The sequence below is a fragment of the Balaenoptera musculus genome, chromosome 20 (assembly GCF_009873245.2).
Source record: "Balaenoptera musculus isolate JJ_BM4_2016_0621 chromosome 20, mBalMus1.pri.v3, whole genome shotgun sequence".
Lineage (NCBI taxonomy): Eukaryota > Metazoa > Chordata > Mammalia > Artiodactyla > Balaenopteridae > Balaenoptera > Balaenoptera musculus.
The window spans coordinates 60,011,933-60,300,290 of record NC_045804.1 but is presented as its reverse complement, the minus strand read 5'-3'; the positions used below and the strand labels follow the sequence as shown (position 1 = coordinate 60,300,290).

The 288,358-nt window shown below is 40.3% G+C and overlaps 4 protein-coding genes across 11 annotated transcripts; 2 read left to right on the top strand and 2 right to left on the bottom strand.

Annotated features, from left to right (window-relative positions):
• Window positions 1-60,949: 60,949 nt before the first annotated feature.
• MAPK6 (mitogen-activated protein kinase 6) lies at window positions 60,950-95,194 on the bottom strand. Of its 4 annotated transcripts, XM_036836467.1 has the most exons (7): window positions 95,040-95,194; window positions 88,933-88,977; window positions 74,069-75,249; window positions 72,125-72,269; window positions 69,632-69,796; window positions 64,260-64,461; window positions 60,950-63,199 (listed from the first exon to the last, which is right to left on the bottom strand). In XM_036836467.1, exons 3-7 carry the CDS (start codon window positions 74,621-74,623, stop codon window positions 62,098-62,100), a joined length of 2,169 nt encoding a protein of 722 aa, XP_036692362.1. In that variant the 5' UTR covers window positions 74,624-75,249; window positions 88,933-88,977; window positions 95,040-95,194; the 3' UTR covers window positions 60,950-62,097. The 4 variants fall into 4 exon arrangements, with proteins under 4 accessions (XP_036692362.1, XP_036692359.1, XP_036692360.1 ...); XM_036836464.1 differs by lacking the exon at window positions 88,933-88,977; XM_036836465.1 differs by lacking the exons at window positions 88,933-88,977; window positions 95,040-95,194 and adding an exon at window positions 94,184-94,455.
• Window positions 95,195-127,540: 32,346 nt separating this feature from the next.
• On the top strand, window positions 127,541-173,308 carry LEO1 (LEO1 homolog, Paf1/RNA polymerase II complex component). Its single transcript, XM_036838074.1, has 12 exons — window positions 127,541-127,652; window positions 140,256-141,011; window positions 143,575-143,679; window positions 147,169-147,263; window positions 148,225-148,370; window positions 149,089-149,173; window positions 159,135-159,229; window positions 159,770-159,904; window positions 161,004-161,139; window positions 162,406-162,592; window positions 165,568-165,665; window positions 173,068-173,308. The coding sequence occupies exons 1-12, from the start codon at window positions 127,595-127,597 to the stop codon at window positions 173,170-173,172; spliced, it is 2,001 nt and encodes a 666-aa protein (XP_036693969.1). The 5' UTR covers window positions 127,541-127,594; the 3' UTR covers window positions 173,173-173,308.
• A 2,244-nt stretch (window positions 173,309-175,552) lies between these two features.
• On the top strand, window positions 175,553-192,597 carry LOC118886272 (RNA polymerase-associated protein LEO1-like). The gene is made up of 11 exons (XM_036835745.1): window positions 175,553-175,649; window positions 177,389-178,724; window positions 179,354-179,499; window positions 180,259-180,343; window positions 181,438-181,532; window positions 182,114-182,248; window positions 182,750-182,885; window positions 184,532-184,685; window positions 185,596-185,693; window positions 186,727-186,803; window positions 191,984-192,597. The coding sequence occupies exons 2-10, from the start codon at window positions 178,641-178,643 to the stop codon at window positions 186,787-186,789; spliced, it is 996 nt and encodes a 331-aa protein (XP_036691640.1). The 5' UTR covers window positions 175,553-175,649; window positions 177,389-178,640; the 3' UTR covers window positions 186,790-186,803; window positions 191,984-192,597.
• On the bottom strand, window positions 192,196-280,920 carry TMOD3 (tropomodulin 3). Of its 5 annotated transcripts, XR_005017697.1 has the most exons (11): window positions 280,733-280,903; window positions 242,268-242,461; window positions 237,083-237,239; window positions 212,615-212,737; window positions 211,219-211,308; window positions 207,562-207,692; window positions 205,434-205,541; window positions 201,953-202,096; window positions 200,219-200,363; window positions 197,174-197,262; window positions 192,196-195,254 (listed from the first exon to the last, which is right to left on the bottom strand). XR_005017697.1 is itself a non-coding variant. In XM_036835738.1 (10 exons), exons 2-10 carry the CDS (start codon window positions 242,391-242,393, stop codon window positions 195,220-195,222), a joined length of 1,059 nt encoding a protein of 352 aa, XP_036691633.1. In that variant the 5' UTR covers window positions 242,394-242,461; window positions 280,733-280,920; the 3' UTR covers window positions 192,196-195,219. The 5 variants fall into 5 exon arrangements, 4 of the variants coding, with proteins under 4 accessions (XP_036691633.1, XP_036691634.1, XP_036691636.1 ...); XM_036835738.1 differs by lacking the exon at window positions 197,174-197,262 and having other exon boundaries at window positions 280,733-280,920; XM_036835739.1 differs by lacking the exons at window positions 197,174-197,262; window positions 280,733-280,903 and adding an exon at window positions 248,269-248,427.
• Between the last annotated feature and the right edge of the window lie 7,438 nt (window positions 280,921-288,358).

Below are 288,358 nucleotides of genomic sequence, written 5' to 3'. Positions count from 1 at the left end.
CACCACGAAACAAAGAGGCAAGAAAAAGTCTCTTGCCTCTTCGGCAGCTGCAGACTTTTTCCTGGACTCCCTCCCAGCTAGCTGTGGTGCGCTAACCCCTTCAGGCTGTGTTCACGGCGCCAACCCCAGTCCTCTCCCTGCCATCCGACCGAAGCCCGAGCCTCAGCTCCCAGCCCCTCCCGCCCTGGCGGGTGAGCAGACAAGCCTCTCGGGCTGGTGAGTGCTGGTCGGCACTGATTCTCTGTGCGGGAATCTCTCCTCTTTGCCCTCTGCACCCCTGTGGCTGTGCTCTCCTCCGTGGCTCCGAAGCTTCCCCCCTCTGCCACCTGCAGTCTCCGCCTGCGAAAGGGCTTCCTATTGTGTGGAAACCTTTCCTCCTTCACAGCTCCCTCCCACTGGTGCAGGTCCTGTCCCTATTCTTTTGTCTCTGTTATTTCTTTTTTCTTTTGCCCTACCCAAGTACATGGGGAGTTTCTTGCCTTTTGGGAGGTCTGACGTCTTCTGCCAGCGTTCAGTGGGTGTTCTGTAGGAGCAGTTCCACATGTAGATGTATTTCTAATGTATCTGTGGGAAGGAAGGTGATCTTTGTGTCTTATTCTTCCGCCATCTTCCCAATTAAAAACTGGATGTATATGTTCTTATTGACATTTTGTTAATTGTTTTGGATTTGTTTTTGTAGGCCTTTTTTGTTCCTTTTGTTTCTTGTGATTTTACTCTTTAGTGTTATGTTTGGATTCATTTTTCTTCTTTGTGTGTATCTATTATAGATTTTTGATTTATGGTTACAATGAGGTTCACATACAGCTAGCTAGCAGATAGATAGATAGATAGATATGAATGACTGTTTTAAGTTGCTGATTTCTTAATTTCACATGCATTTTAACAACCCTGCATTTGTACTCTCCTCCCCTCACAATTACTGTTTTTGATATAATATTTTACATCTGATTGTTTTGTCTTTCCCTTAACTGCTTAATGTGGATATAGATTATTTTACTACTTTTATCTTTTAACCTTCCTACTAGCTTTATGAGTGAATGATTTCCTACGTTTACTATATGTTTGCCTTTACCAGTGAGCTTTTTCCATTTGTAATTTTCATGTTTTCTTGTTGTGGTCTTTTCTTTTTCACTTAGAGGTTCCTTTAACATTTTGTGTAAAGCTGCTTCGGTCATCCTGAACTCTTTTAGCTTTTGCTTGTCATTAAAGCTTTTGATCTCTCCAACAAATCTGAACAAGAGCCTTGCTGGGTAGATTATTCTTGTTCTACGTTTTTCTCTCTCACTACTTTAAATATATCATGTCACTCCCTTCTGGCCTTCAGAGTTTCTGCTGAAGAGTCAGCTGATAGCCTTATGGGAGTGCCCTTGTGTGTAACTTGCTGCTTCTCCCTTGCTGCCTTTAATTTTTGCCATTGTAATTAAAAAGAGAGAATATTAAAGATAATCTTTCTTGCTGTGTTCCTCTTTGGGTTAATCCTGTATGAGATACTCTCTGAGCTTCGTGGACTTGGATATCTATTTCCTTTCCCAAATTAGGGAAGTTTCCAGCCATTATGTCTTTAAGTATGTGCTCAGTCTCTTTCTCTTCTCCTTCTGGACCCCCTATAATGCGAATATTAGTGCACTTAAGTTGTCCCGGAGGTCTCAAACCATCTTCATATCTTTTCATTCTTTATTCTGTTCAGTTTCAGTGATTTCCACCTGTCTTCCAGCTCACTCATCCATTCCTTTGTATCATTTGGTCTACTGTTGATTTCTTCTAGTGTGTTTCATTTCAGTTATTGTATTCTTCATCTGTTTGGTTTTTCTTTGTATATGCTCTTTGTTAGAAACATCTAATCTCTCTCTCTGTGCATCCATTCTTCTCCCAAGTTCTTTGATCATCTTTACAATCATGACCCTGAACTCTTTCTTGGGTAGATTGCCTATCTCTACTTCACTTAGTTCTCCTGGGGTTTTATCTTGTTTCTTTGTTCGCAACATATTCATCTGTTGCCTCATTTAACCTAATTTGTTCTTTACATTTCCTAGCCTAGGAGAAGTGGCCTTTCATAAGAGATGTCCTATGCATCTGAGCAGTGCACTCCCGTCTTGCCACCAGAGCTATATGTGCTAGGGGTTCCTAGAGAGCTGTGTGGGGCTTTCTGTCTTGGTAGGCTGACTGTGTGGTCAGTCTGGTAGGCTTGGTTGGCCCCTAGCCTGGTTGGTTGCCAGGTCCTACCTTTTGTGGAGGCTGCCAGCTGCTGGTTGGCAGGACTGGGTCATGAGGCGGCTGACTGTGGAACCCCACAGGTTCTCTAGGCTAATGCAGGGTTACTGGTGGGCAGAGTCAGGGTCCAGGAGACCCCAGGGCTGTTGTCCACCCACTGCTATATGAAGCTGGGTCCTGGGGCTAGTGCCAGCCTCCTGGCTGAGAGAGGTGGGTCCTGGGGTCTGGTTGTAGGTCCCAGGGGTCCCAGAACTGGGGTCAGATAGCTGGTGAGTGGGGCCAGTTCCTGACACAGTTGGCTGTGGGACCTGGGGTGTTTTGAAGCTTGTGTTGGCCTGCTGGTGGCCAGGGTCCAGCTGGTCCCTGGGCAAAGTCTGGCCTCTTGGGTCTGCAAGCTGCAGGGCTACAGTTTTCTTGCAGCTGGTGTCTGCACCCTAGTGGGTGAGAGAGGGTCCTGGGGTGCCTCAGCTACTGCCTGCACACTGGCATGTGGGGCTGGGTCCTGGGCTCTCTCATGGACAGGGCTGCGTCCAGAGGCAGCTGTGGGCTCTGAGGGTCTTAAGGCAGCCTGTCCACTGGTGGGTGGGACTGTGCTCACACCCAGTTAGTTGCTGAGTCCTGGGGCCAATAAGCTAGAGGGAGGATTCCAAAATGGCACTTGCCAGCACCAGTGTCCACATGGTAGAAGGCGCTCCCAAAGATGGCTACCATCAGTGTCTATGTTTCCAGGATGAGCTGCAGTTGTTTCTTGCCTCAAGGAGACTTTCCAAGATCAGCAGGCTCCTATCAAATTACTGCTTCTCCCTGGGTCCTGGAGTGTGTGACATTTTGTGCACATCCTTTAAGAGTGAAGTCTCTATTTCCTACAGACTCTGGGACTCCTGAAAGTAAGCACTGCTGCCCTTCAAACCCACATGCTCTAGGTGCTCATCTTCTTGGTGTAGAACCCCTGGGCTAGAGAGTCCAACATGGAGCTCGGACCTCTCACTCCTTTGGGAGAACCTCTGCAATTGTAATTATTCGCCCTTAGCTCGGTGGTTTGTGACCACCTAGAGGGGTGGGATAGGAAGGGTGGGAGGGAGATGCAAGAGGGAGGAGATATGAGGATATATGTACACATATAGCTGATTCACTTTGTTATACAGCAGAAACTAACACACCATTGTAAAGCAACTGTACTCGAAGATATTAAAAAAAATTGTAATTATTCTCCCATTTGTGGGTTGCCAACCCATATGTAGGGGACTTGACTATATTGCAACTCTGCCACCTCCTAACTGTTGTGGTTCCTTCCTATATCTTTAGTTATAGAAGACCTTTTTTGGTAGGTTCTTCTTTTTCACTGATGGTTGTTCTGCAGATAGCTATGATTTTGGTATGCCTGTGAGAGGAGGTGAGCTCAGGGTTTTTTAACTCCACCATCTTGACTGCTTCCCTCACCTGAATCATTTCCAAAGTCCTATCCCTCTGGCTTGCTAATTGTCTCTTCCATGCGATCTGCTCTATTTCCAATGTTTTTAATGCAGCCTTCATCTCATTTCCTGAGTGAGTTCCTCAGGTCCAGAATTTCTGTTTGGTTCTTTAGAATTTCATTCTCTTAGTAAAGTATTCCTTCTGTTCATTAATTTCATTCCTCAGTTCACTGAAAGTTCGTTGAATTTCTTCATGACAACTCTTTTGAATTCTTTATAAGGTAGATCACAGTATTCTGTGTCTTTGGGTTCAGTTGCTGAAAAACTCATTTTATTTTTACTTTTGCCATATTACGACGATTTTTTCATAGTGTTTGTTTGATGAAATGTGCCTCTGCACATTTTCATTTGAAATAACAAATACCTTTCTTACTTAGGTAAGGCTTTGTTTGCTTTGATTCTAATAAACAGGTTGGCAATAAGAAGCTTTTCTTTTGCTTTCCAGAAGGTGGCAATATAGCACAAGTTTTTGACTTACTGGGGCGAAGTTGGGAGCATGTGCATAAAAAAGCTGGTGTTAAAAAAAGAACAAAGGCTGGTGACAGACTGGGGGATGGGGGGGTATATAATAAGCACTTGGAGCTTTGGGTATGCCCATGGCCTGGTAGGGGAATCTTCCACTGGGGGAGTTCCAGCAGTGCGTAGGGGGACTTCTTGATGGAATTCCAGGATAGATGGCAGGAAACCCATACCTTCAGTTGTCTTTGGCTGCCTTCTTTCCTTTCCATCCTCCTGGTTACAGAGGTCTCTCTTCAGGACTCAGGTGTTGCTAAAGAACAATAGGGCCCTCCAGCTGCCACCCACATTGCCAGGCAGACTGTCACCCCTTTCACTTTCCGCCTCCTCTGCCAGAGAGACTGTTGCCACCACCATTGCAACTCCCTTGGCTCTGTGGTCTTCTCCAAGATCCAACCCACCCACTTTCAGATGCACAGGTGGATGCATCTCTTGGCTGTCTTGGTGTGTGTGCAGAGGCACTTTCTGTTACAGATGTCTAATAGTTGTAGGTTGAAGGGGAGAGAAAAAAGGAACAACTCATGCCACCATGATACTGCCCTCACTCCTAGCCTCACTCTTGTGACCAGCTGCCAACATTGCATTGTGCCCTTGAGCACATCCTTTCCTTGTAGGTAATTAACACCAGATGGAAATCAAATCTATTCAGAAACAATTTTTACTCATTGGAGTTAATGAGCTAAAAGAATAATATCAGTACTGTTGACAACTGCAAGTCCCCCACAGGCTGCAGTCCTGGAAGTCAGGTGGAGAAAGTATTTCAAGGAGGAAGGAGAGATCAGCTGTCAGATCATGCTTGATGGGTCATGTAGGATGAAGACTGAGAAATGACCACTGGATTTAACAATGTGGAGGTCATTAGTGGTCTTAAGCAAGTTTGCTGAAATGGTAAGGGAAAAAAAAAGCCTGAATAAAGGAGAGGTTCAAGAGAGAATAGGAGGAAAAAAAATCCGAGTCAGTGAATATACTAGTTCAAGGAGTATCACCATAAAGGGAAGCAAAGAATGTAATAGCTGGAGAGAAAGTGGAATTAAGATGATTTTTTAAAACTTTTCCATGTATATTTTCAAGCATACACAAGAACAGAGGGAAAAGTACAATGGACCTATTGATACATGTACTCGTTTCCCAGTTTCAATAGCTATTGATATTTTGACAATCTTGTTTCATCTACAACTTTCTGATTGGAGTATTTTGAAGAATCATTGTTTCACCTCTGATAACTTTAGTATATATTGTTTTTAGATGAGAACTTAAAAATTATAATCACATTGACAGTATTAACAATAGTGCCTTAATGTCATAACTCATCTGTGTTTATCTTTTTCCAATAGAAAAGAGAATTTTTTTAAGGGAAAAATAACAGCATGTGTGTATACTGATGGGACTGATCCAAGAGTTGGAAGGAACGAGATGCAGGAACAAGAGGAGATGGGCCCTTATGCCCGGATGGAGGAGTGACCTTACAAAGATGCAGAGTGGTCTCCCTGGTTAGAGGAGAGAAGGCCGAGTGTGCACACAGATGCACAGCATGGGGGAGATGTAGTGGAGAGAGCATGTGGTGGTTCTATTCAGATGCTTCCATTGTCTCAGTGAAATAAGAAGCAAGATCCTCATCCGGAGTAAGGATGGAAGAGAAGGCGTTGGAGGTTTCAGGAGGAGAAAGTGTGTGATAGCAGGAGCTGAGCACTACTTATCCAGAATGGGATCCTTAAGATAATCCTTCTTTCTTCGCAGGAGAAGGAAGGCAAGTCACTTTGCTTGGCCACCATTAAAAAATACAAAGGAAGCATCTGAAGTAACTGGTACAGAATCAAAACTTCATCGTTTCCAGGTTCAGGAGTTTATCTTTATATCCAAAGCAATCTGAATGCCAGGTCACTGGACATTCTAGTTCTGAAGACTCAGTGTTAATGCGTGGTCCATTTCAAGGCCCAATGTGGTAGTCACTGTAGAAGTGAAAGAATTCTGAGCCAGAAAGAGAAACTGCTGTTGTCCCTACCTTCTGTCTTATCCCTGAACTTCTGCTTTCTGATTTGAAACTTTGCATTATCAATTGGGAATTTTTCTCAACTTTTTCAGGGCTAATTGGGAATTTAAAAATTATTCAAAGTATAGTATGATGTTTCCTCTTCTTTACCTTTATCTAAGCTCTCCTCTCTGTATATTCACTCCTGCCTGCTTTCACAGCTATTTATACTAGTTAATTAACATTTATTCATTATTCACTCTATGCTTTGTACTCATTTGAGGAAACAGACTTTGAGAGGTTGAGTGACTTGCCCAAAGACACATTATAGGTAAGGGGCCAGTTCTTGAACCAAGGTCATATGACTTCCAAGACCTCTATCCTAGCCACAATACTGCACCCACCTGGTTATCACTCAGAAAGTTTCCCCCACAGCCATTAGCACAATGACATGCTGAAAAGCAAACTAAGACGACTGGCTGGCCCCCTGACCCTGCCTGGTCTAATCTCAGCTCTGCCACTTTTTAATTGAATGACATTGGACAAATTATTTAGCCTTTTGTAACATCTGTTACCTCATTAGTACAGAAAAATACCTATTAATAGATTTACAACATAAGGTTGTTTTGAAGATTGAATTACATGAAACATATAAGGTACTTAGAGCCTGCCACATAACAAGTACTAACTAAATGTTACCTAAAAAATATTGTTCTTACCACTCATCAGCTTTGGCCAAGTGACTTCACATCTCTAAATATCATGTTCCACTTCCCTGATTTGCTTTGATAGAGCTCTGGGAATCACTGAACCATGTAAGGTATACCTTGGGGGATGATCTTCCTGGTTTTGCCCTATTAGGGAAAATTGGGTGTTCTTATAATTTATCATTCTTTCTCTGACCATCCCACAAAACTCCTTTCTCCTTTTCTTGTAGTGACTGGATTTGTTCTGGGAAGCTGTTACATGCTATCTGCCTTTTATTTATTTGGGACAACAGTACAGAGACTTCTTACATTTTTGTTACTGCTAATTTCCCACAGAAAAACTGTAAAAATAGGCCACACAAAAATGATAAAAACAAAAAAAATTGTATTTTTAGGGTGAGAAGTAAATAATATTTAGTTCTCCAGAGATTGAAAACCTAAAAGACAAGTTGATTAGCATACAGTTCTGCCCAGTAGTCAGAGAAGCAGGGAGTAGAAGGGCTTTGGGTTCAGGGGTGAGAGGATTTGTCTAAAATCAGTTGTTCTTCTACAATGAGATATCACCTCATACCAGTCAGAATGGCCATCATTAAAAAGTCTACAAACAGCAAATGCTGGAGAAGATGTGGAGAAAGGGAACCCTCCTACACTGTTGGTGTGAAAGTAAATTGGTAAAGCCACTATGGAGAACAGTATGCAGGTTCCCGAGAAAACTAAAAATAGACTTGCCATATGATCCTGCAATCTCACTCCTCGGCATATATCCAAAGGAAACTCTAATTCAAAAAGATACATGCAACCCTGTGTTCATTGCAGCACTATTTATAATAGCCAAGACATGGAAGCAACCTAAATATCCACTGACAGAGGAATGGATAAAGAAGATGTGGTACATAGAAACAATGGAATATTAGCCATAAAAAAAAATGTCATTTGCAGCAACAAGGGTGGACCTAGAGATTATCATACTAAGTGAAGTAAGTCAGAAAGAGAAATACCATGTGATATCACTTATATGTGGAATCTCAAATATGACACAAATGAACTTATCTACAAAATGGAAATAGACTCATGCCAAGACACATAGTAATCAAATTGGCAAAAATTAAAGACAAAGAAAAATTACTGAAAGCAACAAGGGAAAAATGACAGATAACATACAAGGGAAATCCCATAAGGTTAACAGCTGATTTCTCAGCAGAAACTCTACAAGCCAGAAGGGAGGGGCATGATATACTTAAAGTGATGAAAGGGAAGAACCTATAACCAAGATTACTCTACCTGGCAAGGATCTCATTTAGATTTGATAGAGAAATCAAAAGCTTTACAGACAAGCAAAAGCTAAGAGAATTCAGCACCACCAAACCAGCTCTACAACAAATGCTAAAGGAACTTCTCTATGTGGGAAACACAAGAGAAGAAAAGGATCTACAAAAACAAATGAAAAACAATTAAGAAAATGGTCATAGGGACATACATATCTATAATTACCTTAAACGTGAATGGACTAAATGCTCCAACCAAAAGACACAGGCTTGCTGAATGGATACAAAAACAAGACCCATATATATGCTGTCTACAAGAGACCCACTTCAGACCTAGGGACACATGCAGACTGAAGGTGAGGGGATGGAAAAAGATATTCCATGCAAATGGAAATCAAAAGAAAGCTGGAGTAGCAATACTCATATCAGATAAAATAGACTTTAAAATAAAGAATGTTACAAGAGACAAGGAAGAACACTACATAATGATCAAGGGATCAATCCAAGAAGAAGATAGAACAATTATAAATATTTATGCACCCAACATAGGAGCACCTCAATACATAAGGCAACTGCTAACAGCTATAAAAGAGGAAATCGACAGTAACACAATAATACTGGGGGACTTTAACACCTCACTTACACTGATGGACAGATCATCCAAAATGAAAATAAGGAAAAAGAAGCTTTAAATGACACAATAGACCAGATAGATTTGATATTTATAGGACATTCCATCCGAAAACAGCAGATTACACTTTCTTCTCAAGTGTGCACGGAACATTCTCCAGGATGGATCACATCTTGGGTCACAAATGAAGACTCAGTAAATTTAAGAAAACTGAAATCATATCAAGCATCTTTTCTGACCACAATGCTATGAGATTAGGAATTAATTACAGGGAAAAAAACGTAAAAAACACAAACACATGGAGGCTAAACAACACATTACTAAATAACCAACAGATCACTGAAGAAATCAAAGAAGAAATCAAAAAATAACTAGAGACAAATGACAATGAAAACACGACGATCCAAAACATATGGGATGCAGCAAAAGCAATTCTAAGAGAGAAGTTTATAGCTATACAAGCCTACCTCGAGAAACAAGAAAAATCTCAAGTAAACAATCTAAACTTACACCTAAAGGAACTAGAGAAAGAAGAACAAACAAAACCCAAAGTTAGCAGAAGGAAAGAAATCATAAAGATCAGAGCAGAAATAAATGAAACAGAAACAAAGAAAACAATAGCAAAGATCAATAAAACTAAAAGCTGGTTCTTTGAGAAGATAAACAAAATTGATAAACCATTAGCCACACTCATCAAGAAAAAGAGGGAGAGGACTCAAATCAATAAAATTAGAAATGAAAAAGGAGAAGTTACAACAGACACAGCAGAAATACAAAGCATGCTAAGAGACTACTACAAGCAACTCTATGCCAATAAAATGGACTACCTGGAAGAGATGGACAAATTCTTAGAAAGGTATAACCTTCCAAGACTGAACCAGGAAGAAATAGAAAATATGAACAGACCAATCACAAGTAATGAAATTGAAACTGTGATGAAAAATCTATCAACAAACAAAAGTCCAGGACCAGATGGCTTCACAGGTGAATTTTATCAAACATTTAGAGAAGAGCTAACAGCCATTCTTCTCAAACTCTTCCAAAAAATTGCAGAGGAAGGAACACTCCCAAACTCATTCTGTGAGACCACCATCACCCTGATACCAAAAGCAAAGATACTACAAAGAAAGAAAATTACAGACCAATACCACTGATGAATATAGATGCAAAAATCCTCAACAAAATACTAGCAAACAGAATCCAACAACACATTAAAAGGATCATACACCATGATCAAGTGGGATTTATCCCAGGGATGCAAGGATTCTTCAATGTATGCAAATCAATCAATGTGATACACCATATTAACAAATTGAAGAATAAAAACCATATGATCATTTCAATAGATGCAGAAAAAGCTTTTGACAAAATTCAACACCCATTTATGATAAAAACTCTCCAGAAAATGGGCATAGAGGGAACCTACCTCAACATAATAAAGACCATATATGACAAACCCACAGCAAACATCATTCTCAATGTTGAAAAACTGAAAGCATTTCCTCTAAGATCAGGAGCTAGACAAGGATGTCCACTCTCACCACTATTATTCAACATAGTTTTGGAAGTCCTAGCCACGGCAATCAGAGAAGAAAAAAATAAAAGGAATACAAACAGACTGGACACTATAAAACTCTTAGAGGAAAACATAGGAAGAACACTCTTTGACATAAATCACAGCAAGATCTTTTTTGATCCACCTCCTAGAGTAATGGAAATAAAAACAAAAATAAACAAATGGGACCTAATGAAACTTCAAAGCTTTTGCACAGCAAAGGAAACCATAAATAAGACGAAAAGACAACCCTCAGAATAGGAGAAAATATTTGCAAATGAATCAACGGACAAAGGATTAATCTCCAAAATATATAAACAGCTCATTCAGCTCAATATTAAAGAAACAAACACCCCAATCCAAAAATGGGCAGAAGACCTAAATAGACATTTCTCCAAAGAAGACATACAGACGGCCACGAAGCACATGAAAAGATGCTCAACATCACTAATTATTAGAGAAATGCAAATCAAAACTACAATGAGGTATCACCTCACTCCTGTTAGAATGGGCATCATCAGAAAATCTACAAACAACAAATGCTGGAGAGGGTGTGGAGAAAAGGGAACCCTCTTGCACTGTTGGTGGGAATGTAAATTGATACAGCCACTATGGAGAACAGCATGGAGGTTCCTTAAAAAACTAAAAATAGAATTACCATATGACCCAGCAATCCCACTACTGGGCATATACCCAGAGAAAACCGTAATTCAAAAAGACACATGCACCCGAATGTTCATTGCAGCACTATTTACAATAGCCAGGTCATGGAAGCAACCTAAATGCCCAGTGACAGATGAATGGATAAAGAAGTTGTGGTACATATACACAATGGAATATTACTCATCCATGAAAAAGAACAAAATTGGGTCATTTGTAGTGACGTGGATGGATCTAGATACTGTCATACAGAGTGACGTAAGTCAGAAAAATATCGTATATTAACGCATATATGTGGAACCTAGAAAATGGTACAGATGAACTGGTTTGCAGAGCAGAAATTGAGACACAGATGTAGAGAACAAATGTATGGACACCAAGGGGGGAAAGCAGTGGGAGGGGTGGGGTGGGGGGATGGTGTGATGAATTGGGAGACTGGGATTGACATGTATACACTGATGTGTATAAAATGGATGACTAATAAGAAAATAAATAAATAAACATTAAAAAATAAATAAATATATGTACATCATTAAGACCACTGATTTCATTATGTATTTTCCAATACCTAAATATAAAATAAAATGAAAACTGCAAAAAAAAATAGAAAACAAAACTATGGAATAATGCCAAGATCAGAAGCAGCAAAGACATCAAAAGAGGGAGTAGTGGGCTTCTCTGGTGGCCCAGTGGTTAAGAATCTGCCTGCCAATGCAAGGGACCCGGGTTCCAGACCTGGCCCGGGAAGATCCCACATGCCGCAGAGCAACTAAGCCCGTGCGCCACAACAAGAGAAGCCACCGCAATGAGAAGCCTGTGCTCCGCAACGAAGAGTAGCCCCCGCTCACCGCAACTAGAGAAAGCCCGCACGCAGCAATGAAGACCCAATGCAGCCAAAAAGAAAGAAAGATTCTTAAAAAAAAAAAAGAGGGAGTAGGGCCTGGAAGTTGGCTGGGCATTAAATAAGGAGTGAAGCACGAGGGCCAGTTTCAAACCCCCAAACATCTGACTCTAGCTTATTCTCCAGTGGATAAAAGCACAATTACAGTTTCTTGAAATTAGAGTTCTGGCAAGGGAGCCACCAAGTGAGAACTGAAGCCAGCGAAGCAGCAGAGCTGAGGTCACAATACACCTGGGAGCCTAGATGTGTAGGCAGGCTAACTGGACCCCTTGCGTGGTTGCTTTTCTCAACCCCACCCTCCAAAAAACCTAAGGCTGACATAAGGTAGAGTTTCCTGGCCCCCCCAATCTCCTAAGGTGGAGTTTCCAGAGCCCCTTCATTCACCAAGAAGGAATTTCCTGGGGCCCCGCACTCTCCTAACTTTGACTTTCCTGGGCCCACACAATCATCTTAACTACAGTTTACTGGGCTCTCACATCACCTAAGGTGGAGAGTATCCTGACTCCATCAACACTGAAAAAAATAGAGAAACCTCAGATAGAGTCAGGAAACCAGAAGGGGGAACTCTCATGTCCTGTGATGATAACAGAGCCCACAGGAAGAAGACAGACTTCTTTCCTGGCAAGGACTCAGCCAATGAAAAGCCATGGACTCTGTTTACTCTAGTCCTCCCAACTTGCTTTTCTCCTCTGTAAGAGTTTTCCTTGCCTTGCTGTGTGGGGACATGCAAGTAGCTGAACATAGTTGCACACCCTGAATTTTAATTTTCTGCAGATCCCGAATAAACCTATTCTTTTGCTGAAGAAATAACTGACAGTCTATTTTAGTTCAACATCACCAAAAGGTAGTTTGTGGACCCCCACAATAACCTAGAGTGGAATTTCATGAGCCCCCTACAATCACTAAGGTGGAATTTCCTAGTCCCCTCACAATAAGCCAGATTTCCTGGGCCCGCACAATTACCATATAGAGTGTTCTGGCCCTCCAGTCACGTTAGGTAGAGTTTCCTGGGCCCCCACAATCACTAAGGTAGATTTTCCTGGAAACAAATTCATCTAAAGTAAGTTTTTAGTCCCTCAGAATCACATATGGAAAAATTTCCTGCCCCGCCCTGACACTAACCTAATGTAGATTTTCTTCACCCTCACTCTCATAAGGTAAAGTTTCCTATGCCCCAAAAGTCATCTACTATAGAGTTTCCAGGGCCCCCAGTATCACCTAAGGTCGATTTTCCTGGGACCCCAAATCACTAAGGGTTAGATTCCTATCCCCCACAATGAACTATGGTAGTTTCCTAGACCCAAATCACCTAACATACAGTTCTTAAGACCCCTTACAATTGATCACCTAAGATATATTTTCCTAGGCACCGACAGTTACTAAGGTAGAATTTCCCCACAACCATTTAAGGATGAATTTCCTGCCACGCCGTGATTACCTAAGCTTGATGATTTCCTGGGCCAAAACAGTCATCTAAGCTTCCTGGGACCCCACAATCACCTGAGCTAGAGTTTCTTAGACCCCAAATCACCTAAGCTTTATTTTCCTGGACCCCCCAAATTCACCTAAGATAGAGTTTCCTGGGCCCCCACAATCATCTAAGGTAGAGTTAGTTTACTAGGCCCCCCAAATCACCTAAGGTGGACTTTCCTGGCCACAGAAAACCTTAAGATGGAATTTTCTGGGGACCTAAAATCATTAAGATATAGTTTCCAGGCCCCCAAAATCACCTAAAGTAGAGTTTGGGCCACAGTCACGTATTGTAGTGTGTCCTGGGCACCTACCATAACCTAAGGTAGAGTTCCTTGGCCCCCACAATGAACTAAGATAGTTTCCTGGACCCACAGTCATGTAGGGTGGCGTTTCCTTGGCCTTCACAATCCACTAAGGTAATTTCTAGGGCCTCCACAGTCACCTTAGGTAAACTTCCTGGGCTCACATGACCTAAAGTAGTAGGTGATTTGGGCTCCTGAGAATCACATAAGGAAGATTTTCCTGGTCCCCCACAATCACCTAAGGTAGAGTTTCTTTGACACTCTCCCCCCCACAATCACCTAACAGTTTCCTGGGCCCCAAAACAACCATAGGTAGAGTTTCCCAGGCCTCAAAACCCACAAAGTGTACAGTCCTTGGCCCCCTAAGTCACCTAAAGTAGAACTTCCCTTGGGCCCTAAATTCAGTATAGTTTCTTGGCCCCCATGATGAAATGACAGTTTTCTGGGAACCTGCAAATAACTGAGGTAGAGATTCCTGAGAACTCACAATCACCTAAGAAAGAGTTTGCTGGAACCCCACTAACACCTAAGATAGGTTTCTTGGTCTTCCACAATCACCTAAATTAGATTTTGCTGAGATACCACATTTCCCTAAGGTAGTTTCCTGGGCCCCCAAAATCACATAAACTAGAGTTTACTGGCTCCCACAATCACATAAAGTAGATTTTCCTGGGCCCACACAATCGTCTAAGCTAGTTTCCTGGGCATCCATAGTCACTAAGCTAGAGTTTCCACGGTCCCCCCAAATTACCTAAGGTAGAGTTTCACGGGCCCCCAACATTCACAGAAGCTAGAGTTTCCTGGGACCCCAACTTCTGTAAGCTTCAAGTGCCCCCACAATCACCTATGGTAGAGTTCCTGGGACTTAAAAATCAACGAAGTAAGAGTTTCCTAAGCCCTCATAATCCCCTTACATAAAGTTTCTTGGGCTCCCAAAATATTTTAAGGTAGGTTTCCTGGCCCCCCACAATCACCTAAGGAAGAGTTTCCAGCCTTCCACCATCACCTGAGCTAGAGTCTTCCAGGCTCCCACAGCTACCAAAGGTAGAGTTTCTTCAATTCCCACAATCCCCTAACAGAATTTGCTGGATCCCCAAAATATCCTAAGGTAGAGTTTCGTAGGCATCAAAAATCACATAAGGTACAGTTCCATGGGCCCCTCAGTCACCTGAAGTAGAGTCTCCTAGGGCCCCAAATTTACTAAGGTAGAGTTTCCTGGGCCCTACAATGAAATGAGGTAGAGTTCTGGGCACCTACAGTCACCTAACCAAGTTTCCTGGTACCCAACAGTTACCTAAAGGTAGTATTGCCTGGGCAGCAATAACTACCTAAAGCAGAGTTTCCTGAGGCCCACAATCACCTAAAGGTGAATTTCCTGGGTCCACAATCACCAAATATAGATTTCCTTGGCCCACAATAGCTTAAAGTAATAGTTTTAGGTCCCCCACAGTCTCATAAGGACGATTCACTGCCCCCCCTTTCAATCACCCAAGCTAGAGTTTCCTGGGTCCCTACAATCACATAAGTTACAGTTTATTGGGTCCCCACAATCACCTAAGTTACAGTTTACAGCATCTCCACAATCTTCTAAGGTAGAATTTCCTGGGCTCCCACGATTATCTAAGGTAGACTTTCCTGGCCCCTCAATCAACTTAGAATTTCCTAGCCTCCTGTATCACCTAAGCTAGAGTTTCCCTATCCCCCAACCAGCAACTAAGGTAGAATTTCCTGTCCACCCACAATCCCCAAAGCCAGAGTGTCCCAGGCCTCCACAATCACCTAATTTAGAGTTCTTATCCACCCCCATAAACATCTGAGGTACAGCTTCATGGGCCCCCAACATTCACCAAAGGAGAGTCCCCTGGGGCCCTAGAAACACCGAAGCCGATGTTTTAAGGGTTGCCCAGTCACCTAAGGTAGTGTTGCATGAGGCCACAATCATGTGAAATAAATCTCCTGGGATTACATCACCTAAACTAATCGTTTGTTTTTACTTTTTAAAGTAATAGTTTTTGACCACAAAAATCAAATAAGGAAGAATCAAATTAACTCTAACAGACTGCGTTGGGACACACGTTCCCCTAAGCAAGTTTCCTAGAACCACAATCACCTAAGGCAGAGTTCCCTACTCCCCCACGCCCACCCCCACCCCCCGCCAAGGGAGAGTTCCTGGGACACAGCATCACTTAAGTTAGATTTTATCTTGACCCTCAAAATCACCTAAGGTGGAGTTTCCTGGGTCCCCACCATCAATTATGGTATAGTTTGCTTGGACTACACTCACCTAAGGTACCACACCCTGGAGCCCCACACTCACCTAAAGCCGTCTTTCCTGGGCCCACAGTCACCTAACTAATACTTTTGGGACCCACAATTACCTAAGGGAGAGACTTCTCGGCCCACAATCACTTATGGTAGAAGTTCCCAGGCCATCAAAATCACTTAAGGTAGACTTTCCTGGGCCCCCACAAGCACATAAGCTACTACCTTTGCTTCCACAATCACCAAAGCTAGACTTGCCTGAGACCGAAAGCACCGAACATAGAGACTCCTGGGCCCCCCGAATCACCGAAGCTAGAGTTTCCAGGGTGCCACAGTCACATCCACAAGGATTTTTCTGAGCCCCCACCATCACCTAAGGTAGAATTCCAGAGACCCCCAAAATCACCTAACGTAGGGTATCACGAGCCCCCAAGAATCACATAAGCTAGGTTTCTGGGCCTCCTAAAGAACGTAAAGTAAGATTTCCTAGGGCACAAAATCACTCTTATACTTCCATGGCCCCCACGGGGAATTAAGGCAGAATGTCCTGCTCCTATAATCACCCGAGCTCGAATTTCCTGGGCCCACAATAACCTAAGATATTTTACTGGGTGTCCACACTCTGCTAAGCTCAAGTGTTTAAGAACCCCAAATCACCTAAGGTAGGGTATCCTAGGGATACAATCACCTAAGGAAGAGATTTATGGCCCACTACAATCACATAACGTACAGTTTGGGACCACTAGTATAGCCTTTCCTGGGTAGAATTTCTTGTAACAATCATCTAAGGGAGCCTTCCTGGGCCCACACAGTCACATAAGGCAGAGTTTCAAGAGGCCACAATCACCTAAGATGGGTATTCTTGGGTTTACAATCACCTAAATAATTGGTTTTCGCCCCCACAATCCCAGAGGGAAGAATTTCAAGGCACCCCACAATGCATGAAGACAGGGCAAGCTAAGAAGCACAATCACCTGAGCTAGTGTTTCTTGGGCCCCCACAATAACTTAAGAGTTTTCTGGGCTCCCAATCACCTAGAGTTTCCTGGGTCCCCAAAGTCGACTAAGGTAGAATTTGATGCCCTCCCAAAATCAATTATGTTACACCCTCCCGGCCCCCCCAGTCATCTAAGTTCGAGTGTCCTGGGCCCCAACAATGTCTAAGGTCAAAATTCATGGATCCCAGTATCACCTTTGGCAGAATTTTCCTGTCCTTTGGCCCCACAATCAACTAAGGTCAAGTTTCCTGTCCTGCCACAATAACCTAAGATAGATATATATTCCCCTACAATCACCTAAGGTCGAGTCTCTGGGGGCCCCACTATCACCGAAGTCAAGTTTCCAGCACCTCCACGAGCTCCACGAGCTCCAGAGCTCGAGCTTCCAGGGTCCCCACAGTCACCAAGAAGGAGTTTTCTGGGCCTCCACAATCTCCTAGTGCCGAGGTTCTTGGTCCACCATCGTCTCCTAAGGTAGAGTTTCCCAGGCTCATAATCACCTGAGGTCAAGTTTTGGGGGACCCCACAAACACATAAGATAGACTTTCCCTGGCCAACAATCTCCTCAGTAGAGATTCCTGGATTCCCACAATCACCTAAGGTCCGATTTTCAGCGTCCCCACAACCACCATGGAAGAGTTTCCTGGGACCCCACTGCCACCTCAGGTTGAGTTTATGGGTCCCACAATCACTTGAGGTTGAATCTCCCAGGTGCCCACAATCACCTAAGGTATAGTTTCCTAGGCCCCCATCATCAAATAAGGTAGATTTTCCCAGGCCCCCACTATCTTCTAAGGGTGATTTCATGGACCCCCACAATCACTTAAGCTAGTGTCCTCACAAACAACAGGGTAGAAGTTCCTAGCCCCTCCATGATCCAGTCAACTAAGGTAAACCATTCTGGCCCCCCACCATCACCTAAGGTTGAGTGTTCTGGGCCCACACAATCACCAAAGGTAGAGATTCCTCACCTCACCACCACCACCCCCCAAGATCACCTAAGGCTGACTTTCCAGGTGAGTTGGGACACATCACGTAAGGTTGATATTCATAGGGCCTTACAATCTCCTAAGGGGGAGTTCCCTAATGCCCCACAATCACCTAAGGCAAGTTTCCTGGGGGTCCTCGTCAACTAAGGTAGACAATCCAGGCCCCGCACGACCGACTATCGTAGATTATCGTGGCTCCCTCAGTCACTTCAGGATGAGGTGATTAACTAAGGGTGAACTTCCTGTACTCCACATCCACATAAGGTAGAGATTCCTGGGCCCCCGTAATCACCTATGGTAGATTTTCCTGGCCCCCTCAGAATTAACTGAGGCGGACGTCCTGGCCTCACACAATCACCTAAGGTCCATATGCATGGTTCCCCACAAACACCTAAGGTACAGTTTCCTGAGCCCTCACAATCCCCTAACATGGACTTTCCTAAGTCCCCTGGGATCACCTGAGCTAGAACACCTCAGGTCCAAAACTACCTAAGGTTCAATAATCTGGGCCCCCACAGTCAAGTAAGGTCAAGTTTCTTGGGTCTCACAGTCACCTACAGTCCAGTTTCCTGGGCCACCTCAATCACCTAAGGTCTAGTTTCCTGGGGCCCCACAGTCAACTAATAGGCAGAGGTCCCTGGCCCACGATCAACTAACGTACAGTTTCCTGGGACCCCACAACCACCTAAGGTAGAGTTTACGGGGCAACCACAATCACTGACATAGCGGATCCCGGCCTCACAATCACCTAAGCTAGTTCCCTCTGCCCCTAGAAGCAGTAAGGTATAGTTTCTTGGGCACCCACAGTCATGCAAGCTAGCGTTCCCTGGCCCCCGTAATCACCTAAGGTAGTTGCATGGACCTTCACAAACAACTCACCTAGAGTTTTCTGGGACCCCATAATCACCTGAGGGGAGATCCCTGACCCCCTACAATCACCTAAGCTAGAGCATCCCGGGACCCAACATTCGCCTAAGGTAGAGTGTACTGGCCCCACAGTCACCTAAGCTAGAGGTTTCTAGGCCCCCACAATCACCTAAGCCAGCATTTCATGGGTCCCCAAATCCCCTAAGGCAGAGTGTTCTGCGACCCCACAATCATCTAAACTGGAGACTCCTAGGCCCCCCAAATCAACTAAGATCATTTCCTGAGCCTCTACAAACACATAAGGTAGAATGTCCAGGCCCCCTCATAATTACCTAAGGTATAGTTTCTTGGGCACCCACAATCACCTAGGATTTGTTTCCTGGGCCTCCAAAATCCCCTAAGTTAGAGATAGGGGTCTCGAAAAATCACCTAATGGAGAGTTCCCTGGCCCCCCAAAAACACATACTAGTTTCCTGGGCTCCGACAATCACCTAAGGTATTATTTCCCGGCTCCCCTCAGTGACCTCAGATCGAGTTTCTGACTCCCCAGATCACCTAAGTTAGAGTTTCCTGTGCTCCCACCATTACCTAATGTAGAGTTCCTTGGGACCACACAATCCCCTAAGGCTGGCTTTCCTGAAACCCCACAATCACCTCAGGTAGACTTTAGGCCATGTTCACCCACTAGAGAACTTCTGAAGCCCACAACACCTCAGGTAGAGTTCTCCAAGCCCCCGCAATCACCTAAGGTGGAGTATCCTGGCCCCATAATCAACTCAGCTCGACTTCCCTTGTGCACCCACAGTCACCTACACAGAATTGCCTCAGCTACCGTCATCACGTAAGGTATAGTTTCCTGAACGCCCCAACACCTAGGTCGAGTTTCCAGGGCCTCATGATGCCTTAAAGGTAGATTTGATTAGGCCCCCACCATTGCTTGCACAGAACTTCCAGGCACCCACATCACCTAGGTAGAGTTTCCTGGGCCCCCACCATCACCATAGCTAGATTTTCCTGAGGTCACAATCACCTAACGTAATAAGCTTTCAACCCCACAGAATTACTTAAGGAAGACTATCCTGGTCCCCCACAATCACTTAACACAGAATTTCCTGGCCCTCCGCACTCCCATAGGGTAGAGTTTCTTGGGCACCAACAATCACCTAAGCTAGAGTTTTCTGGCCCTACAATCACCTAAGTTAGACCTTTCTTGGTACACCCCCCCCCCAATCAACTAAGGTAAATTCCCTGTGCCCCTCAATCGACTCAGAAAGGGTTCCTGGGCCACCAAAATAACCTAAGTTAGAGTTACCCAAACCACCATGATCACCTATGGTCGAGATTTTAGGGCCCACATAGTCACGTACACTAGAGCTTCCTGGGCACCACAATCACAGTAGATTTTCTAGGGTCCCCACAGTCACCTAAGGTACAATTACCTTTGGCCAAACGATCACCCAAGGTAGAATTTCCTTGGTCCACAACCACCGATCACCGGAACTAGAGTTTCTTAGGCCCACACTCACTGAAGGTAAATATTCCTAGTCCCACCAAAATCACCTAAGGTAAGAGTCTCCTGAGCCCACAATCACCTAAGGTAGTTTCCTGGGATCACTTCCACCCGAGGTAGAGTTTTCCGGGCCCCCAACACCTAAGGGAGAGTTTCCTGGGCCCTCACTATCACCTGTGGTAGTTACCTGGCCCAATTGCCTAGCTTGAGATTCCTTTCAGTTAGACATTCCTAGGCTCACAGGCACCTAAGCTAGACGTTCTGGCCCACCACGTCCACCTCGGTAAAGTTTGGGCCACAATCACCTACTTGAGACTCTCCTGGGCTCCCACAATCCCCTACGGCAGAATGTTCTGCACTCCCTACCATCAATTCTAAGGTAGAATTTTGGGACCCCCACAATGAACTAAACTAGATTTTCCGGAGTACCCACAATCACCTAAACTAGAATTTCCTGGTGCCCCCGCCAACGGAGAGCTCCTGGGCCCCCACAGTCAAAGAAGTTAAGCATCACTTAAGTTGGGTTTTCTCTGGACCCTCAAAATCACCTAAGGTGGAGTTTCCTGGGTCCCCACCATCAATTATGGTATAGTTTGCTTGGACTACACTCACCTAAGGTACCACACCCTGGAGCCCCACACTCACCTAAAGCCGTCTTTCCTGGGCCCACAGTCACCTAACTAATACTTTTGGGACCCACAATTACCTAAGGGAGAGACTTCTCGGCCCACAATCACTTATGGTAGAAGTTCCCAGGCCATCAAAATCACTTAAGGTAGACTTTCCTGGGCCCCCACAAGCACATAAGCTACTACCTTTGCTTCCACAATCACCAAAGCTAGACTTGCCTGAGACCGAAAGCACCGAACATAGAGACTCCTGGGCCCCCCGAATCACCGAAGCTAGAGTTTCCAGGGTGCCACAGTCACATCCACAAGGATTTTTCTGAGCCCCCACCATCACCTAAGGTAGAATTCCAGAGACCCCCAAAATCACCTAACGTAGGGTATCACGAGCCCCCAAGAATCACATAAGCTAGGTTTCTGGGCCTCCTAAAGAACGTAAAGTAAGATTTCCTAGGGCACAAAATCACTCTTATACTTCCATGGCCCCCACGGGGAATTAAGGCAGAATGTCCTGCTCCTATAATCACCCGAGCTCGAATTTCCTGGGCCCACAATAACCTAAGATATTTTACTGGGTGTCCACACTCTGCTAAGCTCAAGTGTTTAAGAACCCCAAATCACCTAAGGTAGGGTATCCTAGGGATACAATCACCTAAGGAAGAGATTTATGGCCCACTACAATCACATAACGTACAGTTTGGGACCACTAGTATAGCCTTTCCTGGGTAGAATTTCTTGTAACAATCATCTAAGGGAGCCTTCCTGGGCCCACACAGTCACATAAGGCAGAGTTTCAAGAGGCCACAATCACCTAAGATGGGTATTCTTGGGTTTACAATCACCTAAATAATTGGTTTTCGCCCCCACAATCCCAGAGGGAAGAATTTCAAGGCACCCCACAATGCATGAAGACAGGGCAAGCTAAGAAGCACAATCACCTGAGCTAGTGTTTCTTGGGCCCCCACAATAACTTAAGAGTTTTCTGGGCTCCCAATCACCTAGAGTTTCCTGGGTCCCCAAAGTCGACTAAGGTAGAATTTGATGCCCTCCCAAAATCAATTATGTTACACCCTCCCGGCCCCCCCAGTCATCTAAGTTCGAGTGTCCTGGGCCCCAACAATGTCTAAGGTCAAAATTCATGGATCCCAGTATCACCTTTGGCAGAATTTTCCTGTCCTTTGGCCCCACAATCAACTAAGGTCAAGTTTCCTGTCCTGCCACAATAACCTAAGATAGATATATATTCCCCTACAATCACCTAAGGTCGAGTCTCTGGGGGCCCCACTATCACCGAAGTCAAGTTTCCAGCACCTCCACGAGCTCCACGAGCTCCAGAGCTCGAGCTTCCAGGGTCCCCACAGTCACCAAGAAGGAGTTTTCTGGGCCTCCACAATCTCCTAGTGCCGAGGTTCTTGGTCCACCATCGTCTCCTAAGGTAGAGTTTCCCAGGCTCATAATCACCTGAGGTCAAGTTTTGGGGGACCCCACAAACACATAAGATAGACTTTCCCTGGCCAACAATCTCCTCAGTAGAGATTCCTGGATTCCCACAATCACCTAAGGTCCGATTTTCAGCGTCCCCACAACCACCATGGAAGAGTTTCCTGGGACCCCACTGCCACCTCAGGTTGAGTTTATGGGTCCCACAATCACTTGAGGTTGAATCTCCCAGGTGCCCACAATCACCTAAGGTATAGTTTCCTAGGCCCCCATCATCAAATAAGGTAGATTTTCCCAGGCCCCCACTATCTTCTAAGGGTGATTTCATGGACCCCCACAATCACTTAAGCTAGTGTCCTCACAAACAACAGGGTAGAAGTTCCTAGCCCCTCCATGATCCAGTCAACTAAGGTAAACCATTCTGGCCCCCCACCATCACCTAAGGTTGAGTGTTCTGGGCCCACACAATCACCAAAGGTAGAGATTCCTCACCTCACCACCACCACCCCCCAAGATCACCTAAGGCTGACTTTCCAGGTGAGTTGGGACACATCACGTAAGGTTGATATTCATAGGGCCTTACAATCTCCTAAGGGGGAGTTCCCTAATGCCCCACAATCACCTAAGGCAAGTTTCCTGGGGGTCCTCGTCAACTAAGGTAGACAATCCAGGCCCCGCACGACCGACTATCGTAGATTATCGTGGCTCCCTCAGTCACTTCAGGATGAGGTGATTAACTAAGGGTGAACTTCCTGTACTCCACATCCACATAAGGTAGAGATTCCTGGGCCCCCGTAATCACCTATGGTAGATTTTCCTGGCCCCCTCAGAATTAACTGAGGCGGACGTCCTGGCCTCACACAATCACCTAAGGTCCATATGCATGGTTCCCCACAAACACCTAAGGTACAGTTTCCTGAGCCCTCACAATCCCCTAACATGGACTTTCCTAAGTCCCCTGGGATCACCTGAGCTAGAACACCTCAGGTCCAAAACTACCTAAGGTTCAATAATCTGGGCCCCCACAGTCAAGTAAGGTCAAGTTTCTTGGGTCTCACAGTCACCTACAGTCCAGTTTCCTGGGCCACCTCAATCACCTAAGGTCTAGTTTCCTGGGGCCCCACAGTCAACTAATAGGCAGAGGTCCCTGGCCCACGATCAACTAACGTACAGTTTCCTGGGACCCCACAACCACCTAAGGTAGAGTTTACGGGGCAACCACAATCACTGACATAGCGGATCCCGGCCTCACAATCACCTAAGCTAGTTCCCTCTGCCCCTAGAAGCAGTAAGGTATAGTTTCTTGGGCACCCACAGTCATGCAAGCTAGCGTTCCCTGGCCCCCGTAATCACCTAAGGTAGTTGCATGGACCTTCACAAACAACTCACCTAGAGTTTTCTGGGACCCCATAATCACCTGAGGGGAGATCCCTGACCCCCTACAATCACCTAAGCTAGAGCATCCCGGGACCCAACATTCGCCTAAGGTAGAGTGTACTGGCCCCACAGTCACCTAAGCTAGAGGTTTCTAGGCCCCCACAATCACCTAAGCCAGCATTTCATGGGTCCCCAAATCCCCTAAGGCAGAGTGTTCTGCGACCCCACAATCATCTAAACTGGAGACTCCTAGGCCCCCCAAATCAACTAAGATCATTTCCTGAGCCTCTACAAACACATAAGGTAGAATGTCCAGGCCCCCTCATAATTACCTAAGGTATAGTTTCTTGGGCACCCACAATCACCTAGGATTTGTTTCCTGGGCCTCCAAAATCCCCTAAGTTAGAGATAGGGGTCTCGAAAAATCACCTAATGGAGAGTTCCCTGGCCCCCCAAAAACACATACTAGTTTCCTGGGCTCCGACAATCACCTAAGGTATTATTTCCCGGCTCCCCTCAGTGACCTCAGATCGAGTTTCTGACTCCCCAGATCACCTAAGTTAGAGTTTCCTGTGCTCCCACCATTACCTAATGTAGAGTTCCTTGGGACCACACAATCCCCTAAGGCTGGCTTTCCTGAAACCCCACAATCACCTCAGGTAGACTTTAGGCCATGTTCACCCACTAGAGAACTTCTGAAGCCCACAACACCTCAGGTAGAGTTCTCCAAGCCCCCGCAATCACCTAAGGTGGAGTATCCTGGCCCCATAATCAACTCAGCTCGACTTCCCTTGTGCACCCACAGTCACCTACACAGAATTGCCTCAGCTACCGTCATCACGTAAGGTATAGTTTCCTGAACGCCCCAACACCTAGGTCGAGTTTCCAGGGCCTCATGATGCCTTAAAGGTAGATTTGATTAGGCCCCCACCATTGCTTGCACAGAACTTCCAGGCACCCACATCACCTAGGTAGAGTTTCCTGGGCCCCCACCATCACCATAGCTAGATTTTCCTGAGGTCACAATCACCTAACGTAATAAGCTTTCAACCCCACAGAATTACTTAAGGAAGACTATCCTGGTCCCCCACAATCACTTAACACAGAATTTCCTGGCCCTCCGCACTCCCATAGGGTAGAGTTTCTTGGGCACCAACAATCACCTAAGCTAGAGTTTTCTGGCCCTACAATCACCTAAGTTAGACCTTTCTTGGTACACCCCCCCCCCAATCAACTAAGGTAAATTCCCTGTGCCCCTCAATCGACTCAGAAAGGGTTCCTGGGCCACCAAAATAACCTAAGTTAGAGTTACCCAAACCACCATGATCACCTATGGTCGAGATTTTAGGGCCCACATAGTCACGTACACTAGAGCTTCCTGGGCACCACAATCACAGTAGATTTTCTAGGGTCCCCACAGTCACCTAAGGTACAATTACCTTTGGCCAAACGATCACCCAAGGTAGAATTTCCTTGGTCCACAACCACCGATCACCGGAACTAGAGTTTCTTAGGCCCACACTCACTGAAGGTAAATATTCCTAGTCCCACCAAAATCACCTAAGGTAAGAGTCTCCTGAGCCCACAATCACCTAAGGTAGTTTCCTGGGATCACTTCCACCCGAGGTAGAGTTTTCCGGGCCCCCAACACCTAAGGGAGAGTTTCCTGGGCCCTCACTATCACCTGTGGTAGTTACCTGGCCCAATTGCCTAGCTTGAGATTCCTTTCAGTTAGACATTCCTAGGCTCACAGGCACCTAAGCTAGACGTTCTGGCCCACCACGTCCACCTCGGTAAAGTTTGGGCCACAATCACCTACTTGAGACTCTCCTGGGCTCCCACAATCCCCTACGGCAGAATGTTCTGCACTCCCTACCATCAATTCTAAGGTAGAATTTTGGGACCCCCACAATGAACTAAACTAGATTTTCCGGAGTACCCACAATCACCTAAACTAGAATTTCCTGGTGCCCCCGCCAACGGAGAGCTCCTGGGCCCCCACAGTCAAAGAAGTTAAGCATCACTTAAGTTGGGTTTTCTCTGGACCCTCAAAATCACCTAAGGTGGAGTTTCCTGGGTCCCCACCATCAATTATGGTATAGTTTGCTTGGACTACACTCACCTAAGGTACCACACCCTGGAGCCCCACACTCACCTAAAGCCGTCTTTCCTGGGCCCACAGTCACCTAACTAATACTTTTGGGACCCACAATTACCTAAGGGAGAGACTTCTCGGCCCACAATCACTTATGGTAGAAGTTCCCAGGCCATCAAAATCACTTAAGGTAGACTTTCCTGGGCCCCCACAAGCACATAAGCTACTACCTTTGCTTCCACAATCACCAAAGCTAGACTTGCCTGAGACCGAAAGCACCGAACATAGAGACTCCTGGGCCCCCCGAATCACCGAAGCTAGAGTTTCCAGGGTGCCACAGTCACATCCACAAGGATTTTTCTGAGCCCCCACCATCACCTAAGGTAGAATTCCAGAGACCCCCAAAATCACCTAACGTAGGGTATCACGAGCCCCCAAGAATCACATAAGCTAGGTTTCTGGGCCTCCTAAAGAACGTAAAGTAAGATTTCCTAGGGCACAAAATCACTCTTATACTTCCATGGCCCCCACGGGGAATTAAGGCAGAATGTCCTGCTCCTATAATCACCCGAGCTCGAATTTCCTGGGCCCACAATAACCTAAGATATTTTACTGGGTGTCCACACTCTGCTAAGCTCAAGTGTTTAAGAACCCCAAATCACCTAAGGTAGGGTATCCTAGGGATACAATCACCTAAGGAAGAGATTTATGGCCCACTACAATCACATAACGTACAGTTTGGGACCACTAGTATAGCCTTTCCTGGGTAGAATTTCTTGTAACAATCATCTAAGGGAGCCTTCCTGGGCCCACACAGTCACATAAGGCAGAGTTTCAAGAGGCCACAATCACCTAAGATGGGTATTCTTGGGTTTACAATCACCTAAATAATTGGTTTTCGCCCCCACAATCCCAGAGGGAAGAATTTCAAGGCACCCCACAATGCATGAAGACAGGGCAAGCTAAGAAGCACAATCACCTGAGCTAGTGTTTCTTGGGCCCCCACAATAACTTAAGAGTTTTCTGGGCTCCCAATCACCTAGAGTTTCCTGGGTCCCCAAAGTCGACTAAGGTAGAATTTGATGCCCTCCCAAAATCAATTATGTTACACCCTCCCGGCCCCCCCAGTCATCTAAGTTCGAGTGTCCTGGGCCCCAACAATGTCTAAGGTCAAAATTCATGGATCCCAGTATCACCTTTGGCAGAATTTTCCTGTCCTTTGGCCCCACAATCAACTAAGGTCAAGTTTCCTGTCCTGCCACAATAACCTAAGATAGATATATATTCCCCTACAATCACCTAAGGTCGAGTCTCTGGGGGCCCCACTATCACCGAAGTCAAGTTTCCAGCACCTCCACGAGCTCCACGAGCTCCAGAGCTCGAGCTTCCAGGGTCCCCACAGTCACCAAGAAGGAGTTTTCTGGGCCTCCACAATCTCCTAGTGCCGAGGTTCTTGGTCCACCATCGTCTCCTAAGGTAGAGTTTCCCAGGCTCATAATCACCTGAGGTCAAGTTTTGGGGGACCCCACAAACACATAAGATAGACTTTCTCTGGCCAACAATCTCCTCAGTAGAGATTCCTGGATTCCCACAATCACCTAAGGTCCGATTTTCAGCGTCCCCACAACCACCATGGAAGAGTTTCCTGGGACCCCACTGCCACCTCAGGTTGAGTTTATGGGTCCCACAATCACTTGAGGTTGAATCTCCCAGGTGCCCACAATCACCTAAGGTATAGTTTCCTAGGCCCCCATCATCAAATAAGGTAGATTTTCCCAGGCCCCCACTATCTTCTAAGGGTGATTTCATGGACCCCCACAATCACTTAAGCTAGTGTCCTCACAAACAACAGGGTAGAAGTTCCTAGCCCCTCCATGATCCAGTCAACTAAGGTAAACCATTCTGGCCCCCCACCATCACCTAAGGTTGAGTGTTCTGGGCCCACACAATCACCAAAGGTAGAGATTCCTCACCTCACCACCACCACCCCCCAAGATCACCTAAGGCTGACTTTCCAGGTGAGTTGGGACACATCACGTAAGGTTGATATTCATAGGGCCTTACAATCTCCTAAGGGGGAGTTCCCTAATGCCCCACAATCACCTAAGGCAAGTTTCCTGGGGGTCCTCGTCAACTAAGGTAGACAATCCAGGCCCCGCACGACCGACTATCGTAGATTATCGTGGCTCCCTCAGTCACTTCAGGATGAGGTGATTAACTAAGGGTGAACTTCCTGTACTCCACATCCACATAAGGTAGAGATTCCTGGGCCCCCGTAATCACCTATGGTAGATTTTCCTGGCCCCCTCAGAATTAACTGAGGCGGACGTCCTGGCCTCACACAATCACCTAAGGTCCATATGCATGGTTCCCCACAAACACCTAAGGTACAGTTTCCTGAGCCCTCACAATCCCCTAACATGGACTTTCCTAAGTCCCCTGGGATCACCTGAGCTAGAACACCTCAGGTCCAAAACTACCTAAGGTTCAATAATCTGGGCCCCCACAGTCAAGTAAGGTCAAGTTTCTTGGGTCTCACAGTCACCTACAGTCCAGTTTCCTGGGCCACCTCAATCACCTAAGGTCTAGTTTCCTGGGGCCCCACAGTCAACTAATAGGCAGAGGTCCCTGGCCCACAATCAACTAACGTACAGTTTCCTGGGACCCCACAACCACCTAAGGTAGAGTTTACGGGGCAACCACAATCACTGACATAGCGGATCCCGGCCTCACAATCACCTAAGCTAGTTCCCTCTGCCCCTAGAAGCAGTAAGGTATAGTTTCTTGGGCACCCACAGTCATGCAAGCTAGCGTTCCCTGGCCCCCGTAATCACCTAAGGTAGTTGCATGGACCTTCACAAACAACTCACCTAGAGTTTTCTGGGACCCCATAATCACCTGAGGGGAGATCCCTGACCCCCTACAATCACCTAAGCTAGAGCATCCCGGGACCCAACATTCGCCTAAGGTAGAGTGTACTGGCCCCACAGTCACCTAAGCTAGAGGTTTCTAGGCCCCCACAATCACCTAAGCCAGCATTTCATGGGTCCCCAAATCCCCTAAGGCAGAGTGTTCTGCGACCCCACAATCATCTAAACTGGAGACTCCTAGGCCCCCCAAATCAACTAAGATCATTTCCTGAGCCTCTACAAACACATAAGGTAGAATGTCCAGGCCCCCTCATAATTACCTAAGGTATAGTTTCTTGGGCACCCACAATCACCTAGGATTTGTTTCCTGGGCCTCCAAAATCCCCTAAGTTAGAGATAGGGGTCTCGAAAAATCACCTAATGGAGAGTTCCCTGGCCCCCCAAAAACACATACTAGTTTCCTGGGCTCCGACAATCACCTAAGGTATTATTTCCCGGCTCCCCTCAGTGACCTCAGATCGAGTTTCTGACTCCCCAGATCACCTAAGTTAGAGTTTCCTGTGCTCCCACCATTACCTAATGTAGAGTTCCTTGGGACCACACAATCCCCTAAGGCTGGCTTTCCTGAAACCCCACAATCACCTCAGGTAGACTTTAGGCCATGTTCACCCACTAGAGAACTTCTGAAGCCCACAACACCTCAGGTAGAGTTCTCCAAGCCCCCGCAATCACCTAAGGTGGAGTATCCTGGCCCCATAATCAACTCAGCTCGACTTCCCTTGTGCACCCACAGTCACCTACACAGAATTGCCTCAGCTACCGTCATCACGTAAGGTATAGTTTCCTGAACGCCCCAACACCTAGGTCGAGTTTCCAGGGCCTCATGATGCCTTAAAGGTAGATTTGATTAGGCCCCCACCATTGCTTGCACAGAACTTCCAGGCACCCACATCACCTAGGTAGAGTTTCCTGGGCCCCCACCATCACCATAGCTAGATTTTCCTGAGGTCACAATCACCTAACGTAATAAGCTTTCAACCCCACAGAATTACTTAAGGAAGACTATCCTGGTCCCCCACAATCACTTAACACAGAATTTCCTGGCCCTCCGCACTCCCATAGGGTAGAGTTTCTTGGGCACCAACAATCACCTAAGCTAGAGTTTTCTGGCCCTACAATCACCTAAGTTAGACCTTTCTTGGTACACCCCCCCCCCAATCAACTAAGGTAAATTCCCTGTGCCCCTCAATCGACTCAGAAAGGGTTCCTGGGCCACCAAAATAACCTAAGTTAGAGTTACCCAAACCACCATGATCACCTATGGTCGAGATTTTAGGGCCCACATAGTCACGTACACTAGAGCTTCCTGGGCACCACAATCACAGTAGATTTTCTAGGGTCCCCACAGTCACCTAAGGTACAATTACCTTTGGCCAAACGATCACCCAAGGTAGAATTTCCTTGGTCCACAACCACCGATCACCGGAACTAGAGTTTCTTAGGCCCACACTCACTGAAGGTAAATATTCCTAGTCCCACCAAAATCACCTAAGGTAAGAGTCTCCTGAGCCCACAATCACCTAAGGTAGTTTCCTGGGATCACTTCCACCCGAGGTAGAGTTTTCCGGGCCCCCAACACCTAAGGGAGAGTTTCCTGGGCCCTCACTATCACCTGTGGTAGTTACCTGGCCCAATTGCCTAGCTAGAGATTCCTTTCAGTTAGACATTCCTAGGCTCACAGGCACCTAAGCTAGACGTTCTGGCCCACCACGTCCACCTCGGTAAAGTTTGGGCCACAATCACCTACTTGAGACTCTCCTGGGCTCCCACAATCCCCTACGGCAGAATGTTCTGCACTCCCTACCATCAATTCTAAGGTAGAATTTTGGGACCCCCACAATGAACTAAACTAGATTTTCCGGAGTACCCACAATCACCTAAACTAGAATTTCCTGGTGCCCCCGCCAACGGAGAGTTCCTGGGCCCCCACAGTCAAAGAAGTTAAGCATCACTTAAGTTAGGTTTTCTCTGGACCCTCAAAATCACCTAAGGTGGAGTTTCCTGGGTCCCCACCATCAATTATGGTATAGTTTGCTTGGACTACATTCACCTAAGGTACCACACCCTGGAGCCCCACACTCACCTAAAGCCGTCTTTCCTGGGCCCACAGTCACCTAACTAATACTTTTGGGACCCACAATTACCTAAGGGAGAGACTTCTCGGCCCACAATCACTTATGGTAGAAGTTCCCAGGCCATCAAAATCACTTAAGGTAGACTTTCCTGGGCCCCCACAATCACATAAGCTACTACCTTTTCTTCCACAATCACCAAAGCTAGACTTGCCTGAGACCAAAAGTACCGAACATAGAGACTCCTCGGCCCCCCAAATCACCTAAGGTAGCCATTGCTGGTCCTTCACAATCACCTGAAGTAGATTTTCCTGGGCCCAAATCAACTAAGGTAGATATCTTTTCCCCCAATTCCTTAAGGTAGACCTTCCAGGCAGTTCACCCACAATTACCTAAGGTAGAATTTACAGGGTCCCACAATCACCTGTGCTAGGGTTTCTGAGCCCCACATTCAACTAAGGTAGAAATCCTAGCCCTCCCAATCACCCAATTTAGGGTAACCTGAGCCCCCAAGATTCACAAAAGCTAGGTTTCTGGGCCTCTTAACTCACCTACGGTTAGAGATTTTTGTTCCCTCACAATCACCTTAAGTAGATTTTCCTGGGCCCAAGTCGACTAAGGTAGATATGCTTTCCCCACAATCACTTAAGGTAGACCTTCCAGGCAGTTCACCCACAATCACCTAAGCTAGAATTTCCAGGGTCCCACAATCACCTGTTCTAGGGTTTCTGAGCCCCACAATCAACTAAGGTAGAATTCCTAGCCCTCCTAATCACCCAATTTAGGGTAACCTGAGCCCCCAAGATCCACATAAGCTAGGTTTCTGGGCCTCTTAACTCACCTAAGTTTAGGCTTCCTAGGGCACAAAGTCACCTGTATACTTCCATGGCCCCCACGGGGAACTAAGGTAGAATGTCCTGCTCCTATAATCCCCTAAGCTCGAGTTTCCGGGGCCCACAATTACCTAAGGTAGTTTACTGGGTGTCCACAACCTCCTAAGCTCGAGTGTTTAAGACCCCCAAATCACCTAAGGCAGCATTTCCTAGACATACAATCGCCTAAGTTTAAGATTTATGGCCCACTACAATCACATAACATAGAGTTTAGGGCCATGATCACCTACTGTAGGGTTTCCTGTGTAGAATTTCTCGTAGCCCCCCAAAATGACTAAGGTTTAGGGTTTCCTTTTCTCGAAAAATCATATAAGGCAGTTTCTGGGGCCCCCAGATCACTAGCATATACTTTTCTGGCCCATACAGTGCACTAAGGTATAGTGTCCTGGCCCCCGGAAATCCCTTAGAGTTTCTTGGCTTCCCCAAATCACCTAAGATTCCTGAGTCCCAAATCACCTAAGGTAGAGTTTTCAGGGTCATCAATATTACCTAAGGTAGAATTTCCTGGGCCCCCTAATCTCTAAAGTTTAGTATCTTCTCCCCCACAATGAACTAAGGTAGATTCCTGGGTGCCCACAATCTCCTAAGTTCAAGTTTTCTGGTTACACAATCACTCAAGATAGAGGTTCCTAGAATCAAATCACCTAAGGTAGATTTTCCTTGCCTGCATAATAACATAAGCTACATTTTCCTGTCCGCCTACAATTGCTTAAGGTAGAATTTCCTGGGCCCCAACAATGGCCTAAGCTAGAGATTCCACAGTCCCTTTAGGTAGACTTTCCTGGGCCAACAAAATATTCTGAGGGAGGTGTTCTGGATATCAAAATCACCTGAGGTAGAGGTCACAGGCCCCAAATCACCTAAGGCAGGGTTTCCTGGGCCCACAATCACTTAAGGTTGAGTTTCATGAGCCCCCAGCAATCACCTAAGGTAGAGTCCATGGCCCACCACATCCATCTAGGTAGACTTTGGGCCACAATCACCTACTTCAGGGTTTCCTGGGCCCCTGCAATAACCTAACATACAATTTTTCTGGACCCCTGCCATCACTAAAATAGAATTATTGGCCCCTACAGCAAATTAAGTAGATTTTCCTAAGCACCCACAGTCATTTAAGGTACAGTCCCCCAGAGCCCCAGAATCATCTGAAGTAGAGATTCCTGGGCACCCCACAATCACTTATGGTAGATTTCCTAGGGCACCCACAATCACCTAAGGTACAATTAGCTAAGGTAGAGTTTCCTGGGACCATAATCACCTAAAGTAGAATTTCCCGGGCCCTCACAATCACCTATCTAGAGTTACCTAACCTCACAATCATCTAGACAGATTCCCAGCCCCCTACAATCACCTAAATTAGGGATTCCTGGGCGCACAATCACCTATAGCAGAGTTCCCTGGGCCCTCACTATCACCTAAGCTAAAAGTTCCTACCAGGAAACGGGATCAGAGTTGGACGGAGCCGGCACATCAGTTAATCTAGATTAGTAGCTCTCAACTCCAGGCACACACAGAAGCACTGGGGGGAGCTTTACACCAATGCCCAGGGCCTCTCCCACCTCCCCCAAAATTCTGACGTAGTTGCTCTACATGCCAACTACAGCATTCCCAAGTGATTCTAATCAGCAGTCAGAATTAGATGAGATCTAGACCTTCATCGTTAACTATTACTTAACCCCCAAGATTCACCAAACGTTGAAAGAAAACTCCAACAGCACAGCAGAGGTAACAAACATGGCAGAAAGAATATTTCCAAGGGAGAAGGAGTAGTAAAGAAGAAACCAGAATACAACATTAATGCCTCAATTTGGAAGCCATATAAAAATCTTCCTAGGATAAACTTCTTGGAAATTAAAAATATTACTGAAATGAATTTGCTGGGCATTTCTTCCACTAATTTTTGCAATTTTTATATAAAATTCACCATTTTAACCACTGTAAAGTATACAATTCAGTGTATTTACAATGTTATGCAACCATCACCATTATCCAATTCCAGACATTTCCATCTCCTCAAAAAGAAACCCCACATCCGTTAGGCAGTCACTCCCAATTCTCCCTCCCCCAGCCCCTGGCAACTAGTAGTCTAATTTCTATCTCTGGGTTTGCCTATTCTGCACATTTCATATAAATGGAATTATACAAGTGGCTTTTAGAGTCTGACTTCTTTCATTCAGCCTGATATTTTCAAGGTTTATCCATGTTGTAGCATGTATCAGTACTTCATTCCTGTTTATGGCTGAGTAATACCCCATTGTATGGCTATACTACACTTTGTTTATCCATTCATCTGTTGATGGACATTTGGGTTGTTTGCAGTTCTTGGATATTATGAATAATGTTGCTATGAAGATTCTTTTGCAAGGTGTTTGTGTGGACATATATTTTCAAGGTATATTCCTAGGTGTGGAATTACTGGGTCATATGGTAGTTCTACATTTAATATTTTGAGGAACTGCCAAACTGTTTTCCAAAGCAATCGTACTATTTAACATTCCCATCAGCAGCATAAGAGAGTTTCAACTTCTTCAGCTTTTAAACCTCAGGGTTTTGAAGGGGAAAGGGAAAGAGCTGCCTGGGAACAATCTGAGGAAACTACACCCTGTGCCTTTAAAATGCAGAGAGGACCCCGATGACCCGTGCCCCCTGCCCCCTGACTTTTCCAATGCCACACGGCCACCCATCCTGACTTACCAACCCCACAGCTGACGGGCAGGGCACCTCTCCTAGACAAGGTCGGAGGTCAGCCGCTGGATCCTCCCCGTGCCCCGTACAGAGCCAAAGGTGCTTCTGTTAACCCACAACACTCCGCCACTTCTGCCCCAAGGCCTCCATGCTGGTTTCTCGGCCATTCAGCTGCTGTTACAAGTTCTGCTCACGGAGCTAACAAAGTGTGTCAGTTTACATTTCTCAGCCATACCTCTTCTAATATCATTTAAAATTCAAAGGAATTGACAATTCAGGTGACCACAGTTAATAAAAACGCTGAGACAACGCACTGCTGTCCCCATTTGGTTAGGCACACCCTCGGGGTTATGCTTATGACTTACCTGCTACAGCTCTCCGAGTTTGGTCGCCAATTTAATAAGGAACCCCGAGTTTGAACACACAGATCCAGACAGCGCCTTCCTCTGCAACGCTCACCCATTTCAACGTCCTTCCCAAGCTCCCACAGAGGCCCAAGGCTCCGTAAAGCAGCTACCGAGAGCGCACCTCTCACGCAAGCGCTTTGCTCGCCACCCAGGTGCGCTCCTCTTCCCAGTTGGCTGCCTCGTGGACCTCGGGGCCAGGTGGGAAGCCAGGTGCCTCCCACTACACACTGAGACAGGCATACGCTTCAGGCCAGAGGTGTGTGCTAACGCTGGAGTACTGCAGGCCTTACCTGGCCCCCCGTGTTTTTTCCAAGGTGAGGATGAGGGGGCGAGCAGCAAAGATGAGCTGGGATGGGAGGGTTGAATGAGGAGGAAAGAGAAGCCATGAAGGAGGGGCCACCTCCACCTTCTGCCGCCTCCCAGCAGCCCTCCTGGCTTCTTTTCTGGAGTCCCATTTGCCCTGTGGATATTGAACCCAGTCCTGTCCCAAACCTGTGCCTTCTACCTTGAATTCTGACTCTTATTTGTAACTACCAGAAGCCCTTCATACAAACACCTCAGTGATGACAGTACACACAAAGCACTTAGAGCATTGCTATTACATCTCCATTCCTGATCCCAGGGCCAGCCTCAGAGAGATCTAGCAAAGCCTAGAGGGAAGGGCGGGGTTGGGGGGGAGGTTATGTTTCAGGGGAGTGGGACTCTCCATTTTGCTTACAAGCCAGTTTCCACCCTACGCCTCAGATAAGGGGACCCCATAACTGCTGAAACTATATCCTAAGAGGTAAGACACAATGAGGCCATTGCTCTTGACTTGGATTATAATGATAGTGACCTTGATTTCCTGATAGGGTCCTGGATATCCTGGCACAGTCTTGCCTCCAAGTGTTTTCTACATTCAATTTATGAAGAATGCCAAGTGGGGAGGACATTTCTGCTGACCTAATGCTTGTCCATAAAACGTGTTTTTAAAAATAGGATGCAGACCTAATGAATCATGAAGTCATGCTGCCTCAAGACTAATAAAACATGGTCTGGCAGCCCAAAGGGAGGTACAGGATCATAAAGGGGTCATCAGTTTGCACTAATCATCTGCTAAACATAATCATTTTGAGAGCTTGATTTTATGTGTTTTGTGTTTGCAGGGGTCACTGGCTAGCTTGTGCTCTGATCACCTGATGAAGAGGAAACCTCCCAGCTGGTGGAAATTCTCCACCAGTTGTTTAAATCCCTTGGCTTTCAGGAACTGAAAATGCAAAAAGAAAGGAAAAAGTAAAGAAATCTGTGATCTGCACCCTGCACCCTTATCCTGTGTTGAGACCATGGAGGCCACTGGTCTCCTGACCTTAGGACTGTAGTGACACTGACCTTGACTTCTCCATACAGCCTAGATACCCTGGCTTGGGCCCGCCTCCATGCTGGGTCTGCACATCAGCCTTCACTTATATCTTCCACCTCACCTCCTTCTTCTGGAAATGGGGTCACTGATCAAGTATCCTATGAGCTGCATTTAAAGGAAATAGGGTAAATTTTAAAATATGTTTCTCAGGTTGTCATTAGACTGGTGGGTCTCAATCTTGATACACATCAGAATCACCTCAAGTACTTTTAAAACTAGGGGTGCCTCTGCCAGTCTGGAGACTCAATTTGATTGGCTTAGGTGAGGCACAGCATGAGCAGTTTCTAAAAGTTTCCCAGGTGATTCTAATGTGCAGCCAGAGTTGTGCAACCAGAGTTGAGAACCAATACATTAAGTGACTGAGTACCTGATAGTTAACCTTTCATGATAATACAGTTCCATTTGAGCTCAATCAAGTTAATTGATCCAGTTATGATTTCAATTAAATCTTAAGATACTTAAAGATGTCCATTTGAATCTGATGAGTGTCAAATTTCTTTTTTTCTTTTTTTACTTCTTTTGAAGTTATATATAATCATAATTTAAAGAGTCTAATAGTTCAGTAAGTTCTGTTCGGAAAAACAACAGTTCCTAGTCCCCCTCCTGCCATTTCCCAGCCCCAGAGACAACTCCTTTTAACTCTTTTAACTGGTTCTTTTGGTATTTGCCTCTATATCTTTAAGCAGAATGCGTGGATTGCTATTTCTTGATTTTCAGTTTGGGATATTATCTATTGTCTTCACACCATGATAGTGAAGATTTATCTCTTTCATCCCCCCATCTCCTGCCACACATAGATTTCTGTCCCCCTACCCCCACCCAATATAATTATAATTTTGCTTAAATAAATATTCATTTTTTACCTTTTTATGATTTTGTATGCCATTCAGAGCTGAGCCATGTAACAAACTATGATTACTTCTCCTTTCTTGTACATTTCTTTTATTTCCTTGAGTTAATATTCATCTTAATTTTTCACTTGATTAGTTTTTTATTAGCTTTCTATGAACTTTTCATTAATCCATCCTTAAATTCTCCACCAGTTGTTTAAATCTCTTCTCAAGACATTTATTCACATCAGATATTTTATAAATTTCATCTTCCTGAAGATCTGTCTCCCAGAGCTTTCTGACCTGCTCAAATCTGGTCTGGTTGCCCTCTGTACTTGGTATACAATTGTCATCCTGCAGTATCCCTTCAGTATCATCATCCTGGGATTCCCTTAGCTTTTATTGCCTGTTAGATCCCCTGTTTCTGTAGCCCTCTCTGCCTTTTTTCTTTCTTGGTTTACTTCCTCATTTTGCTGAAGTACATCCTCCAGTAACTTCTTGAGAAAGAGTATGTGGGAAGTAAAAAATTTGAAGCCTTTCATGTCTGAAAATGTCTTAGTTCCACCCTCACAGTTGATTAATAGTTTGGGTATAAAATTCTAGATTGTAAATTATTTTCCTTCAGAATTTTAGAGGCATTTCTCCATTTTCTTCTAGCTCCCAGTGTTAAAGGCAATCTTCCATGTTCTTTTAGCTTGCAGTGTTGATTCCTGATCCTTTTTTGGTGGCCCGTTTTCTTCTCTCCAGAAGCCTGAAGGATCTTCTCTATGACCCTAGGGTCCTGAAATTTCACAATGATATATGGGTATATTTTCATCCATTGTACTGGGCACTTAGATGAGTCCTTTCAATCTGGAAACATGTGTCCTCCAATTGTGGAAGTTGCTTTCCCAGCTGCCTTTGCAGCTGGAAGTGTCCATGTGACATGGTCTGGCCAAGGAAGTGTTAGCAAAAGTCTGTCGGGAGTTCTGGGAAATCTTTTGCTTCCCTAACAGACAGTACTAGCACGGCCCCTTCTTCTTTCTCCTTGCCTTGAATATGGATTCATATGGATAAAAATGGAGCTGTAGGGAACTCCTGGCGGTCCAGTGGTTAGGACATAGTGCTTTCACTGTCATGGCCCAGGTTCAGTTCCTGGTCAGGGAACTAAAATCCTACAAGCCGTGCGGTGCAGCCAAAAAAAAAAAAAGGAGCTGTAACAGTTATCTTGAACCCATGAGGGAAAGGCAAAATATATCTCTGGTATTTTTTTATCACTGAACCAATACCAGAAGCTGCATGTCTCCTGAATTTTTTTAATATGAGAAAAATGAATCTCTATTTTTTAAAAACTCTGTAGGTTGGTTTTTCTGTTACATGCAGCCAAATTTATTCCTAACTGATAGATTCCTGCTGACGGTAGATGTTTGATAAACATTTGTTTGGCTGAATTCTACAGAGGGGATGAAAGATTTGAGCTCATAGATGTCATATGTGAAACTGTGTCTTCTCCAAGGGAGAAAACTGAAAAAGAAAAGTGCCCAGTTCTCTCTTGGTGTCTTCAAAACCTCTGTAAAAAAGAGGAACTCGATCAAAGTAGGCAGAGATACAAAAGGTGCTTGGGGGAAGTGAGAAGAGATCAGTGTCATGGCTCTGAGAAAGCATGTAAAACTCTACTGCACACACTTCACAAGCCTTGAGAATTATAGTATTTGGACAGTAGGGTGGCATTTCTTAAAGTAGCAAGAGAGGAAAAAGACCTAAAAGCTCTGGCAGAGGAACACTTGGTTTTATCTAAAATACTGGCATATCCATTTGTGCTTCTTGCCTGTGATATATATTGAACCCAAATAATAATTACACCGTAATCTGTGCTCCCAAGGTAGACCATCCTTGAATCAGAGTTTTAACAGGGAGCCAAAGAATGGCATAAGAAATAAAGCTTGTTTCATTCTAAAAACCAGACATTGAAGCTTTCTAGAAACAAATGCATTTTGACATGATTGTAATTATATGCTTCCATCACCCTAAAAAAATCAAGCAGCTAAAGCAAGAGTAAATTTTATTTAGAAGACATGTATTAAGCACCAATTGTACATCCAGAAAAGGCTCAATTTGGCTATGAAATTGATTTCCTGATGAAAACTCAGGCAGGGTCAGATAAAGGGGGTTCAGGGCCATCATCCACCACAGGATCTTCTGTACCTTTGGGAACTGAAGTTTCTCCCACAGCTGGAGACCACAGTAGCTATTCAATGGGAGAAGACTATTTCTCAGAAATCAGTTTTCAGGAAAGAGAAGTTGGGTTTACTGTGGTTTGACAGCTCTGACGGGTCTTCACTGCAGCTATTTATATTTTTAAAGCTGCTTTCCAGTAACTGTGAGCAGCCCTTAAGGTTGGCAGCTGTCCCAGTGACCAGGGCCTGCTCCATAAGGAGATGGGGGGGTGGGGGTGGGGGTCAAGGGGTGTGGGGACTGAATAAAAGAAGGGGCCAAAAGACAGCGAGTGGCATTGTAGTGAAGTAGGGAGAAGGCACCTGGTAGGCTAAGGGCAGCGGGTGACCTCGTGCTGACTGCCCCACTGTGTGGGGTGAGCTGGCATCTATGCTGCCTGAGCAGGGCACGCGGATACAGCCCTGCTCTCTGCTGGTCTCCCAACATGACCTCCTTTCACGGGCACTGAGGAGATGAGAAGAGGCTCTCGGACAGTAATTCTTAGTAATCCTGGCTCTCTCTTCGTGGGGGGTTTCTGAGGGTCCCCTGGTGGTGAGGCAGAGGGAGGTGGGCCCTGGGTGTGCCGAGGCAGGAAGTTTGCCTTCGCCTGTAGGCTCATGGGGAAGGCTTGGGTCTTCTGGGGACCCAAGGTACTAGGTTTGCCTCTTTTCTGCTCCCAGAGGAGAGAATAAATGAGCACAGAGGAACATGCATCCCAGAATTGCCAGTGTGGTTCGTTTGGCTTACCTTCTTTTGAAGAGAATTGAAACTCTCTTTCAACCTTAGCTGTTTACCTGCTGAAGCTAGATTTTAAAATTACTTATTCAATTTTATGTACAATTAAATCCCTGCAATTTTTTTTACTACTTGGTCCTTTTTATGTGGCACAGCCGCTTTTTATTATTTTTAAATTTCTATTATGGACAATTTCAAAAATACAAATTTAGAGGAAATGACATAATGAATCCTCACATACCCCAAATCCAGCTTGAACTATTATCAGCTCACAACCAATCCTTTTTCATTTATACCCTCCCTTACAATCTATCGCTTCAAAAAGCAAATCCCAGCCACTCCATTGCAAGCTTCTGAGTTCTCTGACCTGCACACAGTGGTCTTCAAGTGGTCCTGCTTTCTGGTATGATAAGCTGCTCCAGGTTCATCCTGTACTTTTGCTGTCCCAGTGGAAACAGCCATTTCCTTTAAATAAATAGTATTTTGAAACCACAGTCTGGGTCCTCAGGGTACTGTTGCATCTGAGCTGATCATTCTTTCTAGGATACAATGCCCACTTTGGTGTTCTTTTCAGACTCACAACTCACATAACAGTAAACATTTATACTCACATCACTGCAACAGGCCACACTTGGCATTGACTTCACTTAGAATAAGGATACAGGACAAGAAACATAGCCCACCAGCAGGGCAGTGGCAGGCATTTCTCTAGGTACTGCCAGCCCCTGGCCCTTTGAGGACGTCATCAAAAGAACATGACTGCCAGTTGACCCTTGAGCTGGACCCAGGCAATCAGAGGTTCCTCACCGCCTCCCCTGTCCTTAGAATGTATGTTTTGCCAACCGTTTCCACAGTGGGAGCTGTTCCAAGGATGCAGCCTTGAGAGAGTAAGGTGTTGTTGAGACCAGCTGAACTGTATACATGACTGAACACAGTTAAGGCAGTCAGCCCTCTGTATCCACAGGTTCCACATCCTTGGATTCAATCAACCTCAGATTGAAAATAGTCAGAAAAAAAAATTCTAGAAAGTTCCAAAAAGCAAAACTTAAATTTGCCAGTGGACTGGTAACTATTTATTGAATACATAGCATTTACATTGTATTTATAACTAATTACATAGCGTTTACATTATATTAGGTATTATAAGTAATCTAAAGCTGATTTAAAGATAAGGGAGGATATGCACATACCTTATATGCAAATACTATGCCATTTTATATAAGGGACTTGAGCATCCATGGATTTTGGTATCCACGCGGGTCCTGGAACCAATCCCCTGAGGATACCGAGGAAAAACTGTATGAACTTTTAAATTTCTGGCAGGCGGGTGCAGAGATCTACTCATCTTTCAGCATCCTAAGACAAGCCTGATATGTAAGTTATCTTTTTTATTAAAACCTGCCACCTACCAATCTGGAGTGGTCTGCCTCTTTCTTCGGTCTCTCCTGGCCTTCCATGTATGGGGGCCAGTTTGCAGACCAACACCACCTCCCCGCATAGGTTGTCAGATAAAGTACAGGATGCCCAATTAAACTTGAATTTCAGACAAACAATGAAGATAAGCCTCATATTCCAGTTACAAACCAATATCCTAATATTAGCAATATTTTTATGGGACTAGCTTCCTTCCATGTTCCCTCAAGGGACATGTCCAGTTCCAAGAGTCATAATTCTCAGGAAATTTCAAAGCCACAGCTTTCCACCAGGTCTTTCTAATTCATTCACAGTCCTCACTGTCCAGATGCAGTGTGTCATTTTTACCACAAGCAATGTTGCCTAGTAACATAGCTGACATTCTACCTTCATCAGATTTTCAGGAGAAGAGAGCTATAAAAAGTAAACTCCATAGAGAATGAGAAATGATTTTTTTTTTTAGCCCTTTACATATATAGGCCTTTTCCTTAGTCAGAGCTAGAACAAAATAGAGATAGACAGATGATAGATGATAAAGGAAAAACTCAGTTTTCCACCTGAGTAGGGAAAAACCCAGTACTTCCCTACGAGTCCTTCTTTCCTGTGTGCCTTCTTTCCTACTCACACAAAACACTTCACTTCTGACACTTCTGGTCACCAAATGTGTGGAGGTTTTTCCCCACACCAAGCAATTCTCTATGACACCAGCTGAATGTCCTACAATTCAACTTAATTCTGACACTATGTACCTGAAGATAGTGTCAGATCCTAAAAACGAGCAGTACCCTGTGGGGCCCTTCCGGGTACAAAAGCCCTTCCATGTCCCCCATTTCTTGTTTGTAAGAAAAAGACTTCAGCCTCCTAGACCTTCCCTGAGTTCCAAAGGTCAGATTCAGACAGTTGCTTATCAGGGAAGGGAGCGGATGCAGAGACAAGGGAGGCGCAATCAATAAACAATAATGCAGTTGTGGGGCAGGGTCCTGGTTCCTCCTCAAAGAATATACATAACAAAATACCTTTGAGTTCTGTTGGGAGCTAAGGTCTCCACCCAGATGGAGGATGTTAACTTTAGGCTGAGCACAAGACTCCTGGAGCTCCGCCCTGTTACCTCACCACCAACCAATCAGAAGAAAGTCTGCACACAGTGGAGGATAACAAAGACACCCTTCCCAAATGCTTCTCCCTTTAAAAACTTTCATGGTTGAGCAGAATCTTCAGAGTTGGTTTTTGGTTTTTTTCTGGGCACGCCACGCGGTATGTGGGATCTTACTTCCCCCGCCAGGGATCGAACCCATGCCCCCTATAGTGGAAGTGGCAGAGTCTTAACCACTGGACCTCCAGGGAAGTCCCTGGAGATGGTTTTTGGACACAAGTCTGCCTTCTCCCCAGGTTGCCAGCCTTCTGAATAAAGCAATTTTTCCTTTCCAGTCAACACTCATCTCTAGAGTATTGGCTTTCAAGTGGTGAGCAGCCAGACCTGAGTTCAGTAACAGTATCCTTTTTTGTTTATTACAGATGCTTATAATTTTTAGTAATAAAAAAACGGAAGGCATATAATCTTAAGGCATCCTTCCACAAGGAGTTATTGAGCACCTACTATGTGCGTGGCACTGCTCTAGGCATTTGGGATACATCATTGAATAAAACTGACAAGGTCCTGCCTTCTTGGAGCTTACATTGAGGGGGTGAGGGAGAGACACACAACACCAATAAACATAAGAAATAAGAAAATTGTGTAATAGGTCAAAGGTGATAAGTGTTGAAGAAAACAAAAGTAGAGCAGGATGGGGAGCCAGAGTGCTGAGAGGTGGGGCAAGGCCTGGTTGCAGGGCTAAACAGGGGCACAAAGACTTGAAGACATAGGGCTTAGCCACGCTGCTCTCAAGAGGAGTACATCTATGTTCAAAAGTACATCTATGACCTCACCTGTTAAATTTATATTTTAACTTCTATACTACATATATATCCTTATGTAGTTTCTTTACATATCTCATATTTTCATAGGAAAAAAAATATACTCCAAAATGTCAGCAGTGGCTATCTGTGGAAGGTGGGGATTATCGTGATTTTTTACTTTATCTTTTTTATAGTTTGCTGTGTTTGCTACATTTTATAACATGAATAGGCCTAGTTTATTATCAGGAATAAAACAATATATAACATGACATGTTTTAAAAAGTAGAGCTCTTCTACCTTTCAACCCCAGGAAGGGTTTTCTGAAAGGAGCAAGGAGGTGTGATTTAAAGGCATGAGGGGTCTGACATTTCTGAGGAGACTGTGTTCTTCCTCAAGGGGGAGTTTTGCCTTCAAGTAATGAGGCAGCTGAGCCCTGAGTCAGGAGTCGGATTTCAAGGGAGCGAGGTGTAAAGGGTAAATTTTTCAAAATTCCACCTCCACACCTAAGAACCATGCTCAGAGTGGCTCGAAGGATTAGAACACCTGCCTCCCTGGTCAGTAATAATATAAAAGTCCATTGTCCTTGAAATCAGTTAGCAAGTACATTTTAGGAAGGTTTGGACTCAGCAAATACAAGGAGGAAGAACATGCTCCTTGCCCTTGGGGAGTTAATGACTCAACCAAAGAGGCCAAACTCACAGTTACACTTCCCCTGGGAGGAGGGAGAGACCTGCGGGGCAAGGGGAGATCTGGCAGAGATTCATCAATGCAGAAGCAAATGTGAATAAGCATGATGTTATCAGATGCTTGAAAGATGGGTACCTAGAGGAGGGAAGGGCTCTGGGGGAGGAGGGCAGGTCAGGTGGAGAAGCAGACAGAGGCAGAGGCCAGCAAGTACATACAGGAGGCGCAGGTAGTGCTGTGAAAAGCCTCTGACCTGAACTGGTACTGGAGATGTTGCAACTTAATGACCCCGAGGAAGGGGTTACCAGGAATTGCACTCCTGGCCACGGGTCTCTTAGCAAACCTGACCTACATGAAACAAAAGAGCAAAGAAACGCCGGCGGCTCGTGGGGCTGATACAGCCATTCCACCGCTGCCAGCCAGTCTGGCTCGCAAGTGTTTACTTACCTGGTCAGAGGGAAGCTGGGTGCAGTCCCACTTCCATCAACAAGGCTTGCTTCCCTGCATGCTCGGGAACATAGTGGGGCAGGTCCTGACCAGAACCTGGTCAGGACGAGACATGCCCCTGGGGGAAAACATACCTTTCTCATCCTAATACACGATGTGATGGGAAGAGAGAAGAGGACCACCCTACCCAACCTGGGGGTCAGGGAAGGCTTCCTGAAGGAAATGGTACTTGAGCTATTTGGGAAGGACATACGGGAGTCTGAGAGGAGGAGAGGGTTCCAGGCAGAGGGAGCAGCACAGGAGAGAGAATGTGGCATCTGTCCATGCAAGCAGCTCAGCCTGGCTGGAGACTGGAGTGTGTGCATGAATGTGGTGAGAGGCGATGCTGGAGTGGAGGCCACCTTCTCTGGAGGGCAACGGGAAGCTTTGAGGGTTTTAAACAGTGGAGTTAGATGATCATTGACATGGAAGTTTGCTAAAGTCACCAATGACTTTTGTGTTGCCAAATCCATTGGGTACTTTCAATCTGCATCTAATGTAAATTCTTGTGGTAGCATTTGGTCCTGCTGCTCTCTCCCTCCATCCTGGAGCATTCTCATGCCTTGACTTCTCAGGCACCACATTCTCCTGGTTTTCTTTTTTTTTTTTCTCCCGGTTTTCTATCTACCTCTCTGGTCACTTTTTCTCAGCTTCCACTTTGACAGCTCCTTGCCTCTCTGGGCTCTGAATGTTGGTGTTCCGTAGGGCCTTGTCTTGGTCCCTTCTCACTATTCACTCTTGCTCTCAACCACCTCGTTTATTCCCATGGCTTCACATGCATCTATTATACATAATAGTATCAGGGGAGAGAGGAGGGTCCAGAATCAAGTCAAATCAAGTATACGGTCCAATTTCCTGGGTGCCATGGCTGAGTCTGCATGTTCATACTGAACCATGAGCAACTGTGGGATGAGTCAGGGTGGAAAGGGTCAGAATGTAATGGGGGCTGGGGCGGGGGGTGGAGAGGAGAGATGCTGATTAGTATAGTCAATGTCCTGGATCAGGAAGAAAGCAGAGAACACAGCTCATCGTTCCCAAGTGTGGAGGGAGTGGTGGACAATGAGGTGCATTAAAAGACCAAGTCCAAGGTCTGAGAAAAATGTGATTGCAGGGAGGTGCAGGAAAGATGGGTAGGCCCAACTGACTCCAAGGTCCAGGAAATCACCAAAGGCAGGAATCCAGACCACAAGAGCAAGGCCAGCAGACTGGTGGCCCCTGGCCTGGCTTGGACCTCTGCTGTGGTGTGGGCAGGCAGGCATCCACAGGTGTGCTCCCAGCCTGGGGACAAAGGCTTGCAGGTGCTGGTGGGCTCTGTGTGCAGTCCAGACCGCACTGACACATTCACGGTGAGGCAGGGAAATCATGAGCCATTTCTGGTCCCTTCTGTTTTCCAACCTCACATGCTGACAGGCCAAAGAATTTCTCAAGGCTCCAACATTACAGCCACTGATAAAGCAAATTTGTTTTGTGCCTCATCAGGAGTAAGGTTGCAATCAAGATCCAAAATGGTCTAAAGAAGTTTCTGTGGCATTTACAATTAGTAGGGATAGGTAGATCATTCAGTAAATGATGTTAGAACAATTGACTATCTATTTAGAAAAAAATTAAGTTAGAGTCCCACCTTAAAATCACACACAAAAATAAATCTAATAATTAGTAATTAATTTTAAAACTTCCCACAAAGAAAAGCCTAGGCCCCTATGACTTTACTGATGAATTCTACCAAACATTCAAAGAAGAACTAATACTAATCTTTCACAAACTCTCCCCAAAAATAGAAGAAGGAATATTTTCTCATTCTATGAAAAGACAACCCACAGAATGGGAGAAAATATTTGCAAATCATATATCTGATAAGGGATTTGTACCTAGAATACATAAAGAACTCTCACAACGCAATAACAAAAAGACAATCCAATTTAAAGATGGGCAAAAGATCTGGGTAGACATTTCTTCAGTGAAGATATACAATATATACATGAAAATATCTCAACATCATTAGTCATTAGGGAAATGGAAATCAAAATCACAATGAGACACCAGTTCATACTTAGGATGACTATAATGGGAAAAAAAAAAACCAGGCAATAACAAGTATTGGCAAAGATGTGGAAAAATTGGAACCCTCATACATTGTTGGTGGTAATATAAAATAGTACAGCCACTGTGGAAAAGAATTTGGCAGTTTCTCAAAAAATTAAACATTGAGTTACCATATCACCCAGCAATTCCACTCCTAGGTATATACCCAAGAGAACCAAAAACATACCTCCACACAAAGATCACATGTTAATAATGTATGTTGCAGCATCATTCGTAATAGCAAAAGTGAAAGCAAACTAAATGTCTACCAAATGACGAATGGATAAACAAATTGTGGTGTATCTATACAATGGAACGTTATTTGGCAAAAAAAAGAAATGAAGTACTGATACATGCTACAATATGGATGAACCTTGAAAACATTATGCATTGAAACATTATCAGTGGTTGCAGGGGAATGGAGAGGGGGTGGAGATTGGGGAGTGACTGCTAATGGGACACGGTTTCTTTAGGAGAGATAAAATGTTCTGAAATTAGAGTGTGGTGATGGTTGCACAACCCTGTGAATATAGTAAAAAGCATTTTATTGTGCACTTTAAAAGAAGGTGAATTGTATGTTATGCAAATTATATCAAAATTAAGCAGATAAATAATCTGAGGTGGATTAAATATATAAATGTAAAATAACCCTTAAAAATAAAAGAAAATATAGAAGACTGGATCAATAATTTTGGTGTGGGGAAGGCCATTCTAATTATGATATGGAACTAGGAATACATAAAGGACAATATTGACAGATTGAGTACATTGGAATAAACACTCTTCAATGTAGAAAGACACTATAAAATTTAAATATGTATATATATATATGAATGACTTTTGCAACATGAGTAACAAATATATTTAGAGAATAGTCTTTAAAATCATTAGGAAAAAGATGAACTCCCCAGTAACATGCAGTGCCGGCCAGAGTGTGGGGAAAGGGGCACTCGTGTGGAGAAACAGTGAGTGTAAATTAGTGCAGCCAATTGGAGGGCAATTTGGTGTCCCGGAGTGACCTGCAAAACCTTTTCAATGGGTATGGCACAGTCTAAGTGAGAAGCACCAGCTGAGAATAACCAGCCTCCCACACTGAGGCAGACAGGCTGAAAGTCAGCCCTGGGGAATTTTTGAAATGTTCAGCGTAAGCAGAATTTTGTCCCAGCATTTCTGCTTCTAGGATTGTATCCTCAGAAATGCTTCAAAGGCACACAAAGAATGTTTACTACAGCTACATCTGTAGTAGTAAACAATTAATGTCCATTCATAGGAAATTGGTTATATAAATGATGTATCCTCACCATCAGGTACTATGCAGCCATTAAAAAAATAACATAACTCAATCACTGCTGACATAGAAAGACGCTTGAAATGCAAAGCTAGAGAAGAAAAGTAAGTTACAGAACAGTATGTATAACGTGATCCCAATTTTGAAAAAATAATGGTATAGATGTTTGTATATGCATAGAAAAAATTCTGGATAAATGCACAATGAACTGTTAACGGTAGTTACCTGTGAGGATTGAATATTTGGAGGGGAAGGGGGGGGAGGAAATTATTTTATATACCTTTGGATTATTTTTATACTTCGGTAAATATGGAAAAATAAAGCAATTACCTTAGGAGAAAATAAGGAAGGAAGCAGAGAAGGTGAGAGGGAAGGTACAATATATGAATAGTAGTTAACAGTGGTTATACCTAGGTGATGGAGTTCTGGGGAATTCTCCCCATTTGCTTATCTGCATTTTCTAATTTTTCAATGAGTTTTTATTAGTTGTTTAAAAAAACAGAAATAAAAGAACGTCCTCATGCCTTTCTGCACACCAGTTGAACAGACCGGTGATGTGGGTGCAAAAGGAGATAGTTTCTAAACAATGAAGCCATTTAGAAGATAATGTTAAGAGAGTTGGTGATGGAAACATATATAAGAATGAACTCCTGGGCTTCCCTGGTGGCGCAGTGGTTGAGAATCTGCCTGCCAATGCAGGGGACACGGGTTCGAGCCCTGGTCTGGGAAGATCCCACATGCCATGGAGCAACTAGGCCCGTGAGCCACAATTACTGAGCCTGCGTGTCTGGAGCCTGTGCTCTGCAATAAGAGAGGCCGCGATAGTGAGAGGCCCGCGCACCGCGATGAAGAGTGGCCCCCACTTGCCACAACTAGAGAAAGCCCTCGCACAGAAACGAAGACCCAACACAGCCATAAATAAATTAATTAATTTAAAAAGACTTTCTCTCTAAAAAAAAAAAAAAAGAATGAACTCCTAAGTCACATACTTAGTAATCACGAATGTGTCTCTTTGAGACATCAGGACTTCAAAATTTTAACGTATTCTTTGTGAAACATGCACTTGAACCTTGAAAGTTCTATTATGCTAATTGATCGTTATGGACAACAGAACTCAGATGACATCTGTGAGTCCAGATGGTATATAAGGTAACATTTTAATTTGTTAGAAGTCTTGGAACTCCTTTGTGTTTTCTCCCATTGTGCATGAAGGTAGCTAAATAATTGAGTCAGGTAGGTTCCTTGTCTTAAAGCAATATGGACAAGGAAGTTTATTCCAACAGTATGACATTTTTGAAAAACAATAATTTTTTAAACTCTAAAAGTATATTTGCATTTGTTTGTACATCTATATCTATCTGTCTGTCTGTATATACTACGGGTATACTCTGTAAGGATACATACGATTACCAGGCATGTATGGTGGGGCTTTCTGAGAGGGAGAGGGAGTAGACAACTGGGGAGAACCAAGCAAAGAAAAGAAAATGTACTCAAAATGTGTGAAATTACATTTATGTATTTGTGTTAAAACAAAAATAGATTCAACAAATATTTGAGGATTTACTATATGCAGGCCCTGTGTTGGGTGTTGAGGTACATCAGTGAACAACTCTGACAAAGATCCCTACCCTCATGAAGCTTATATTCCAGAAGATAATAAGCCATAGACATAATGTGTTGGTAAATCATAACTTACACAACTGTGGTGATATATAAGGAAATAAGATAAATTAAAATATTAAATGAATGAGTAGAAAACCTACACTTCTCGTGTATGGCTTTCCTTACCCTCACACTACTACCACACTCACAACAGTCTGACACCACATGTTGGGGGGATTTCCAGTTCTGCAACGCCAGCCGGGTATCGCATAATTTAACTCAATTCTGACACTGTCTTCCCAGAGATAGCATCAGATCCCATAGGTCAAGGGGATCTGAGACTGCCCTTCACTTCAGATGCCACTCACAAGCAGTCAGCCCCAGGTTACCTGCAACTTCTGTCTGACTTGGCTACAAATTGGGGGTTCCCATGACCTTCTCCCCTTTGGATTTGATTATTTGCTGGAACAGCTCATGGAACTCATGGAAACACCTACTTATGCTTACAAGTTTATTATATAATAAAGGATGTGATGAAGGATGCAGATAAACAGCCAAATGAAGAGATACAGAAGGTGAAGTCTGAGAGGATCCTGAGCACAGGAGTTTCTTCCCCGTGTAGTTGGGTGAGTCACCTTCCCAGTATGTAGAGATGTTCATCAACCTGGAAGCTCTCTGAATCCCATACTTTTAGGATTTTTATGGAGGATTCATCACATAAATACGATCTATCATTAACTCCATTTCCAGCCCTTCCCCCATCTCTGAAGAATGGAGAGTGGGGCTGAAAACTTTAAGCTTCTAATCATGGCTTGGTCTTTCTGGTGACCAGCCCCCATCTAGGAGCCCACCGAGGGTCACTTCATTAGAACAAAAGACACTGCTATTACCCAGGAAATTCCAAGGGATTTAGGAACTCTGTGGCAGAACTGGGGTCAAAGACCAAATATTAGAACAAAAGATGCTCCTAGTGGTCTATCACTTAGGAAATTACAAAGATTTTTAAAACTCTGTGCCAGGAACCAGGAGCAGAGACCAACATATATATTTCTATTATCTCACAATGAATAAATATAATTTTAAGAATTATAATTAATGATAATTAAGTGATAGATGTATAAAAATTAAAAGAACATATACACATATTTTAAAATTAAAAATAAGAAATTGCTTTATCAGTAATTTAGTAATTAATACCACCAACAAAAAAGAAATATATTGAATGGTGTGACAGTTAGCAGAGGATTTAAGGAAATTTTTATTCTAATAAAAAAAAAAACTGAAAAAACACCTAAGAATTAGGTGGCCTGAATCTAGTCCTGATTCCACCACTGTCCAAAGCTCGGCTAGTTACTTAATTTCTCTTTCTGTATCCTTAACTTGCAACTGGGGAAAATAATACGTGGTCTGCTTGACTTCATTGGGTTATTGTGAAACTCACATGAAGTACAGAAGTACACTCTAAAAATCATCAAACACTATACACAAGTCAAAGAATTGAGACTGATAAAGCTATAGATTGTTCTGATGAACCCAACAAGAGACAAGCCAGTGGAATCAATGCCTGGAGGACCCCAGTGGGTCCAGCTGGAAAAACATTGTCCTTCAGAATGATAGAAAGGTGACTAAAATATAAGAGGAAAGAGGTAGTTTATTACCATGTGTTGCAGGCACACTGGGGACAGCCAGCTAAAAACAATCCCCCACCTGCCTGCCACTCTCCATTAACTAGGATTGACTTCCGGCAGCACTGTTTCCTCAACACGACACTGCCAGCTGGTCATAGTTATGTAGAGGTGGGGCAATATGATTTTTTTCCAGAGAAACTTTGACTTAGGAGAGGGAAATAGATGGAGGGATGGACAGCCAGACAGAAGAATTCTGTACAGCTGGAACAGTTACATTTGAAGTTGGAGCTATGAGCAGCTATCTTTGGGCCAGGAAGCCCGGTTGGCCTAGAATGAGGCAGAGTTGAGAAACAGCTTAACCCTCCTCGGGCTGCTGGTGCCCCGGCCTGGTTCCAGTTCTTCCTGAGGCCCACTTCTTGGGCTCCATGAGTCACCCTTGAATCCTGAAAAATTTTCAAAGGTTAGCATGTTTTCTGTTGCCAAAGATCCTTAACTAAACATATAATCTACATCTGGCTCACTTGGCAGGGTTACGATTAACAGGAATAGCACAGAGGCAGTTAAAAAATAAACCACCTTGCACTGGCTTAACTGGGTCATAAACGTATTGTGCAACCCTGACAGGTATAGTCATTCCAACAAAGAGAACAGGATAATAGGAAAGCAGCTGACTCAGGAGTAATACAGTCATTAACCTAAACTGCACCCACATTTGAAAATGCAGTTCAGGAAAATGAACATGCTGGACCTGACAACATTTTTTGAGAATTTCTAACTGCTCTTGGGACTGCGGCTTAGAGCTTGCTGGTTCTGGAGAGTCATACCGAAGGAACCCCAAAGTTACACACTCCCCGCTGCAAATCACAGAAAAGTTGGAGAACCATGAACACTATAACTTAACCTCAAAACTATTAAGCGAACCCCAGAAATATCAATAGAGCCTCACTGCCCCTGAGTCCCATCAATACAGAAGAATTTAGAAAACAGCAGTCATCATTCATTTCCTTCATGCCTTCATTCATTCAACAAATATTGAGTGCTTATTACATGCCAAGTACTGTGTTAGCGGCTGAGGATACAGCTGTGAAAAAAACCGATGAAGTCCTTGCCTCAAGGAACTTATGGTCTAAGTGGAGGGAGAGAGACAATATAACATCGGGATGTAACATGTTGTTGTATGCGCTGGAAAGAAAAATTAAGCATGGCAGGCGTATAGGAATAATGGATGTGTGTTATTTTGCGTACAGTGGTCAGGCACAGCCTCTGTGATAAGGTGACATTCGAACAGAAATTTCTGAGAAGGGAAGGAGAAAGGGATGCAGCTCTCTGGGCCAAGAGCTTTCCAGGCAGAAGGAAGAGCTAGTAAACAGCCTAAGGTGGGAGCCAGTGGGAGCCCATGTGGCTGGAGCCACGTGAACTTGAGAAGGAGTGGTGGAGGGGTGCCTCGTAGGCCTTGGTAAAACCTCACATTTACTCTGAGGAGGGGAGTCATTGAGATTTTGAGTAACTAGAGGAGTGACATGGTCTGACTTACGGTTTAAAAGGATCACTCTGGCTGCTGTATGGAGAATAAACTGTAGGGGATCCAGGGAGACCAGTAAAGAGACTATGGCTGTAGTCCAGCAGACAGATGGTGGATTAGATCATGTAGCAACAATGACGATGGTGAGAAGTGGTCAGATTTTGGATATCGCCATGAGGCTCACTGAGGGATTGGATGTGGGTTTTCAGAGAAAGGAGTACAAAATGACTCCTAGGCTTTTGGCTTCCAAATGAAGATGCTTGTCCTCCGGGGGGATGCGGAGCGGGGAGGCAATGCAGACTATTTACATCAAACACAGAAAGTGGACATGAACTCAGTCTAGTCGTTATGGATCTGAGAGCTGCCTGTGCTGAAGTACTTCAGGCCAAGGTCTGGGCTGATGAGGAAGGATCAAAAAATGGAGCCAAGAGTTGGGCAGAGCTGACGAGCAGTATGACTAGAACAGAATGCCATCTGTAGGTCAAGGCCGGATGTTAAGATACTTAGATAAGGGGATGCAATACTGAAAGCAAAGTCAAGGTCAGAGTTCAGAGTTTCAGTCCAGTTTGGGAGGCAAAGGCAGTAAATCAAACGGGACAAGAGCAAGGATAATTTATGAAATATGAAAAGGCTTTGAGTACAACATCTCATTTAATCTTTACAACAACCCCAAGAATTAGGTGTCATTAGCCCTATTTTACAAATGAGGAAAATCAAAAGGGTGAATAACCTACACGTGGCTGGTAAGCAGTAGAACACGATTTTAAGCTTAGTTTGGATCTGACTCTACAGCATGAGTTTAAGCTTAAAGACTGAGCAATACTGCAAGTTTCAATGTCTCAGTAGGCAGCTGAAGTCATCTCAGAGGTTCAAGTTAGGTGGGTGTGGGAGTAGTAAGCACAAGTGGAAGCAGAGTCCAAGTATACAGACAAATTTGGATCCAAGTTGGAGTTTGAAATCAGGAACCCAGGATCTGGCAGAGCAACACACCCTACTGCAGCAGCACCAAGAGCTAAGCAAGGCATTGCAGATGCAGACGGTTGTAATGCAAGGTAAGTATTCTGCTTAGCTAGATTTGTTAGATTTGTAACACTGCCACCTTATTATACCAAGGCATCAAGGGTAACATGCAAATCCAATGGAATTTGATTGTTAGACCTCTGCACTGGAACTGAGAGTGTTTCAACATGGGTAATCAAACGTCTTTTGTGTAAGATACTTGTTACATAAATATCCTTTTCTTTACCTGGTTTATTTAAGGAGCCTGGCCGAGGCACTACAAGGAAAGAGCTTGGTGGGTTCACAATGCTCTTTCAAAGGTAAACAACTTTGGACTTCCAATACTTTGGTTTCTTTTCCTCCACCAAATGCAGGAACTGAACACACTGAACACAAATTCCATTCTTAATCTGCTTAAAAGGCACATTAATGCACTCAGTCCAATGCAGCTATTATAGAAATAAGAGCTAAAAGCAGTATATACTGGTAAAGGCTAATCATCGTGGCTATTATAGTGGGTTAGAATTCAACAAGGTGCTGTCCTTTTCAGAGTTGTCCCAGGTAGGCTGTATTGTTAGGCTCAAGTAATTTGCATCTTCTAAGTTAACAAGGACCTTAGGCCCATAGAGATAAGTGCCACCCAGTGACAGAGAGTGAGTTAGTGGTGAAAGTGGATCCAGAACTCTGATCTCCCAATTCCCAATTTGTCCTCTTTCTTCTCTATCTAGATTTTAATGAGATATTAGATTTGAATAGTAAGCAATCCTAATATGAACAGGCATATAGTAAAACTACAATTACTGATACTAGATACATGATAAACCCATTTAGAGTAGAGCATCTACTTGTTTTGAATTCAACAGTAGATGGGAACTGAAAAGGCCAAGATTAGGTGAGCAATTCAGTCAGAGAACATGACAACCAGCCCACTAACTAAATGTGCTACACACCATAGCATATGATGGAAAACAGTACTTTAAAATAATTTTGTAAGGAATACTATGCAGAACCTACACTATTTTAACCTAGAAGCAAAGGTGATACCATATTGAATTTTATTTTAAAAATAGTTTGATTCATAATGCTCTTTTTACTCCTTAGATGTAGGCCCCAGTATAAATTTATATAACTGGCTCAGTCTTTATGATACAAACCACCTGTTCCCAAGCTGCAGCAACTGCAGCAGGAAATAAGAAACAAGACTATCTCATCATCATCATCACTGAAGTGGCTGCATAAGGATCCCTAAGGTGTAGTCATGACTTTGTCATGAAGTTGTTTGGCATTAGAAATTCCAATTCCTACTGTAGTTAAAGTAAACTAAACACAGCAAGCCTGGTAAGGTTAATTGAATAGAAAATACCTGGTTTCTTATTTGGGAAGATGTGGATGAATAGGAACTCTCATATGCTTGCAGGAATGTAAATCAATATGCTCACTTTTGGACAGCAATATAGCATCTCATAGACTTGAAGATATGCATTCTCTGTGACCCAGCAATTTTACTTCTAGATATATACCCTAAAGACACTCTTATACATGTTTACAAGAATTCTCACTGCAAATGTGTTTGTAGCAGCAAAATTTTAAAAACAAGTGTCATTTAAAAAGTGGATAGGACTTCCCTGATGGTCCAGTGGTTAAGAATCCACCTTCCAATGCAGGGGACGTGGGTTTGATCCTTGCTTGGGGAACTAAGATTCCCACATGCTGCGGGGCAACTAAGCCCACATGCTCTAGAGCCCGCATGCTACAACTACTGAGCCCCCGACCCCAAAAGAAGAAAAAAAATGGATACACTGCAACGCAGCAATTAAAATGGAATTAGAGCTACATATATCAACATAAATTTCAGAGACATGTTGAGTGAAAAACGTAAGTTGAAAAAATAGGAATATGCCATGAGATTTTAAAACATGCACTATTACATGCTTACAAAATCATTAGTAAAAGTGAAACCGTGCACCTCAGATTGGGACTTGAACCCACGTGCTGGGACTGGAGCCCAGCCAAAACTCTGACTGGGACTTGAACCCACGCAGCTGGGACTTGAACCCGGCCAAAACCCACAGTCTTCCAACTGACATCACACACCTGGTTTTAGGACTTAAAGAAACTCAGGTTCTTGATGTCTCATTGCAGAAAGAATTCAGTGAGAGACAAAGTGATAGGTAAGAGGTGGATTTATTTAGAGAGAAACACTCCACAGAGTATGGGCCATCTCAGAAGGTGAGAAAGGCACCAGGGTATGGGGTTGTCAGTTTTTATAGGAGTGGGTAATTTCATAGGCTAATGAGTGGGAGGAGTATTCCAGCTATTTCAGGAAGGGGTGGGGATTTCTAGGAATTGGGCCACCACCCACTGTTTGATCCTTATGGTCAGTCTTGGAACTGTCATGGCACCTGTGGGTGTATCATTTAGCTTGCTGATGTGTTACAGTTAGTGTATACCGAGGCTCAAGGTCTAGTGGAAGTCCAAGTGCCATCTTGGACCCATCTGGTTCTAATCAGTTTATGTCATGTCCTTGGGCTATGTCATTCTTTCAAAGGTTGTGCCCTGCTCCCTTCCCTCCTGTGTCAAAAGTATAAAACTGTGCATGAGAATGATAAACAAAATTCAGAAAAGTTGTCTACCTCTGAGGAGGGAGGTAGGGAAATGAGATGTGGGAGGGTTAAAGAGAGGGATTCAATTGTATCTGTAGGTGTTTATCTGATGCAAATGCACATTAGATGAACTGATAAAGCAAGTGGTATTGAAACAGGAGGGAAGGAGGCAAGGCACAACCTTTGAAAGAATGACATAGCCCAAGGACATGACATAAACTGATTAGAACCAAATGGGTCCAAGATGGCAAGTCAACTTCCACTAGACCTTGAGCCTCGGTATACACTAACTGTAACACATCAGCAAGCTAAATGACACACCCACAGGCTCCATGACAGTTCCAAGACTGACCATAAGGATCAAACAGTGGGTGGTGGCCCAATTCCTGGAAATCCCTACCCTTTCCTGAAATAGCTGGAATACTCCTCCCATTCATTAGCCTATGAAATTACCCACTCCTATAAGAACTGACAACCCCATACCCTGGTGCCTTTCTCACCTTCTGAGATGGCCCACACTCTGTCTGTGGAGTGTTTCTCTCTAAATAAATCCACTTCTTACCTATCACTTTGTCTCTCACTGAATTCTTTCTGCAATGAGACATCAAGAACCTGAGTTTCCTTAAGTCCTAAAACCAGGTGTGTGATGTCAGTTGGAAGACTGTGGGTTTTGGCCGGGTTCAAGTCCCAATCAGGGTTTTGGCTGGGTTCGAGTCCCGGCAGCATGGGTTCAAGTCCCAATCTGAGGTGCACAGCTTCAGTATCTATACATTTTTTTTTTTAATTTTTATTCATTTATTTATTTTATTTTTGGCTGTGCTGGGTCTCGTTTCTGTGCGAGGGCTTTCTCTAGTTGTGGCGAGTGGGGGCCACTCTTCATCGTGGTGTGCGGGCCTCTCATTGTCGCGGCCTCTCTTGTTGCAGAGCACAGGCTCCAGACGTGCAGGCTCAGTAATTGTGGCTCACGGGCCTAGTTGCTCCACGGCATGTGGGATCTTCCCAGACCAGGGCTCGAACCCGTGTCCCCTGCATTGGCAGGCAGATTCTCAACCACTGTGCCACCAGGGAAGCCCTCTATACGTTTTTTAAAAAAATTCTACACCAGTTTTCCCACGTGCTTGAAATCTTATTTAAATAATAACCAAAAAAGTGTGTATGTGTGTGTGGGGGGGTGTTGCTGTTTCCAAATTAAACCTAATATCTAAGATTCAGAAATAGCTCTAAAAATTGTAATGCCAAACCAACAGCTGGAACATTCCTCTAAGTTAGAATTAGTCGTTTAAAAAGTAAATTATTTTTGGACATAAACAAAATGGCAGAATAGAAACCTCTAGACCTCACTGCCCCACAGAAAAACCGACTTTAACAATACATGGTCCAAAAAGCCTTTATGAATACTCCAGATCCCAGTTAAGAAGTCACAGAACCCCCAATCTCAAAGCCAAGAAGAGAAGCACTGAAATGAGCAATTTGAAAAGCAGTTTTGTTTCAACCATGTCAGCCCCTTCCTCAAGCCAGCATGGCTCATGCTTGGGAGGGAAAGCCCACCTTGAAGCTTCTCCTTTGGGAGGGACAGGGAGGAATAGAACAATCAACCAATGTTCCAGGTCTTCGGGGGCTGCCCCAGAGATTGATTGCAGTCTGGCCTGACTCAAAGCACCACTTTGGCTGCCTGGGGGCCACTGAGAACAAAAGAGAGCTCAGGGAATTGTTGCAGCACCAGAGAACCTGCAGTACCTGGGACAGACATTGGACAAAGCAAGAGACGACAACCTCCTGGAAAAGAAACTTGGTTGGGGGATGAGGGGTTGGGGGGGTTGGGGGGGTGGTGGCAACACACACAAGTACCGAGATTACACAATCCCACAAAAGGTTTGAGAATCTCTAGCTGGGACTATTGGTGAGATTACTCCCCAGTACAAGCCAGTCTGTAAAGATAGGTAGAAGCACCTGTTTTTTCAGATGCAAATATCAGAACAAAAAATAACAAGACACATGAAGGAACACGGAAACATGGCCCAAAGAAATAAATCTCCATATACTGAAAGAAAATGAAACGGAGATCTATGAATTACCTGACAAATAGTTCAAAATAATCATCTTAAAGAAGCTCAATGTGCTACAAGAGAACATAGATAAACAACACACAAAATCAGGAAAACAATGCATGAACAAAGTAAGGATACAACAAAGATTTAGAAACTATAAATTCACAAGAGGGGCTCAACAACAGACTTGATCAAGCAGAAGAATCAGTGAACTCGAAGACAGTTCATTTGACATTATCAAGTCAGAGAAACAAACAAAAAGAACAAAAGAAGAAAGCCTAAAGGACTTATGAGACAAAATCAAGTGGACAAATGCATATTACTTAGTAAAAGAAGCCAGTCTGAAAAGGCTACATACTATATGATTTCAATATATAACATCCTGGAAAAGGCAAGACTATGTATGGAGAGTAAAAAGATCAGTGGTTGCATCGGTTTTGGGGTGGGGTGGGAGCAGAGGGAAGAATGAGTAGGCAAAACACAGAGGAGTTTTAGGACAGTGAAACTACTCTGTATGATACAATGGTGGACACATCATTATACATTTGTCCAAACCTACAGTATGTACAGTATCAAGAGTAAACCCTAATTAATGTGAACTATGGACTTAGGCTGATACTGTTGTGTCAACGTTATGTTCATCAATTATAATAAATGTACCACTCTGGTGGGGGATATTGACAATGGGGGAGCTGTGCATGTGTGGGGACAGTAGGTATACCAGAAATCTCTGTACCTTATGCGTAATTTTGCTGTGAACCTAAAATTTCCCTAGGGCTTCCCTGGTGGCGCAGCGGTTGAGAGTCTGCCTGCCAATGCAGGGGACACGGGTTCGAGCCCTGGTCTGGGAAGATCCCACATGCCGCTAGAGCAACTAGGCCCGTGAGCCACAGTTACTGAGCCTGCGCGTTTGGAGCTTGTGCTCCGCAACGAGAGAGGCCGCGACGGTGAGAGGCCCGCGCACCGCGATGAAGAGTGGCCCCCGCTTGCCGCAACTAGAGAAAGCCCTCGCACAGAAACGAAGACCCAACACAGCCAAAAAAAATAAATATAAATAAATAAAAATTTAAAAAAAAAAAGCTTAAAAAAAATTTCCCTAAAAAATAAAGTCCATTAAAAACAAACAAACAAAAAAAGGCTTCAAATCAACAATCTAACTTTACACCTCAAGGAGCTAGGAAAAAAAAAACAAAACTAAACCCAAAGTTATCAGAAGGAAAATTAGAACAGAAATAAATGAAATAGAGAAAAGATAAAGTTAACAAATGCTTAGCTAGAGTAAGAGAAAGAGAAAGGAGTCAACATAAATCAGAAATGAAAGAGACAGAAATTAAAAAGGGATCATATGAGACTATAATGAACAACTGTATGCCAACAAATTGGATAACCTAGTAGAAATGGATAAATCTCTAGAAACATGCAACCTGTAAGAGTGAACTGTGAAGAAATGGAGATTGACTCAATCATCAAAAACCTCCCAACAAAGAAAAGCCCAGGACCACATGGCTTGACTAGAGAAGTCTACCTAACATTTAAAGAAGAATATCAATCCTTCTCAAACTCTTCCAAAAAACTGAAGCGGGAATACTTCCAAACTCATTCTATGAGGCCAGCATTATCCTGATGCCAAAATCAGACAAAGATCTAAGAAAATAAAACTACAGACCAATATACCTGATGAATACTGATATAAAAATGCTCAAAAAAAAATACTAGCAAACTGAATTCAACAGCACAAAGAATTAACATTATAAACAGGTGGGATTCCTGGAATATAAGAATCAACCAACATATGGAAATCAACGTAATATAGCACATTTTCAGGATGAATGACAAAACCCACATGACTATCTCAATTAATATGGAAAAAGCATTTGACAAAAATTCAACACCTTTTCATGATTAAAAAAAACACTCAACAAAATAGGAACAGAGGGAAATTACTTCAACATAATAAAGGCTACATATGAAAATCCACAGCTAACATCATATCTAAGGGTGAAAAACTGAAAGCTTTTCCTCTAAGAGCTTGCCTTTTTAAGGTAACTTGAATATACATTTAAATTCACAATGATATACATTGAAATCACTGAATTCACTGAAAATATATGCATTTTTAAAACCTTTGTGAATCCAGATGAAATTAATAAATAGGTCAGTGGAAAGGTAGAAGTCCAGATATTAAGAGAACTGGCTTTGTACAAAACAGGCATGGAAGACAAAACAGAAAAGTGAGGTTAAAGGAAGAATGGTTATATTTGGATAGGTAAATGGGTAAGTTCTTGAGCAAAGGAAAGATGGTGTATTGTAGAGCAAATACATTTAAAGGAGGTTCCTCCAACTGCATAGTTCAAAGCTTCCACACACATCTTACATAATAAGTTTTGAAATCTATGAAGGCCTTATTCCATTTTAATGTGTGAGGTTAAGTCAACAAGAGATTTTTGTGTGGAGATGAAGAATTGTTTTCTTTTAAGTCTTTTAGCCTAACATAGTTTAAACTGTAGCCAAGATTCAAAGATGCTGAAAAGTGGAACTAGATAAGATTCTGCTAGTGGTTTTCATTCTAGCAGGTAATTATTTTCATTACCTAGAGTTAAACAAGAGCCATATTTGCCGGCCATGATTTATTTGTCCTTTTTCTTCAAACAGGATAACCAAAGATACAGACAGTATTCAATAAAATAAAATAGATGAAACAAATTCTAAGAGACTGTGATGCCACATGCTACATTTAACCTAATTTTATTCATGCTTGCCTTGGGATGGGGAATAGATCATTCAGTAAAAACATACAGTAAAAACAAAATATGTCTTATCATGTACAACTTTTAAACTACAATAATGATGTACCTTAATTACTTCCATGCACACAAGTCTAACATTACAGTTCTTTTTTTTTTTAAAATAAACACAATTAAGACTTCTAGGAGCATTTTATAATAAAGTAATTCCTAATTTTTCTTTGTAGATAGATCAAGCACCTCCAAAATACAAATTCCTATACACAGTGAGCGCTTTACTTAAAATGAATACTTAAGTAAATTAAGTACATGGACAGCCTTAGGATAAGCTGACATTATATATTCAGCTAAATAGGCAACAAACCATAGTGCCAAATGGAAAAAGTGTATTTGCAAATAAATTTCAAAAACTAAGTTAACTTTTTATAATTAAATACAGAAAATATACTGATTTGCTAAAATAAATAAGATGTGATGTAGCAACACTTCACTATAAAGAATGCATACCAGAACATTTATAAACAGTGAGTGAATCTTATTAAGAATAGTTTACTACAATAAACGCTGGCTAAATAGAAGTGCATATTGTGAAGCACTATGGGTGGTATATGTTTTGCCACATACTTTTGTTACCTTGAGGTAGATAACACATGTGTACCAAATTCGGCATTCATTTTCAGTTGCTGCTGGTATCATGTGTTTTTAAGAAATGTGTACAGTATGAAAAACTTGAAAATACTCATGAATGAAAAATGTTTTAGGAAAAAAAATAGATATTTTCATGCAATTATGTACAGTCTCACTGTGTAAATTTCAAGGCAAGATTTTTGTTTCCTGTAAAACAGATCATTGTTCTATGAGAGAATGTTTTTTACTTGTCTTAGTGCATTTCTTTTGTCTCCTCCTGCATTGCATTATTTTGCTCTATTCTTTATTTTTGTGTGCAAACGACATGCCAGTTAAAACGAAAACCATCTCACATGTAGAAAAAAAGTCTGGATTTTAAAAACCAAGAAAATATCCTTTCTAAATGACACCATCTGATTCAAGTAAAAAAATGACTTAAACACTAGTAATAAAGAAGACAAAACACATTTCATGAAGAATACAAAAAGAAATGTCTGCTGAGTGTTTTAGTTCAGATGTTTCAGAATGCTGCTGTATGTTTTATGAGGAATCTGAGGGGAAGATTTCATAGCAGAAGGTGTTAATGTGGCCTGTATTGACTTAAGTGGTGACCCAACTGGACTGTGAAACTGTGGGATGCCTATGGATTCAAGCTGCTTGTTAAAGAGGAACTCTCCACTGTTGTTCAGAAATCCTTCCTCATTTCCTCTCTCCCCAAGCTTCCCATCCTCTACCGGCTCAGTTTCTAGCATTTCAGCATCCTCTTTCCTGCTAAAGAACTTGTCCAGGTAACTGGTGTAAGTGTTTTCCTTTTCAATTTGCTCATCCTTCCTTACCTCACAACAAAACTGATTTATGAGAAAACAGTCCTCCCCACCTCCCACAAACTGGCTATCCCAAGAAGACTGGTACAAGGCTTCTAATTGAGCCAAATTGGCCATTCCTTTCTCCTGTTTTTCTCGGCTTACTGACTTGGATATCAAACTTTTCAATTCTAGTTGGGACACTGAGCTATTCAAGTCATTTAATTTGTCAACAACATCAGTAGGCTCATGTTGTGAACTAAGTTGAATAGTTCCTGCAATAAAGGAATCAAAGTCAAATCCCTGATTCTTTTCCCTTTCTTTTTCAGCCAGTTGCTGTGATGCTTCCTCTAGAGCTATCTGGGCTTTAACCAATCCATTCCTTTCACATTTTGACTTGCCTTTCTTATCAGATTTTTCTTTGCTTTGTTCTTTCCAATTGGAAAGATCTATAATAAGCTTGGGTTCATAGTAATGATTAACTTCACTCTCTCTCCAAACTAAGTTATCTAAGTATGATGATGACCTCGTTTTGTAGTTACAAGTATGGCTACACTCCAGATCACAATATTTGTTTTCATGATGATCTGAGTATTGCCAACAAGGCTCAGTAGAGTAACTGGTGTCAAAAGCAGGATCCTCCAAATACTTTTCACGATCTCCATCCAAATATTTTCGAGGATCGACTTGTACTTCTTCTTCATCAGTGACGTCGGACAGAGCTCTTGGGTCAAGCTGAACTTCATCAATATCGAAGTTGTTATGTATAGGCCAATCATGCTCTGAAAACTGACAATCATGGTACCTGAAAAAAATTAATACATTAGTCTTAGTCCAGGTGTATGATTTCATTTTCAAATGCACTGCGTGCCTTTTAGATCAAAACACTGTGCTTGCTAGGTCTATGAGGGGATAATAGGAGTGTTAAGTCATGAGTCTTCCTCCAGGAATTTATAATTTATAATCTTAACGGATAGGTAAGCTCTGTTACTATATAAAGCAATATGAGGCAATATTTGGTAATTACCAATAAAGTATATAATTATATAAAATGTATACAAACATCTGAGTGGCTGATCTACAGTTCAATTCTAACACTGTTTCACACACAGAAAAAAATACTTTATGGCCACAAAATGTAGATCTCTAATCTCAATCAGGTGTCATACAGATTTTCACTCTACTGGTAATAAGGCAGATAAGAAGAGGACTTGATGGAAATCATCACCATGAACAGAAAAAAACAAAAAACAAAAAAACCCAACAAGTATCCATGTATATGTTTTACTGAATGTGGTATTCTCTTACTGACACATTACAGTAAGGTGACCACATCATGCTCAAGTAGAGGCAGACTGAGACACACATGAAAACATGGGGGGTTGAGGAGGAGGGAATAGAAAAGAGATTAGATAACTAATAAGTATGATAGAAAACGTGGAGACTGGAAAACATCTGGGTATGTGAGGAAAGAACTATACACAGATGGTAGAAATGTTCATTTGGAGAAAGAAAATGGTTGGCAGATGTGTGTAAACATACTCTCAAACACCTCTACATTTTAGGATTAAAAAAATGCAACAAGTGAACTAATTTCAACATTAACTACTTCTTGTTCCAAAGTAGCATTTAATTTTTCTCATTATATATATCCTAAGCAGTAATTATTAAATATTTAAATCACATAAAGGCTATTCAAAGACAGCAGTAAGTTCAGCAGAAACCCAAGACCAATTCTAAATTTTTAAGACTTTTACACTGTCTTATCATACATAATTTAAAATTAAAAACTCACTATATTATGGTTCACTGAAAATAAAATCTTTTTAAAAAAAAAATCTTTTTCTAATTTAGAGTCAATTTACCTTTCCCAGTTATAAATGTGACTATGAGTTTCATCCATAAGCAAAATATCATCAACTTCATCTTCAATATGAAAAGGATGACTTGAAATTGGCTCATCCATTGGAAAAGAATAAATGCTCATGTAAGGATGGGAAAGCGCTTCTTCTGCTGTCAACCGATCCATGGGGCTAAATGTCAAAATTTGTTCCAGGAAATCCAGTGCTGCAAAAGAAAGGAATAAAACACCTTAACTATACTGGAGGTCCACCAACCCATAAAGGACAAAAAGGGATTATAAAATTAAAAGGTAAGTTAATTTAAGTTTTGTCAGAGAAATAAAACTAACTTTCCTGATTCACTGATTGAAAAGACACGTGCCCAAGAAACAAAGTAAATATTTGAAATATACCCCAATCTCATATTATGGCCAGTTATAAAGAAAAAGGAATATATTAAGTTGAACCATGTGAAACTTTCATTTTTGTCAGTCAAAAACGGTCAAATAACAGCAATTTCATATGGCTCAACCTAATACATAGGTCCTAATTTCAGCTCTGCAACTCACTAGCTTAACTGAATTACTAGCTATGTGGGACTGGACAGGTTATTTAAACTTGCTGAACTTCAGTTTCTTCATGTGTAGAATGGATATATAGACAGATGTCTTACAAGGTGTAAAAATTAAATGTATAGTGTCTAGTACTTAATATAAAGCCCTTTCCTCCCCTTATCTCACTGACTAGCTGTTGTACTAATTTGTTGATTTCTGTTTCACATCAATCACACTACAGCATATCACACAATGCACTTGATCATTTTAGGGCTATGGTGGAGCTACCACAAACCCAATTCTTCCCACTCAGTCTTTTAGGCCTTCCTAACTAAGCTCCTTACCCAGCCTGAACCACTCTGTCACCAGCCCTCCACCACCACACACTTGTACGCCTTAGGACTGACACCAATCTTCGATTCTGAATTATTCCTACCTTCCACTTTCTCCATTTCCTAGCCATACAGTGCTGATAAAAACTAGATGCAAAATCACATATATATCTAGCTTTCTACAAATTCATACATACTGTGGAATTTCAATTTGGCCTTTGCTATTGCTTAGCAATGTTCCTCACTATCTCTTTATGCTATCTATCTTCCCATTATTCTCAACAGATAAACTTCACATTTATCTCAATCCCTACTTCTTCACTATGGTCTATCACACATCTACTTAACCATACCTTCTGTCTCAAAGGAAAAGCTAGCTAGACCTTCTCTCTAAAACTAAGCTGCACTCTAGAAAGGATGCTATTCTCAATTCCCAATCTCTCATTAACATGAAAAATAGCTGACATTTATATAGCCATTTATATTTTCACCTTTTCTCCACTCCTCTCTATTATATTACCCTAATCTAGGAAGTCATTTCATGATACAACAAGCTGTTGTTCTTGGTTCTCCTGCAAGAGTCAGTCTTAGGCCAGGGCCCATGTGTCTCAAGGCAAGAGACAATCTGAGGCATCGAGTTATGGATGGTTGACTCAGCATAATTACCATCCTCAGAAGGAAACATATCCAGCTACACAAGAGGAATATACTCTAAAATCCCTAGCATTTGGGAACAGTAGATAGCAGGTAGAAAGAGGCAGAGGTAACAAAGAAAGTAGTCAGGCTGATGGACTTCCCTGGTGGCGCAGTGGTTAATAATCCGCCTACCAATACAGGGGATGGGTTTGATCCCTGGTCCGGGAAGATCCCACATGCCGCGGAGCAACTAAGCCCGTGCGCCACAACTACTGAGCCTGTGCTCTAGAGCCCACAAGCCACAACTACTGAGCCCGCATGCCACGACTACTGAAGCCCACATGCCTAGAGCCCACAGGCCACAAGAGAAGCCACCGCAACGAGAAGCCCACACACCGCAAGGAAGAGTAGCCCCTGCTCACCACAACTAGAGAAAGCCTGTGCGCAGCAACAAAGACTCAACGCAGGAAAAAAAAAAAAGAAAGTAGTCAGGCTGAGCTCCCAAATGTATGCAAATAAAAAAAATTTCCATCATCGTTGGAAATGCTATTGGATAGCAGTGCTCTAGAGGAAATCGGTCTATTTACTACAATGGTGTTGAAGTATAGGCTAAGATATAGAAATAAGTGGTAAATCTTTCCCACTCTTATTCAACATAGTTTTGGAAGTCCTAGTCATAGCAATCAGAGAAGAAAAAGAAATAAAAGGAATACAAATTGGAAAAGAAGTAAAACTGTCACTGTTTGCCAATAACATGATACTATATGTAGAAAATCCTAAAGATGCCACCAGAAAACTACTAGAACTAATCAATGAATTTGGTAAGGTTGCAGGATACAAAATTAATGCACAGAAATCTCTGGCATTCCTATACACCAACAATGAAAAATCAGAAAGAGAAACTAAGGAAACACTCCCATTTACCATTGTAACAAAAAGAATAAAATACCTAGGAATAAACCTGTCTAAGGAGGAGAAAGACTTGTACTCAGAAAACTATAAAACACTGATGAAAGAAATCAAAGATGACATAAACACATGGAGAAATATACCATGTTCTTGGATTGGAAGAATCAATAATGTGAAAATGACTATACTACTCAAAGCAATCTACAGATTCAATGCAGTGGCATTCTTCACAGAATTAGAACAAAAAATTTTACAATTCGTATGGAAACACAAAAGACCCCAAACAGCCAAAGCAATCTTGAGAAAGAAAAATGGAGTTGGAGGAATCAGGCTCCCCAACTTCAAACTATACCACAAAGCTACAGTAATCAAGACAGTATGGTACTGGCACAAAAACAGAAATATAGATCAATGGTACAGGATAGAATGCCCAGAGATAAACCCATGCACATATGGGCACCTAATTTACAACAAAGGAGGCAAGAACATACAATGGAGAAAAGACAGCCTCTTCAATAAGTGGTGCTGGGAAAACTGGACAGCTGCATGTAAAAGAATGAAATTTGACCACTACCTAACACCATACACAAAAATAAACTCCAAATGGATTAAAGACTTAAATGTAAGACCAGACACTATAAAACTCTTAGAGGAAAACATAGGAAAAACACTCTTTGACATAAACCACAGCAAGATCTTTTTAGACCCACCTCCTAGAGTAACGGAAATAAAAACATAAAAAAACAAATGGGACCTAATTAAACTTAAATGCTTTTGCACAGCAAAGGAAACCATAAAGAAGACAAAAAGACAACCCTCAGAATGGGAGAAAATATTTGCAAATGAAACAACAGACAAAGGATTAATCTCCAAAATATAAAAACAGCTCATGGAGCTCAATATCAAAAAAACAAACAATCCAGTTAAAAAATGGATGGAAGGCCTAAATAGACATTTCACCAAGGAAGACATACAAATGGCCAAGAGACACATGAAAAGATGCTCAACATCACTAATTATTAGAAAAATGCAAATCAAAACTACAATGAGGTATCACCTCACGCTGGTCAGAATGGCCATTATCAAAAAAGCTAGAAACAATAAATGCTGGAAAGGGTGTGGTGAAAAGGGAACCCTCCTGCACTGTTGGTGGGAATATAAATTGATACAACCACTATGGAAAACAGTATGGAGGTTCCTTAAAAAACTAAAAAAAGAACTACCATATGACCCAACAATCCGACTACTGGGCATATACCAAGAAAACCATAATTCAAAAAGAGACATGTACCACAATGTTCATTGCAGCACTATTTACAATAGCCAGGACATGGAACCAACCTAAATGTCCACAGACAGATGAATGGATAAAGAAGATGTGGCACATATATCCAGTGGAATATTACTCAGCCATCAAAAGAAATGAAATGAGTTATTTGTAGTGAGGTGGATGGACCCAGAGTCTGTCATACAGAGTGAAGTAAGTCAGAAAGAGAAAAACAAATACCGTATGCTAACGCATATATGTGGAATCTAAAAAAGAAAAAAAAATGGTACTGATAAACCTAGTTGCAGGGCAGGAATAAAGAGGTAGATATAGAAAATGGACTTGAGGACATGGGGTGGGAGGGCAAAGCTGGGGCAAAGTGAGAGTAGCACTGACATATATACACTACCAAATATAAAATGGTTGGCTGGTGGGAAGCAGCAGCATAGCACGGGAGATCAGCTCGGTGCTTTGCGATGACCTAGAGGGGTGGGATAGGGAGGATGGGAGGGAGGCTCATGAGGGAGGGGATATGGGGACATGTGTTATGCATATGGTTGATTCGCTTTGTTGTGCAACAGAAACTAACACAGTATTATGAAGCAATTATACTCCAATAAAGATCTATTAAAAAAAAAAGAAATAAGTGGTAAACTATAGAGAAAGGGAGGATGAAAGGTAAGAATGGAGGGAAATTTAAAAGATTGGGTATTCATCTAAAGACACTAATGGGAACAGGGTTCTTAGTAGTCTTAATGTGTTAATTCATATGTACTTAATCTTATTTGCTTTTTCCCTCTGATGATCATGAACAGAACACGAGAAAAGCTTAAGATGTTTAGGAAACTATATATCCCTATCTTTATGATTCATGAAAGAACTATTACAATCCTGGCACTGATGTAGCTAAATACAGTATGATAATTCTTGAACATGTAAGACACAATCAACTTTTAAGAAAGATGTTTTTCATGTCTAATTCTCTTCTTTTAAAGAATGTTACCTTATTACAGATAACTATTACAGGAGTTAGACTTTTGTATCTTATTTATATCAACAAACCCTAAAGATATGTCTTATTTTGAGATATGAAATTAATTACTTTAGTGGTCAACAGTTTTGATTCTCCCCCAGTTCCTACTACTTTCAAGTTTGCACAAACTCTCACATTTAGCACCTAATATTACTAACAGTGATCCGCCAACTTTTATGTAGGAAGTTTGTTCATATGGAGTTCTGATCTTTCCTCCTTCTCTTCCTTGCTCTGAAAGCTTTGCTTTCCCTGACTCAACTCCCTCTTTCATACCTAAATCACATTTATATTCATACCCACACTTATGTATCATATAACCCTCACAGAACCCCATTCCAGCTTAGTGAGAGTCAGTAATTAATAGGTTCACCTAGCGTAGACAATGAGAGGTATAAGCTGGAAAAGTAGATGGAGTTAGAACCAGGAGAGAGGGGTTACTTTCTGGAATCTAGAAAATTATTCAGAGCAAAGAAACAGATCCCAGCCTAAGTGCCAGGCCAAAAAAGGGAAAACCAGAGCTGAAGTTTTAGGTATACCTTAAAGTGTCTAAAGACTATTTGAGAGAATGCTACATATCTAAGGATAAAAAGCTAAAGCTTCCCTACACAAATCCTGCTTACACACAAACACACCATTACATGATGCCTACTCTTCAGTCACAATACCTTCTCGACTAATTCCCGGAAGCAGCTGAGTTAAAGGTCTGTGTGGCTCAGTCATGTCATTTCTAATGTAAACTGGAATTACGTTGAGAAGCTCCTGACGATCTTCCTCATGTACGACAGGAATAGATTCTAAAATCAGCTGCATCTGTTCAAGTTCATGTGCACCTGAGATCAAAAAAACACCAAATACAACAGGAATAAACACACTGTTTGCTTATTGGCAATAAACATTCTAAAGCTATAGGAAAGTAACTTAAATATTGTAATGAACACTGGGGGGGGAATGGTTTTAACTGAATCATTAATCAGCAGATTTCACTGCACTGAATATCATCATCAACCTGCTCAAAAAGCACATCTATTTCAATTACTGCTCACTGATACGTTTAGTTTTAGCTGCTTTGTTTCCATAAGAAACTGACTTGAAGTCTGGCCTCATATTAAGGTATCATAAAGTAGTGAAAAAAGCAATGAATTGAGATTTAAAGACCTAGATTCTAGTCTTAACTGTACCACTAATTAACTCACTGTAACTCTGAGAATACTTAAAACGGTAATGACTTAATTTCACTATCAATAAAACAGAAGCCTGCACTAGATTTGTGAAACAAAAAGTTTTATAGTTATATATTAGGCTCAGTTAACATTTCAGGACCACTATTAAAGAAATAAAAGGGGAAACACTTCAGGCTAAATGGGCAACTAAAATTTTTTAAAAAACCATTCATTTGCTTTTCCACTTATTTCTAGAAATTCATTCAACATTCAAAATTTTTCTTGAGTGCCTACAATGAGCAAGGCACTTTAGAATACATCTGTGAAACAAAACTGAGCAAGTTCCTGCTTTCATGGAGCTCACAATCTAATGGAGGAAGACAGATAATAACTCTGTAAACATTCACATCAAACGGTGACAAATGCTATGAAGAAAAACAGAGTAAGCTAAGGGGGACAGGAGCACTGTTGGGGGTAGGGTTAATTTATATTAACAACCAAGGATGACCAAGGAAGGTCTCACTGAGAAGCTGAAAATTAAGGAAGTTAGGGAACACACCATACATTCATATGGAGGAAAGGAGTTCCAGGAAGATGAGAAAAGGCCCAAAGGCCTACAGGAGACAGTGGCCTTGGGATGTCCAAGAAACAACAATTAGGCAAGTGTAGCTGAAGTAGAGTGGCTCGGGGGGAAGTGATAGATGAGGTCAGTGGTACCAGAACACAAAGAGTTTACTTTATCCTGAATTTGATAAGAAGCCATTATAGAGTTTTGAACAGAGAAATGACATGAGCTATGTTTTCAGAGAACTACTACATTGCTCTGTGGTAACTAGACCACAGACAGCAAAGGTCAAAGCAGGAAAGCCAGTCAGGAGGTCATGCATTAGACCAGGAGAGGCATAATGGTTTACTGAACTGGCAGGAGGTGGGTAGTGATAGAGATACTAACAAGCAGTTAGATTCAAGACATATTTTGAAGGAAGAGCCTGCAAGATCTGTGCTGAGAGAAGTGAAGGATGATGCCAAGATTTTGGCCTGAGCAACTAAGAAGTGGGTCTGGTTTACTAAGATGAGGAAGAGAGCAGAAAGAGAAAGTATGAGGGAGAAGTATCAGGAGGTCAGTTTTGGGTAGGTTAAATTTGAGATGCCATTAGCCATCCAAGTGGAGATACTGAGTAAGACCGAAAAATAAGGCTAGGACACTTACCAAAGGTTAAAAATACACAGATTTCCAATGAATGCTTAGTCCTTGCCTTTACTGCTCTGTTAATATATTGAGGTCTATACTAATCAACACTTAGATCTCCCTCATGTCGCTTTTACTGGATGGTTCACAAACCTACCGAAGAGGCTTTAGAAGGGAACTATCACTGAATCTTTCAAATCATTTCACAAACAATTCTCTTTAATTAAATGTTTAAAGTTTAAAAGAGTTTAAGATCGAAAATTATGTTATTTAGAGAGTTTTTTTTTTTAATCCACCTTAACTAAAAACTCTCTCACGCACTTTTTTAGACTCCTTCATAGCACCAAACTCTGCAAAAACTGGTTGTTTCTGAAATATCACAGCAGTCAGGCAACACGATATGGCAAATCAAGCAACAGGGTTGATAGGGGACACAGAAAGAATTACTGAATTTTCAACAACTGCTAAAAAATTTTACCAGGAAGTGACAAACACTGACAGAATCAGGCAACTCAGGTATCATTTAACAGATAACCAACAAATACTATGGATCTACAAAATATGAAATTATGTTTAAGAAGATATATGCTAAAGAACACTAGAATTCTGACTAAATTTATTGAGTGAAAAATTCAGTGAATATGTAAGTTTTCTTAATTTTTTAGATATTAAAACCATTTATCTTTTCATTTTAATATTCTAAACTACAATAAATTGTTTTAAATCTTATATAAATCTTGCTTCATAGATATATGCAAAATTATTTCTCTTTGGGATAATTTTTTCCACTGTATTTTAAAATTTCTAACCTGCAAAGAGGGTTTTACCAGTCAGCATTTCAGCAAAGATGCAGCCTGCAGCCCACATGTCAATGGCTTTAGTATAATTATTAGGAGAAAGTAAAAGACGTGGAGATCTGTACCATTTAGTAACCAATCCTTCAGAAAGATGACCCTGAAAAAGAAACAAAAATATACTTTTTACTTTAGCTGAATAACAGTACATAAAAAACACGATTCACTGAAGAATCCTTAATCTAAAAACAAACTGTAATTGTAAAATCCTAAAACAATACTGTTGATCTCTATGCCTATTTTCAAGTCTCTTGCACTTGTGAGCCTGAATGGAGGTTAAACTCCCCCTGTAATATACCATCTATAAAATTATGTTCACGTGAAGTCTGCTAACCGAAGTATGCTAGAAGAATTTAGTGTTAACTCTAGGCCACATATTCAAAACAGGTTTCAGAGGAGGAGCTATTTTTCACTTCAAGTCTCAAGTTAATGAAGGAGCAGGTATGCTTTAAATCAATGAGAGAAAGGCAGGAAAGAGCACCAGAGGTGCTATTTAAAAATGCATTGCTGAGGCTTCCCTGGTGGCGCGGAATCCACCTGCCAATGCAGGGGACACAGGTTCGAGCCCTGGTCCGGGAAGATCCCACATGCTGCAGAGCAACTAAGCCCATGCACCACAACTACTGAGCCCTCGTGCCGCAACTACTGAAGCCTGTGCACCTAGAACCCATGCTCCGCAACAAAAGAAGCCACCACAATGAGAAGCCCACGCACCACAACGAGCAGCTTCCGCTTGCTGCAACTAGAGAAAGCCCGTGCACAGCAACGAAGACCCAACGCAGCCAAAAATAAATTAATTAATTAACTTTAAAAATAAATAAAATAAAAATGCATTGCCAACCTCCTTACTGACAATCCAGCAGGCCTGGCTTTACTGCATATCCCATTCCTAATCAATTTTTACTACTTTTACATTTATGAATTGTTTGACAAAAACAGTTACACATATATTGCCTTATTTCATCTTCAAAACAACCCTGAGAAAATGTGAAGGTAGATATTAACACTCAGATTAAAGAATCTGCTTAAGGTCATATAGCTTAGTTGGATGTAGAAATTAACTTGATTTTAGATAGTGTAACTTCTAGTTCAGTGTTCTATCTACAATACTGCACTGTTATCCATAAAGAGGAAGTGGTTGGTCATCCATTTCATTTTGGTACTCAATTTCTATGTTAAAGTTTTTTTTTTTTTTTAATTAAGTTAGACTCAGTGTGAGATGATACATGAAAATGAAAAGATTTGTCTTAGACATGTGCTATGGGAAGCCAAGCAAGCAGGCCTCCCAGGGATGCTTTATAACCAAAGCAGCTCCGTTTTTATATTTTGAACATCAGGATCCCACATATGATTTCATTTGAAAACTAAAAGACCAGAGTTCGGCTCAGAAAATTAAAGCAAGCTTTTATTTAAGGCAAAGTTACTATGAATCCTTTTGGCTATTCTTATTGCCTACTTTATCTTTATGCGAATTTAGATTTCAAACTAAACTAAGTTTACTAAACAAGGCAAAACAGAATGGTATGCTCGAATGGACCAAAAAAGGCATAAAAGTTGAAATAGCAACCCCTATTACCTTCAGATAGGACCACCTTCTGCCTTAAACACATAAGGATATACCCTACTTTCAAATAAGGGAGAATTTCAGTTATATAATAAATATAGATATATAAATCAATAAAATAAATAACGATACACTTTTAAGAATTTGTATTTAATCAGGATTCTACTCCAACCTTCATTTCAAACACAGGGAGACTGTGAATGGAAAAAAGGTACTATGTAAAGTTTAATACAATGAACTAACAATTCTGCCACAACACACAAAGGAAACATAAGCACTTACATCTGATGATGTATATCAGTTTAAAGGTCTGTCTCAGCTGACTTTCCACATACCTTATGGGAATAATGAGGATCCATGATCCGTGCAAGACCAAAGTCGCCTATCTTCAGCACCAAGTCTTCAGTATTAATGAAAAGATTAGCTGGTTTGAGATCTCTGTGCAGTACGTTTGCTGAGTGAATATATTTGAGCCCACGTAGCAGCTGATACATGAAAAGCCTGGCATGCTCTTCCAGTAACGGGCCCTGCTCCAGGACATTAGCCAAGTCTGTCTCCATGTACTCCTGAACAATGTAAACACTGTTCAGTTCAGTAAGAGAGCCCACATCATCTGTTAACTGGCTTCCACTAGGACCAAGAATTTCAAACACCTTCACAATGTTATCATGGTCAAGTCTTCTAATAATTTTGATTTCCCGTAGAGCATGTTTGACACTCTGGGGATCAGTAAGGACAATTTTCTTGATGGCTACTCTTTTGTCACAGTCATTGTCTACAGCAGAGAAAACCAAGCCATTGCCTCCACAACCCAATGGTTTTAAGTCCATATACCTAGAGCCCAGATCAAAACCATGAATGTTCATGAGACTTTCAAATTTCTCTGCCATTCTGAAACCCTTACTATTGCCTTTTCCTTTCGAATTGTTGAACTTGTGTAAATAAGGAAGAAAGCTGGCATCAAAAGGAAAGATCTTTCAAAAAGGTAGAAAAAAAATAATTTTGCTTCCACAGCAAGATGGTTTCATTGCATATGCCAACCAGGCCCGTTGAGTTCCCCTTAGATTTAAAGCTCAAAAAGCTCTACTCATACTGAGAATTAAAAAGATTGCAGTACTCATAGTTCAAGAAAGGGGCAGCAACTCTGCAGACATTTAAAGAAAACACTCAAGAAACTCAAACGGAATGAAATGACATACTATGCACTCAGATTTACTGTGCTGAAGGGTTTAACATTTAACAGAAATGTGAATAAATATGCACACAACAGGCTTCTATGAACATTCTCCTCACAGTGCAGATACATTCAGTGTTGGACTGGTCCTGAGCAGCATCATTCTAAGGTGCTGGTAAGCACTATTTCCGTTTTGCTTCTTTCCTTCCTTTGTTGCTGTATATTTCAACAGGAAGCCCTGGTGGCTGTTGGTTAACAGAAGATGTCTTTTGTTAGTGATCAGGTGGCTCCAGCTCACCACAATCACAATCAAAGCTACCGTCCATCTTACTCTGATACAACCTGGAGGATGAGAAAAAAGAAGGAAAAGAGTCACCACTGTAGGAAATGCTCTTTTTTTTTTTGGCTGCACCTTGTGACAGGCGGAACTTTCCCGACCAGGGATCAAACCCATACCCCCTGCAGTGTAAGCGAGGAGTCTTAACCACTGGACCACCAGGGAAGCCTAGGAAATGCTCTTTTATTCAACTCTGTAAAATGACACAAATTGGGCATTTAGCTATAGGCTACTACTGGTACATTAAACATACATATTTAGTCACTAAATGGAAAGATTACCCTCAATCAAAAACAGCTATCCATGTTGTAAGCAATTCACATGTGTTGGCTCAGACTCTAGATCCCACCATACTAGATTCTTTATATTATTTAGGTCATTAGCTTGTATAATTTCTTAAATGTCAATGAGCAAAGGAAGGCTCATAATATTTTTAAAGAATTCTTTAGAATTTCTAAGGGGTAAAGCATTAGTAACATTTTTCTAAAAATATATATATAATAGCCTACAATGTGTTAGTTCATTAAAGAACATGTTTACTTATTAACTCTGCCTAACAATATCTAATGAACAAAAGTGTAGCAGTACAAATAAGAAATTTGCCGAGCATGTTCTTAAACATAGGAGTGAACTTAAACAGTGAATAAACCTATGAATAAAACCCATGAAATGATGTTTAACTTCACTGGTAATCAGAAAAATCAAATTACTTCATGAAGATAACATTTCAGATTGAAAAACATTTTTAAGAGTCAGCTGTTAATATCAAGTCTGGAGAGGAATGTGGAAAAACAGGAACTTTCATACAATATTGGTGAGAGTTTAAATCAGCAAAAACATCAAAGAGCAATTTGGCATAAGCAAATAAATAAGGATCATACTTATGACTTGGCAATTTTTCATCACGGACAGGTCCCTAGAGAAATGCTTGCAAATGAACATGCAAATGTTCATTTCTTTTGTAATGGCAAAATATCAAAAAAAGCCTAAACTTTCAACAGTAAGAGAATAAATGAGTTATACTCATATAGTTAACTACTATATAATAGTAAAAAATGAAGAGAGATGGTTGACATCACCAAATACACACTAAATTTAAAAAGCAAACTGCAGAGAGAAATGTGCATGCTGAAACCAGTTATATCAAGTGCAAAATGATGCTTTTAGGGTGCATACAGATGTAGCAAAAGTATAAAAGACGTAAGATTGATAAATAACAAATTCATGATAATGATTACCTTGAGGAATGAAGGAAGGGATAAGAATCAGGGTAGGATTACACAGCACGCTTCAACTGTATCTTTAATGTGTTAGTTCTTTAAAAAGAAAACTGAAGTATGACAAATTATTAGACTGTTACAGAGTTAGGTGGTATGTAAATGAAGAGCTCACATTATAGTGGGGGAATACAGGCAGACAAAAAAGTAAAACACAGATATTAGATGGCACTAAGTGTTGTGGAAAAATAAAACAGAGAAAGAGGACGGGGGGGGGGGCGGTTAGGAAATGCCTCTGATAAAGTGTTATTGGAGCAAAGCTCTAAAGGAGGAAGTAAGGGAAGTGGGTATGCCTTAGGGATGCTATGTGGGAGAAACTGTTGTAGACAGAGGGGCTAGGACCTGAAAGCCACTAAGGTGAGTGTCTCATGTCCCAGAAGCAACTAGGAGGCCAATGTCGTAGCTCATTTACATGTACATGCCTATGAGCATGTAATACAGCCTAACTAACCCTTAAATGGAAAGGCTTCCTGTTGTTTTTTTAAAAATTTTTTTATTTTTGGCTGTGTTGGGTCTTCGTTGCTGCGTGCGGGATTTCTCTAGTTGCGGCGGTGCGCGGGCTTCTCATTGCGGTGGCTTCTCTTGTTGCGGAGCACGGGCTCTAGGTGCACGGGCTCAGCAGTTGTGGCTCGCGGGCTCTAGAGAGCAGGCTTAGTAGTTGTGGCACACTGGCTTAGGTGCTCCACGGCATGTGGGATCTTCCCAGACCAGGGCTCGAACCCGTGTCCCCCTGCATTGGCAGGCAGATTCTTAACCACTGCACCACCAGGGAAGCCCAGGTTTCCTGTTGCTGACTTCTGATCTTAAAGCTGGTATAGGGGCATATACAGTGCTATTTTCTGAATGGGTCTGAAGAGATTGGAAATAGGACAGCTGTAATAGTCCTTTGTTCAAAGAGCTAATCATTTAAAGGCAAGGAGAAAATTTATCATTGTATGAAATAAAGCAGTCCATTCTGAACCTGAACATGTAACAACTTACAATCACCTTCAGGTGTGGCCTAAGAACTGCTAGGACCCAAACAAATCAGCTATTTCACAGTGGTGAAGCTTTCATACAACAGAGGAATCTGCCTTTATTTTCTGCCTGCTTCGTTCACATTCCTATATACCTCACATGTGGAAACACAAGATTCTGAAAAATAAAATAAGGTAACAGCATTTGCCTCAATCTGAGCAAATCTTCAATTTTGAGAAATCCACAAACATCAAAAATAATGTGTGAAAGAGGAACTGATGATACTAATAACTCAGGGACTAAGTAGATAAATGATCCTAATGGCAACAGCTTATTTAATGAAAACTGATTATTTACTATCCCTGAGTTATTTTAATAAATATGAGTGCTTCTTACATCTACTTAATATTGTGAAAGACGTTAATAGCATAATAGCTTTCTTTGTTTCACTATGACAGAGATGGTTTCTTCTGTATGCAAGTATTCTGTCTGCTTCTCAGAAATCAAAAAAAAAATAAACACAAACAAACAGACTCTGCAGACTCCTAAAAATTCTGTAACTTATCAGTCTATTTGTAGTAAAACATTTAAAAGTTAAATTAAGGTTTACAAATAAACTTTTAAATAAAAAAAATACTTCAGATTTTTAAAGGGCTTTAATTAATACTGTGTGCCTCCCCCCACTCCAATTTTTTCTATTTGTATACATCTTGATTCTTCCCGTTCCCTACCAAATATCTTAGAAAAAAAAAATCAGTATTTGTCGGGACTTCCCCGGTGGTCCAGTGGGTAAGACTCCACGATCCCAGTGCAGGGGGCCGGGATTCAATCCCTGGTCAGGGAACTAGATCCTGCATGCATGCCGCTACTAAGAGTCTGCATGCGGCAACTGAAAGATCCTGCGTGCCACAACTAAGACCCAGTGCAGCCTAAATAAATAAATAAACAAAATAACAATGATTCTTAAAAAAAATAAAAGAAATAATTGTTCATTTAAAAAAATATCAGTATTTTTCAAAGGCTGTCCAGTGTTTCTGAAATTTACATTTCTAGTCTCCACGTGAAACAGAATGTTTGTTCACACCTACCTTCTTGCCCAACGCAGACAATTCCTTAAAGCTCAGTCAAGTTTTAAGTTTTTGATAAATGTACATTTTTATGTCAGTTTAACAGACTTGACATAAGAACAGTAAAACCTCTAGGTACTTTCTTAAGCTTCTAGTTTACTAATAACAGCAATCATGGGCAAGCAGAAATAAGGCTTTGCTAAAAACAACACCACTGGGACTTCCCTGGTAGTCCAATGGTAAAGAATCCACCTTCCAATGCAGGGGGCGCGGGTTCGATCTCTGGTTGGGGAACTAAGATCCTGCGTGCTGTGGGGCAACTAAGCCCGTGTGCCACAACTATTGAGCGTGCGAGCCTCAACAAGACAGCCCACGCGCTGCAACCTACAGAGCCCCCGCACTCTGGAGCCCGCGCACCACAACTAGAGAGAGAAAACCCGCACACCACAACTAGAGAGAAGTCCGAGCACCACAACTAGAGAGAAACCCAAGCGCCGGAACGAAGAGATCCCGCATGCCTCAACAAAGATCCCATGTGCCGCAACGAAGACCTGACGCGGGCTCCCCCCCCAAAAAAAACACCACTATCATCCAAGAGCGCGACAGTAGGAACTGCAGCCAGATTATGAGAGAGACATCTTTCCTCAGATTATGAGAGAGATCTCTGCTCAAGACCTCCAACCACAACTGCCCCCTTTCAATTTCAGTGAGACCAAGAAGCATTACAGAGCAGAAACAAGGGGAAGGATGAGAATGCCTCTTCAGAAATCTCAATGACTGGTCAGCATTTACAGGGGTAAAGAGTGGGTAAAGATTCATCTTGGGGAAGGTAGGAGTTTTACCTACGCTGAGAACTGCAGAGTTCTCATTATAGATTCACATGATGACTATATTGAAAGCCTTAAGCAGACTTTACAGAAATGAGACCAACGTAAAGAAAGAAGGTAATATTTATCAACAAAACTGTAATTCCACTAGACAGTGAGGACTGTACCAATAAAAAATTGGGGGGGGGGTGAAGGAGAATACCCCATTATTTACATAGTGCTTGCCCAGTGAGTTGCCTCACTGTCTGTGAGTAGTACTCTTTGAAGTCCTTCAGTATCTATTAGACCAAAAGCTACTTATTTAGCACTTTTTCATCCAGGAGCTTGAAGAATAAGCTCACCTTAAACAGTAAGTTGGAGGTAATGTTATACCTCTGCATGATAAAGTGGATCCAGTAAATGTTTCCAATTCAGTCCCACTCCATTCAGCAAGTATTTGCTAATTATATGTTATGTACTTGTCAATATACTAAGCACTGGGGATAAAATGGTAAGTAAACATAGGCTTGGGCCCTGCCCTCATGGAGTTTATGGTATGGTTGGAGACAAACAATAAACTAACAATATGAAAAAGGAGAATGCAGAAGGGAAAAATGGTACCGGATGGTACAGGATGGTATGAGAGCCTAGACACTGGGGGATCTGACCTAATTAGAGAGGTCAGGATATATGCCTCTGGAAGCCCTAAAAAGCCAGGGGTCTCCCATGCTCCTCCTTAGTGACCATGAAGACAGCTTCTTCCTTATCGCCTTGACCCTTATGGCAGTTATATTCCAAATCCTGATCTCTCCAATCACCTCCATCTTTCATATCCATCAGGGAGCTCCATGGGCATGCACATGCAGCTCGACTGGATCAGCAGATTACTTGTCAGTGCATTCTCCATCCTCATCACCAACCTATAGAAATGCCTCATTTATACCATTTTCTCCACCATCTATCACGTTTAACCTCATAAAAGCAAAGTTCAAGGCTTAGACTCTGGAAAGATCTGCAGTTCTATATTCCTTCTGCACTTTCCACACACTTCAAGGGAGGAAAGGGAAAACTATGACAGGACAGTAACTTAAAAATGACCCTTCCCACCACCTTTGCAATTTCTGCCTCCAAATGTTACCCGTTCCTACCATCAGGGCTGACACTGTGTTGCTTGGAGGGAGGTCACTGGTTAAGTCTTAATTAGCTGAATCAATGTTGTTTTGTTTTTAACAATTTGGTAAATAAAATGAAGTACAGAGAATGATTTATAAGGATGAAGTTGGCTCTTTGGTTTTCCTTCAGTGATTCACCATAACATGGAAGTAAAAGCTCTCTATGTAGCCCAGGCTGGGTACCAGCTTCCAACACTTACATGTAACTTCCTGAAGCTGCATTAGCCACAAATGTTGCCTCAAGCTCTCCTTTCTTCCCTAAACTGCCTCCAGCTTTCTGTCAGTTAGCCTAACCCCACACCAAGAGAAAAGCAGGTACTCTGAGTCAAGCCTAAGTGTATGAAGTAAAGTTATAAAATGCAAAAGAAAGAAAAGACAGTAGAATAACTTCACTCTGCCCCATCTCCACATTCTACAGAAACTGGATTTTCTTTCCTTTCTTATCCAGGAACAACTTGGTCAGTGTCAGAAAGTACAAAGTTTGAGGTGAGGGCCTTAAACATAAAGGTTATTTGTCTGGTTTTCTCTTCCATCTTCTATTCTGCTGCTTCTCAGGTTAAATGCTGACTTGGGTCATCTGGCCTGATCATACTCACTCACTTAAACACCACCACCACCACCACCACCCACCCCCCTATCCCCCCAGCTCTTGCCTATTTAGCTCTTTTCCAGGGTCAAGTGAGTAATTTGAGTTAACTGGCATTCAGCCAGCCTCACATCTCCTCAGCCAAAACCCAGCTGCTTTTGGAGAGAAGGGAAAGGTTGACCTCTACTTACATTCACCTAGGACTGTCTCCTAACCCTGGCACAGAGAGGTGTTGTTATAGCAAATTCACCCTTCCCTAAGATCATGTTCTCAAGCTCTCATCAAAGATACTAAGTTTTGGGCTTCCCTGGTGGCGCAGTGGTTGAGAGTCTGCCTGCCAATGCAGGGGACACGGGTTCGAGCCCTGGTCTGGGAAGATCCCACATGCCGCGGAGCAGCTAGGCCCGTGAGCCACAACTACTGAGCCTGCGCATCTGGAGCCTGTGCTCCGCAACAAGAGAGGCCACGACAGTGAGAGGTCCGCGCACCGCGATGAAGAGTGGCCCCCGCTCGCCACAACTAGAGAAAGCCCTCACACAGAAACGAAGACCCAACACAGCCAAAAATAAATAAATAAATAAATTTATAAAAAAAAAAAAAAAAGATACTAAGTTTCTAGGGCAGACAAGGCCAAAGGCTACAGCTTAACTGCTTGCTTATATGCATTCTTGACAAAGCCTTCACTCCTAATGTAGGGTAGCCCTCAGAGTTACCAGGGACCCCTCTCAGGATTTAGACCTAAAGGAGGTCCAAAGTGCAAACCAGTGTCAGTGAATCTTCTTAGGAACCTGGCTGGTGTGGGAGGGAGGACCTTAACACTTGAGCCCTGAAGACTAACAGGCTTTGCCTGCTATCAGTAACTACTGTAAGCTACACAAAAAAACTCTCAAACATGATTACATAGCTTCTAATAAAATATCCGGTTTTTTAAAAACTCTTCTTCTACTCCTAACTTCTGTTCTTAAATTGTCTGAAACTTTGCCTAAATAACACTTTAACATTAGGGACACTTCAACCATTTAAAAGGCCATTATAAAATAAATATCATTATGTTTACTTTGATGCTCAATTCTAGTTGCTATTTAATTTACTCTAAGTACCTATATTGGAATATTTGAACTTCACAGACCAGATAAACAAGTCAAAGAATCTCTAAAGACCCTTCCAATTCTAAAAGTCTACGATTTATGAAAGCACCATATAAGTCTTTCACTTCAGTAGTTTTTGCTTCCACTTATTATGGTGGGATGCCCAGAATGGTGGAAATGTGATTGAAATTACTATAAACCTAACATTAAACAAACATGATCCCTTCTACAAATTTATGGCTGGAAAATTTAAAATTACTGTAATAACTCTTCATCCCTCTCCTATCCTCTTCCTGCCTAAGCCCTCATTTCTAAGACTCCTCTCCTAACTAATGGTAAGGAAACACTTGAGGCAAATATATAAGCAGGAGACAAGTAGGCAGCCTCCTTCTTCAAGTACCTTTGGAAATCTGAGGATTCCAACCAAACAAAAATGAATATAAATTTCTTTAGTAGTCAAGATAGGTTATGCAGTGTTACAGTAACCTATAACCCTAAAATCTCAGTGACTTAAACTTTTTAAGTCCAGCTCATGCAACAAGACCAACATAGCTGTTATCTAAACTCTTGAATTACCTACCATCTCTATCATTGCCACTCAATGTGCCAGAGGGAAAGAAGAAGGAATATCTCACTGGTGCCTAAACCTTCGTCCAAAAATGACACACTTCACTTCTACTCACATTTTACTGACCAAAGCAGGTCACATTGCCCCACCTACTTCAAGGCAGTAGGGAAATGCAATCCCAACATGGCCCAGAAGCAGAGAGAACCTAGATTGTTTTGAACAGCTTTCACTAAAACAGCTTCAATTCTTCCATCCATCCACTACATTTTTATTCAACAAAACCTTGAGTGCTTACCAAATGCCAGGCATTCTTTTAGGCATTAAGGTACAGAAGGGGTCAAAATAGTAAAAAAACAAAACAAAAAAAACCTCATGGAGCACATATTCACTCCTAGAGCATCACAGTATCAACAGACTCCATTGTAGTACATTCCTCCCTGTCCCACTAGGCCTGCTTTCTCTTCTCTTTTCTAATAGCATTTTCCTTCCTTTGTCTTTGGCCATCCACCCCCAATCTCATCTAATCTCTAATCTTCAAATCCTATAATCTTCATTTTCTAGGGCACCACTCCCTTCCCCTTTGTTGTAGCTCTATTTTAAAATAAAAGGTTTGGGACTAAGTAGCTTTACTGACATTTTCTGATCATAGTTCCTGGTAGTTAGTAAGCACCTTAAAAACTACTGAATGAATTAATGTAAATAACATATTCTACTTGGTAGTAGAAAGTTTTGGAGAAGACAAGCTCTACCCTCGATTTTTCAAAATCTGATTACATTCTGACCTACCAAGTGGGGACATCAGTGATGACTCCTAAATATGGTACTTTCCTTTCCGTGCATTCCCCCAAGAGCCTCACCCTATGGTGAACACATAGGTCTGCCAACATCTGAAGAAAGCAACTGATTTCAACCCACTCAGACTGAAGAAACAAAAACACTTCAGCTTTGTTACAGCTCCTGGTTTGTTTTGCTGAGGTAGTGGAGAGGGACTGTGCCACTGAAATAGTATCCTATGTAACCAGATGAGTAGGATTCTGTAAAAAGTCCTACTAGCCTATATGATAGCAAGTAGGTATCATGAAGATATGCAAGACCCTGACATTACTCTGATTTTACTGTTCTTTACTCCATCCTAGTAGGGTCTATGGCATCTAGCACCACAGCTTTCCAAACTATACATCAAATACAACAGTTGTCACTTTTGAGCTAACCCTGGTGAGGGTCTGAAGAAGGCCACATTGTGCAAGTCCACACAAAACATTTCTGGACCCTCATCAAATGGAGACAACCATATGCTTGGTTAGAGAGTCCCCAACATTTTTTTTTTTAAGGGATATCCTTTTTTTAAAATTTTATTTATTTTATTTATTTATTTTTGGCTGTGTTGGGTCTTTGTTGCTGTGCATGGACTTTCTCTAGTTGTGGCAAGCAGGGGCTACTCTTGGTTGCAGTGCGCAGGCTTATTGCGGTGGCTTCTCTTGTTGCAGAGCATGGGCTCTAGGCACGCGGGCTACAGTAGTTATAGCACGTGGGCTCAGTAGTTGTGGCACACAGGCTTAGTTGCTCCGTGGCACGTGGGATCTTCCCAGACCAGGGCTTGAACCCACGTCCCCTGCACTGGCAGGAGGATTCTTAACCACTGTGCCACCAGGAAAGCCCTCCCCAATTTTTAAAAAATGATTCAGAATGGCATACAACTTTTCTGGAATATCTTTCCTCCTTTGTTTCTCATTTTCTCCGGACCTGAACAAAGCTTGCAAAATAAAAAATAGTGTAAGTTTCCTTTCAGATTCACACTATGGTTTGGCACTGCTGAAAAATTCCTGTCTGATTTCACTAACCCCATACTAAAAAAAAAACAAAGAAACATGAAGAGATCTGAAGTCTAGTCCAGGATCTGTGGCTAAATTAGCTTTGTAATCAAAGCATCTCAGATTTCTACATCTTAGTTCCTCATCAGGAAAATGATGGAGCTAAACTACGTGATTTCTATGGTCTCTTCCAGCTCCAAAATGTTTTAAGTTTAGTGAAAGGGTCAGGATTTCCACTCCTGATTAGAATGCAGAAAGTTGCAAGACACCATTACTCTCACCCTATAAACAATGATAAGCTGAATAAGCTACAAAATTGTAGTTTTTTTGTTTTGTTTTGTTTTTAAACATAAGGGGACTTCCCTGGTGGCGCAGTGGTTAAGAATCCACCTGCCAATGCAGGGGACACAGGTTCGAGCCCTGGTCCGGGAAGATCCCACATGCTGCGGAGCAACTAAGCCTGTGCGCCACAACTACTGAGCCTGTGCTCTCAAGTCCTTGAGCCACAACTACTGAGCCCACGTGCCACAACTACTGGAGCCCGTGCACCTAGAGCCCATGCTCCTCAACAAGAGGAGCCACCACAATGAGAAGCCCCCGCTCACCACAATTAGAGAAAGCCCAGGCACAGCAACAAAGACCCAATGCAGCCAAAAATAAACAAATAAATTTTTAAAAAACACCAGAAAGTTAAGGATGCAAAGAACTCTAAATAAATTAAGTTCCAGAAAATGTCAAGCTCTTCATAAGACAAGAGACCATGGCTATTCTCATTCCTGGCAAAGTGGCAAGAAAACAAGAAATTTTCCACTAACAGGACTAAGAAGAAACCAGCCAAATTTATAAACAAATTTTACTGGCTGAATGTGGATTCAGGTAACAGATTAGAATTCAGAGGAAGCCCAGTTACAAGCCCCACCTGCCAATTCTTCCCCACGGGTCCTCACTAAGTGCACAAGTCTGAAGCCAAGGCCGGAAAGCTGAGAGAAAATCTCATGAAGCATATAGGTCTCCACTGTGTACAAGACAGATGCCTTCTTAAGGTGGAGGCCAAGACAGGAATATGAGATAAACCGCTCCAAGTCACTCTGAATGTAAGGCAGATATTCTTCATAAGAAAATGGGCAAAAACATGAGTTAAAGAAAACCTGAGGTGGTACTGAAAAGCGAAGAAAATGTCCAAGCAATCCAAAGAGCTGGCAGCTAGGCTGAAAAGTAGAGAGCCCCAAGGTTCAGAAAGCTGACAGGGCAGAAGTATGTGATGAGAAAATGGACAAAAACTTTCCAAAACTGATAAAAGACATCAACTCACAAACCTGGAAGCTCAATGAACAGCAAGCAGGATAAATACAAAGAAACCCATACTTAAGCACATCATAAACTATTGAAAACTGGGGGGTGGGAAGGGTGGAAGAGCAACTCTTAAGAGCAACTATGGAAAAGAGAAAAAGTATATACTAGGGAAAAACAATAGAAACAATGGCTGATTTATCATTAGAAACAATGAAAGCCAGAAGACAACAGAACACCACCTTTCAAGTTCCAAAAGAAACTATCAACCCAGAATTCTTCTACATCTAGGAAAACATACTTCAAAAATGATGAAATAAAAACATTTCAAAGAGACAAAAGGGAAAAGAACTTGTCTCCAACAGACTTTCACTACAAGAAATGCTAAAAGAAGTTGGTTACGGTGAAGGAAAATGACACCAAATGGAACCCCAGATCTGCAGAAAGGAACAAAATCCCCAGAAAGGGTAAATAATTGGAAAACACAAAAAGCCTTAAAAACAAAACAACACATGTTTAAATGTCTTTAAGAGACTATTGATTGTTTAGAGCAAAAATAATAATGTACTGTGGCGGTTATAGCACATGTAGAAGTAAAACATAAGAGTACTACTATCTAGTACCCAGATCCCATTTTAAGTTTTTACAATTGTACCAATAATGTACTTGAGAGCTAAATAAACCCAGTTCAGAATCACATGTTACAATGACTACAATGTGCTAGAAGGGGGTAAACTGAATCATGCAATCGTAAGGTTTGCAGTGTTAGTGAAGTAGTTTATATTATTCAAAACAGACTGCGATAAATAATAAAAGGCTCATGGGTCATCTTTAAACACCTTCTCCCTTTTTGGTCATTACGTATACTTACTAACATGCCCATCAATGGGGAGTAAAGGGAAGGAAAAAGAAAACTAAGTAAATCAACAATTATAAGTAATGATTTATTTTGCCAAGCAGTTGTGTACTTTTACATCAATAATAATACAAACTAATACATTAACATTTAAATACCACAGATTCGGGACTTCCCTGGCGGTTGGGTGGTTAACACTCGGAGCTTCCACTGCAGGGGGCATGGGTTCAATCCCTGGCCTGGGAACTAAGATCCCAGGTGCCACACGGCATGACCATAAATACATACACACATACGTACATACATACATATATACATACCACAGATTCACTGACACTTCCAAAGAAGATAGAAATTAACCATGTTACTTAAGATAAATACACATATTTTATTATTTTTTCCCAAATATTTTAATTGAAATAATTTTGAGGGGCTCTACTTTCTACTTAAAAAATATATAGTTTTTAAGAATTTAAGGACTTCCCTGGCAGTCCAGTGGTTAAGACTCCGCACTCCCAACGCAGGGGGAACCGGTTCGATCCCTGGTCAGGGACTAAGATTCCACATGCCACGTGGTGTGGCCAAAAATTAAAAAAAAAAAAAAGAGAGGGAGAGAATTTTAAAAACTACATTATGGAGTACAGCTCAAAAGTTCTAAGTTGACAATATAAATAACATTATCTGGTACATATTTATCCTACATTATCAGCTTTTATAAAAGCAATTAATGAAAAACATTTGTATTATAAAGGAAGTCATAGCGCTGAACATGAGAATTTTTTAATAGTTGAATTTTAAAAGAATAGAATAAACAATTGCAAGCTTAAGAACATAGTATGTGTGAAGCATACTACTCTTACACTAAATCCTCCTAACAACACTGCAAAATGGGTCCTAAGATCTTTAGAGAATTTAAATAATGCATTAAAAATCACATATCAGTGAGAGCCAGAATTTGAACCTCAGGTTTCAAAAGCAAAGCCCATGACCGTCTCTCAAATAATAATGTAATTTACTGACAAGTACACTACACATTCCCTCCCAACCCTTTAATAGTAGAGTATATTTCTTATAGACAGAACATTCTTCTGCATAACCAAAATATAGTCATCAAAGTCAGGAAATTAACACTGGCATAGTACTACTATCTAGTACTCAGATCCCATTTAAGTTTTTACAATTGTACCAATAATGTACTTGAGAGCTAAATAAACCCAGTTCAGAATCACATGTTACAATGACTACAATGCAATCTTTAATATACTTTTTCCCTTTAGAAGTTTAAGGGAGTCAAACAAACACTTTATACAGTGCACAAAAATTTACTGAGCACTTGGCACGTGTCAAGCACTGTTTCCTGGTACAGTGGAGAATAAGACAGTTAAGGTTCTTCTGCTTCCAAAGACTTTACATTCTAATGAGGAAAGACTAACAAGTAAACATAACTTCAGATTTGGCCAAGTGCTACGACTGGGTGGCTTGGAAATGGCCATCTAAGGAACTGAGGCCTGAATAGTAAGACAGAACCAGTGTTGCTAAGAGATGGGAAAAGAGTGTTCCAAACAGAGGAAAAAGCAAATACAACCTAGAGCAGGGCATAACTTGGTATTTTGGAGGAAAAGAAAAGATGTGACAGCGTCCTGAGCAAAGGGAGCAGGGACTGATGGCAAACACATGAGGCAGGATTCTGAATTTTATAACTAAGAAAGCTACTGAAGGATTTTAAGCAGACAACTGGCATGGTTTCATCTTCATTTTTAAAAGATGATTCTGGTTACCGGGAGGAGAATGCACTGAAGAAGATGGTCAAGTGAAAGCAGAGACCAGTTAAAAGCTATTTCAGTAGGCCACATAAGATGATGGCGACTGAGATAGGCTGGTAGAAATGAAGATGTAAAACAGGAGACAAATCCAAATGATATTTTGGAGACCAAGAAAACTTGACGATGGATTAGATATGGTGGATAAAGGGAAAAACAGGTTTTAAGGATAACTCCTAGGTGACAATTACTGAGATGGGGAAGACTTGGAGAACAATATGGGAGAAAGAGGTCTATTTTGGACATATTAAGTCTATTTAGGTGAGAAGTCTAAACCAGAAACATACACTTGAGAATTATTCACATATAGATAGTATTTAAAAAACTAAATTGAATGAGACCTCCTATGGAAAGAATCAAGAGAAGGGGGGAAAAAAGTCCAGGACTAACCTCTGGGATATGCCAATACTTAGAGGCAGGAGAGGAGAGAGAAACCTGTAAAAAAAAAAAGTATTACAAAGTGTGAGGTAGGAGGAAAACAGGAATATGCGTCCCATAAACTAAGAGAAGCGGGCGAATAGGCAGAAAACTGTGGTCAATAATACTGAATGCTGCTGCAAGATCCTTTAAGATAAAATTGGTAAACGGATATCACTGGTAACCTTGACTAGAGTACTTTCAGTGGTGAGATGGTGATAGAAACCAGTCTGGAGTTGAAGAGCAAATGAAAGTGGAGAGAGCACACAAAGACAGTTCTTGAAAATCTGCTTGAAAGAGGATCAGAGAAATGAGGAAGTAGAAATGAGAAGAATGTGGAATCAGGAGAGGGTTTATAACAGATTTCTATTCTATATCTGCACTGTCCAATACAGAAGTCAATAGCTACACATGGCTACCAAGCAACTGAAATGTAGCTAGCATGACTAAGGAACTGAATTCTTTTTAATTAATTTTTGTTTAAATAGCCACATGTGGCTAGTGGCTATATCAGACAGCATAGCTCTAGAGCACATTTGTATACCAATAAAGATGGCCCAACAGAAAGGGCAAAATTCATGATGCAGGCAAGAAATGAGCCCTTAAGAAGTCAAGAGAAGGAATCTAGAGCACAAGTAGAGGAATGTACAAGGGATATAACATGAATGAAGCAAGGCATGAAGCCATGTAATCGGTGGGAACCAACACGACTTAAAATCAGAATATCCCTTAAGTTTGGTTGGAATCTTAAACATAAGACTAAATACAGAAGGCTATAAAAAGCTAAGCACAAGGGGAAGGGAAGGTAATTCAAATTTACTATCTATTAAGTGACAGGCACTTTCTAAAACGAACTACTTCTGTTACTCAGAACCAACACCTTGTTAAGTCTCATTTTACAAATAAGAACACTTTTGCTCCGAGAGGTAAATCAAGTTCACTGAAATCGCACATATAGTAAATGTCAAGATCTGGACACAGGCCACTCTGACTTACTCTAGGGTTAGAATCTTACCACTGCATAAAGGTGGGAGGTAAAGAACCACTCAATGTTTCTATGCCTGGAAATAACATAACAAATGGCAGATCAATCTGGCAGCTTATCAACAAGTGGAAAAAAGCCTGGAGGTACTAGGCCAGAGGCAAAACTGCCCCCTCAATGTTATCTGCAAGATAATTAAGGAACATTTACTTAACAGGTTATTTTTAATATTTTTAAATCCAAGTGAAAATATCTTTATTGAGACAAATGGGAAAATGCATATACTTGCAACTTTGAGTGTCTACATTACTGAACACAGGAGTATCAACCAGAAAATTGGCATTGTTTTATAATAACTACTAAAATAATATCTGGGCATATTAGAGAAGCAGGTAGTTAGAAACCTACCATCTCTCCAATTTGAAAATGAAGAGGGAAATTATTAAATTAAGCCTAATCAGTTATTTTTTTTTTAGGGGTGATAAAAATATTTTACATTTTAATGTTATATGAACTCTCAACTCGACACATTTGTCAAAACTTATCAAACTGTACATCTTAGGATCACACTCACAATGCCATAAATTCATACATATCATAGTTTTAAAATAAATTGCATATTTTTCATAAGTTATCAATTGCTTTTATAACATATCTATTTAATAAGTACCTAATACTTTTCTCAAGAATCAAGGAGAAAGATTAAATTTTTTTCCTTCAAAAAAATCTTCTGTTAGAAAAAAATTATACGTTAAAAGCCTAATCAGTTATTAAATTACAGCTTAGACTATTTTAAATTTAGTGTGGGCAAAGATCATCTAAATCTGTGCTGTCCAATATGGTAGCCACTAACTTCATGCAGCTATTTAAGTATACATTAATTAAAATTACATATAATTAAATATTCAGTTCCTCAGGTGCACTAGCCACGTGTCAAATGCTCAACAGTCACATGTGGCTAGTGGTTATCTCACTGGACAGCACAGAATAAAACATTTCTATCATCACAGAAAGTTCTATTGGACAGTCATTAGATCCTCAATCTTCCTTTTGACTTTTTTTCAGGAGGGCCAATGGAAAGAACAACTCAGAAGACCTGAGTTTTCCAAATCAGTCACTAACCAGCTGAGCAACTTATGTATGGTCACTTAGCAGTGCTTCCAGAAATGAATGTGCATTTGAATCACCTGAGAATCTAGTTAAACTGCAGGTTCTAACACAGTAAGTCTTGAGATGGGGTCGAGATTCTGCACTTCCAACAAATTCCCAGGTGCTGCTAATACTGCTTGTCCAGAAATCACCCTGTGAGTAACAAGGTCTTAGATTTCTCTGGGCCTCAGTTTCTTTAGCTGTCAAATGATGTACCTGGGGGAAGATAATACCCATGACCCCTCCGTAAAAACTAACATTTTATAGTTTTATGGTGGTATAGAATTAAATGCACACAGATTTCTCATACTCTTGAAGAGGCAGTCTCTTCCCTGAAGTAAACGCTAGGTTTCTAACAAACAATTTTTGTGACACCATCTTTCCCCCATAAAAAAATATCAAATTTAAATGAATATCAATGGGAAAATGTGATTTGCTACAGACAATCTCAGTACCACTTTTCAGAAATGGATTTAAAAGGCTGACATGTATATAAGACAAACCTTTCTAAATGCATCACCTCCACATGACAAGCAACTCCCAAGAAAAAAAAGTAACTACAATTACATTACTGTTTTTATCAAGTCTCAGTCAGGGTTCTGAGCAATAAAACCGACCAAAATCCCCATACCCCTAGAAGGCAGTGGAGTAATGTAACAGCCCACAAAACAGGCTGAAGGAGCTGACAGTGGGAAGCCAACAATGCTACAAAGAATTTACTTTCGAGGCACCTTCTTTTTTAACACGGGCCATAGAGTAGGCAATGCAAACAAGGAACTGGATAGCAGTGGTGAGGCTCACAGTTTCATAAGGCAATACCTCATAGAAAGGAGATAGGCTAACACACCCAGTTTGTTTATAAATTCTGAATGAAGCATGACAGGTAATTACCTATATTCTCAAAACACACACACACACTGGAAATACATGTTCAACCTCTAAATGACAGGATGCTTTGAAAATCTATAATACTTTAAAATTTGTATTTTTAGATTTCCTTTAGTAGGAAATACAGTTTAAAGTTTGAATTAAACTTTACTAAAGTTCCCCTATATAAATCACACAACGTTCTCCCAAAATCTCTCCAAAGATTTGATTCTCATTAATACACTTTACTGCCCACAAAACCCTTCAAATAAATCACTGAGAAGATAAATCATATATACAAAGAAAAACTTGGGAGTGGGGAGTTTTTTCTCACTTTTAAAACAAACTGCTATCTCAATCTTTTTTTTCCCCTCAATCTTACTTTAAGCCAACCTGCTAAACAATGGCTTTCTACAATAGTCAAAATATTTTATCACCAAATTTCAATGTAAGTCCTAAATTTGGAGCTGTACATTCAGCTTATCTTAGAAAAAGACTGATGAAAAAATAGTGCTTATAACAATACCTATTCTAAGTTGTCTTTATTAAAACAGCAAATTCACGTAGATCAGAAGAAAGCACTAAATATAATTCCATCAGAGTGAAATGTTCATATTAAGAGCTTTACTGCTGTGCTTTTACAACATTTATTTAAACTATAATAATTTCTAGATATTATAAACATAACTTTTACATTACCAATGAAAACAAAAGGTTAATTTCTATCCACACCATAAAAGTACTATCTGTCCTTTGTAAATAATCCATAAGAAATCTCTCTCAATAATAACCAAGGAACTGTTAGTATCAAATATTTAATTGCAGCAACTGACCAGCAATTAATTTTACCTTTCCTCTCAACAAATATTACAAAATTCCACCTGCAGGATATATGATAATCCTTTTAAAACGCAATTTAAGAAGCCATTACATTTTTACAGAAACTGTGGCTCCTCTATGAGAGAGACAATTATAATGTGTACAGGAGCATTTTAGCCTATCATTTAAAAAAATACAGTGTGTAAAAAAAAGGCCACGTAGCAGTCCGTGGGCAGGATGAGTCATCACCCAACTCAAAACTTGCAGCACTTCTAAGCTTCCTCCTACTCGACCCCATCCCCTTCAGCAATGTACCCTGAGTCAGCAAACCTTACTATTTTGTCAGTTATGAATTCTCACGATGCTTAAATGAACTTATGCAAAATGCTGCAACACTTTTAGTACTAACATTTGTCATTAGAACATGTGCTTTTCCTATTGCAAAATTAACTGATCTTCAATCTTTTCTGGATTCTTTCTTAATCACAGAAAGTAGCAAACACTTTTAATCCTCTTTTGCAAATAACTGAACTGCAAAATATGGTGATATATAATGGTTTTTCTAAATAATTCTTCATTTCCCAGAGTTTTTTTTCTGAACAGTAATACCTAGGTGATTAAAACGTATCCTCCTCAAATCTGGCATATTTCCTAGATGACTGCAATTACTGAAATTAGGACACCAATAAGCAATTTTACCAAGTTTCACAAGGCAATTCTTATTAAGTGATGTAACACATATATATAAAAGGACTCCACGTTCCTTGGCACATAGCAAGCCCTTTGTAAACATGTTTGAACAACTACCCGTTAAAGAAGTGTAAAGTCTCTGCCACCCAATTAGAAATTATATTTCAAACATAAATATCTGACACTGCTAAGAAGAAACTCTAGAGGCAGTTCCTTTTCAGGGCCCAGTCCTGTTTGGTCCCTTCATTCTTCTAGCTCAGACTACTCATTCTTCTAGTCAGACCATCTCAGTTTCCCAACGTTAGAGAGAATTTGTCCAATCAGAACTTTAAAAAATGACACGGCTAGACAAATCAAACAATCAGAAAACTACTCTGAAGCTGTTTTCGCTCCATTTTGTCCCCTGTTAATTTTTGTTTCCCTTGACAAACCATCTTGTACCTGTAAAAAAGTTAACACTCAGACTGACTCTGGGGAGCATTTTTAGCATTGAAGGAAAGAAAGAACATGAATTTTGCTGCAAATGCAGTAGACTTCTAATTCCACCTCACCAGTTTCCCTTTACTGGACCTTTTCCAATGAGCGAGCAAAGGAAAAAATAAAACAGGAAAGGAATCAAAAATATCCTGCTTCGGGGCGCTCCCACATAACACCTGAACCCGTCTTACTAAGCCAAGGAACAAAAGGTGGCCAAAACGCCCTTACTTTTCAACGCACCTCACCAAGTCAGGGAAAAATGCACAGCGGAGCGAGGAGGCCCCTTTTCAGTGAACTGACAAAAACAAGTTTTCATTTGGGGACCTTCATGGACTACCACCGCTCCACGTCCCGAACGCAGCTCAGGCAAGGCTGTAGTAGAGGAGGAGGAAATTAGGAATTCCGATTCAGACGACTTTTCCTGTACCTCCTTTTCGGCCACACTCAACTCGGGCAGAGGACTACAGGGCTCTGAGCCGAGCCGGGTGAGCGGCGCGCTACGCAATTTGCCGAGTGTACTGGAGACTTTGCCCGGCCGGAGTCAGCTGAGGCCGAGTCACCCGAGTGGGATGGGGGAGGAGACGCGGGAGCGTTTCGAAAGGCAGCGTGCCAGGAAGGCGAGACTCCGCGCCACCTCACGCTCCCGGGGCGGGCCGCCCCTCCCGGCCGCCGCCCCGGGCCCGCCGGCGGAGCCGGGCCGGGCTTCGAACCCGCGGACCCGGGCGCGGGCGGCGGTGCGGCAGCCGGAAAGCGGGGCCCCGAGGCGGGCAGTCGCGGCCGGGCCCGGAACCGCGGCCGGCGAGGGGCGTGCCGGGTGGGAGGGGCGCGCCGGTCGCTCTGCCGGCCCCACGCGGGGACCCCGGCCCGCCGCCCGCCGGCCCGCGAGGGGCCGCGCCGGCCAGGCCCGAGCTAGGGAGCCGGCGGGCGGGCCGGGGGCGGGCGGGAGACGGAACAAAAGCGCCTTTGTTGAGCGGCTGCAGCCGGAGGGTCACACACAATGGAGGGAGCCGGCTCCGCCGCCGCCGCCGGGCCCGCCGCGGCGCCCTCCCGAGCAGCCCCGCCGGCGCGCCCTGCACACGTACACACACATACTCACGGGACTTCTCCGACTCATCGAGGGAGTGCGGGGCCCACGGACAGCCCCCAGTGTCGGCTCAGGTCTCCGGCTGTGCTGGCGGCAGCGGCGTCTCCGAGGCTCTCGCTTTGCCGCAGTCGCCGCCATGTAACCCCGACCCGCGAGAGAGGGCGAGGAAGAGGGGGCGGGTTTTCCCGGAGCCACGCCCCCTCACGTCACAGGCTCACTCCACGGGTTCCCCCGCCCCTGCCCCAGTCCAGCCCCGCGCGCCGGCAGGCGCCGGAATTTCCAACATCCGTGCCTGGGCTCTACGCGGCGCAGGGGCTGCAGGCGAGGCACGCGGGCTCGTCAGGCGTCTCGCGTGGGGTGGGGTGGGCTGGACTGGGCCGGGCCGGGCCGCTGGCGCGGAGGTAAACAGACGGGCCGTCTTCGCTCTACGTGCCCCAGCATTAGAGGGCGAAGTGACCAAACTCTTTGTGAGTGTTTACTGCGCACCTACTACGTGCAAGGTACTGGACAACCTAGAGGAATAGGCCTTTGTCCCCGCCTCCGAGGAACTAGGAGGCTGGACCTGAAGATACATGGGCTAGAAAGCAGCAGCCATCGAACAAGGCAAACGCGTTAAAGGTCAAGTGCTAAGGAAGGCTTCTAAATGAGGTTGCCACTGGTGACCTTTCAGCTAAATGAGAAGGAGCCCCTGAAACCAGAGGAGGTGAGGGGATGGCTGTGCCTGCGGAGGGAACAGAATGAGCAAAGACAGGGAAGAGGAGAGCACCTGGCTTGTTGCAGGAACTGGGACTAGGCCAGTTTGAGGGAAGTGTAGAATTTGAGCAGGAATGTACTGTGAGATAAGTGGGAAACCTAGATTGGTGCCTCCTTGGGCCCACTTGGACGAAAAGCAAGCTTATTTTATCCATCATGGCTTACTGAATCCAAGAAGCCTTCTAGTGTTTATGTGAATTGTATGTAGGTATTTATGAAATTAGAGACGCAGGTCAACATATTTTTTCAGTGACTTATTCACCATTCCTGATGAGAACCAAACGTTTGGCAGCCCTTTATCCATTATTATGTGCATCCTCAAGCTTCAAGCACGAGGCAAAGACCACTTCAAAGGTAACAGAGTGGCTTGAAATTAAGTGGTTGGGATGGAGTTTGAATGTTTTATATTTTTTATATTTAAAACAATACCATCTGAATACCAGGTGTGGAGGGCACAGTGAGTAGATAAAACCAAGAGAAAGGGGAAGGTTGTCCTAACCACAGGATTTCTTATTTCTGGCTGCAGCCTTTCTGCAACAAGAGCTCCTTCCCTGTGACCATTGTACATCCCTGCCTCCCCTGCTCTAGGCTCCCCTGAGATTCCTAAGACACCTTTCCTCCCCCATCCATCAATGTTTGATCACTAGGAGGAGGGGGTAGAGGATAAGAACTGTGCCTTCCCTCAAGGAGGTTATAATGTGTCAGCTCCTAACTTCCGTCAGAGACCACCAAAATAACCTGTTGATCGAGCAAAGCCAAATGTATTCCTTACAGGAGGTAAGCGAAACCACTGTGTTGACAGTCTTAATAGCATCTCAAAGAGGGAGGTCAAGAGTGGGATGGTTTCAGAGGGTCAGGATTAATTTAAGACAGGTCTTTCAATGAAAGCATGATTGAGATGGGACTAAATTTGTTATGTAATCTTTTAGGATTAGTAGACACAGGGAGGGGGAGAGTTTTGAAGCAAACCTAGAAAAGTCAACAATGGTTTGATAAACCCAAGAGTAATTTCGTTGAGGAGGGACTGTTTACCCTGATGAAGGTTAGGTCGGTTGTAGTCTGTTGTTGAGTTAAATGGACTTTGAGGAAGTTCTTGAAACTGCAATAAAGTTACTTGCAACTTCATTTTTTCGGGCAAGAATTTCTTGGAATTGAAGTCATGTTTATGCAGGTGTTAGGGTTGTAAAGTCATGTTGAGGTAGTCGGTTTTAGTTCTTAATCCTATTGTGTGGCTGTAAATAGTCTAAGTTCTCAGTAGTTTTTCAAACTGCCATACACAGTGAAATCATTTTGGTGGATTATGGTCTGCATTTTTTTCTTAATGAAATAGAGAAAAAAAAAACCAAACTAGAGACCATAGCCTATAACAAAGGGTAAACACTGTTTTGTGAAACTTTTGTTTTGGTTATGTATCATATTCCAACAAATCTAAAATGTCATCAATTATGACAGACCATTATTTTATGTACTATGAAGAAAGCAAAAACTATCAAAATAATGATACCCTATTGCTACATCCTGATCTCAGAGATATTAAAATGGAGGAAGTACGTCTTAAAATTGTTGAACTATAAGGTATCTATAAATGTGCCAGTTGGATTACAATGGCACTATTTATTGCTCATTATTGCTATGAGCTATGTTATTGTTAAAAAGAGTTTGAAAGCCACCGTTGTAGTGGAAGAATGCAGGAAAGGAACAGGTAAAGTACACCATAAGGCAGCTTGAGATTAGTGCGTCCTGAGCAGAGATGCAAATTACCTGCTCTTGTTGGAAGGAACAATTGATGAAGGACTGGAAACATCAGGAAAGTTCCAACAAGAAGACAGAGTATTTGAGCCGGGCTTGATTCCATCAGGAAGAATGAGGAAAAAAGAAATTTCAGGATGAGAGGGCAGAGTGTACAAAGGCATGAATGTGCTGGGCACACTTTGGTAAAAAGTCTGACAGGCCTGGGGGAATGAAGGCAAGTTAGCACCAGTTGAGAAGGCCTTATTTGGATGCCAGAACTTTTGGATTTATGCTAAAGGCAGAAGGAGAGGAATTTAGATGATTCAACTAGTATTTTAGAATGACAATTCTGCTATGAATGGGAAGGGTAGATTAGATGAGCAAGAGGTTGGCAACAGGAAGAGGGCAGGAGGATCCATTGTTGTTTTCTGCTCTGTATCCAGTCTGCTTTACACTGGTAACAATACTCTAATGTCCTTTAAGGAGCCCTTTCCTGTATAAGTCAGAATTCTTTTTGTTACGGTGACAGAAAACCCAATCCAATCTCTGGTTTAAGCATGAGAGAAGGAGAGAGAATGTGTCTCTATTGGGCACAGAAAGGGGATGACAATGCAAGTGATATTCTTGGAGCCAGATCAACTGGACTCCATGAGGGGAAAGTCTTGGGTTACCCAGTTGCTCCCATTTTGCCTATTTGAGTTTAAATTCCCTCATTAGACTACTTGTTTTATCTTTTTCCATTCTGATGACCATCTTCCCATGAAAATAAACTGTCAATATCTTGATTTTCAAGATGAAGGGAAAAGCGGATTTTAGAAATAAGACCACTAAGCTTGATGCCAATTCCTGGAAATTTTCTAATGTAAATCATTGAACACGATGTGTTAGGGAAAATGTAACAGTTAATAGGAGTCGTCATGGATTCTTGTCAAGTAAATCATGACAAAGAAATACCACTTCCTTTCTTGATAGGATTATTACATTACTAAACAAAGATGTTGGTCATTTCAAAAAGTCAAGACACTTTTGTGGATAAGATTGAGAAATACGGGTTTAGATAATTGCAGAGAATTGATTCAAAGAGTGCTAATTATTGGAGTGACATTAATCTTGAGGCCTCAAGTTCTCAAGAAGAGCAATGCAGATTTGTCCTCCTTTGTCCAGACCTGAGCAATATTTTTATCAATGTTTTGAGTTAAGATATCAAATTTGAGGAAGATATAGAACTCAGATCAGAATATGATGACAAAATAGTTATTCAAAATCATGATTTTTCTTTTAAAGAAGATGACATTTGGCTGCAATAAATATAAAGTATAGTATCTTTGTTCAGAAAAATCATTTGAAAGGGGCCAGGATTTGGGGAACAGCTTGACCTGATGATGTAACTATAAGTTACAGATATTCATGCAGTGTGAGCTGTCACCAAACAACTAACAAAATGTAGACTGTGTTAATGCAAAACAGTGTTCAAGTCACAGGGACACCAGACCTATGCTATTCAGCTCAGGATTTCTGAACTAATGTGTTCAAATATAGATACCACATAAAAAGAGCTACCTTGCATAACAAATCAGAATTCATTAGGAAGAGACATCTAGGAAGAGTGTGGAAACCATTTTTTCTCTGAAGAAAAGATGAGGGAATTGGGTCTGCTTAACCTGCAGAAAAGCAATTTGCTAAAGGGTTGTTATGCAGAGAAGAGAGTAGATTTATTCCATGTTGTACTGGAGTTCAAATCTAAGACCACCAGGAGGGCTATTACAGAGAGAAAGATTTTGACTCAGTGTAAGAAAGGACAGTTTTGGATATTGGAACTGAGCTACAGTGGACAGGACCTCCTGGTGAAGTGAGCGCTACAACACTGGAAGCATTCAGTCAGAAAACAATGGCCACCTGTCAGGGATGCTATAAAAGAAATTGCTGGGGGGAGGAGGAACCTGCAAAGAGGTGATACCATCCAAGGTCTTCTCTAACTATTGATAGAAGCTTCTATGTGTCGATGTTTATACTCTTAATTTAAAATGATTGCTTTCCTAGACATGGTTTCTAAAAGAACACATTGTAATTTGATTTGTAAACAAAAGAACTTTCCACTGAAGAAATTGGTTGCCAAGTACAGTTAATTCTTGTTGTTTGTGGTAGTTATGTTCTGTAAGGTCACTTTGAACACTGAATTAGTAACTGCTGAACCATTGCTTCTAAGGGAAATACAGGATTAGTTTCCTGCAAATCTCTGGTCATGTTTTCAGCAACCAGTCAATACATAACCTTGTTTTATGTGTGTTTCTATTTAAAGACATTTAATATATGTTGTTGATTCATTAACATTGAACTCTGACCAATAGCACTGTAACTCATGCTGAATGAAGCTTATCTAACACATATTTTCTCCAAAAGGCATATCACAGCTTTCTTACATTTATAGCCAGCACATCAGTACTATGCTTGGGGACCATTTTAAACAGCTAAATCACCAACAAAAAAGCAAAAAATGCAAAAAACATGGTGCTAACTAGACCACAGAAAGGACTTTTGTTTATAACGTGAGAGTTGAAACAAGAAGGCAGAGTGTTGCCTCGTTCAACCTTAGTGGGAACATACACACAGGGCAACAATTTTTTCACCACTCTGCATGTCAGAAATGCTGTGAGTATTGATTTAGGGGTTACAAATAAATTTTAGCAAGTAGGCAAATTCGCAAGCAATCTGCGAATAATGAGGATTGACTGTAGTTAAAGATTATGAAGAGAATGTTTTCAGCCAAGATCCATTGAAGCTGTATGTAAAGTTCAATGAGAGGCAGATCACATGAAGGTTTTTTGAAGCGAGAGACACCTGTAAATGAAGATCAAGGGTCCTACATTTAACGTGATGGGGCAGCAAAGAGCTTACTCCTTGGGAGAATGGTAATAGCATTTACCAAGTAACCTGTTTCAGGTAAACACTTTGTAAACATTATTTCATTCTCTTAGGCTATGGTAAATAGGATTTCGTAGGAAAGCTGCAATCAACTACTCAAATTTTTTAGACAAAACCTGGCTTTCCTTGTAACAAAATCTCTGAAACAATCTGTACACGTACTTTTTATTTATTTATTTAATTTATTTTTGGCTGCGTGGGTCTTTGTTGCTGCGCAAGAGCTTTCTCTAGTTGCGGCGAGCAGGGGCAACTGTTCATTGCGGCACGCGTGCTTCTCATTGCCGTGGCTTCTATTGTTGCGGAGCACGGGCTCTAGGCGCGTGGGCTCTAGAGTGCAGGCTCAGTAGTTGTGGCGCACAGGCTTAGTTGCTCCGAGGCATGTGGGGTCTTCCCGGACAGGATCTTCCCGTGTCTCCTTCATTGGCAGGCGGATTCTTAACTACCTCGCCACCAGGGAAGTCCCTACACTTACTTTTTGAATAATGATTATATAACTAAATACATAAATGTACTGGGAAATACCTATTGGGGTAATTTTACAAAAACAGCAAGTAATCAAAGGATCCTCCCTGTAATTTATCTGCCTTGAAAGTCAGTATTTTGTGGAAGTCGGATAAATTTGTAGAAATGGTGGAATTAAACGACTAATACAATAGTTGTAGCTCCCGCCTGCCACACACACACCCCCACACGCACACTTTTTAAGAGGAGCAGAGAGATGGTGACACTCTTGGCTTTAGGGAAATATGGTCCAAAGGCTTTCTTATTTACACTTTGTCCATCCTCCTCCTATCTTGAGAGCCCCATTAGCGTGAGAACAGATGCTCCTGAGTTCTGGAGATAGTCCATATTTTTGAAACTTGAACTCTTGAGACCACAGTCTTCTATAAACATCCTAGGTTTTTGAGAACAACCTGGGCCTCCAGCACATGACCAATGCAAATAAAAGATCAGACAAGGTGTTCCTCAGCCCATCCACAGAGTGATAAATATTTTGCGTTGTGGGGGCAAAGCAGCTTTCAGTACACAAGGTCATTTTTCTCCTTTTTGTACTCCAAAATAGTCAAGCTATCTGTCATTTGGGGAAGACGGTAATCACTATCTGTAACTCTAAGTAAACATGCTGAAGGTGTGTTTACATTGGTCATTCTGAGTGCTCAAGTTATCAACCAGTATGTAATATGGTGCAGTAGGTCTACCTTCCACAATATGATCTCCTTCTGTGTGACATATTTTGCCAGCTGGCAGTTACCACCACTGGAAGAACCTTCCCTGAAGATGTCATCCCTAGAGACCAGTACCCACATCGAGTCTTTTGTTTGTTTGTTTGTTTATTTATTTATGGCTGCACTGGGTCTTTGTTGCTGCGCGCAGGCTATTCTTCATTGTGGTGCACGGGCTTCTCATTGTGGTGACTTCTCTTGTTGCAGGGCACAGGCTCTAGGCACACGGGCTTCAGTAGTTTCAGCACATGGGCTCGGTAGTTGTGGCTCGTGGGCTCTAGAGAGCAGGCTCAGTAGTTGTGGCGCACGGGCTTAGTTGCTCCACGGCATATGGGATCTTCCCAGACCAGGGCTCAAACCCGTGTCCCCTGCATTGGCAGGCGGATTCTTAACCACTGTGCCACCAGGGAAGTCCCACCTCTGGAGTCTTCACTGAAGCCTTCACTGTTTCTAGCAATACCCTAGGAGTGGTGTTCTCAAAGGAAAATGGCCAGGCCCTCAGGAGGCTTAAGATCCATCTTCCCATCCTGGGTAGCTCTATCCCTGTGAATTCCTACCCCAGGCTACCACGGACCTCCTCCACCTTTGGCCTCCACCCCACCCCATATCCAGGGCATTATGCAGGATCACACACTCAGAAAGACCCCATGCTTGGTTTAATACTCTCCTATTGCCATCTTGAAATTCCTAATAAGTTTATCTTTGAACTCATGTTTTGTAGTGCATTTGGATGGGACAATAGAGTATGCATGTGAACAGAAGAGAGGCGCAATGGGTGCCCACTGTTCCTTGCCACCCCATTCACATATAGCTTTCTTAGGGCCCGATAAGCACAGAATTCTGGTGGACCCACAAGGCATTGGAGTTCAGTGAAACAAAGCAAGTGAGTATAAGGTGTGTTACATCTACAACTGAGTAACTGGGGGTGCTGATAGCTCTGAGAGGCCATGCTTTCCATTGGAACCAGAACTTGCTTCAAACGCAGAAAGAAGGCAATGGCGTTCTAGGAAGCAGAAAAGATCAAGGAACCCTATCGTATCCTTTCTTGCGTTACTTCCCCATATTAGCCAACAGCCTAGGCCAAAACATTTCTTTTGTCCTTTCAGCCCTTACTTACTCCTCAATAAGTCAAAGGTAGAGAGTGTTGCTCCAATGTGTGTATCAAGAAATGAAATAATAATGGTTAAGTTCGTTTTCTGCAGTGTTTTCCACTGCTCTGGTGAGAACAAAATATATATGCATGTAGGAGCTGCAACATAGAAATTGTGTCATTTTGGTGATTTCACATAGGAGTTAAATACTCATATTTGTATTTCAAACTATATTTGCATCTTACAATATAAAAATTAATTATAAAAGTCATGCTGACAACTTAAATTTTTAATTTTTCCTTACTTAGAATATTAGTTATGATTATTGACTGTCTAAATTAAACACCGTAAGTCAAGAGAGAGAGACCAGAAGAAAGGGAAAAGGCTTTATATTTTGGTACCTTTAGCTCCATCCATTTTTTTTCTACTTTTTGAATACGAGGCCCCAGAAATTATGTAGCCAACTTTGAGCCCCCCACCCCCCCGAAAAGAATCAATCCCAACAGCCCTGCTCCGGAGACAGTGGATCAGGGAAAGACTCCACACCTGCCCCCACTCTCTTCACTGACAGGGTTAGGGCAGGAGAGGTGAGAGAGTATCTCTGCCCCGTGGATCAGGCATCCAAGGCTGCTGCAGTGCCCAGCTGCCCGCAGGCAGGAGCTGCATTTCCTGTAGTAAACACACTGGCTTCTGCTCATGGAGGTAGGAAGTGGGGGAGGAAGGAAGTCCTTATTCTGCTGCTGGGGCACATTTTCCCATGGAAACAATGCTGTAGGTCACAGTTCTCATCCTCTCATAGTCGAGCTGCTTGTGGGCTAAATGGGCTTCTAACAGTTGGCCTGAGGACCTAACCAGTATTTGTCACATTGTTTCTCTGGGGAAAATGCATTTTCAGTTTCAAACAACTAAGTTAGAAGTCAACTTTTGGGGACATAACTCAGTCATACAGGGACTATCTTTATTTTCCTAGCTCAGAAGAAATGCTGAGAACACAGAGAAGGATGGTGTCTGTAAGACCCAGATGAACAACTCAACATTAATGAGAAGGTTATTAATAGTAATAACTTCACTTTATCCTCTGGGTGGTATGAAGAGTCCAGTCCTAAAGATTTGCAGCTTGAAGAACTTGATTGCAGGTTCACCATGGTTGATTGGTCTCTAGCAACCAACATATACCAACCAAACCCAAGAGACTGCACTATAAACCAGATGCCAATTCATAAAGAACACAAGAAAAGCTGTGCTGAGTTGGACAAAAGATTCATCTGGTCTGGTATTCTCTGACAATGACTGTGAATGCTATGTGTTACTCACTGTAAACTCTAGTGTGGGGCATGGTATCTGAATATAGTGTCCTCCCAATAAAATGTTTGTTGAAAATGAAGTGTTTTTGAATATTATAATTGCCCTCTATGACATAAACTTCAGAAAGGTAAATAAGAATTTCCTCCAAATATCCACTTATTTACTCCTATTTTTAAAGCAACTTTCTTCTTAGGGAATCTGTTTGATTATTTTAGTTGCTCTTTTCTCTGACCTGGTATACTGACTAGGCTCTTTTTTAAGGTTTTGGGGCAGAATTAGATGCTTGACCAGAGGTATAGCTTCATTACCATTTTGTCGAATATAGGACAAAACAGTGCTTTCAGTTTTGTTTTCCATGTTTTTAGCAAGGAGGCTAAGAACTTGGAAATTATTGCTACATGACTTTAGGGAACAGTCAACAATAACTCACGGTTCTCTTTCTTGAAATAAAACATAGCTCCAAGCTCATCTTCTTTCAAGTGTCCTTCAGACTAACAACCTAAATGCATTATTCAAAATCAGTACAGGGCTTCCCTGGTGGCGCAGTGGTTGAGAATCTGCCTGCCAATGCAGGGGACACGGGTTCGAGCCCTGGTCTGGGAAGATCCCACATGCCGCGGAGCAGCTGGGCCCGTGAGCCACAATTACTGAGCCTGCGCGTCTGGAGCCTGTGCTCCGCAACAAGAGAGGCCGCGATAGTGAGAGGCCTGTGCACCGCGATGAAGAGTGGCCCCCGTTTGCCGCAACTAGAGAAAGCCCTGGCACAGAAACGAAGACCCAACACAGCCATAAATAAATAAATAAACAAATAAATAATTTAAAAACAATTATATTTGTAAAAAAAAAAAAAAATCAGTACAGAATGAAACTCATTTGCCATACTTCTGTCCACTCACATAGCCTTGTTTATTTATCTTTACTTCAATTTAGATTGATCTGCTTGGTGTTTACTACTCTGGAGAGCTTAAGGACACCTCAGCCTAGTGACTGTTCTTATATGAGCCCACTTTCAAACAGTCTATGAAAGTTTTAAGTAAGTCCCCTAGCAGTAATCCTTGAGGACTCCACTCTGAAATCAGAAAAATCCATCTGGTATTCGGGCACCAACAGTAGTCAGCAGACCTGCGTACTGGCACCAGTTCTGCCACAGGCAAGTCATTTAATCTTATCATAAAAATGCCTCTCCTCCCTTGCAGGTTTGTTCCAAGGATTTCATGAGATAATGTGTGTGAAAGCACTCTGAAAATGTTAAACGACTGTATAAATAAGTGGTGCTATTAATATCTCCACCCAGAAGCTTGCCTGTTTAAACCACGGTTTCCTGAAGTTAAGGCAGCTCTCTCTTTCATTCAATTCATTCCACAGATATTCTTTAAGTGCCTGCTTTACCCAACATAGAACTTTGTCCCCATTTTCTGAGTAACTTAGTTAGGTAGGGCTTTTCTTCAACGTTTAGTATGTAAATTGGTAAACACTTTTTAAAAAATGCAGCTTTCACTGTTTCTATGCTTATTTATCCCTCAAAGAATTGAGGTCAAATAGTGAAACATGAGACATGCCATAGCATGCTGCAAAGGTAGAAGGCCAGAAGAGTCTCTGCCTGCATCTCCCACAGAAAACAGGAGTGTCTTCTGTGCAGCCCAGGAGAGACGAAGGGAAAGTTCAGACAGGGTACAGCTGATGGCACAGTGAGAAGGGGAGGAGGAGGAACTGTATGTAACTTCTCAGATCCCAACAATCAGTATTATAAGAAATAGATTTACTTACATGAAAGCAGCTTACGGAAATCTCCTTTAGCTGGTGGCCCATTCAGCAAAGAAAAATTTCTCCCAGTTTTAGAAGCTTCTGAAGGTTTATAAATACTGTTTCCAAAGGAAAAATAAAAGGCAAGTGATTCTTGGGGAAGAGGAAAAAAGACAGATTTTAAAAAATGATTTAGCTGTACAGCAGGTTATGAAGGAGGGAAAAGGAAGAGATTAAAATGATTCTTTCCCTCCTCCCTCTGTGACTCAGAGATTAATTTTAAAAATAATCTTCATCCCAGTATGGGAAGCTGAGCAAAGACTCAACATCTTCACATTCCAAGTTCCATGATGGCCTTGGAGAGGAAAGGAACAAAAGGAAGAGGGAGCTAGGAAACAGTAACTATTAAAGATAATCTGGAAAAGACTTTACCTACTCAGAAGAGGTGAGATGAAATTAAAGGCAGGTCTAGCTGTGATGAAATAGGCATTTTCTGTTATCGCCCTATTCTGAAGTGTGTTGTATCAGCAAGGATGAAGCCTCAACTTGCCTTTTCATTCTTACCTCCCACTGACTCTTCTGGTGATCCATATTTTACTCATTCAAATGAATTTTCATCTTTCAACACCATTCCTCTTTCTTTGTATCAGCAACAGAAGGCTTTCTTCTAGGTGTTTCCTAAGTCACAATTTATGTAGCATGTTCATTCTTTTAAAGTTTTTTTTTTTTAATTTTGAAAGTATTAAAACTTACAGAAAAGTTGCACACATAGCATAATGAACTTTTTTTTAACTGACTAATTTGAGAGTAAGTTGCTGGCATGACACCTGTGGTGGACATTGAGATGCATTGACCAGATACCCTTCAAGGAAGGACTTGTTGCTCAGCTGTGGGGTCAACAAGCATCTGTCTACTGTCATTCCCTTCAGGGTTGGCCTCATCTGCAGAGAGCTACCTTGCCCAAGAAGATGCCCCTTTCCCAGGTAGCCCAAATCCAAGGACTGATCAAGGGAAGGATAGAGCGGCCTGGCTGTTTTGGCCCTGTGCAGGGCAACTTCAATGGGCCATTTCTGCTCAAGAGCTCCCAATGGGGTTAGTTGAGTTTATCAGCCTGTATCTCAGATCAACATCTCCCTCTGACCAATCCTGTTTTCTTTCCTCCAACCCACAGACATGGATCTCAAGAGCTCGCCTTCATAATTATCCTGAACACTAAAGTCTGTCTCAGAGTCTGCTTCCTGGAAAACCCAAACTGCCACAGTTGGAGCCAGGAGAGATCGAGAAAGCAGATGATAAGATGGGATTTTGAAGCTGGATCACTACCCAGCTGGTATGAGGACCTCATCACTGGTGATGGATGGAGCACAGATAGCCCCTGGCATAAGGTAACAGTACAGTTACTAACACTTTCACCAGTGGTGAACTGGGATAGTATACTAGTGAAAGAGAATGTATTAGTTGGTACGATATATGGAGGAAATAGTTACTATAAGGACAGTGGGATTGGATGGTTATTGCTTAGCTCTATTAAAGCTCTAGGAGAAGAAAACAAAAAGCTAAGAGAGTGGCTAGCAGGCAACTGAAAGCCAAGTATGAAAGCCAGAGGGTCTCTTTGGTAAAGAGGCTTTCATAACCTGCAGAGGGAGCGCAGAGAAGGCTGAGGACCAGACCACACTAAATCATCAATGTGGCCAAGCTCCAAAGAAGGTTAAACTACTAATAAACTAGGTCTCCTAATCCAAGGACAGGGCTGTTGTTGGGAAAGAATGAGACCCTGACACATGGGATGGGGACCTTTGAATCGATGCCCCCCAATATCTTATATTCCCAGGTTCCTTTTGATCCTCTGAGCCTGCAGAAGTGAGCCACCCTTTTCTACTAAGAGCCATACACTCCCCTAGCTTGAGACAATGCCAGGGCCTCTTCCTGCAATACAACATGTGTCTCGTCAGGATCTTCCCCCACCAACCCTCCTGTCCACTAAATCTATAACTAGGGTTAAGTGGCAGCATAATCCAGCTGGGGACATGCTAGGCCTGAGAAGGGAGGAAAGAAACCATATCCCAAAGGAGTAAAAAGATTTAACCAGCATGGATTGCAGGAGGTGGGGGAATACACATGGGACTAGATTCTGAGGGTACTTGATCAAGGGGGATAGAACGTAAGATTCAAAAACAATTTGAGTACATTCTCCCAAAATGTAAGATTTATACTCCGTCAAAAGACCCCAGGAATTGGTGCAAACTTACTGGTAAGATGGCTCCTATGAAGCATGGAAAAAGTGATGGCCCATGCTAAGAGATATCAAAATGCCATAAATGTCTTGGCAGATGGTAGAGGAAAGGATTAAAACACTAAGGGAAATCAAAAATAATAAAATACCTAGGAGTAAATTTAATAAGACGTATACACTGAAGACTACAAAACTTTGTTGAAGGAAATGAAAGAAGACCTAAATTAATGGAAAGATAGTCCATGTTCATTTATTGGAAAATTAATGTTGTTAAGATGGCATTAATCTCCAAATTGATCTGCAGATTCAAGGTAGTCCCTATCAAAATCCCAGCTGGCTCTTTTGCAGAAATTAACAAACTGATCCTAAAATTCATATGGAAATGTAAGGGACCTCGAATAGCCAAAACAATTTTGAGAAAGAACAAAGGTGGAGGGTTCAATTCCCATTTTCAAAACTGACTACAAAGCTACAAAAACAGTGTGGTACTGGTATAAGGATAGACATGTAGATCAAGGGAATAGAATTGAGGGTCCAGAAGTAAACCTACACATTTATGGGCAGTGGATTTTCAACAAGAATGCCAAAAAAATACTGTGAAGAAAGAATAGTTTTTTCCAGCAAATGGTGCTATCCACAAGCAAAAGAAAGAGTTTGGACCCTTATCTCCCAAAATACACAAAAATTAACTTAAAATGAATCATAGTCTTAAATGTAAGAGCTAACACTATAAAACTCTAAGAAAAAAGTAAGTGTGAATTTTTGTGACCTTGTATCAGGCAATGGTTTCTTAGACATGACACAAAACATAGTCAACCAAAGTTGCACTTCATCAAAATTAAAAGCTTTTGTGCTTCAAAGGACACGACCAAGAAAGTCAAAGACAACCTACAGAATAGGAGAAAGTATTTGCAAATCATATTCCGATAACAATCTAGTATCCAGAATTTATATATATGTAAACTTTACTCAACAGTAATGACAAATAACCCAATTTTTTTTTTTTTTAAAGACTGTTGCTTTTTTTTTTTTTTTTTTTTTTAATTTTTATTTATTTATTTATTTATTTATGGCTGTGTTGGGTCTTCGTTTCTGTGTGAGGGCTTTCTCTAGTTGCGGCGAGCGGGGGCCACTCTTCATCGCGGTGCGCGGGCCTCTCACTATCGCGGCCTCTCCTGTTGGGGAGCACAGGCTCCAGACGCGCAGGCTCAGTAATTGTGGCTCACGGGCCCAGCTGCTCTGCGGCATGTGGGATCTTCCCAGACCAGGGCTCGAACCCGTGTCCCCTGCATTGGCAGGCAGATTCTCAACCACTGCGCCACCAGGGAAGCCCCTAACCCAATTTTAAAATAGACAAAAGATTTGAATAGTCATTTCTTTAAAAAAGATACACAAATGGATAACAAGCATATGAAAATATGTTCACTATCAGTAGTCATTACAGAAATGTAAATCAAAACCACAATGATACCACTTCACACCAATAGAATGACTATAATAAAAAATTTTTTAAAAGAAAGAAAAAGAAGTGTTGGTGAGGTTGTGGGGAAACTGGAACCCTCATACATTGCTGCTGGGAAGGTAAAATGGTGCAGCTAATTTGGAAAACGGTGTGACAACTGCTAAAAAAGTTAAGCATAAAGTTACCATTTGACCCAGCAATTCCACTCCTATGTCTATTCCCCAAAGAAATGAAAACATTTGAGCGATTGGGATTGACATGTATACACTGATGTGTATAAAATTGATGCCTAATAAGAACCTGCAGTATAAAAAAACAAACAAACAAAAAAAAGAAATGAAAACATAATGTCTACACAAAAATTTGTACACAAACGTTTAAGGCAGCATTATTCATAATAACCAAAAGGGGGAAACAACCCAAATGTTCATCAACTGATGAATGGGTAAATGAAATTTGCTATATCCATACAATGGAATACTGTTCAGTCATAAAAAGTAATGAGACTGATATATGCTACAACATGGGTGAACCTTGAAAACATTATGCTAAGTGAAAGAAGGCAGACATACAGTGCCACACATATTGTGTGCTTCCATTTAATGACATGTCCAGAGTAGGCAAATTCATAGAGACATAAAGTAAATTGGTGGTTTCCAGGGGCTGTCAGTAGGGAGAATAAGGAATGACTGCTAACTGGCACAGGGTTACATTTTGTGGTAATGAAACTACTATAAAATTGATTGTGGTGATGGTTGCCCAACCTTGTGAACATACTAAAAACCAATAAGTTGTGCACTTCAAAATGGTGAATTTTATGTATGTAATGCTATCTCAGTTTTTGAAAAAGGACACAGGGAAGTGGGCATGCTGGTATAGCTATGCTATGTCAGGCCAGAAAACCCACCAGATGACTCTTCCATAGGAGGACCTGGAGGATACACCATCTACCAAAGCAATATAGAATGTGCTGGTGAAAGGGCACCAGAATCACTATGAAGTTCAGTAGCGGCTCTCTTTTGCAGGCTGGACTGATGATGGTAGGCAATGCTGTTATAAAACTGACTTCCTTATTAGCAATGGAGTTAATACAACCCAGAAATAATTGAACCAGATGGCATCACACACGTGTCAGAAACCATGTGGACGAAATTATGATAATAAGCAGCAAGATCAAAGTGGCAACCAGGGGCCCCTGACCTGCAGAGAGTTATGGAGATAATTAATAAAACATGGTGTCACTTGCTGAAAAATAGATGGACAGCCAATAAGGGTACTACTTGGTTTGTACAAGCAAAAGAAAACAAAGAGGGTGTAGGGAATGGAACTATTTGGGAGCAAAGTTTTTGAATACTATTGAAATTAAGTTGGTATTAATCTGAACAACATTGTTATAAATTAAGATGTTAATCATAATCCCAGCAACCACTAATAACTCAAATATATATATGACAGGGGAATTAAAATGTTACATTGGAAAATATCTTTTTAACACAAAAGATGGCAAAATACAGGAATAGAGGAGCAAAAAAGCCATGGCATATGGAAAAGAAGGCAAAATGGCAGTTGTAAATCCTTCAATATAAAATGACTCAGCCAGTTGACTCCCCCTTGGTCACTGACCACAGCATTTCTGGCACAATGGATACTTGAATAAAGTGGCCACGTGGCAGAGATTGAGGCTATCCTGGGCCCATTAGCATGGGTTCCCACTTATCAGAGCTGATCTAGTTATTGCCTCTGCCAAATGTCCATCTTGACAGCAAAAGAGATCAATGCTGAGCTCCTGATATGGCACCGTTCCTCAAGGAGCCCAACCAACAAGTTGGTGGCAAGTTGACTGAAAGGTAGAATGTTTCATTCTGACAGGAATGGACACATATTCTGGGTAAGGATTTAAAAGTCTTGTCTTCAGGCCTCACTCTGGGCTTAAACAATATTTGATCCACCAGCAGGGGACTTCACATAACATTGCATCAGACCAGGGGACCCAATTTACAGTAAAAAAGATGTGAGAGTGGACCCATGACAATGGTATCTGCTGGTTGTATCACTTACTGCAACACCCTGAAGCTCCTGGCCTGACAGAGTATTGGGGTGCCATGCTGAAGGTACGGCTGACATGTTAGCTGAGATGCAATGCTCTGTGAGTGCCATCCCCCTGGATACATTAAACACATTGAATCAAAGATCTTTATTTGGTGCTGTGTCCCCAACAGGAAGAATACATGGGTCTGAGAAGCAAACTATGGAAGTACGAATAGACCTGCTTATCATTATTCCCAATGACCCAATGGGAAATTTATGCTTCCTGTTCCTGCGATTCAGAACTCTGCAGGGTCAGAGGACCTTGTTTCTAAAAGGGGAATATTTCCACCCAAGGATACAGCAAAAGTCCCTTTGAACTACTAGCTTAAACTTCCGCTGGGCACTTTGGGCTCCTAGTATCCAGGGATGAGTGGGCTGGAAGTAGAGGAATCATCTTAGCAGGGGTATTAACCCTGATTATCAGAAGGACTTGGGTCTGTTGTTATACAATAAGGGTAGGGAAGACTGTTTTAGCACTCGGATGATCTACTTGTGTGCTTCTTGTTATTCTCTTGCCCAGTTGCAATAGTAAATGGATAATGCAGCAAGGACATGGCGACCAGGAACCCAGACCTCTCTGGGATGTGAATCTAGATTGTGACCCCAGGTAAGTCACTAAGGCCAAGAGAAGTGGTAGCTGAGAATGAGAGGAATTTAGAAAGGATGGTTGAGAAAGGAGGCTGTAAGTTTCAATTGCAGCCCCAAGACCAGCTGCAGCAGAGAGGGCTATCGTTTGTTTGTCCTACAAGCCTTCCTTTTCTAAGTTTCCCCAGGAGGAGAGGCTCATCAGAAACCTGAAGAAGCTACTCCTCAATGTATATGAAGAAGTAGATCCGGGAGCAGCACAGGGAATGAACGTGGAGATGACCCACTGAGATTTCCCTTTGCAGAGGGACTTATTGTCCCAGCTACTTGGGGCACTGTCATTAGACAGCCTTTAGGCTTTAGGCAGCAGAGAGCTGCCTTATCAGAGCTCACACCCCTTTGGAGACAGCTTACATCCATTAACTGATCAAGGCGTGGTTTTAAAGCCCAGCCATTTCAGCCTGGTTTGGGGCAATGCTGAAGGACCGTTTCAGCTCCAAAACTCCTCATGGGGTCAGTTCAGGCTACTGGGCTTTCCTTATATGCGGCCTGCTTTTCCTTCCGTCTAAGCCTGCTTCCTTCTCTTCTATTCCACAGGTGTCGATCCCAAAGGCACTCCCTGGTAAACATCCTGGACACTAAACTCTGACTCAGAGTCTTCTTCCTGCAGAGCCTGAACTGTGAAAATGCCCTGTCATCACAAATACTTTAGTATGTATTTTTTTACTAGTGAATATTCATCTAGATAACCCCAGTACAATATCAAAATCAGGAATTTAACATTGACATGTTACTGTATAATCCTCATACCCCATTCAAATTTTGTCAGTGGTCCCAATAATGTCCTTCTGCCCAGAAATTATGCGTTGTATTTAGCTGTCTCTTCAGTCTTCAATCTTGAACGGTTCCCTAGTCTTTGTTTTACTTTCATGACCTTGATACTCTTTAAGATTACGGCCACTTATTTTTGTACAATGTCCCTCAGTCTGGGTTTGTCTGAGGGTTTGTGATGATTAAATACAGGTTATCTTTGGTGGAACGATCAGAGAAGTGATGGCATGTTCTCACTGTATCCTATTAGGTGGCACATGACTTCAGTCTGTTGTGTCACTGGTGATGCTAACTTGATTAAGGTGGCATCTGCCTTGTAATTAAGTATTTTGTGGGGAAGTACTTTGAGGCTATGTAAATATCCCATTCTTCATTATACTTCCTAGTTATTCTTTTTAAAATTTATATCTGTATTAGCCAAGGAATTCCTATTTTATTCAGTGGACGATAACCCATTACTGTCGTTATTTTGACACTTAGACTGTTCCACATTTGGTCAGTGGAAGCCCCTTCAAGTTGGCTTCTTTATCCTTTTAACATAACTCCATCATTCTTTTGCACTTCCTTGCTTGCTGCATGAGATAGTCCAAGCTTATTTTGTACTTTTCCTGCCCCAGCCCTGGAATCAGCCATTTCTCCAAGGAGCTCTGGTTTCTTTTGGCAGAGAATGGCATTCAGAAACTAAGATCTTGGCATTAGATGTGCTCATTGCTGTTGAGGTATCACTGTTCTTAGGCCCTTTCAGCAGACAGATCTAGGGAATATATGAAATATATGTATGTATATGTATGTATGTATTTATGTATATAAATTTACATTTATGTTTACACAGACACATTTTACATCTATATTTCTATATCTATATATATTCAAAATCATGAGTTCACACTGATACCTCCAATTTCAATCCAACACCAACTAGTTCATTGTAGTTTTTTCATTATTCATATATGTATCTACCATCTCTACCAGTGACAAATGTAACTCCCATTATCCTTAGTATGACTATTGTATTTCATCAATCCTTCCGTGCATAAATAACCTCCTGTGATTACCCCTTCCCCCTGTGTGGACACCTCCTCACCCTGCACTGGGCTCCTGCTCTGCCCGGATACCTTCTGTATCTTGCTTGGGCTCCAGTGCTCCGAGCTGGACCATCCCCTGCACAGTCACCTTCCTCACCCTGGTCTGACTCTGACACCCTGTGCCAGATGGCCTTCCTTCAATGGATGGCCTCCTTACCCAGCTTGATCTCTGCACCCACACTAGGCCTCCTTTCTTCCTCTCCCTTCCCCCTTCCCCATGTGGATAGCTATCTTACCCTCACTGGGTTCCAGCACCTGGCGGCCACAGGCTAACCCTCTGCAGGGACTCCATTGCCACTGTGCTCGGGATACCACACCGGGGTCCCTCTCCTTGGGGGGAACACGCCCCTCACCCCAGTCAGGCCGCCCTCCACACAGACGCCCTTCTCACCTGTCTTGGGCTTTGACACCTGCACCTGGCTGACCTCTCACCCAGATGCCCTCCTCATGCCTTTCAGCCACCACAGTTCCACACCCCCACCAAGGACACCAACCTTGCTTGGCTCCATGAATTGGCTTTTGGACTGATTTGTACAGAAAGGGGAGGGAAGAGAATGGGAAGGTAGAGGAAGAAGTGGCAGACCATTAATTCATTCTCTGAAATTCATTTTTTTTAAGTTTTATTTTTATTTTATTTATTTATTTTTCGGCCATGCCGCGTGGCTTGTGGGATCTTAGTTCCCCGACCGGAGATTGAACCGCGCCCTCAGCAGTGAACGCGTGGAGTCCTAACCACTGGACCACCAGGGAATTCCCTAAAGTTCATTTTAATAGAATCATTTTTCTGATATTCACTTCCATTTTGGTTTGGGGCTAGATTTATTTCTTTTTTTCTTTTTCCTTTTTTTTGACTAGATTTATTTCTGACATCATGTCTGTTAAATTCATGTTTGCCAAAAGAGCTAAAGCTGCCCGCTCAGCCCATTCCTTATCTGTGATGGCCCATCTCCTCTACCAGAACAAGATGGCTCACACAGGTCAATACACAACAGGTTGCTCACCATTCTTTTCAGTGGGGTTTTCGGGATAATATACATATGGGTGTGCATATTTAGAAAAAGGGTATCTTGCTTTAATACTTCCAATTTCTTTTCCCTGTTTCCTTTTTTTTTCTCTTCCTATCAAAACTGTTAAACTTGCTAGGTCAGTTTAAATAGAACCTCAGTTGCCTCTAAATTCCTGCTAGACTTTTTCCCATAGGAAGATACTTCAAAGGGATCTCCAAATCCCAATAAGAATGGATTTTTCGCTATTCTTCAAATACGCCCCAAGCTGTTCGACGTGTGAGCCTTTATTCATGCTGGTGCTTCTGCCTGGTCTGTCCTCTCATTGCTTCTCCAAAGATCAAAGACCGTACATCCTGCAAAGTACACTTCATATGCTACCTCCTACCAAAGTCTTTGTAAATATCCCCAACTCTGGACCCCAATAGAACTTTGTATGTATTTATGACATAGATCCTGTTCTGACATATTATCATTGCTGGGAGACAGGAAACTAGTTCCTTAGGTACAGGTACCATTCTTTTTCATTTATTTTCTCCCTGGAGGCCTTGCACATAGTAGAGACTACACATGTTTGTTGAACTGAAACATAATCAAGGTTTCTATACTTTATATTAATTTTTCTTTTTACATAGTATACTCTTCAAAACAATTAAACTCCCTTAGTAGTATTTTCTGGCATGAGACCTAAATTTTTTCCCTCATAGAAGAGAATGATGTTTAGTTTTACCATCCAAAGGACAAGAAAGTTAATGTGTTTATCTTTTTTCCAACATGATGCAATAGGTTGTATTAGTATACCAAGAGGTACAATCTAATCTCAAAGCAAACTCATATTTGCCTATGCAAGCCTATATTTTTATCCTGCCCAAATGGTACACCATTTTGACTTTTGAAATTATTAAATATTGACATTGTCCTAGAACATATGCATTACTTTGCATAGTGAATAAAATCATATTTTCACCTGCAGGGAGATGGCCCCAATTCCTCACTCCTCACAGGAATTATGTAACTACAGTAGGAGACCGACCTGCTTCTTTTGTGTTGGTCTTAGCCTGGATTCTCATAATCTGTTCCAAAGTAGGGCAGTATCAAAAATCTAGGCTGCTTTGTCATATCTTTTTCTCCATTTAACTGTTTATTGCAAGGGCAATCATTAGATTGTAAACTCTTTGACTTGGAGGTGTCTTCCAAGTCTTTTGTATCCTTCTTTTGTAGGTGATGATAGCATACTGTAGATGTGCAATGAATGATTTCACCAAATTAGTCTTAGAGTGCTTCACTTCACTGGGCCGTCACTACTAAGCTTGTTGTGCTCAGAAGCCAAAAATACGGACTTTTAGTGTTCTTCTCCTGCAAGTTCTTACTGCTTTTAGACCTCTATTTATCCCTAGTGGCCTGCTAGCTATTGCACCAAGTTTTTAGAGTTGGAAGTTTAATGAATTTCAAGCTTCTCTTTCTATGTCATGCCTTGAAATTGGAAGAACTGAGTAGAGAAAGGATTGGGGACCATGAAGATCTTTCCTGCTTAGTAAGAGAACTCCTTCTGACAGGTATCTGTGGTAGGCTGAGTTATGGCTCCCCAAAAATGTCCATGTCCTAATCCCCGGACTCTGTGGATATTACCTTGTATGGCAAACAAACAAACAACAAAAAAATTCCAAGACTTTGCAGGTGTGATTGAGGATTTTAAAATGGGGAGATTAGTCTGGATTATCTGAGTGGGACCTAAATGCAATTCCATGCATCCTTAGAATAGGATGACAGGAGATGTGACACATAGGAGAGAAGGCAATATGACTATGGAGGCAGAGACTGGAGTGATGTGGCCACAAGCCAAGAGGTGCCAGCAGCCACTAGAAGCTGCAAGAGGCAAGAAACAGGTTGTCCTACTGTCTCTGGAGGGAGCACAGCCCTGCTGGCATCTTTATTCAACCCAGTGAAACTGATGAACTTCTGGCCTCCAGGAATGTGAAAAAATAAATTTCTGTTGTTTTAAGCCATCAGGCTGTGTGGTAATTAGTTACAGGAAACTAATACAGTATCCTATATCTCAAATGTTTCTATATTTTCTTTTTACTGCTCCCCTTCTTTAGCCTATATGTATGTATATATCCCATTTTGTTCTTTCTTTTCTTCCTGATAGATTTTTTCCTGTGGGTGTCCCTAAGAAAACAACTTTTCATACCCTTTTCAATTACTTAGATGTTGGGTTTCAAAACAATTCAATAAACATGTAGGGACCATCCACTGTGCCTCTAACATTGTTTAGAGACTGTGGGGGGACATAAAGAATAAACATAAACTCCACCCTCAAGTATCTGTAAATTAATTAAGAAACAGTTTACATAATGTTATTACCCAATGTGCACTAAAGTGCAAAGATAAATACCAAAGACAGGAAGTGCTGTAGAAATTCAGAAAAGTGAGTAACCTGTGAGGGGTATGGAGTAAATTGGGTGGGTTTTATGGAATAGGTGGATTTTGAAGGCCGACATTTGGACAAAAGGAGAGGAGTTTAGGTTTCATCCTCTGGGCAGTGGTAATTCATCAAGAATTGCATCCTCACTGTTATTTCTTTTTGCAGTATGAAAGTAATCTAGGCTTTTCTTAAAACATTTCAGAGATATAAAAATTAGAATGTAAACATATCCCTATAATTCCACTACTCCTGGAGAAAAGCTTTGCTGTCAACTTGACATATATCCTTCCAGATTTTTTTCTGTACATATGGTAATCTTGCTTATATAATTATTACAGAAATGGGATCATGCTGTAAATATTCTTTTGCCACCTGCCATTAAAGACTTTTGAGCAAAATGAAAAGGAAAGTCATATTGTAAGATGATTAATCTTTCGGCAACATGCATGTAGATCTCCCTAATCTGTTCTAGTTACAATATGGACTGGACTTAGGGGAGAAATGGAAACAGAGAGAGAGAGAGAGAGAGAGAGAGAGAGAGAAGCCAATGGCTGTTACAATAATGTTGGCAAAAATATTAGGGTGATGGCTATGGCAGTAACTGACAAAGTAAGAGATTGGGAAATTTTTCTATTAAGAGTTAGGAAATATATATATATATATTTCCAGATCTTGAGCCACATAAATAAAAACTAACTGCTCCTTTTAGCTTTGAGAGAGGGAAAAAGATGAAAGATTCCATTTATCCACGTTTTAAGGTAGTCACATGCTCTGAATGTAGTAATAGCAATCCCAAAGGGAAGAAATTGCTTTCTAAGCAGTGACAGCAAGGTTATGTATTTTATATATAATGATGTCTTTTGTGATTATGAAAGCATTACATAATTATAAAAGCATTTGTAGAAAACACAGAAAATATTGAAAAGTAAAACAAAGCATAAAATCACCCAGAACCCCATCACTCAGCTATAACCACCATGTACATTTTAGCGTATTTTCTTTCAGACATTTTCCTGTGCAAAGGAATGCACATAAATGAAATTGAGATAATACAAGATACTTCTTTGAAACATACAATTTTTACTTGGCAATGTGTCATAAGCATCCTCCCATGTCTTTAAATATTCTTTTAAAAATCTTTTTTTTGTCAAATTGGCATTTTTATTCATTTTTTTGTGGATTACAACAGTGGTGCAATTTTGTTGTAAAAAATGCAGACAAACACAGAAGTAAGTAAGGTAGAACATGAAACTTCTCATAATCTCACCTCCGAGGGGTATAGAGATGTGCTGGAGTCTGCTCACACTGGCTCATTAAGCTAATTGTGTGCATACATCAAGAGCTTGAAATCAGCCACAGCAGGAGTACTTAACGCTATGGAGATTGGCAAACACCACCTATCAACGATTTTTTTTCCCCCCTGGAAAACTGGTTGTTAAACTTCTACCAGAACATCACTATGCTATATCCTCCTAGACATTTTCTGTGTATTTAAATATTTATTTACATAAACATAGAAAACATCCAATTTTCTTTCTTCCCCTAGCTTTATTGATATATAATTGATGTATAACGTGTAAGTTTAAACTGTATAAAGCAGTAATTTGGTACATGTGTATATTGCAAAATGACTACCACAATAATATTAGTTAACACATCCATCACCTCAAATAGTTACAATTTGTGTGTGTGTGTGTGTGTGTGTGTATGGTGAGCACACTTAAGATTTGCTCTCTTTGCAGTTTTGAAATATACAATATGGTATTGTTAACTATGGTCACCATGGGGTACATTACATACTCAGGACTTACAAGTGGAATTTTGTATTTTTGACCATTCTCACCCACTCTCTCCTTGCTGTGTCCCCTCACCCCCAACCCTGGCAACCATCAATCTACTCTCTATGAGTTCAGGTTTTTTTTAGATTCCACATATAAGGAAGATCACACAGTACTTATCTTTCTCTGTCTGTCTTATCTCACTTGCATAATGCCCTCAAGTTTCATCCATGTTGTCTATAGCAGGATTTGCTTCTTTTTTATGGCTAAATAATATTCCATTGTGCATTTTTCCACATTTTCTTTATCCATTCATCCATTGATGAACACTTAGGTTGTTTCCATGTCTTGGCTATTGTAAATACTGTTGCAATGAATATGGGGGTGCAGATATCTCTTTGAGATAGTGATTTCATTTCCTTCATACACGCACCCAGAAGTGGAATTGCTGGATCATATGGTAGTTTTATTTTAATTTTTTTTGAGGCACCTCCATACTGTAGAAAACATCCAATTTTCTCATTGGCTTTGGCAATCCAACAATATATTATGCCCCTCTACTTCAAAACACATTCATCTACCTAATCCTTGCTACTTAGCACTTCACTCTGTGAGTGCATTATAATTTATTTGAACAATTCTCCATTGATGGGTGTTTTGATTGGTTCCAATTTCTGGCTATTATAAACAAAGTTTCAGTGAATATTTTGTCCATATGTATCTGCATATTTGTCAAATTATTTTCTTGGGATAAATTTCTAGGCAGGAGATGTTGACTCAAAGAGTATTCCACAATTTAGATAGATGATACCAAAGTCCCTTTAAACGGTTTCTTATTTTTATACTTCCTTCACTGGTGTATGACAATGCCCTGAAAAACATAATTTAAATGATTGCATAGTATTTCAGTTTATAAATGTCTGATAATTTATTTGATCAATTTCTTACTATGGTGTTTACAGTATTTCTCATTTCTATAAACAATGTTATAACAAACACCCTTGAAAATCTTCAGGTGAATCTCTTATTTTCCTAAGATAAATTCTTTGATATGGAAGAACTACAGAGTCAAAGGTAAGAATATTTTTATGACATTTTTGTACATATTATTAGCTTCAGGTCAGTATTTAGTACTTGTTTTTTTTTTTTAAAGAATTTACTTGATGCTAAATAGAAAAAAAACTTTTTTCTAATGACTAATATTGTTTTTGGAAATAAAGTCTTATGGCTCTCAAATAACCTTTAGGCTATTTTCCATTTAATTACTTCTTTGGGATTTTAGGCCCAGGATTCTACCCTATTCCCCCATCCAAATTTTGTTTCTGTGTTAAGTAGCAGATAAAAAGTATAACATATACATGTGTGTTTGCATGTTGGAAAGTTAAATGTATCCATACATATATATGAATCATTTTTTAAAAATAATTAATTAATTTGTTTTTGGCTGCTTTGGGTCTTCGTTACTGCGTGTGGGCTTTCTCTAGCTGCGGCGGGCGCTACTCTTTGTTGCGGTGCGCGGGCTTCTCATCGTGGTGGCTTCTCTTGTTGCGGAGCACAGGCTCTAGGCATGCCGGCTTCAGTAGTTGTGGTACGCGGGCTCAGTAGTTGTGGCTCAGGATCTCTAGAGTGCAGGCTCAGTAGTTGTGGCGCATGGGCTTAGCTGCTCTGCGGCGTGTGGGATCTTCCCAGACCAGGGCTCAAACCCGTGTCCCCTGCATTGGCAGGCAGATTCCCAACCACTGCGCCACGAAGGAAGTCCCTATATGAATCATTATTAACCTTACATAGTCGCACCCATTTAAGGTATGGGATTAACCCTACCTGTCATTTCCTTAATGAGTAAGGAAATAAATTGCAGTCAAAGAAATGAAATCTTCACTGGACTCTTTAGGGAAATTTCATATTATGAAACCCAAGAAAAAAATCTAAATTTCCCCAGAAGGTAACAGTTACTTTATTTAAATGTATCACTTTATCAGTAGATACATAAAAATCGGAGTGCCTCTAGCTGAAAAATATTTCCTTAATGTTTGCCAGTCTTAAAAAAGTACTGCTTTTTTTTTTAATTGGGAAAAAAGAGAAAACAAATGGATAAATATTTCTAAGTATTTTTATAAGAAGTGTTTTGATTATCTAAACTTAGTGTTTTTCAAATCTCTCCTTCACACCTCAAGTCAATTTTTTGTTAAGGAAAAATTGGTGAGGGTATATGTGGGCGTGTGTGTCTCATTTTGCAGAAGGAGGTCTCTTCAGGGTATACCATCACCACCTTGTGGCCTTTTGCCATATTACTGTTAAGGGGTTTAACACCATAATGCTCTTTTGCAATTGCAAGCATGAAATACAGTGTGTCTCCTTTTGGTAATCCTTCTCTGGATTAGATGAAATAAACTGAGGGCCAGAAACTGCCTGCATGTAGGGTTCCCACCCTATGGTGAGATGATATCCCTGCATTTATGTTGTTTTCACATGATGCTAAAACAATCAGTTGAGTAAGGAAATCTAGTGAAGAGATGTAATGAGCAGTTTTACTGTAAAGTGAAATGTTCAGTTATCTTCTGTGTTTTGTGTTTGCCGAATCTGTTTTAGTGTTTCCTTCTGATTTGTAAAAATATTGGTTGGCATGGGAGCCTGTAAATCTCCTTTTTTCTCTGTTTCTTTGGTTATATTGTTGGAGTGTTTTCTCATTTTTGTTTCAATATCCCGCCCCCCCCCCCCGCTTTTAGTACTATTTTATTATGTTCTTTTTTTAAAAATGTTTTTTTTCTGCTCTTCTCTTGTAGATGATTCCTCCTTTCCCTTTGTCTCATTAATATATTTTTCCTTCTTTTCTCTCCTTCCTCATCCTTCTCATTTTCAGTTTCTTTGGTATCCTTGCTGCAGATCACTTTACTTATTCAGCGCCCTGTACTAACATCCACACCCACAACGCCCCCTCCCCCACTTCTGTGTTCTCCTTTCTTTGTTCCTTCTAATTCCTTCCCCCAGTAGCTGATGTTCCGGCTTTTCTAGTGCACCGAGTGCACCGATCTCATCTGGTCTGCGGCTTAGGTCTTTTAAGGACACGGCTTCCTGGTAACCCTTAAACTTCCGGGAGGAACCTAAATCCTACCTATTCAAGGAAGCCAGTGCCTAAACTTAACCCTAGATTCAAGAGAAAAGGTTTCAAAAGGACAACCTTAGCTTCAGTCCTAAGAAATAGTTACTGACTCATTATCTTTCTTGTTCTTTTTTCTCAACACAAGTGCCAATTTTCATAGGAAGTATACTGGGACATTTTCCAAGCTCATATTTGCCTGTCCAAACTCTCGTTTGCATAGGGAACAGTTATTCACTAGTGCTTTGGAGTTGACACTTGAATCTTACAAAAGTGAGTTAGATTAATGATAGTGAGAAGAAAAAGATTGGCAAAAGGCCGTGCTATCATTTTGAAAAACAGCTGAAATTGTATTGTGAGATGTATATTTCTGTCTTTTCTTGGCTCATCTTCCACCAAAATGCAAGCTTCTGAGAACAGACACTTGGTCTATTTTGTTCTCTGTTGTATTTCCAGTGCCTAGAATAGCTTCTGGCACAGAGAAGGCACTTAAATCCTTATTGGATGAGTGAATGTATCAGGTATTCTATTAGTTTTGTTTCCATCTCAGTCTGTTCTCTCACGGAGACTTCTGTCCTCTTGTTCCAATCTGGACCAGCATCCCTCTAGGCCTGCAGGCCTAACTATCATCTCGGTAATTCCTTTTGCGTGTGGCCAGTCTTGGGTTTCCTGCCTCTAAACCTTTTCTATTCCTTGGTTTAGTCCTTCTTTTTTGGTGGACCACATTCATCAATTGTACAATTTTTGAATAACTCTTCCAATTGCTATTGCTGTGTAACAAACGACCTCAAAACTTAGTGGCACTCTTCCGCAACACTTATTTATTTTCTCCTGGTTTCTGTAAGATAGGAATGCAGGAAAGGCTCAGCTGGGCACTGGTGGCCTGCAGACTGGAGCTGGAACTGCAGGAGGTCTGCAGAAGCTGAGGGCTGGTCATACATCTCTATGTAGTTTGTCTGCATGGGCTAGTTGGGCTTCTTCACAGCATGGCAGCCTCAGGACTGTTGGACTGCTTACATACAGGCTGGCTTCCACTGAATCTCATTATTCTTCCCTAGTACTAAATGATAGCTTGGGGAGAATAAAATTCTAGAATGGATTATTTGCCTTCAGGATTTCATAAGCAATTCTCCATTGTTTTATAACTTTCAGAATTGTGCAATGTCATTTTAATTCCAGATCCTTTATATGTCAGCTGATTTTTCTCTCTACAAGTGTTTAGAATAATCTCTTTATCCCCAGTGTTCTGGAACTTCATGTGAATCAAGGAATAGATTTGATAAACTAACTGAAGTCTTGCTTGGTTGAATTTTAAGTTCCGCTCAATTTTATGTCCCGATAACTGGGTTTCCTCCCATTACTTCATTATTCTAGCTTGAATCATTCTGTCTGTCTTAGTCTATTCTCACTATTAATAACAAAATACCAAGACTGGGTAGCTTATAAATAACAGAAATTTATTTCTCACAGTTCTGGAGGCTGAGAGGTCCAAGATCAAATAGCCAACATGATTGCATTCTGGTGAGAGCCCTCTTCCTGGTTCATAGCCAGAGACTTCTCACTGTGTCCTCACATGGTAGAAAGGGCTGAAGAGTTCTGTGGGGTCTTTTAAAAATAAGACTACTAATCCTTTTTAAATTACCTAATCACCTCCTAAAGGCCCCACCTCCTAATACCATCACTTGAGCATTAGGATTTCAACATGAACTTTGGGGGACACAAACCTTCAGACCATAGTACTAAGAAACCTTTCCTGACTGACTTTCAGGGATATTAATCATTTTCTGTTTCCCATTCTTCAGCACGTGAATATAGTTTATAATTTATTTCTAAAACTTTAATTCTTCAGATGTTTTAGAGATTTGTTTCATTTCCCTCAGGCTCTTCTGTATATATGAAAAAAATCATGTTTGCTATTATTTTTATATCCCTATAGCACCCATTGTAGGGACTCAGTTAAGGCAGATGATACGTGAATGCTCTGTGTCTTCCAAGAAATGAGCTGCCCCGTTGTTCACTTACTGCTGTAGAGAAGGACCTCGGGACTTCTCCTTCTCTTTAGTTCAGATCAATGTGCCCATTCTAAAAGCTAGCTCCTTCCACAAAGTACTCAGAAATAAGCCACATTATCCTCCCATGGAGTAGCAGTTTACCATAAATGGAGTGAATTTGCAGTTAATGTATTGTTTAATCAAGCTGTTGTTTTTCCTCTTAGTCTTTAAGATGTTACACAAATTTTTAAAACACATATTCCTGTTTTAAAACTTGGTGTAAGCATAGATTTCAGAAATTTTAAAGATATTTAATTACCTTATAAAAGTGTTTGTACACTAATTGTGTCGTGTTATAGTCTATTGTGTTAATCAACCTAGTTGAATCTTTGTTCTTTGACTAGGGGGTATTGATCACTATTTTGAGGATCTTATGAAGGCAGAACATGGGAAAAAAACAAACTCTCAAAAACTGGGAAAAATAATAAAGCTACCCTGGAGATGTTTTATCCAGTTACACACCTAAAACATGAAATTCTCCATCCCTGAGAGCAAAGCAAGAGATTATCTTAATACCCAAAGTTAAATTAGTAAAACACAAACCCAATAGGATAAACTTCTCCATCTCTGGTAGTAAATGAAAAGGTGATTTTAACACTCTAAACATCAATGATAGTGATCTGGGGGTAACCTCAAGCAAGCAGTATCAGAAAATGATTGTGATTGATTTAGTTGAAATCTAATTGAATGTATTATATCCTGTCTGAAGAAAGACAACGTGAAGAGCAATGGTCAGCACAAAGTATAGCAAAAACAAAAACAAAGAACCAGAAGTTATTTGTTTTGCACTATTCATATGGGATAAACACATTAATTCTGCTAGTCAAGAATATGGTTAGGGTGATTCAGCAGGCCTCACTGTAATTCAGTTTGTTAAGATTTAATCAATGCACTTTTTTTTTTCTTTTTGGCTGTGTTGGGTCTTTGTTGCTGCGCGCAGGCTTTCTCTAGTTGTGGTGAGCGGGGGCTACTCTTCATTGCAGTGCGGGGGCTACTCTTCGTTGCAGTGCGCGGGCTTCTCATTGTGGTGGCTTCTCTTGTTGCGGAGCACAGGCTCTAGGCGTGTGGGCTCAGTAGTTGTGGCTCGCAGGCTCTAGAGCACAGGCTCTGTAGTTGTGGTGCACAGGCTTAGCTGCTCCGTGCATGTGGGATCTTCCCGGACCAGGGATTGAACCCGTGTCCCCTGCATTGGCAGGCGGATTCTTAACCACTGTGCCACCAGGGAAGTCCTCAATGCACTTTTCAAGGATAGTATTCCAAATGAAAATGAAACTGAATTGCAATCAAATAGAATACTTGTTTTTCCAGTATTCCAGAAAGTTTTAACATGATCCCATCTACCTACTCTTACATCATCCACTTTATACACAATAGCTGTAGGATAACATACTCAGTTCCACTTCTTATCCATTTGAACCCTGTCAGTCACTCTTATTTTCAACAAAAATATATCTCATAACCTCCAAACTAAAAATCTGTTGCTTGTCCAAGATCAAAACCCTCATATTGAAAACAAACAAACAAACAAACCCTCATGTTGGGCTAATCAGGTAAGATCTTAACACAGGATGTACATTTAAAAAAATTTTTTTATTTATTTAATTTATTTATTTTTGGCTGTGTTGGGTCTTTGTTGCTGCGCGGGCTTTCTCTAGTTGAGGTGAGCGGGGGCTACTCTTCGTTGTGGTGTGTGGGCTTCTCACTGCAGTAGCTTCTCTTGTTGTGGAGCACGGGCTCTAGGTGCACAGGCTTCAGTAGTTGTGGTATGCGGGCTCAGTCGTTGTGGGTCACAGGCTCTAGAGTGCAGGCTCAGTAGTTGTGGCGCACGGGCTTAGTTGCTCCACGGCATGTGGGATCTGCCTGGACCAGGGCTCGAACCCATGTCCCCTGCATTGGCAGGCGGATTCTTAACCACTGCGCCACCAGGGAAGCCCCAGGATGTACATTTTTGACAACTAAAAATTTAAGCTTCCTAAAAACGACCTAGTTGTTTAACATGTGCAAGTCACTTCATTTCTTTGAGCTTCTGTAAAGCAAGAGGGTTTATCTAGCACTGACCTATTATGAAAATTGTATTACTGTCAGATTTTATAAGGTACAAATATAGCCACATTTCCTAGCAAAATTAAACTTTTTCCCGAAAAAATAAACAAGCCAATGGAACCCTCTGAATAGTGTTTCTCTAGCTGCAAGCTGCAATCCATTAGTAAATCACGAAATTAATTTAGTGGATGCACCACCTGTCAGCATTAAAAACAAGCTGAAATAGAATAAAAGAGAATAGGAAATCTCAGACTGCATCTTAGTAATCAGTATTGTTTTGTGAATTATTTATTTCAGTTTTATACATAAAAGTGTATACTGAGTTAGGATGGGACAATTTTGATGTTTGAGATACACTGCTCTAAAGCTGCGGTTGTTAAAGAGTGGACCGAAGAAGACCCTTTTGGGTGTACGAGAGGCCCTCCCTTTCCTGATCACATGCATACGTGTGTTAGGTCTGATTTTCTTCATAAGCTTCAACCAAAACCTTTCTCAAAAGATTGAATGTAGAAGCAGGTATGAGAATTCAGCTGTTTTCATTCGAGACAGACACTAAAGATATTTTGAAAACTAAAACAATTCCACTCTTCAATTTTTTTTGGTTTTGTTTTAGAAAAAATACAGTCGGTTAAAATTTTTAAATGCTATTTATGTTAACCTGTTTATTATTTTTAAACGAGTTTTTAAATTTTCTGCCTTAATTACTATTACAGTAAATAGCAATAGATATAACCCACAGAAACAAAAGCACTTTGGAGTTTGCAACAATTTGAGAACCCCTGATCAATACGAAACAAAGGACTTCAGGCCTGACTCCTGGCAGGTTTAACACGGTCCCAGGCCCTTCTGGGGAGCCCCCAAGTGCGGCCCGCTCCACCGACACCCAGACCGGGTGTACCCCGATGAGAATCCTCGCTAATAAGAACAGATATTGACGAAAGGGCAGGATTGCTGACGTAAGAGAGCCGACAAGTGCAGGTTCACTGCGCACGCTATACTATGTAGCTGAAAAGCCGACTTTTAGCGAATCTTTGCGACACTATCGCGTTTCGTTGGTTCCGTGCCGTAAAGACAGTCGCGGAGCCGCCCCCGGTGAAGACAGCTGACGTGCGCTGCAATGGCGGATATGGAGGATCTTTTCGGGAGCGACGCCGACAGCGATGCTGAGCGTAAAGGTGGGGTAGGCTGGGCTTGGGGGGAGGCGAGCGTGGCGGGGCTTTTGCGGCGGGAGCTCGACAGCGGTCCAGTTCCGGGTCTGCGAGCGCTCCGGCGCCGCGGGCGAGTGGTGGCTCTTTCTCCACTCCTGCTTCAGCTCCCCCTGCACTCCCGGCGGTGCAAGCCTCCCCCCACCGAGGGCGGGAATAAAGTGACAGACGCAGAGTGTGTACCTCGAGGTTCTTGGTGTCCATGGAACAAGCCGTGCCTGGGAGCGTGTGGAGCGAAGGGGGCGCGGGGCAGGGGTGGAGGCCGGGCGAGCCAGCGCAGCCGGAGGAGGAACCTTGGAGTCTTGCTCTGTCCTGCCTTGCACAGGCCAGCGCAGAGTAAGGGCTCTTGTGAATGAATGGAAATTAGGTGTTCGGGAACATGGGGATGGGCTGGGCGAATTTGCAGAGGGGCTCAGAATGCCCTCTTGAATGAAACCAGAGCGTGGCGTGTTGGGGAGTTTGAGATGTCTGGGTGAGGAGACTGGGAAGGATACCGAGGTAGGGCTGCATATAGGCGTTACACGCATAAGATAATGTGTCCTCCGAGAGCCTGTGCAGAAACTCTAGAATTTCTTGAGTCGGTGGTATTAGATTGGGGAGCATAGGAGGTCTGTGTTTGGAGAGAAGGGATGAAGGATTTGATGATGAAATGAATTAGTGAGTGTATGTTTATGGTGCAAGGAAGTCTTTCTGGCACAAAGACTGGGTATTTGAGTTTGAAATATGAATAGGAGATATTTGAAGTGAGAAGGGGCCCAAGACCAAGTTCAGAATTCTTGCAAGTCCCCAGGCTCAAAGTAATGTAGTATCTACTTTTTTCCTTAGCACAGTGCATTATCGTGGTTGTTTTTTTCTTTCTCCAGCTTCAGTTTATTCATACTTTTTAGAGTATAGTTAAGAGAGCACCAGGTGGAAGTCTAGTGTGAGGGCTCTACCAGGATGGACATCCAGAATGTTCTAGTCAGGATGTCTGGAACTATAGAGCCCAGTATACTAATCTTGTTCCACTTACTTTGCTGATGTTTTCATTTCCCCTTCATCTGTACTTGTCCATATCCCGTTCACCCTTCAAGGCACAGAACCATGTGCACCCTCCCGTGACTCACTTCCATGAAGTTGTTCATTCAGCATTTATAGATCCCCTGTCATGTTTCAGCTACTTTGCTAGATGTAGGGGATATAATGATGAAAAGATCGTCCCCCCCGCCGCCCTCCCTCAGTGCTTAATGCATAGTTGGTAAATAATTGGATGGGTAGAAGCAATAGTAGATGTACCCTGCAGTGCTTTCCCATTGCAAACTCAGGGTATGGGGAAGTGATGTATGGAGATAGCTGCTTCTCTGGGCTTCATGTTTTACCTTCTTGTAAGTCTACTGCTGCATTCTTCCCTCTTACCGTTAGATTATAGAACTCTCTAGGATTTACTTCCAAATCTGTCCTTGAAGGTTGCTGTTGGTCCTGAACGTAGGATGGATGTGGCAGGGTAACTCCTGTTATATCATCATATTTCATTATTTCTCTGGGCTAAGACAGATGTAGAAAATAACTACACTTGACAGATTTCTTGGTATAACAGTGGGTAGAATTCCTACCTAGGCCCAGTGTGTTTCTTTCATGTATAAATGTGCCAGGTCTTCTTTAATTTCTTTCAGCAATGTTTTGTAGTTTTTATTGTATAAGTCCTGCACTTCCTAGGTTAAATTTATTCCTAAGTATTTCATTTTGGATACTGTTGCAAGTGGAATTGTTTTCTTAATTTCATTTTTGGATTGTTCATTGCTGGTGTGTAGAAATACAGCTGATTTTTGTTTGCTAATTTTGTGTCCTGCAACCTTGTGGAATATATTAGCTCTAATAGTTGTTTGGGGGGTGTGTGTATTCTTTAGGATTTTCTACATATAAGATCATGTCATCTGTGAGTAGAGATGGTTTTACTTCTTCCTTTACAATTTGGATGCCTTTTATTTCTTTTTCTTGATTAATTACCCCAGCTAGAACTTTCTGTATAATGTTGAATAGAAGGGGGAGAGTGGACATCTTTGTCTTTTTCCTAATCTTTGGGGAAAAGCATCCATTTCTTTACCACTACATATGATGATAGCTGTGGGTTTTTTTTTTTAATTAATTAATTAATTTATTTATTTATTTTTATTTTTGGCTGTGTTGGGTCTTCGTTTCTGCGCGAGGGCTTTCTCTAGTTGTGGCAACCGGGGGTCACTCTTCATCGCGGTGCGCGGGCCTCTCACTATCGCGGCCTCTCTTGTTGCGGAGCATAGGCTCCAGACGCGCAGGCTCAGTAGTTGTGGCTCACGGGCCTAGTTGCTCCGCGGCATGTGGGATCTCCCCAGACCAGGGCCCGAACCTGTGTCCCCTGAATTAGCAGGCAGATTCTCAACCACTGCGCCACCAGGGAAGCCCGCTGTGGGTTTTTTGTAGATGCCCTTTATTACATTGAGGTAATTACCTTCGATTCCTAGTTTGTTGAGTAGTTTTATCATGAAAGGATGTTGAATTTTGTCAAATGTCTCTTCTGCATCAATTACAATGATCAAAATTTTATCCTTTATTAATATTGTGTTTCATTTTGATTTTTAGATGTTGAATCAGTCTTGTATTCCTAGGGTAAATTCCACTTGGTCATGGTGTATATCCTTTTAATATGTTGTTGGATTTGGTTTGCTAGTATTTTGATAGTATTTTTGCATACATATTTATGAGGGATATTGGTCTGTGGTTTTCCTTTTTTGTGATTTTTCATCTGGCTTTGGTATCAGGGTAATGCTGGCTTAGAATGTGTTAGGAAGTGTTCCCTTTGCTCAAGTTTTTGGAAGAGTTTGAGAAGGATAGGGATTAATTCTTCTCTAAATGTTTGATAGGATTCACCAGTGAAGCCATCTTGTCCTGGCTTTTCTTTGTTAGAAACTTTTTGATTACTGATTCAGACTCTACTTGTTATAGATCTATTCAGATTTTGTTTCATCTTGAGTCAGTTTTGGTAGATTGTGTATTTCTAGGAATTAATCCATTTCATCTAAATTATTTAACTTGTTGGTATACAGTTGTTTATAGTGTTCTCTTTTAGTCTTATTTTCTGAAAAATTAGTAGTAAAATCCCCACTTCCATTCCTGATTTTAGTAATTTGAGGGTATTTTTTTCCCTTGGTCAGCCTAGCTAAAGGTGTGTCAATCTTAAGTTTTTAAAGAATGAACTTTTGGTTTCATTGATTCTATTATTTTTTTCTGTTCTTTATTTTATTTATCTCTGCTCTAATCTTTATTATTTTTTTTCCTTCTGCTTGCTTTGGGTATAGTTTTCTTTTTCTAGTTCCTTAAAGTGAAAGGTTACATTATCAGTTTGAGTTTTGTTTTGTTTTTTAATGTATGTGTTTACAGCTACAAATTTCCTTTTTAGCACTGCTTTCCCTGCATCCCTTAAGTATTGGTAGGCTTTGTTATCATTTTCATTCATGTCAAAATATTTTCTAATTTCCCTTGTGATTTCTTCTTTGCACCCTTGATTGTTTGAGTGCATTGTTTAATTTCCACATATTTGTGAATTTTCCAGATTTTTTTCTGTGATGGATTTCAGTTTCATTCTGTTGTGGTCAGAGAACATACTTTGTATTATTTTAGTCTTTTCAAATTTGTTGAGACTTGTTTTGTGTCCTAAAATTATGGTCTGTCTTGGAGAATGTTGCATGTGCAGTTGGGAAGAATGTATATTCTGTTGAGTGGAGAGTTCTATTGATGTCTATTATGTCTGGTTGTTTTATAGCATTGTTCAAGTCCTCTGTTTCCTTACTGACCTTCTGTTTGTTCTGACCATTATTGAAAGTGGGGTATTTGAAGTTTCCAATTGTTATTGTTGAACTGTCTATTTCTTCCTTCAATTCTGTTGGTTTGTTTTTTTTTTCTTTTGGTGCATATATATATATATATAGTTTTTATTGAAGTGTAGTTGATTTACTATGTTGTGTTAGTTTCTGGTGTACAGCACAGTGATTCAGTTATACTTATATATTATACATATATACATATACATATATATTACATAATTTTTTCATATTCTTTTCCATTATGATTTATTACAAGATATTGAATATAGTTCCCTGAGCTATGCAATAGGACCTTGTTGTTTATTCATTCTGTTGGGTTGGCCAAAAAGTTCGTTTGGTTAATGAATACATTTAATAAAGTTCTTGGTGAAAATGAAAAATGTGTGTTTTATTTTTACTTAAAACTGAATGAACTTTGTGGCCAGCTCAGTGTATATAATAGTTTGCATCTGCTAGTCCCAAACTCCCAATCCAACCCTCTCCCACCCCCACTCCCCCTTCACAACCACAGGTCTGTTCTCTATGACTGTGAGTCTTTTTCATAGATAAGTTCATTTGTGTCATATTTTAGATTCCACACATAAGTGATATCCTATGGTATTTGTCTTTCTCTTTCTGACTTGCTTCACTTAGTAGGATTATTTCTAGGTCCATCCATGTAGTTGCAAGTGGCATTATTTCATTCTTTTTTTATATTCCATTGTGTGTATATGTGTGTGTGTATACATATATATGATATTTATATATATAACATATATATTTATGTCTCTTACATCTCCTTTATCCATTCATCTATCTATGGACATTTAGGTTGTTTCCATGTCTTGGCTATTGTGAACAGTGCTGCTGTGAACATAGGAGTGCATGTATCTTTTTGAATTATAGTTTTGTCCGGATATTTGCCCAGGAGTAGCATTGCTGGATCATATGGCAACTCTATGTTTAGTTTTTTGAGGAACCTCCATACTGTTCTCCATAGGGGCCGCACCAATTTACTTTCACACCAACAGTGTAGGAAGGTTCCCTTTCTCCACACCCTCTCCAGCTTTGTTATCTGTAGACTTTTTTAATGATGGCCATTCTGACTGGTGTGATGTGGTACCTCATTGTAGTTTTGATTTGCATTTCTCTAATAATTAGCTATGTTGAGCATCTTTTCATGTTCCTGTTGGCCATCTGTATGTCACCTTTGGAGAAATGTCTGTTTAGATCTTCTGCCCCTTTTTTTTTTTTTTTTTTACACAGGATATTTAGTATTTTTATTTATTTATTTATTTTTATATTTGTTTTTGGCTGTGTTGAGTCTTCGTTTCTCTGTGAGGGCTTTCTCTAGTTGCGGCAAGCGGGGGCCCCTCTTAATCGCGGTGCGCAGGCCTCTTCACTATCGCGGCCTCTCTCGTTGCGGAGCACAGGCTCCAGACGCGCAGGCTCAGTAGTTGTGGCTCACGGGCCTAGTTGCTCTGCGGCATGTGGGATCTTCCCAGACCAGGGCTCGAACCCGTGTCACCTGCATTAGCAGGCAGATTCTCAACCACTGCGCCACCAGGGAAGCCCCTTCTGCCAATTTTTTGATTGGGTTGTTTGTTTTTTTGTTATTGAGTTGTATGAGCTATTGGTATATTTTGGAAATTAAGCCCTTGTTGGTCACATCATTTGCAAATATTTTCTCCCAGTCTGCATGTTGTCTTTTCATTTTGCTTATGGTTTCCTTTGCTGTACAAAAGCTTGTAAGTTTGATTAGGTCCCATTTGTTTATTTTTGCTTTTATTTCTATTGCCTCGGTAGACTGACCTAAGAAAACATTGGTACGATTTATGTCAGAATTTTTTGCCTGTGTTCTCTTCTAGGAGTTTTATGGTGTCATGTCTTATATTTAAGTCTTTAAGCCATTTTGAGTTTATTTTTGTGTACGGTGTGAGGGTGTGTTGTAACTTCATTGATTTACATGCAGGTGCATATATGTTTTAAATTATTATATCTTCATGTTGGATTGACCCTTTTTATCATTTGGTGATGTCCTTTTTTGTCTTTTGTAACAATTTATCTTAAGACTTATTTTGTCTGATATTAGTATAACTACTGTGCTTTTTGGTTACTGTTTACATGGTATATCTTTTTCCATTTTTTTCACTTTCAACCTATTTGTGTATTGGTTCTAAAGAGACTGTCCTGTACACAGCATATAGATGGATCTTTTTTTTAAAAAATTGTTTATTTATTTTTGGCTACGTTGGGTCTTTGTTGGTGCATGCGGGCTTTCTCTAGTTGCAGGGAGCAGGGGCAGTTCTTTGTTGTGGTGTGTGGGCTTCTCATTGCGGTGGCTTCTCTTGTTGCAGAGCAGGGCTCTAGGCACATGGGCTTCAGTAGCTGTGGCTTGTGGGCTCTAGAGCGCAGGCTCAGTAGTTGTGGTGCACGGGCGTAGTTGCTCCGCGGCATGTGGGATCTTCCAGGACCAGGGCTCGGACCTGTGTCCCCTGCATTGGCAGGAGGATTCTTAACCATGGGGCCACCAGGGAAGTCCCAGGATGGATCATTTTTAAAATTCATCCTGCCAATTTCTGCCTTTTCATTGGAGAAGTTGATTTATGTACATTTAAAGTAATTACCAGTAAGGAAGGACTTATGCCATTTTGATATTTGTTTTCTATGTCATGTCTTTTTTGTTCCTCAATTCTTCTTATTACTGTCTTCCTTTATGACTGCTTTTTCTGTAGTGTACTGTCGTGATTCCCTTCTTGTTTCTTTGTCTGTATATTTTTAGTTTTAGTAACTTTCTTAATGGTTTCTCTGGTGACTACAATTAATCTTAATTTCTAACAATCTAGTTTGTATTAATACCAACTTAATTTCAATAGTATACAAAAACTTTTTTTCTATATAGCTCCGTCCTCTCACCTTTTTATTGTTGTCACAAATTACATCTTTATACACTGCCCAGTGATGTAGAGTTATAATTATTGTTTTATACAATTGTCTTTTAAATTAAATCTTATGAAAAAAGAGGAGTCACTAACTAGAAATACATTAATACTGACCTTTATACTCACCTATTTAGTTACCTTTACTGGTGTTCTTTATTTTTTCTTGTGGATTCAAGTTACTGCCCATTGTCCTTTCATTTCGGCCTGAAGGACTCCCTTCAGCATTTCTTGTAGGGCACTGGCAACAAACTCTAAATTTGTTTTTATTGAGTTGAGATTTACATAACATAAAATTTACCATCTTATTTTATTTTTATTAAGGTATAATTGACATACAACATTAGTTCCATGTGTACAACATAATGATTTGATATTTATATATATTGTGAAATGGTCACCACAGTAAGTCTAGTTAACATTTGTCACCATACCTTGTTACAGAATTTATTTTACTGTGATGAGAACTGTTAAAATCTACTCTCTTAGCAACTTTCAAATATGCAATACAGTCTATTAACTGTAGTCATCATGCTGTATATTACATCCCCATGACTTATTTATTTTATAACTGGAAGTTTGTATCTTTTGACTCCCTTCACCCATTTTGTCCACCTCTCCCCCTTCCCTCAGTCTCTAACAACCACCAATTTATTCTCTGTATCCATGAGCTTTGTGTTTTTGTTTTTTTAGATCCCACATATAAGTGATATCATACATACAGTATTTGTCTTTCTCTGTCTGCTTATTTTACCTAGCATAATGCCCTCGAGATCCATCCATGTTGTTGTAAACAGCAAGATTTCCTTCCTTTTTTCTTTGGCTGTGCCACGTGGCTTGCGGGATCTTAGTTCCCCAACCAGGGATCGAACCCGGGCCCCCTGCCATGGAAGCGCCCAGTCCTAACCACTGGACCGCCAGGGAATTCCCAAGATTTCCTTCTTTTTTATGGTTGAATAATATTCCATTATATATATATGCCATATTTACAGTGGCATGAATAATATTTTATTGTATATATACACCACATTTTCTTTGTCCACTTGTCTCTAGATGCACACTTAGGTTGTTTCCATATCTTGGCTATTGTAAGTAATGCTGCAGTGAACATAGATGTGCATATATCTTTTCAAATTAGTATTTCTGTGTTCTTTGGATAAATACCCAGAAGTGGAATAGCTGGATCATATAGTAGTTCTGTTCTTTTTCTGAAGCATTTCCATAATGTTTTCCATAGTGACTGCAGCACTTTACAATCCCACCAACAATTACAAATGTTCCCTTTTCTCCACATCCTCTCCAACACTTGTTACTTCTTGTCTTTTTGAAAATAGCCATTCTAACTGTGGTTTTGATTTTCATTTCTCTGATTAGTGATGTTGAGCATCTTTTTATGTACCTGTTGGCCATCTGTCTTTTTTGGGAAGGTGTCTATTCAGTTCTTCTGCCCATTTTTAAATTGTGTTGTTTGTTTGTTTGCTATTGAATAGTGTGAGTTCTTTATATATTTTGGATATTAACCCTTTATCAGATATATGATTTGCAAATATTTTATCCCATTTAGTAGGTTGCCTTTTCATTTTGTTGTTGGCTTCCTTTGCTGTGTAGAAGCTTTTTAGTTTGATGTGTCACTCTTGTTTATTTTTGCTTTAGTTGCCTTTGCTTTTGGTGTCAAATCCAAAAAATGATAACCAAGACCATGTCAAGGAGCTTACTGCCTGTTTTCTTCTAGGAGTTTTATAGTTTCAGGCCTAAAATTTAAGTCTAATCCATTTAGAGTTAAATTTTGTATATGGTGTAAGATAGTGGTCCAGTTTCATTCTTTTGCATGTTGCTGTCCAGTTTTCCCAACACCATTTATTGAAGAGACTATCCTTACCCCATTGTGTATTCTTGGCTTGGTTCCTTTGTTGTAAATTAATTGACCATATATGTGTGGGTTTATTTCTGAGCTCTTTATTCTGTTCCATTGATTTATGTGTCTGTAATACAGCTTGAAATCAAGGGCATGATGCCTTCAGCTTTATTCTTTTATCTCAAGATTGCTTTGGCTATTTGGGTTTCTTTTTCGTTCCATACAAATTTTAGAGTTCTTTGTTCTATTTCTGTGAAAAAATGCCATTGGAATTTTTATAGGGATTGTGTTCAATATGTAGATTGCTTTGGGTAGTATGGACATTTTAACAATATTGATTCTTCCAATCCATGAGCATGGAATACCTTTCCATTTATTTGTATCTTCTTCTGTTTCTTTCATCAGTGTTTTCAGCGTACAGGTCTTTCAGCTTTTTGGTTAAATTTGTTCCTAAGTATTTTACTCTTTTTGATACAATCGTAAATGAGATTGTTTTCTTAATTTCTCTTTCTGATAGCTCGTTATTAGTGTGTAGAATCACAACTGTATATTGATATTGTATCCTGCAACTTTATTGAATTTATTTATTAGTTCTAACAGTTTTCTGGTGGAGTCTTTAGGATTTTCTATATATAATATCATGTCATCTGCAAATAGTGACAGTTTTACTTCTTTTCAGTTTGGTTACAGAATATGCCATTTTTTTTTTTCTTTCTCTAGTTGTGGCGCACGGGCTCCAGGATGCATGGGCTCTGTAGTTTGCAGCATGCGTGCTCTCTCATTGAGGCGCACGAGCTCGGTAGTTGTGGCGCGAGGGCTTAGTTGCCCTGTGGCATGTGGGATCTCAGTTCCCTGAGCAGGGATCCTACCCGAGTCCCCTGCATTGGAAGGTGCATTCTTTACCACTGGACCACTGGGGAAGTCCCTGAATATGCCATTTTTAAGTGAACAATTCAGTGGTATTTAGTACCTTTAAAATGTTGTGTAGCCACTATCTCTATCTATTTCTGAAACATTTTCATCACCTCAAAATAAAATGCCATACCCATTAAGCAGTTACTTGCCATTTGCTCCTTTCGCTAGCCCCCATGAACCATCAGTCTGCTTTCTGCATCTATGGATTTGTCTATTCTGGACATTTCATACAAGTGGAATCATAAAACATGTGGCTTTTTTTTTTTTTTTTTTTGCTGCACCTCGAGGCTTATGGGATCTTAGTTCTCCAACCAGGGATTGAACCTGAGCCCTTGGCAGTGAGAGTGTGGCGTCCTAACCACTGGACTGCCAGGGAATTCCTAACATGTGGCCCTTTGTGTCTGATTTCTATCTCTTACCATCATGTTTTCGAAGTTCATCCACATTGTAGTATGTATCAGTACTTCATTTCTTTTTAATGACTGAATAGTATTCCACTCTGTGTATATATCCCAATTTGTTTATCCAGCTGTTGATGGACATTGGGTTGTTTCCATCTTTTGGCTTTTAAATAGTGATGCTGTTTGTGTACAAGTACTTGTGTGAGTGCCTGTTTTCAGTTCTTTTGGGTATATATGTAGGAGTGGAATTGCTGAGTCATATGGTAATTCTTTGTTTTACTTTTTGAGAAACAACCAAACCATTTTTTATAGCAGCTGGACCATTTTCAATTACCACCAGCAATGTTTGAGTGTTCTATTTCTTCATATCCTTGCCAATACTTATTTTACTTCCCCCTCCACCCCCCGCCCCCCGCTCTTTAAAATACAGCCATTGCTGTTGGTGTCTAGTGATATCTAATTGTGGTTTTGATTTCCATTTCCTAATGGCTAATGATGTTGAGCATCTTTTCATGTACTTGTTTCATTTGTATAACTATGCAGAAATGTCTATTCAAGTCTATTGTCTATTTTTCAAATGGGTTTTTGTCTTTTTGTTGTAAACATTCTTTATATATTCTGGATACTGTACTGTAAGTATATACATATACTTGACAGATACATGGTTTGCAAATATTTTGTCCCATTCTGTAAGCTGTTTTTTCACTTTCTTGATAATGTCCTTTCTTGCATAAAAGCTTTTCATTTTGAGGAAATCCAATTTATCTTTTGTTGTTGTTGCTGCTCATAATTCCTTCATTTTTGAAGGATAGTTTTGCTGGTTATAGAATTCTTGGTTGACAGTATTTCTTTCTGCACTTTGAATATTTCATACCACTGCCTCCTGGTTTTTATGGTTTCTGATGAGAAATCAACTGTTATCCTTATTGAGGATCCCTTTGTATGGGACCTGTTGCTTTGCTGCTTTCAGGATTTTTTCTTTGTCTTTAGACAGTTTGATAATGATGTGTCTAGGTGTGCATCTCTTTAACTTTATCCTACTTGGTATTTGTTGATAAACTTGTATGTGTACGTCGATGTCTTTCTTCAAATTTGGGGAGTTTTTGGCTATTATTTCTTCAAATATTCTTTCTGTCCCATTCTCTTTTTTCTCTTCTTCTGGAACTCCCATTATGCATAGATTGGTATACTTGCTGGTTTCCCACAAGTCTTTTAGACTTTTCATTTTTCTTCACTCTTTTCTCTTTTTGTTCACCAGACTGGATAATCTCAGTTGATGTATCTTAAAGTTTCCTGATTCTTTCTTCTTCCTACTCACATCTGCTGTTTAGTCCCTTTAGTGAATTTTTCATTTCATTTATTGTAATTTCCAACTCCAGAATTTCTGTTCGGTTCTTTTTTTATAATATCTGTCTTTTTATTGATATTCTCTATTCGGTAAGACATCATTTTCATTGACTGGGCTTCTTCAGGGACAGTGTGTAGCCTTTTTTCATATGTATGGGCCATGCTTCCTTCTTTCTTTGCAGGCCTTGTAATTTTTTGTTGATAAATGGACATTTTGAATATTGTAATGTGGTGACTCAGGACAGCACTCTCTTCCCCCTACCCCCGCCCCCAGCATTTGTTGTAGTAGTTATTGTTTAGTGATTCTTTTGAACTAATTTTGTGAAGTCTGCAATCTTTGTTGTGTATAGCCACTAAAGTCTCTGTTCCATTAGCTTAGTGGTCAGCTAGTGATTGGACAGAGATTTCCTTAAATGCAAAAAAAGAAACAACAACGATAATGAAAAACTCCCAGCCTTTGCAGATTGGCTCTGTGTGTGTGTTAGGGCATGCTTTCAACACTCAACCAGGTTGTTTATAACCTGTCTTTGCCTTCATTTCCTGCTTGCACAGAGCCTGAAGGTCAGCTGGAAGTGAGAGCTTAGGGCCTTCTTGGTTCTTTCTTGAGCATGTGCACAGCCCTGGGCAAGTGCATGGCTTTTCAGGTCAGTAAGAATATGTGGGTGTTTTTTTTCCTTTTCTTTTCTTTTTTTTGTTTCGTTTATTGTGGAAGCTTTTAAAAGCCCTTATATTATGTCATTCCTCAGCCTTTTCTCCCAAGCTTTTTAGTTAGTCTGTTGTTTGCCTCAACTGCTTTCCATTATCCCAGACAGAGGCAACTAATACATTTGCCTGTAAATGTGTTTGACCAACACTCTCAGGTAGCTTCCTTAACAACAAGAGAGTTCCAAGTTAGGTGAGATAAAGTCAAGCCCTTTGAGCCAGTCCCTCAGTGATCCACCAGACAGATCAAAACTAACAACCATGATTCTTTGCAAATGAGGTGCCTTCTGCTCCCTCCATTAGTGGTACATGCACCAGAAGTTTGGGCTATTATCTTCAAGGCACCATTGACCAAGGGGTGGGTTGGGGGTGGGGGGGTATGTTAAAACACCCCTTTTTTCTTACTGAGACTCAGCTTTTTTTTCTTGTTAAGCATTCCCCTTGTTGCTGCAACTTTTAGTTAGTTTCCAGAGTCTGAGAAAATAGATGCTAACAGCTTTTGACAAATTTTCTCATTGCTTTTATGTTGGGATGGACTTTTGGTGTTGCTTATTCTGCTTTTTTTGCTTACATCACCCTGTGTTTATATGATCCCATAGATTCTGATTCTGGGTCAGGCTCAGATTCTGATCAAGAGAATGTTGCTTCTGGCAGTAATGCCTCTGGAAGTGAAAGTGATCAAGATGAAAGAGATGACTCAGGAAAACCAAGTAATAAGGAACTGTTTGGAGATGACAGTGAGGATGAGGGAGCTTCTCATCATAGTGGGAGTGATAATCACTCTGAAGGATCAGACAATAGATCAGAAGCTTCTGAGCGTTCTGACCATGAAGACAATGATCCCTCAGATGTAGATCAGCACAGTGGATCAGAAGCCCACAATGACGATGACGATGAAGGTCATAGATCAGATGGAGGGAGCCATCACTCAGAAGCGGAAGGTTCTGAAAAAGCACATTCAGATGATGAAAAATGGGGCAGAGAAGATAAAAGTGACCAGTCAGATGATGAAAAGATACAAAATTCTGATGATGAGGAGAGGGCACAAGGATCTGATGAAGATAAACTGCAGAATTCTGATGATGATGAGAAAATGCAGAACACAGATGATGAGGAGAGGCCTCAGCTTTCAGATGATGAGAGACAACAACTGTCTGAGGAGGAGAAGGCTAATTCGGATGATGAACGACCAGCAGCTTCTGATAATGATGATGAGAAACAGAATTCTGATGATGAAGAGCGGCCACAGATGTCTGATGACGAGAAAATGCAAAATTCTGATGATGAAAGGCCACAGGCCTCGGATGAAGAACACAGGCATTCAGATGATGAAGAGGAACAGGACCATAAGTCAGGTAATACATTTATGAGAACCATAATGGTTTAGTAGAAGCATTCAGGTACAGCAGGGGCTCATTTATTCTTTTCACATTCCTACTTTTAGTACCCTGTTTTTTCTCTTCTGTCCCTCTATTTTAGCCTTTTCTAACTCTTTACATTTTGCCTTTAAACATTTTCCTAATCCATGTATTATTTCTCTTATTCCCCTTCCATTTAATTGATGATAGATCAGGAAGAAAAAAATTTAAAGAGGAAAGTCTTAGAGAAAGATGTATAGTGCTAAAGTAGCTAGATATCAAATAGTTAGTTCCATTTTTGTGGGTAACTAAGAGCATGCCTCAGGTGAGAATAGATTTGCCTGGGTGAAAAAACCCAATACCATTGAAACTCCCCCATAGGGTAGCTATAATGAGGTGTTCCAGCTCAGTTTATTTGAGATCCAAAATTTCATCCTCCAGAGGTAATCAGGCTCCAAGGAGTGTACTCAAACTAATCAAATTCACAGGAAACTATAAAAATTGAATTGCAAAATTGTTTGTTTCAAGAGCATCGGTTATGTCTCTCTTATCACTGTATCCTTTCCTTTGGGGGAAAATCTACATTGGATGCCAAATTATAACAATCAGGAGGTTACCTGGGGAGCATAATATCCAGAAAATGAAAACACAGCTGGATGATCTCAGTGAGCTATGATAGCTTGACACATGCGTCCTCATCCTGGGGAGATGTGCTTAGATCAGAACATTCATTCCCTAAAGACAGCAGGAAACACAGAGCTGAACTTTGGCTTCTGGACCCCGTTTTATAATAGTCATTTACACTGTTCTCCTGAAGTTAACACGTTCTCATATAGAATATTAAAACAATTAGCCATCTTCTTTTTTTGTATTATGTAAAAGTCACTTTGATTAGGTTGGAAGTCTTCCTGAAGTAATTAATATCTGGATTGCTTCATTTTTATAAGTGATTGATTATAATTACATATTGATCCTGTCTTCTTAGAGAGCTGCAGTATGGAGAGAGGGGGTCTTTTCCCCTGTAATACATACCTCAGGATAGCATTCAAGACCACATTTTAGCATTATTTAGGAGAGGAGATCAGAAAATTTCCCGAGATGGATATAGGTCTATATAGACTATAGGACTGCAGTAAGTACTCAGTAACTAGTTCTGGGTAGAGTTATTTGTACTGTTACCAGAATCATTAAGGCTCATGCACTACTTCCCAAATACTAGCAGGCTAACCTAAAACTAGAGTCATAGTAGGAATCTTGTAGCTGGTCATTTTGCTTAATTCTAAACTAGTTCTTCAATGGTTCTTTTTTTTTTTTAACATCTTTATTGGAGTATAATTGCTTTACAATGGTGTGTTAGTTTCTGCTTTATAACAAAGTGAATCACCTATACATATATCCCCATATCTCTTTCCTCTTGTGTCTCCCTCCCTCCCACCCTCCCTATCCCACCCCTCTAGGTGGTCACAAAGCACCGAGCTGATCTCCCTGTGCTATGCGGCTGCTTCCCACTAGCTATCGGTTTTACGTTTGGTAGTGTATATATATATACACATGCCACTCTCTCACTTTGTCCCAGCTTACCCTTCCCCCTCCCCATGTCCTCAAGTCCATTCTCTAGTAGGTCTGCATCTTTATTCCCATCCTGCCCCTAGGTTCTTCATGACCATTTTTTTTTTTTTTAGATTCCATATATATGTGTTAGCATACGGTATTTGTTTTTCTCTTTCTAACTTACTTCACTCTGTATTGCAGACTCTAGGTCCATCCACCTCACTACAAATAACTCAATTTCGTTTCTTTTTATGGTTGAGTAATATTCCATTGTATATATGTGCCACATCTTCTTTATTACAGTGGTTCATTTTTGAAGTTTATAATTAAGTAAATAATTGTACCATCCAGATATATTTGTCTCTTCCATTGCAATACTTTTACCTCTTTTTTTTCTCTTCTGTAATGAATGGTATATAAATTTAATTTTAAGTTTCAGTACTGCTTTTCACATTCTCCCAAGTTTTTCTGCTTACAGAAACCAGTGTTCCTTTTATTAACTTTATTTTAAAATTTACTATAGTAAGTTGATTTTTGTGTGTGTATGTACAGTTCTGTTAGTGTTAATGCATGTATAGATTTGTGTAACCACCACCACAGTCAAGATACAGAATAGTTCTGTCACCCTAGAAAGCTCCCTCGTTGTATACCTTCTGTAGTTATATACTTCCCTACCTGTGACCCTTGACAACTACTGCTCTGTCCTGTCACTGTAGTTTTGTCTTTTTGAGAATGTCATCATATAAATGGAATCATACAGTATGTAACCTTTTTTCTTTCACTTAGCGTAATGCATTTGAGACTTACCCAAATCGTTACATGTATCAGTAGTTCATTCTTACTTATTACTGAGTAGTTTTCCATTGTATGGGTGTACCACAGTTTGTTTATCCCTAATGTTGCTTTTATTTATTTATTTATTTATTTTCCTAATGTTGCTTTTAAAACACAAAATTCTAAGTAATGATATGACTGTGATTATGCAGATCTTCTGATTCTCCTCTTACAGAATCTGCAAGAGGCAGTGATAGTGAAGATGAAGTTTTACGAATGAAACGCAAGAATGCAATTGCATCTGATTCAGAAGCAGATAGTGACACTGAGGTACCAAAAGGTACTCCAATTACTTCTTTTATATATCTGTATTTCCATCCCTCTCTCTGCATTTCACTGTAGTGCATTCCCAACCCTGGGCACTGGCCCCAGACTGCAAGACCCACAGAAGAGAGTGTGGATACATTTAGTGTACACAGGCAAGTTGTACAGATAGGAGAAACTGCTTGCACTTAATTAGTTGAAGAACTTGCTTCATTTATAGTCAGAGTGAATCTGCTATTAGGGGCTGAGGCTCTGGTTGAGGTGGAGGTGGCAATGTCCATTCTTTTCTTTGAATAATGACAGTTCCAGCACAGCTTGTTAGCTTGTTCTTCTTTTTTTTTTTTAATAAATTTATTTATTTTATTTATTTATTTTTGGCTGCGTTGGGTCTTCATTGCTGCGTGCGGGCTTTCTGTAGTTGCAGTGAGCGGGGGCTACTCTTCATTGCGGTGCGCGGGCTTTTCATTGAGGTGGCTTCTCTTGTGGCGGAGCACGGGCTCTAGGCACACGGGCTTCAGTAGTTGTGGCTCGCAGGCTCTAGAGCGCAGGCTCAGTAGTTGTGGTGCACGGGCTTAGTTGCTCTTTGGCATGTGGGATCTTCCCGGACCAGGGATTGAACCTGTGTCCCCTGCACTGGCAGGCGGATTCTTAACCACTGCGCCAGCAGGGAAGTCCCCAAGCTCTGGTTTAGATGAAGAGTTTATAAAAACTCAGTGTTAGGTAAGGTGGGTTTGTTGTAAGGATAAAAGATCTACCTGTTCACTTCTACGTGTGACTACATTTCAAATGGCTAGTTACTATACAATAAAGATAAGATGTTAGTGTAAAAGTTACAGCAAACATAAGTTTGATATGCACAGCCATTTTTGTGCTGAATGGTAATTAGGCATTAATGTTAAATAGCTTATATAAATTATCACAAGTAACAGTATAACTAAAGCAAACATTTAGAGAGTCAACTAGAGAGAAAAGGAGAGAGCTGGACAGAACAAGCTCTGGGGTTTACTTAAACATCTTTAGATCTATGTACGTGGACTTTGGAATCAGATGATCCAAGTTAGAATCTTTATGGTTCTATTGTACTTTCCAACTGTATGATTTTGGTCAAATTAATGACTTACTACACTTAAATTTTCTGATCTGTAAGAGGGAGATGATGCTAACCACCTAACAGCGTTGTTGTGAGAATTAGATATATTAATTATTTTATCTTTTTACAGTTATTTATTGAGAACCTGCTTTGTACTAGTACTATTCTGTGCACTCAGAATGTAGCAATAATCAAAACAGATAAAGACTTCTCCCTTGTAGAACCCATATTCTGGTGGGGTCAGTGTAAGGTAGGGAGACTAATAACACAATAAGTAAATGAAATGTTAGATGGTGATAAGACCTAAGAAGAAAATAATCAAGTGGGGACGTGAGAGTGTTGGTGGATGGAGTTGTAGTTTTGGTGATTTTATCATATAGATGAACTTTTCAATACTTGTGACCTTCCTCCTTCCTCCTCTTTTAAAAAAAAAAAAAGTTTTTTTTTAGAGCAGTTTAAGGTTCACAGCAAAACTGAGGGCAAGGTAGAGATTTCTCATATATGCCCTGCCCCCACACATGCATAGCTTGCCCCACTATCAACGTCCTCCACCAGAGTGGTACATTTGTTACAATTGATGAACCTACAATGACACATTGTAATCACCCAAACTCCATAGTTTACATTACGGTTCACTTCTTGGTGTTGTACATTCTATGGGTTTGGAAAAATGTATGATGACATGGATCCACCATCTTCATGTCATACCGAATAGTTTCACTGTCCTAAAATTCTCTGTGCTCTGCCTGTTCATCCCTCCCTCCTGCCTAACCTCTGGCAACCAGTGATCTTTTTACTGTCTCCATAGTTTTGCCTTTTCCAGAATGTCATAGTTGGAATCATATAGTAAGTAGCCTTTTTAGATTGGCTTCTTTCACTTAGTAATATGTATTTAAGTGTCCTCCATGTCTTTCATGGTTTTACAGCTCATTTCTTTTTAGCACTGAGTAATATAGGCATACATTGTAATATTGCACTTCAGTTTATTGTGCTTCTCAGATACTGTGTCCTTTGCAAATTGAAGGTTTGTGATAACCGTGCATTGAGCAAGTCTGTTGGCACCATTTTTCTAACAGCTTTTGCTTATGTCATATCTCTGTGTCACATTTTGGTAATTGTGATATTTCAAATCCTCCACCAGCAAAAAGATTATGATTCACTGAAGGCTCAGATGATGGTTAGCATTTTTTTGCAATAAAATATTTTATAATTTTTAAATAATTTTACAATTTAAAGTGTTTTAAAATTAAGATATGTACATTTTTTAGACATAATGCTTTTGCACACCTAATAGACTACTGCATAGTGTAAATATAACTTTTATATGCCTTGGGAAACCAAAAATTTCATGTGACTTGCTTTATTGCAATATTCACTTTATTGTGGTGGTCTGGAACCAAACCCAAGATGTCTCCGAGGTATTCCTGTATTCCATTGTCTGGATGTTCCAGTTTATCCTTTCACCTACTGAAGGACATTTTGGTTGCTTCTGAGTTTTGGCAGTTATGAGTAAAGCTGCTATAAACATTCGTGTGCAAGTTTTCGTGTGGATATAAGTTTGCAGATCCTTTGGGCAAATACCAAGGAGCGCAATTTCTGGGGCATGTGGTAAGAGTATGTTTAGTTTGGTGAGAAACTGCCAGACCGTCCTCCAAAGTGGGTGTACCATTTTGCATTCCCACCATCAGTGAATGAGAGTTCCTGTTGCTCCATATTTTTGTCAGCATTTGGTGTTGGCAGGGTTCTGAATTTTGGCCATTCTAATAGGTTGCCTCTTCTTTTTCAGTGGTCAGTCCTTCACCTTGTCTCAATAACTCACTCCCATGGTTTTATCCTAGACCATGTCATTACCAATAATCATAACTCTTCTATAATCCCAATTTCAAGCAGCCTACTTTTTGACTGCCCTCCTATCTTCCTGTCACCTCCTCTACTACCCCACCTTGATTTATTGATTTATTACAGATCGTTGTTGATGTTGTTGTTTTGCCTATACCTGGGTGAAGTTCTGCTTGAGAGGAGGGGGACCTGGGTAGACATGGACCTGTAATTTTAAAACTTGAGGAACTCTATAGAGAATAGGCCTGTGTAGAGTGCTTAAGCCCCAAATTTGAGTATCTAGATTGTAGGAGGATATTTTTGGGCTCCTGGGGAATAAAGGAAAGTGGAAGAACAAGGATGAAGTAAGTGAAGGGAGAAAGGAGTGCCTCCTGTGCAGCTTTGCCCTTCACTGGATTTGCCCCCTTCCCTCTCCACAGACATTCTCGTCAGATCTTTGAGAGCCAGGCTCAGAGTTGTGTTTGAGTGGTTTCTGGGTGCTTGGTCTAGAAACCTTGGGAATGTGTTGAAGTGATAGATTTGAAGAATCATTGTTAAAGATATTAATACTGAGCATTTTTTTCTCCTATATGGAAGATAATAGTGGAACCATGGATCTCTTTGGAGGTGCAGATGATATATCTTCAGGGAGTGATGGGGAAGATAAACCACCCACTCCAGGACAGCCTGTTGTAAGTAGAATTACCAGTGAGAATTGGAGGAGAGTATTAAGTCTGTCTCTTACGCTGGGAAGAGGAAGTCGATAAATGAATTGCAGTATGAAAATACAACAAACAGATGACATTCTCAGTTAATTAGGGAACACTTGGTTATAAGGAGGATTAGAAATAACTGCCATGGCACATCCATCCACGGAATACTACTGAGCAACGAAAAGGATTTAACTATTGATATACGCAGCAACTTGGATGAAGTTCCAGGTAATTATGCTGAGTGAGAAAAAGCCAGTCCCAAAAGGTTACATACTGTATGAATCCACTTATATAACATTCTTGAAATGACAGAATTGTAGAAATGGAGAAGGGATTAATGGATATTAAGGAGGGATGAGGGCAAGAGGGAAGTGGATGTGGCTGTAAAAGGGCAGCATGATTCTTTGTGGTGATGGAAATGTCCTGTGTCTGCCTGTATCAGGGTCAGTCTCCTGGTTGTGATATTGCACTATAGTTTTGCAAGATGTTATCACTGGGAAAAAATGGATAAGAAAAAGAAAGAAAGAAAGAAAGAACTGCCCAGCATGAGGTTGGCGCCATACCTTAAGAGTCTAGACTGCAAAGACCTGTGAATTGAGAACCATTGATTTAAATGTTTTTTGTGCTTTGTTGATAATCTTCTCTGATTTTAATTGATAGAGTGACTTCATATTGAAGTGCCGATTAATTTCACACTTCTATCGGTGAATATGTGGAAGGTAGATTTATCACAAAAGAGATATTTTCTTATATTGATGCTTCCAAACAGATCTTGTTTTCCATGAGGTTTTTGGGGAGTTGGTTGGTAGGGAATGGATGTTAACCCTAAAGTCATGTCTCATTATACTTCTTATCTGCCTAAGCAATTAAAGTGTGGAAGTTGAGCTAGACCACCTCTAAGGTCCCATCAAGATCTAAAGCTCTGTGACTCTTTTACTAGGATGAAAATGGATTGCCTCAGGATCAACAGGAGGAGGAGCCAATTCCTGAGACCAGAATAGAAGTAGAAATACCCAAAGTCAACACTGATTTAGGAAATGACTTGTATTTTGTTAAGCTGCCCAACTTTCTCAGTGTAGAGCCCAGGTAAGGGGATCAGTTAATAGTGTTTTTTAATGTTGGATAGAAATATGTAGAATGTTGATATTTTTCTTATTTTGTATGAGTTGACTAATCACAAAATGGAAAACTGGTTATGTAGCTCTGAAAAAATAAATCAAGTATATACTGTGATAGAAAAAGTATGGACTATTGGTAAAGGAGACTTTTAATGCTTGTAATTGTTTTTAGCAGTCTGGTATTTCTTATGAATTAACAGACACCACAAGTCTTTGGTTGTTTCTGACTAATGGATCCCTGAAAAAGCTGAAATTGAGAGTGGTGAAGTTTGCTAGAGAAACTGCAAATGTCTACTGTAGCAGCCATTGTGGATCTAGAAAAACTAATGGTTTTGGACAGTTAAACAGTGTTGATGGGTATTATTCACTAAGTAACATGCAAGCTCTTGTGCGATTTAAAATTTTTTCCCTAAGCAAAATGATGTGGAAAGCTAGAGTATGTGTGGTCTACTCTTTGGAAGACATATAAGAATAAAGAATAGTTTGAATATTTAGCCTTGCTTGTACTTTATTTCAAGCAATGTGTATTAACACCAAATTTCAAGACGGTACAGTAATTTGAATGCTTCCTTATAGTTGACCATTATGATTTTTAATTATTGTGATTTTTTAGAGTTGCATTATATAACAGTAATGATATTTCTTACAAAATGTGATTAATGGTTTATTTTAAAAACAATTTGTAGACCTTTTGATCCTCAATATTATGAAGATGAATTTGAAGATGAGGAAATGCTGGATGAAGAAGGTCGAACCAGGTTAAAATTAAAGGTACTATTCTGTGCTTTTTTTTTTTTTTCTTTTATAAAGTAAAACCTGGGAATATTAACTTGAGACTTGAGCTTTTGAAAATGATTTTTTATGTTTCTTGTTTAATCAACAAACAAATTATCTACCTTTTCAGAATATTTTTAGAAAGAAAATACGTAGCTTTTTCTCTGTAAAAGCTGTCACTTTTCTGTTACTTTTCTCACTGTTAAACTTTCTTGATGCTTTAAAAAAATTATTAGCTACTTCCTTCAGAATAAGTTGTACTGTGGTTTGGTGTTTAGAACAGCTACCTCCATACGTACTGTGGGTTAAGTTCTAACAACTTCCTGCAAGGGGAATTTCTTCAGACTCTTTGATCTCAGGATGAACAAATCAGATACAAAAGGAGAATTTATCACTAGTACCTAACACTTTACTGTATGGCTGTCTTTGTATTCTTCCGATTGTTCTTGTTCACTATTAGGAGAGATTTTTATTGTACTAAATTCCTAATGCTTCTCTTTGATACCTTGTACTATCTGGTTACCTCCATCCAAGGACAGCCTCTAATCTTCCTTTAATCAAGGAGGATGTAAGTTTAAGCATATGCTTTAGAGCTGAGTTGTAGCAGAGAACAAGAAGCAGTTGGGACTTCACTGGTGGCGCAGTGGTTAAGAATCTGCCTGAGAATGCAAGGGAAATGGGTTCAGTCCCTGGTCCGGGAGGATCCCACATGCCGTGGAGCAACTAAGCCTGTGCACCACAACTACTGAGCCTGCGCTTTAGAGCCCTTGAGCCACAACTACAGAAGCCCACGCACCTAGAGCCCGTGCTCTGCACCAAGAGAAGCCACCGCAATGAGAAGCCCACGCACTGCAATGAAGAGTAGCCCCAGCTTGCCGCGCTAGAGAAAGCCCGCGTGCAGCAACGGAGACCCAGTGCAGCCAAAAATAAATAAATAATTAAAAAACAAAAAACATGAAGCAGTTGAACTCATGATACTGAAATTGGAGCTATGCATTTACAATTCTTAAATCTGAAGGATTTCCTGTAAATATTTTTTTTTTTTTTCCTGGTGGATGTTGTACATGGTGTTAAAATATTAAGAAGTGGCAATCTGGGGCTTCCCTGGTGGCGCAGTGGTTGAGAGTCTGCCTGCCAATGCAGGGGACACGGGTTCGAGCCCTGGTCTGGGAGGATCCCACATGCCGCGGAGCAACTAGGCCCGTGAGCCACAATTGCTGAGCCTGCGCGTCTGGAGCCTGTGCTCCGCAACAAGAGAGGCCGCGATAATGAGAGGCCCGCGCACTGCGATGAAGATTGGCCCCCACTTGCCGCAACTGGAGAGAGCCCTCGCACAGAAACGAAGACCCAACACAGCCATAAATAAATAAATAAATAAATAAAATTAAATTAAAAAAAAAAAAAAAAAAACGAAGTGGCAATCTGGCATTCTTAGAATTCAGGGGCTGAAATTTTAGAGTAATTCCATCTCTTCAAGTGTGATAGATCCACAAGTACCTAAAGAACCTTGATATATAAGATGGTTTCTCTAAAATGCATGGGCTTCCAAAGCTTTTCAGTGAAATGTCATTACTCCTCCCTCTTAATGGAAGTGGAAATCAAATGAAAAAATGGAGATAAGCAGGCACCATTAACTTGGTCAAGGTCACACAATTAATAAGAATAGTACTTAGACTGTTTTTGATGTTTTGCTGTTCTTCTCCTTGCTTCCCCACCCCCCACCCCATCCCAGTCTCCATTAGGTTATCTCTTAATATTTTTCCTCAGAACATGTGTATCTGTTGATTTAGGCTGAGCACTGTGAATTTTTCATGCCTGTTTTAGTACCTCTGGCATTGTTCTATTGCTTTTCTTTCTCATCATTTATATAAATTAATGTGATAGTGCCTTATTTGTTTACTTTTTATTGATTTTTGCATTTTCCCCTCACGTTCTATGATGATACGTCAGCAAGTGTCAGTGTATCTGTATTTTAAGACCATGTAAATCAGACTGTAGTGTAGGCATCAGAGTTTAAAAGTAAGTAGTTTACTCTAAAACCTTGGTGCTTAGAGTACAAAATGTCAGTGTATAACAGACTTTTTTATTTTATTTTTAAAAATTTTATTTATTTTTTATACAGCAGGTTCTTATTAGTTATCTATTTTATACATATTACTGTATATATGTCATCAATCCTAATCTCCCAATTCATACTCCCTTTCCCCCCCCACCCGCCTGCTTTCCCCCCTTGGTGTCCATACGTTTGTCCTCTACATCTGTGTCTGTATTTCTGCCTTGCACACCGATTCATCTGTACCGTTTTTCTAGATTCCACATATATGTGTTAATATACGATATTTGTTTTTCTCTTTCTGACTTACTTCACTCTGTATGACAGTCTCTAGGTCCATCCACGTCTCTACAAATAACTCAATTTCATTCCTTTTTATGGCTGAGTAATATTCCAATGTATATATGTACCATATCTTCTTTATCCATTCATCTGTCTATGAGCATTTAGGTTCCTTCCACGACCTGGCTGTTGTAAATAGTGCTGTAATGAACATTGGGGTGCATGTGTCTTTTTGAATTATGCTTTTCTCTTTTCCCAGTAGTGGGATTGCTGGGTCATATGGTAATTCTACTTCTAGTTTTTAAAGGAACCTCCATACTGTTCTCCATAGTGGCTGTATCAGTTTACATTCACACCAACAGTGCAAGAGGGTTCCCTTTTCTCCACACCCTGTCCAGCATTTGTTGTTTGTAGATTTTCTGATGATGTCCATTCTAACCACTGTGAGGTGATACCTCACTGTAGTTTTGATTTGCATTTCTCTAATAATTAGTGATGCTGAGCAGCTTTTCATGTGCTTCTTGGCCATCTGTATGTCTTCTTTAGAGAAATGTCTATTTAGGTCTTCTGCCCATTTTTGGATTGGGTTGTTTGTTTTTTTAATATTGAGCTGTTTCTATATTTTGGAGATTAATCCTTTGTCTGTTGATTCATTTGCAAATATTTTCTCCCATTCTGAGGGTTGTCTTTTCATCTTGTTTATAGTTTCCTTTGCTGTGCAAAAGCTTTTAAGTTTCATTAGCTCCCATTTGTTTATTTTTCTTTTTATTTCCATTACTCTAGGAGGTGGGTCAAAAAAAGATCTTGCTGTGATTTATGTCAAAGAGTGTTCTTCCTGTGTTTTGCTCTAAGAGTTTTATAGTGTCTGGCCTTACATTTAGGTCTTTAATCCATTTTGAGTTTATTTTTGTGTATGGTGTTAGGGAGTGTTCTAATTTCATCCTTTTACATGTAGCTGCCCAGTTTTTCCAGCACCACTTATTGAAGAGACTGTCTTTTCTCCATTGTATATCCTTGCCTCCTTTGTCATAGATTAGTTGACCATAGGTGTGTGGGTTTATCTCTGGGCTTTCTATCCTGTTCCATTGATGTATATTTCTATTTTTGAGCCAGTACCATTTTGTCTTGATTACTGTAGCTTCGTAGTATAGTCTGAAGTCAGGGAGTCTGATTCCTCCAGCTCCGTTTTTTTCCACTCAAGATTGCTTTGGCTATTCGGGGTCTTTTGTGTCTCCATACAAATTTTAATGTTTTTTGTTCTAGTTCTGTAAAAAATGCCATTGGTAATTTGATAGGGATTGCATTGAATCTGTAGATTGCTTTGGGTAGTATAGTCATTTTCACAATATTGATTCTTCCAATCCAAGAACATGGTATATCTTCTTCATCTGTTTGTGTCATCTTTGATTTCTTTCATCAGTGTCTTATAGTTTTCTGAGTACAGGTCTTTTACCTCCTAAGGTAGGTTCATTCCTAGGTATTTTATTCTTTTTGCTGCAGTGGTGAATGGGATTGTTTCCTTAATTTCTCTTTCTGATCTCTCGTTGTTAGTGTATAGGAATGCCAGAGATTTCTGTGCATTAATTTTGTATCCTGCAACTTTACCAAATTCATTGATTAGGTCTAGTAGTTTTCTGGTGGCATCTTTAGGATTCTCTATGTATAGTATCATGTCATCTGCAAACACTGACAGTTTTACTTCTTTTCCAATTTGTATTCCTTTTATTTCTTTTTCTTCTCTGATTGCCCTGGCTACCAAAACTATGTTGAATAATAGTGGCAAGAGTGGACATCCTTGTCTTGTTCCTGATCTTAGAGGAAATGCTTTCAGTTTTTCACCATTGAGAATGATGTTTGCTGTGGGTTTGTCATATATGGCCTTTATTATGTTGCAGTAGGTTCCCTCTGTGCCCACTTTCTGAAGAGTTTTTATTATAAATGGGTGTTGAATTTTGTCAGAAGGTTTTTCTGCATCTATTGAGATGATCATATGGTTTTTCTTCTTCAATTTGTGAATATGGTGTATCACATTGGTTGATTTGCATATATTGAAGAATCCTTGCATCCCTGGGATAAATCCCACTTGATCATGGTGTATGATCCTTTTAATGTGTTGTTGGTTTCTGTTTGCTAGTATTTTGTTGAGGATTTTGGCATTATTCATCAGTGATATTGGTCTGTAATTTTCTTTTTTTGTAGTATCTTTGTCTGCTTTTGGTATTAGGGTTGGTGGCCTCATAGAATGAGTTTGGGAGTGTTCCTTCCTCTGCAATTTTTTGGAAGAGTTTGAGAAGGATAGGTGTTAGCTCTTCTCTAAATGTTTGATAGAATTCGCCTGTGAAGCCATCTGGTCCTGGGCTTTTGTTTGTTGGAAGATTTTGAATCACAGTTTCAATTTCATTACTTGTGATTGGTCTGTTCATATTTTCTGTTTCTTCCTGGTTCAGTCTCGGAAGGTTGTGCATTTCTAAGAATTTGTCCATTTCTTCCAGGTTGTCCATTTTATTGGCATATAGTTGCTTGTAGTAATCTCTCATGATCCTTTGTATTTCTGCAGTGTCAGTTGTTACTGCTCCTTTTTCATTTCTAAGTCTATTGATTTGAGTCTTCTCCCTTTTTTCTTGATGAGTCTGGCTAATGGTTTATCAATTTTGTTTATCTTTTCAAAGAAGCAGCTTTTAGTTTTATTGATCTTTGCTGTCGTTTCCTTCATTTCTTTTTCATTTATTTCTGATGTGATCTTTATGATTTCTTTCCTTCTGCTAACTTTAGGTTTTGTTTGTTCTTCTTTCTCTAGTTCCTTTAGGTGTAAGGTTAGATTGTTTATTTGAGAATTTTCTTGTTTCTTGAGGTAGGATTGAATTGCTATAAACTTTCCTCTTAGAACAGTTTTTGCTAAATCCCATAGGTTTTGGATTGTTGTGTTTTTGTTGTCATTTGTCTCTAGGTATTTTTTGATTTCCTCTTTGATTTCTTCAGTGATCTCTTGGTTATTTAGTAACGTATTGTTTAGCCTCCACGTGTTTGTGTTTTTTACATTTTTTCCCCTGTAATTGATTTCTATCCTCATAGCGTTGTGGTCGGAAAAGATGCTTTATATGATTTCAGTTTTCTTAAATTTACCAAGGCTTGATTTGTGACCCAAGATGTGATCTCTCCTGGAGAATGTTCCATGTACACTTGAGAAGAAAGTGTAATCTGCTGTTTTTGGATGGAGTGTCCTATAAATATCAATTAAATCTATCTGGTCTATTGTGTCATTTAAAGCTTGTGTTTCCTTATTAATTTTCTGTTTGGATGATCTGCCCATTGGTGTAAGTGAGGTGTTAAAGTCCCCCACTATTATTGTGTTACTGTCAATTTCCTCTTTTATAGCTGTTAGCAGTTGCCTTATGTATTGAAGTGCCCCTATGTTGGGTGCATGTATATTTATAATTGTTATATCTTCTTCTTGGATTGATCTCTTGATCATTATGTAGTGTCCTTCCTTTTCTCTGGTAACATTCTTTATTTTAAAGTCTATTTTATCTGATATGAGTATTGCTACTCCAGCTTTCTTTTGTTTTCCATTTGCATGGAATATCTTTTTCCATCTCCTCACTTTCAGTCTGTATGTGTCCCTGGGTCTGAAGTGGGTCTCTTGTAGACAGCATATATATGGGTCTTGTTTTTGTATCCATTCAGCCAGCCTGTGTCTTTTGGTTGGAGCATTTAATCCATTCACAATTAAGGTAATTATCGATATGTATGTTCCTTTTACCATTTTCTTAATTGTTTTGGGTTAGTTTTTTTAGGTCCTTTTCTTCTCTTGTTTTTCCCTCTTAGAGACGTTCCTTTAGCATTTGTTGTAGAGCTGGTTTGATGGTGCTGAATTCTCTTAGCTTTTGCTTGTCTGTAACGCTTTTTATTTCTCTGTTGAATCTGAATGAGATCCTTGCCCGGTAGAGTAATCGTGGTTGTAGTTTCTTCCCTTTCATCACTTTAAATATATCATTCCACTTCCTTCTGGCTTGTAGAGTTTCTGCTTAGAAATCAGCTGTTAACCTTATGGGAGTTCCCTTGTATGCTATTTGTCGTTTTTCCTTTGTTGCTTTTAATAATTTTTCTTTGTCTTTGATTTTTGTCAATTTGATTACTCTGTGTCTCGGTGTGTTTCTCCTTGGGTTTATCCTGCCTGGGACTCTCTGCGCTTCCTGGACTTGGGTGGCTATTTTCTTTCCCATGTTAAGGGAGTTTTCAGCTATAATCTCTTCACATTTTTTCTCAGGTCCTTTCTCTCTCTCTTCTCCTTCTGGGACCCCTATAATGTGAATGTTGGTGGGTTTAATGTTGTACCAGAGGTCTCTTAGGCAGTCTTCATTTCTTTTCATTCTTTTTTCTTTATTCTGTTCCACGGCAGTGAATTCCACCATCCTGTCTTCCAGGTCACTTATCCATTCTTCTGCCTCAGTTATTCTGCTACTGATTCCTTCTAGTGTATTTTTCATTTCAGTTATTGTATTGTTCATCTCTGTTTGTTTGTTCTTTAGTTCTTCTAGGTCTTCGTTAAACATTTCTTGCATCTTCTCGATCTTTTCCTCCATTCTTTTTCCGAGGTCCTGGATCATCTTTACTATCATTATCCTTAATTCTTCTGGAAGGTTGCCTATCTCCACTTCATTTAGTTGTTTTTCTGGGGTTTTATCTCGTTCCTTCATCTGGAACATAGTCCTCTGCTTTTTCATTTTGTCCATCTTTCTGTGAATGTGGTTTTCATTCCACGGGCTGCAGGATTGTAGTTCTTCTTGTTTCTGCTGTCTCCTCTGGTGGATGAGGCTGTGTAAGAGGCTTGTGCAAGCTTCCTGATGGGAGGGACTGGTGGTGGGTAGAGCTGGGTGTTGCTCACGCAGGCAGAGCTCAGTAAAACTTTAGTCTGCTTGTCTGCTGATGGGTGGAGCTGAGTTCCCTCCCTGTTGGTTGTTTGGCCTGAGGTGACCAACACTGGGGCCTACCCGGACTCTTTGGTGGGGTCAATGGCAGACCCCAGGAGGGCTTACGCCAAGGAGTACTTCCCAGAACTTCTGCTGCCAGTGTCCTTGTCCCCTCGGTGAGCCACAGCTGCCCCCTGCCTCTGCAGGAGACCCTCCAACACTAGCAGGTAGGTCTGGTTCAGTCTCGTATGGGGTCACTGCTCCTTCCCCTAGGTCCCAGTGCGCACACTACTTTGTGTGTGCCCCCCAGGAGTGGAGTCTCTGTTTCCCCCAGTCCTGTTGAACTCCTGCAATCAAATCCTGCTAGCCTTCAAAGTCTGATTCTCTGGGAATTCCTCCTCCCGTTGCCAGACCCCCAGGTTGGGAAGTCTGACGTGGGGCTCAGAACCTTCACTCTAGTGGGTAGACTTCTGTGGTATAATTGTTCTCCAGTTTGTGAGTCACCCACCCAGCAGTTATGGGATTTGATTTTATTGTGATTGCGCCCCTCCTACTGTCTCATTGTGGTTTCTCCTTTGTCTTTGGATGTGGGGTATCGTTTTTGGTGACTTCCAGTGTCTTCCTGTCGATGATTGTTCAGCAGTTAGTTGTGATTCCGGTGCGCTCCCAAGAGAGGGTGAGCGCATGTCCTTCTACTCCGCCATCTGGAACCAGTCTCTCCAGACTGTTCTTCAAAACCTTGATGTGTGATGGAAAATAACCATGGACCCTTGGTTTCTTGAGTGATGTTCTAGAGACTAGGCTGACCATTTTTAAAGAGTCGGTGGTATAATTAACTCTTTAATAAGCAAAGAACCAGGTACAGTTTATGTACCTCTATGAGGTCCTCTGGCTTTAGAAGTACTTTGCTGTGTCTTTCATCCCAGTAGGGTAAGACGTAGGAGTGTTTTATCCTTTCATAACATCATTATTTGAATCACCTTATATAATAGGAAACGTTTTTCAAAGTGGCTTCTCAGTTAATAATGGCCCATATGTGTCTTCATACTTGCATGTGGCTAACCTATTTTGTATGAGAAGGAAGGCATGAATTGTGACAGATCATTTCGTTTCTTTTATTCAGGAAAATTTTAAACATATACAGATATAATGAAAACAGTATAATAAAATCTCATGTACCCGTCACTCATTTCAGTGGTTGTCAGGTTGGACATCTTGTTTCATCTGTATTCCCCACCCCACCTTACCCAGACTATTTGGAAACAAATCTCAGATTTGACATCATATTTAATTCATGAATATTATTGAGTTTTTAATCAGCCAGCTTCATAGTTGTTTGTTTATATAGTGAGGACTAAAGAAGTAAAGGGGAAAACTGGAGGGAAAACATTTGGACTCAGTTGTAAAGGCAGTTGCAATTAACAGAGGAGATCCAGAAAATCTAACTGGGAGTGGGAGCAGCTGCTGTTAGGGTTGGTGGTGAGGGCAGAGGCAGAGGGAAGCTTGGGCTTAGATCTATCGGTTTTCAAAATGTTGGCTTCTCTTCGACGCCATCTTAATTCACATTTTCTTTATCCTCGTGAGTTTATCCTGTTTTTAATTCTTTACTGTCATTTTAGTGTGTTTCCAGGATGCAGCAGGGATAAACTACATGCATTTAGTGTGCTTTATTTTCCTGGAAGTCCCATTGAGGTTTTTTTTTTTTTTTAATTAATTAATTAATTAATTAATTTTATTTTTGGCTGCATTGAGTCTTCATTGCTGCATGCAGGCTTTCTCTAGTTGCGGAGAGTGGGAGCTACTCTTTGATGCGGTACACAGGCTTCTCATTGTGATGGCTTCTCTTGTTGCGGAGCATGGGCACTAGGGCGCATGGGCTTCAGTAGTTGTGGCACATGGGCTCAGTAGTTATGGCTCATGCGCTGTAGAGCGCAGGCTCAGTAGTTGTGGCGCACAGGTTTTGTTGCTCCATAGCATGTGGGATCTTCCTGGACCAGGGGTTGAACCCGTGTCCCCTGCATTGGCAGGCGGATTCTCAACCACTGTGCCACCAGGGAAGCCCCCATTGAGTTTTCAATTTCAATAATAGTGGTTTTCATTTTAGGAAGCCCTTGAATATTTTCCACATCTGCCTGGTGCTCCCTCTCCCCCACCCCAAACCACCTCCTACCCCCCCACCCACCCTATAAAGTTAAGATAAAGTTAGACTCTAAATCTGCTCAAACCTGGGGTTTTTATTTTCATAAGGTGCTTTTTTTTTCCATACCCATGTGTGGGGAGCTTCCCTAGGCCAGTTGGCAGAGTTTTTTTAGTCCCACATTTATTGGGTTTTTAGCTCTGTGAGAGAACCTGTTTATACAGGGAGTCTCAATCCTAAATTGCCATCTCATATGGCCTCAAGCCTTATTTCTTGTCCTCCTAGCTCTTCCTGCGTCTTAAAACTTCTGGAGTTTACCACAGATTTAGCATCTGCTGAGATGCTCTGGCACTGAGCTCTGTCTCTGGTTCTAGCACTAGGAGCTCAGAAATTCACTTAAGCATACTTTCTTTCCTGTTGTTATTTTATCCGGAATCTCTAGGTGATTAAAACAAGAGGGTTTCAGTGTCTGTTTTTCTGTCACTATCTATGCACATTTATTCTGTGATTTTGTGTCTCTTGAGGAGAGAAGAAGCACAAACTACAGTGTTCTGAGGCACTTGTGTTTTAAAACAGGTAGAAAATACTATACGATGGAGGATACGCCGGGATGAAGAAGGAAATGAAATTAAAGAAAGCAATGCTCGGATAGTCAAGTGGTCCGATGGAAGGTGAGCACAAATGCCTGAAGAGTATGGAAATACCCAGAATGTGGCTGGGAGGGATCAAGCTTTGGAATATGACCTTATTTGGGGTACACCTCTTATTAAAGAATTTCCATTGTTTAGTCCCTGGCATTGCAAAGAAAACCTGAGAGAAATAAATAGGCAGTTGAGGGTCATACAGGCTGGTAGAAGACATTAAAAGTAGGCTGGAAATGTGACCATCCTCTTTGGCTCCAGCATAGTAGTCTGGAAAAGTTAGACCAACTTCCCTCCCTCCTTACAAATTGACGCTTTAGTAAAACTGCCCTTCACTGGGAAGGTGGTAGAAGCTGAGTGAACGTCACAGCATGTTTTACTTCTAAGCATAAACATACAGAGTGTTTTACTTCTGTGTAGGTCGTTTTCCACATCATGCCTTCTTTATTCTTTCCTTCCTTCTGAATTCTGTGTAAGGAGAGAAAGCAGGAGCTGAATCACATTTCAAGTGAAGTAAAATGATAGAGTGAAAGCTTTCTGACTTACATGTGAAGTGTTCCTTCTTTTCAGCATGTCCCTGCATTTAGGCAATGAGGTGTTTGATGTTTACAAGGCTCCACTGCAGGGTGATCACAACCACCTTTTTATAAGACAAGGTACCGGTCTACAGGGACAAGCCGTCTTTAAAACCAAACTCACATTCAGGTAATTACTCTCATCAACGTACTATTTGTTACAATAAAAGCGGTGAAATATAGGTGTTGTTCAAAGTGCCTGACTCCTGATTGGCATAACCTTGCAGTATAGTTCCCCAAAGACCAAGATCTGGTTCTCACCTCTGAAGGTTCAAAGGCTATATTGTCAAGTTGCTGTTTCACAGGGAACCAGGTCATGCTAACTAAACTTCCAAGAGACTGTTATGTAAACCAGAATGTCAGTTTATTAATTCTAGTGATTACTATAACTGCCAGGAGGCCTAAGAATACTTGCAGGTCAGTGCAGTAATTAGAGGTTGTTAGTGTGCATGGGATCAGAGGAAAGGCAGTGAGTTGGTGGGTGTGAAGGCTGAGGTTATCTCGTTCTTTAGGCTGCTGCATCCATTACCTCTCCAAGGATGTGTCCCCCAAGCAGCCCAGGATACTCAGGTCAGCTGGCGAGAGCATCCCCCTTGTCTAGGCAGCGTAGGCACTACAATGAAACATTCTTGTTTTTCTTTTCTTGATTCTAAGCAGACCATCCTCCTTGGGTAATGCTTATCTTTGGAGAGGACACAATATTCTTGGTTATGACTTACAGTTTTGAAAATTGTAATGGTCAGGATTATAGGCTTTGGAATCAGATAGACCTGTATCTGAGTCCCATTTCCACTTGCATGACCTTGTGTAACTTTCTCAACCTTTCCTTGCCTCAGTTTCCTAATATATAAAGTGTAATAATTATCTCATAGAGGAGCTGTGACAATGAAGTCATGTAATATGTAAAACACAAAAGTACAGTGCTTGGCACTTAGTATTCAGTAAATGCTGCTTAAGCCCATCCATTTACTGCTTCTAGAGAGTAATCGTGCTGTGCAAGCCTTTTTTACTCCAGCTTTCCGTATTTCACTTTACTTGTGAGATAAGAATGTTTTAGTAAGCTACAGAATGAAGAAAGTTCAGAATCCCCATCTAGTATATTGTTTTTGTGTCCCTGCGTATTTTTTTCTAGGGAATAGGAAATGGTCACTGGCCTCCTTTGATGTTGATGTGACTGGCTCACAAATGTATTTGCTAAACAGTGAGGTATTTTTGTTCATTTCCTGCAGACCTCACTCTACAGACAGTGCCACACATAGGAAGATGACCCTGTCACTTGCAGATAGATGTTCAAAGACACAGAAGATTAGAATCTTACCAATGGCTGGTCGTGATCCTGAATGCCAGCGCACAGAGATGATTAAGGTATGTTGGCTGAGCTTTATCCTGGAATTTTGGAATATTAAGAATAGCATTTCCTAAAATGTTGTTCATCATCTCTTATTGACCCACTATTTATCCTTCCAGCTGGCATGGACACGGAGCTGGTTTCATTTCCTAAGCATTTGGCAAATGGGTAATATGGTGATAGTCCTAAAACAAACCCTGGCTTGGGTTCTCTCCCACCAGGTCCTGAGAGTTTGGCAAACAGATGACTGAAAGAATCTGAACTTTCACAGATAATTTCAAGGATGATTAAATCATCTATGTCTGGTTTAGAGTCCATGTCAAAAATCAGTGGAAATGCTCAAGAGATTTGGTCTAGGTAGAATATAAATAGACAAGAAGTTTCCCCCCTTTTCTCCTGAAGGTAGGGGAGCTGGAGGGACTTGAAGACTCCAGGACCACACTGAGAGATGCCCCAAGCCCTCCCTCACATCCCCAGCTTACATGGAAACGCACAAGGAATCAGCTAGTTTGTTCTTAATCCCTATTCTACTGACAGTGATTTTTACTCTATACTCAGCACAACCACATACTATTTAATGAAACAGTGTCCAGCAACAGAATTAGAGTTGTATGCAGTAATAAAGCAATTAAATGAGGAATCAAAGAAACGCCAGAATATCCCTGATTTCTCATACCCTGGCCCTGCCTAGTGAACCCCAATGTGTAGAAGCCAGGCAGATGGAAGGGAATGAAGGCTCTGCTTTGGGGCTCAGGGACCCTCCCCACCAGAACCTCCCCATCCTGCCATCAGGAGCTGTGGGGAGCTCTCTGGGTTGAGGGCCCCAGACTGGAATATCTGGGCACCACGGTAGTTTGGTGGAGCCTGGGCAAGTCAGGTGTCTGTCTCAGGGGTGAAGAGAACCCACCTCCCTCAGGCATCCACTGGACATGAACGAGGTTCCTCAGGCTGGTCGCCGCACTCTGGGCTCTGCCTGGCAGCACAGGGGACGCTGCAGCTCCCTAGGCTGTGCCGGTGCCAGTTCTGATGGGGCGGTTGGTGTGAGGGAGGGAACCTTTGCCTCTTCACCCTGTGTTGTCTTCACGCCTTCGAACTGAACAAGATGATGACCATGTGTGGTAACAGAGGTGTAAAATGGAGAGAACTGTACCCTGAGGACACAGGAACTGGTGTTGTCCTGGGCGAGGCATTTACCTGTTCTTTACAGTAAAGTAGTTTCAAGGGGGCACTAAGTGAGTTCATTTTTTGTTTTAAAGTTCAGTAATTTATTTGCTTCTTTACAGAAAGAAGAAGAACGTTTGAGGGCTTCTATTCGTAGGGAATCTCAGCAGCGCCGCATGAGAGAGAAACAGCACCAGCGGGGGCTGAGTGCTAGCTACCTAGAACCTGATCGATATGATGAGGAGGAGGAAGGTGAGGAGTCCATCAGCTTGGCTGCCATTAAAAACCGATACAAAGGAGGCATTCGAGGTGAGTTTGGGCAGAAATTAAATGTCATCATGTCAGGGTCCAGGAATTTATCTTTGCATTGAGCATACTCTGAATGCTCAGTCACTGGACATTTTATTTTTAAGGAACCAGTGTTAATGAGTGAGACATTTTGAGGTCTAAAGAGCTGAAGAGTCATTGTGGAATCCTTTCAGGTCAGCCTGGAAGGGTAGAAGCTGCCTGTGCTCTTGCTTTCAGACTCATCCCTTGAGCTTCTGCTTTCTGATTTGAAAGTCTGCTGATTATATTTGGAACTTCTCTCAACTTTTTAAATTACTAGTTAAGAATCAAGAAGTTCAGTTTTTAAGAATCAGGAAGTTCAGTTTTTCAGCAAATACATGTGTTCTCTTTCAAAGTTCTCCATTGCATATTCCCTTCTTTCACAAGTACCAATAATTTATAATGGTTAACATTTATTCAGCACATACTGAATCCCAGGCAAATACTCAAACATGCATCCTATTGGATCCTCATAACAATGTTAAGACCCAATTACTACTATTGTCTTGTTCTTTTTTTAAAAAATTGATTACTAAACTAATTATATTAGTTTCAGGTGTACAACCTAATGATTCGGTATTTGTATATATTGTGAAATGATCACCATAATAAGTCTAGTTAACTTCTGCCACCAGAGATAGTTACGGAATTTTTTTTCTTGTGATGGGAACTTCTAAGGTCTGCTCTCTCAGCAACTTTTAAATATGCAGTACAGTGTTATTAACTTTAGTCACCACGCCGTACATTACATGCCCGTGACTGATTTATCTTCTAACTGGAACTCGTACCGTTTGACTCCCTTCACCCTTTCCTCCACCCTCCACACCACACCTCAGGCAACTACTAATCTGTTCTCTGTATCTATGAGCTTGGTTTTTTGTTTTCCTTTTTTTTACATCCCACATACAAGTGAGATCAAGCAGTATTCGTCTTTCTCTGTGTGACTTATTTCACTTAGCATAATGCTTCAAGGTCCATTTTTGTCTTGTTCTTACTGAGGAATTGGAGACTTTGAGAGGTTGAGTGGCTTGCCCAAAGACACATAGTTGGTACGTGGACAGTTCTTGAACCAAGGCAATCTGGCTTCTGAGGTGTCAGTCTCCAGAAGTTTCCCCACAGCCTGCAGCAAGATGTCATACTTAAAAAAGCAAACTGAACCTGAAGATGGAAGACCTGGACTGGACTGAGCTCTGCCACTTTTTGTTTTGTTTTGTTTTTGGCCGCACTACACGACCTGCGGGATCTTAGTTCCCCAACCAGGGATCAAACCCACTCCCTCAGCAGTGAAAACACGGAGTCCTAACCACTGGACCACCAGGGAATTCCCAACTCTCTCACTTTTTAGTTGGGTGACTTTTGGAAAGTTACAGTACCTCTTTTCTGTTACCCTTATCAAGAAAAGAACAACCTATTGGTAATAGTATTTATACCACGATGAGGTTGTTTTGAGAATCGACTGACATAATACATATAAAGTACTTTATCCAGCCCTTGGCATATAACAAGTACTAAATAAATGTTACCCAAAACTATTGTCATTGTTCTTACCACTCATCAGCTTCGGGCAAGTGACTCCATATCTCTGAATACCGAGTTCCCCATCTGTAAAATGAGGATCTAATCCCCCCCAGGTTAGCTTTGATAGAGATTTGGGAATCACTGTACAATGTAAGGTATACCTTGGGTGACCATGTTCCTGGTTTTGCCCTGTTAGAATGATAAATTATAAGAACACCCAATTTTCCCTTTCTCTGACCATCCTGTGAAACTCCCTTCTCCTTTTTCACAGCAACTGCATTTTATTTATTTTGGGACTATAGTACAGAGACCTTTTATTTTTATTTTTTTGTTAGTGCAGATTTCCCACAGAAAAGATTAACTGTGGAAATACATCACATATACACTAAATAAAAACCAAAAAATTGAGGATTTTTTAGGGAAGAGTTATATAATATTCAGTTTCCCAGTGATTAAAAACCTAATGGAGAAGTTCATTAGCGATCAGTTCTGTCCAATAGTCAGATAGGCAGGGAGTGGGGAGAAGGAGAGAGCACTGGGTTCTGAGGTGAGGGGGTTGGTCTAACATCAGCTGTTCCTATTCTACCTGCGCTTCACCTGGGCTGGGGCATCAGCACAGGCTGTTATTCATCTCCATCTCCCTTTGAAATGTCCACTTGGCAACAAACCGTCTTTACAGGACCAGGAAACCACCTCTTGCTTTTATCTTTAAAACGTATTTTGGAATTAACTGTTACCCTGATAAAAGAATGACTCAGACTTTAAAAACTTATTTGGAAATAGTGGTGTCTGTCTCTTTAATCAGCTTGCACAGGCCTTTTTAATATTTAAAAGTGGTCAGATACCAAAAAAAAAAAGTGGTCAGATAAACCATTCTTGTACTTGAGAGGGTAAGTGCTTCATTTCAACATATCTAAACTTACATTTACCTTTTTTTAAAAATAAATTTATTTTTATTTATTTATCTTTGGCTGCATCAGGTCTTGCTGTGCGTGGGCTTTCTCTAGTTGTGGCGAGCAGGGGCTACTCTTTGTTGCGGTGCCCGGGCTTCTCATTGGTGTGGCCTCTCTTGTTGCGGAGCACGGGCTCTAGGCGTGTGGGCTTCAGTAGTTGTGGCACACAGGCTCAGTAGTTGTGGCTCTCGGCTCTAGAGCGCAGGCTCAGTAGTTGTGGTGCACGGGCTCCGTTGCTCCGCAGCATGTGGGATCTTCCCGGACCAGGGCTCAAACCCACGTCCCCTGCACCGGCAGGCAGATTCCTAACCACTGCACCACCAGGGAAGCCCACATTTACCTTTAAGTTTTAAAAAATTTTAATTATTTGTTTCCTCTGGAAAAAATGTACAACGGAACTAAAGATATTCATCAGAAGAAAAATCCGGGAATGAATGGATCATTGTCTTTGAAAGTCACTCACAAATCTTCTTCCTTTGCTTTCAGAGGAACGAGCCAGGATCTATTCATCAGACAGTGATGAGGGATCAGAAGAAGATAAGGCTCAAAGATTACTCAAAGCAAAGAAACTCACCAGTGATGAGGTAAACCAAATTTATTCAATTCTAGAGGTTTACCCTGTACCTACAAGTCAACTCCTGGAATGAAGAGGAGCTCACAGCCCAGGAGCACAGATAGATGTCTACACACTTCACTGAAGTTCAGAGAGATAAATGCAGTAACAGGACTAGGGGTGGCCCAGAGGAGGGTCTGATACCTCTGCTCAGAGAAGGAGACCTCTCGTTGGGTGTTGAAGGAAGAATGCTAAGTGTGCAGGGCAAACCAGCCAGGGTGGGCATGCCAGGTAGATGGAAAGGCCTGGGAGAAGACACATGGCCCTGAGATACCAAGGCTCGACTAGAGAACTAGAAATCATTAATGTGGGTAGATCAGAGCATGTATCTCAGCTTTCTTTTTCTCTTTTTGTTTATTTTCTATATATATATATATATATATATTTTGTTTTTTTCTTTGTTTTATGCTTTTTAAAAAGCAGATACATTTTGAATTAACGCATTATTTAAAATAGCATTAGATAGGGAGGGTGGGAGGGAGATGCAAGAGGGAGTAGATAGGGGATATATGTATATGTATAGCTGATTCACTTTGTTATACAGCAGAAACTAACATACCATTGTAAAGCAATTATACTCCAATAAAGATGTTAAAGAAAAATAAAAAATAATACAGTATTAGAAGTTATTAACATGAGAAAGTGACATAATTTCTGCTTTTAGAGATTAAAACATTTTTAGGATCAATATTTTTGAAGCTCTGTAACTGTGGTTTTTTTTTTTTTTTTTTTTTTTTTTTAGTATATTTATTTATTTATTTACTTGGTTGCGCCGGGTCTTAGTTGCAGCAGGCGGGCTCCTTAGTTGTGGCATGTGGGCTCCTTAGTTGCGGCTCGTGGGCTCCTTAGTTGCGGCTCACGGGCTCCTTGGTTGTGGCACGTGGGCTCCTTAGTTGCAGCATGCGAACTCTTAGTTGTGGCATGCATGTGGAATCCCTGACCAGGGATCGAACCCGGGCCCCCTGTGTTGGGAGCGCAGAGTCTTAACCACCGTGCCACCAGGGAAGTCCCTGTAACTGTGTTTTAAAATTATACTATGAAGGAGCAGTTGGCAGAAGAGATCATGCTCCCAGGCCGCCGGCTCGCTTTCTGCTTGGAGTTCTCATGGCCTGTGATTCGGCCTCTGCTCTCGACCCGGGGTCCATTTGTCAGGCATCCCGGTCAATATATTTTTTAAATTACAGAAATAATTCTTATGGTAGAAAAATCTGTGTTCTTTTTATTTAGATGAACTCATATTTGAAATAGTATTGAGTAATTCAAGAAAATAAATTTCCATCTACTATTGAAATAATAAATTTTCAAAGGAATTTTAACTTACGTTTTTGACAGTATCCTCTTCAAATTATAAGAGTACAGGTGCTGAGAAATGTTAAGTCTTTTTTCAGAATATAATTGACATGTAACATTATATAACATTATATTAGTTTCAGGTATACAACATAAAGATTTGATCGATATATGTATATATTGCAAAATGATCACACCACAATAGTTATATGTTTAGTTATGGTTATATGTTTTTTTCTTGTGATTAGAACTTTTAAGATCTATGCTCTTAACAACTTTAAATTGTACAATACAGTATTTATTTATTTATTTATTATTTTTGGCTGCGTTGGGTCTTTGTTGCTGCACGTGGGCTTTCTCTAGTTGTGGCGAGCGGGGGCTACTTTTTGTTGCGGTGCGTGGGCTTCTCATTGCAGTGGCTTCTCTTGTTGCGGAGCACAGCCTCTAGGCAGGCAGGCTTCAGTAGTTGTGGCACGCGGGCTCAGTAGTTGTGGCTTGCAGGCTCTAGAGCGCAGGCTCAGTAGTTGTGGCGCATGGGCTTAGTTGCTCTGTGGCATGTGGGATCTTCCCGGACCAGGGCTCGAACCTGTGTCCCCTGCATTGGCAGGCGGATTCTTAACCACTGTGCCACCAGGGAAGCCCACAATACAGTATTATTAACTGTAGTCACTATGCTGTACATCACATCCCCATGGCCTACTTATTTTATTTGTCTTTTTATTTATTTATTTTTTAAATTAATTAATTTATTTATTTTTGGCTGTGTTGGGTCTTTGTTGCTGTGCACGGACTTTCTCTAGTTCCGGCGAGCAGGGTCTTTTCTTCGTTGTGGTGCGTGGGCTTATTGTGGTGGCTTCTCTTGTTGCGGAGCACGGGCTCTAGGTGTGCTGGCTTCAGTAGTTGTGGCTCATGGGCTTTAGAGCACAGGCTCAGTAGTTGTGGCACAAGGGCTTAGTTGCTCCGCAGCATGTGGGATCTTCCCGGGCCAGGGCTCGAACCTGTGTCCCCTGCATTGGCAGGCAGATTCTTAACCACTGCACCACCAGGGAAGTCCCTATTTAAGTCTTTTTAGATTATTGTTATCTTTGCTGTTCTTGAATTTTGCTATGGTATCTTACTTTGTATTCCTTTTTATTTTCCTTATTGGGATTTGTTAGATTTTCTGAATCTGTAGATTGGTATCTTTCATCAATTCTGAAAATTTCTCAGCCATTAATTCTTCAGATATTACTTCTGTACCATTCTGTCTCTCCTTTCTTCATGAAACTCTGATTAGATGCATGTTATTCCTTCTTACTTTATCCTCCATGACAAATCCTCAGTCTGTCTTTCATATTTTCCATGTCTTTATCTCTCTACATTCTAGGACAGTTCTTCAGAGCCTTCTAGTTCAGTGGTTCTTTCTTTAGCTGTCTAATACATTGTTAATCTCTTGCATTGAATTTTTACTTTGTTTCAGTTTTTTATCTCTAGAGGTTTAATTTCTTTTTCTAATTGGTCATTTTTAAAAATTTTGCTCCTAAATTATATTTTTCAGTTTCTCCTTTTAATGTCTTTAAATATTTTAAACCTACATGTATGGTCTTTTATGTCTGATAATTCCAATGTCTAAAATCTTTACATGTGTGATTTTACTGCCAATTACTTCTGCTGGCTCTTTTTCATGATGACTTATTTCTCCATGTGTTCTGCAATTAAATGATTGATTTACTTAGCTCAGATCAATGGGAATTTTTGTGGCCTAGATTGATGGATTCCTCCAAAGATGGTATATATTTGCTTCTGCCAGGTACCTTGGGACCACTTTAAATTATATTCTTGGAATAAGGTTTTCTTAGTTTTACTGGAAGGATGGGTTCTGACTTGTGGTTATGAATTTTCCTAGAAATTTTTAATTTTTTGTTTTAATCCCCTGTTAATTAGTTCTAATGTTAGAGATTAGAAATTATCCTTGCAGGCATTTAGAACAGGGGTTGGCAAATTACATCCCACTGACCTAATCTGGCCTGCCACCTGTTTTTTCAAATAAAGTTTTTTAGGAATCCACCCATGGTTATTCGTTTATGTATTTGTCTGTGGATGTTTTCCTTCTATAGTGACAGAGTTGATTAGTTGCAACAGAAACCATACATATGTCTTGTAAAGCCTAAGACATTTATTCTCAGGCCCTTTACCAAAAAGGTTTGCTGACCCCTGCCTCAGAGAAATCGGCCTGGGTTTATTTCTAGTTCACCCGAACACTAAAGATACAGTCCTTTGGAGTCTGCTATTAATCTGCTCCACTTGGCCTTTGTCTCCTGTCCTCAGCACCCTGCAAGGCATAAAACCAAAGCTCATGTTCACACAGTTTGGTAAATGTCTTCAAGGAGAAAGCCTGCTTTTGTGCTGTGCTTTTCTCTGTGGGTTCTTGCTTTTGCTTAATTTTTGGTCTCTGATTACACGTTATTTTCTTGCCATCACTTTGGTTTGTTTATAGTTTTTCATCATCGTAATTTTCAATGGGAGGGTTATTCAAAGGATTGTTCTGCCATATTGTGGGAACATTGTTGTGTTTCTGTTATTCATGATTTTAATGTATTTTGATCATTTTAGCCTGTGAACTGTGAGCTCCTGTGAGCTCTTTTCTCATGTGAAACAGAATTTTGTTCTTGCGTTATTGTTAATTACAACATTTAATATTTCCCAGTCTTTCTTGAAAGTGGCATGCTATGGAAGATAGCTAGACAAAAATTGTTAAATTATTCTGCAACATACTTGTTTTAAATTAGATAGGAAACATCTTAATCATACATTTATAGTGTGTTGAACTGTTGGCAAACAGGAATCCTCATCTAAGCAGATGCCGTTTTATTTTTTGGCAAGCAGAAACTGTGAATAAAAATTGAAAAGTGCCATGGGACTTCTGTTTATTTCTAGTATTCTCAGAAACGAGATTTCTAAATGTGATCCATCAAATAGTCTTCTTCTAGTCTGGGCAATTGCAAACCTGTAACTCTCTGACTTAAAAAATGTCTCTTAAAAAAAAAAAAAAAAAAAGTCTCTTGCGAATGCCTCCTAGCTCTCTGTTATAGGAGCTACCCTCTACCTTCCACACCCAAATACTCGCTGTTAAGTCTTTCTGTACCCCTCCCTTCCCCTTTCCTGACAACAGAGGCTTTACTTCTGCCTGGACCTCCCAATCCCTGCCTCTGCCTCCCCTTATTGCCCCAGTTCAAGTCCTGGCATGGGTCACAATGGGAGAGAGGAGGAAAGGGGTCAGACCTGCTCTAGGTCCCTCTCCTTATTTGCACACTAAACCCTACCCACACGCCATGAGCCTAGTTATTCCTCTGAGATAAAGCGAGTTTTCAGACCCTAAGTCCCCACCCCAGAGAACCACCGTTGTCACCAGAGCATTCCTTGATATGGGGAAAGGGCATTGGTCTGGATTAGAATGAACTGGATTACTGAATCTTGGGCTATTTTATACTACTTGTATGGCCTTGAGCAAGTCATCTCACATTTCCAAGTCTGTTTCCTCATCTGTTCTGTGGGATTTATGCTCGCTGCCTTGTAAAGTTGTATTATAGTAAATAACAGATATGAAAGTGGGTGAATGCTAGCTTCCCTTCCCCAACAGGGTCTAAGTTACAAAAAAGGAGAGAAACAGAACTTTTTATCCTCCCTTATTTTTGTAAGCAGTGAAGACTTTAGAAAACCTAAATTACAACAAAAGTGGAAAGATGGGTAGTAGGGGAAACTGTGGAACAGGGAAAGACTCCCGTGGAAAGGAACATGCAGACAATGGGAAGGAAGGGCATCACTGCCAGGCCTCAGCTTTCTTGGATGAAAGAGACGACCTGCCAAGGACTGCCTAGAATGTGGTGCTGGTGGTCTGGTTCCTCTCCATGTCTCTCTTTCCTCCCCCAGCTCTGCCTCGTGGAGCCTCCATTCCCCCCTTGTCTGCCCTGCCTTACCTGTTAGAGGCCCCTCTGTTTATGGAGCCATCAGCAACTTGGAACCAGGGTAGTCCCAGCTTCCCCTCCAGTGTGGTTGGGATTCTGAATGTGTTTCCCTGGAAGCCTTGACACTCTTGGTGTTGGTCACTTATACTTTAAGACACCCTTATTTGTATATATTCTTAGGTATATTTTGGGTTAAATAAACTGTGAGAGTTGGTTTATAATGTGAATTTTACAATCAGTCTAAAAAGTAAAATTGTTGGAAGACAACTCCTCCATAACTGTGGGCTGCCTGTTCCTGTGTCTTTAGGGACCTGCATTCATGGCTGTATTAGGAAGCTTTGTGTTCATCTAATATGAGTATTTTTGTCATTTGTTGCATTTACATGGCACAGGGATTTATTCCAGCCAAGTTCAGTAAGGGAGAATCCCACACACCTGGTTTCACAAAATGAGGTCTCCTGAAGGTTGCCACTCAACTTTCTAAGTCCTGGGAATAGCAGGCCTGCATGCCTTTGCTGGGCTTTACTGTGCTTGTCTGTAGCCGCCGGGGAAGTCGGTCTTGGAAGGATTTTCAAAGCAGAATTCCAGAGCGTCTTACCCGAGACAGTGGATTAGAACCGGTGCCGATTAGACTTCTTTGGGAGAGCTTTGACCTGGCTCCTGACTTCCCAGCTGCTTGGCCCTGTCTAGGATCCTTTAGGACAGGCTCTACCACCTTTTAGACGTACCATGCCAGTTATTCTTTTATTCACTCAAATTTAAACCCATTAAAGAATTTTAGAGCTGAAGAGACCATACACACTGAAGTTTACTTGGGGAAGGTTGCCGCAAACCAGGCTGGCATGTAAAGAGTTTAAGATAAGATTCATCAGCTGAAAATAAATGAAAAGTGGTGGTAGTAGTGAATGTGCTTCTTGCCTTTGCCAGTGTGGGGTTGGGAGACAAGTGTCTAGGTTTGCTCAAGGCTGGGAAGTAGAAAGGAGACTTGTCACAGCCTGGGGGCAGGATCCATCCTCCAGGCTTGCTGTTGGGGTAACTTTATCGCTGCCAGCTGGGAAGTACGTGCAGGAGGACTTCTGGACCTCTTCCTGTGGATCCATAACTTACCCCTTTGAATTCTCCTATGACTTCAGGTCTGTGGGATGCATTCGGGATAATAAGGCAGGAAACGAGTGTGAGATAGTATTTATATTTTGCTCCTCAGAGGGCCAGGCATCAGAAAAAGTGGCTATGCCAGCTTGTATGCTACATCCAGAAGCATTCTCTGGACAGGGTAGTAAGATGCTTGGCCTTCCCCAACTTCAACCTTTAAACTTTGTTCACCCTGTTTTGTTTTTGGTGAGGAGTCTTGTTAAGGCAATTCTGGAGTATCATATTTAGTATCATTTCATTTTAATCAATTTTTGATATTATTTAATGTTGATCTGTTCAAATTCTATCTGTAAAAAGTGTTTTTAGAAAACTTCCCGAATTTTTTGTTTCGATTAGAACATTATACAACATGACTTTAAGCAGTGGAAACTTGTGTATGAAGGCGTTTAATTTCTTCAAAAATTTTTTTCAAATATTAAAAAAAAATCTTTATTATGTGAGTTTTTAGTACATCCAAAACAAGAAATGGTTATTTTTAAAAATTGACAGTCTTTAGAATGCTTCTTAGATAACGAAGAAGTGAAATGCTCAGCATGTGGAGAAAAAAGTTTAAGTAAATACCTAATTATGGTCAAAATAGTCAGCAGAACAAGTGGTTATATAGGCTGACTTCTTTGGGAGAGCCCTAACTCTTCCCAGGGCAAAGCCCATTTCCACTTTCCTGCAGCTCTTCTCCATGTACAATAGCTTCTTCCCCCTGTGAGACTGGGTCACAGTTGCTTAGCTCGCCCTCATGGGCCTGAAATTGGGTTTTAGGGTTAGTTTTGTTATTACTCGGTAGTCATTTTGAATGCCTCTAGTACTTGTAGATTTGGAAACTGGCCATGACCTTAACCACTGGTTTTATTCAGCTGGTAAATGTTCTTATTAAAAGTTATGTTATTTTTGGGTTTTCAGAGGGTTATTCAGCTCAGAGCTACTTTTGATAAACCTTTCTAGAAATATTCTCTATGAACTTTTAGATTTTTAAAATTTTTATCTGTTTAGGAAGGTGAGCCTTCTGGAAAGAGAAAAGCAGAAGATGATGATAAAGCAAATAAAAAGCACAAGAAGTACGTGATCAGTGATGAAGAGGAAGAAGATGATGATTGAAGTAGAAAATGTGAAAACTATGTATTTTATTGTACAGTTTGTTTTATAAATATGATGTAAACATGAGTTATTTTGACCGAAATAAATTGATTTGCTTTTGAGTAATTTTAATTGTAATAAAAAAATTTAAAAAGCAGGTCTCTGTTCAAGAAATTGACCCCTCCCAAAGCAGGCTGATTTTGTTAATGCTTTACACTAAGTCTTAGGTTTTAGTGAATTCCTCCCAGGTCCCACAGAGAAGCCTGGCAAGGGCCAGGTGAAGCGAGTGAGGCATTCTTCTGGGGTGCAGAGTTTTAAAAGGGGCACAAAAAAGCCTCCGTAATTGTATTTGTTTGCTAGGTCTGCTGTAGCAAAGTACCACAAACTGGGTGACTTAATACCACAGAAACACATTCTCTCACAGTTCTGAAGCCTAGAAATCCTAAATAAAGGTGTCGGCAGAGCCGTGCTCCCTCTAAAGGGAAGAATCCTTCCCTGCATTGTCCTAGCTTCTGGAGGCTCCCAGTAATCCTTGGCTTGTAGCAGCATAACTCCAATCTCTGCCTCTGTCCTCACATGGCTTGTTTCCCTGTGTGTCTGCTCTGTGTCTCTCTGTGTCTCCAGATCCCACTCTCCTTTCAGGACACCCATCAATGGGTTTAGGGTCAACCCTAATCCATTGTGACCTCATCCCTAACTAATTACATCTGCAAAGATCCTATTGCCAAATAAAGTCACATTCTGAGGCTCTGGGTAGATATGAATTTTGAAGTGTCCCTATTCAGCCCACTACAGTAATCAAGTTTAATAACACTGTAATACAACATTTAAAAAAAATAAAATTCATGTAAAAATATGATGAACAAAATGTCAAAAATTCAAATAAAGATGATCTAACAGGGCTGGGATTAGGGTAAGGCAAGTGAGAAGAGTGGCACAAGTACAGAACTGGATGGATCGTCTATTTGAAATTTTGATGTTTTGTTTATGGGAGTTTTTTGCATGGAGTTTAAAATGTATTGCAATATTATTTATCTTGATCACTGAGTTTCTGGCACCGCTTATATTTTTCACCAAAGTGAGTATCTCACGTGTTGCATCCTAGTTGTGGCCCTGCTTTCTCACAGCGTGGTGGCTGGGTTCCAACGGTGAGTACCCCAAGAGAGCTGTATTACCTTTTTTCAAAATCCACCACATTCTGTTCAATAGAAGTGAGTCACTGATGTGAGCTCATATTCAAAGGGAGGGAAATTTGACTCCTCTCGATGGTAGAAATGGCAAAGAATTAGCAGATACGTTTGAAATCCATATTTAAGATATGTATTTGTCTTTTCTGCGGTGCTCTTCTACACAGACTGATCTTTCCCTTGTGAACGGACTAGGGCTGTAAATACAATCTAGGAGTGGTGGCTTGTGGGAGGCTTACCCTGACGCCTGGTTATAGAGGAGTGACACTGAAAGAGAATAAGGTCCTAACTCACCACTGTGTCACTCTCCTAAACTCAGAAACCTTCAGTCCCTTGCTATTTCTTGGTTAATCAAGTTGAAACTCCGATGCCTGGCTCTTGAGAGCCTTCATTTTGACTCTTTCCTTTCCAAGGCAACATTGTTTTTGTTTTTTCACTAGCAGACACATATGTGACAGTGATTGAGCTCTTGTCTGTTTTCTCCAAACCTGCCCTTCTCTACAGAGCTTGGCTATGCAGGGCCAAGGCTCTGCAAGCACATTTCAGCTTTGCCAGCTGCCCCCTGTTAGGGGGCGCCAGAGAAAACCGGGAGTCTGGATAACAAAGAAAAGATTGCTCCTTCCTGTTTGTTTATGGAACTTTTCTGGGGGCTTCCTGTTGACCTGCAGTCTTTCTAAGGGGGCGCAGCAGCAGCAGTAGTCTCTTCCCACAGCAGCTCATTCCGGTTTGCAGTTTTACCAAGACTTGAAGAGACAGCTTCATTGTACTCCCAAGAGATGTCAGTACCAGCTGGACGCTTCTCTTCCTCAGGTATGAGTTTCAGCTCCGAGGGGCCCTGTCTGTAAGTTTGTAAGTTTAATAATAATTTTAACTTTCCCCTTTGTTCCCTCATCTCTAGGGGTGGAAGTTGCTCTCTGAAGTTGCTAATTCTGTGATCCCTTAGGGAGTTCTCTTTGTACTTTTTGTAACCAAATCAACAACTTTAAACCTAATTACAATTTTTTAAAAATATTAAGATCTATCTGTGTAGACAACTGGTATGTTTTCTGTTGCCCAACTTGGACCTGACTGGGTAGTCCAGGAAGCAAATCCTCAAAGATGAGATGTGTAGATTGGTTTGGGTCTGAGCGCCTCACCGATGGGAAACAGGATGCTGGGTGCCTTGGCATCATGATGAACCAGATTATCCCCTGTGATTGAGGGCTCAAGCGGCTGCTACACTTGTTAGGCAGTCCTGATGACTAAGGACTGTGGTGTGGGATGGATGCTTCCGAGTGCCCTGGAACACTTACAGAAAGTCGACAAGCTTAGGTTAGTTTTGGTTTGTTTGTAAATTTTATTGAAGTAGAGTTGATTTACAATGTTGTGTTAATTTCTGCTGTACAGCAAAGTGATTCAGTTATATATTCTTTTTCATATTCTCTTCCATTAGGGTTTGTCACAGGATACTGAATATTGTTCCCTGTGCTATACAGGAGGGCCTTGTCATTTATCTGTTCTCTATATAATAGTTTGCATCCACTAATCCCAAACTCCCATTCCTTCTCCCCCCACACCTCCTCCCCCTTGGTAACCACAAGTCTGTCCTCTATGTCTGTGAGTCTGTTTCTGTCTTGTAGATAGCTTCCTTTGTGTTGTATTTTAGAGTCCACATATAAGGGATGTGGTATTTGTCTTTCTCTTTATGACTTAACTTCACAGAAGCTTAGGTCTTTAAACGTTCGGCTCAAGTCATGGTCAGAGAACCAGGGAGCACTTGTGACAGCCCTAAAGGAATCTCATATCTTGTAGTCAGAGGGCTGAGGTAGCTGAAAAATCAAACGCATGTAATTGTGTGGTTGCAGAACTACAACATCAACTGAATTCACAGCCTCTTCAAGTCTCTCATGTGAAAGGGTGTTGATTGAGAAAGAAACTAGGAATGGGGATTTCTGTTTGGATTCAGATAAAGCTGAAAAACAAATTTTCTAGTCCCTCTCAGCCTGCCTTGCCTGTGAGAAGCAGTCTGCCTTCCTATATCTGAGGGAAAAAAATTTTTTTTAATTGACATATAGTTGATTTACAATATTATATTAGTTTCAGGTGTACAAAATAGTAATTCAAATATTCTTATAAATTATATTCTGTTTAAAGTTATAAAATATTGGCTATATTCCCTGTGCTATACAATATATCCTTGTGGCTTATTTATTTTATACACAGTACTTTGTACCTCTTAATCTCCTTCCTCTATTTTGTCCCTTCCCCCTTCCCTCTCACCACTGGTAACCACTAGTTTGTTCTCTATATCTGTGAGTCTGTTTGTTTTGTTATATTCACTGGTTTGTTTTATTTTTCAGATTCCACATATAAGTGATAACATACAGTATTTGTCTTTCTCTGACATTTTACTAAGCATAATACCGTGAAGGTCCATCCATGTTGTTGCAAATGGCAGAATTTCATTCTTTTTTTATGGCTGAGTAGTATTTCATTGTACATACATACCACATCTTCTTTATCCATTCATCTGTTGATGGACAGGTTGCTTCCATATCTTGGCTATTGTATATTGCTGCTATGAACATTGGGGTGCACATATCTCTTTGAATTAGGGTTTTTGTTTCTTTCAGATATATACCCAGGAGTGAAATTACTGGATCATATGGTAGTTCTATTTTTAGTTTTTTGAGGAACCTCCATACTATTTTCCATAGTGGCTGCACCAATTTACATTCCCACCAACAGCATACAAGGGTTCCCTTTTCTCCATATTCTCCCCAACATTTGCTATTTGTAGACTTTTTGATGGTAGCTATTCTGACAGGTGTGAGGTGATATCTCACTGTGGTTTTGATTTGCATTTCCCTGAATGATTAGTGATGTTGAGCATCTTTTCATGGGCCTGTTGGCCATGTGTATGTCTTTGGAAAAATGTCTATTCATGTCTTCTGCCCATTTCTTAATCAAGTTGTTTGTTTTTTTAATGCTGAGTTGTATGAGCTGTTTATATATTTTGGATATTAACCCCTTATCGGTCCTATCATTTGCAAACATTTTCTCCCATTCAGTAGGTTATGAAACTAGTCTTCTTGCTTGAAAATGCTGTAATAACATCACTTGGGGCAGTCTGCATTCTCCTCAAGAATCACCCAGCTGAGTGCTGTCTGACCTACTTTTTACCAGCAGACCCATCACTAGGATCTCATCATACTCTGGCAAAGAAAGCACAAACTCTGACTGAAGAAGAAATAACTTACACACCAAAAGAATTGCAAGATTTTGCTATTAAATATGAGCAAAAGCCTGGGGAATGTGTGTGGACGTGGATTCTAAGAATGTGAGATAAAGGAAAAACACTAACTACCTTGGGCCAAATTTACTGATACGGGTGCACTTAAATTGATATATTCTGGATTTGATGTGTTAGGACATATAGCTGGACATGGCTCTATACTTGATGGGTTCACCAAAAAAACTCAGTGGTGGCCTTCATTTAATGAAGTTGAGATACCAAAGCTTCCCTGGCTTTGTGCAGAGGGAATTCAAAGACAGGGAGATAGGAGTGTCAGAGTAGACATATTTTGTGTGACCTGCATACCATCCCCCACCTTCCCTAACTACACTCCCTGAGAGCGCCAGCTTAAAACAACAACCATTTAATATATCTCACCGTTTCTAAGGGTCAGGAGCGGTTTAGCACTGGCTCAGGGTCTCCCACAAGGCTGCAATCAAGATGTTGGCTGAGACTGTATTATTTAAAGGCTTGCCTGGCTGGGGCTGAGGGATCTGTTTCCAAGATGGTTCACTCACGTGGCTCTTGGCAGGAGGCCTCAGTTTGTCACTGCATGAGCCTCTCCACAGCAGTCTGAGTGTCTTCATATCACAGCAGCTGGCTTCCTCCAGAGCAAGTGACCCAAGGGAGAAAGAGCAAGGCAGAAAAGCCACAGTGTCATGCAGAGACTTGGAAGTGAGGCTGTATTCTATTGATCACATAGACCAACCATGATACCTGTGGGAGGGGACCACACAAGGGCAAGAATTCCAGAGGCAGGGATCCCTGGGATCCACCTTGAAATCTGGCTATCACAGCAGCTTGGCCTTCCACCAGCTAACTTTGCTGTTTTCCTTCCCTGTAGACACTCTTGTGAGGCTTCTGAGGGCTAGGCTCAGGGAGTCAGTCTGATCATGGTTTAGTGGAGGTTTGGTTTATGCATCTTGGGACTATGTTGAAGTGATGGGCTAAGAACTGTGTGAAGAACTTCAGTGAGAGAAATTAATACTGTGCATTTTCCCCCCAACGTTGAAGATTATAGTGGGACCATGGATCTGTTTGGAGACATAGATGACATTTCTTCAGAGAGTGACGGGGACAGTAAACCACCCATTTCAGGACAGCCTGTTACTGTAAGTACAGTTACAAATCTCAACTGGGCCCATTGTTCAAAGTTAAGAAAAACGTTTCAGAGACTGATGGGCCATGTAGGGAGAGGACATGGATAATGAATAGCAGTCTGAAACATCTGACGAATGGGTGACTTTCTTAGCTATGTTGGGAATTTCTGGATATTAAAGAGAATAGAAGGAATTGCTCAGAATGAATTTGATGCCAAACTTTAGGGGCTAGACTGTGAGGATGCATAATTTGAAAACCTTTGATTTAAAAGTTGTTCTTATTTAAACCTGTGCCAAGAAGTGTGTACTATTTGACATTCTTCTCTGATTTTAATAGTTACCTAGCATTGAGGGGTTGCATAATTTCACACACCTGTTGCTAAATATCTTATGCAAACTAGATAGGTCAACATTTTTTCTGGTACTGCAGGCTAACAGGTCTTGTTTTGCATGGTGGTTTTTTTGGGGGGGTGGGGAGAGGATGAAATTTTAAGGAGAGGCCTGGAGGGGTTGCCAACTGCTTTATCTCTGAAGGGGTGTCCAAGTTTACTTCTGGTCACACCTGCATCTGCCTAGTGCAGAAGGAGAGCTAGAGCATTTCTAATGTCAACTCAGGCTCTCACATTCTGATTCTCTCTTAGGATGGACGTGGAGTGCCTCAGGACCAGCAGGAGGAAGAGCCAATATCTGAAACCAAAATAGAAGTAGAAATTCCCAGCATCAACTCTGATTTAGGAAATGAATTGTACTTTGTTAAACTACCCAAATTTCTCAGCATAGAACCCAAGTAAGAGGACTGATTAAAGTTTTTTTTTTCCCCAAGATATTGAGTAAAAATATGTGGAATGTAAATGTTTTTCTCATTTATAATGAGTTGGCTAATCACAGAGGTGGGAGATTTCTCATGTAACTCTGAAAAAATAAATTTAGAATGTGCTGTGGTAGAAAATCATGAATTACTGGTGTGAGAAAGTTTTAATGCTAATAATTCTTCTAGCATTTTGGCACTTTCTTATAAATGAACAGACATAGTTGATGAAGGTATTTTTCACTATCATAAAGCTGAAAAATTGGAAAATGAGAGTGAGAAAGTTTGCTAGAGAAATCACAAATGTTCAGTGCAAAAGCCTTTGTGAATCTAGAAACGACCACAATTTTAGACAACAAAATAGTGTTGATGGGTATTATTCACGATGGTGCACTATTGCAAGCTCTTATGCAATTAAACATGACACTTTTCTTAACAAATATGAAAAGATAGATCATGTGTCACCTATACTTTAGAGGGCATATGTTACTGAACAAAAATATAATTTAAAAACTTTGAACTGTAATTCACATTTGGATTTTATTTCAGGTAATATGTTTTAAAATCAAATTTCAAGAAAGTACAGTAATTTGCCTACTTTTTGAAGTTTTACATGAAGTTATTTGTCTACTGTGATTTTTTTAACATATTAGTGCATGTTGTAAAGATTATTATTTTATACATTAATTATATTCAATACTAAAGATAGCTAATACTACATTAAAAAACACCTTTTAGGCCTTTTCATCCTCAGTATTATGAAGATGAGTTTGAAGATGAGGAAGTGCTTGATGAAGAAGATAGAACCAGGTTAAAATTAAAGGTACCATTTCACACTTTATTCCTGTGTTTTGGTTTTTTGTTTTTTTTTGAGTTTTTCCTTTTATAAAGTAAAACACAGGGGTAACAATTTGAGACCAGCTTATAAAATGATCTTTATGTTTATTGTCATAAACAATCAACAAATAACTGCTTAGAACAAGGAATTAAATATCTTTTCAGAACATTTTTAGAGGGGAAGGTATATATCCTTTTTAAAAAAATCCGTGTAGAATTGTCACTTTTTTAACCTTTCTTTTGCAGTTGTAATTTTTCGACAGAAGTAAAGATAAAAAATTCTTGAAAATTGTTAGCTATTTCCTTCAGGATAAATAATAATGTAGCTAGGTATACAGAACTGCCTCCACATTTTATTGTGGATAGATCCAAGCAGCTTCCCACAATAAGAGTATCTCAGACTCTTTATGGCAATTCAGATTATGCACAGAAAATAGGCCTTGTCATTAGGTGGTCCCCCTCGAGAAGGCCTGGATGGCAAAACCCTACCATTGCTCTCACAGGGATGGCGTTGCCTTTAACCGGGTTTTGAATGAGCTTCTGCCAGAGGCCGCGGTGGTAGCCATGGCGGGATCCATTTTTATGCTACTTTTGTAATTTGGAGTTCCCCGCAGTAAGGATAGGGTAAAGCAAAAGTCTCAGGTTTTAATCTGTTGTTTACTACTTAATTGTATATTCTTTTTTTTTTTTTTTTTAATTAATACTCAGAGCTTCCCTGTCTTACTAGGCGAATGGGTCCTTTTTTAGTCCTTCTTTCTCTGGGTTCATAGCCTTCAAGTTGGGCTGCAATAGACAGAGATCTCAGTTGTAACCTCCTACCTCATATGGCCCCAAAGATTTCGCTTCCACTGCCATGAACTGGAGCTCAGAGAAGATTAAAACAAAATGTCTGGTGATTTCAACCAGTATCTCTAGGTATCTGTAGCAGGAAGGTTTCCATGTTGCCTAATCAACTATTTTGTGGTGAGCTTATTCTCTTACCATCTATGAATTCTTGGCACATGATTATAAGTCACTTGAGGAAAAAAGAACATGCAGTTAGTAACGCTGGTTTTCTAATGCCTTTGTGTTTTGAAACAGATAGAAAATACTATACGATGGAGGATACGCCGGGACAAAGAAGGAAATGAAATTAAAGAAAGCAATGCTCGGATAGTCAAGTGGTCCGATGGAAGGTGAGCATAAATGCCTGAAGAGTATGGAAATACCCAGAGGGAGGCCTGGGATGAATGAAGTTTTCTGCGTAGGACCGTATTTTGGGATCATCTTTCATTAAAGAATTAACAAGATCTAGGCCTCTGGCAGTACCTGGGAAACCTGGGAGAAATAAATAAGGTTAAGATCACAGTGCAGCACTGGGATACTCTAGTCATAGACCCAAGATGTGATCAAATTCACAGTATCTACCTTATTGAGATGAAAGCCTAATCTTAGCGCCCATTTGTGATTATTGGACATTATAAATCGGTATGTTTTAAAAAATGGTTTCTATTTTACTAATGAAATGGTAGACATTGGGAAAAATGATAAAAACAATTATATTTGAAGTTGAAAGGAAGATGGATTTTATGACCTTTTACTTTGAAAGGTTAGGTTAGTTGTTTCCAGTATCTTTTCTTTGTTTTTCTTATGAATTCAGTATGGGGACAGGATCCTGCAGTTCCACAGCATTTTAAGAACAGCTAACAGGGTAGAATGGAAGCTGTAGGATTTGTTAAATATCCACACTAATAACTGAACTATTTCTTGTTTCCAGCCTGTCCCTGCATTTAGGCCATGAGGTGTTTGATGTTTACAAGGCCCCGATGCAGGGCAATCACAACCACCTGTTCATTAGGGAAGACACTGGTCTGCAGGGACAAGCCATCTTTAAGTCCAAACTCACTTTCAGGTAACTATTCATAGTGACCTACAGCTACTTGGCAGTTAAAGAGCAACAGGGCAGAGAGGTTGGCTGTGCACAAAGCCCGCCTCAGTCCTGACTGACCTGATTTTGAGGTACAGCTCACCAAGGTCCATGGTCTGGTTCCCATGCTATTTTTCACCTTTGCAACAAGTTGCTGTCCCTCAGGGAGCCAGTTCACGCTATGGAAACCAACATGAGCCCGCCGTACAAACCAGAAGACCGGTTATTAACTCACATTGATTGACGCACCTGGTAAGAGGCCTGGACTGTCTGTGCTGCTCTGCTGGTCAGCGTGTCCCTTCCCTTCAGGGACGTTTACCTGGGAAGCCTGCCGATCGCGAGCATGCTCTTGGTGTGCGCATGCGCCAGAGGAAAGGGCTGCCGCAGGGGCTGGTGTGTCATTGTCCGCAGCTGTGTTTGCTGTTGGTATGATTGCCTCCAAATATTCTTTGTAAACAGTGAGACGTTTTTGTCTGTTTCCTGCAGACCTCAGGCTACAGACTATGCCACACATAGAAAGATGACCCTGCCACTTGCTAATAGATGCTCGAGGACACAGAAGATTAGAATCTTACCAATAGCTGGTCGTGATCCTGAATGCCAGCGCAGAGAGATGATTAAGGTATGTTGGCTGAGATTTATCCTGGGATTGTTTGGGGTATTAAGAACTGTGCTTTCCAGAATGTTAATTCATCATTTCTTATTGTCACAGCCGTTTTATTTCTTGTGGTTATCAGGGAGCCTGCTTAACCTTCTAAGCATATGGTTAACCACAGTAATTGTCATAGTCAATGGCTGATGGTGAGATACAGCAATCCGGACCCTCAGGTGTTCTCTCTCCAATCTATGAGATTTCAGAGGGAAACTAGTAATTTAAAAATATAACCGGGGGGCTTCCCTGGTGGCGCAGTGGTTGGGAATCTGCCTGCCAATGCAGGGGACACGGGTTCGGGCCCTGGTCTGGGAAGATCCCACATGCCGCGGAGCAAATGGGCCCGTGAGCCACAATTACTGAGCCTGCGCGTCTGGAGCCTGTGCTCCGCAACAAGAGAGGCCGCGATAGTGAGAGGCCCGCACACCGTGATGAAGAGTGGCCCCCGCTTGCCACAACTGGAGAAAGCCCTCGCACAGAAACGAAGATCCAACACAGCCATTAATAAAAATAAAATAAAGCACACCTAGTATAGTGTAATTTAAAAAAATAAAAAATAAAAAAAATAAAATAAAAATATAACCCGGGCTTCCCTGGTGGCACAGTGGTTAAGAATCTGCCTGCCAGTGTAGGGGACACGGGTTCGATCCCTGGTCTGGGAAGATCCCACATGCCACAGAGCAAGTAAACCTGTGGGCCACAACTACTGAGCCTGCGCTCTAGAGCCCACGAGCCACAACTACTGAAGCCCACGCTCCTAGAGCCCATGCTGTGCAACAAGAGAAGCCACCGCAATGAGAAGCCCACGCACCGCAACGAAGAATAGCCCCTGCTTGCCACAACTGGAGAAAGCCCGCGTGCAGCAACGAACACCCAACATAGTCAAAAATAAATTAATTAAAAAAAATCTTTATATAAAAATATAACCCTTGATGTATATCATTAAACTGTGTTAGCCAGATAGGAGGTGATGTGGGAAGGTCAAGAGGACATTCCTGACTCAGTTGACACTGGCTCTGCCTAGTGAACCCCAATGTGTAGAAGCCAGGCAGATGGAAGGGAATGAAGGCTCTGCTTTGGGGCTCAGGGACCCTCCCCACCAGAACCTCCCCATCCTGCCATCAGGAGCTGTGGGGAGCTCTCTGGGTTGAGGGCCCCAGACTGGAATACCTGGGCACCATGGTAATTTGGTGGAGCCTGGGCAAGTCAGGCGTCTGTCTCAGGGGTGAAGAGAACCCGCCTCCCTCAGGCATCGACTGGGCATGAACGAGGTTCCTCAGGCTGGTCGCCGCACTCTGGGCTCTGCCTGGCAGCACAGGAGACGCTGCAGCTCCCTAGGCTGTGCCGGTGCCAGTTCTGATGGGGCGGTTGGTGTGAGGGAGGGAGCCTTTGCCTCTTCACCCTGTGTTGTCTTCACGCCTTCGAACTGAACAAGATGATGACCATGTGTGGTAACAGAGGTGTAAAATGGAGAGAACTGTACCCTGAGGACACAGGAACTGGCGTTGTCCTGGGCGAGGCATTTACCTGTTCTTTACAGTAAAGTAGTTTCAAGGGGGCACTAAGTGAGTTCATTTTTTGTTTTAAAGTTCAGTAATTTATTTGCTTCTTTACAGAAAGAAGAAGAACGTTTGAGGGCTTCTACTCACCAGGAGACCATCCATCTGCGGGAAAAGCAGAACCAGCGGGGGCCAAGTGCCCTCTACCAGGGCCCCAGCAGTGATGAGGAGGGTGAAGCCAGAAAGAGCCATGGCCGAGGGGAACGCCGAGGTGAGTCGGGAGAGGAGGTCACAGTTCATCATCTCAGGTCCACGGGAGCGATTATGCTCTGGTGGGCTCTTACTGTCTTGCTGTTATTCACTTAGGACAACAGTACAAAGGCCTTTTATTTTGTTTTCCCTAGGACCACTTTCCCACACAAAAGCTTGGCTGGGAAAATAAGGCACCCCCATAATAAAGAAAATCAGTCAAATAATTTTTGTCCTTATGGAGGAAAATGTGTAACAGGCAGTTCTCCTGCTTGTGTAGGGACCCAGTGTTTAAACTTTGTAGTTTTAAAAAATGTGGGGCTTCCCTGGTGGTGCAATGGTTAAGAATCTGCCTGCCAATGTAGGGGACATGGGTTTGAGCCCTGGTCTGGAAAGATTCCACGTGCTGCGGAGCAACTAAGCTCGTGAGCCACAACTACTGAGCCTGCACTCTAGAGCTTGTGAGCCACAACTACTGAGCCCGCACGCCACAACTACTGAAGCCCGTGTGCCTAGAGCCCATGCTCCACAACAAGAGAAGCCACCACAATGAGAAGCCCGTACACCACAACGAAGAGTAGCCCCCGCTCACCACAACTAGAGGAAGCCCGCTCGCAGCTACGAAGACCCAACGCAGCCAAAAATAAAAAATATATAAAATAATTTTTTTTTATAAATGTGTGCATGAAGCCCCTCGGGTATTTAAAAATGATCAGACAATCTCTCCGAGGGAAAAAAACCTCTCCAATCTAAGTCATTTAAGCATGTTTGAAAGCAATACATACTTCTTCATGAAAACTTTAAAAAATTGTTGGCTCCTCAAGGGAAATATATGGTGGGAAGTAGCGATATTCAAGAGTAGAAAAATTCAGGAATAAATGGGTCTTCATCTTTGAAGGTCAATCCCATATCTAAAGTCCCTTTGCTTTCAGAGGAAAGGGCCAGAACCTATTCTTCAGAGCGTGATGAGGGACCAGATGAAGATAAGGCTCAAAGATCGCCGAGAGCAAAGAAACTCACCAGTGATGGGGTAAAACCAAATTTATTCAATCTGAAGGGGTTTTCCCTGTAGCCACAAGTCAACTCCTGGAATGAAGAGGAGCTCACAGCCCTGGAGCACAGACAGATGTCTACACACCTCCCTGTAACTCAGTGAGATGAATGCAGTAATAAGCCTAGACGTGGCCCAGAGGAGGGCCTGACACCTGTGCGCGTTGGGAGACTGCCCAGAGCAGGCGCTGTCTTGCTGGGTGCTGAAGGAAGAGTGTTAGGGTGGGCATGCCAGAGGACGGAGAGGCCTGTGAGAAAAGACACGTGGCTGAGACACCAGGGCTCGACCAGAGAATTAGAAGTAGCTGAGTGCAGTAGAGCAAGGGGCCTCTCACCGTCATCATGGGTATGATAGTGGAGGGTTAGTTCCTTTCCATGTTGTTAAAATTATTTTCCTTTAATTATTTCCTTTCCCACTTATAAGAGCACAAGTGCAAAGAAAATTTAAGTCTTAATTACACCAGCAAATCACTATGTTGTTGCCATTGTGCCATATTCATTCATCCAGTGTTTTCTGAACACTTAACATGCTCCACTATGGGTTTGGAGTTACAGATCAGAGGAAACATCTCAGTGATAGAAATCGGCCTTACTGTGTAATGGAAGCACTAATTTTTCATGTGAAAAAAATATATTTAAAACTTGGAAAGCATACTGAAAAAGCATAAAACACAAGCAGTCCTTTTTAAAAAAAAATTGACAGGCTTTAAAATACTGAATTTTAGATGGAGAAAGTGAAGTACTGAGGAAGCAGAGGTACATATTTCAAGTAATAATGAGCAGAATCCCCGTCAGGATAGAGTGAGGTGTCCCTGAGCCCTGACTGCTGCCCAGGGAAGCCCGGGCTCCCCTTGTCTGACCTGTAGAGACAGTGTTTGTGGACAAGGTCGCCACTGGTGGGTAGGGTTCTAACATGAAGGGCTAGCTCCCGCATCAGCTCAGAATTACTTAAGACAAAATTTCCAGAAACGTTCAGTATTAAATTGTACACCTTCTCTCTCATATCTGTTCAGGAGGTGAACCCTCCAGAAAGAGGAAAGCAGGCGGCGAAGAAGAAGAGGATGACTGAAGCATGAAACGCGTGCTTGCTGTAAGTATGGTTTTCAACTGTTTGTTTTAAAACAATGATGAAATGACTTGTTTTGATTGAAGGGAGGAATTGAGTTGCTTTTGCATAATCCTAGTTGTGGTTTAAAAATGTTCAGAAGCGAGTCTGTGACTTTAGTAAATACATTCTTCCCAAATGAGAAGTTTATTTTGGTAACTGTTTGCTCTGGGTCTTGGGTTTCCTTGTCCGAGCAGGTACAGCACAGGAGGGTTCGCTGGAGACTCGGTGCTTTGCCAAGTGCTGCATGGGCCTTACCGGTTCTAATCCTCAGAACAACTCAAAGGGCAGCCGCTGTTATTCTCATTTTACAGACGTGGAAGCTGAGTTAGAACTTAAGACCTCTGTCCAAAGCTTTTTCTTAAGTTAAAAACAAAAACAAAAACATTTTTGAGACAAGGGTCAGGAACTTATGTGCACAGCAGTCACACTGCTGAGCAGATACATTAGTGACCTTATGGAGAAAGACACCCAAAATACCTGAGAGAAATGGTCACCAAAAGGTTTAGAGAAAAAAGAGCAGTGCGAAACAAAACACTAGATTTGACTTCTAGCTTTGTGACTAGTGCAGTAGCTGGAACATAATAGGTGCATAAAAAGTATTTATTGAATGACCAAACCAATGATATTATCTTGGGGAAGTTATTCAACTTCTCTGAAGTTAGTTTGCTCAACTTGGTGGGGTTTGGACTTGACCATGTAAATTCTTCATGATTTAATGTTTATATTCCTCTACCTCTGAGAGTTGAATACTAATTAGATACGTTTTTTTAGAAGTCTTTTGTTAAATAGAAATGGTCAAAGAAAAGGAAAATGGCCCATCGTCTTACCACGCAGAAAACCTGGATATACATTATATTTCCCTCCCTTTTATATTTTTAAAGTATAATTTCATAGTTGTGTAGTAAACACAGACATAATTAGCACCCGCTCCAGAAAGGCCATTTAGAGACTCATCCAGAATGCTGAGAGGTACTAGCACAGTTCAGTCATAAAGTCGGGTATTCTTTTTTTTTTTTTTTTCATTTTATTGAAGTAAAGTTGATATACAATGTTGTGTTAATTTCTTCTGTACAGCAAAGTGACTCACTTATACATATGTATATATATACTTTTTCACATTCTTTTCCATTATGGTTTGTCACAGGATATTGAATATAATTCCCTGTGCTACACAGTAGGATCTTGTTTTTTATCCATCCTATATATAATAGTTTGCCTCTGCTAATCCCAAACTCCCATTCCTTCCCTTTCCTATCCCTCCAAACCCCTTGGCAACCTCAAGTCTGTTGAGCGGCAAATGGCATTATTTCATTCTTCCTGATGGCTGAGTATATCCATTGTATATCTTCTTTATCCATTCATTCATTTAGGTTTTTCCATGTCTTGGCTATTGTGAATAGCGCTGCTATGAACATAGGGGTGCATGTATCTTTTCGAATTAGTTTCATCTGGGTATATGCCCAGGAGTGAGATTGCTGGATCATACATCAACTCTATTTTTAGTTTTTTGAGGAAACTCCAAACTGTTTTCCATAGTGGCTGCACCAGTTTACATTCCCACCGATAGTGTAGGAGGGTTCCCTTTTCTCCACACCCTTTCCAGCATTTGTTGTTTGTAGACTTTTTAATGATGGCCATTCTGACTGGTGTAATGTGGTACCTCACTGTAGTTTGGATTTGCATTTCTCTAATAATTAGTGATGTTGAGCATCTTTTCATGTGCCTCTTGGCCATCTGTATGTCTTCTTTGGAGAAATGTCTATTTAGGTCTTCTGCCCACTTTTTGATTGGGTTGTGTTTTTTTTTGTTGTTGTTGTTGAGTTGTATGAGCTGTTTGTATATTTTGGAAATTAAGCCCTTGTTGGTCACATCATTTGCAAATATTTTCTCCCAGCCCATAGTCTTTTTGTTTTGTTTATGGTTTCCTTTTCTGTGCAAAAGCTTTAAGTTTGATTAGGTCCCATTTGTCTATTTTTGTTTTTAATTTGTTGCCCTGGGAGCCTGACCTAAGAAAACATTGGTATGATTTATGTCAGAGAATGTTTTGCCTGTGATCTCTTCTAGGAGTTTTATGGTGTCATATCTCATGTTTAAGTCTTTAAGCCATTTTGAGTTTATTTTTGTGCATGGTGTGAGGGTGTGTTTTAACTTCATTGATTTACATGCAGCTGTCCAACTTTCCCAGAACCACTTGTTGAAGAGACCATCTTTTTCCCATTTTATATTCTTGCCTATTTTGTCAAAGACTAATTGACCATAGGTGTGTAGGTTTTTTTCTGGGCTCTCTATTCTGTTCCACTGATATGTATGTCTGTTTTTGTGCCAGTACCACACTGTTTTGATTACTGTAGCTTTGTAGTATTGTCTGAAGCCTGGGAGGGTTATGCCTCCTGCTTTGTTCTTTCCCCTCAGGACTGCTTTGGCAATTATGGGTCTTTTATGGTTTCACATAAATTTCAGGATTATTTGTTCTAGTTCTGTGAAAAATGTCATGGGTAATTTGAAAGGGATCACATTAAATCTGTAGATTAGGTCAGCTGTTCTTTATAGGGGCTGGCCTTGAGGCTCTGCTACTTCAGCAACAGGACTGGGGCAGGGCAGTTGGGCTGAGCCTAGAGAACCTCAACCCTCGTAGACATGGTGGAAAGCTTAATATTTGAAGGCCAAAAGATATTTGGGGATTTTGGACCCTCCCATTGTTTGGTGCTTGGAGCAGGGTGCCACTGGGCTGAGCATGAGGGCACTGTCTCCCCACAGCCACAGCTCCTGGCACCACGTCCACTCAGACCCACGGGAGCTGGAGTTACCTGACAACCCAAGCACCCGAGCCTCCAACAGGCATCAAGGCTTCCCGTATGTGAACATAAGCCAGACAGCCATCCTCGGAAGGCCAGCCAACACTAAAGATTCAAGGGGAATTTCGTTACTCCTTAAGTTTCAAAATTCAGTTATTTGATGTTTATCCCTAAAAGTTTCCTCAAACCCATTACACGTTGCGCTGATTTTCTCTTTTGGTTGGTGGATATAGGTGACTGATGAGAGATGTCTTTGTTTTACTGCAAAAATAATCTCTAGTTTAATAGCTGGATTGGCTCCCATTAGGCCCAGAACGCACTGTTTCATAGGTCCCTGTTTCTTCTTATTTGTCAACTCAGTTTTTTTTTAAAAACTCAATTTGATTTTATGGACAGACCAGATGGAGTACTGATGGTATGAGATTGAACCATATGAACTTACTATTTTTATGGGTATAAATGGTCACGTATTGACAGTTTTATATGGTTTAACTTAATAGGGTAGGAAAGAATAACTCAGGGAAATTAATAAACTTGTTCTTAAGAGGTGTGTAAGGAATGAACTTTAGAACATAGGCACTAAATGGATTTTCCAAAAAGTCCAAGTCTACAGTATATTTGATAAACTTTAGTGAAATTATTTATTCCAATATGAAGTGGTAAATTCTAAATGCCTACAGTCCATATTTTTCAAAAGAACCTTCACTGTGCTATTATGAGCCAATAATAATAATATTAATATTTTGTAATATTTAAGTATCAGTATTATAAAATTCAGTTTTTATATTTATAAAAATTGAAAAAGTAAAGCATTTATAGCATTTTGGTATTTTAGAGTTAAAAAATGTATTTAAATGCCCAATTTCATGTGACAAAGAATGATGCACTGTTATAAAGGTAATTTTCAAGCTTTTAAACATAACTAAAACCAAATATAATTCATCCAAAAGACTGAAAAAAAATGTGGGCATTTATTCAGAATTACAGAGGTTTTTATGCTATGTGTGTGTGTAAATGCACATGTATGCATGCAATTTTTTTTCACAATTTTTTTACAATTCTTAAGCAGACAAATCTAAAAAGTTTAAACAACTGAATCAAAGACTTTTTTCTTTTGTGAGTTAAGGTAAAATTTAAACTCCTAAAAATTGCTATACATAGCCACCAAGAAGCACCCAGAATTTGTTCTTAAACCTTACTATATGAGTGGACTACAATATCTGACAGAAAAATTTTAGGCCTATTAATTGCTTTGCAGCACTTAAAACATACTGATAGCCTGTAGAAAAGGGAGTTAAGCCTCACATATGCAGACTCCAAGGGAGTTTATCTTAAAAGTGTACGAACTTGAACAACGCTAAGAAAACATGGCTGGTGGTGTTTCACGGTGTTACAGTCTATTCTTATCTAGCCACTAGAGCAGATGTCCTAAGTAAAAGTCTTTATATGTCAATGAAGGCTGTCTAAAATACTTGGTAATGGTTTACAAGATTGACTCCTCTGAATGATCAGACTGCAGGTTAGAGTTCAGCATTAACAAACGGTTATAAATGTTTTATTATAAAAAAATTTCCAATTTTTTTCAGTTTTTATAGGGAAAGACTTATGGAACTAAATTATAATGCAGAAAAATCAATATGACATAAGAAAGAATGACCACATTAAAATGACATAATATAAAAATCTTTGCTTATTGTAAATAGAATTTTCTCAATTTAAAAATTTGTGAAGAATTCCTTTGACTGAGAAGTAGCTAGAAACATTAATGTTCAGTGGGAGCTGATGGGAAAAGATGGTTCTATAGATGTTTAGACTGAAGAAGTCACGCCCCTTGATAGGAGGTGCTCTGACACATCCAATTTGTTTGGTTCTTGTGGGTGCCATGTCTTTAGTTAATACTGTTCGAAAATGGAGTGGTCTTGAGCGCGTTATGCTAAATGAAATAAGTCAGAGAGAAAGACAAATAAATACTGTATGATCTCACGTATCAGAATCTAAAAAAACTAAATTCATAGATACAGCAAGCAGAGTGGTGGTTGCCAGAGGTGGGGCATGGGGAGTGGGTGAAATGTGTGAAGGTGGTCAAATGGTACAAACTTCCAGTTATAAGAAAAAGTCCTACGACTGTAATGTACAGCATAGTTATGACAGTTAATAATACTGCATTACATATTTGAAAGTTGCTAAGAGAATAGATCTTAAAAGTTCTCATCACAAGGAAAAGCATTTTTTAAAACTACATGAGGTGATAGATGTTAACTAAACTTATTGTGGTAATCATTTTGCAGTATGTGCATATATCGAATCATTATGTTGTACACCTTAAACTAATACAATGTTATATGTCAATTATCTCAATAAAACTAGAAAAACAATTTTTTAAGTGAAGTGGCATTTGAAATGAGGAGCAAAACTGGACATTACCGAACTTACAGAGAACGGAAATTGCTATGGATTCTAGAAAAACAATGATCCTTGTATCTGCTGGGAGGTAACAGTGATTCCTGATTTTATAAGGAAAAAGTGAGGCAGTCCTGGGACCACAGAGCGAAAATTTAAAGATTTTATGAAACCTCATGAATTATTTAATCTTATTTTAATGGTAGCAAGGGTTAAATATAATGTACAATAGAACATGACTAACATTTTATCAAAACATTTTTTCTTTTATAATTTTCAGTATACCATGGACTCCCCTTTTTAAATGAAAAAATATCAGATGCTGTCCACGGAAAAACAATATACAAAGCTCTATACATGTAACTTTTCCAGAGGACAACTACTGCACAAAGCAAGTATGTGGATTATTTCATTCAAATAACGAGAATCTGCAATTTAACAATCAAGATATAATTCTCCTTAAAATCTCCAACAATCTGCTAATTTTTTAAACACAAAATGTTTATTTGGTCTTTTAAACGACAGGCACCGCACCCTTAGAAAATGTATTTCACCTGTGAATTAGACTTCTACTAGGCTTTAGCTACAAGTATACAGCACCAAAATCCATTTTAATAATATCAATATTATTAATATTGATTTTTTAATACATACAATTTCATGTAGACAAACTGGAAAAATTAGAACTTCCAATATGAATATAAAATTTTATAAAATGGGAAATTAAATTTAGCTTTTTAAAAAACAGCAATTTAAAAATGCAAAGAATAGTCTTTGCTTAGATAACCAGATAAGTTTAAATTGGTTACACTACAAAAACTTAAAGTCTTAGAAAATCTTTGGTTTAAAAATCAAGAGTATTTCACAACTCCAATCTGTTATAAAAAATTTTAGAGAAATACAGAAATACTGAAAGTTCCTAAAAGGGTAAGAGGTGCCAGATTCTTAAAGATCAAAGTAAACATCAGTTTTCTCCCTTGTAATTACAATTCTTGAAAGATTTTCTGCATTTAATCAGATGAATGTTCACCCTTATCTATTAAGAAATCTTTTCTTCAATTATATAATGAACTATTGTAGCTCAGAACTGGAATGGTACAAGGAAAACACTCAACTTCTTCATACTTTGATAAATAATAAGTGGAAAAGATATTGCCCCAAGTATAACACACAATTTTAGGTGGGGCCTACCTACCTATATTTAAAAACAAACTTTGGGGAGGAAAGGGTAACATACTTAGCAATTTACTGACTGACTTACTTACAGGGCAGGGCAAGCAAGGAAGCCTTGCTAAAAGTGTACTGGTAGCTCTGTACAGCTGCTCCATGCTGACTCCCCACCCTGCTGGAACTGTGCAGTCTCTGAAACCAAGTGCATTTCCAAAGTCATTTATGAAAGGAAAGAGGGAGAGAGCGAGCGAGAGTGAGCTTGACTTGCTAACTTGGAAAAACCTCCAGCACCCTATAACTGAAAGGGAATAGCAGTACAGTGCAAAGTCAATCTTTGGCCCCTTTCAAACAATGGATAGTGATTCCAAAGAAACACACACTCAATCCTCATGAGGAAAGCTTTTGCCTGTTAAGAAGGCTTATTACTGTAGCATGCAAGGAGCTGCCTAGCTCATTAGATAAACTGTCCAACCCAAGACAAAGGAGCAGACATTTTATAATTCAATTTCAAGAAGTTTAAAAAAATTAACAATAGACCTCTCCCCTATTCTGGAAGGAGATTCCTCCTTTAGAAAAATCTCCCTGTAAGTGATACACCCAGGCCTGAACTGTCGAGGCCAGGACTGCTCAGACTCCTTTGCCCCCTGTCGTCTGCAGCTGTGTCGCCTCTGCCATCTCCTGCTCCGGGGCTGCCCTGAAATAAGACATGAATGCAGGCCCAAATTGTCTATCATACTGTTGGATCTGGAGTAGTCTTCCCACCACAGGACCACCGTTTAACTGTTCACCTTAATACTTTGAATGACAGGAAGACAACTTTTGTGTTATGAGAAATTGCTTTTATACAACGTAGACCAAAAAGTACAAGATGAAAGGAAACAGATAATAAAAGTTAGATTTATCAAGAACAGCCATTTTCCTTATTGGTTGGGAAAATCTGTAGTGAGTGGTGATTATATACCATTCAGACAATTCTGTGTTGCATATAGGAACGTCTCACTAGCCTGTGCAGCTCCTTAATTTATACCCAGGCCAGTTTCTAATTTACCGTCAGTAACCATCAATTTAAAGGACTGTTTTGCATGCTCCTCTGACTTAAGCTCCACCATTTATTAACTTTGATTTCATGTGTTTGTTTAACAACAGCTTTCTTTTTTCTTTTACCCTAAATAACTGAGAGTTGGCTGTATGCCTTTTACAGGGAAGAAAAAATAGCTTTCCTACTCAGATGCTTTTTTTTTTACTATGAGCTTTCACAAAAATTTAACAACGCCCACATTATTACAATGAAAAACGGTAATGAATTTAGACCTAACTATACTTTTAAACAAAGTGTGTAACCTGGCCAAGCTGATGACTTTGTTGAAAAAAACTGTAGGTGTTGCTGAGACACCTTGGACAGGTGCAGTGCCGTGGAATGCACAGGAGACGACTGCTTCCTCTCTCCTAGAGATCTGCTTTGACTCCAAAACAGATGACCAGGTTTTGAGTCATCTGTTTTAAAATGCTGGCATTTCGCTTTCTTGATAGAAGCAAAAAGCATACTCTTGCCAAGTTCATGTGTTATGAAACTTGGAAAAAAGTCTCCTTGCCATGGAATAAGGAAAGCTTTGAAGTTCCTTGTACCTAAGAGGTGCAACAACAATTCTGACATCAGCAATGTCCCTTTTTGACTTAAAAAAAGATTGGTCCTTAGAATGTTCATATTATTCTACATAAATGACTTCCTAAACTTTTTTATAATTGTATTTTTTTAACCCAAGACTCATCATAAACCATTTAATTAAGCTAAATTAAAATTGATTTTAGCAGAAAGTAGAAATAATACTTTAGAATACAAAATATCACCTACTAGTGATTTACAATTTGAAACTGGTAACAACTTAAACTAGGTAAAAGATACATGTAGTTAAAAAAAAAAAAAAAGAATTTCCAGTCTTTTCCCTTCTCCCGAGGAAAATTTTACATCTGATATCACAACACGGGCCCTTGGCAAACTTTCGAAGTCTTCCAAAGATTATATGTTGGCAGACTTACTGGTGGTCTCCTTCAACTCGTCTCTTGCGAACTATGAGAAAAATGTTAGAAATCCCTGTTAGTTTGTACAATGTTAATTTGCTTGTGACAAGTTTCTGTGTGATCCAGTTAGAGTTGTACAAAAATGAATTGTCCATTTGCAGTTCAGATGGCCATTAAAATAAAAAACTCACATCCTTCACCATGGTTACGTACTTACCCGTTAAGAACTGAGGGGCTAAGCTCAGCTGCGCTTCCACAGCAGTAACGTTAGAAATCTACAACAGAATGGTCAGCAGTCACCTTCAGGTCACTGTGCCTGTCTCGTTTGTGTATTAAAATTTATACCTCCACTAAAAAATGATTAATAACTTACTGTATTAAATTTTGAAATGACATTCAGGCAGCTGGGATTAGAAAGTATTAAACGTAACTATTTGCATGCTCTTCTGATTATTTCCTCAGTTTGTGCAAGAACATATACCAAAAATAGTATTATCAGTTTCAAAGGTAAGTGACTTGCCGCTACTGCTCTCCAAATTTTCCTTCACTTACCTCCTACAAAATGAGCCAGTTCAGGGCTCTGAGAAGACAACAAACGCAAAGTAATGAAGATCTTAGACCCTGGTAATGTGGTGATGTCACACCTGGCTACCATAAACTTGGGCAGCCACAGTGGTTGGTCAACTAGTCCAGTTAATGGAGTAAACAAAGGTGCACATCTGAGGACCCCCAGCCTCCTCCCGGGCTGCTGACCCTGAGCCACTTGGCTGTGCTCACTAGCAGCAGGGCAAAGTCTTCAGCGTCAGGGTCTTGCTACCTTCACTCTCACCTGCCAGCTACCAGAGAATATCTGCTGAGAGCCACCAGGTCAGGGCTCCTCAGCATTGTGGCAACTCCTATTCAGAGAGGACAACGAGCACAGGTTCTGGAGTCAGCAAGAGTGGGAATCTGTTGCTTTTTGTGGTTTGCTCTTTGGCAAGCAAGGTAACCTCTCTGAGCCCCAAGTCATCCTCTGTAACAGGGGATAACGAGACCTGTACCTCACGGCTGTGCGAGTAAAGTCTGCTTAGTGTCGTGTTAATATAGGAAACATTCAGTGAAGGGTACTCAGCCTCGCCACCCACCACAGTGGGGTCACGGGATGGTCCTGAGGTCAGCCATCTTTTCGGGATGAGGAAAGTCAATTTAGCTTTCATAAAGTTAGAGGATTTGCATGTATACATAATTGGTTTTGATACTCTAACCAGTAAGTAAGTTCCTCTGTTTAAGTTACACTGTTGGTCTATTAATTTCTATACTCTCTTCTGTGGAAGCAAGTAGGAAGACACCTGTCTTTGTTCAGCCTGAATTGGCTGTTTTAACAGAGGAATGAAAAGCTAACAGGTGCACTGGCCTCCTGGCCAGGCTACGAATTCTGCTCTCATGCTGTTCTGACTGCTGGCTTCTGTTCACTGGCCTTACAGAGATGAGACTGGACAGTCAAGTGATGCACATAAAAGCTTGTCCAGAAAATAAAAACCAGGAGGACTGAAGTGTCAGGTCCCCATGAACATTTTTATACTTATTTAACTAGGTGCACCCCAACTCTAATTTCAGTCCATGTTAATGAACAAGTTTCACATATTTACTGAAATATTAGGGGAAGAAATCAAATGGAGAATTGAGTCCTCAAATACAAACTTAATTCATGTATATGGATCTCTGAAGAACATGGATATATCTGAAAGGAAAAGCACATAATTCTTTAGGGTAGAACATTTCCAAGAAAATTTTGAATTGCAGTAGTGTTTGGATGTTACTGGCAGACCATTTCAGATGTTAAAAAGCATGTTATTAAAAAAATGCACATTATAAACAAGATCAATAGGACAGATGGAACAAACAAAAAAAGTATAGAAAATTAATTACGTAGTTAGCTAGTGCAAAGATAGTAACGTGAGACAAAGTTCAATCGAATATTGCACGTACACCATATAACCTCTTTGCTGTTATAGCCGTGATACTCCTTAGCTGAAGAGATGGCGAGTAGGTAGGATTATTTCAATGAAAAGTTGAGACTAAGAAAACAATGAGAGAGGGAAAGACAGTATCAAAATCAGAACACTAAAGCTCTGATGTAGCCCCGTTTGCAAGGTGAAGAAAAATTATACGCCCCAGAGATGCTGTACAAGTTTCAAGTCTTGTGCTCCAATATCTCTGTCCAGTTACCGCATACTAGAATGCAAGTAAGAAGACGGTCTTTAGGCTTGCCACCTTGATCTACAGGCAGAGATCAAAGTGCAGGGCTAAAAAACAAATCCAGCTGAGGGTGGATGGAGGGCCGGCTGCCGTTGCCGTGACACAGCACAGCAGAGGGAGGCGGGCAAAGAGCACTTCCGACCCCTCTTCCTCACTTGGTGCCCACTTGTTACCTCAGCAATTCTTCAGTTCATCCTGTGGATGAAGGACTAATACATTCAGCCCTATTAACAATTCTTTGGCAATTTCTTTCCAAAATCCACTCCACTAATATAAGTTCTCGATACTTCATGATTAGTCAATTGCCAATAAATCCTAACTAATCTCATTTCTTCTCTATCTCTAGAAGAGTAATAAGAATAGTGTTTTTGAAGTATCATTTTAATCATGCACTCAGTGGCCTATAATGGCTCTCAAATGCCTCCACATAAAGTCCAAAGGAATCTAAGTTCCTTACCGTGTAATTTTAGTGCCTTCTATCAGCATTCCCTCTGAATCCGCTGAAATAATGTTTTTTTATTCTGTTAGCTTCAAATAGCAAGTGCTTGTTGAAAGTTTATTCTGGATCCTGCATCCTGTTATGAGAGTCAGTTCTCAACATCTGCAGGCTGTCTTCAGCATATAAATAACTTGCTTACTCCCAAATCTGAGCTTTTATTCATGCAATTCCTCTCTCCAGGAATGTCCTTGTTCTCATTTCATGCCTAAGACCCATGTCTGCAGATCTGGTTTGCATCAGAATGAGCAGCATGGGGAGGGCGGGCAGCTTGTCTAGAGAGCTACCAGCACAAAGCTGTATGCCGTTTCTCACCTCTGCTTCATGTCAGAGCGCACCTTCTTCAACACGGCCTCCTCATCCTCTATTACACAGGCCTGTGCAACTGCTCGGTGTTGACATAAAGCAGCCTAGGGAACTGTTTTCATCTGCTCCCCTCATCTTCCATCTGCCAAAATCTTCCTTGCTCTAACATCAGGCCCTCTTTTCTTAGAAAGATCTGGGCAAAGCACCTGCCATAACAGGCTCGCAGAAGAGCACAAGTGCTGAGGCCTTGAAAGGCTGGCGTTCCTTTCACATACAGGGATGTACACGTACAGACTCTCACTGTGCTGCTCCTGCAGGACAGCTGCTGGCACCACCTCCTCTGGGAGGGACACAGGTGACAGAGACGCTAGGGCTACAAATATGTTGGTGGGATCCTGGGAAAGCTAAGGTGGTTTCTGAGGAAAGGAAGAATGGCGACACTTCTGGCTTAAGTTTATAGCTGCTTAGTTACCAGAAAATTTCAACTTTAAGCAGGATTCAAATTCTACCACTTTCTTTTTTTACTTAATAAATATTAAGTACCTACTATTGTCACACATGGTTTTAAAGAAAGTTGTGAATTCAACAGATACACATGGCCCCTGACCTCCAAAAGCTTACAGTCTTTGAAAATAGACTATTACAATGAAGTATAACCTAGTAAGTAAAAAACTAACTTTTTAGAGCCAATAATGTATACGTTCTTAAGGTTCTCTATTTATGAAGTTCAGTTAGAGTTGAGAAACACTGCTCTAAAAAGCAAAATTAAATTCCTGAAAGAAAAAAAAAATAGAAGCCAACGAAGGAAGCAACACTAAAATATTTAGCAACACTAAAATATTAGCTCTAAAAAGCAAAATTAAATTCCTCAAGGAAAAAAAATAGAAGCCAACGAAGGAAGCAACACTAAAATATTAGCATGACCTTGCAAACTACATCTAAAATCAACAATACACCAAAACACACCAAATTTCTCTTTTAAAAAGCAAGAGGCTAAAATCTTCCATAGGAAACTACAATCATCAAAGGACAGAAAGGGTTTGAACTAATACTTTTCACAGTGATCTAGATTAAAGGGATGAGGCTGTAGTTCTGCTCCAGAAATCTTTAAAAAACTGCAAACTCAAATATGGCCGAAGCCTAAAAGAACTGCATCACGGTGAAATGTGACTCTCTTTAAGAAGTATTATTTTAATTCTTGTCTAAATGCATTTTTAAAAATATTTCAATGACAAACACCAAACTTAAAACTCAGGTTAAAACTATAATTACTTTAGGGACTTCCCTGGTGGCGCAGTGTTTGGGACTCCACGCTCCCAGTGCAGGGGGCCCGGGTTCGATCACTGGTCCGGGAAGTGTATCCCACATGCGTGCTGCAGCTAGGAGTTCGCAGGCCACAACCAAGGAACCAGCCAGCTGCAGCTGGGGAGCCCGCCTGCCTCAACTAAGGAGCCCTCGTGCTGCAACTGGGAGCTGGGAGGCCGGCGAGCCGCAGCTAAGGAGCCCTCGTGCTGCAACTGAGACCCGAAGCAACCAAATGGATAATAAATAAAATTTTTTAAAAAACTATAATTATTTTATATTTTACCATATAAAACTGAATTTCTATCTAGGCCTTTGATCAAAAGGGCAAAACTTTCCTGTAACATTGAAATCTTTGTTTTACTAGCTCCAAGAGGTGACTTGTAATTGAGAACAAAATATTTTTTAGGGAAGCATTTTTTATAATGTTTGTTGTAGAAAACTGTTTCACTAAAAGCTGTGAAATAGGTTGTCACCCACTAACCTATAATCACTACAACCTCATTTAAACTGAACTATAATTCAGTGAGTATTATAAAAGACTGTGTGGACTTTAGAAACAAAGGCCAAATAATCTTCCTGTGTAAAAATGTATTTTAAAAACAGTCCCTCCAATACATTAGCTTAATGATACAATTCAGAAATTCAATTTCACACCGAATATGTCTTACCTAAGTCATTATTTTTTGTTATAGCATTAGCTGCCCTGGTTCGGGGTCCCTGCTGCGTAAACTGATACCCAAATTTAAGGATATTGGTATTTTCCTCAAGCATCTTGGCCATTTCCAATTCTACAGCCGTCCCCAACTGCTGCCTCTGGAATAATTGAGAATAAAGAATAGTATTAATGAGCTAGATCAAAATACTTTTCAGGTACATGCTGATTCCTTAAAAATTTTCCCAAGTCTTACACCATACATAAGAGAAACAAAAATGTAAGTTTAGTGTATGATCATACAGACATCAAAAAAATGTGGATTATTACAGTGAGATACCACTTCATACCCGCTGGGATGACTATAATCAAAAAGACAGACGATAGTAAGTGTTAGCAAGGATATGGAAAAATTGGGAGCTTTAGGCATGCTGGCAGGAATGTAAAATGGTGCAACTGTTATGAAAAACAATTCGGCTATTTCTCAAAAGGTTAAACACAGAGTTACCATATGACCCAGCATTTCCACTCCTAGGTATATACCCATGAGAAGTGAAAACATATATTCATATAAGAATCTGTACATGAATGTTCACAGCAGCATATCTGTACAATTCAAAAAGTGGAAACAACCCAAGTATAACAGATTATTCAGCCATAAAAAGGAATAGGTACTGATATATGCTACAACATGAATAAACCTCCTTAACATTTTGCTAAGTGAAAGAAGGAAGACACAAGAGGTCACATAATACATAACTCCATTGATATGAACTGTCCAAAATAGGCAAATGCATAGAGACAGAAAGTAGATTCGTGGTTGCCAGGGGCTGGTGGGAAGGGCGACTAGGAAGGGACTGCTGATGGGTGTGGGGTTTCTTTTTGGGGCGATGAAGATGTTCTGGAGTTAGTGGTGACAGTTGCACAACTCTATGAATATACTAAAAACCATTTAATTGTATACTTTAGAAGAGTAAATTTTATGGTAAGTGAATTACATCTCAATAAAAAAATTGGAAACATTGATTAAATAGCATCCTGGTTAAATTTTAAGATATAACTCTTCTTTCTACCTTCATAATCTACAAAATTTACTTACTTTGAAGGATTAAGGGAGTCATTTACCACATATTTTTAAAAAATAACTGAAGTTATTTTTCAAATAAAATAGACTGAAGTATTTAGTCAAATGTGTAATGTTGTTTTATTTTTAGTTAATTACCACTCTGGATGGAAACACCTCTAACATGTATATTTCTCTGCTGCTTTAAAGAAAAGTGCATCTGGCAGGGGTGACCCAGCATTATCTTACAGCGTCAGCACTGAATGTGGCTGCACAGAAGCCTGTGTTTCTGGGTAACCTGGGAGTTTTCTGTTTTTCACTGAGCCTATTCTGTTCACCTACTGTGTCTGGGACTGACATGCTACAGATGCAAAAATTCTATTATGTGGATCTTGCCACCGAAGAGCTGAAAAATTTGAGGATGGACTGTCACCTGTGAGAATTCTTCCAGTTCAAAACAGCCAGCCATCTGAATCCTCTTAAGACCAACCAGGGAGTGTTGCTTGTATACCTTTCTATATGTTAAGTTAATATTCTGGATGCCCCCAAATGTTCTCTCATCCCTTTTCAGGACCACCTTCCCAAGGGTTCCCTGAAAGCCCTCCTCCCACCCACCTCCTGAGTCCCCAAGCCCTGCACAGAGTGTGGGCTGTAGTTTCCTCAAAGCTGCTGCTGCGCATCACTGACCTGATTGTCGATTTTCAGCTCAGCCAGGGTTTCATTATCTCTCAAAGCATCAATCAGTGCTAGAATCCCAGCTCCTGTAATAAAGTTGGACTCCATATTTAAGCTCTTCAAATTTTTGTTCACTCTTAGCATCTCTGCAAAAGCCTGGAAATTAAAGAAAATATTTGGAGATTACAGTTTGACAGCACCTAGTAAATAAACACTGAACAAGCCTGAAACAAATACACAAATCAATACAACTGCTTTAATGTTTCTTATTAGATTGTTTTAGCTTGACACACTACTTCACAGGTCTCATATGTATCTATTTTCACATGCACTTGGTCACAGACTTTAGATTTTTTTTTTTTTGTCATGTGTAATTCCCCACTGGTAATATTCTCTACTGCTATTCATTCCTACTTCCACTTCATGCTTCGTTCTCCTGCGTCTCTCATACTTTCTCTGAGTCTCTGTGTAGGAGTAACGTCATCAATGTCTCTTTGCTTTATTATTTCCCTTTGCCCGCACCGCACAGCATGCAGGATCGTAGTTCCCTGACCATGGATCAAACCCACACCCCCCTGCAGTGGGAGCGCAGAGTCTTAACCGCTGGACCGCCAGGGAAGTCCCATCAGTGTCTCTTTGGAACATTTTTTCTTACTTGCGTCCTGCTGCAGCTGGGTTACTGTGAAGCCCAAATGAGGGTAAATTATGGACTAATTTCCAAGGCAGGGACCAAAAGGACTGCCTAAGGCAGAAGGCCAGAAAAGATCACAGATGACTGGAACTGAGAGAGCACAAAAACTATGGAGAAGAAGGGGCTAACTAAATATTCAACTCAAAGAACGGTATGTTTTCCATCTGCTTCCATTACATTTCTCACAGGATATGGCAGTGCTAGGCATTTGACCCAGTGCTTAATAGGTGCTATACTGATTAATTAACAAAGCCTGTAAGTGAGCAGAGGGGAAAGAGAAGGGAGGGGGAGGAGGAAGAATAGCAGTGTGAGTTTATTTAAAAAGCCCTGAAGAGGCGTCAAAAGAAAGGCCGAACTCCAGAGAATATGGGTAAGATCAAGCTTAAAATTAAAGTCAAGTTAAAGAAAAGGCAATACTGTGCAGTGATACTAGAAAGAACTGGGGACAGATATCTACACACACAGCAACAACTGGCTATGTGACTTGGAGCAAATCCCTTATCCATCCATCTGTACACACATTTATTAAAATACTACAATGGCCTATTTTTGATAAGTACTGTTCTGTAAATTCAGAAATAAAACATACAAGTCTCTACCTGATGGAACTTACATTTTAGTGGGGGACCCACATAGTAAGTAAGCAAAATGTAATGTCAGATGGTAAAAAGGGCTATAGAGGACGAAAAAAAGGCGTAGCAGGATGGATGGGGAGTGCTGGGGGTAGGAGTGGGCTTGCTGTTTTATGTACGGGAGTCAGGAACGGCCTCACCTGGAAGGTGACAGCTGAGCAAGGACTGAAATAATTTAAGTGATGAAGTAAAACTACGTGGAATATCTTCAGGGAGAAAGTTCTAGGCAGGAGGAACAAGCGTGAGGCTCTGAGTTGGGAGCATGCACGGCATGTTTGAGGCAGAGCAAGGCGGCTGTGTGGCTGGAGCAGAATGAAAGAAACAGCAAGAGGGGAGATGAGGTCTGCTCATGTAAGGCCTTATTAGGCCACTGAAAGATTCTGATTTTTACTTAGTGAGACAGAGAACTGCTGGAGGGCTCTGAGTACAGGAATGAGAACATTTAAGTTTTAAGAGTCGCTTCTGATGCTGTGTAAAGAGATGAAGCAGGCAGCTCAATTAGGATAATCCAGGTGAGAGAAGTCAGTGGCTTGGGCCAGGGTGGTAGCTGTGAAAATGGTGAGAAGTGGTTGGATATACAGGAAATATTTGAAGACACAGCTGGATATACATTTAAAGTTGTGAGAAAGGGAAGTCAAGGATCACTCCATTATTATTATTTTAAATTTTTTTGGCTTGAGCAAATGAAAGAATGAAGTTGCCATTTAGTGAGATAGGAAAGAGTGTGAGAGAGGCAGGTATGGGACGGAAGTCAGGAGTTTGGTTTGGGACTTGGGTTTGAGATGTCTGTTAGATACACAAGTAAAGCTGTTAAGCAGTAGCTGGACATGGGTTTGGAGTTGAGGGGAGAGGTATGAACTGGAGATAATAATATTGGGAGTCATCAGCATGCATAGATAATATATAGCAATGAAACAGAATGAGATCACCCAGGAAGTGAGTGCAGATAGAGAAAAGAAGAAGGACTAGAACCAAGCCCTGAGCCATTTAGATGTTTAGATGTTGGGGAGATGAGGAGGAACCAGTGTAGGGACCAGAGAGGAAGGAGGAGAATCAAAGGGAGTGATATCCTCAAAGCCAAGAAGAAAAGGGTTTATACCATGATCAAGTGGGATTTACCCCAGAAATGCAAAGTTGATTTAACATATAAAAATTAATCAATGTGGGACTTCCCTGGTGGCGCAGTGGTTAAGACTCCGCTTGCCAATGCAGGGGACACAGGTTCGATCCCTGCTCCAGGAAGATTCCACATGCCGCGGAGCAACTAAGCCCGTGTGCCACAACTACTGAGCCTGCGCTCTAGAGCCCGCAGGCCACAACTACTGAAGCCTGCGCTCTAGAGCCCACAAGCCACAACTACTGAGCCCACGTGCCTAGAGCTCGTGCTCCGCATCAAGAGAAGCCACTGCAATAGAAGCCCGTGCACCGCAACGAAGAGTAGCCCCCGCTCGCCACAACTAGAGAAAGCCCACACACAGCAACGAAGACCCAATGCAGCCATAAATAAATAAATAAATAAATAATAAAATAAATTATTAAAATAATTAATCAATGTAATACACCATATTAACTGAATAAAGGACCACATGAATAAAACCACATGATCACCTCAACAGACACAGAAAAAGCATTTGATAAAAATTCAACACTATAGATCCATAAATGGAACCCTCTGCAGGTGTTAAAAGAATGATGTAGAACTTTATATGCTGATATGAAAAGATCTCTGAGATATACTGTTAAGTGAAAAATTAAGTTGCAGAACAGCCTACATTGCATGACTCCATTTATGTTTAAAAAATTTCATAGAAAGGAAATACAGAAAAAAATAAACATAAAATGGTAGTAAATAATGTATTGCCTAATAGTGAGTAAAGATCAATTGAAAAAAGAGAGTAAATTTTTTTTTTTTTTTTTTTTTTTTTTTTACTGATATTTGCTTTTATTGATTGTTGAACATCATGGTTACTAATTAACAGTTGATCTTACAACACAGAGTTTTGAAACTACATTAAAAAATTATTTTAGTTTTTAAATTTATTTTTTATTGAAGTATAGTTGAATTAAAAGAGAGTAAATCTTGTTCATAAAATCAGTTTAACCACCTTTGTAACATGCCCTGGTATTACATAGCCATAATTTTGGTATTATTAGTAGTTAGCTTACTTACAACAGCAACGGGGTCATTGCTTCGGGTGGCTGCAAGACTGAAATATTTCACATGTGTGTTGGTTTCCAAAGCCTTCGCAAAATCTTTTAGGGTGGGAATTGGGATATTCTTGAAAGACAAAAATGTGAAACATTATTACATTTTAGTTTTCAGGAAATTCAGTCCATTAATCAAATACATCTGTACTTTCTTTTTTGCATTAAAATGTATTCAGAAATTATGTAACATACAACCGCTGGTCTACAACTGAAAACAAACAACTCAGCCTCCTTCTTACCTCTTTGATTTCTCTATTATGGTACAAACTGTTGGCATAGAGCAGAGCATACATCACTGTTTCTCTAGCATTGAGGTTAAAGAAATTCTCTTTTTAATTATTTGTATTATGAGAAGTCAGCCCTTGAGTACTCAAAGTGGATCCACTTTTCTACAAAGGGAAAGATGTGGGAATCTACTTATGATGATTCCTGAGGCAGATGACATACTGTTTTCAGTCACTCAAGCTGTAAGGTATTAAGAGATTAACATTTCTTGAAATGAGGAAAGAGATAGTTTTAGGAGACACTCATCTTTCCCCTTAGTACCAAGACTTCAATTTCCTGTAGGCTGCCTATTTTCAGATTGTTACTATTGATTTAGAGACAGAGATATACGAGAACTGAATTTTTTTAAAAAATAAGAAGATTAGTGATCAACTAGGGATATTAGCTTTCCCCAAGGCTTTCCCCCCTCCACTCACAGGAAGGAACACCCACAAAAAGAGCACAGAGGTCTTATTCCCTAGGTTCTTGTAATTTCCAGATGTTCTCCCTGCCTCCAAGTCAGATAAATTAAGATTTAAAATGAGGAATTTGTAATGAAGCTATTATACAATGCCTAATACGCTAAGAGATCATTTGAGTTTACTCTTTGGTAATTAATTATCCCTATGCCCTCCTAACTCATTTCTTCTTTCTCTACTCCAAGGAAGAGTTGCATTTTAAAAATCCCAATGAGATCCCACAAAGCCCAATTCTTGGTGTTTACTCAAGAGAAATGAAAACATATGTTCATGCAAAAACCTGTATGTGAATGTGTATAGTGGCTTTATTTATAATCATCCCAAACTGGAAGCAACTCATATGTCTATCAACTGGTGAACGGAAACACAAACTGCAGCACATCCAGACAAAGGGATGCTCCTCTACAACACAAAGGAGCACACCACTGACACACACAACAGCATGGACGAGTCTCAAATGTACTGTGTGAAGTGAAAGAAACCAGACTCAATGGCTACACACTATATGGTTCCATTTATATGAAATTCTGGAGAAGGCAAAACGATAGGGAAAGAAAACAGATCCATGGTTGTCAGGGGCTAGAGCTGGTGGCAGGGAATGATGACACAGGGGTGTGACATGTTCTACATCTGACGGTGGTGGTAGCTGTACAACTGTATGCATTTGCTTTAATTCATAGAACTGCACACTAGAAAGGGAGAATTTCACTATATATACCTTATAGCTCAAGAGAGCTGATTAAAAAAACAAAACCTGAAAGGCTAAAATGCTCCTAAAAGTGGGCAGTACTTTGGAAGCCCGAGAGGTATACTGTGACAGTCTGTAGAGTTTATATTTCTATGTGATAGCCTTTAAAAAGTAAATCAGAGGGGCTTCCCTGGTGGCGCAGTGGTTAAGAATCTGCCTGCCAATGCAGGGGACACGGGTTCGAGCCCTGGTCTGGGAAGATCCCACATGCCACGGAGCAACTAGGCCCGTGAGCCACAACTGCTGAGCCTGCGCGTCTGGAGTCTGTGCTCCGCAATGGGAGAGGCCGCGACAGTGAGAGGCCCACACACCATGATGAAGAGTGACCCCCGCTTGCCGGAACTGGAGAACGCCCTCACACAGAAACGAAGACCCAACACAGTCAAAAATAAATTAAGAAAAAAAAAAAAAAAAAAAGTAAATCAGAAAAATACTATAATACTAAAATCAAAGGAATCTATGTTAGCATACTACTAGAAGTAAAAACTTTACCATTAAGTAGAAAGGATTAGACTGTATCAAAACTGCCCAGCTCTCATCCTAGATCCAACTGACTCAAAGCAATTCAAAACAACTTTTTGTTTGCTTATCACACCTACCTTTATATTATTCAAATTAACTTCAACAAGACGAACATCATTTTCTTTAATTCTCTGTAAACTCTCTTCAACATTAGTTGGATTTGGGGGCTCATCAAATACTGGAAGAATCTTTTCACCTTTTACCACATCTGTAGCAACAAATGAAAAGAGCAAGAGTGTCACTGGGTTGATACTATAACAGTGAATGCATATATTAACTTGGAAACACATAGCACACATACACATATTCAGTAGAACTATAAGTTTCTTTCCCCAAATTTCTAAAGAATCCTTTATGTGCTCCCACATAAAGCACTGAAATAAAATTTTACTGAATATAAATACCAAACATAATTCAACATTTAATTTGTTTGCAGTGTATCAGCCTTCAAAAATGAGTATTTTCACTGCCTCTTGCCTCTTAGTGTATTACAAGATATCTTTACCATGAAAATATAGTTGATGACACAAGCTGGTGACCCCCTTTATTTTTAGCAATGTTCAAGATAAAGTTCTAATAGGACAAAATCTAACAACTCATCATTTTCTCTGAGGTTTGACTAGTAATTAATGCAAAGGCAGTAAGAATCAGAGACATGAACAAACACAGCCTCCACAAAGAGTGAGTTGACGGAAGGACACACTGCCTGTTCCTCCCGTGGGGAGTACTACGCAATGAGAAAGGGCAGAGGACTCTATCAGGAAGAAGAGTAGAAACGGGGAATGGGGAGACAGAGAAAGGTAATGGTACACGGAAGAACTACTGAGACAGGAATTCCCTGCCCTCCTTCATCCTACAGCCCAATCCTTCACCATTTATACCCACACACATGGCCAGAATACAGCTATTCAAAACTGAAAGAGGACCCAGAAGCCTTGAACCCTCTAGTGAGATGTAAATGCGCTCTGAGGTATGTGTGGAGGTCCATGAACACCTATAACAGATAAACTTTTATGGATATATTTTCTGGGGAGAACACCTAGAGCATCAGATTCTCAAAGAGGAGAATGACCACAACATTAAGAGCAAGTGACATGGAAAGACTGACAGGGTCACTGTCTGGCTTAGTTATTCCCTGCTGCCCTCCTCTAGCTTTTAGGAGCAAAACTCACCTTAAGACAAAGTATATTGCTTACTCATCCAATAAATTCCCTCTAAGAGTACCTTGTTCTTTTCAAATATCACACACACACACACACACACCCTCCTACACACAGCATCCTGAAGAGATCAGCTCAGACAAAAGTCTGAAAATTAATTTCCTGAGGACAGCTGAAAGATCAGCAAGGCAGTCTTCTTCAAGATGGTAGATCAAGGGGACTGGAGAAAATCTTCCTCACTGAATGGAAAATTCAATGAGCTCTTTCTCAATTCCAAATTTTCTAAAACCAAAAAATTCCTTTTCTTCTCTGCAGAATGCGTATAAAGAGCCTTGCTCTATAATGAAATAATGGATCCAGTCAACAGGATGTGGAAACCATTAAGAAAGGTTCGTGGGGAACTTTAATTGGATGGATCAGGTTGCCAAAATTTGAGTCCACTGATCAATCTTAACACGTTCCGCAAAGAGGAATGACCAGACTTGATATGCTTCCTAATGTGATTCGATCACTACCCAGGAAGCGTTCTTGCCAAAAAAAATTTAAAACTGCACCTGAATTTGATCAAGCTTCTAGAAAACAACAGTTTACAGAAACACAGGAGGTAGAGAGAAACAAGTAAAATGATACCACAAGGTTGCAATCCGCCAAATCCAGAATGTGGAAAATTCTACATGACAACACAGTTTCTTCAAGGGATAAATGCCATGAAGAAAGTGGGAAAGAAGTTGAGGAGGAGAACTGTTAAGAAATTAAGAGGAACTTAAACCAAATGACATCCAAATGCAATATGTGACCCTCATCTGCATCCTGATTTGAACAAACCAGCTGTGAAATGACGTTTTTGAGAGAAAATGGGAAATCTGAACATGGACTGGGTATTAGATGATATGAAGGAATTGCTGGTTATTTTTAAGTTTGATAATGGCATTGTGGTTATGTTACAAGAAAAGCCTTTGTGAGAGACACATATGGAAATATTTATGGGTGAAGTAATACAAACAAACAGGATTTGCTTTAAAATATTCCAGGGAAGAGAGTAGAAGGGGTGGGAGGGAGGCAGACGGTGGATGAAACCCGGCTGGCATAATGTGAAAAACAGCTGAAGCTGGACGATGGATTTATTATTCCCTCTTCTATAATGTATGCTTGAACATTTCTACAATAGAAAGTTAAAAAAATAGGGGAATGGCCAATTACAGAACATTCATAAAATGGAATGTTATACAGATGTTTGAATGAGGTAAATCTGTATGTACTAACTAGGAAATGTGATATATTGCTAAGTGATATCCTATATAGCATGGATTAAAATCCTCACCACCGATTTCGTGGGATATTGAAGCTAGTTACTTAATCATTCTAAAACCTCAGCTCCTTCAAAGGCATATTAAAGATAATAATAATACTTGTTTCGTAGAACTGTTGTGAGGATTGAGAACAATTTACATTCAAGAGCTGTGCACACAAGAACATGGCCCATGGTAAGCATTCAAAAAAAATCAGCCAACAGGGGCCTTTCCTGGTGGCGCAGTGGTTGAGAATCTGCCTGCCAATGCAGGGGACACGGGTTCCAGCCCTGGTCTGGGAAGATCCCACATGCTGCGGAGCAACTGGGCCCGTGAGCCACAATTACTGAGCCTGCGCGTCTGGAGCCTGTGCTCCGCAACAAGAGAGGCCGCGATAGTGGGAGTCCTGCCCACCGCGATGAAGAGTGTCCCCCACTCGCCGCAAGTAGAGAAAGCCCTCGCACAGAAACGAAGACCCAACACAGCCATAAATAAATAAATAAATAAATAATTAAAAAAAAAAAATCAGCCAACAGTATTACTGAAAAATTCAGGGACAAGAAATATCTCTAGTATGATCCCATTTTTGTAAGAAAAGAAAAGACAATTCGTGTATAGCACATATACATATGTAAGTTTATACAAGCATAATACAAAGTCTGGAAGGATATATTCCCAATTGTTAACAGTTAGGGAGGGGGTGGAGGTCGGGTACGGTGAGTAGGAGGCATGACGGTTGTGAGTAGAGACACTTTTACTGCTTACCTTGTCCCCTTAGGTCTTGTTTAAATTTACTACAAAATAGGCATGACTTTGGTGATTTTAAGATGTCTTATAAATAAATTTTTTAAAAAGCTTTGCTTTAGGTTATCTAATACTTTGCATCAGACTAAAAGGTTTAGGGGCTGAATAGTTCTTTGCTTTCTCCTGAATCTGATTTTATAATGTACTTTCTTTGTCAGCACTGTTGTGGGTTTCCTGAAAATCAGGAACACTGAAAACAAAAGGTCAGTAAAAGCCAAGTATGACTAATTTTTATAGCGTTTACCATTAGTATTATTTAGTGAGGTGAGAGTAGTTCCTATTACATTTGCTGACACATTAAGCATAAAATATTTAATATTCTATTCTCAATGGTTTTCTAGGTCAATACCGTCTAACTGGAATCTTAGGTTTCAAGTACATATGCATAACATCTGGTATGCAAATACTGAAGCTATTACATGGAGAAAACAAAACATAATTAACAAAGGATTGGAATTCACAAAGCATTATAAGTACTCACTTGAAAAATGTTCTTGGTCGACACCATTACTACTTCCCACTATATTGCAGAACTGTGTATTCGTTATCAAATTGTGCATCCCAAGAATAGCTATAAATACAGAAAAAGAAAATTATTTTTTTATTTCCATCAATTTTAAACATAAAGAATTAATTTTATGCCCCCAAATTTCTATCAACGATTTTAACACTCTCTGGGCTTTTTCCTACTCAATTAAATACACATTTCGTAGCTAAAAAAACAAAAAAGAGAAAACATGATTAAAAACCACCTACAATCTCTTTCTTATCAATACCCTTGTAATTTCTCCCCACATTTCTGAATTTAGACACAGCTGGAGCCAGCTTAACCCTAAACCTAAGTCTATGCTTAGCTCCATCTGGTGGCCAAGAGAGAAAATGGAAATGATCTATTGTTGCTGTTCACCCTCACAGGGCTTCTCCAAACATAATGCGATAAAAGGCAGATTTTTCAACTTAACCTTAACTCTCACATTAATTTACATTTGTATTTTAGCTAAGAGTAGAATACTAAAAGTATGGTTGAATTCTCGTATTTAAGATTAAAGTAGCATCCCTCAAAAATGACACTTAGGAGGAGAAATAAATTTGGATTTTGATGGCCTTTTGCACAAATAAGGCAGAAGCTACAGTATGCCTCTGGCCCATTCCACTCTGAGGAATGTACCATTTATAAATCCATTAGCCCTCAGCCCCTCCCCAGGGAATAAGATACCTGCTCTAGCTGTGGTACCACACCTTGACTGTCCCTTCCCTGGGTCCTTCCCAAAGAACCATCACTGCTCCTTTTAAACATGTTAGTACTTGAAATTATTTGGTACTAACCTCTCCCCATGTGTCATATTTTTCTATCTAGAAAAATGGGTGTGGGTGGAGGCAGCTGGGGGCAGATACTGGTCCAGATAAGAAACTGGTAATGATGAAAATCACAGGGAGGTTTGGAATGTTCCATATATCTTCAGAAAAGTTGGGAAAGTGGTGAGTATAGCTCAGGACTGACTATTTTATCTAATTTCCAATTACCCGTTTCTGGGTCTTCTAATAAAATGGGATAGCAGTAGACCCTGGAGACAGCTTCTAGCTGAGCACCAGCTGATGAAAGATTTTTATAAAGACTTTCAAAGATGGCAAAATGGGAAAAGACATCCAATAATCAATAAATTCCATTAATATAAAAATTTCACCATTAAGAGAATTTAAAGAAACTAAATCCTTTATGTCAGATTTATAGTGTAACAAACAAAGCCAAATGTACGGTTACTTATTCAACAGCACTCTGCTGGGCAAAGCAAGCATTTGTATAGTGTGTATAAGGTGTGTGTTGGTATTTTCCTCCCCTCTATACCATTCACAAATTAATTTGTTTTAGGAGATACCTGCGAGATCACACAATTCTGTATCAGAAGCACTTGTCAAAGCTTCTTCTAGCTCTGGATCAAGAGATACTTTTTCTTCTGTAAAAGTCTGCACAGGTTTCTGCTTAGGGATAAATATCTTCCCTGTAAAATAAAGCAGTTTGTTAGTTTCACTACCACTGCTAGTAACTCACCATTTTATTCTTACAAAAATTATTAGAAGTATGTGCAACTGAAGCTGAAGTAAAAGGTCAAGATTAACATCTACAATAATTTTGTTTCATCTTCGGTATGTATTTATAAGTTTCTAAGGCAACACTTTGGCCATATAAGTTGGAACAAGAAAAAGAAATGAACCGAGAAATTTTCGCATTTGTGAAAGTAAAAATAGGCTCTTTTTGGAGTAATTATGAGTTATTCTACAAATACTAAATCAAAAAATAAATGAATAAAAAAATCTATAAATTAAGGAAAAAACAGAATTCATTTTCTTATTCTTAAGCAAGGAACTGCTACAGTCCCTTGGGGTATGGCAGAGGCAATTCTAATTCCAGAAATTCAAGTTCTAATTGCAAAGAAATTCCTGTATGTCCTGAGTGGTAGTCTGAAACTTTCTGTCACGGTTCTTCTAAGCCTCTATGACACTAACAAGGTTACCTGTTAAGAAACTAGTTATTCTAGAAACCTACAGTATTTATTAGGTGAAAATCAGTATTTCATTACCGTATGTTCAATGCAAAAATGAAAACATGAAGGGAATGGAAAATGATAATGATATAACTGCAGCACAAGCCAACCAAACAAGAGGTACTTACACATGGTGGGACTGAGTTACCAAGATTGACTCTGGTTTCCCCCCTGAGACAGGTGAAAATTCTAACTAAGTGATCTAGGAAGGCCTATGTGTGGATTCACACAAGCTCCAATTATTTTCTTTTCTATCAGAAAATTACCAGGGAAATGTGTGAGAATATGTGACCTGATGAATCTATGTAGTATTCTATCAAAAGAAATGTTTGTGGGCTTAATAATCAGTGTAGTAAATGTTGTACAATTCTTGTTCAAGGTAAATATCAATCAGTGTAATTCATAAGAAATCCTTCCACAATACAGATTGCTCCCAGGAATCTGACCAAAGCTGGTCAGGTATTTTCAGCTAAGCCCATCTAAAAGATTTAATTTCTGATATTATATTTCTTTTTTTTATTATTTCCACTTGGTTCTTGTTAAAAAAAATTAGTTTCCGTCTCTCTGCCAAAATTCCTCATCTCCTCACACATGCCTTGTCCACCAGATTTTCTGAGATTTTTGTCATAAAGTTCCTGACTGATAACACCAATATTTGGGTCATCTCTGGTCTTCTATTGACTGTTTACTTTTCTTGACTATAGGCCACATGTGTCTTAAGATCTCTGACTTCGTATTGGGCATTTTTGTATAAAAGTATAGCAGAGACTAAAGGAAGTGACATTTATTCCTAGAAAGGAATGTGCCACTCAGGTCAGTGCTGAAGTAACATGCTCTACAGTTGAGCTGAATCTGGGCTTTTTGTTGCAACGTTAGTTTGATTCACTTCCTCACTGGCTTCAAACATTTTGAGGACAGGATCAGGACTTAATCTTCAGCAAGGCCTAGGATTAGAACTCTGGTGAGGTTCTGGAGATCTCCTGAGCTGCCACTGCCTACTGTTCTGAACTGTAAAGTAGCAACATTGCTCCTGATGTGTAGTCCTGGCTGCCAGATTTCTAGGAGCTCTGTTTTCCAGTTCCACCTCCCACTTTCCCACTTTTTGGGCCTTGGCAGATCTTTCAGCCCGACGCTTATGTTGTCTGCTCTACACTTTGTGAAGTGGGAGATGGCCTGAAAGGGATTTCTCTCAGCTCTCCTGTCTCTCTCTCAATCTCCCGAGCTAAAAACCTATGCCTCAGGAATTTTCTCTCAGTTCTGCTTCACTGCCTTGGTTCTTGCAGTAGTATCCCTAGCACTAAATGAAGACCTGAAGCAAAGAACTGGAGGGTCGTGCAGTCTCACCCTATCTCTAGGGCTGCACTGTTCAATATGATATGTTCAATACGGTATGTGACTATTTAAGTTTAAATTAGTTAAAATTAAAAATTCAGTCTCTCAGTTACACTAGCCGCGTTTGGCTAGTAGCTACCACACTGGTTAGCACAGATACTGACCATTCCCACCATGGCATAAAGTTCTAGCGGACAGTGCTGCTCTAGGGCTCCTCTGATTTCTAATCTACCGTGCTGGCCCATACACCGCCATTAAAAGCTTAAAAGTTAGGCTGACTTCTCCTTACTCCTCTCTACGGTAGTTTCCTCCTTTTCCCGATATTTCAGTCAGGAAAGAACGCAGAATGGATCACCTCTTTTTTTTTTTTTGGATCACCTCTCTTATGGAGGGCTTGCCACTTTCTGTGAGTCACTAAGATTTGTGTCTTCAAGCTTTCTGATTTTTTTTTTAACTATGATTAATGTAGCGTATATTGCTTGTTTTGGTGAGAATAAGAAGTCTCTTGCAACTTCCTACATCTGAATCAGAAGTCTTTCTAGGCAAGTATTTTCTTCCTTAAAAAATGGCACTTGGCCAATCTACAATGTATTTATATTAGTAAGGATGCTTTTAACTGCATATAACAAAATCCCCAATTTAAAGTGGTTTAAACTGGTGCTTCTCAAGCTTTAATGTGCATGTCATCTACCTAGTGGTCTTATTAAAGTGCAGATTCTGATGCAGGAGGTCTAACATGAGCTCTAAGAATCTGTATTTCTAGCCAGCCTCCCAGGTGGTGCTGATACCGCTGATGCACAGATCACTCTCAAAGCAGCAAGGGTTTAAACAATAAGTATTTTTTATCTCACTTAATAACTCCACAGGTAGGTGGCTGAAGGATTGGTTCAGCAGCTCAATGTTGACATCAAAGATCCAGGCTCTATTTTTCTCTTTGTCTATAACTAGCATGGAAGCCTTTGTTCTCAGGCCATTAGTCTCAAGATGACCTTTGTAATAGTACGCATCACATCCTCATGCGGCAAGGTCAGGGCAGGAAGGAAGGGCACTTTCTCAACTGCTGACTTTTATAAGGAAAACTGTCCGATAGATTTCTTCTCTGGTCTCACTGACCAGCACCGGGTCACATGTCCATGCCCCACCTGCAAGGGTAGCTTGAAAAGCAAGGATCTGGCCTTTTCAGTCTATTTCAGAGATGGATTCTGCCAGTAAGGAAGAAGGAATTTCTGAATGGTTGTTAAATAGAAAACTACCACATTTGTCCCAGTACTGAACCATATGAAGTACACTTCTGTGCTCCCTTAATTCCCTGAACATTTCACTGTGGCTACACTTACTCATTTTGCATGTTTGTCTGTCCTCTGTGAGCATTTCAATGTTCTGTTCCATCCCTACATTTCCTAGCTCACAGCAGGCAATCCAATTTGTTGAATAAATAATCTGGTGATCACCTCTAGCTCAACTACCTCATTGTATAAAGTATAATATAAATACCCTGGTTCAAAGTTACACAGCAGAGTTAGCACTAGAACACAGGTTCCCAAACTCTCAACCCAGTAATTTTTCCAATAAACTGGTGGCTTTCAAACTTAACTCTTTAGCAGTGGACTTTTCAACTCAAACAAATGCTTATCTGTATGGTGGTACGTAACTGATCTTCTTAGTACCAAACTTTGGAGTTCTGGTGATTATTAGATAATCTTTTATCATTAGTTCACAGACAAAGGCAAATACAAATCATTACATTCTGATAATTCCTTAATACTTTTCACAGTGGCTGATATAACAAAGTGGCATACAATTCAGATGGCATGCCTTTAATTGCCATTTCAGGATAATTACATTTTCCTGAGCAAAATCTTACCGGCACTTTCAGGTGTCTATCTCCGTGGCTAATGTTGGCTGCACAATGGAGTCACCTGGAAAATTTTAATAAATTCTGATGTCCAAGTCCCACCCCCAGAGATTCTGATTTAACTGGTCTGATGTGCTGTATGGGACATCTGGATTTTCAAAAGCTCTCTAGGAATTCTAATGCATAGCAGCCAAGGTCAAGAAACATTGGATTATGGTATTCACTTAGTAAAAAAAACTATATAAACTATCAAAAAGCTGCCTATGTCTTATTCTAGGGACCAATGGAATCTAAAGCGTTATAAAAATCTAAAATGTTTATTTTTGTAATCCTCATCCACAGTCCATAGAGGCATTATTCTTTTTCTTTTTCTTTTTTTTTGCAGAAGGGAGTTCCAATCCCCCATCAGCACGTTCTTTCTTTCTTTTCTTTTTTTTTTTGTTTATTTATTTATTTATTTGGTTGCACCAGGTCTTAGTTGCGGCAGGCAGGCTCCTTAGTTGCAGCTCACTAGCTCCTTAGTTGTGGCATGCAAACTCTTAGTTGCAGCATGCATGTGGGATCTAGTTCCCTGGCCAGGGATCGAACCCAGGCCCCCTGCACTGGGAGTGTGGAGTCTTAACCACTGCACCACCAGGGAAGTCCCGAGGCATTATTCTTATCTAATTTTTCCCCATACATAAACTTTTGCTAATACTTACAAATACAAAATGGATCTCATCAGAAAAAAACAACAAAGCAAAACAAAACTTCCAAGGGCTTATGGAAATTCTGTGACACAGAATTTTGCTCTATTTATACAGCTGTGAAATAATTTGGTACCTCTTCTGATACTCCTCTTTACAATTTCTCTGTATGTAGAGATTTTTGTTGCAGAGGTATGTAGATTATACAGTATTGTGTTTTTAACAATACAAAAAGTAATCACTTCATATTTCTTCATGATTAGTTTAACGTGAATACACTGTAAGAATTATACTTTAATGCGTATATATAAAATCTTGTTATAGAAAATTAAAAGTAAAGAAAATTACTTTTGTAAGAAAGGATAAAATAGGCAGAACTTAAGTTTAGTATTATGAATACACTACTTAAGCGGTTCTCCTCAAACTCTTTAAAGACTTAATCCCTTAAACAAATCTCAGCTATTTGCAGAAAGTGACAAGGTGATTCTAAAATTCATGTGGGAATCCAAGAGACCCAGAATAGCCAAACAATCTTGAAAAAGAAGAACAGCTGAAGGACTCACACTTCCCAATTTCAAAACTTAATACAAGACCTCGCTGGTGACGCAGTGATTAGGAATCCGCCTGCCAGTGCAGGGGACACGGTTTCAATCTCTGGTCTGGGAAGATCCCACGTGCCATGGAGCAACTAAGCCCGTGCACCACAACTACTGAGTCTGCGCTCTAGAGCCCACAAGCCACAACTGCTGAAGCTTGCGCGCCTAGAGCCCATGCTCGGCAACAAGAGAAGCCACCACGATGAGAAGCCCACGCACCGCAACAAAGAGTAGCTCCCGCTCACCGCAACTAGAGAAAGCCCGCACGCAGCAACGAAGACCCAACGCAGCCAAAAATAAATAAATAAATAAAAATTTTTAAAAAAACCTAAATACAAAGTTACTGTAATCAAGATAGTGTTATGGTGTACAAGGAAAGACATTTACATCAATGAAATAGAATTGAGAACCCAGAAATAAACTCATATTTACGGTCAATTGAATTTCTACAAGGATACCAAGACAATTCGACTGAGCAAGAGTTGTCTTTTCAACAAATAGTACTTGGACAGTTGGATAGCTATATGCAAAAGAATGAAGTTGGACCCCTATATTTCATACCATACACAAATATTAACTCAAAATGAATTACAGACCTAAATGTAAGAGCTAAAACTACAACTCAGAAAAAAAAAACCTAAGAGTAAATCTCCATGGCCTTGAGTTAGGGAATGATTTTTTAGATATAACAACAAAAGTACAAACAACAGGACTTCCCTGGTGGCGCAGTGGTTAAGAATCTGCCTGCCAGCTCTATTAACAATAGCCAGGACATGGAAGCAACCTAAGTGTCCGTCAACAGATGAATGGATAAAGAAGATGTGGTACATATATACAATGACATATTACTCAGCCATAAAAAGAAACGAAACTGAGTCACTTGTAGTGAGGTGGATGGACCTAGAGTCTGTCATACAGAGTGAAGTAAGTCAGAAAGAGAAAAACAAATACCGTATGCTAACACATATATATGGAATCTAAGGGGAAAAAAAAGGTCATGAAGAACCTAGGGGCAAGATGGGAATAAAGACGCAGACCTACTAGAGAATGGACTTGAGGATATGGGGAGGGGGAAGGGTAAGCTGGGACAAAGTGAGAGTGGCATGGACATATATACACTACCAAATGTAAACCAGATAGCTAGTGGGAAGCAGCCGCATAGCACAGGGAGATCAGCTCGGTGCCCTGTGACCACCTAGAGGGGTGGGATAGGGAGGGTGGGAGGGAGACGCAAGAGGGAAGAGATATGGGGATATATGTATATGTATAACCGATTCACTTTGTTATAAAGCAGAAACTAACAAACCATTGTAAAGCAAATATACTCCAATAAAGATGTTAAAAAAACCCCAAAACAACAACAAAAAAAACCAAAGAAATAAATAAAAAATAAAAAGAACCCACCTGCCAGTGCAGGGGACACAGGTTCGATCCCTGCTCCAGGAAGATCCCACATGCTACGGAGCAACTAAGCCTGTGTGCCACAACTACTGAAGCCTGTGCACCTAGAGCCCGCGCTCCACAACAAGAGAAGCCACCGCAATGAGATGCCCACGCACCGCAATGAAAAGAGTAGCCCCTGCTCCCCGCAACTAGAGAAAAAGCCTGTGCGCAGGAACAAAGACCCAATGCATCCAAAATAAATAAATAAATAAAATTTAAAAGGTTATTGTAAAACAAAAAAAAGTACAAACAACAAAAGAAAAAATAGATAAATTGAACTATATCAAAATCTAAAATTTTGTGGGACAGTGATACCACCAAGAAAATGAAAAGACAAGCTACAAAATGAGAGAAAAAAGTTTTCAAATCATATATTTGATAAGAAACATATCTAGAATATATAAAAAGTGTTTATCAATAATAAATCAAATATTTTGATTGACTGACAAAAATCAGTAATAAAAAGACATCCCAATTTAAAAATAGGCAAAGGATTTGAAGAGACATTTATCCAAAGAAGATATAAGATGTCTAAGAGCACATGAAAAAATGCTCAATACCATTAGTCATTAGGGAAATGCAAATCAAAACCACAATGTATGTTATCACTTCACACCTACTAAGATGGCTATAATCAAAACGACAGACAAGAGTTGGCCAGGATGTGGAGAAATCGGAACCCTAATACATTGCTGGTGGGAATGTAAAATGGTGCAGCCACTTTGGAAAACAATTTGGCAGTTGTTCAAATTGTTAAAAAAGTTACTAAGTGACCCAGCAATTCCACTAGTAGGTATACATAGCAACTTGTACACAAGTGTTCACAGTAGCATTATTCATAATAGCTAAAAAGTGGAAACAATCCAAATGTCCATCAACTGACAAATGGAGAAACAAAGTGTGTGTTTTCATACAATGAAATATTATTCATCCATAAAAAGGAATGAAACACTGAAACATGCTAAAACACAGATGAAACTCCCAAACACTAGGCTAAGTGAAGGAAGTCAGTCATAAATACATATTGTATGATTCCATTTATTTGAAATGTCCAGAATAGGCAAATTTAGAGAGAAAAAGTTGATTAGTGGTTTTCTGGGGCTGGACAATAGAGTGAGGAATGGAGACTATTCATAGGTACAGGGTTTCCTTTTGGGATGATAAAAATGTTCTAAACTTAAGATTATGGTGATAGTTATACAACTCTGTGAATGTACTAAAAACCATTGAATTGTACACTTCAAATGGGTAAATTTTATTTTTTTTTTTTTTTTTTTTTTTTTTTTTTTTTTTTTTTGAGTCACAAAGTTTTTACTTTTTTAAAACTGAAGTATAGTTGATTTACAATATTGTGTTAGTTTCAGGTGTACAGCAAAGTGATTCAAATATATCTACGTACATATTTGTTCGATTCTTTTTTTTTTTTTTTTTTTTTTTTTTTTTTTTTTTTTTTTTTTATATTCACACACACACACACTGTATTTTATTTTTACAAGACATAAATAGACTGACACCAAGCATTGTACATGGATGACCACAACAAAAGCAACAATGATTGCAATTACCAAACATGAAACACACTCATACTATGTCATAATATTGACATTCAGTCCAGTAATCCTCCACTGTAACAGCTCCTTTACTTTGCAGTGAAAATTGATTTGTATATTCTTTGCCTCTGAGTCCTTGTGGGATTTTTTTTTTTTTAAATTCAGACAGAAAGTCACAAAAATTATACTCATCCTCATCAGTTCACTCAGTCCCTCAAATGGGTAAATTTTATGATGTGGATTGCACCTTAAACACATTCAGCCAGATAGTGTTTGTGCTTCTTAGTTAAAATCAGCTGTTCTCTGAGAAATACACAATTAGCAAACTGCTTGATTGATTCCATATTAACAGAAAACGCGTTTCTAAACATGTGTGTTAATTTAAATTAGTCTCATATAAATTAGATTTAAGTTACAAATCTTAATTACTAAGAGATGCTGATAAATAGATCTCCATTATAATGGTTAATGTGATTTGTGCCCTCAATGTCTTGCAAGATGAGTGAAATGTTCAGCTTTTATTTGATGTATAGGTATTAAGTAGGGGTGTGTGTGTGTGTTTGCAGAGGGTAGGGAAATGTGTAAATTTGATACTGCTTTTATCCAAAACCATCTGTTAACAAAATTAGTACACCATTTTTTTATGATCATCTTTCTTCTGATATGTTTTTATAAAAATCATAGATTATTCTTTATAGAAATTTCAGTCTCATTCTGATAAAATGATTTAACATATATAAAGCAACTGGTATACAGTAAATGCAATAGACACATGTTAATTATTTATTCTTATTTTCTCTGGAATTTCTTGCATGTGTACGTGAGAGACACAGAGCGTTTTCTAAAACAACCCAGGAGGACTGAAAACCATAAAGTCCCAAGTATCTATATCAGTGATTCTTTTTTTTAAATTTATTCATTCATTCATTCATTCATTCATTTATTTATAGCTGAGTTGGGTCTTTGTTGCTGCGCACGGGCTTTCTCTAGTTGTGGCGAGCGGGGGCTACTCTTCGTTGCAGTGCGCGGGCTTCTCATTGCAGTGGCTTCTCTTATTGCGGAGCACGGGCTCTAGGCGTGCGGGCTTCAGTAGTTGTGCCTCACTGGCTCTAGAGCGCAGGCTCAGTAGTTGTGGCACACGGGCTTAGTTGCTTCGCGGCGTGTGGGATCTTCCCGGACCAGGGCTTGAACCCATGTCCTGTGCATTGGCAGGTGGCTTCTTAAGCATTGCCCCACCAAGGAAGCCCTATATCAGTGATTCCTAGACTCAGAAAATGAAGACTGACTAGGCATGGATATTTTTGAAAAAGCTCCCTACATGATTCTGATTTTTACCTACTCATGTTGATAAAGTGCTAATCTGTATAATTACAGCTCTGAAAAGATTAGGATGAGTACTACTGTACTGATCTAATTTTACTTTTCCACTCCTTGAAATATGGTCAAAAAGCTCTGACTTATAACTTTTAATATTTGTATTTATTTGAAATAACATAATGTCTTAAAAAATGGTTATTCACTTCTATTCTTCAGTACACAGCATTCTATCTAAATACCTTATTTAACAAAGCAACATCTAAAACTGGATTTTTTAAAAACTGAAATTACAGTTCTTTACATTGTAGCAAAATATGAAAATAAGCAATGACAAGATCAGAAAAAAATCTCTCAGACAAGTATGAAAAGATATGCTTGCCACCCCCAAATGAAACAAAACAAAAACAGGGCTATGACTCTTGGTTGCTAAGAATGCTGAAAGAGTTCAGTAATGTTTCTGTAACTACAAAATGGCAGCTAAGGAAATAGAAGAAACCAAGATAAGAATTCATATAATGGTAGCTTAAATGCATGGCATTAATCCAAACCTGTGTTTGTGCCAAGAGGAGAAAAAAAAAAAAGGAATATCTTGCCAAGATCCTTGTTATTGTTCTAAAATAAGTAAGATACTATGAACCATGTTAACAATTTTATTGCCAGGACCTTTCTTCACAAGTCCTCATCTCTTTTGCTCTGATATCAAGTCACAGCTATCACAATGTTAAGAATGATCTTAGTCATGGTCCCATCCTTGCTAAGTATATAAAATGTACAATAACTAGAAACAGAGGAGTCTCTTAGTTATTTCATTTCTACAGAGGTGAAAGGCCCTAGCTAATTTTACTATGTGTATGTTTATAAGCTACCTTGTTCCAGAAAAGATTTAAGGGAACTAGGCCACTATAATCTCCACAGGGGGCTTTGGGATATCCTTTTGACAGGAAGTGCACAAACCTCAAATCAACCAAACCAAAGGATGAGGGAGCAGATACTGGAAAGGCATTTTTGGTTTGACCCAACAGCACACATGACACCTGCTCAATACTACAATATGATCACCAATAAATGCTTCTTTATTCAACAAATGTTTAGTGAGTTTGTATATACTAGATAATGAGCTAGAAAGATAGCATAAGGAAAATGAAATATGAGATTCTTTACTTTGAGGAGCTTATACTCTAGTTGGGGAAACAGGATATCTATTGTATACGATTCTGGAGACTTCCACTTCTGGCCAAGATGGAGTAATAGGGTCAGGATTTACCCATGACTGAAACAACCCCAAAATGGACAAAATATAAGAAAGTTTACAAGACACTGATCATCAGGCAAAAAAGAACAGTGATTCCTGAGAGATGAGAAACAAAGTGAGCTCCATGACTGCCCAGGTTACTGCCTGGAGAAAAGTGTCCAGGCTGCAGCACGGGGAACAGAACCCAGGCAGAGCCTGGGGAACTATCTGAACCAAAGAGACACAGCTGAGGTCCAGAAAGATGAGGGCAGCCAGCGTTTATAGAACAGAGTGCCAGAGAGGACAGAGTTACACAGACAGCGCACTCCGGAGATCTGCAGAGGGCTGCCTTTTAGCGTTCAGCAGAGTACAGATCAGCACACGTGTATGATGAAACTACCTTGGGCCAAGGAAAAAAAATATCTGAAAAAATTAGAAATAACAGTGCACAGGCTCATGCAGGGCTGGGAATAGAATGTGCTCCCACCAGCCAGACTGGAAAACCTCATAATTCACAGTGCACTGGGTAGGGAACTCAGGAGAGTCTTGCCTCAGTAGTGGAGAAATAATGAGCCCTAGACCAAACACTGCTCCAGTCCCACCTAACAAATCTGAAAAGCAAGACCCTAAAGGAGCAAATGATCAAATTGTTTCCAAGTAACTAAATCTTGTCTCAGAATGAAACTCAAGACTATTTATAGGGGTATCAAAATATCCAGCACCCAAAAAGTTAAAATTCATAATGTCTGGTATCCAATAAAAATTTACCAGCATGCAAAGAAGCAGGGAAATTCGACCCATAAGGAAGAGAAAAAAAAAATCAATATATCAAAACTGGCTTAGCAATGACAGATGATAAAATCAGCAGGTAAGGATATTAAAACAGTTATTATAATTATATTCCATATGTTCAAAATGTTATATAGAGACATGGAAGATATGAAACAAAAAAAAGAAAAAGGAGGAAAGAGAACAAAGAACTGATGGGACAAACAGAAAAAATATACTATGTTAAAACTAATCTAAAGAAAGCAAGATTGGTTATATTAATATCAGACAAAGTAGATTTCAGAGCAAAGAATATTACCAGGGATAAAGAAGGTCATTCCATAATGACAAAATGGGCAATGCATCAAGAGGATATACAAGCTTAAATCAACTAAAAAGAAAAAACATGGGGGGAGGAGTCAAGATGGTGGTGTGGGAGGACGGGGAGTTAGCATCTCCCCACAACTAGGGCACGTGCCGGCCGCTGATGGAGGACTCTAACCCCCAAGGAGACAGGAGGAACCCCAGAGTGAACTGGTAGGATGTAGGGCGACCGAGGGGGTAGGAGAAGTAGAGGCCAGACAAGATCGGCACCCCTGAAGCCGGAGAGATTAGGAGAGGCAGGTGGGAGGGACTCTCCGGGAAGAGCAGGAGAGGAGTGGAGGGTGATTGCCTGGACCACTGGGACTGGGGAGCCTGCTGAGCTCCCAAGCCGGCTCCCCACCTTTCCAAAGCCCCCTCCAGGCCACATGGGTCCTGGGGGCATAGGAGGGAGGCCAGGGAGATCAGGAGACGCAGGCAGGAGGGGCCCTCCCACACCCCAGACCGGAGGAGCAGGAGAGGAGAGGAGGGCATTTGCCCCACCCACTCGAGCCCAGGAAGCCTGCTGGGCTCCCAGGTGAGGTCCCCTGCCCTCTTGAGACTGGGACCCTTCTGTTCCTTGAGCCTAAGCCCCACCCCACACAGCCCCCAGGGCCTTTTCCAGTGCGTGTGTCCTGAGCATTGGCCCTGCCCACCACCCAAACCTCACCCTTGCTTAGGCCCTGCTCTCCACAGCCAAGGCCTTCCCCCCCTCCTTTTATTTATTATTATTTTTCTTTTCCCTCCTCCTCTTTTTTTACTATTGTGGTACTGATGTACCTTCCACTTGTTGATTCATCTATATTTTTATTTTTACATTCTTTCTAACATATCTGTTAGTTTCCTAGTCTAATTTTTTTTTGTTATTGTTCTCTTTTTTTTTTGCCACCCCACATGGCTCACAGGATCTTGATTTGCTAGCATGGGGTCGGGTGGAAGCTCCTGCAGTGGGAGCTCTGAGTCTGAACCACTGGACTAACAGACACCTTCAGACCCCAGGGAATATTCATCAGAGTGAGGTCTCACAGAGTTCCTCATCTCAGCACCAAGACCCAGCTCTACCCAATAGCCTACAAACTCCAGTGTTGGAAGCTTCAGGCCAAACAACCAGTAAAACAGGAACACAATCCCACTCATAAAAAAAAAAAAAGAGAGAGACAGCAAAAAAATATGTCACAGATGAAGGAGCAAGGTAAAAACCTACAAGACCAAACAAATGAAGAGGAAATAGGCAATCTACCTGACAAAGAATTCATAGTAATGATAGTAAAGATGATCCAGAATCTCAGAAATAGAATGGAAGCATGGATTGAGAAAATACAAGAAATGTTTAACAAAGATCTAGAAGAACTAAAGAACAAACAAACAGATGAACAACACCATAACTGAAATGAAAAATACACTAGAAGGAATCAATAACAGAATAACGGAGGCAGAAGAACGAATAAGTGAGCTGGAAGACAAAATGGTGGAAATAACTGCCGAGGAGCAGAATAAAGAAAAAAGAATGAAAAGAACTGAAGACAATCTCAGAGACCTCTGGGACAACACTAAATGCACCAACATTCGAATTATAGGGGTCCCAGAAGAAGAGAAAAAGAAAGAGTCTGAAAAAATATTTGAAGAGATTAAAGTGGAAAATTTCCCTAATATGGGAAAGGAAATAGTCACCCAAGTCCAGAAAGCACAGAGAGTCCCATACAGGGTAAACCCTAGGAAAAACACACCAAGACACATATTAATCAAACTAAGAAAAATTAAATTCAAAGAAAAAATATTAAAAGCAGCAAGGGAAAAACAAAAAATACACACAAAGGAATCCCCATAAGGTTATCAGCTGATTTTTCAGTGGAAACTCTGCAGGCCAGAAGGGAGTAGCAGGATATACTTAAAGTGATGAAAGAGAAAAACCTACAACCAAGATTACTCTACCCAGCAAGGATCTCATTCAGATTCGATGGAGAAGTCAAAAGCTTTTCAGACAAACAACAGCTAAGAGAATTCAGCACCACCAAACCAGCTTTACAACACATGCTAAAGAAACTTCTCTAAGCGGGAAACACAAGAGAAGAAAAAGACCCACAAAAACAAACCCAAAACAATTAAGAAAATGTAACAGGAACATACATATCAATAATAACCTTGAATGTAAGTGGATTAAATGTCCCAACCAAAAGACACAGACCGGCTGAATGGATACAAAAACAAGACCCATATATATGCTATCTACAAAAGACCCACTTCAGAACTAGGGACACATACAGACTGAAAGTGAAGGGATGGAAAAAGATATTCCATGCAGATGGAAATCAAAAGAAAGCTGGAGTAGCAATACTCGTATCAGATAAAATAGACTTTAAAATAAAAACTGTTACAAGAGATAAGGAGGGACACTACATAATGATCAAGGGATCAATCCAAGAAGAAGATATAACAATTATAAATGTTTATGCAACCAACATAGGAGCACCTCAAAACATAAGGTAAATGCTAACAACCATGAAAGGAGAAATCGACAGTAACGCAATAATAGTAGGGGACTTTAACACCCCACTTACACCAATGGACAGATCATCCAAACAGAAAATAAATAAGGAGACACAAGCTTTAAATGACACAACAGACCAGATAGATCTAATTGATATTTATAGAACATTCCACCCAAAAGTGGCAGAATACACTTTCTTCTCAACTGCACATGGAACATTCTCCAGGACAGATCACATCTTGGGTCATAAATCAAGCCTCAGAAAATTTAAGAAAATTGAAATTGTAGCAAGCATCTTTTCTGACCATGATGCTATGAGATTGGAAATCAATTACAGGAAAAAGACTATAAAAAACACAAATACATGGAGGCTAAACAGTGCGCTACTAAATAACCAAGAGATTACTGAAGAAATCAAAGAAGAAATAAAAAAATACGTGGAAACAAATGACAACAAAAACACAGCAACCCAAACTGTATGGGATGCAGCAAAAGCGGTTCTAAGAGGAAAGTTTATAGCAATTCAATCTCACCTCAAGAAACAAGAAAAATCTCAAATAAACAATCTAACTCTACACTTAAAACAACTAGAGAAAGAAGAACAAAGAAAACCCAAAGTCAGTAGAAGGAAAGAAATCATAAAGATCAGAGCAGAAATAAATGAAATAAAATGAAGAAAACAATAGCAAAGATCAATAAAACTAACAGCTGGTTCTTTGAGAGGATAAACAAAATTGATAAACCCTTAGCCAGACACATCAAGAAAAAAAGGGAGAGGACGCAAATCAATAAAATTAGAAATGAAAAAGGAGAAATCACAACTGACACTGCAGAAATACAAAGGATTATAAGAGACTACTACAAACAACTATATGCCGATAAAATGGACAACAACGAAGAAATGGACAAATTCTTGGAAAGGTACAATTTTCCAAGACTGAACCAGGAAGAATTAGAAAATATAAACAGACCTATCACAAGTATTGAAATTGAAACTGTAATTAAAAATCTTCCAACAAACAAAAGTCCAGGACGAGATGGCTTCACAGGCGAATTCTATCAAACATTTAGAGAAGAGCTAACACCAATCCTTCTCAAACTCTTCCAAAAAATTGCAGAGGGAGAAACACTCCCAAATTCATTCTACAAAGCCACCATCACCCTGATACCAAAACCAGAAAAAGATATCACACAAAAAAGAAAATTATAGACCAATATCAATGATGAACATAGATGCAAAAATCCTGAACAAAATACTAGTAAACAGAATCCAACAGCACATTAAAAGGATCATACACCATGATCAAGTGGGATTTATCCCAGGGATGCAAGGATTCTTCAATATATGCAAATCAATCAATGTGATACACCACATTAACAGATTAAGGAATAAAAACCATATGATCATCTCAATAGATGCAGAAAAAGCTTTCAACAAAATTCAACACCCATTTATGATAAAAACTCTCCAGAAAATGGGCTTAGAGGGAAACTACCTCAACATAATAAAGGCCATATATGACAAACCAACAGCAAGCATCATTCTCAATGGTGAAAAACTGAAAGCATTTCCACTAGGATTAGGAACAAGACAAGGATGTCCACTCTCACCACTATTATTCAACATAGTTTTGGAAGTCTTAGCCATGGCAATCAGAAAAGAAAAAGAAATAAAAGGAATACAAATTGGAAAAGAAGATGTAAGACTGCCACTGTTTGCCGATGACATGATGTTATATGTAGAAAATCCTAAAGATGCCACCAGAAAACTACTAGAACTAATCAATGAATTTGGTAAAGTTGCAGGATACAAAATTAATGCACAGAAATCTCTGGCATTCCTATACACCAACAACGAAAAATCAGAAAGAGAAATTAAGGAAACACTCCCATTTACCACTGCAACAAAAAGAATGAAATACCTAGGAATAAACCTGCCTAAGGAGGCGAAAGACTTGTACTCAGAAAACTATAAAACACTGATGAAAGAAATCAAAGATGACATAAACAGATGGAGAAATATACCATGTTCTTGGATTGGAAGAATCAATATTGTGAAAATGACTATACTACAATATACAGATTCAATGCAATCCCTATCAAACTACCAATGGCATTCTTCACAGAAGTAGAACAAAAAATCTTACAATTCATATGGAAACACAAAAGACCCTGAATAGCCAAAGCAATCTTGAGAAAGAAAAACGGAGTTGGAGGAATCAGGCTCCCCAACTTCAAACTATACCACAAAGCTACAGTAATCAAGACAGTATGGTACTGCCACAAAAACAGAAAGATAGATCAGTGGTACAGGATAGAATGCCCAGAGATAAACCCACACACATATGGGCACCTAATTTATGACAAAGGAGGCAAGAACATACAATGGAGAAAAGACAGCCTCTTCAATAAGTGGTGCTGGGAAAACTGGACAGCTACATGTAAAAGAATAAAATTATAACACTACCTAACACCATACACAAAAATAAACTCCAAATGGATTAAAGACTTAAATGTAAGACCAGACACTATAAAACTCTTAGAGGAAAACATAGGAAAAACACTCTTTGACATAAACCACAGCAAGATCTTTTTAGACCCACCTCCTAGAGTAACGGAAATAAAAACAAAAATAAACAAATGGGACCTAATTAAACTTAAAAGCTTTTGCACAGCAAAGAAAACCATAAACAAAACAAAAAGACAACCCTCAGCATGGGAGAAAATATTTGCAAATGAAACAACAGATAAAGGATTAATCTCCAAAATATACAAACAGCTCATGGAGCTCAATATCAAATAAACAGACAGTCCAGTTAAAAAAGGGACAGAAGACCTAAATAGACATTTTACCAAGGAAGACATACAGATGGCCAAGAGGAACACGAAAAGATGCTCAACATCACTAATAATTAGAGAAATGCAAATCAAAACTACAATGAGGTATCACCTCACACCAGTCAGAATGGCCACTATCAAAAAAGCTAGAAACAATAAATGCTGGAAAGGGTGTAGTGAAAAGGGAACCCTCCTACACTGTTGGTGGGAATGTAAATTGATACAACCACTATGGAAGATAGTACGGAGGTTCCTTAAAAAACTAAAAACAGAACTACCATATGACCCAGCAATCCCACTACTGTGCGTATACCCTGAGAAAACCATAATTCAAAAAGAGACGTGGACCACAATGTTCACTGCAGCACTATTTACAATAGCCAGGTCATGGAAGCAACCTAAGTGTCCATCGACAGATGAATGGATAAAGAAGATGTGGCACATATATCCAGTGGAATATTACTCAGCCATAAAAAGAAACGAAATTGAGTTATTAGTAGTGAGGTGGATGGACCTAGAGTCTGTCATAAAGAGTGAAGTAAGTCAGAAAGAGAAAAACAAATACCGTATGCTAACGTATATATATGGAATCTAAAAAAAAAGTACTGATGAACCTAGTTGCTGGGCGGGAATAAAGAGGTAGACACAGAGAATGGACTTGATGACATGGGGTGGGAGGGCGAAGCTGGGGCAAAGTGAGAGTAGCATCAACATATATACACTACCGAATGTAAAATAGTTGGCTGGTGGGAAGCAGCAGCAAAGCATGGGAGATCAGTTTGGTGCTCTGCGATGACCTAGAGGGATGGGATAGGGAGGATGGGAGGGAGGCTCAAGAGGGAGGGGATATGGGGACATGTGTATGCATATGGCTGATTCGCTTTGTTGTGCAACAGAAACTAACACGGTATTGTGAGGCAATTATACTCCAATAAAGATCTATTAAAAAAGAAGAAAAGAAAAAACCTAATAACACAGCCTCACAGTGTATGATTCTGGAACAATTAAAATCAAAATTCTGTGGTATGCAAATTATATACAGACATGTTGGCGGGAAAGGAATATCCAGAGTGGGTATGTTTATACAGGGAAAGTTTCCCATAAAACATGAACAATCCATCAGGCTAACTCCTCACCCCAAAGGAGTAGTGAGTGAATCATTCAAAAGATACACTGACCAGTCTCCAAAGGAGATGCCTGCATCTGCATGACTAATTTAAATAGCCCACTCTACATATCAGTGCCTGATAAGACCACTTTTTAGAGGTATATAAAGGACATTTAGAATTTATGAGATTTGAGTACAAAAATAGAGCCAGTCTTTATCTTGAATTTAGTGGAAACCAACTGCACACTCGCAGTTACATAATCCTGCTGATTTAGGCAGTTTATAACTATGATCCTTCTGGTTTAAGGAATCAAGTCTGCCTTTCCTCCAAAAAGAAATCATGTACTCAGAAAGAGGAGGGAAGCATCTTTCAGAAGAGTGACTATAGTAAGTTTTCTGGAAGGCTAAGGTAACTGTGAATAAGTAATCTAGAAAGTATATGAGAACCCTTAGTTTAAGGCAATCTGGTTAAATTCACCTTTAGTAAACAGAGCAGGGCCTAGGAGATTCTTGGGAAGAAAACCCAAGGGCATTCCTTTATCCAGGAGAGGAAGGGAAACCACCAGAAAGAATAGATGGCTCTACCCCAAGGGCCAACTGGGAGCATAGGCGTGATCTTCAAGGAGGGGAGGAGCCCAACCTAGGAGTGTCAGTGGCTCAAAGGGAGGGATTCTTTGGTGGTGCACAGGAGAGAGTGTACAAGGTGCATCAGGCTCTAGTCTATGAAATAAGGGACAATGAGGGGAAAAAAAGTCTTAGGCTAGGTAAGGGTAAAGTGTGATGTTCGACGTGGGGAGGAAGACTCCTGGCAAAGCAAAGCAAAATGAGAGTCAGTAAGAAGCATTAAAAACTGGGCCCAATTATTTCTCTAAGTGTCAAATCCATGGCAAGGCTCTGAGCCTTATCTATCCTGAAGACAGAATATTCAAGATATGTAAAAATATGATGAGAAATAATAACCAGTCAGAACTCTGCATTTTCACCATTCTCAGGAATGAGAAAGAGCTGGATGAATACTCTCCTTCACCCTTGGTCTATGCCTCAGTTACATCTTCTGCAACATTTCAAGGAGAAAGACGTAAAAAGCTTCCCAACATTTTAATATTATATCTTCAAGTAAAAGGAACATTGCAATTATGTTATTGTTTTAATTTTCTTAAACATTTAGTTTGTCAACACTTTGAACATAGTAGGCTCATAGCAAAGACATTTATTTCCATTAATCTCTACCAAGATTACTTGATACCATGATACCATTCCTACCATGAGCTTGTTAGATTTAGATGAACTTAACAGATGTATATTGTGGATTCTACTGTAAACAATGCACTTAAAAACAATCCTTAATACATCTTTTGTCAGCTGTGCCTTATTAGCTGCCTAATACCTTCTTTTTTGCTGTCAACAAAATTGCAGTTATTAAAAGCGGAACATTTATTACTGTAGGACAAAATGTTCCCAAAATGCATCGAAGACATAATGCCTTGAATTTCACCTAATTAGGATGAATTCCTCCTTCTCAGATGTTGACATATGCTTTTAATTCTGTAAAATGTACAATTATAAACAACCATTTCACAAATCACAAAATGAAATTACTAATATATCTCTGTATAACAACCCTCAAGTGTTCTTACTCTGTAGGTCTTTTCAAGGCATTCTGAGATGATCTAGAAAGATAAAATTTGGCATGAGTGTATAGCTTTTGTTCATGGTCAAAAAGAAAAATCATGAAATGTCCAATTTTCAGTTTTATGGGGATTCCCTTTTGTCATACCAGTTCTGTATAATTTTAGCTCCAGAAAGAGTGTGTCTTTAAGTTAAAAAATAACAAGTATAATTAATCATCATCATTTAGTCTCAGAATATAAGAAAGTAGTTGCATAACTATTCCTTTTAGTGGTTCCCAATTTTTCTTTTAAAAGAGAATTGGGTAGTCATCTTTAAAAATAATTTACAATGAGAGATCCCTATGAGATTCTGGCATATAACTTGAAAGGAGTTCAAGGAACTGAGTGAATCGCTGTAGCATTCCCTGGTACAGAAAACTAATACTGCCATTGGGGACTGAACTCTGAAACCAGTCATCTTAGTATGAAAAACGATTTAGTTTAGAGAACAATGGCACATTTCACAGATTCTCACTAGTGTGAGTACACCAAAACAGTAAAATGCTTTTATTTCTTAACAGGTTTGCAAACTGTTTTAAGAAGAACCAGGAGAAACTCTTCTGTCTGGGAAGGCATCCTCCATCTGAAAGTCTATCTCCTGTGAAATAAGCCATTAAGTAAGAAACCTGGGACTCAACCCAGGTGTTCAGCTAAAGGGTCATTGGAGAGGCAGCTTAAAAAAACAAGCTTCCGAATTCTCAGAGCTAAGGAGGGGATTCACATTTAGCTTGATTGGAAGGTATGCTAATACGATGTAGATGAATTATTCTGAGGATCTTCTGGAATATGATCAAAATCTTGGGAATGAGACCCAAAGAAAGGAAGGCATATTAGTGACTACGAATAACCAAGGCCAACCAATTTAAGGATGAGCTCCAGGGTCGCTTTAAGAAGCCGAGAGCCGTCTTTCAGCTATATTTCAAAACAGAGCTCTGCAACCAAAGTTCTCCAATTGTTGAAGGTAAACTTGCCGTTCTTCATGTCTACAATACTGTAACATGGCTTTTAAGGCCTGGCCTGAGGAACATGACACATAGAGGGCCCGTAAATAAACCTATGCAGCTATGGTCAACTCATCTATGACAAAGGGGGCAAGAATATACAATAGAGAAAAGACAGTCTCTTCAGTAAGTGGTGCTGGGAAAACTGGACAGCTACATGTAAAAGAATGAAATTAGAACATTCTCTAACACCATATACAAAAATAAACTCAAAATGGATTAAAGACCTAAATGTAAGACCTGAAACCATAAACTCCTAGAAGAAAACATAGGCAGAACACTTTTTGACATAAATCTTAGTGTTTTTTTGGATCTGTCACCTAAGGCAAAAGAAAAGCAAAAATAAACAAACGGGACATAATTAAATTTAAAAGCTTTCTGCACAGCAAAGGAAACCACTGACTAGACGAAAAGACAACCTACTGAATGGGAAAAAATACTTGCAAATGATATGACTGATAAGTGGTTAATACCCAAAATATATAAACAGCTCATAAAACACAACATCAAAAAAACAAACAACCTGATTAAAAAATGGGCAGAAGACCTAAAGAGATATTTTTCCAAAGACAAATAGATGGCCAACAGGCACATAAAAAGGTGTTCAACGTCATAATCACCAGAGAAATGCAAATTAAAACCACAATGAGATATCACCTCACACCTGTCAGAACAGCTATCATCAAAAAAACCCACAAATAACAAAAGTTGGTGAGGACGTGAAGAAAAGGGAACCCTTGGTGGGAATGTAAATTGATGCAGCAGCAGTGGAGAACAGTATGGAGGTTCCTCAAAAAACTAAAAATAGAACTACCATATGATCCAGCAATTCCAGTCCTGTGTATACATCTGAAGAAAACAAAAACGCTAATTCAAAAAGATACATGAACCCAATGTTCATGGCAGCATTATTTACAATAGCCAAGATATGGAAGCAACCTAAGTGTCCAACAACAGAAGAACGGATAAAGAAGACGTGGTATGTATGTACAATGGAATAGTACTCAGCCATTAAAAAGAATGAAATTTTGCCATTTGCAACAACATGGATGGACTTGGATGGTATTATGCTTAGTGAAATAAGTCAGACAGAGAAAGACAAATACCGCGTGTTATCACTTATATGTGGAATCTAAAAAATAAAACACACTGGTGAATACAACAAAAAAGAAACAGACTCACAGATATAGAAAACAAACTAGTGGTTACCAGGGGGAGAGAAAAGGGGGCGGGGGCAAAATAGGGATAGGGTTTAAGAGGTACAAACCACTATGTATAAAATAAATAGGCTAGGGACTTCCCTGGTGGTCCAGTGGGTAAGACTCCAAGCTCCCAATGCAAGGGGCCTGGGTTTGATCCCTGGTCGGGGAACTAGATCCCGCATGCATGCCGCAACTACGAGTCCACATGCTGTAACTGAAGATCCCACGTGCCGCAACTAAGACCCGGCGCAGCCTAAATAAATAAATATTTTAAAATAAATAAATAAATAGGCTACAAGGATATACTGTACAGCACAGGGAATATAGCTAATATTTTATAATAACTAAATATAAAAACTAAATAACCTTTAAAAATGTGAATCACTGTGTTGTATACCTGAAACTTATAAATTGTACATCAACTATACCTCAATTTTTACAAAAAGGAATGAATGAACGAATGAATGAATGAATAAATAAATCTCTCTGTCTCTCTCTACACACACACACACACATACCCTTTTGGTTCTATTTCTCTGGAGAACCCTAATACAAGTATCTAAGGTAGTGATTCTCAACTAGAGTGATTCTCAACTAAGGGGAAGTGGGGTCGATAAGAAGAGCAGAGGGGTTGGGGATGATAATTTTGAAAAGGCATGGGCAGACCTTGTGGAATAATACCTACTCAAAAGCCATTCACAACCTTCGTCTATTACAGAGGTGGGAATACTAAAATGAATTTTCCACCTTCCCCTGCAGCTAAGGGATAGCCATGTAACAGAGTTGTGGCCAGAAGGGCTTCCTTCCCAAATAGAAAGCTAAAGCCTTACTAGGAGAAAGCGCTATGCTCTAACCATTCTCCCCGCCTGGCCTAGTAAGGATTCAGATGTAAAAACAGTGCCTGGAAGAGCTGAAGATCAACTCTACCGCTGCCATCACTCCCCAGTATTCCATGCACAGCATTTTAAATAGGAGTGCAAGCAGAATCTGGCTTCTTAGGCCAACCTGTATTGAAAGCTGAGAAATTTAACCTACTTCATGTTAAATATTATATAGACAGCTTTTTAAATTATAGCTGTACTCTTTCTCCACTGAGGCTAGCTAAGGTCAAAATCTGCAATGGGGGTCTTCCTTGGTGGCACAATGGTTAATAATCTGCCTGCGAAAGCAGGGGACACGGGTTCGATCCCTGGTCCGGGAAGATCCCACATGCCGCGGAGCAACTAAGCCCGTCTGCCACAACTACTGAGCCTGCGCTCTAGAGCCTGCAAGCCACAACTACTGAGCCCATGTGCCACAACTACTGAAGCCCTCACACCTAGAGCCCGTGCTCTGCAACAAGAGAAGCCACTGCAATGAGAAGCCCGTGCACCGCAACAAAGAGTAGCCCCCGCTTGCCGCAACTAGAGAAAGCCTGAGTACAGCAATGAAGACCCAACACAGCCAAAAATAAATAAGTAAATAAAATAAATTAAAAAACAAAAAATCTGCAATGGGAAGGACTTGGACTAGAAGAATTTCCTGAAAGTAATGATTATGAAGCACTGACAATTAGAATTATAATGGTTATGGATCACTGAATTAATAAGGAAGGCTGTAGGGTAAGAGTCTTTGAAAATATGTCCTGAATTTTCTTATGGCATTCCACTTTAAAGACAGGAGTTAGAAATGAGTGGCACTTTGACATCACTGCATTTTGTAATACAGTAGTGCATTTAAAATTTTACCTCAGTACACTTTTAATATTTGTTACAGTTGAGAACTAAAGAATTCTAAAGAGAACTAAAAATCACTGTGTAATAAAACCTCACTAACAAATCATTAACAAGGAACTTACTGGCCAAGTCGGTGAATGTAAAGAGAGTGCCCAAATTACCTAATAATTTTTTTTTAATTAATTAATTTATTTATTTATTTTTGGCTGTGTTGGGCCTTCGTTGCTGTGCACTTGCTTTCTCTAGTTGTGGCGAGCGGGGGCTACTCTTCGCTGCAGTACATGGGCTTCTCATTGCAGTGGCTTCTCTTGTTGCAGAGCACGGGCTCTAGGCGTGCAGGCTTCAGTAGTTGTGGTTCGTGGGTTCTAAAGTGCAGGCTCAGTAGTTGTGGCACACGGGCTTAGCTGCTCCGCAGCATGTGGGATCTTCCCGGACCAGGGCTCGAACCCGTGTCCCCCTGCATTGGCAGGAGGATTCTTAACCACTGTGCCACCAGGGAGGTCCCCTAATAATTTTTAAAGTCAACAGTATCATATGTTTGAGGCTATCAATGATGCACCTCTAAAAATATTTTCTCCAGTCCTACCTGTAAGCAGAAAAATCAAGCGCGGTCAAATAATGACTTCAAAATTCTGTGCTTACCTTTTTTTTCTCCAGTGTAGGGCACATAGTCTTCCCTGTCCTTATGCTCCAAAGCTTCCTTCTCCAGATATGAAAGGAGGTGTTCTCTATCAAATGGCCCTGTGGCAGACTTTGATGTCTGGTTCTTCTGCCGGAACCCTGCAGGCAGAAGGGCATTCTGCCAAAGAGAATGAATCAGCCATTATGACCAGCAAGAATGCCAATGCTATATACGTCCAGATGTTACCATCTAAGAAAGATTTATAGACTAGAATGGGATGTAGGCATTAAAGACTTCATTACAGGGTTTTAGGGCAGCAACATAAAAGTGTTCCAAACAACGTTTTTTAAAATTAGGTAGAATTCACTTACATTATTATTAAAATAGGCACATGCACCTTTTCTTCAGAAAGTATTCTACTAGCAGGAAACACCCTTTACTTTTTAAGTATCCTGGGACAGTAATGAAAAATAGTTTGTAATGCTTAATAACAGCTCAGCATATATGTAAACATAGAAAAGAATTCCATTGCAAAAGAATGTTAAATGACTATATACATCATAGTCCTTCATAACGTCTGCTATTTCATCATAAAGGCTTTCTCAGAAGAAAAACATGTGTATCATACAGTAGGGTATCAGGATATTAATGTTTACTTGTTTGTGTTTAAATGCAAAGGTTCAACTTCTATGTGTACGTATGTGTGTATACATCAGCACTAGGACGTATTTGCAGCAACCACTGTCATTGCTACTCAAGACACTCAGAGATTCTCACGGCAAGAGTTATATCCCTAGGTTTCCACCTGGGTACAGACTTTTTGAGTGCATGGAGTAACTGAGAGTGGGGGAGGGGTGAGAGGCAATGGACTAAAGTTGTCTCTTTTAGTCCCTACTCTGTATTTTCACTAAGCCCAGGAATAACAAGTGGTGACTAAACAATGTGAGGTGCATCTTTTTGCTAGTCAAAAACCGAAGAGGTGATACTACCTTGTCTCACAATTCCCAAGTATTCTTTGCTTTGAAAATGGGAGGCAGCCAGAAAAGTTACACAAAAGGGCCAACTCTGTTCTACAACACCTCACAATATTGGCAAGGATGCTGAATCTCCTAGGTGTTATAAGATCATTTTTCATTACAAAGAGTGATCTTATATGGATAATGATAATAAGAAATACTCATTTTATAACTAGAAAATATGGCACTTCAACTTTGGCCATTTGCTGAAATCCACAATAATTTTCATAAAATTCACCTTTGTGTTTTCCTCATGTAATGGTGTATGCATAACACAGAAAGCTCACCTATCAAGATGAAATACAAAAGAGGTTTTTCCTAACCATGCACCAAAAATGTTTCTACAACACAAAATTGTCTATAGGAATATAAAAAAGAAACACAAGATTTCTACCCTCAGACTTTGAAATCAAGACAAGACCTACACATGAAGAATCCATTCTCAACAAACCATCAAGTCCTATCCATTTTTACTTCCTAAAAAACTGTCTAACTTTTCTTCATCTCCAATACCATTACTTTGGTCTACACGATGATCCAAGCTGGGAGGGACTATTACATTAGCCTCCCAACTGTTCTCCCTGGATCAGTTGCTGATACTCTTCAACCTTCACTCCCACTCCCCAAGGTTACCCTAGCCTCATCTCACACACCCTCTCCATTCTAACCACATCAGCCCTTGGTCCTCCCTTGTACGTGCCATATACTTCTTTCCCTGGAATGCTCTGTCCATCCTCTTTTGCAACTCATTTTTCAGACTGCAGCTCCATTCCCCCAAGGAAAGCTTTTCCTGACCTCCCATTATATGCTCTTATATATGGCACGATTATTTGATTAATGTCTAATTCCTCACACTCCTACCAGACTATACATCATGAGGGCAAAGACCACATTTGTTTTGATCACTCTCATATTCCTAAGCCTAGCATAGTACTTGAGATCTATAGGTTGCCCCCACCTCAATATTTGCTGAATAAAGATTTGAGAATACTTTTAAAGAAAAATGCTCGTTAAGGCAAATTAATATAAGTTACTTTCCTTCACCATCAATAAGGCACATGTATACATACTGCCACTTCATGGTGGTAGCAATGGAGTTGCGTTATACCACCTGCCTGTTCAAGCCCATGTCAAACATACAGGTTTTAGGGCTTCCCTGGTGGCGCAGTGGTTGAGAATCTGCCTGCCAATGCAGGGGACACGGGTTCGAGCCCTGGTCTGGGAAGATCCCACATGCCGCAGAGCAACTGGTCCCGTGAGCCACAACTACTGAGCCTGTGCGTCTGGAGCCTGTGCTACGCAACGGGAGAGGCCACGATAGTGAGAGGCCCGCGCACCGCGATGAAGAGTGGCCCCCGCTTGCCACAACTAGAGAAAGCCCTCGCACAGAAACGAAGACCCAACACAGCCAAAAATAAATAAATAAATAAATAAATAAATAATTAAAAAAAAAAACATACAGGTTTTAAATGATATGTTAGCTGGAATCCTGGCTCCTTAAATACAGTCTTTGACCACAAAATAAATGAGAGCTAACTGGCTTTGGAGGCCATGAGCTAAGCTTTATTAGAAGCACACTTTAATCAAGAAAGTTAATGGATCATAATTACTTAACAAATAGATAAAAATCTCATTAAAATGACTGCCACTGAAAATTACATGCTTCTCCCTTGCAGTGGAATTTTGTTGTAATAATTTATTCCCAGTCTTAGAAACGAAAAAACTACCTTTTGCCTAGGCTGGCTGGCTGTCTTTTTGAGACAGAAGTTTTGAGAAAACACAGTAAGTTAGCAAATAAATATATTGAATGCAGCATAAGGAAAGTAAAACAGCCCTCCAAAATATAACAGAATAGCACCATATACAAACTTCACCTGCTCTTCTCTTATCTACCTTCTGAGACTTTGTAAGGTACAGTGTGTTCCTCTGGTTGAAGTAGCTGCTGCTGCCCTGGCCCTCTTGTCTCCCCTGTTCCTTTACTGAAACACTTTCCAGAAACTTCACCCAACGAGTGGCAAGCTGTCAGTAAACATCACTGTTCTTCTAGTCTCAACTAACAGTATCTGAGGTTGGGGGAGTTACAACTAGGGTTGGGGAGTCTGCAAAATACATCCAGAAGTTAGAACCCAAGCCTCCCCATACAAGAAGCAGGCCATGGATTTCCAAAGAAGAAAATATAAGCCATCAGCTTTTCGACCTATAGAATAAAGCACGAGTTAAAGGGGACTCACTGTAGTTTAACAGAAAGACCACTAGACTCTGCCAGGGATCAATCAGGTAGTAAAGGATCCAGTCTCAGTTCTTTCCCTAATTGTAATAACTGAGGCAAGTCACCTAACTTTTGTTTTCCATCTGTGAAACAGAGGGCAAGCGCTAGATCAGTGTTTCTCAACCAGGGGTGTTTTCAGACCCCAGGGGACAATTGGCAATATCCGGAAACACTTTTGATTGTCACAGTTGGGGGGAGGGCATATTAATCACTTTTTAAATTTTCTGTATTTTATGATGCTTTGACATCTTGGGGGCCTTGCTAATCCTGGAAAGACTGCCCCTCCCAGGGCTAACTAATTCCTAGGGATAGTAAACAACTCCCCCCCAGCCCCTGCCATGTGCCTCTCATGTGAAAACCAACCAATCCAGAGCCCACACCCCCGACCACCTCTTTCATCTTTCACACACCAAGCCAATACTTCCCCTGCCCTAAACTGCCAAGGACCAGGCACTGGACCACGAGAGACCACTCCTGTAGCCCAGAGCCACTGAAATTATTCAAACTATCCAATTCTAAACTTGCTCAAATCTGTCCACCCTGTCTCACCTTTTCCTTCCCTTGGAAACCACAATAAAACTTCCGGGCCACACTTGCTCCTCACTCCTACCTCCTGACCAACCCAATTGCTCCCCCATGTGGCCCTGTAGGGCTTGGTGCACCTCCTGCTGTTGGGAACTGAAAGTAATAAACTCTTCTTTCAAGGAAGTTTCCATGTATGGTATCCTATCAGACCTGACTAAAACAAAATCCCAGGTACATTTTAAATCAGGAGGGTATGCTATTAGTATGTTGTGAGTAGAGGCCAGGAATGCTGCAAAACACCCTACAACATACAGGACAGCCCCACAGCAAAGAATTATCCAGCCCCAAATGTCAACAGCGCCAGGGTTGAGAAACCCTGGACCAGATGAACTCTTATGCTGCACTGAAAAATCTTCCTTATAGTAACAATTATGGTTAAGGGATTTGATCAGTGGTATTGACACATTACCCAAGTGCTAAAGTAATGCTGAGAAAAGGGGTGTAATTCTCAACATAAATTAGAAAACCTTCTAGCAGGAAATAAATGTGTGGTAGTGACATGAACACTTTCATAAAACAAACTCTTACCACAGTCCTTAAAAGGCACTAAAAGTCAATGTCTTGTCATAATAAAATGTGGTAAAGAAAAGCAGCCTAGCAAATAGCCACCACCTTCAGATCAAGGAGCCACAACCTTAGTGTTCTCCCCTCACTGCCTCCCAGCCGCACACGCCCTGCTGCAACAACCGCTCCAAACATACCAGGGATTAACAATTCCAGGGTCAAGGGTCTCCACCTTAGCCTTATGTAATGCATAAGGTAAGCAACAGCCATTTTGCAAAATAAAACATATATTCATATATTCAGTTCTGCTCTACATGGATTGCAGTATTGCCCAGAGTCTGCTTAGATCTATTCTACCAATAACTAGAAACTTTGATCCAATTTGGTCAGCATCTTTCAGAAAGGTAATAATTAGATTTAAGGTCATGAAGGACCCTCTAGAGACACTCTCTACACTGCAGCCATCCTGGTACAGAAGCCCTGAAGAGGCATAGAGGCTGGCGTATGTCAAAGAGCTAATAATCTGCCGCATTTTACCAAAAACATTCTTCCCAGCCCAGAGAGAAAAGATTTCTTAAAGGGAAGAAAATTTCAGGAGATGTTTGAAAATAAAAATGTTGGAGAAAATAGTTTAGAACAGTCATGTCATTAGAGATACCAGGCAGAAGTGGGGGTACTGGAAAGGAGGCCAAAAGTTCATTTGGATGAAGAGGAGGAGGGGGATGGCAGTGTCAGGGAAAAGTCATGGAAAAGCTAACTGTTCAAAGGCAGCTACTTAGTATCAAAGGGTTTGAAAAATTATTTCATTTCTCTTTATTGTCTAGCACCTACCTCAGGGTCAAGATCATCCAGCACAGTTTCCAGTTGTTTCAGTTCTATTTCTGATAGATTCCCAAGGAGTTCATCTTCATCAACGTCCTTGTACTTTTCTAAGTCCTTCCGGAACGATAGTGCCATGGTTTGCAGTCACTTAATTTTTGCTATTCAGTACAGTCAGAAGTGATTTCTTATTTTTTTTCTTAAAGCTATGGAGAGAAGAAACAAAAACATTTAAAATATTAAGTCATCCCCACCTACTTAGATCTATTTTAGGTTAAATGAAATGTAATTTCCATGTGTCATATATTCTTTGACTACGTATCACACACTACCCTTGCCTATGAATCATTCAATGTCTTTACCTTTTGTCTTTTGTTGACAAAAAGCAACCAAACAAAAACAAAAAGCCACACTGGGAAAAAAGAGGGGGAGGAGAGAATAAAATTGAAATCCATTAAAACGGCTACTTGACAGAATTTAGATTCCTGATAACTGAGTTTAGGGGGGAAGAACTTATAATATGTGCCAAAATATAATTTTTTCCATCAATTGCTTTCAAATGATTGCTACCAGAATACAGTATGTTTGAGGCATGCTTGTTTTCCTGTAAATTGCTTAGAACATTATTTTCTGACTCAATATTAATATAGGAGAGAGATTAATATACTCTCCATGGGAGGAATGGCCATTGGAAAAAAAATTTTTTTAGAAGGTTCATTTAAAAAAATTTTTTGCATTTTTTCTTCTAATTTATATTTTGTTGCATTATGAAAACAATACATTTATTTGGCAAAGTAATCTAGGTTACAAGTCGAAATAAAAGAAAATTCTGAAGAAAGTGCACTGATTATTTTTTAAATATGAAATATTAGATGTATTCTAACCAATACATACTAGCATTCTTATTAGGAAAAGGCATTTTTAAAGGAAAAAAACATAGCATTCTGAAAATGTTTCAGCAAAATACTCAAAACCATGCTGGGATATGTCATCCACTGACTGGCAAGATTGGTCAGGAGGGTCTGGTGGTAGGAAAGGATCTTCACCATTTCCTCACCATGTTCATCCCTCCCAAACAGCTATGAAGTGACTCAAAAAGCAGCATCTTTCCAGATATAGCAAGACTATTCTATAGGAAAAAAAATACTTAAAGTAAGTACTGCAAAAAGCATGAAGTAAAAATGAAGTATTTCTATAAATTCTAGCCATACATGTGGATCATTTGCCTCATAAAATGTTCCTATGTGAATAAGAAGTAATCCTTAGACTTCCTGATTTGGCTAAATTTTTCTTGGCTGTAAAACGCCCAGTACTTCAAAGTTTGGATATACTTTCTACTCCCTTCTCCCAAGTTTTCCCAACTTAATATTTTAACTAATACATTTTCCTCCTCAAACTAGTAACATTTTATGGACCCTTTTATGTGTTTTCATCTCCTACGAAGACAGGAAGTTTCACCACAGGGGTCTGTCAGCTAGCAAGCATCTGGGACCAATAACAAGCAAATTAACAGAGCTGTGCTTATGCAGATGTTAAATTGCAGGCATTTTGTGTAACTGCCAAAGACAGGTCTGGCTTACACCTGTTCTACTGGCACTTCATTGGTTGAGCAGTTACCCTGGATTTTTTTCGCTTTTTTGAACACATAATTATCATTGTTGTCATTACTAAGTTCGGTAAACAGCCTTTGTATTTCCAACTTTAAGACAACAAGCTTACCAAGTATCCTGAGAGTGTATTTTCTCAATTAAAAATAATACAGTCTGAGGAGACGATTCAATAGACGGTATCAGCACTTTCAAATATATTAACCGTAAAATGCAATTTTAAAGAAGGTGGCACAGGACTTCCCTGGTGGTGCAGTGGTTAAGAATCCGCCTTCCAATCCAGGGAACACAGGTTCAGGTCCTGGTCTGGGAAGATCCCACATGCCACTGAGCAACTAAGCCCGTGTGCCACAACTACTGAGCCTGCATGCTAGAGCCCGCGAGCCACAACTACTGAGCCCATGTGCCACAACTACTGAGGCCCATGCACCTAGAGCCCGTGCTCCACAACAAGAGAAGCCACCGCAATGAGGAGCCCGTGAACCGCAACGAAGAGTAGCCCCCAGTCGCCACAACTAGAGAAAGCCCGTGCACAAAAATGAGGACCCAACGCAGACATACATACATACATACATACATACATACATAAATAATTCACTTTAAAAAAATAAAATAAAATAAAGAAGGTGGCAGGCAATGTTAGGAGAAAAAAATAAATAGAAGAACATTTTGAAAAAATACTCCCTTTATTAAAATACCAATAATATGGTATTTGAGACAGATAAGGGTAAGAAATTGATAAAAGTACATGAATAGGTACCATGAGAAATTACTTAGTTTTCACCATTTTTTAATGTTTGGACAATCAATCCAAAAAGTTTTTAATGTAGTTTAATATAATTTATTTTTGAGGTTTATAACATACAATAAAACCAACTTCTTGTTCAATAAATATTTCAAAGAAATACATATTAATTATTTTGAGCATCCCCTCACTTTACTCTCAAGTGTTCCAGTTTGGGCCATAAATTCAATGGTCATCCTACTAATAAGGTATTATAATGGGCAATATGATAGGAATGAGGTGTTAGGGGCAAAGGCAATGTTATATGCCACCCAGGGTCTATAGGTTTGGAACATGACATTCCTTAGAGTGACTAAACAGGTTACTCCAAGAGATGGCTCCTTATCCCAAAGTAAAATCTGTCACACAAAGCATGTTTATAGTATTGCTTAAAGATTGATAAAATGAACACCATGAACACACCACCCAGCCTCAGAAAGAAAACATTACTTTGTACTCTCATGTTCCCCTTTCCAGTTGCATCTCTTCCCCCAAAAGAAGTAGCCATTGTACTGAATTCTGAATTAATCATTCCCTTACTTTCTTTACAGTTTTACCTTAAATGTACATATCTTTAAACAGTTTTAGTTTTGCTATTTTTTGCACATATATATATATGTATATATATGTATATATATGGACTCACACAGTATGTATCCTTCTGTGACTTGGTTTTTACACTCAGCATTGCTTTGAGTTCATGCTTAGAGTTGAACTTCTTTCATTTTCATTTCTATATCATATTCTGTTATATAAATGAACATCTGAATTACTTGTAGTCTTTCCTACTCTATTTTTCTGCTGTTACCTATTTCCTGGTATACATGTGCAAGAGTTTCTCCAAGTTGTCCAAACCTAGGAATGGAATTGCTGGGAAAAGGGTATGGTATTACTCAAGTTTACTAGGTAATGTCAAACTATTTTCAAAGTGGTTGTACCAATTCACATTCCTAGAAGATTCAATGCATGACAATTTCATGTTGCTCGTCCTTGCTGATTGTTGATATTATCAGTTATTGTGGGTTTTTTTGCCCATTCTGGTGGATGTGAAATGATATTTCATTGTGGTTTTAATTTGCATTTTGCTGAGTTATGATGAGGTTGAGTATCTTTTCATACGTTCTTGGCCTTAGTCACTTAGACATAGTGGTGTTCCTTAGTCTGTGAAGAATCTTTGCCCGTTTTTTTTTTTTAAATAAATTTATTTAGTTTATTTTTGGCTGTGTCGGGTCTTCGTTGCAGCGAGTGGGGGCTATTCTTTGTTGCGGTGCGCAGGCTTCTCATTGCAGTGGTTTCTCTTGTTGCGGAGCACAGGCTCCAGGCACATGGGCTTCGGTAGTTGTGGCAGGAGGGCTCAGTAGCTGTGGCTCCCAGGCTCTAGAGCGCAGGCTCAGTAGTTGTGGCGCATGGGCTCGCTGCTCTGCGGCATGTGGGAACTTCCCGGTCCAGGGGTCGATCCTGTGTCCCCTGCACTGGCAGGCAGATTCTTAACCACTGCGCCACCAGGGAAGCCCTCTTTGCCCATTTTTATATTGTGTTATCTTAAAAAAAAAAAAAGATGCTCTTTACTATATTCTGGATACTAATCGTGTCAGTTATATGTTAAAAATCTCTTCCATTTTCTTTTAACTCATTAGTTTATTAAGGTATTTCTAGGGGGAAACATATCAAAGTGTTTTTCATTTAATTATTTAAGGAATTTACTTCTTTGGCTTGTTTTTTCCTTTTCAAAGCAATGGAAAGGCATTTCCTTCAAGTTCGGATTATGAAATCTTGCCAAGAACTTCCAGGTACTACACCAGAGCTTCCCAGAATCTTCAATTCTGCTTCAGTAGAAAGCAACCAACTGCTGCTCATCCTACCTAATGCTGCTCAAAACTCACCACAAGTGTTCACATTCTCAGAGTCTCTAACTTGATTGTACCTTCCCTCTCAACTCTCATCCTTCACTGAGGATTATCTGTGTGCTGACAATGTGCCAAGTATTAGCAAGAGAAGCTCAGAACTCCTTAAGAAGGGAAGCTCTGGAAGCCGTGCTTTGCTCTGCTTTCTGTCCCATGGATAACATGTCTTCTCTTGCTTGTCCTCTGACACCTGTATATCGGAAGGGGAACAAATTCTGAATGGTTTCAACCAGTGTGCTAGAAAAGTATCTTAAATCTACACTGGGTCTACAGGAACTTTTTTTAATCCCCAAGCTAATGTAAAATACACGTCATAAAAATACACTTCATAATCTACAGAGCACAGGAATAGATTTTTTTAAGCATAATATTCTCAGTCTTTTTTTTTTTTTCTAAAGGTTGTATATAAACAAAAGTTAGTTTTGCTAGATAAGTTAGGTAAACTTTCAGGCGGATGTAGAAAATCTTTTAACTTGAAATTCTGGTATGATCAGACTGTTTAATTCTCCATCCTTAACTCACTTTTTAGAGCAGTGGTTTTCATGTTTTAGACTGAATCAGAACCCCCTGGAAGGCTTGTTAGGGCCCCACCCCTGGGCCCCACCCCCAGTTTCCTGATTGAATAGGTCTAGGGTAGGGCCAAAAATCTGCATTTTTAACCAGCTGCCAGGTGGTGCTGATACAGCCGGTCAGGAACTAGGCTTTGAGAGGCACTGCTCTAGAGGAACTGACTTCATAAATTTGTAAATTCTAACAACTAGGTCTCACATTCTTGTGGCAGTCTATCTTGCCCTACTCACAGGCTGAAGAACTTTGTTAAAATAGTCCCCAAAGTCTATGAGAACTGTTGCCATGGTACGCTTCCCTTTTCACTCTGCCACTTCTTCACTGGATTTCAGTTAGCGGAGGCAATACCGAGGAACATAAGGAAACTCCTGAAGTATTCTGGGCCAAAAGCTTTCATTCCATTAACCAACTTCCTTTTCATGTATTACTAGTCTCTAGAATCCTCCTTACTTTTCACACAAGACTTTCAGGACCCTGCTAATTTCCAGGTGGATTCTCAGCCATCTCATTTCACAGATGTTTTAAATTTTAGCTTTCTATTTAGATACTTTTTAAATAGCTGTATTCTAGATCTTTGGGATCACTTTAAATGAAGCACTGTTGTGAGATTTCAGATGCCATATTTACATTTATATTTATCATTGCATCAGCACCAGGTAGAACTGCCTTAATTGTTCTAAACTAATACAGAGGCAGTCTTAATACCTAAATGATGCATTTGCACAAAATGGAGACACAGCACTACGTAATCAAAGGTTTCTCTGAGATTCAAACATAGAAAAATAGTAGAAGGGGACTTCCCCGCTGGTCAAAATCCGTCTTCCAATGCAGGGGACGCAGGTTCGATCCTTGGTCAGGGAACTAAGATCCCACATGCTGCGGGGCAACTAAGCCCAAGTGCTGCAACTACTGAGCCCATGCACCTCAACTACAGAGCCCGCCTCAACTACAGAGCCCACGCACCACAACTAGAGAGAGAAAAACCTGCATGCCACAACTAGAAAGAAGCCCGCACGCCACAACGAAAGATACAGCATACTGCAACGAAGATACCACGTGCTGTAACTAAGACCCAATGTAGCCAAAAATAAAAAAATAAATAAAATTTTTAAAAAACTGTATAAAAAAGAAAAATAGTAGAAGAGCTATACCTGTACATGGTAGATGGTCAGAGAGGCACAGTGAACTCAGAGAACTTGTACTGAAGCAGTCGGTACCAAATTCCCATCGATGGCAATTTAGTTCTAGCAAAAATAATTAACACTAGGATCCACAATAATTTTTTAAGAGAAATACTTCTCTATTTAACCAATCCCCACTTATTTTCCTTCAGTTTCACATTTTTTTTATAGAGTAAGGTCTTGACACTGACTATTAAGAAAAAAACCTGGAATTACGTGATTCAAAGTTACATTCTCTCAAAATATGAGGTGTTAACCCCCATTTCATCACTATTTCAACAGGGCAGGCTCAGAGTTCAGCCTCTTCTCTGTTCTCAAATGCACACATGTGATCATGTTGTTCTCTAGTTCATAAATCTAAAATAGACTCATAGTACCTTCAATGGGGTTAGGCAAAGTACAGTGTCAGTGGGCCAAACTCGGCCTGCTGCCTATGGCTGTAAATAACGTTTTACTGGAACATAGTCCCATTCATTCACTTACGTACTGTCCATGGCTGCTCTTGTGCTACAATGGCAAAGTTGAATAAATGCAACAGAGACCCATATGGTCTGTAAAACCTGAAGTATTTACTATCTGGCCCTTCACAGAAAAAGTTTGCCAAGCCCTGACCTACAAGATAAAGTCCAAATTCCTCAGCATGAGATACGTAGTTCACAACCAGGTCCCAGCTAGCTTTCTATTATAATATTATCTCCGGCTGCTCACCATCACATAGCCTATAGGCCAAATAGGCCCCAAAGTTTTAGGTCTCTATGCTATTTGCTTATTTCGTTCCCTCTCTCCACAATGCATGCACTCTTTCTCATTTACCTCTGTCCTCAAACCCCTACATATTCTTCAAGGCCTAGCTAAAATGTCATACATATCTTCCCTGAAATTTTCCCTGCTCTCCGTTTGATCGGACCTCCAGGAAAGATTAGTATCTTCAACTGATAAGATCAACATATGATAAGAGAATGTTTCCCAAAAAAGTAGATAAAAGAAATGACTATAGAATGATGGTAACATAACCATGGAAAGAAGGCAGTAAGCAAGCAGATATAAGAAAATGGGGTTCATTAAGCAAGATTTGGCCATGTTCATGAAGCACAAGGGAGGCATGATATCCTGACCAGCAGATGCGATTGGCTGGTTCCCACTGCAGTTATATGTCCCATATGAAGAAGCATCAGATGGCCAACGCCTGATGTCATTCGACATTTACATCACTCAACTCCCCTTATTCCTCTCCGTGCTCACCAAGTAATCTTCTAATTAAAACTTGGCTATTCATGTAGTTTTCCTCACTGTAAATTAATAAACTGATGTTTTGACTTATGCACCAGTCTTTTATGAGTGTGGTTAGTATGGGTCACTTTTTAAGAAATTAGGCACCTATTGGTGGATTGAAATCAGGTCTCTGCAAAAGCAAAGCTGAGGACCGTCACATGAAATCCTATCCCAAGGATGGCTGGCCAGCTACTCCTAAAGACACCCTCTATCTCATGTCAAACCAACAATGACAGTGTATTAGGTCATCTTCTGTCTCTCTTGCTGGACACTGTAAGCCCCTTGAAGAAGAGAGATTCTCTCCTAGATCTCATTTCTTACTGGGTTGCCATCACCAGGTGCAGTACGTGGTTACACATAGTTAAGCCAAATTTGATTTAATTGGATCATATATCAGTCTCTCTTTTCCCTTTTTTGGTAGTTCCCTCTACCTGCCCCAGATATCTAGTATCTCTCTTGCTCCCTCACTCTATTTCCCTTATCACAACTAAAAAGGCACTGATAATCAGTCCTTGATACTTCTGCTAATCCTTTATAGCCTCTGCATTGTTCATCTTTTCTTCCCTCAGTGTCAAACCATTTTGGCTCAGAGTTCTCTGCTGTCTAATCTTCCCTAGTTAAAACAAAAGAAAGGGGCTTCCCTGGTGGCGCAGTGGTTGAGAATCTGCCTGCCAATGCAGGGCACACGGGTTCGAGCCCTGGTCTGGGAAGATCCCACATGCCGCGGAGCAACTAGGCCCGTGAGCCACAATTACTGAGCCTGCGCGTCTGGAGCCTGTGCTCCGCAACAAGAGAGGCCGCGATAGTGAGAGGCCCGCGCACCGCGATGAAGAGTGGCCCCCACTTGCCGCAATTAGAGAAAGCCCTCGCACAGAAACGAAGACGCAACACAGCCATAAATAAATAAATAAATAAATAAACCCAAAGTTTAAAAAAAAAAAAAAAAGAAAAGAAAAGAAAAACATCTGATTATCAGTCACCAGACCTCTGAAATTAAATACATGCCCTGATGATGATTTGATTTTCTTTTGAGTAGAAATGAATTTCCTCCTTGGGAGATACCAAGCCTCACTCTTCAGATGTGGTGGGCTTAAGACTGCGTGTCTTTTCCTCACTGGGTTCTCCTAGGACCCCTGGGTACTGAACCAACCTGACCCGCCAGATCAGAAACTTCTTTTTTTCTGCCACAAGATTCCCAGGTGATTATTTGTTTTCCAACATATTTACTGTTCTTTCAACAAATATTTTTGAACATCTTCTGTACCAGGAATTGACTTTTTCCAGACAATAGGCATAAGCAGTATACAAGACAGACAAGTTCCTTGCTCCAGTTTATTTTAAAGGTGGTGGAAAGACAAAAAACAATGAACAAAAAACCAAGGTAATAACAGATAGCAATAAATATGATAAGGAAAAACCCAGGACAACGCTATAGGAGAAGTGAGGATCAGGAAAGTTACTTTAAGTGGTTCAAATAGACTGTTCTGAAAGGTGACTTTTAAGCCAAGATCTAAAGGTCTCTCGCAACTCTCTCAGCCTAGAACTCTGCTAACAGCAGCAATCTAGGTGAAAAACAATGGTGGCTTTGCTTGAAGTTGTAGCTGTGGAGACAGAAGTGGAAAAAAACGTGACATATTTTAGAAGCAAAGCCAAAAGGACTTGTTCACAGATTGGCTGTAAGGAGATAAGGACAAAAGATGCCCTAAGGGATGACCTCTGTGTTAATTTCAGTTAGTATTTAATAATTTCTGTTGTTGTTGTTCCATACCTATTTTTTCTGAAGAGCTGAACATGGCCCTATGCCACCTATATTTCTAGGTCTGAAAAAAAAAAGGTTCTTGGTTAATATTTTCATAATCGTTTGTTCTGAGATCCACATTGTGAACTGTTCTCATATGACAAATCTTGAACACCCATAATAATAATAATAACCAATTAATGAAACAAAATAAACCAATTAAAAATTACTAAATAAAACAATTGCTGACTATGGCCTTTAAATATATGTGTAGGCTAAACAAAAGTGCCTGTCTATGTTAATACTATTTCTGGCATCATCTTTTGCAAAGAGCTGAGACTAAAAAGTGAAACAAGCAAATATTCTGTCATGATTTTTTTTTAAATATTATACAATTACTGTTCCTAACTTATTTTTCTCTCCAATATTTTTAATACTTATAGTCAAACTGCTGAAGAAGAGATGATCATGAATTTGGCACCCAGCAATCACTGTGATTTCAAGATCCACACGGCTGACCCTCATCACCTAGTCTGAGTCCCTTGACCTTCTCTCTTCTGATGGTTCCGTCCTCTGCCCTACCTCAGCTCTACATCCCTATGGTTGTAACCTAGTTCTAATCATTACCAATAATTGTACCCCTCCATAACTCTCAATTTCTTTGATCCTCTCTCTCTCTCTCTGGAACTCCTCTAGCAAAACCCCAATCCTGGTTAAAACGCTCTTCCTACTCCTCACCTGTACCAAGGTGACAGAGAAAGCAGGAGAAAAACACACCAACTGACCAGCCATATTTAATATTTATCACCACTAACATCAAAGAGTGCTGCCTACTAATCCCACTGCATTTCCCTAGTCCAGTCACTCTCCCACAATCTGACTATTTTACTTCTTCTTTTCCCTCAGACCTTTAATATTTCTTATCTATCACTCTCAGATGAAGACCCTACCTTAACATTTCACTGACAATATAGAAGCAATCATAAAAGGATATCTAAGCTCCCACTGCTACATCTACCAACCGACCTAAATTTGTACTCTATATATACTCTATCTTCTCTCTTGTTTTTATAGATAAACTGTCCAGGCTCTTATCTAAGGCCAATCCCACTGCCTGTGACCAAATCCCATCCATGCTCATTTATACAAGATCACTTCAATAATTGGGCCCTTTTTCTACAGGATCATGCCCATCAGCATATAGACTGTAACATACCTCCCAAATTAAAAACAAACATTCCTTTGACTTCATATCCCCCTCCAGACACTTCGCATCCCCCTCCCAACAATTTCTTGGCTCCTCTTTAGAGCAGAATTCCTTGAAAGAACTGTTTTTGGTACCCCAAGTTCCCTTCCTCTTATTCTCTTATACCTTCTCCAGTTTGGCTTTTGTTCCCAGCACTTACTCCACCCAAACTGACCTTGTCAGCAATGGCCTGCATGGTGCCAAATCCAGCTGTCAATTCTTTTTTTTTTAATTTTAAAATATTTTATTAATTACATACAGTATATTATTACATTTTATAAATTACATATAGAACTGTACATCATTCTGATGTACAGTTCTGTGAGCTTTGATGAATGCAGAGTAAATGTAGAGTTGTACAACCACCACCATAATCAAGATACAGAGCCAGCTGTCAATTCTTAGCCCTCATCTTACGACACCTATGAGAAGCAGCATCTGACAACAGATCACTCCTTTATCCTAAAACACTTTTCTCACTTGGCCGTGGGGACATTATTTTCTCTTGGTCTCCCTTTATCTCTCTGACTCTCCCACCCTCATTCTCCTTTGCTAGTTCCTCCTCATCTTTCCTACCTTTAAATGTGGGAGTGCCCCCAGGACTTAAGTTCTTTGGACAGCTTCTCTTTCTATATTCACTCCCTAGGTGATTTCATACATTGACAACTCTTGGATTTATATCTCCAATTTGGACCTCTCTCCCCAACTCCAGACTTAAAAATAACTACCTATGTAACAACTCTACTTGGATGGCTAACAGGTATCTCAAATGTGAATGTACAAAGCAGACTCTTAATTTTCTCCCCCAGACCTGCTCTTGCCATGTTTTTATCATTTAATAAACAGCAACTCCATTCTTTTAGTTGCTCAGTCCACAAATTTTGGAGTTAACTTTGACTTCTCTCAGACTCCGCATCTGATCCATCAAACATTTGGCTCTATCTTTAAAACATCATGGACTTACCATCTCCACTGCTTCCACTCTGGTCCAAGTCATCAACATCTCTTTCCTGGACCACTGCAATCTCCTCCTAACTGGGGCTCCTCCTCCCACTCTAATGCCCATATAGTCTATAGTCTATTTTCTGCAAAGGTACCAGAGCTATCTTATTCTTTTTAAGAAGTTCTTGTTGAGATAGTTATAGATTCATATGCAGTTGTAAGAAACAACACAGAGGGATCCCTTGAACACGTTGTCCAGTTTCCCCTGATGGCAACATTTTGCAAAACTATAGTACATCACAATGAGCATATTGACATTGATATAGTCCACGGATCTTTTTCTGATTTCTCCAGTTTTACTTGTACTCATATTTGTGTATATGTGTGTATAGTATGTTCCATACAATTTTATCACCTTTTAGGTTTGTGTATCCACCACTACAGTGGAGATACTGAACAGTTTCAACACCACAAAGATTCCCCATATTGTCCTTTTATAACCACACTCATCTCCTTCTCTAACCCCTGGCAAACAACTTATCTGCCCTCCATTTCTAAAATTAAGTCATTTAAAACATGCTATATACATAGGATCATACAATATGTAACCTTAGGGATCATTAAGCATAAATTCCTAAAGATTCGTCCAAGTTGCTGTGTATCGATAGTTCACTTTTAAAATTGTATTCCATGGTATGTATTTTCTGCAGGTTAACCATTCAGATGTTGAAAGACAGTTCTTGACTACTACAAATAAAGCATCTATTTGTGTACAGGTTCTTGTGTGAACTGGCCAGATTCCATTACTTCTGCTACTCACAATCTTCTAATGGCATCTCATCTCAATCAGAATAAAAGCCAAATGGCTTTACAGTGGTCCACAAGGCCGTACACAATCCCCCCACCCCACTAAGCCTCAACTCATCTCCAACCATTCTCCACTTTGCTCACAGCACTTCAGCAACACTGATCTTCTTGCTCTTCCTCCAACAAACCAGGCATACTCCTGCCTGAGGGCTTTTGCTCTTGATGTTCCTTCTACCTGGAAAACTCTTCCCTGAAACAGCTAAATGACCTGTTCCCTCACTTCTTTAAGATCTCTGCTTAAATATCAATTGCTTAGAGAGGACTTCCCTGTCCACTATATATAAAATATCAACTCCCACAGGCCCCTCCACTACTGCACTAGGCAATCTCTATTTTCTTACCCTGTATTTCCCTCTACATTATTATCTGACATGCTATATATTTATTGGTTCATTATCTATATCTTGTCACTAAAATCTAAACTATATTCAATCAGAGACTCTCTTTTGTTCACTACTACATCCTCAACAGAGAATAGATCATGGCCCATGCCAAGTACTAAAAAACAGCAGATATATCTAATTTCAAGGCTAAGTGTAAACTTACTAAAGTCACTTAAGTTAACCTGGAGTCATTCAAGATTATTGAAACACTAACCTCTTACCTTTATATGACAGTAACTTTGTTTATGATGTTTCTTCCTAGATCAGATCTAACTTAAGAAGTTGTTTAAGAACTAAATCGAGGCTTATTGATTAAGAAGTAAATAAATTAAGCTAAGAATAGGAAAGTTAACACTCGACTGAGCTGCCTAACTCTGTATTTTTAAGTTTCTCATATTAAATTGCTGAGATGGCCTGGCTCTTTTTTTCTTCATAACTTGTCTTTTTAAAAATAAAAACACATATACCTACCAGCATGGCTAAAATGAAAAAGAATGACAATACCAAGTGTAGATAAGGATGTGGAGCAACTGATACTCATAATTTGCTAATGGAGTACAAATTGATTCAACCACTTTGGAAAAGTATTTGGTAGTATCTACTAAAACTAAACACACTCATACCACAATGGTGTAGCAATTTCACTCCTAGCTATCTACCCAAGAGAAATAGTGTTTGTGTTAATAAAATAAGATGTACAAAAATGCTCACTGCAGCTTTACTCATAATATCTCCAAACTGATAGAAAATGAGCCAAATGCCCATTATCAGGAGAATACACAAATGAACTGTGGTACAGTTATAAAAGACAATACTACATTAAAGAGCAACTATGATTATGTGCAAAAACATGAATGCATCTCACATGCATTATGTTGCAGCCCAAAAAAATAAAATATAATAATAAAATAAACACGCAAAAAATACTTATAAAATAAGTTATCTCTACCTGGAGATTTTAACATTTAAAGCATCTAAATGCTGTCCCATTTAATGTCAGCCTTTAGTTTCATCTCTGCTGGTCTGAGGAACATTCTCTTTGATGGAGAAGGCTGGAGTAAAGAAAGTCATCTATTTATTCCTGGCATTGCTAAAGCACAGGCTGAGTATGAATATCTGTCTGGGATATTGTGCAGCAGATTACTCAACTGCAAGGGAGTTTAAGAGTCTCATAAGGTCATTTCCTTTTTATGAGCTTATGATTCTAGATAACACTAATTATAACCAAAAAATGTACTTGGTGCTCACTGCGTCCAAAGCACTACGCACACAGTATTTACCTTCTAAAAAATAAAAACCATTTTATTTTAGTTGTATATTACGTATATTAACTTTTGTAGTAAATAAGACATTTTTAAAGGAAATGAGTTGGATGCTAAATCTGTCCTTCTGTTCTGTTCACTGCCTCTTCTATACAATGAAGTGTAAACGGCAGTGCATTAAGTAATGATTTTTGCTGAGTTCTTAGGATGCTATGGTTGACCCAGATGTGGGCACATCTGAGTGAGGTAGGTGCTCAGCACACAGAAGTTTGAGAAACTGGTGGTTGATTATTCTGTGTAAAAGTTCCATGGAAACTTACCAACCTTCACTAAGTATGAGATTAGCTAAGCAGCCCCGTCTTTCCTGTCACTGCAACTGATGCCGTCTCGATTTTTTTAAAATGAGATCTGTAGATCCCAAAAGCACAAGGAAAGAAAATAAAGTCTGAAGTCTGAGGGCAGTCCGGAAAAACTTGTTAGGGCCAGAACAGAGAAGAGATTTAATTGGAAGCAGGTTACTGAGGGCAACCTTAAAGTAGAAAGCAGCCAGGTCATTTCTGTGACTATTAGGAGAAATACTTCATAGGTTACTCATAGCACTTCAAAAACAATCTTTCAACAAGACTCTACCGAGAGACTCTGTGGCTCCCATGTGAGTACCCCCATTTCCTTTTCTGGCTCAAAGCAGCCAAACCAGCTCCCAGTCGTAGCCCACCTCCTCTCTATTTATTCTTTGTGGAGTTGCAGCAACAGAGGTACAAGGCAAGGTCAGAGAGGAACCCACTCTGGGCTGGGCTGAGTGCCACACCGGCCACACCCTTAACATACCCGTTTCTCAGTACCAAAGGTTTTCCAGTCTTCTTTTTGGTTTGTTTGTTTAATAGATTGGGCAGAGGAGGAAATGCTCAAGCTTTTCTAAAAGTTATTGCAAACTCAAAAAAATCTTAAAATAGGAATGACATCATAAACAAGTCTCCCAGGATAATCAGGTTACAGAGCTCTTATCTCTGCTGGTTAACCTAAAAGATTCTTCTACCAGTTATACTGTGGACAAAATCAAATAGGACATGAGGTGGCTTGCAGGAAAAACTTATCAGTGCTCAGCCATCAATCAAAATGCTGAATCCATTCCAAGTATATAACGGAGAGACTGAGGGTTTTCTTTCTCTTTCTCTACCAAGGGAAGTATCGCTATGACTCATTCTTCCTCTTGCAAGAATTTTCTTAATACACTGAGTTAGTAAAACTATATACAAAATCCTAAAATAAACTAGGCTAGATCTTAAAGAAATCATGCTGAGATCAAGTTGAGTTTCATGCAGTGAACAAAAGGTGAACGGCAACATCTTTCCTCAGTTTCACCCTTCTGAATTTCCTGGGCTTCAGACCAGGTTTTTTCCTTCATTCTGAAAAACTCTTTTCAACCTTACCAATTTCCCCATCTTCAAATCAATATGTATTTGTATATATTTATTAAGTGCCTATTACAGTTAATGTGCTGCCCTGGGGAAGGGAGACATTGGACTGGAGGGGGGTAGGACATAGGGAAAGGAAAGGGACCACGGGAAGGAGAGGAAAAGAGTTTCAGAAAATTGCATAAACAGATTGTTGTTCTCTCTCCCCACGTTATAAGTGTTTCTCAAACTGGAATTTAAAAGATTATAAGAATCAAAGACATGGCAAAAATAGGGCACAGAGACTGTAATATTCAACTGTAGATGTAATGTTAAATGCAGATTCAATCTCAACACTTTAAAGTTTTCTTTGGATACACTGTTGTGCTCTCTCAATATGTAAAACTGGTGACCAGCAAAGCGGGGCATATAGTGAAAGTAAATCTGATTCTCCCTCACACCTTCTCTTGCCACCTTCCATCATAAGAGTACAGCCCAGGTGACACACTGAAAAGAACCCTTCACTGGCATGTCTCTTCTCTTCTCCACTCCCTTGTTACATCCACGGGTATGCAGAACCCTACCCTCTAGCAACATTGTGTATCAATAATTGTGCCACAAAAAAGGATTAAGAAGTACATCACTGTTCAACTGAAAATGTGTTTATATAGAAAAATATACCTCCAAATGAGGAAACTATCCTGGGAGAAATCAACTATTCTCAACAAAACGTGATGAACATGTACATAACTGTTGTTGGCAATACTTGCAGACCTGCTGGTTAACAGTTAATAAGGCATCAAAATATTTTGTGTGAAAGCTGTCCCAGCATTCTAGAGACTTAAAAAAGTTAAGGTTTTGGTAATACATGGGAGAGAGTGCTCTAAGGAATTACCAGAACTATTCTAAACCACAAAATAAGCCCATAAGATGTAGAAGATGTCAGAGAAAATATATATTTTTTAATATGAAGTTTTCCCAAATCAACGATCATAAAATAAATACTAACATACACACAGAATATAGCTACTATTGTTATTTGTATTGTGTATTGTGTTACCTGTATTCGTAATTGCAAAATAATGAATGATCTTGGCCAAAATGTCAAATAGTACAGTTGATAAATGTAGAAAGTAAAATGTTATTAAAGGACCTCCCTACCCTGTCTCACTCTGCTAGTGTTTTAATCCTTCTAGACCAGATTTTGTTTTGAACCAACAATCTCACTCTAATAAAATTCACTCTTTCTAATAAAATTCTACTTTTCCTCCCTTTTTGGGAGGGTGGGTCTGGATGGATAGTAATGAGGATAAGTTTTAAAAGTTTAATGGGAAAACTTTCAGTCTTAAAAATAAGTGAGGGGACTTCCCTGGTGGCGCAGTGGTTAAGAATCCGCCTACCAATGCAGGGGACACGGGTTTGAGCCCTGGTCCGGGAAGATCCCACATGCCGCGGAGCAACTAAGCCCATAAGCCACAACTACTGAGCCTGCGCTCTAGAGCCCGCGAGCCACAACTACTGAGCCCTCGCTCCACAACTACTGAAGCCCACACGCCTAGAGCCCATGCTCTGCAACAAGAGAAGCCACCGCAAGAGAAGCCCGTGCACCGCAACGAAGAGTAGCCCCCCCCTCACTCCAACTAGAGAAAGCCTGCATGCAGCAACAAGGACCCAACGCAGCCAAAGAAAAAAATAAAATAAAATAAGTGAGGACTTCCCTGGTGGCACACTGGTTAAGAATCTGCCTGCTGGGGCTTCCCTGAAAGCGCAGTGGTTGGGAGTCTGCCTGCCAATGCCGGGGACGTGGGTTCGAGCCCTGGTCTGGGAGGATCCCACATCCCGTGGAGCAACTGGGCCCATGTGCCACAACTGCTAAGCCTGCACTCTGGAACCCACGAGCCACAACTACTGAGCCCGTGTGCCACAACTACTGAAGCCCGTGTGCCTAGAGCCCATGCTCTGCAACAAGAGAGGTCACCACAATGAGAAGCCCGCCCACCGCAGCGAAGAGTAGCTCCCGCTCGCCGCAACTGGAGAGGGCCCGTGCGCAGCAACGAGGACCCAATGCAGCCAAAAACAAACAAATAAATAAATAAATTTATATTAAAAAAAAAATAAGTGAAAAGAAAGTTCTCAGTTTTAGCTAGACTATGTAACTCTAAGCCCCCTTTCTTTCCTAGAATAAGGAAAAGCTTATTTTTAAACTGCCCGATGAATACTTCTGAGTCTTTCCTGAAGATACAACAAACTGTGACAAGTTGATGTACTTAATAGAATTCAATTATCACTCGAGTAGGAAAAACAAAAACAAACCAAAAAATCCAGAAAGAAATCCAGAATTCTTAGGGAGAAAAAGGCCTAGCACTTAGCTCCTAGCATTGGGGGTCACTAGATCCATGGACTTAAGGGCTCTGTGACTTTGAGCAAGTTACTTCACTTCTCAGTTTTCTGGGCTAGATGAGGAATAACCAAGATATGTCCTAGTTCTGACAGTAGACTTCTCCAGGTCCAGACACGGGAAATCAAACAGCCTTTTCCCCAGTCAGGGTAAATTCTGCCTCAGTCTTTAGGCAGCCACTGTCAACAGATGCAAAGTGGCAAAGGGATGAAGCCTATTCACTTTATTCCCAGGCTCAATGTCCTCAGGTCTCTTGTAGCTCTAATGTCTATGATCTTAAGGAAACACTAACTCAAACTTGCCAACATGAACAATGTATAAGTAGAAAGGAAAGATACCAGAGCTGAATCATGCTAGGTAAGCACAAAAACAGTAAAGTGAAATATTTTAGGAAAGTGACTTGAAAAACCAGAACAGATTAAACAACGAAAAAAAGTAAATAATGAAGTCAAACATGGGCCTATGTTGTTATGTACTAGAGAAAAAGAAGTTAAAGTGGAATGACCATATTAATAAATGCTTTCTTGAAAGTTGCCAAATAAAGCAAATTTCTACAGATCATTTTCTATTTTCCCATAATAAAATTAGAACTGTTTCTATGAAAACATGAATTCCCAATATATCATAAATCATAAGAATGAATGCAAAAGAATTTTAATCACAAAATTAAATATAAATTTTAGTAATACAGTAAAACTACTGAAGTATAAAGCAGCACATGCACTTCTGTCTTGTTCTTTATTTCATTTTCTTTTTTTAAAATAAATTTAAAAGTATCTAACTACTGTCTCTATTTTAATTAAATATTAAATCCAAGACAATCAAGAGTAGGACAGTACTGGAAGATATTAGGAAAAAGACTTTAGAACAAGGAAAACAGATTGGGAAAATAGATTTGGAATTTAGGAAAGAGGCCTTTGGGAAACAGGCTTCATAAAGGCTTTAGTTTCAGATGGTGATATTCTAAGAAATTTTAGAGGAGTCACTCAACCCCATTAATTCATCCATGTCCATTCCTCAAATCTGGCCCACTTTTCTCTATACCACAAGAAACACTAACGGTTGACAAATGACCCCTATGGTCCTTCCAAATCTAAAAGTCTAAGATCACTCAACTTTTAAAAATAAGTGCCTTGGAAATAACTCTGAAAAGATCCACAAGAACCAGAGACAAACCAGAGAGCTAAAGATACAGGGAGAGTGTTCACCAGATATCCAGTGGTCACTTTTGAGTTTTGTATCATGTGCATTTATTTTATTTTTAATTTAAATAATAACTCAATCATTTGTTGCATTTTGTTGCTGTGTACGAAAAAACAGTAACAAATATTGCCTCTGACTTTATGCATGCCACCCCCAGGTAACAGCAAAAAGTGCTTTGGTGGAAAAGCAAAACAACGAAAAGCATCAGCCATTAGAGAGTCCTATTAAAAGAATTTCAGAACATTAATTAAGGGGAAAAAAAACTAACAATCTATGAGACCAATAGTAAGAATCATTTAAAGAGATATATAATTATATATTCTCCAAAGCTCCACAGCTTGGGCCCAAAGGCCCTATATAATTGAGACTGAAACTGGGATGGGGCCAGTTTTGGGGTGTTTTATTCCTTTTCCTGAAGGAAACATCAAGAGAAATAACTTTTCTGAAGTTCTGTGCAGGCCTTCAAAGCCTTGTGTTTCTGGACCCTGCCCCTTCCCAGGAACAGTTACAGTACCTAGGGAAATTTCTGGAGTCTCATAAAGAAAGGAAGTAAAAAACAATGCTTTACCAAGCCCTTCCTCCTAGGGGCAAGCAAACTCCTTGCCTGACTAAACTCTTGCCTTCCTGCTCTAATGATCTTGATCACAGTCACCTGACTATGCTTCCTGAAACACTGCTTTTACATTTCATTCCTTTGCTAAGAATTTTTTTTATTTGTTAGGTGCTTGTATTTTGACAGTTTCTCCGGTGATTTTGATAAAACTCCACTTTCCTACTTTCACTAAGAATTACTAGGAATCCTCAGCTCTAATCAGGCTGGTTTCCTCAGGGTCTCACAAATACCCTAAGTTCACTTTTACCTTTTTGCCTCATTTGTTTCCCAATATGGTCTGCACTTCTCTTCAACAATCCTCCCTACCCCAACCCCAAATTTCACTTCTCCATCCTATCCAAACTTGCATACCCTTCAAAGACTAGCTCAAGTCCATCTTCTCCAAAGCCTTTCTTAGCTCCTCCAACCCTACTTGGCCTCTTTTCCACTCTGAAGGTCAACAACACTCAGGATGCACCACACCATTTAGCCCCAATACTTGCCATTGATTCAGGTGTCTGGTGCCCCGCCTGCTATGAATGCATGCCCCCCAATGGACCATGCCTCACTCCTACACGGTGAAGTATTTCATATACACCTTTGGAGAAATAGCACACTTGAGACTTTTAGGGATACCACTCGTTTTACCCTAATCAATTTCAGGGGACTAGGGACATACCAAGTTTGCTATAGCAATTATTGAATTAATTTTCAGAGTAACATGGAGAAGCAGTTATGTTTGGAGAGGCACATGCCTAAATTTACATAATGTGTCTTGATGTCTCAAGGGAGAAGTGGGGAATACAGAACCAATCAGAGAGATTTGGAAGGCCCTGAAGTTAGGGTATAAATCTCATCAGATGGAGAATACCTAAGATGAGAGAATGAGTTCCCTCAGTTAATGCCAAAAAGGAGCCATTCTTCAACAAAATGGTAGTGTCCCACCACTTTGACTCAGTGTCCCAACTATAGAGAACCTCACTGTTAATGAAGTACTATGATACCCAGAGTGAACAACAGAAGCGATAACCAACAGATGGGGTATGTGTATGTAACCACATGGCAGCCAGGAGCAAGACCACACAACCCACCATAAATGATCTTGGGAACAAAAAGATGACTATCCTCTTATAGACTAAAGACAGCACTGAAGAGTTTTTGATAGGAAAAAGTTATTTGCTATTATTGAATTGTACACTTAAAAAGGATGAATTTTATGATATGTAAATTATGCCTCAGTAAAATTGTTTAAAAACTTTTTTTGGTGACTTGAGCTGGAGTACTTGCATGTGGTGAAGCATCTGACAGTCCAGTAAGGAGAGGGTATCACAGGTTTTTACTGGAACTTCAAGACAGAAGGCAAAACCTCTGGTGCAAAATTTGTTATCATATTAAGATAGGAGAGTTCCCTATAAATAATAAAAATTACCAAAATATAGCCTTTGAGAAATACATATACACACATAATAAAAACCAAACCGTATAAAACTAGTGAAATAATAACCATACAGCTAATGTGGATAGTTACTGAGAAGGGAGAAATGGAAGGGGGTGGGGCTAAAAAGAAAAATAAATTCATATTTAAGCTGGAGATAGCTGAAAAAAGCAGAACTGATGAAAGAAAGGAAGTCTCAGAAGTCACTGTTATTGGCCAAGAAGCTTGGTTTATTGCCCCCAGTGTCATAAGGTCTGCCTTGGCATAGGTTCTTTTGAACAGGGCTGAGGGACATTTTTCCTTTAATAGCAAAAAAGGAAAATCAAGAAAGCCACCCAGAAAGAAGTAAAGGCAACTTAATTTAATGCAGAGAAGGAGAGGAGGTTACTGAGAGCTTAGTACAAGGACCCAAAACAGAAGTTTAGGGTAATGCTCAAATTAACACTTATGACACCAACTGTAAACTAATATTTTTAAGTGACAGAATAAAACTGTCTACATCTTTCTTACATCTTACAAACAAGTTTCTTTCATTTACCTGAGCTTCTCAGAATAACAAAGAGGCCATATGCCATATTCCAGCATAATGAAGAGAAAAATAAAGGGATCAATTTTTACTTGCATACCTATTATTTGCCAGGTATTTACTTTACCAAATACAGCTCCTCATAATAACTGCAAAATACTGCTATCCCCATTTCATAAATGATGAAACTAAGGCTCAGTATAAAGAGCCTGCCCAAGGATATATAACTTCTTTCTCAACAGTAGATGTGAGATTTGAACCTGACCCTAAAATCCATGCTTTTTATACTATATCATACTGCCTCTATAAAATACTTTCTACCATGCTTTTACTTTTATGTTACTACACACCACACATTAACAGAAGCAAGTTACTAACATGACAGTAATTGGCAATTAAAAAGCCACAGCTGGAGGCAAAAGCAAAGGAAAAACTATAAAGTAACTAAAGCACTAAGTGTAGGACAATTTAATGTAATTACCAAGAGTCCATAAACTGCAACAACCTCAGAAGGCAATTCAGTAGCACAGAATAATACCTGATGCACGCAATGAATTCAAAATTCTATATCCTCCAAATCATCTTGGTTAAATTAAGTTTGAAGAACTTCATTTAAGAAGACCAGGAAAAGCTTTATAATGCATTTTACCAAAAATGACATTTAAAATAGATTTTTAAAAAAGATCTCAATCTTCTTACAGATATTTCACTTTGTAATCTTAGGCAAGGTAGTAAACTACATTTTGTCTCTCTGTTTTTAAAATGAGAATAATAATAGTACCTATCTCATGGGGCTGATACATTAATTCATTAAATGAATACATATAAATCAATTAGAACAGTTTTTGACACAGAGCAAAGGTTCAATAAATTTTAGCCAATAAAGTCATTATCTTCAAAATTCATTTTTAAGGAATACTTCATTATTTCATACCAGGTAAATGAGATATTACCATACTGAGATCCATATAATCCAGACAATTAATTGCAAAGATTGGGTGAGAGCAATGAAGACTAAAAAAGGGAATATAAAAAAATGAGATGACGAATGTACAAAGAAAGCAACAGAAGAGAGGTGTTAAGTCACCACTTTGCCTACACTTCTACCAACATTTACCTCATCATAATCAGTTGCTTAATACATATCTTCTTCATAGGCCGTGAGCCCTTTAAGGACAGGCACTTATTTTTTTATTTTATTTTTTTAGTATTTATTTATTTATTTATTTGGTTGCACCAGGTCTTAGTTGAGGCAGGCGGACTCCTTAGTTGCAGCTCACAGGCTCCTTAGTTGTGGCATGCGACCTCTTAGTTGTGGCATGCGTGTGGGATCTAGCTCCCTGACCAGGGATCAAACCCAGGGCCCCTGCATTGGGAGCGTGGAGTCTTATCCATTTTGTTGTGCCACGAGGGAAGTCCCCAGGCACTTATTTTTATATTATCAGCCCAACATAGTGCCTGCAACATAGCAGATACTAAGTATATAACAAAATAATAAGGGGGTGGGACTCGATAATATCTGAGATCAATGATGGGAGTACCTGATTTTACCATATCCTAATAGGACTGGCGGGTAGAGTCTGTAAAGACTTATTATCACTTTTTATTTAATTGATTATCAATGTTCTACTCCTCTATTCTTTCTGAACTAGAAAATAAATTTCAAAAATGTTTAAAAAATAGTTAATTTGCTCTAAAATTAGAAATCTTTCAAATGATGATAAAACAAATTTTGGTAATATTTTTAATATTAAAAATATCTCTGGGACTTTCCTGGTGGCCCAGTGGTTAAGAATCTGCCTGCCAATGCAGGGGACAAGGGTTCGATCCCTGGTCCAGGAAGATCCCATATGCCGCAGAGCGACTAAGCCCGTGCGCCACAACTACTGAGCCCGCGCACCACAGGTACTGAAGCCCGCATGCCTAGAGCCTGGGCTCCGCAACAAGAGAAGCCACCGCAACAAGAAGCCCATGCACCACAACGAAGAGTAGCCCCTGCTCGCCGCAACTAGAGAAAGCCCACATGCAGCAACAAAGACCCAATGCAGCCTAAATAAATAAATAAATAAATTTATTTATTTAAAAAATATTTCTCTGATTAGCCTGTTATGCCCAAAAGGTAATCCTAATGGTCAAATGGTCAGGGAGTCATAGCAATAAACAAATACTAAAGAGGCACACCCACTTTTTAGCTGTTAATCTGCCAGATGCAGTGCAGATACAAAAACAATGACATGGTCACTTCCCTCTGACCTCTGGTAAGCATGTTTGGGGATGACCAACCCTAAACCCCCTTCTCTGGGACCCTTACCCCAGGCCCTGTGAAGTACACAACCATAACAATGCCCCTCCCTCACAGATATTCGGTACAGGCAGTACCCCTAGCCCAAGCAAGATAGGTTTTGTTTCTCAGCTTTCCAAATTCCTGGAGAACTGGATTTGATCTAAGTCGAAAGATCATATATCATCCAGTCTAGTCTGAAGGCAGCATCACAGCAAGCCAAAGTCACATTTAAGCTGAAGCTAAGGTGAAGGCAGAAGAGAGAAAGAAAGCAAGAGAGGAGAGAAAGCCAGTCTATAAAGGAAAGAATGGAGCAGGACTGGGGCATTTGCCTCAGGTGCAAGATTTAAGAGGACGCCAAGAAACTCAGTGATCAAGATAGATAATAGTGTTATGCACAGTATTTTAAAAAATCCAAATTACTGTTCTGGAATGAAGAAGAGGCACAGAAAGAAACCGAAGACAGTCCATGCAAAACTGCAGTCAGAGGGAGAAAGGACAGGGACTTTCCAAGTGCCTGCTCTGGGTTCCAGCTGTAGTTCATTTCAAGGAGCACAGCTGCCTTAACAGGGTAAAAACCCACTACAACTCCCAGCCCTGCTGCCATATCTTCTAGTAGCCTAGCTTGAGTGGGTGGTGTTCCCTGAGACCTAAGAACCTTGATTAATAAACTCTATTTGGGAAAATGAGACATGCACATAAAGCTTTTTTTTTTCCTTTTTAAATCAAGGCAATACATATTTAACTGACAAAAGAATGGTACTGACAATTAGTGATACAGAAGTTCAGAGATCACTATGGGTGGTCAGGGAAGGATAGAGTTAGCCAGATAGAAGTGGGGAGGAGCAATATCTAAGCAAAGACATCAAAGTACATGCTAAAAAGGGGTGGAAGGAGGATGGGAAGGGAGCCAGGGAAAAGAGAGGAAGGAAAGTCACGTAAAGGGGAAGGCACGACCTTCACACACCCTGTATCATAGCCAAAGAAGTAAATACAGTTCCCTGGTCTTCTGCCTCCAGCCCTCAGACTACACTGTTCGTTACACCTGAAATATCCTTTTCTACCTTTTTTCATGTTCAAATCCTTTCACATCTTTCAGGGACCAGTTTGAACATTTCTTTGAAGAGGCTCCCCCGGTATCCCATTCAAAAGGAGTTATAAGCCAGAATTCCTATCTGGCAGTGGGAGAAGATAGAAAAGAGGATATGGCAGATGGGAAGGCTAACTAAGAAGCTGAATGCAGTGACAAGGGCTGTCCTCTGGTGGGGAGCAAACTATATCCAGCAGTTCACTTGCAATGTCATCTGATATCTTAGGAGAGTACGAAGTGAGATCATTTGATGAGGAGGAGTAATGGGGCTCCAGAAAAGTGGCAAAGAAAAAGCAGGTGTAGAGGGTGTGCTGATAGCTGACAGAAGGCTTTGCAGAGATAAAAATGTGCAAATCTGTCGAGGTCCATTTCTGTGTATGGTTCTCTGATTTTCTCTAAGAAACTGTAGATCTTTGGGACAAATGAGTGGGAAAAAAGGGGGGGGGCTTGACTTTTCAATAATCATTTATTGATATTTCCCAATCAAATTAAACTTTCTTCCCCACCTCACCACCCCTTCCCAACCCACCCCACCCCCTAATCCCACCCTCAAGACAAGCAAGCATCCCAGTGGCCATTAAAGACAAAAGAAAGAAAAAAAAGGAACAGTTCTTTAAGAATACTAACTTGGGTTAATAATCGCCCACCATAAACAAAAATAAATACTGGGGTTATATCAAATCTTGCCATGCTTACTCCAGGGTAAGGGCTGCCTGAAGAAGTCAGACTTAGCATGTATACGTTTGTATACATTACAGTGTATCCTCTTTTCACTGGTATGCATATCAAGGAAATATTCCTTAACAACTCCTCATTAAAATGATAACACCACACCCAGGGAACTAAAATATTTTGTTGGTTATACTTTTCCATGTGCAAATCCCCTACTTTACAATTAATAAGATCCTGCTCAAAAGGACTGCTATATAATAAGCTAATTACAACAATCTTTCCTACAAGTCTATATATACATTAAATAATACAAACATATCAGACAATTGCTACTGGTTTAAAAGATGAAAAGCTCTAGAAAGTGTTTTAAACACCAGGAGAATACACTTTGAAATAAACACAACTTGCCATCACACTCTCATTCACTCTTGTCCACTCAGGCCTCTTTTCCTCCCAGTTTATCATATTCTCACCCATTTTCTCACATATGCTTCAGGAGTTGTGTTCACATGTGCATATGTGTGGTGATATTAGTGCTTAGATATGCCCAAATATGAAACTGTTTATTTGTAAAGGGTTATCTCCATGTATCAATTACCTTAGTTTGTAAGTTCGTCTTGATGTGTTTGTGTTCCTCCCTTAGTGAGTAGGTATAAGTGTTTGAGCATATGTACCCAAGGGAGTGTATCTCTCTACAGGTCAAAAAGTGTGCACATCTGTGGAGGAACCTACCTTGTAATACGATTCTCAAAGCAAACTATTAAGAGTATAATGGTGAAAGAGGCCCGTCACAAAAGACTATATATTGTATGATTCCATTTATATGAAATGTCCAGAACAGGCAAATTCATAGAGACAAAAAGCAGAATGGTTGCCTATGGCTAGGGGTGTTGGGAGGAAGTAGGTAGTGACTACTAATGGTCAAGGGGGTTCTTTTCTTTTCTTTTCTTTTAATTTATTGATATTTATTTATTTGGCCATGCCATGCGGCATGTGGGATCTTAGTTCCCCGACCAGGGATCAAACCCACGCCCCCTACATTGGGAGCTTGGAGTCTTAACCACTGGACTGCCATGGAAGTCCCAGGGGTTTCTTTTTGGTGTGATGAAAATGTTCCAAAATGAACTGTGGTGATGGTTGCACAACTCTGTGAATATACTGAAATCCATTGTCTTGTACGCTTTAAATGGGTGAATTGTATACGTGAATTATATTTCAATAAAGCTGTTATACATTAAAAAGAGAGAGAGAGAGAGAATAAGGAAACCAAAATTGTCCTGCATTTCCATGGAAGGGTAACCTTGTCTTTGAAAATCTTAACTTTGTTCTACTTCAATTTTAATTAAGCTGTGGATTCAAGATTTCCCACTGCTAAGTCCCCTAGTGGTCTTATCTCCATCTCCAGCTTTATTTATCTCTACTAACAAGGGTGACTCACATACAGAACACAATGTCCACTGGTTACCACAGAAAAGGACATGTACACTATGATTTCAACCATACAAAAATATGTATGTGGATGAACAAAGCCTGGAAGGAAATGCGGAAAAATGAAACAGTTACATTAGAGTAATATGGTTAAGGTGACGTTCTTTTAAAAATGTTATCACTGTATTGTGTTATCAGTCAATAAAATCTGGAAGAAAAAAGAACCAACCTGTCTCCTTAGAAACTGTTCCAAGACAAATTCAGGAACTGCGTCAAAAAGGATTGGACTGGAGTAGTGTAGTAGAAAGATGAAAACTAAAATGCATGGGTCTTATATATATATATATATATTTACGTCTATTTTGACCAAGTCAATAAACAGGAAAATATTAAGCTCTCTATAGCTTGCTCAGGGTGCAACTTCTACTGAAATGAGATCGGCTCCATCAACTCAACCCACAGAAAAGCCATTTAAAATTAAAACTTAGGGACTTCCCTGGAGGTCCAGTGGTTAAGACTCTGCGCTTCCAATGCAGGGGGCGCGGGGATCGGCAACTAACATCCCGCATGCCCCGTGGTGTGGCCAAAAAATAAATAAATAAAATAAAATTCAAATTCATTATTAGCACCTCCATCAGGAAATACATGGTAACTAGCCCTGGATCAATCTCAGTCTAGCTGCAGTATGGAAGAGGTGCATAAAAGTTGTTGCTTTGTTTGTTTTAAAGATCCAGGAGCCTTCTTAAGAAACTGACAATATAAGCAAAACTAAATTACAAAGTAGCTCAGCTTATTTTCAATTAAGTTGCCAAGTCAATCTAATGGCAAAGATTTTTTTAACCTATGTTGCTGGAACAACTGGATATCTGTATGAAAGGAAAATAAACCTAAACCCCTACCTCCCATCATAACACAAAAATTAATCTGAGATGGAACAAAGATCTAAAATGTAAAACCTAGAAAAAGAAAGCTTTAAAGAAGAAAAGCTTTTTATAAAGAAAGCTTTGCAACCCTGGGGATTGGCATAAAAAACACTAACCATAAAATTAAAAGTTAATAAAATGACTCCATAAAAAATTTCTGCTCATCACATCATGAAGAAAATAAATAGAAAAGCCAAAGCCTAGGTTAAAAAAAATCTCCAACACACGTACCAGACAAAAGACCTGTACTCAGAATATATAAAGAACTCCTGCAAACAACAATAAAAAGATGAACCACCCAATGAAAAAAATAGGCAAAAGACTTGAACAGATGCTTCACAAAAGAAAATAAAGGCTAGCTAATTAGCACATGATAACGCATTCTACGTCCTTAATCGTCAGGAAAATGCAACTTAAAACCATAATGAGGTACCATTTTACATCCTCTAGTATGGCTAAAATAAAAAAGGCTGACAGCACTAAAATTTGGCAACATTAAAAATTAAAATTTGGGGACTTCCTTGGTGGCCCAGAGGCTAAGACTGTGCTCCCAATGCAGGGGGCCTGGTATGATACCTGGGCAGGAAACTAGATTCCACATGCAGCAACTAACAGTTCACATGCAGCAACTAAAGATCCTGCACACGGCAACGAAGATCCCGCGTGCCGCAACTAACACCTGGTGTGGCCAAATAAATATTTTTTTTAAATTGTGTAGGGCTTCCCTGAGAGCGGAGTGGTTAAGAATCCACCTGCCAATGTGGGGGGCACGGGTTTGAGCCCTGGTCCGGGAAGATCCCACATGCCGCGGAGCAACTAAACCCGTGCACCACGACTATTGAGCCTGCACTATAGAGCCAGCGAGGCACAACTACTGAAGCCCGTGTGCCTAGAGCCCGTGCTCTGCAATAAGAGAAGCCACCGCAACGAGAAGGCTGCGCACCACAATGAAGAGTAGCCCCCGCTCACCACAACTAGAGAAAGCCCGCACACAGCAACAAAGACCCAACGCAGCCAAAAATAAATAATAAATAAATAAAATAAATAAATTTTTTAAAAAAAGAAGAAATGAGATAAACAAATTGCGGTATATTCATACAATGGAATACTATTCATCAATAAAAGAACAAACCACTGATACACACAACACAGATAAATCTCAGAAACATCACGTTACAGGAAAGAGGCAGACACAAAAAAGCACATACTACTGTATGACTCCATTTATGTCAAGTGCAAGACTAAGCAAAACAAACCTATGGTGTCAGAAATACAGAGTAAGAAAGTGGTGACCTTTCGGAGGGTGGGTGAGGGAAATGGCTGGAAAGCGCCATTAGGGTACTTTCTATGGTGATAAAAATATTTTCTATCTCTTTTGGTAGAAGTTACAGTGTATAAAATTGGCAGAACTCCTTGAACTGGACACTTATGATATGTGCATTTTATTGAATGTTAATTACACCTCAGTAAAACAATACAAAGTAGCACTCTGCTTCAAGATATAAGTTAATGATTTTGTTTCAAATGAAATTCTAGAATACCCCCCCACACATGTTCAATTACTTTCCACTTTGGATTACTGACATCTCTATTCCTTCATTATTGCAAATCACCTAATGGATTACAGATGCACATAGGTAGATCGATATAATTATATGTGTTCATGTTTAATTATTCATAAATGGCAAATCAAGTTTGATTCTTCACAATTTCAATACATACCTAATGGACTATGAGAAGTTCAGTAGAATTTTCTGTTTTCTTTACCATTTTCCTCTCAATGATTTTATAGTTGTCATTTTTGAGGGTCAGATATAAAACTGACTGAGAAAGAGTAAGGCATGTAAATCGAATGTCAGCAAGGAAGGACAATAGTGCTTTGACCACTATTACAGCCTAAAGAAAAATGCTCTCAACTATTTTTATCAAGACACAGTCATATATATTTAAATTTAAGAACAACTGAAGGGGAGACCTTCAAGATGGCTGAGGAGTAAGACATGGAGATCACCTTCCTCCCCACAAATACATCAGAAATACATCTACATGTGGAACAACTCCTACAGAAAACCTACTGAATGCTGGCAGAAGACCTCAGACTTCCCAAAAGGCAAGAAACTCCCCACATATCTGGCCATGTGGCTGACAGGGTCTTGGTGCTCCGGCTGGGTGTCAGACCTGTGCCTCTGAGGTGGGAGAGTCAAGTTCAGGACAAGAATTCAGAGTAATGATAGTAAACATGATCCAAAATCTTGGAAATAGAACGGAGAAGATACAAGAAATGTTTAACAAGGACCTAGAAGAACTAAAGAGCAAACAAACAATGATGAACAACACAATAAATGAAATTAAAAATTCTCTAGAAGGAATCAATAGCAGAATAACTGAGGCAGAAGAACGGATAAGTGACCTGGAAGATAAAATAGTGGAAATAACTACTGCAGAGCAGAATAAAGAAAAAAGAAGACAATTCAGGACAGTCTCAGAGACCTCTGGGACAACATTAAATGCACCAACATTTGAATTATACGGGTCCCAGAAGAAGAAGAGAAAAAGAAAGGGACTGAGAAAATATTTGAAGAGATTATAGTTCAAAACTTCCCTAATAAGGGAAAGGAAATAGTCAATCAAGTCCAGGAAGCACAGAGAGTCCCATACGGGATAAATCCAAGGAGAAACACGCCAAGACACATATTAATCAAACTATCAAAAATTAAATACAAAGAAAAAGTATTAAAAGCAGCAAGGGAAAAACAACAAATAAAATACAAAGGAATCCCCATAAAGTTAACAGCTGATCTTTCAGCATAAACTCTGAAAGCCAGAAGGGAGTGGCAGGACATATTTAAAGTGATGAAAGGGAAAAACCTACAACCAAGATTACTCTAGCCGGCAAGGATCTCATTCAGATTAAACGGAGGAATTAAAACCTTTACAGACAAGCAAAAGCTAAGAGAATTCAGCACCACCAAACAAGCTGTAAAACAGGTGCTAAAGGAACTTCTCTAGACAGGAAACACAAGAGAAGGAAAAGACCTACAATAACAAAACCAAAACATTTAAAAAAATGGTCATAGGAACATACATATCGATAATAACCTTGAATGTAAATGGATTAAATGTCCCAACCAAAAGACACAGACCGGCTGAATGGATACAAAAACAAGACCCATATATATACTGTCTACAAGAGACCCACTTCAGACCTAGGGACACATACAGACTGAAAGTGAGGGGATGGAAAAAGATATTCCATGCGAATGGAAATCAAAAGAAAGCTGGAGTAGCAATACTCATATCAGATAAAGTAAACCTTAAAATAAAGATTGTTACAAGAGACAAGGAAGGACACTACATAATGATCAAGGGATCAATCCAAGAAGAAGATATAACAATTATAAATATATATGCACCCAACATAGAAGCACCTCAGTACATAAGGCAACTGCTAACAGATATAGAAGAGGAAATCGACAGAAACGCAATAATAGTGGGGGACTTTAACAACTCACTTACACCAATGGACAGATCATCCAAACAGAAAATTAATAAGGAAACAGAAGCTTTAAATGACACAACAGACCAGATAGATTTAATTGATATTTATAGGACATTCCATCCAAAAAGAGTAGATTACACTTTCTTCTCAAGTGCACACAGAACATTCTCCAGGACAGATCACATCTTGGGTCACAAATCAAGCCTCAGTAAATTTAAGAAAATTGAAATCATATCAAGCGTCTTTTCTGACCACAAAGCTACGAGACTAGAAATCAGTTACAGGGAAAAAAATGTAAAAAACACAAATACATGGAGGCTAAACAATAAATTACTAAATAACCAAGAGATCACTGAAGAAATCAAAGAGGAAATCACAAAATACCTAGAGACAAATGACAATGGAAACACAACAATCCAAAACCTATGGGATGCAGCAAAAGCAGTTCTAACAGGGAAGTTTAGAGCAATAAAATCCTATCTCAAGAAACAAGAAAAATCTCAAATAAACAATCTAACCTTACACCTAAAGGAACTAGAGAAAGAAAAACAAACAAAATCCAAACTTAGTAGAAAGAAAGAAATCATAAAAATCAGAGCAGAAATAAATGAAATAGAAACAAAGAAAACAATGGCAGAGATGAATAAAACTAAAAGCTGGTTCTTTGAGAAGATAAACAAAATTGATAAACCATTAGCCAGACTCATCAAGAAAAAGAGAGAGAGGACTCAAATCAATAAAGTTAGAAATGAAAAAGAAATTACAATGGACACCACAGAAATACAAAGCATCATAAGAGACTACTACAAGAAACTCTATGCCAATAAAATGGACAACCTGGAAGAAACGTACAAATTCTTAGAAAGGTATAACCTTCCAAGACTGAACCAGAAAGAAATAGAAAATATGAACAGACCAATCACAAATAATGAAATTGAAACTGTGATTAAAAATCTTCCAACAAACAGAAGTCCAGGACCAGATGGCTTCACAGGTGAATTCTATCAAACATTTAGAGAAGACCCAACACCCATCCTTCTCAAACTCTTCCAAAAAATTGCAGAGGAAGGAACACTCCCAAACTCATTCTATGAGACCACCATCACCCTGATACCAAAAGCAGACAAAGATATTACAAAAAAAGAAAATTACAGACCAATATCACTCATTAATATAGATGCAAAAATCCTCAACAAAATACTACCAAACAGAATCCAACAACACATTAAAAGGATCATACACTATGATCAAGTGGCATTTATCCCAGGGATGCAAGGATTCTTCAATATACGCAAATCAACCATTGTGATACACCATATTAACAAATTGAAGAATAAAAACCATATGATCATCTCAATAGATGCAGAAAAAGCTTTTGACAAAATTCAACACCCATTTATGATAAAAACTCTCCAGAAAAGTGGGCACAGAGGGAACATACCTCAACATAATAAAGGCCATATATGACAAACCCACAGCAAACATCAATTCTCAATGGTGAAAAACAAAGCATTTCCTCTAAGACCAGGAACTAGACAAGGATGTCCACTCTCACCACTATTATTCAACATAGTTCTGGAAGTCCTAGCCACGGCAATCAGAGAAGAAAAAGAAATTAAAGAATACAAATTGGAAAAGAAGAAGTAAAACGGTCACTGTTTGCAGATGACATGATACTATACATAGAGAATCCTAAAGATGCCACCAGAAAACTACTAGAGATAATCAATAAATCTGGTAAAGTTGCAGGATACAAAATTAACGCACAGAAATCTCTTGCATTCCTATACACTAATGATGAAAAATCTGAAAGAGAAATTAAGGAAACACTCCCATTTACCACTGCAACAAAAAGAATAAAATACCTAGGAATAAACCTAGCTAGGGAGACAAAACACCTGTATGCAGAAAACTATAAGACACTGATGAAAGAAATTAAAGATGATACAAACAGATGGAGAGATATACCATGCTCTTGGATTGGAAGAATCAATATTGTGAAAATGACTATACTACCCAAAGCTATCTACAGATTCAATGCAATCCCTATCAAATTATCAATGGCATTTTTTACAGAACTAGAACAAAAAATCTTAAAAGTTGTATGGAGACACAAAAGACTCCGAATAGCCAAAGCAGTCTTGAGGGAAAAAAACGGAGCTGGAGGAATCAGACTCCCTGACTTCAGACTACACTACAAAGCTACAGTAATCAAGACAGTAGGGTACTGCACAAAAACAGAAATATAGATCAATGGAACAGGATAGAAAGCCCAGAAATAAACCCATGAACCTATGGTCAACTAATCTATGACAAAAGAGGCAAGGATATACAATGGAGAAAAGACAGCCCCTTCAATAAGCGGTGCTGGGAAAACTGGACAGCTACAGGTAAAAGAATGAAATTAGAACACTCCCTACACCATACACAAAAATAAACTCAAAATGGATTAAAGACCTAAATGTAAGGCCAGACACTATCAAACTCTTAGAGGAAAACATAGGCAGAACACTCTATGACATAAATCACAGCAAGATGTTTTTTGACACACCTCCTAGAGAAATAGCTATAAAAACAAAAATAAACACATGGGACCTAATGAAACTTAAAAGCTTTGCACAGCAAAGGAAACCATAAACAAGACCAAAAGACAACCCTCAGAGTGGGAGAAAATATTTGCAAATGAAGCAACTGACAAAGGATTAATCTCCAAAATTTATAAGCAGCTCATGCAGCTCAATATCAACAAAACTAACAACCCAATCCAAAAATAGGCAGAAGACCTAAATAGACATTTCTCCAAAGAAGATATACAGACTGCCAACAAACACATGAAAGGATGCTCAACATCACAAATCATTAGAGAAATGCAAATCAAAACCACAATAAGGTATCACCTCACACCAGTCAGAATGGCCATCATCAAAAAATCTACAAACTATAAATGCTGGAGAGGGTGTGGAGAAAAGGGAACCCTTTTGCACTGTTGGTGGGAATGTAAACTGATACAGCCACTATGGAGAACAGTAGGGAGGTTCCTTAAAAAACTAAAAATAGAACTACCATAAGACCCAGCAATCCCACTACTGGGCATATACCCTGAGAAAACCATAATTCAAAAAGAAGTATGTACCACAATGTTCATTGCAGCTCTATTTACAATAGCCAGGACATGGAAGCAACCTAAGTGTCCATCCACAGATGAACGGATAAAGAAGATGTGGCACATATATACAATGGAATCTTACTCAGCCACAAAAAGAAATGAAATTGAGTTATTTGTAGTGAGGTGGATGGACCTAGAGTCCGTCATACAGAGTGAAGTAAGTCAGAAAGAGAAAAACAAATACCATATGCTAACACATATATATGGAATCTAAAAAAAAAAAAAAAAAGAATGATTCTGAAGAACCTAAGGGCAGGACCAGAATAAAGACACAGATGTAGGGAATGGACATGAGGACATGGGGAGGGGGAAGGGTAAGCTGGGACGAAGTGAGAGAGTGGCATGGACATATATACACTACCAAATGTAAAATAGATAGCTAGTGGGAAGCAGCCGCATAGCACAGGGAGATCAGCTCGGTGCTTTGTGACCACCTAGAGGGGTGGGATAGGGAGGGTGGGAGGGAGACGCAAGAAGGAGGAGATATGGGTATATATGTATATATATAGCTGATTCACTTTGTTATAAAGCAGAAACTAACACACCATTGTAAAGCAATTATACTCCAATGAAGATGTTAAAAAATAAATAAAGACCTCTGGATGGAAAAAAAAAAAGAACAATTGAAAAGCTGGCATAATTTGCCAGCTAATTTGAACTTTAAAAGATAATACATCCTAAATAACAAGAGCACTGTATGTCAGACAGACACCTGAAAACCACCGAGACCTTTTCTACTGTTTTACTGAGTCCTCCTCTGCGCCTCTATCCAGGTCTATTTTCATCTTCACAACCTCTCATCCTCCCTAGGATACTGCTCAGACCTAACTGACTTTCATATAGCCAGCTCACCCCAAGTTCCAAATAAATTAATTTATGAAATTGTACTATATTCTATGTAGATATGTCATAAACACACTCAAACAGTATAGAGAGTACAGCCTGGGGGAAAACATGGCCACTGAGTGGGAAAAAGATGACTTCACTTGTTTTCTACCCTGAAAACTGTGGAAGATCTGTCCGTTTGAACTCCTACCGCAAGTTTTTATTCCCTACAGACAACTCTTACAGTGCTCTGAACTATAAACAAGTACACATGCCTAATCTCAGAGGGAGCAGGCTCCCAGACAAAAAACATGTCTTCTATGTCTGTATTCACCATGAGCCTAAGACAATACCTTGAACAGGATGGGGCAAAACACAAGTTGAATTATTGAATTACTGAATTAACGTAAATGAAAACAGTTGAGGGTGGAAGAGGAGGAGAGAAAAAAAGCTGAGAGGATACATCAAACAGAAAGGAGAAGGGAAGGAGCAAAAGAAGAGAAAAAAGAAAAGAAAACTTGTGAAGGAAATTCTTTTTGTTAGAGTAGGATTACTTTTTTTAAATTGAGAGTTGGAAAAAGCCATTGCTATGCACCTCATATCACAGCTATCAACACTAGTCTTTTTTTTTGTTTTTTAACATCTTTATTGGGGTATATTTGCTTTACAATGGTGTGTCAGTTTCTGCTGTATAGCAAAGTGAATCAGCTATACATATACATATATCCCCATATCTACTCCCTCTTGCGGCTCCCTCCCATCCTCCCTATCCCACTCCTCTAGGTGGTCACAAAGCACCGAGCTGATCTCCCTGTGCTATGCGGCTGCTTCCCACTAGCTATCTATTTTACATTTGGTAGTGTAATATATGTCCATGCCACTCTCTCACTTCATCCCAGCTTACCCTTCCCCCTCCCCATGTCCTCAAGTCCATTCTCTACGTCTGCATCTTTATTCCTGTCCTGCCTGTAGGTTTTTCAGAACCATTTTTTTTTTAGATTCCATATATATGTGTTAGCATACGGTATTTGTTTTCTCTTTCTGACTTACTTCACTCTGTATGACAGTCTCTAGGTCCATCCACCTCACTACAAATAACTCAATTTTGTTTCTTTTTATGGTTGAGTAAGATTCCATTGTATATATGTGCCACATCTTCTTTATCCGTTCATCTGTGGATGGACACTTAGGTTGCTTCCATGTCCTGCCTATTGTAAATAGAGCTGCAATGAACATTGTGGTACATGCTTCTTTTTGAATTATGGTTTTCTCAGGGTATATGCCCAGTAGTGGGATTGCTGGGTCTTATGGTAGTTCTATTTTTAGTTTTTTAAGGAACCTCCCTACTGTTTTCCATAGTGGCTGTATCAGTTTACATTCCCACCAACAGTGCAAGAGGGTTCCCTTTTCTCCACACCCTCTCCAGCATTTATCAACACTGGTCTTTAAACTGTCATTATAAACACCTTAAAATATCTCCTAACCCTTGATATTCAAAGTGTGGCCTCCCACTGCAACTACAGTATTCCCTTCCTGACCAGCAGATTCCAAGCCCCCAATGCAAACCTACAAGTTTCTGGGTGATTTATGGCTGTTAAAGTTTGAGAAGCACCACCTTACACCATTCAAGTCCTTTCTGTTGTACTGAACCTGTGTTTTATTTAAAGGGACCAGTAGCTAACACTTGAAAAATCTCTGATTAGAGGAAACGGATCATTGTAATTGGATTTGATCTGTATGTATTTAACTTTAGGTTAAGTTATTAATTACAGAGTAATTTGGCCTGGAGGGTATACCACAAAACTTTCATACCACTACCACTAACTAGTCATAAGAACATGATTAAAAGAAATTGAGCATTACGTCAGTGACATCCTCAAGAACTCAGTTTTGTTCCTTCATGCCTAGCACTGGGCTTGGAATGACAGGTGTGGCCAGTGTTTCCTGACTGAATGGAATAAATGAATTTTTACAATCAGATATCTAGGGCTGACAATCTTGGGGTCATCTGGCCAAACAACCTCATTTTAAAGATGAGCAAACTAGAAATCCTGAGAGGTTCAAAAGCAAGCAAGCTAAACGAGCCAAAATATGCTGCATCTCACATTTTCCCTTTTTGTTCCTTTCCTAGGAATGTGTTAGAAAAGTGATTCTAAGTATTCTAATAAAATGACTGTGGGCTCTTAAAGAAGTGATAGGGTAGAAAGGTGCCTAGGACTAGGAAGAAGAGACTGGCAAAGGTAAATGAGGTTGGACAAAACTATTTTTCTAAGCCTAATATACTTTTGGACAGGCCAATTAATTAATCAATTTAATCTGCTGAAAAATAAATCTGAAGGAATTCTCAGAAAAAGAAACATGAGCTGCATGAAAATGTTACAAACCAAGGGAGACCGCACATAACTAACTTAAATCTCCACAGGCTTATTTCCTGTTCAAGTATGACCTCCTGGGATAAGTTTTACTGCAGTGTTCATTACCAGATGACTTTTGGTTTTAAGAGAAGCCAAGGGCAAGTTGGAAATGTGATTCTTAACTAAACATAAAAAAACCAAAAACCAGAACAAAAATCCCCCTGCGGCTGTTTCTCATTTGTTTGTAATCAGAATGCGGGCTTGCAGAGGAAACACACCAATTTCTGTAAGCAAAAATATAACGACCCAGTCACGTCCTCAAAACAAACCAACATACAAACTTCACAGCCGGATCCAGCTGTGCTGCGCAGGAGCCAGGAATTTATTCTAAGAGCAGATAGATCAAAACGGCGAACGCAAGACAAGCCAGATTTCAATCAAAAAGAAAAGGGTGTGCCCTACTTTTTTTTTTTTTTTTTTCATTTTCTTCTTTACAACTTTCACCCAGTAGAAACCTTTGAAGGAGTCTTGGTGAAAAAAACCTTTTCAGACGCTAGTCCCCCGAGCTACACCTCGGTGGGGTGGAAAGGGTAGGCACCGCGAGCTCGCAAGGTCGCGGCCCGCGCAGGCTCCAGCCGGGAGGGGAAGGGGCCGGTCCCGAACCCGGCAAGGCCGGGCCCCCCGAGTGATTCATCAGCAACTCGCGATTCGCGCGCCTCCACCGCGGGCAACGCCCAGCGCGTCCCACGGCTCCTACCCCGGCCCGTTAGCCCCGAAGCAGCCCCCAGCGTCCCCTCGCTCCCCGAGAGGGACTGGTAGGGAAGGAGATCACAGCCAGGCAGTGGAAGGCAACCTCTCCCGCCTCAGCCACCATGGCCGGTGCGACTCCCTGCCCGCGCCCGCAGACGGACTTCCTGGAAAGCACGGTCTTGGCTTACCTGACTGGAGCCCGCTAGGGCCACCGACCTCCTTCACAGACCCGCGGGGACGGCCTGCCGCTCAGTTCCCAGTACCCGCCCGTCTGCCTGCTGCCGCCTCCCAGGGAGTTGTCTGATAGACCGCCGGCAGCTCCCCCAACTCGACGGCCCAGGTTCCCACTCCGCCGCCGATGCGCGTGCGCACTCCCAGGTCGCGGGGCATCCTGGGAGTTGTAGTTCGAGCTAGGAGGGCGCGGCTCAGCGCAAACCCTGGTCTTTTCTGTGTGCAGGACTTTGGAAGTGGCTGCGGATACCAAGCCTTACACCAGCCTGAGAAAACGTCCTTTACTAGTGGAAATATCTACCTTGGACCCTTTGGGAGCTATAAACAGCAGCTAGAGGCTCCTTAGTATAGATTTCCTCTTTACTTTGACTTTTAGTCAAGAGGGACACAAGGCAGGACTTGTGTTGTACCCTTCGTTGCTAATGTGAGGACATAACATCGAGACCTTTAAACTTGTGAAAAACTGATAGAAAAGGAAACAGGCCAAGCACGAGAGGGACGTAAATCAGGCGGATGTCACCTCAAGCGCATAGTGGCCCTAGTGATTTCCTTAGGTTTGCAACCAGGGGTGATGTCGCCGCGATCAGTTTCCACCCCATCCCATCTTCGCATTCCAGCTTCAAGCTGTACAACAGGCAGTGGAACCGGGCTGATGTAAGTGGGAGAAAAAAGTAGAAGCGCTGCTTAAAGGGGGGAACTGGGGCAGGTGGGCACTCTGAAGGCGAAGAGGAAGACAGCGGGAATACTTCAGATGGCAGCTCTAGGGTGGCCTAAGAAATGGCTGCCTTTTGTCCAGGGCTCTGAGGATAGGGAACAGCCACGGCCTTGCATTCATTCCTTTAATCACTCACCGGTAATTTTCCTGGCCTGCTCTTCAGGAATAAACCATTCCCCAGAGTAATGCTCAACTTTGATACGCCTTCTCAAAAAATACAGCCAGATAGAGGATTGAAGTGCCTGCTTGAGATACATTCCAGCTACACCCAGTGTGGGAGCCAACTAATTGTCAAGCCTCCTGGCATTTACTTCTTCCCCTCAGAGCAGGGAGCACCCCAGGTAAACACCCTGGAATTTCATGCAATTAACATCCACTAATTCTAGCAGTGAAGATCACTGATGATTTGGAGTTTTTCAGGAAAAAAAAAAAGAAAGAAAGAGAAAAAAAGAAAAAAAAAACCCTCCAAAATGAAAATATACTTAGAAGGCAATTAACATTAAATCTTGTGCCATTGCATCTTATTTTCTATAGCATCTTCGTGGGAATCAATTTCTCAAATATTCTTGGAGATAACAGCTGAGAGCAATTTCCTACAGAATTCAGAATTCAGGTTCAACTTTTATTCAATATTTAACCCACACCAAGAACTGTGCCAGCACTCCCTTTATAATATCTCATCCAATCCTCTAAATAACCCTGCAAAGAATATATTAGTATCCTCCATTTCTACAGATGAGAAAACTAAGACTCAGAAAAGTTAAGTAATGTGTGCAAGGTCACACAGACAGTAACTGGAGATCCAGAAATGAAGTACAGGTAGCCTGACTTAAATTCTAGCATGCTTTCCACTGTTGATCAGACTGTCTCCTAAATTTCATCAAATTCTTTAAAGTAAGATCATCTGTGACTATGTCCAAGTTACATAAAAAAAAAATTCTCTAACACAGTCCAGGGAGATGGTGTTCTGACTGGATGAGCTGAATATCTGGATTCATTTGGTAGTTCTGTATTTCATTATAAGTTAATATGTAGGTGTTATGCTAACTGGCAAGTCTCTTGTGAGTTCCTGCTACACCTCTGGGGAAACTGACAAAACAGAGTTCCTGAAAAAGCAAAGCAGAGAACCATGGTTATCCAGATATGGTTTATTTTAAGAAGGACTTTCCTTTACAGCGATATGGCTTCTTCTGCTTTGCTCTTTAATAAGCAGAGAGGGCTTTTAATTCAATGTCTGACTGATTTAAACTATGACACATTTCCTCCCTGACCTTCCAATATGGGGTATTAGGCATACATTAAATATATTTTCTTTTTTAGCTCTTTAAGTTTTTCCTAACAAATGCCTTCATCTTATTCTAATTCATTTTTCTAAAATAAAGTGATTTGGTGATGGATTCTTTTCCTTTCTTCAGACAAGTGTTATCATATTGTAATCACAAGACTCACAAATATGAATAGCCTAAACCCATATACATTAAATACCACATATGGTACCAGACGTATTAAGAATAACATCCTAGTATTGGATAAAACAGTAAAAAAATAGAACTTTCCTCACTGCTTTCTCTAACTACAATCTATTCTGTATACCAGTGCCAGAATGATCTTTTTAAAATAAATCAGATCATGTCACCCTCCTGCTCCAAACCACTTAGGGCTTCCCAATACATTTCCTTTGGAAAGGAAAGGAAATTCCTTTACAATACAATCCACCCCCACCAGTCCTTACATGAAAATTTTTATTTCCTACCACGCATACACTCTTTTGCTCTACTCCAGTCACAGGGCCTCCCTGAGGTTTCTCATTCCTGCCAAGTATTTTCTCACTTCAAGTTCTTTCTACTACACAGGAGAATGCTTCCCTCCCAAATACTCGTGGCTAACGCCCTCATTTTCATGAAGGTTCTGTTCAAATGTCACCTCTGAAAGGTCTTCTCTGATCCTCTTACCCTGTCTTTCTCCCCTTTACTTGCTTTGTCTTCTTAGCACCTGTCACTCCCTAACATCTTGCTTTATTTACTCACGTAAGCTTAAGGAGTTTGCATCATTTACCCCTCTCTCCCTAGCGTCTGCAACAATGCCTGACATACAGTAGGTATTCAATAAATATTTGTAAATAAATGAATAACTTTCCCTCCCCCTCCTGCACATGAGTTGGATACAGATCCACAAGGTTCATGGTAAATGCCAGCCAAGGTCCTGATGCAGCTATAAACAGCAGCTGTGAGAGGGTTTGGCTCCACAGGACAAGATCCAGTGAAACTCATCCTGAAATGGAGACAGAGCTCTCTTAAAAGGACTACACTTTATGGGTTGCCATTATTAGCTTACAGTTAGAAAAAGCACAATTCTAGAAGAGGGAAAAAAAGGCAAAACCTGAAAATTATATTTACATAAATAAGTGAAAAGGTTAATCCACTAAATGCCTGTGGTGGATTGCAATATTGTTCCCAACTATTTGCTCTCCCGTAGAGGAAAAGACTACCTTACCCACTGTTATATGACTTGCAGTGCCTCTCTGTAGATATTTTCAGGCTTCTTTTCCTTCTTTCTTCACAAAAATACTGTCATATTGTAATCGCAAAGCTTACAAACATGAATTTGCTTTGGCCAATAAAATGAATTGAAGCGACAATACGACAGCTTTGAGTGGAGGCTTTAAGAGTGCCATTTCCTACTCGTGTGCTTACTCTTTCCTTCCACCAAGAGAATGGCATGTCCCAAATAGAGTCTTTTCCTTCTGCCTGGGTTTTAGAATGAGAAGTCACATGGAATCAGAGCCTCGGCTGAACACAGGTGCTGACGTGTAATGCGAGCAAGAAGTAAACAGAGATTTAGGTTTGTTTGTTACTATAGACTGACCTAGCAAAGCTGACTACTGCAGTGCCTATTCCATGAAAGGCGATCCTCTGAAATAAAAGTGGTCTGGCACCCCTCCCCACACATTTAATCCCACTTCAAGTAATGGAAAACAGTTTAAGTTCAACATACGAAAGAGAACACATCTGAGACTGTTAGGTAAAATATTTGAATAAGGAACAGAGTACACATCCTGTTAGTTTTCAGGGTTTCGCCAGAGTGAAAGTGATTGACAAAATGACACTGTGACTTTACTTAATGTATTACAAGCCCTAAGTAGTGTTATCTTTAAACTTCCTGCCAGAGTAACTCATAAAGCTTGTCACACTGAATCATCATTTGCAAATTAATGCCAGTGGCAATTTTCTTGTTATCAAAAGTTCCTTTAGGAAATAGTTTCCTTGATATACTGAAGTTTGTTTTTTTTTTTAATGTGTTTTATAGGAGAACTGAGAAAACTTAAGATAAAGACATCAAGTTGTAACTAAAAGGTAAGGATTTCATCCCTGGGAGCTTAGAGTTGGTTAAAGCAGTGGGAGGGAGGAATCAGAGAAGACAAACACCATAGCTGGGGCGCAGGATTTTATAGAAAGGATTCAAGCAAAGCCTTTAGCTTGAAATATCTTTCCCTAGCACCCCATCTCTGCTTGTTAGAAGCTTCCTCATGTTTCATTGCCCGTCTCAAGTGCCTGTTTCTGACTCAAACTTCCCTAAGGCCATCAGCTGGAATTGATTTTGCCATTCCTCATATTTTCATACCCTACTGTGCCTCCGCTGAAGGTGCACTAAATGCATATTTCAGCTAAGTGCCAAAGGGCTGAGAATTTAAATTTTCAGCTGAAGCCAAGGTTGCTCACAGATATCACTATCAAAAAATAAACTTCTGGATACACAAATAAACCTAAATTTTGATGCCAAAATTTAAATTATTGTTTTAATATTATTTAAAATGTTAGTGCTAAAATAGTAAAGTTTAACATAGTATAGCACAGGAACAATAATTTCCCAGTTCTGTGAGCTGTTAGACTCTCCTACAGTCACTGGAGAGTCAGATTTCAGCAGAGGCGAGTGGATGAACAAGAGCCATGTCCTAAATGGAACTAAATAAGAATTAAATTCTGGTTTTAAATTATACATGCTAGGTACACCAAAGATTTCTATAAAGAATAATAGTATGATGTAATCTCTACTTATCTTTCCTTGTATTATTATTTTAAAATTTTAAGCATATATTGACTAAAAAAGATATTCTTGTTCTTCCTAAGTTATCTAACTAATGCAGTCTCTCTTTATATTTGTAGTAACTGTCAACCTATTTCCCTACTTATCTACTTGAAAGTTCTTAATACTTTTTAATAGTTTTTGAATTAATTTATTTTTAATTGATGTTGAAGACAAAAGAAACCTTTCACAATCAGCAATTATTACAGCATTTTACTTATCCAATTAGCAATATACATTTATATTTGATAGAATTTCAACAAATAAATAACAGATTTTTCACTCAGATTAAATCTAGAATACCTGCCTATATCTGAAAATCAATATTCATAAAATAATAGCAAATCTGAATGACATACTTTGTTCTTATCAGTGACACTGTTGACTGATTAGATGTAAGAATTACCTTTAAAAATACCTATCACCAACCATGCCAAAGTTCAAGGATGATGGGAATAATATTGAAGTAGGCATTCCAAAAGCTGAGGCCCAAAGCCCAGGACAAATAACAGATTTTTGGACAAATATCAAGACTCTTTGTCTACTGTCACTGAAGCTAGAGTTGGCTTTTAGGCAGGCTCATTCTACTTCTTACTCACAGTTAAGCTTTTAGTCAACACCAAAGTCTTTATCCACACAGATGGCAATTAAGTCACATTTTTCCCATTCTATCTTTTGTAGTTGACTTTTTGGATTAAAAGTAGAAAACTAGAGACTTTCCTGGTGGCACAGTGAATAAGAATCCGCCTGCCGATGCAAGGGACATGGGTTCGATCCCTGGTCCAGGAAGATCTCACGTGCTGCTGAGCAACTAACCCCATGCACCACAACTACTGAGCCTGCGCTCTAGAGCCCGTGAGCCACAACTACTGAGCCCATGTGCCACAACTACTGAAGCCCGCGCGCCTAGACTAGCCCGAGCTCCGCAACAAGAGAAGCCACCGCAATGAGAAGCCCACGCACCGCAACAGAGTAGCCCCCGCTTGCCACGTGCAGCAACCAAGACCCAACACAGCCAAAAATAAATAAATAAATTTATATATATATTAAAAAAAAGTAGAAAACTACTATTGTTTCTATTCAATTTCATCTGATTAGACACAGGCTTAGATTTTGGCCTGTCCAGATATTTTTGAACCTCTCGAAGTATTCCTTATCTCTCCCAGTGCCCATTAGTTAAAGACTCAGTCTGTATTCCATGAGTATCACATCCAAATTACTGATGAACTGCTAACCAAAACTCATCAAGGAAAGAGCCATGTAGTGGCTAAGCCCTCCTGTTTGAAATTCTTCCATTCATCAGCCTTTACTTATGATCATGAGTCAAAAAAAAAAAAAAAAAAAGACTGTTTAAACCAGTCATTTAACTATTTAGTTGAACTGTTATACAGCCCACATTTCTCAAGGGTGTTGAGACTTTCTCAAATGTCTTGATGAAATCCAAACACAGTATGTTCTTTTGACTGTACTCTCATGATTTCCTATCATTTAATATAAGTGAATTTGTGCTACCTGTTAGAGATCACTGCTTCACTTCTAAGTGCTTACAAACCACTAAAGCGGATAATACACTTTTCTAGGATTTTGCTCAGGATTGATAAGTTCAGTGGTCTACAATTTGGAGACCTCCCCCACCTCCACCCGGCCTCCACCACCACGCCTTTTGAGTCATGCATTGATTTTCCTACATCATCTCCCTTCTTAGGTTGGTTGGGCCAAAGCATAGCGCCGCCTCATCCAAGCTCATGTACATCTAGTTCCTACAGAGGCCCTGTGATATGTGGGATAATTGCAGGAAGCTGTGGGCATCTGACTGTGTTCCCTGACTGGTGGGCTGAGAAGCAAGCTGTTAGCTGAGGCAGGGAGGGTGTGGGGCGCCACTTCTTACAGCCCCAGAGAAAGGCTGAATGATCAAGAGAGGGTGGTCCATAAGAGTCAAGTCTAATATACAACACACCCAAAGTCAAGGAGTCACTGCTCAAAGCCAGACTGCCAAATCCAAAGGAGGGCACCCAGAAAGCAGGGCAAGTACAAGCAAGTTGAAACATCAGGGAATTCATGAGGAGTTAAATGAGAGGGTGGGTCAGGAGTAACTTCTGAGTCAGCTGTATCTTATTTATATTTGATTCTTGGAGTGATGGGGGAGGGCCTGTCTGCCAGAAGGGAATGGACAGTGGAAACACAAAAATGAGTAAGATTCAGTCCTCCTTAAATTCCTGACATTGTCAGCATTAAACAGGGAACTTTGTTGCTGTTAATATCCATGGATATTAATTGAGGTTAGAATTTAGGATACTAATACCTAAGTGCCTTCTGTATGCCAGGCACTGCTCTAAGTATTTTTACACATGAATCCTCATAATAGTCCTACTGTGAAGTACGACTGTGATTCCTATTTCAGAGGTGAAGAGACTAAGGCTAGGTAATTTGCAGAAATTCACACAACTAACAGAAGTGAGATCTGAACTAGGCAAGTCTGACCCCAAAGTGCACACCTGTAACTGCCATTCATTACAGCCTCAGAGACTGAGAGAATTCTTCAGAGAAAATAATTACTTTACCTCCTTGACCATGAAAAGGTATGAGACAGCAAATACAGAAATTAGACACAGGCCTCCTATGCTTCTTCTTGGACCTCATCATCAGTCTAAGTGACGAAGAGTTAGGGCAGAGTTCAACAGGGTGGCAGAAAGAGTAGGTTTTCTTGTTTTTCCAGGACAAGCCTTTACAATGTTACTTTATTTTTCGTGTTCCCTGTTTTGAATCCCAGCATACCTTACAAAAA

Excerpts from the sequence above, each read along its gene's own strand:
- MAPK6 (XM_036836467.1), bottom strand. The coding sequence starts at position 74,623 with ATGGCAGAGAAATTTGAAAGTCTCATGAACATTCATGGTTTTGATCTG. Across the intron at positions 64,462-69,631 it reads TCCGGGAATTAGTCGAGAAG|CACTGGATTTCCTGGAACAA; the intron begins GTATTGTGACTG and ends TTTCTTTTGCAG. Across the intron at positions 63,200-64,259 it reads CACATTTATAACTGGGAAAG|GTACCATGATTGTCAGTTTT; the intron begins GTAAATTGACTC and ends AATTTTTTTCAG.
- LEO1 (XM_036838074.1), top strand. The coding sequence starts at position 127,595 with ATGGCGGATATGGAGGATCTTTTCGGGAGCGACGCCGACAGCGATGCT. Across the intron at positions 143,680-147,168 it reads TGACACTGAGGTACCAAAAG|ATAATAGTGGAACCATGGAT; the intron begins GTACTCCAATTA and ends CCTATATGGAAG. Across the intron at positions 159,230-159,769 it reads GTCAAGTGGTCCGATGGAAG|CATGTCCCTGCATTTAGGCA; the intron begins GTGAGCACAAAT and ends CCTTCTTTTCAG.
- LOC118886272 (XM_036835745.1), top strand. The coding sequence starts at position 178,641 with ATGGATCTGTTTGGAGACATAGATGACATTTCTTCAGAGAGTGACGGG. Across the intron at positions 179,500-180,258 it reads TTTCTCAGCATAGAACCCAA|GCCTTTTCATCCTCAGTATT; the intron begins GTAAGAGGACTG and ends AACACCTTTTAG. Across the intron at positions 182,249-182,749 it reads AAGTCCAAACTCACTTTCAG|ACCTCAGGCTACAGACTATG; the intron begins GTAACTATTCAT and ends TGTTTCCTGCAG.
- TMOD3 (XM_036835738.1), bottom strand. The coding sequence starts at position 242,393 with ATGGCACTATCGTTCCGGAAGGACTTAGAAAAGTACAAGGACGTTGAT. Across the intron at positions 212,738-237,082 it reads CTACACTGGAGAAAAAAAAG|GGAAGATATTTATCCCTAAG; the intron begins GTAAGCACAGAA and ends TTTATTTTACAG. Across the intron at positions 195,255-200,218 it reads AACAAAAAATAATGACTTAG|TTCGCAAGAGACGAGTTGAA; the intron begins GTAAGACATATT and ends TTTTTCTCATAG.